This window comes from Talpa occidentalis, unplaced genomic scaffold (genome assembly GCF_014898055.3).
Source record: "Talpa occidentalis isolate TD23 unplaced genomic scaffold, MPIMG_talOcc4v2.1 talOcc4.10, whole genome shotgun sequence".
NCBI lineage: Eukaryota > Metazoa > Chordata > Mammalia > Eulipotyphla > Talpidae > Talpa > Talpa occidentalis.
Genome location: NW_023600993.1, coordinates 65,023,915 through 65,267,707, shown reverse-complemented (window position 1 = coordinate 65,267,707; position 243,793 = coordinate 65,023,915). Strand labels below are relative to the sequence as shown.

At 42.5% G+C, this 243,793-nt stretch overlaps 2 protein-coding genes, 1 long non-coding RNA gene, 1 other non-coding gene and 2 pseudogenes across 9 annotated transcripts; 3 read left to right on the top strand and 3 right to left on the bottom strand.

The window, feature by feature from the left end:
* Positions 1 to 3,104: 3,104 nt before the first annotated feature.
* On the bottom strand, positions 3,105 to 158,642 carry NINL (ninein like). 6 transcript variants are annotated; one of them, XM_037493573.2, is made up of 24 exons: positions 158,538 to 158,639; positions 152,356 to 152,545; positions 89,661 to 89,854; positions 84,090 to 84,186; positions 67,407 to 67,579; positions 65,704 to 65,770; positions 65,398 to 65,588; positions 64,499 to 64,651; positions 61,571 to 61,741; positions 59,382 to 59,518; positions 57,861 to 58,001; positions 49,281 to 49,455; positions 48,451 to 48,561; positions 47,715 to 47,795; positions 39,752 to 39,881; positions 37,438 to 37,547; positions 35,309 to 35,655; positions 32,488 to 33,561; positions 19,731 to 19,835; positions 18,368 to 18,437; positions 11,598 to 11,756; positions 10,756 to 10,869; positions 6,534 to 6,647; positions 3,105 to 4,035 (listed from the first exon to the last, which is right to left on the bottom strand). In XM_037493573.2, the coding sequence occupies exons 3-24, from the start codon at positions 89,841 to 89,843 to the stop codon at positions 3,844 to 3,846; spliced, it is 4,095 nt and encodes a 1,364-aa protein (XP_037349470.1). In that variant the 5' UTR covers positions 89,844 to 89,854; positions 152,356 to 152,545; positions 158,538 to 158,639; the 3' UTR covers positions 3,105 to 3,843. The 6 variants fall into 6 exon arrangements, with proteins under 6 accessions (XP_037349470.1, XP_037349478.1, XP_037349460.1 ...); XM_037493581.2 differs by having other exon boundaries at positions 152,389 to 152,545; XM_037493563.2 differs by lacking the exon at positions 152,356 to 152,545.
* Positions 111,294 to 111,981, top strand: LOC119231827 (40S ribosomal protein S6-like; annotated as a pseudogene).
* LOC129145910 (uncharacterized) lies at positions 158,006 to 166,554 on the top strand. The gene is made up of 5 exons (XR_008552073.1): positions 158,006 to 158,099; positions 158,899 to 159,037; positions 160,442 to 160,560; positions 161,773 to 161,869; positions 166,381 to 166,554. It is a non-coding gene; the product is annotated as an uncharacterized LOC129145910 (long non-coding RNA).
* Positions 166,555 to 169,575: 3,021 nt separating this feature from the next.
* On the bottom strand, positions 169,576 to 170,024 carry LOC119237637 (40S ribosomal protein S14-like; annotated as a pseudogene).
* Positions 170,025 to 174,671: 4,647 nt separating this feature from the next.
* Positions 174,672 to 183,909, bottom strand: NANP (N-acetylneuraminic acid phosphatase). Its single transcript, XM_037493554.2, has 2 exons — positions 183,755 to 183,909; positions 174,672 to 178,548 (listed from the first exon to the last, which is right to left on the bottom strand). The coding sequence occupies exons 1-2, from the start codon at positions 183,842 to 183,844 to the stop codon at positions 177,892 to 177,894; spliced, it is 747 nt and encodes a 248-aa protein (XP_037349451.1). The 5' UTR covers positions 183,845 to 183,909; the 3' UTR covers positions 174,672 to 177,891.
* Positions 183,910 to 205,071: 21,162 nt separating this feature from the next.
* Positions 205,072 to 205,175, top strand: LOC119237730 (U6 spliceosomal RNA). Its single transcript, XR_005123380.1, has one exon. It is a non-coding gene; the product is annotated as a U6 spliceosomal RNA (small nuclear RNA).
* Positions 205,176 to 243,793: the final 38,618 nt, after the last annotated feature.

Sequence of the window (243,793 nt, the reverse complement as noted above, 5' to 3'; positions counted from 1 at the left end):
CATTGTTGCTCATTTTTGTATAATGTTTGATTTTTCCTTTCAGTGTAATCCCCATAAAATTCCCACCACCAAGCACCTGTGAACCATCATCATAGTCTCTTGTGCTTTTCCGTCCTATTTTGAAAAATCCCTCTCCCTCCCCCTCCCCTACTGTATGTCTCCAAATATAGTTTGCCTGCTAGTTTTGTCTCTTTTTTTCCTTTCCCTACCATTTGTTTGGTTTCCCTATATACCTCCTATAAGTGAAATCGTCTGACATTTTTCTTTTTTCCTTCTGATTTATTTCACTGACCGTAATCCCTTCCAGCTCCATCCATGTTGCTATGAATAGCATGAGATTATCTATTTTGATTGCCAAGTAGTATTCCATTTTGCATGTATACTACATCTTCTTGATCCAGTCATCTGTTTTTGGACATTTAGGTTGTTTCCATATCTTAGCTATTGTAAATAGTGCTGGAATGAACAGAGGAGTCAGGTTTCATTTTGATTTACTGATTTTGTGTCCTTTGGGTGGTTTCCTAGGAGTGGAATTGCTGGGTCATATGGAAGATCTGTTTTTAGCAATTTAAGTGTCTTCCACAGAGCCTTCCATAGTGCTTGGACCAGTTTGCATTTCCATTAGCAGTGTAAAAGTGTTCCTTTTTCTCCACATCCTTGCCAGCATTTGTTGTTAGTTTTTTTCTAATGTGGGCCATTCTTACTGGTGTAAGTTGATATCTCATTGTGGTTTTGATTTGCATTTCCTGAGCATAAGTTATATCTTGATATATATTATAACATTAGCATTTTTTCATGTGCCTGTTTGCTATCTACATTTCCTCTTTGGAGAGGTGTCTTTTTAGCTCTTCTGCCCACTTTTTGACTGAATTCTTTATTATGTTTTTGTTGAGTTGTGTAAGTTGTAGATCTTTGATACCAGGCCTTATGGAGTGCAAATATTTTCTCCCAATCTATAGGGTATCTCTTTGTCTTGTGTGTGTGTTTTGTTTTTAAAGATTATTTATGCACACAAGAACTGGGGTACAGGCCAGAGGTGCAGGGGGTGAATGGATTTACCAGAGACAAGAGTGAGGAGCAGAACAGGCAGAATGAGTGAAATACACTGCTGAGGAGAGCTTTGGGTGAGTCAGGAGAGGTCTGCTGCCCCATGTTGGTATCTCCCTGGCTGGGGTTGAACTGATGCTACAGTGGCTGTGGACAGCTTCACAGGTTGTGTCTTAACCCCTTGGGCCACCAGGGAGGACCCAAGCTAATTCTTGAATGGCCATTTATCTTTGCCATTTTATCTAAGTTGTTTAATTTACTGGCATAATGGTCACAATATTGCCTTACTATGCTTTTGTATCTGTAAATTCTGTGTGATGTTACTTCTCTTATTCCTGCTATTGGTAATTTTCCCCTTCTTTTATCCTGTTCATTCTAGGCTAGAGCTTTTCAATTTTATTAATCTTTAAGAAATAGCCTTTGATTGCATTGACTTTCTCTATTTTTGTTTTGTACTTCAGGGTTCAACAAACTTTTGGTTTTGTAGACTGCATTCTCTTCAGACCCTATGGTAGGACACAAGCATGGATAGTGCATAAAGAATGGGTATGGCTGTTGCGCCAATCAAACTATATACAAAAACAGGCCATGGGACGGGTATAGCCATAGTGTGCCACACCCTGACCTCCTAGTCCTTGATTTCTGCTGTGACCTTCATTATTTCCTTTCTTTTGCTTACTTTGCATTTAATTTGCTATTTGAGTTATTGAAGGTGGAAAGACTTTTCTTTTCAATACAGGTATTTAGTGCTATGAATTTCTCCATAATTAATGCTTTAACTCCAACTCCAAACATTTTTTTCATTTTCATTCATTTCAAAATAAATTCTATTAGTAGCTTCTCCTCTGGCTTCTTGTGAAATGGTATTTAGCAATGTGTAATTCATTTTCCAAATATTTGGGGTTTCCAGATATTAGTCTGGTCTTAATCTCTAATTTATACTGTAGTCAGAGAAAATACTTTATATAACTTGAATCCTTTTGATTTTTTGAGTATTGTTTCAAGGTCCAGAAGATGATCATAGTAATTGATAAATGTTCCAGGTGCATTTCTGCTGTTGGGTATTGGGTTCTGTAAATGTCCATTGGTTGGGGCCTTCCTGGTGGCGCAAGGGGTTAAGATGCAGCACTATGAAGTTATCTGCAGTCACTGCAGCATGAGTTTGATCCCCTGCCAGGGAGGTGACCCACATGGCACAGCAGACCTTTCCTGTCTCGCCCGCTGCTCCCCTCAGCAGTGTATTTCAGTAGATCTACCTGTTCTGCTCCCCACTCAGTCTCTGGTGAATCTTCTCACCCCTCCCCCACTTTCACCCCCTCCCCCCCACCCCCCGCATCTCTGACCTGCAGTCTAGCTCTTGTATGCATATAAATCTTTAAAACAGTATGTCCATTGGTTGATAATGTTGTCCAGGTCCATTAGATCCTGTCTCTTTGTTACTCCAATATTAGGCAGAGGCCCAAAGTGAATGAAAAAGCATAAAGTGTACCTTTTGGTACAAATACATACATACACCCATGTAACCCAACCAATGCCGAGAAGTAGTATTTTAATAACTGGCAGATCTAGGCCCCATTCATTGCTCTTACAGAGTTTTTAAATACTCTTATTTACTTAGCTAACTGTGCCTGTACCTAAGAATTGTTCAATTCTGGGATAAGTGGTTGATTTGGGGAGGAAACATTTTATTTTTATTGAGAATATGACATTAATCAGTTAATTTAAAAAAACCAACTTTATGTTGAGTCTTCTATCCAAGAACTGACCTTTCTACCACCTATTCCATCCTTTTGTGTCTTTCTGTAGTGCTTTAAGGTTTCTCTTATATAAGCATATATAGAAAACACAGACAAGACAGTAAGACAATGCACCAACTTCAGGATGGTGATTAGCTCCAAGAAGAAGAAGGAGTGTAATAGAACAATACAAACATCTAAAATGTTATAGCAGGATTTTTTTTTAATACATCTAATTGATGGACACATGTTACTTATAAGGCTTTTTCTGTATTTTGAAATATTTTATAATTAAGAAAATTTAAAACAAATTTAGGAGTTAAATCAGTTTTAATAGAAAAGAATTTATTGTAAATAGTGACAACCTTACAGTATTTTTTTCTGATAAATCACCATAATTTATATATATTTTGTATATAAAACTATATTTTTAGAAAACATATATTACAGTGTCCAGTGTGATGACATTTCAGTGACAATCGCTTTTGCATAAATTCCATCATCCCTGAGTCCACAGATCTAAAATAAGCACTGTCATGGTGGAGTAAACCCTGAAGAAGGAGCTTCCCTCCCTTATTCTTTATTGCCAGGTTGACAATCACAGCAAGTAAAGCCTTTTGAGAATGTTTCTACAGTTTTACCATCAAAAAAGCAAATGATTTAAGCCCAAAACAGTAACAGTGAAATGGTAACACTGTATAAAACCCTGACTGTACCTTTTAATAACTTTGTAGTCCTGGTCAAAGTACAATCTTCAAATTTTATTTTACCATTTCTTTTAGTTGTTCCTTGCTGAGAGTCCCCTTCACCTGCCTCTCAGATAAGTATCAAAATTAGGAATTTCACCTAGGGAAGTTACCAGGACTGAAAATAAAAATGAAATTTTTTCCAACATGCCCATTTTCTCAGTATCTGGCACATGGTAGACATTCATTAAATGCTTGTGGGGTAAACAAATAGCCACAACCCTCTCTTTCTGGGTTCAGGGGTCAATGCGTCACTGGAAACGATGGCCTCACAGTTGCTTCATCGGCAAGAATTCCAGGAGAACAAGCCGTCTTCACACAGAGAGGGATGCTACAGAGATCTTACTGACTAGTTTGTTGAGAGCTCTAACTTTGCCTTCTAAGATGTGGGTTTTTTTCTCAGCACTGCGCTGCTTCTCTTCAGTGACCTGAAGTGCTTTCATCAGGTGAGCATTTTCCACGTAGAGCTCCTTGAGCAACAAATCAGACTTGGTGTTCTTTTCAAACTAGAAAGAGGAGAAAGTTACACTTTACTGGGAATCTAGAGCAGAAAAGTTGCATGACTAGCCTGCTGTTTTTCATCTTTATTTGCTCCAGCATAATTTTGAGGTTCTTAAGGATCTGATACAAATATTAGATGTGATGACAAATTTTTGTTACTCTGGAATGATAGAGAAAATTGGGAATGTGATAACTACATGGTGGAGAAAATCTGTCAACTTTGTGGGGCTAGAATTTACCAAGAAATGAAGGTATAAAAAAGCCAAGATTCATAGTCCTTGAAACAAGGAAATTGTCAAGTGTGCCAGAGCCCCTGGTTTACCCAGTGTTCTGCAGGCCCATTTTATCACCCACGACACACTCAAGCACTGTATCCATCCTCCCAGCCTGGGGATGTGAGCTTGTCAGCCTGCACACACCAGCGGCAGGGGCTGCAGTGACGGAGATGAAGGCCACTCTATTTAGGAATCCTTAGTAACAGACAAAGGCACAAGGGTCCAGGCCCGGGATTTCCTAAGTCAGCACTGAATTCATTCTTTGGACAAGCAATATTACACAGCCCCATATGCCAGACACTGGCTAGCAAGGGCCATGCTCTTAGGTAAAAAGACAGGGAAAAAACATGCAACCTGTCCGGTGCAAAAGTGCTAAGAGAAAACCCAACAGGGGTAGACAGTTGAGGCATCCTACTTTGCTTGGAGTGTACATTTGAGCAGAGAGCCAAATAAAGCACAGGGGCGAGTCTCAAGGGTGAACAATTCCAGGCAGAGGGAGGAGCAAGTACAAAGCAGCAGAGGAGGCCTGTGGCTGCAGGAGCACACAGCTTAGAGGGAGGCGGCTGAGGGAGTCAGAGCTGCCATGTGGGCAGCAGTGCAGAAAGAGAGGGGAACTAGAACCTTCAGAAACTTGGACTCTGGGAAAACTCCACCTTTCACTGAGGGACAAGGGAAGACCAGAGAGTTCTGAGTGGGAGAGATACTGCCCTCAATGGTGTTTGAAAGGGATGGCCTCTGCTCCTTGTGCTAAGAATAGATCAAAGGAAGAAAAGAGGACACAGGATGCAAAAGATGTAGGTGGGGGTGGGGGGAAGAGGTGACTAGAGTCTTCTTCTAAAGGTGGAGCTGATGGATTAGTGGGAGGCAGGGGTTAAGGGGAGAACAAGTGAGAGAGTAGAGACTCCTCTTCAACGATACTTTCATAAGAGGCAGAGCACAGGGAGAAGCAGGTCTTTGTAAGGCCTGTGGTCAGGTGGCAGCAAGAGTGCCAGGAAGAAAGGATAGGGGTGGATGCAGGTCAGGTAACACCCACATGGCTATGCAGAAAGTGAGGGGTGGAACCCTAGATTTCTCTGATCTTCCAGTGAAACAAGCAGCAAATCTAGGCTGAGAGGAGAGGGAGGAAGTACTGAAAGTCAGGGCAAAAATCCACCAGACTAAGGGGTGTCAGGAAGCAAGGGTGTGGAGGCACTATAGCTGGAACTCACTACCCAGGGGCAAGAATGCCAGGGCCCCAGGATTTAACCACAATAGAGATTTTCCAAGAAAAGGCAACTATGAGTGTGTGTGAGTGACTAGAGGTAGAGGGTCCTGTTTTGGACTTTGCTTTCTATACTAGCCCAGGGTATTTTTTCCCCCAGAGTGATTTCATTAAAAATATTGATCATATCATGTTCTTACTCAAAATCTTCCAATGGCTTCTAATTGCAATTGAAACAAAACAACAACAAAAAACTCCTGACCTTGAAGAGGTCTTGCCTACCTGTTCCAGCCCATCACTCTATACCAGCTACAAGGACATCCTCAGTTCTAATAGTCTAAGGACACTTGTCAGCATTGCTTCCACTGCCTGGGACACTCCTCCCCTTGGGTTCCCACAGGCCCCTCAGCACATGTGGATGTGTGTGGGTGCCCTTTTAGTGCTGTCCCCATGATTGGCAGTACTGTCAGCATTTGCCTACAATGCAAGGACAGTCCCACCCAATAAGCAATTCCCTCTTCTAGAATGCCAGCCTGGCTTTGGGTGTGGAACACAGCCAGACCTGCCCACAACCAGGTCATTAGGGTGTCCATTTTTGGACATCTGTCCATTTTTTTTTTTTCAGAAGTTTAACAATGAAAAGAATCAATAGAAAGCTGATTTTACCAAATATCTCCCCTATTGTACATTTGTATAATGTGTTTATTTCCTTTTGGGAATTGTCTTTTTTGAAGTGTTCACATAACCTTAGGAAGGACATCACTTGCTCGTTTTGTGTGTTCATCTGTCATGTGGCAGATGTTTACCACTCTACAGAGGCCTTGAAGGTAGACCCTGAGGTCAGTCCTCAAATAAATGGACATTCAGAGTCTCAAAGTGAGGTTTAGACAGAACCCAGATTCACTGGCTGCCAATGAATGTGGGTTCTGTGACTTCTGTGACAAGACACTCTCCCCCTGATCAGCAACTTGAATACCCCCAAAAGGAAAAGGCTGAGTGAGTGTGCGCTGCAGCGAGAGCCCCTCACCTGCTTCTTCAGCTCGCCTACTTTTTCCTGTAGGAGCATTTCCACATTCTTCAAAATCATCTCCACCTCTTCTACCCGCTCTTCTGTGGCTTTAAGCTGCTTTTCATGTTTTTCCTGCCACAGGGACCGATACTTTACATAAGAATCACAAGGCTTGTTTAAAGAGGAAATTAGCTAGAATGTAGAAACCTGTAGTAACTGAAGGTAACCTTTCACCCCTAAATAGTACTAGTCACAAATGTTCTCTCAGATGCCACAAAGCTGTCATTTCTCTTTGTAGTTCAAGGAGAACTGGCAGACCACTTCATTCTAGGAGTCCTAAATGACTCCAAAGTGAGTTTCCCCGGGCATTACGGAGTACTTCCAAAGGATATCTGTTATTTGTCCTGGTTTTGTTGAAAACTTACTGTCGCTTAACTTGATCTCTCTAGCTTAAACCTTTTGCATAATGCCAGTTAGTTATTCTTTGTTAGAATTATGCTTATAAATCTCAAATTTTACTCACCTTCCCAGTCTGGCTCCAATTTCTTCCTCTTGAAGACACCCTATCCCACTTCCTCATGAATTTTGCAGTGAATTTCAGGAGCGAGTTTTGTCTCAGCCTTTTAAAAGTAAGCACTGACTTGCCACAGACTACTCGAGCACTTAAAGTACTAACTTACTGAATCCTCACAATAATATTTTGTTTTGAGGTAGGCACCCCTATATCTGAATTTTATAGGTGAGGAAGCTGAAGCACAGAGAGGTAAAGTAACTGGCCCAAGGTCACCCAGCTGGGAGGTAATGGGACCAGGATCCCAATCTGTGTCCATGCTGAGCCACTGTATCCTGCTGCTCAGACAGTGACTTTTTCCTTTTTCTAGATCTCTGAATGCCTAGCCCAGTGCCTGGCACACTGGCCTCTGCTATCTTCCCGACCTCATGGTCTACCACCTTCCTTTCCCTCCTGCTGCTCCTTGCTGTCCTGACGCCGAGATTTCACGTTGGCTCTATGGGAGGATCAGCAGACTGCACTGCAATCTAATTCTTTTGAAACGATAATCTGTGCAGGCTGTGAGTTGTAATTTTCTCTTATAAGTGGAGGGTTTACACTCAGGAGGCCCAGGCTCACTGTGAATGTTGGGGGTTGTGGAGTGAGGGGCAGCAACTGTTTTTCAACCATGGAGGATGGCACAGAGCTCCCCGGAGTTACGCTGCACAGCCATTCCTGAACTGGACATGACATGGGCAATTCTTTATTCAGCAATTGGGAAGTAAGGTCAAAACATGATTTAAATCACACTGACTCTGGAGGTTTCATCAAGAATACAGACTCCTTGGCACTGCATCTGCCCTCAAACACCCCACAGATGTGGAAGGGAGTGTTTTCATCAGGAGTGACAGGGCAGGTTGAAGTCAATGCACCATTGGAGAGAGGCTGGTGAGAGAGGCTGCAAACCCCCATCCTAGGTTCCAACAGTCAACAATCCCTACATCTCTGGGTTATAGCAGAGAACTGCTATAACCATGGCTGTTCTCTTGGCTGGGTGCCACCCTGAGAAGGAAAGAGCTAGAAGAACCAGAGCTAAGCTATCTCCCCAAATGTGGCCTCTTCCCAGTTGTCCCGCTTTAGAGGTCACTGCAGTCACCCCAGCTGGGGCTGAGCCTGTCCCAGGTGCTGACTCAGAGAGCAGAGCATCTGTCCATTCCAGGAGGCACTCTGCTCCAACCTGGCTCCTTGCCACACTTCTGCTGTCACCTTCTGTGGCCACCCCTCCACTCTGAACTCTCTGTGGTGCCCACTGTCTACCCAGGGGAGGGCTGTGCACCATGGAACAGAATTCTTCCTGGGTGCCATCCATCTCTCTCTTAGTGAAAGTAAGCTGAGCTAGAGGTTGGCCAAGTTCCAAGACCCATGCTTCACTGTCACGGAGTGGGTAACTTTCACAAGGGTGCTGGGTCACCCACAGCCAGGAAATGAGGGGCTTTGGTTCCAGGCACTGGGTCACTGCTAAGTGCAAGCTTCTCAGGCAGCCATTGGCTCTTCCTGCCAACCAAGCAGGTTTATTCTTTGCTCTCTTGCCACTGCCCCCACCCCCGTCATGACTGTGTCCCCTCGAATCCAGGCTGGATGACAGAATGAGGTGAGAGTGACACTCAAACTCCCAGGCATAGTCCTGAGAAGCTGGCAGTCTGCTCCTCCTAGGGTGCTTGCCGACTGCCACCCTCAGGGCCTTGATGCCACCCCATGAGAACTCCACACTACTCAGGCAGGTGTGGGATGACAGTACCACTGGGCCCCCAGTCCCATTCACGTGTCAGCCTGCAAGCGAGCCCTCAAAGAGGCTCCCTGCCCCCAAGTCATGTCTTCAGATGGCCCCAGTCCTGACTGTTTTGACACCAAGTAAGAAGGGCCCAGTCATGCCATTCAGCCAACAGATCATGAAAGATAATAGCAAAGGGTGCTCTAGGCCACCAAGTCTTGGAGTTATTTGCTACTGCCATAAAGACCCATGCAGGGGTTCTCCAAATGCCTGTGACTCAGGGCTATGCCGGTCCACACCCTGCTTTCTGAGCTCCTGTGAAGTCCCTGAGAGGGACCTACCAGGGCCCCACCTGAGGTGCTCACTGCTTACACCTACCTGTTTGACCTGCTTGGCCGTCACCTTCTGGGCGTTCCTCCTTGGAGCCACCCAGGGATGCACCCACAACAGCAACTTCCTTCCCACACAGCCCACCCTCACAGACACCCAGAGCTTCCTAATTACCCTTGATCTTGTCTAGTTCCTCACACAAACTTCCATCGGTGCGGTTCTGGGGGTCCTTCTCTAAGTCACAGCCCAACAGGACTGCTTTTGTATGTCTCTTCTGCCTGGGCCACAGCTGGGTGCTGGGCCTGGTCCCTGCAGCTCCTGTGCTTGTACTGACAGGCTTTTTCGGCTGGATCTGACCCCTCAGCCCCATAGGTTCAAGCTGGCAAGTTCCTTTCAAACTTAAAGGATCCTTTCAAACTTAAAGATGGAGAGGGGCACCCCCAATATACAGAGGCACATCTAGGAAGACGCTTGCTTGCAGGGGAAGGCTGCAAATCCCCTGGAGACCTGGACAGAACAGCAGTTAGCCCTGTGTCCAGTGCCCAGGCTGACTCCTTGGGCACCCGGAAAGTGACTTCTTACATTGGGCCACCAGGGCCAAGTTCAGCTATGGGGCCAACAGTTGGTCAGGGAAATAGACACAAAGAGGCTCAACAGTGGGAGGTGTGTAGATTAGAGACCCCTTCCCCACCACATTGAGGCCACCTCACCCATCCCCCTCTTTCCTCCCTGTAGGCCTCTGACCCTTTGAGTGCTGTGTCTGAGTTCACCCTGGGTACTCAGCCCTGAGGGCACCTCCCCGACACATACCTGCCACACAGTCTTGAGCATTAACCCCCTCCAGTATCAGGGCACCCTGAGGTCCCTGCTTAGCCTGCCCTGCTCACATTGGTTTGTCCCTTACCATGAGCTCCCTACCTGTGTCTCTGAATCACTCCAGCCTGAGGTGGGGACTGGATAAAAGCAGGAACAGGAAACATGAGAGGTCACAGGGCTTCATTGTGCGCATATAAATAGGTATCAAAGGGAACAAAGAGACTACTCTGCCCCATGGCCTTGGATCTGACATCTCTTCCCCTCCTCAGAAGTCACTCAGTGCTTTCCCTTGGCTCTCCTGTCCCAAGGGCACACCCAAAAGAACTGCCTGCTGACAGACATTCTCTCCTGAGTAAACAAAGGCATACCTCTGCACATGGTTTGCTTAAGATCAACCCAATTCCTGACTAGGTGTGACCAGTCCTGGCTATTACATACCTGGCTATGCCCTCAGGTCAGCCTGTTAACCTCTCTGGGGTGGGCCTGTTAACCTCTGTCAGCTTTAAAATGTGGGACTTTCTGGTGGTGCAGGTGGTTGAGCACTGCACTGTGAAGCTGTCCGTAGCCTCTGCAGCGCGGCCAGCCGGCAAGCATTCCACATGGCGAAGCAGAGCACTCCTGTCTCGCCTGCTGCTCCCCTCAGCAGTGTATTTCAGTTAGTCTGCCTGTTCTGCTCCCTGCTCTGTCTCTGGTGAATCCTCTCACCCTCCCGCGCGTCTGGCCTGTACCCCAGCTCTTATATAAAAATAAATAAATCTTTAAAAAAAAAAAGTAAATTGCACTGACTTTCCTCCCAGGCCAGGGCCCAGCCTCTGGCCATCATGCACACCCACCTGGTCTTGGCTTTCTTCAAGGATCTTTCTCAGCTGTGACTGTGACCACTTTAGACTCTGACATTCCTGATTCACCTGTTCAAGTTCAAGTTCAAGTTTTTGGATTTGGTCACCCTGTTTTAAAAAAAAAATTAGTTTCACAAATATAAAATATATCTCAGCAGCCTGATATGTTTAATGCAGAAACTTCAGAAATTACAGGAAAGCAAAATTTATAAAACTTAAATGATCCACGACCCTAGCAGCTCAAGGACATTCCCGACACCGTGTGGTAGTCTCAGCCTTTCCCTGACATGAGGATTCCTCTTGGCTGGACTCACCCACTCTGTGTGCTCAGCTCATATCACGACTTGAGTATTTCCCCATGACATTAAATATTGTTTAAAAACATGTTTTTTTAATGGTGACATCATAATTTACTGACTCATTAATACTGTTGATAATTCATGCCGATTTCAATTCGGTTTTACTCTTATAAATATCACAGCAATGAAAATACTTCCAGCTCAGCCTTTCCACAATGGTCTGATAAAATTCCCATCATAATTACGAAGCCAGAGCACACGGGCATTCTTAAGACTCTTGATATATATTTTACCAAACTGTCACTGTACCAATTAATCTACCATCACCAGGATTTTATTCCTTTTTTGCTACTTTCTAGATACCAGGAATTTGCAAAGACTGCTTAAAGTCACTTGTTTCCAGGGCTTCCTGTGAAATCCTCACTTTACCTGCAGGTGCCTTCTTGATCTGCTTTTGGTTCCTTGATGCCCCTACCACACCTCCCCCTCCCCTAAGCCCCCACCTCTCAGAGGCCAAGAGATTGTCCTGCCACTCACCTGCAGCTGCTCCTGGTGCCCTTTCTCTTCCAGTCTCTGTGTTAGCAGCTGAATGGTGACTTGATTCTGCTCATTTTGAGCCTGGTGTACAGAGGCCTCCTCTCCCAACTGAAGGACCCTGTGGCTGAGCTGGGACAATTCATCCCTGCATTTCTGACTCTACAGCAAAAAGAGTCAAAAAAAAGATGAAAAGCTTATGTTTTTGAACATGCATTGGTCATGCACACTTGCCCCTCTTTTCCAGGTGGGTGATAACAATGATTTTGTGTTTCTGAGGGTTTGATAAGCAAAAAAAGGCACCCTGAAGTTGTTTCAACTTAGAGTAACTCAAGCTTAACAAGTCCATATATTTTTCTCATCATGGTTTCTTATTTTCTTTGTAAATTGCCACAGAACTGAGGGTGAAGAGGTTTTTCCACCATAGCAAAAGCTCACAGCAATCATGGCTGGTATAGAGTTCTCGTGTTTATTACATTCATTGTGAAAATTAACATTGCTTTTTGATATCAATACACATTTAGCTTGTCCTCTGAGGATAGTCTTGATTTCATTAACTACCAGAAACAAAATCTTCCTTCAACAACTGGGATGAACAAAATAGCTGATATTCTTCTGTTTGTCTTTAGTATTAAAAGGTTTTGTTTGGAAATGATTACAGACTTACGGGGCAGTTTCGAGACTGTTGCAGGGAATATGCAACTTTTACCCAGACCCTAGCTGATGCATCTCCCCCTGCTGTGGTTGGTGCTTGCGCGCACATGCCTGCAAGGGGCTTTGCTGAGTCCCAGGCCGCAATATGTGGTTCCTCAAGAGAGGCTGCAGAATTTCTGACATCAGGATGTGACCCTCGGTGTACCACACACGTTCAGGTTGGGTCAACTGGGCCAGCAGCGACTTTGGAGCACATGTGCTGACCAGGGTCAGGCAGAGCCTTTACTTGTCACATACTCTGGCCTTCTCAGATCAGTGGCTTTTACCACACTGACATTTTTGACAAATATAGCCCGTCACTCTCGCTCCCTTTAACAGTGATTCACTAGGGGTTCCCTGCACCGTAAGTCTGCAATCATTTCCAAACAAAACCTTTTAATACTAAAGATGAACAGAAGAATATCAGCAATTTTGTTCATCCCAGTTGTTGAAGGAAGATTTTGTTTCTGGTAGTTAATGACTATCCTCAGAGGACAAGCTAAATGTGTATTGATATCAAAAAGCAATGTTAATTTTCACAATAAATGTAATAAACACGAGAACTCTATTCCTGGGATTAGACTAAGGTGATGAGCTGCAGCAGATCACGCCTCAGGGACTGCTTTGCCCACTAAGAGCACCGTGTTGGGAGATGCCACCACCGCTGTAATTTTTAACTTGCTATCATCTGGGCTTTATTGCAAAAGTCAAGTTGAGATGTTAGTAGTCGTCTCCTGGGCACATTTTAAAACAAATGGGTATTTGTGCTAAAAGTTTATTCTGAATCTGATCAAGCCTTTGGGCTTAATTTCCAGTTAATAAGAAAAACAATGCACAGAGGACCAGGCTGAATAACACTGTCAGGAAACAGCTGGATAGATCCAGAAGGTGGGGTGACCTAGGACACCATCACCAGGTCTCTTTAAAAAGCCAGTCATGGTGGGGGGAAATCCATGTTCTAGATGAAAAGGACATTTCGCAGCAGGCCCTATATTTGAAAGGTCTTCTCAACAGCATCTTCCATCTCACGTCACCTTTGTGCAGTGAGATCTGGACACTCGCCCACCAAGAGGAGATTCGTCCCTCCTTGTGGCTCTGCAGGGACTTGGTGGGGGTGAAATAGGGTGACTGCCTAGGTGAGGTCAGAGGCTGGCACCTTCCAGGGGGTCCTTAAGATCAGAGGTCATGTCCTGTCTGATTCGTAACCCCCAGCCTCCGAGCACAAGGAAGTCACTGTTTTATGCCAGTAAGTTTGAAACGACATCAATAATTCAATGTAATACATCAATCTTAGCCGGAACCTAGGTTCAACAATTGATCACATAAGACATTTTTGAATAATTAGGGAAATGTGAATATGTTCTGAATAGTGGATAATAATAGGTAGTTAAAATTACATTTCTTAGGTATGAGCAGTACTGTGGTTAGAAGAAGCATTCATTCGTAGGAGATGCCTGCTGAAATATTTTAGGAGTCTCCTATCTATAACTTATCTTCAAATGATTCAGAACATATGCACACCCACACACACAAATATTGACAGACATAAACAAATAACTTAGTACAGATGGCAATGTTAAAAATGCAAATCAGGTTGTGGTATGTGGGTGATCAGTGCACTTTTCAGTGTGTTTAAAGTTTTCCATGGTAAAGACCTGGGGGAAAGAAAACAAATGGCTACCTCTAAGCCATGACAAATGTGTCCTGGAGTGAAGCTGGCAAGAGGAGCAGTGAGGCCCAATCTGGGCCCAGAAAGGGCCAGATGGCTCATTTACATAAAAAGCTGGTCCTCAGACAAACGGAGTCTAAACTTTTCATCTCCATGGAAATGAACACCCGGGATTGGGAGCCAAGACAAGCCAGCAGTCTCTAGGCAAAAACCTCTCAGCGGTCCTGTGAGGGAAGGGAGAGCACTGCCTTGGAGACCCAGGAACTGAGCAGAGAAGTGAAAGGTGGCATAAACACTTCTACAGCGAGTTCAGCAAGGTGGCAGGATGCAGAAACCCCCTGCAGGAACATGCAGAACCCCCCTGTCATTCTATGCACTATCAGTGAACATGCAGAAACCTCAATCAAAGACATAATACTCTTTCTGGTTCCTGGTCTGGCTTACGAAGTGCTTGGAAGTCATCACTCCCATTCTGCCAACAAGAAAAAAAGCTGAGTCACCTGAAAATCCATTGAGAACTGAGGTCACAGGGCAAATCAAGGCTCTGAAAATTAGAGAGCGAGCCAAAGAGAATCCCAGCTGGCCAAGAGCACACAGCTGGTGCCTGCAACAGAAAGGGAAGCCTGGGCTGTAAGGGCCAATGCAGGAGCTGAATTGGACCGGCTGCACTTAAAGCACCCTGGCAGTCAGTCTTCCTGAGTCCGTCTCATCGGGTTCTCCTAATACTCGAAGTTCTCATCATTTATTTATTAGTTTTTTAGATTTATTTATGCATATAAGAACTGAGGTACAGGCCAGTTACCTGTATGGTACAAGTGTGTGTGTGTGTGTGTGTGTGTGTGTGTGTGAGAGAGAGAGAGAGAGAGAGAGACAGAGAGACAGAGAGACAGAGAGATAGAAAGAGGATTCACCAGAAACAGAGGGGGGAACAGAACAGGCAGACTGACTGAAATACACTGCTGAGGGGAGCAGCGGGCAAGACAGGAGACTTCTGCTACACTATGTGGGTAGCTTCCTGACTGGCCTGGATCCAACTCATGCTGCAGAGGCTGCTGATAGCTTCATAGTGCTGTGCTTAATCCCTTGTGCCACCAGGGAGGCCCCCAGTTCTTGTAGTTTAAATCAGAGAAGAACCCCCTCATTTCCAGTCCCCAAGGCAATACTATCCTCTTCCCTTACAGTCAGAAGGTGGAAAAGGGAATGCTATGGCCTGAATTGTGTCCCCCCAGATTCACAAGATGAAGACCTCCCCTCAGGTGAGGGGGTTTTTAGCAGGCAATTACAGTTAAATGAGGCGCCAGGATGGAGTCCTAATCTGATAGGTGGCCTTATAAGGAGAAAATGAAGAGCAACACCCCTCTCCCAAAGCAAGCCACCTTGGTGGGGAGGAGGGGTTGGAAGAGGGCTGGCAAGGGACAGGGGCTGGGGGTGGGTGGGCGTGGGGAGTGGGGAAGGGGGGCTGCTAGCTGAAAAGAGCGCCTCTACCAGGAGTCAAATCACAAACACTTCTATGTTGGACTTGGCGCCAAACTGTGAGGAATAAATCTCTGTCGTTCAAGCCCCAAGCTGTGGTGTTGTGCCTGGCAGCCTGAGCAGGTAAGGCAGGGATGGCTTTGAAGTGAGGGGGAGCACCGGGGTAAATACTTTAGCTGAGCACAACCAACACGAGAGAAGGGGACAGCCAACGCTAGTCTCTCTGGCCTTTCTGTCTTGGTACACATCTAGGGGAATGGCTAAAAGAAAATACAGTGACAACACCCAATGCCTGCAGGGTGCTGCATCAGGCTAGGAAAAAATGGATTGGGCACACACTCCTGGTGGGGATGTGAACTGTTCCAGCCTCTCTGGATAAGAGTTTTGCAGCTTCTTATATAACAAAACATGTAACTACCATACAGCTCAGCAATGGCACTTTTGGACATTAACCCTGGTGAAACTCAAGTTCATACAAAAACTTTCACAGGAATGTTCATAGCAGATGTATTTATATTAGCTAAAAACTGGAATCAGTTCAGATGTCCTTTAAAAGGCGAACAAAAGGTGTGACGCCAGTACCACAGAATAACATTCAGCATGAAAAGAAGCTAAGGGTTGATATAGCAACACTTGGGTGAATGTCCAGGAAATTCCGACAGGTAAGAAAAGTCAATCCGAAAGGTTACATTCTATATGATTCCTTTTATAGAATAGTTTGAAATGACACAATTTTAGAAATGAAGGGCAGCTTAGTGGCTGACAAGGTTTGGGTTGGGAGTAGGTGGGCAGAAGAAGTGGGGTATGATTATAAAAAAGCAACATGAAAATTGAAATTGTTTGGTGGTAGTTGAATATATGAACCAACATGGGCAAGCTATGGAACTTCATATACATATTTAACATGGGGAAATCTAAACTAGGTCCATGGATTTTATTAATGTCCACAGCTTTGTTATACTTGTTAGGTTATAGGCTGATTTATGGCCTCCCCTCCCCCACAAGTCATATGTTTATTTGAAGCCCTAACCTCTAATACCTCAGAATCTAACTGTATTTGGAGATAGGGTCTTTAAAGGGATAAAAAGAGGTCATGAGTGAACGCTAATCCACTATGACTGGTGTCCTAATAAGAAGAGTTTAGGACCCAGATGTGTGCAGAGGAAATCCCAGGTGAAGACAGAGCACAGGGCAGCGACACACTAAGGAGAGAGGCCTCGGAAGGAACTGACTCAGCCTATGCCTTGATCTCCTGGTTGCCAACACTGAGGAATAAATGTCTAAATGTCTCTTGTTTACGTCTTTCAGTCAAAGGCATTCTGTTATAGTGGCCTGTGTAGACTACTACAGATATTATTCTATAGTTTTGCAAAATGTTAAATTGAGGAAAACTGGACAAAGTAAATATATAAAGGACTGTGATTATCAATAACAATTTCAATTAAAAATAAAATGTAATATATCCCAGCTTTGGTGTTTGATCCTTAATACTTCAGTCTAAAAGTCATTATGTGAGGCCGAGTATGAAGATATCTATGCCTGGGGATGGGGGAGGTGGGGGGAACAGTGTGAGTGTCAGTGCAGAGACATAGTGGGAAGGGCAGTTATACCTGGGGTAAAGGGAAACTGATCCCATAATAAGCAAATATACTGAAGAAGATGGAAACCAGGCTTCTAACAGTTAGAGTTACAAATACAGAAAGGGAGAAACTAGAATTATGCCTGTGATGTTGGGTGGAGAAATGACTGACTCCAGGACTGGACAAGGCAAGTTATCAGTTGAACCTGGAACGTCTTGGGATACCAGAAAGTAAGGGAGTGCTTCAAGAGTGATCAGGGCCTGCCCAAAGGGCGCAGAAAGCACATTGAAGGGGTTCTCATTGGCAAAATCTGGGAGCATCAAATAAGTACTGATGGTAACATAACTCAATGAATAAAACAGCAATCTGTGATTGTAAAATAATGCTATAAATGAGGAAATGGACAGGAGAAAATTCCTCCTTCTACTAGAACCAATTAATAAATATAATGAATTTTAAAAATGATGGGCTTAGTCACCAATTAGCCACCTCCATAGTAATAATCAACTTCACCAAGAAACACAATATGCTAAATTAAATGAATGAGAGTTTGATGAAGAACAAGACACTTATCAGAATGTCAAAGTAACTTCCCATAAAATACTCATTAGTTATAAAGGGAAAAGTAACTTAACTGTGAGAACGCCACCTAGCCAAGAGTCAACCTTACAAGTAATGGGTCAAATCATGGCATCCCCAGGCCGGATGAAATGAGAACATAGCATCATTTCTTGATCTTCCTGCCAAAGACACATCATCTAAATCTAACAAGGAAACATCACACAAACCAAGTTAAAGTACTTCCCAAAGAATAATCACTTGTGATCTTCAAAAGTGCCTCGGTCCTAGACATCAAGAAAAGACTGATTGAAGGAGATTAAATGCCATGATTCTGATACTGAATATGGTAACGCCCTGATTTTGGGGGTGTGGTGGGGGGCTGATGGGTCAGCAACTCACTCTCATATCTCAAAAAAATTCAGTCCTGGGCCTCCCCGGTGGCGCAGCGGTTGAGTGCTGGGTTGCGAAGCTGCCCACTGCCTCTGCAGCACCGGTTTGATCCCCGGCTGCTCCCCAGCCACCGGAGGAGGGTCCCACATAGCACGCGGACCCCTCCTGCCGTGCCCGCTGCTCCCCTCAACAGTGTACTTCGGTCCTGCTGCCTGCTCTGCTCCACGCTCTGGCTCTGGTGAATTCTCTCACCCTCCCACGCTTCTGACTGTACCCAGTGCTTGTATAAATAAATAGATAAATCTTGAAAAAAAAAAAAAACAATTGTTTAAAAAAAAAAAATTCTGTCCTTCAAGTAATGAGAAAAGGAAGTGGCGCTAGCTTCATGCCAGGTGTCTATACTTAACCTGTTTCTTGAGTTCTTCCACTGCAGAGCAGGCCTTTTCCTTGTCTGTCCTTAAAACATCAATTTCCAGCCTGTTGAAGAAGCAAAATTTACAATATCACTCTGACCAAGCAGTTTGTCTTTTCTCAGTCACGGGCTATCACAATAGCAGCAGCTTGGATCTGAGCCTGAGCCACACAGACTCTCACGCCTGTTCCTGGCAGCCTGCAGCCACTGCTGTCAAGTTCTCTACCACTGTCGCTGCCGCTGCTGCCACTGACCATGATAGTCCTAGTCCCATCCTGCTCCATGGAACCAGAGGAAACGCTCTCCGTGACATTCCTCAATTGCACGCATTAATATTTTTCAGCACAAAGCACAACTATTCACACCCAACAGTAAAGACCAAAATGGCCTTAAATCCTCCGAGATCTATTGTCACAGGAGTCCTGTCAACAAACATTGGGAACAAAGAGTTTCCAGAGGGAGAAATTTTTAGATTCCAGAATTCCTGTAATGTAACAGCAATAATTTGTTAGCTGCTTGCTCTAGATACCATATTTTAATCACTATGGCAATTCTATCAAATCAGTACCATATTTTCAGCATTTTACAGTTGAGCTCATCTGGGCTCATCTTCGTATTTGGGGTGGATATAGAGAGAGGATGAGGCCACAGTAGTGAAAACAGAAATACTGTGTATTCCTTCATCCTCCCCATCACACCTTATATTCCCAGCACACACTCTCTCTCCTGCCATGGTGCTTATTCACCCCTGTTCCTCTCCCTCTAGCTCTCATGGACAGGCAGGTAGGTATACCCCAGGTCCCCTTCTGCCTCAATCCTCAGGTCTCCACACCCCTCCCTCTTTTATCCACACTTCCCACCACTGACATCAACAGAACAGTAGTGAAACTTGGAGAAAAGCGCAGCAGAAACTCATTAGGACGTAAACTGATTCCTCTTGCCCAAGAAAGTCTCAAAAGCACCGCTTAATCCAGAAAAAGTGCTGCATCTCCCACCCCAAACATAACATGGGCTATTTCTTCAGGGGTGAGAAGTGCTTGCAGATGGACTTCAGAGACCAGCAGCCTGTGCTGAAGCGGGCACTGCGGTGTTGGCTGTATCAGTTTGCAAACACTCTTATAATGCTGAGGCCGAGAGCCCGGGGATGGATGTGGCTGTCACATCTGGAAGGAGCCTTTCCATGCCAGTCAAGGAGAGTCAGAGGTCAGCACCGCTCTCCCAATTAAGGACTTCTAGAATACAGGGCTAATGTGTAAACACTCCCCACTTCTTATAGCAATACCATCTATGCTTATTTCATAAAGAGCAAAGCGTGTTGCAGACCTAGTCTGGGTGGTACCACTGAGTATGGGCCTCACCTCTGTGTATTGTTCATCCTTTCTGCAGCTTCAAGGTCTTGCTGAATCCTCCCCAGCTCATTTTTCAACAACGTGTTTTCTTCAGAAAGTCTCTCAAACTCTGTTCTGCATGAAAGATTGATAAAGAAGTATGGGAGATCAGGAGCTATCCACCTTGGCGTTCCACAGATATCTGGAGCTGAAGTCAAAGCAATCTTGTGGTCTCCATCTCTCTTCCCTAGATGATGGTGCAGGGCACAGAACACAAAGCTTTCTTAACTTCTAAAACAGTCCCACTGGTGACATACATCTGAGGAGGTGTGAACTTATTCCCCTAAATCACATGCAGTGTTGAAAATCAATGTTACCTCAACTTACTTATTTTGCATAGAAGAACTGGGGTACAGGCCAGAGGTGCAGGGGATGAGAGGAATTACCAGAGACAGAGTAGGGAGCAGAACAGGCAGATTTACTGAAATACACTGCTAAGGGGAGCAGCAAGGGGATGACAGGAGTGGTCTGCTGCTGCCATCTTGGTTAGCTCCCTGGCAGGGGGTCGAACTCATACTGCAGTGGCTAGTGATAGATTGATAGTGCTAAGACTTAAACCCTGCACCACCAGGGAAGCCCTTATTACCTCAATTAAAAAAAAACAACTGATTTCCCAAGTGGAAATCAGCAAGTTTCATCAAAAACTTGGATGAAAATGGCTTAAATGTTAGTTTAAGACTCAGACAAATGAGTTTCTGGCAGAATGGCACTAAGTCACCCATATTTTACTGATTTGGACAATCAGATTAAGTAGAGGTAATTTGTTGACATAGAGTTCCCACATGCTGTATCTAGAACAGAGTTATAGTTTTATTATTAACTATTGTCTATTTTCATCTTGTATATTTTTCTTTTCCTTCTTATAAAACATAAGCTATACTTCATCTTCTAATTTCAAACATGTATCTTAATTGTTCTAAGTGAATTTAAATATAATCATTTTGTATAATAAATAAGATGGTCACACCTCAACAATTCACTAATGTATTCAGACTTGGTTCTGTTCACTTTCTGTGGACAGTTGACCTGTCCTGCAGGTATGGGTGTGCCTGTAGCTGATACCAATGTATGATGCTGGGTTAGCTCTCAGGTTACTGCAAGGACATTCACCCCAGCAGAATTGAAAAACACAAGGAATCAGAGGGCAAAATGCACAAACAACTGCTTCACCACCCTATGCTCCAAAGAGAAACTAAGGAAGACTGCCACATCAGTTTATGAAAAGAACTCATGTGAGGTGGATCCTTAATGGGAAAAATGCAGTATGAACAGCTACTAAACAAATGAAGTCAGCCTGGAGTTGCTTGTACTTTCTGGAAATTCCTACAGAGTCTCTGCTTAGTTAACACCATCAGTGAGTGACAGATGAGCAATTTACCAATAAAGATCACTCATGAGGCAGCTTTGAATCCATAACTGCTGCCCAGAGAATTTATCTGTAATACACACTGGTCTGGTTGACACTTATTCCCCCCAATAGGTCTCTATCTGGAATCAGCTTCTGATTTTTTTCAATGTAAAAACACTCAGAGTCAGGCACATAATCTCATTTATGTTTTCTTTATATAGTATACTTATAGTATCAGTAAAGTAACTCTTTCATAAGCATAAATATGACTTAATTTTATTTCACAAGAAACTAAAGACAAATAGAAATAAAAGTCATGGGAATTATAAAATCAGTGAAAGGTTTCCAGCAGGAGAATGAAACACATGTCTGTGTTTGGAAACTCTTATTCTGGCTCCAGGATGGAAAACAAATTGAGTGAAGGCAAGGGTGTGTGTGTGTGCATGTGCATGTGTGTGCGTGTGTGTAGTTCTATTTCCAGTTCAGAGAAGCTGAAGATTGCCCTACCCCACCCCCAGTGGGGTGTCCTACCCCACCCCCATATTCACTGAGAACTAGCACCTTGTAAAGCTTATCATACAATACGTGATTGTCCTCACGGAAGTAATGGAAACCTCCATGGGCCCAAATAAGAGAAAAACCTGGAAGCTGAAAACAAAGCTGTGAGCATTAAGCAACACAAAGATAGGGTTACCCTGGGCAATAACTCACAATACTGCCATCAACAGTGAGAAGAGACTGTACTGTGGACATGGGCATTACACCAGTACTCTGGAGGGAGGTTAAAATGGTCCCAGATTAACAGGCTTCTAATTTTCTTCACATGCATTACACTTCCTTTCTGCAGAGAGCATGCTCTAGTATGGTTCCTAGGACTCCCAAAGATCAACACTACATAAACATGAGCTCACAAGATCACCAAGACATACCTGAAAAAAAGCCACTCATGACAGTCAGCAGAAGCAAAAAACAAAAGTATTAAGATCCTGTAGGAATCTTAGATATGATTTCCAGACACGAGCTTTAGATAAATATTATGAAATATTTACATAAATAAAAGATGGGAATTAAAAAATGAACCAGCAATAAGAAACTATCAAAAATGATCAGACAGGGCCAAATAGAATTTTTAGGGAAAAAAAAAATGTCAGTGTCAAAATAAAAATCACTGAGTGGGTTACATAGCAGATTAGACACAGCTGAAGAAAGAATCACTGACTGGGAAAACAGATGTGAAAAGGGTCCATATAATATGACATGGAAAAGAAGATGGGAAATCTGAAAGGGATGCTGAGAAATGCAAGAAAAATGAAAAGATCTAATAACATCGTTACTTCTAAGTTGAGAGGATGGTTAAAGGAGAGGTAATGTTACAAGGATAATGGCTAAGAGTTTTTCATAAGACACAAATCTACACACTCAAGGGGCACAATTTTTCTAAATAGGATAAATAAAAAGAAAACCACATCTATGGTCTACAACCCAATCATACCATTCTTAAGCACATCCCAACATAAATGCCTCAAGAACTTTCTTAGAGCTACTATTTATGATAGCTAAAAAGTAGAAACTACTCAAATGTCCATCCACAATGAATGCATGAATGAACTGGGAGCACACTACAGAGCACCCCACAGTAATACTGATGACTGAACTATAACAACGAACAACAATATGGATGACTCACAAACATGAGTCAAGAAAGCCAGACACAGAGCGTATACACTGCATGATTCTTTTATATAAAGTAGAAAACCCAGCAAAATTAACCTATGTTAGGGGGCGGAGCAACATGGCGGCGAGGAGACGCTGCGAGTAAGATCTCCCATTAAAAAAAGTGAATAGGGAGGAAAAGCGGCAGGTCCCAGTGAGAACTGGGACACGGAAGATAAACGGGTGACGCCAGCGAACTGCCCGAAGAAGAAAGTGGCCATAAAAGAGGACTAGAAGGGAGGGAAGCGCAGAACCCTGCTCCCCTCCCCCGCCCACAGAGGCGGCACTCTCCGACCGGCAGAGAGGAGGAAACAACAAACCAAAACGGCCCACAAGAACAAACGACGCAGCAAGCGGGACCGTGAGTGGAAAGGAACTATTGCAGCCACCACACCCCGTGAACGGGAGCTGAGGCGAACCCTGCAGGATTCGCCGCGGCGGCGAGCGAACGGCTCCGGGCGCCATTAGAGAAGAACAAAGACCCCGGGAGACACGCACACAGCCCGGGCTGCCGGTAAGCTGGCGCGGAAACGCGGCGCGCTCGGCGCGCTTGAAAAGCAAGTGCAGACCTGGATCGCGGCTGCCCAGGTCCCCGCGCCTGCGACCTAGGCTTGCGGGGAGACGACCTAGGCTTGTGGGGAGACGCGCGGAGGTCCTCACTGAGGTGAAGGTCCCTCCCTGAGTGAGCAGGAACCAGGCGCCCAGGCACGGGAGCGGTGCAAAAGGCGCCATTCCCGCGCCACTGAACTGGGCTACAGCCCGCGTCCTGGAACTGAGGGCTTTGAACTGAGACCCGGGGCACGAAAATTCGGGGCGTGGTTTCTCCACGACGGTGGGGCACAAGGCAGACACAGCACCCCAAAGCTGTTGAGGTGTACCCTACCATTCCCGCTCTGTTCTCTGTCCCACGGGGTGGGGGGAGGCGAAAAACAGCCCCCCAAGGACAATAGGAGAGATCTCTGGCGCCACCTAGCGACCAGGAAAAAAAAGTCACTAACACCCTATAAAACAGGACATTTCTTAAGACTGCTTGAAAAGGGCAGAAGGTTTCTGGAGGACCCAGTGGCCAGCCGGGAAGCTATTCCACGCCAGGCCCCTTCCGACCAGCAGTCTGAGCCCACAGAGGGAGCAGGCACCCACGTCCGGGGCAGACCGGGTGCGCAGAAGAGTGTGCCTGAAACCGGAGGCGCAGGGACTGCATCCCGCTTCGCCATTTGAGAACAGGGACATTTCTTCAGTAAAAACTGCCTAAAACCAGCAGAAAGCTCCCCCAGAAGACAGAGATGGCTCCTGGAAGAGCCAGAGGGGAGCGGAGAAGTTCACCCAAGATGTCAGTCAGTCCGAGCAACACAGTGTCCCAACACATACGACAAATTAGAAAACAGACAGTAGGGAGTAGAAGAACCACACGCAACCTAAAAACTCCTCAGGAAAGAAGCACACCACAAAAAGAAAACCACTCCCCAGATTGCAACGACAGCAACTTGGAAGAACTTCTGAGCCTTCCAGAAAGAGAATTTAAAATTGCCATGATTAAAAAAGTGATAGATCAGAAGAAGGAAATTGAGTCCCTAAAGAGGGAAGTAAGAGAAATGCAGGAGATCAAAGAATTAATGGAGGAACTAAAGAACTCTGGGAAAAGCAATGAAAGCAGAATAGATGAAATGGAAGAACGAATAAGTAATCTTGAAGACACAGAAATAAAAAGAACCAAAACAGAAAAGGAAAGAGAAGTACGAAGGAAAAAGAATGAAGAAAGACTTCGGGAACTATCTGACTCCATGAGGAAAGGAAATATAAGAGTTATAGGAATTCCAGAAGGAGAGGAGAGAGATGTAGGAACAGAGAAAATATTCATGGATATAATTGAAGAGAACTTCCCAAATGAGAAGAAGGAGCTGAAAATTGATATACAAGAAGCAAGAAGAACACCAAACTTCCACGACGAAAGGAAAAACACAGCAAGACACATAATAGTAAAGCTCCCAAGAATCCAGGACAAGGAAAAAATAATGAAGCTGACAAGAGGGAAGAAACAGATAACATTCAAAGGAAAACCAATCAGGCTGACATCAGACTTCTCTGAAGAAACATTACGGGCAAGGAGAGAGTGGAGGGACATAGTCAACAGACTCCAAGAAAACAGATGCCAACCAAGAATACTCTATCCCGCAAAGCTCTCTTTCCTCCATGAAGAAAGAATATGGACCTTCCCAGACAAAGAGAAACTCCGGAATTTCATTGCGACTAAACCCCCACTCCAAAAAATACTACAAGGAATCCTAAAGCCAGAACCTCAGAGGGACGAATAACAACGAAAGAAGACCAAAAAAAAAAAAGTTATTAAAAGAATAAATAAATAAAATCAAAGGAAAGACAAACATAATGGCAAATACAGATGCTAACATATCAATATTAACTCTAAATGTAAATGGACTAAACTCTTCAATAAAAAGACACAGAGTTGCAGCCTGGATTAAGAAACAAAACCCAACCTTTTGCTGTCTCCAGGAAACACATTTAGCTACAAAAGATAAAAATAGGCTCAAAGTCAAAGGATGGAAAACAATCCTACAAGCAAATGGGCCAAAAAAGAAAGCAGGAACAGCTATACTTATATCAGATAAAACAGACTTCAAACTCAAAAAAATAAAAAGAGACCCCAATGGTCACTACATTATGATTAAGGGGACAATACTTCAAGAAGAAATAACACTCATTAACATATACTCACCAAACGAAAGAGCACCAAAATATATCAGACAACTGTTGTCCTCTCTGAAAACAGACATCAGAGAAAACACATATGTAGTGGGAGACTTCAACACACCACTATCAACAATGGATAGATCAACAAGACAAAAAATAAGTAAAGAAACTAAAGCTCTAAATAAGGACCTAGAGCATTTGGGCTTAACAGACATCTATAGAACACTAAACCCAAAAAAAACGGAGTACACATTTTTCTCAAGCGCACACGGATCATTCTCCAGGATCGATCACATACTGGGGCACAAGACAAACATCAACAGATACACCAAGATTGAAATCATACCAACCATCTTTTCTGACCACGAAGGCATCAAACTAGAAATAAATCATAAAAAGAAGGCAAGGAACTATCCTACCTCATGGAGATTAAAAGCCACATTACTGGAAGACCACTGGACTAACGAGGAGATCAAAGAAGAAATTAAAAAATTCTTTGAATTGAATGACAAGGAGGACACCAATATCCTAAATGTATGGGATGCAGCAAAAGCAGTAATAAGAGGAAAATATATAGCAATAGAAGCTCACATCAAGAAACAAGAAAGAACTCAAAGAAACAACCTAATCTCGAAGCTCAAAGATCTAGAAAAAGAACAACAAAAAAACCCCAGAACCAGTAGAAGAAAAGAAATAATAAAAACCAAAGCAGAAATAAATGAAATTGAAACTAAAAAAACAATCCAAAAGATCAATGAAACCAAGAGCTGGTTCTTTGAAAAAATCAATAAAATAGACAAACCCCTAGCCAGGCTCACAAAGGAAAAAGGGAGAAAGCACAAATACACAGAATCATAAATGAAAGAGGAGAAATCACAACGGACACAGCAGAAATCAAAAGAATAATCAGTAACTACTATGAACAGTTATATGGAAACAAGTTCAACAATCTAGAGGAGATGGACAAATTCCTACAACTCTACAATCACCCAAAGCTAGATAAAGAAGAAATAGAACACCTAAACAGACCAATTACAAGCAGCGAAATTGAAATGGTAATTAAAAACCTCAAAAAAAAAACAAAAGCCAGCCCCAAAAACAAAAGCCCAGGACCTGATGGATTTACAAATGAATTCTACCAAAGATTCAGAGACGAATTAGTGCCTATCCTTCACAAACTCTTCCAAAAAATTGAGAAGGAAGGGACAATACCAAACACGTTCTATGAAGCCAATATTACACTAATACCAAAACCGAATAAGGACAACACAAAAAAGGAAAACTATAGGCCAATCTCCCTAATGAACACTGATGCAAAAATCCTCAATAAAATTTTAGCTATCAGAATCCAACAATGTATCCATAAGATAATTCACCACGACCAAGTTGGATTCATTCCAGGGGCACAAGGATGGTTTAACATCCGAAAATCAATCAACGTTATCCAACACATCAACAAAAAGAAATATAAAAACCATATGATAATATCAATAGATGCTGAGAAAGCTTTCGACAAAGTGCAACACCCATTCATGATAAAAGCCCTTGAAATTCTTGGGATACAAGGAACATACCTCAACATCATAAAGGCCATCTATGACAAGCCAACAGCCAGTATCATTCTCAATGGTGAAAAGCTGAAAGCAATTCCATTAAGATCTGGAACAAGACAAGGATGTCCACTCTCACCACTGCTTTTCAATATAATACTGGAAGTCCTAGCCAGAGCAATAAGACAAGAGAAAGACATCCAAGGAATCCAAATAGGAAAAGAAGAAGTCAAACTATCACTATTTGCAGATGATATGATAATATACGTAGAGAACCCCAAAATCTCCACAGAAAAACTAATTCAACTCATCAATCAATTCAGTAAAGTGGCAGGATACAAAATCAACACGCAAAAGTCAGTAGCCTTCCTATACACAAACAATAAATCTGAAGAAGAAGAAATAAAAAAAACCACCCCTTTTATTATCGAAACAAAAAAAATCAAATATTTGGGAATAAATCTAACAAAAGAGGTAAAGGACCTATACAAAGAAAACTATAAAACACTGTTAAAAGAAATAGAAGAAGACACAAAGAAATGGAAAGACATCCCCTGCTCATGGATTGGAAGAATAAACATTATTAAAATGGCCATCCTACCAAAAGCAATATACAGATTCAATGCTATTCCAATCAAAATCTCAATGGCATTCTTCAAAGAAATAGAACAATTATTGATGAAATTCATATGGAATCACCAAAAACCCCGAATAGCCAAAGCTCTACTGAAAAAAAAAGAAGGAAATGGAGGCATCACACTCCCAGACTTCAAACTATACTACAAAGCCATAATCATCAAAACTGCATGGTATTGGAACAAGAACAGACATACAGACCAATGGAATCGAATAGAAAATCCAGAAATAAACCCACAGATTTATGGTCAACTAATCTTTGACAAAGGAGCAAAGACTATGCATTGGAGCAAAGAAAGTTTGTTCAATAAATGGTGCTGGGAAAACTGGGTCGCTACACGCAAAAGAATGAAGCTTGACCACTACCTCACACCATACACAAAAATCAACTCAAAATGGATTAAAGAACTAGACATAAGACCTGAAACCATAAAATACATAGAAGGAAATATAGGCGAAACACTACGGGATTTGCACATCAAAGACATCTTTACAGACACATCACCCAAAGCAGTGATAGTGAAGAGAAAGATAAACAGCTGGGACTACATCAAATTAAAGAGCTTCTGCACAGCAAAAGAGACAATAACAAAAACAAAGAGAAACCCCACCAACTGGGAGAACATTTTTGCACCCAACACTAATGATAAAGGACTGATCACAAAAATCTGCAAAGAGCTGATGAGACTCAGCAACAACAAAGAAAATAATCCAGTCAAAAAATGGGCAGAAGAGCTAAAAAGAAACTTCTCTGAAGAGGAAATGCAAATGGCCAACAGACATATGAAAAAATGTTCAACATCACTTGTAATCAGGGAAATGCAAATCAAAACTACCATGAGATACCATCTCACACCAGTGAGAATGGCACATATTAAAAAAACTAGCAACAACAAATGTTGGCGAGGATGTGGAGAAAAAGGAACTCTTGTGCACTGTTGGTGGGAGTGCAAACTGGTCCAACCACTATGGAGAGCTGTGTGGAGATTTCTGGACCTACTAAACATAGAGCTTCCATATGATCCAGCAATTCCACTCCTAGGTATTTACCCAAAGGACACAGAAACATCAATTCCAAAGAGCACCTGCACTCCTATGTTTATAGCAGCACTGTTTACAATAGCTAAGCTTTGGAAACAGCCCAAATGCCCAAAAATAGATGACTGGATCAAGAAGATGTGGTACATATATACCATGGAATATTACTCAGCATTCAAAAAAGATAAACACATGCAATTTGCAGCAACATGGATGGCACTGGAAGGGATCATGCTCAGCGAAATAAGCCAAAAGAAAAAGAAAAATACCGGATGGTCTCACTCATAGCAGGAATCTAGAAAACTTAAATAAGGGACCAGGAAAATGAATATAAGAAAGTGAAAATCAAAATCAACAAAAAACTATGAACCAGAGACACTTTTTGGGGGTGGGGGGCGGGAGGGGAAGGATTGGGGTCAGAATGGGGCGTTTGCAATTGTATGGGGGAATATAAAAATAAAATTTAATATTTAAAAAAAAAAAAAAAAATTAACCTATGTTGTTAGAAGTCAGAATAATGGTTCTCCCTAAGGGGCTTAAGGAGTGCTATTTCTTGTTCTGGGTGCTAGTAAAAGGTGTGTTCAAATTGTTGAAGTTCTTCTAATTGTACATGCACAAATATTTTTCCAACACTTCAGTGAAAAATTAAAAAGTATACATATATGGGCCTCCCCTGGTGGCGCAGTGGTTGAGCGCTGGGCTGCAAAGCTGCCTGCAGCCTCTGCAGCGCCGGTTTGATCCCCGGCCACTGGCGAGGGTCCCACATGGCGACCCTCCAAACAGCTTTCCATAGTGGCCGGACCAGTTTACATTCCATGTGAGAAAAAGAATTATTAATAATAAAAAAAGAATTTCTAAAGGATTTATTAAGAAAGATAGAAAATGTTCCTCTAAGGAAAACGTTTTATTGGATACAAGGAATAATAAGGAGCTACCTAAAGGATAAGCTGAGGAGGATGCAATATCATCAGATAGTAATTGCACCTAAAATGTTTCAGCTGAATGTAATCATGGGGAAATCAGGCACCCAAACTGCAGACCATTTTGCGAAATATCTGGCCTTGATTCTTCAAAAAAGCCAAGGTTCGAACTCCTAGAAACAACACAATTATCAAAACTGACTCATGAAGAAGTAGAAAAACTGAATAGTCCTGTGGATTGCCTCAGCAATTGAATACTTCACAACAAAGATAAGCCCAGAGCAAATGGTTTCCCTGAGTCAATCATTTCTACACCTTCCCTTAGCTTTTATCACACATGTATATGGTTTGCATGGGAGGGTCTAAGTTTCGTCATCTATAAAATTTGGTAGTGTATCTCTCCCCCATACCGGTAATAGGGGACTATGGAGGAGGGGAAGGGCACCACACCTCATATAGGAATCTGCACACACACACACACACACCCAGCATAGGCTGCACCACACATGGTATGACTAATGACCTGTTTTCTTTAAAACTCTTGCATTAAACTGACATTCCTGGCCCAATGAAGCCTGAAGGAGTGCTGGACATGGACACCATCAGATATTAAGCAGGCTCAGCAGGCCAGGATGTAGCAATGCCAAGATAATGGTGAGGCTGATACCAAGTTTTGGGGACTGAACATGACAATTAAAAAAACATCAACTGTGTGATGGGCTGGTAGCTTATGACTGTCTTTGTTTAACTTGATATAAAAAGGCCAGCTTGAGACAGGATGGCAGAATGGTTTCTTCAGGGAGTTATGTCTGCTGTTCTTTCAGATCGCTGGCCAGTTTCTGAATAAACTGCTTCTTACAGATTCAATTCCTGTCTCTGCTTGTTGGCCCTCTGTAGTGACAGGCAGCACCCCAACCCACCAATTCTGTTATCAATGGGACAAGCACAAAACCTCCCCCATGAGACTGAAAGCCCCTAACAACTGCTCTGCTCCCAGCTGCAACCCCCAGCTCACTGGCACACTCAGAAGGTACCCAGTAAACACTGTCAAGTGAGGGAAGACCCCTCTGAGACTTGAGCTGAGACTTCAGTTGTGGGGCCTGCAGACCAGGAGAAGCAGAGAGAGGACAAGGGCAACGTGCCAGGACAGGGGTCAGTGGGAGGTAGGTCACTCTGGCTGGGGTAAGAATTTGGATAGCAGAAGTCTGGACACCTGTGTGTGTCCATGGAGAAGCAGCCAAGAAGGATACAATTGAACACTTCACGACAAAGAAAAGCCAGGAGCAAGTGGTTTCTCTGAAGTCTACCAAATATTATGGAACAACCCCCATGCTGGGGCTGAGACCAGCCTGGTCGTGGGGGGGTCACTATGGGATCAATCACCTGGATCATAACAACATAATGACATGTTCACCTCTAGTTTACCACACCCTTTTTTGAGGTCAGGCACTATTTCTGCTTCATGGATGAGGAATTTAGAAATCAGGCCATCATAGACAGGTTCTGCATCACCCAGGGATACCCACATAAGTGGCAGGAGAATAAGGCAAAGTCTGGATAGTGATAAACAGCCCCTTTAGCATAGTCAGCTCTGGTAGGAGCTCTTGCTGAAGGGTACCCAGGGGCTATCAGCTAGGCAAATATTTTCTTTCTTTTTTTCTTTTTTGTGTAGAAGAACTGGGGTATAGGCCAGAGGTGCAAGGGGTGAGACAATTCACCAGAGGCAGAGCGGGGAGCAGAACAGGCAGAATGACTAAGACACTGCTGAGGAGAGCAGCGGGCAAGTCAGGAGAAGTCTGCTGCACCATGTGGGTAGCTCCCTGGCTGGGGATTGAACTCGTGCGGCAGAGGCTGTGGACAGCTTCACAGGTTGTATCTTAACCCCTTGGGCCACCAGGGAGACTCCTATTTTATTTATTAACTTGGGTCATGCACTGACATTTATTCTTTCTGCTTTATCATAAATAGCACAATTTTGTTTTCAAAAAAGCAACTTGACCATAGCCACTGGAGATGGAATGCAGGTCTCACCACAGGCCTATGAACACACTCTGGGACAGACCTGTGTCTTCTGTGAGCCAGTATCACCCACATGGACAAGTGACATGATGCCTCACAAAGACTCCCTGTCCACAGGGAATGGGTCAAGGGACAGTTGGAGGAGCACTGGCATGTGACATGCAAGTGTCCCCAACACCTCACCTGAGGAGCTGTGAGAGGAGCCCCCAAGGCAAAACTCTAAGACTCTGGAGAAGACTCTAGAATTCTGGGCTTCTGAGATGCCATGTGCACCAGCCTTAGTCTCCAGAGAGCTGGGAGGAGGCAGGCCTGCCGCACACTTGGGCGCCCTTTGCATCCTCAGAGATTGACACCTCCAGGCTGCCCCCACCTCATTTTCCCTCTAAGATAACAGAAAGGTCCTTTACACAAACACCCCAACAGCACAGACACTGTAGTTCATGCATAGTGCCTGGCATACATACAGGCGCGGAGAAGTAGGTCCCACTCAGTCACCAGAAAGAGGCCTCAACAACCCAATGGAAGTGGGGCCTCCATGGAATGTCTTCATCTTGTGAGAACAGCAAGAACTTCCTACCTCAGGATAAGGGCAGGAGACACCAGAGCCAGTTGAGCTGCTCAGATAGGTCCATCTCTCCCCCATCCCTGGGTGCCTGGTGACTGAGTCAGGGCTGGGCTTAAGACCTAAGGGTCATGTAATACCCACAGCAGCAACTGTGAGCCTGGGGTGGAGCCAGTAGTGGGAGAGCTGAGAGAGTCTGGCTTTGCACTCTAAGAATGGGGGAACACCAAACCTGTTGTTCTCTCTCGAATCTGCTTCTTTCTCAAGAGCTCGAACGATATCTTCCAGCTGCAGAAGTTTGGTTTTCATGTCATTCCTGTCTCTCTCCAGTACCGCTTTGGACTCTTCTTCCCTCCAGGCGTTGAGCTGTTCCTGCCCAGCTGTCCTGGGGTCAGCGAGCCTTGGGCTGGAGAGTGTGGAGCCCCTTCTGGTGGTCTCGTGCCACAGCCCCTGGTGCAGGGTGCTCTCTCCCAGCACCTGGTTGCCCTCAGGGGCCAGCTCCCCACTCTGGAGAACAACCTGGTGCCTTTCAGCCTGCCTTGCTGGGTTCAGCCCGGGCTCCACCTTCTGTGGCTGAGAAGGCATGGCATCACCTAAGAGCATCTCCTGGGCTTCAGGCTGGCTCAGGTTGTCTGGGCTGCCAGCACAAGGCTCCAGTTCCTCCAAAACCACTCTTTTGTGCACTCCAGGTGGGTGCACCTGTGACCTCTCTTTAGGATCAGAAGCCACCTGCTTGGCCTCAAGCATACTCTGACTGTTTTCCCTGAGGTTAAGGCTTTCAGAGGGTCCGTTGGATGCCAGGGCATCGCTGCACCCAGCTTGCCCACAACCAGGTCCATTGCTGGATTCCCACTGGGCCAAGAGGTGCTCCCTCCTGCCTGCATGGAGTGTCACAGGGCCATTTATACTCTCTTGCTCAGCATCCACCACCACTGTCCTATCATTCAAGAGGGCCTGTAGCCTCTGTGCTTCCCAGGTGAGCCTTTCTACTTGCTCCTTCCAGTCAAGTTCTAACTTCTCCTTCTCAAGGGCAAAGACCTTGCAAAGCTGTGCCTGCTCTTCACTCATCAGCTCCTGCAGCCTTAGCTGCTGCCGTTCACAGCGAGTGAAGATCTCCTTCTCCCTCTCTTCCCTTTGCCCCCTCTCCAGGTCCAGCTGCTCTGTCACTGCTCTCACTTGCAGCAGGTGTCTCCGCAGCAACTCTTCTTTCTCTCGCTGATGTTGTAGAGACACATTTTTACAGTGGGCAGATTGCTGGGCTTCCATCCACAAGAGCTTTCGGTTCAGCTCAACTTCTGCCTCTTTCCTACAGAAACAGAAGGCAACACAGACACCGCGGTCTGCAGCCCCAAACCCCAACCCATGCCTTAGGTTGGAGAAGGTGGTGTGGGCCTTTCTTGTTCTGGCTGTGGGACTCCTCTCTGCTCGGCTTGCCTGATCTATCCTTTCTCACCACACGCGCGCTCCCAGGCTTCCATCCATGCCCTTGGTCCCTGCACAGGGGATCTGCCCTCAAGGAGGTTAGGTGCTACCTATGAAAGCCAGCACAAAAGTCACTCACGCATGTGACTATTTAAATGTAAACTGATTATAATTAAATAGAACTAAAACCCAGCCTCTAAGTTATAGAGGCCACATATCAATGCTCAGCAACAACATGTGGCTGGCACCTGCTGTAATGGACAAAGCAGATGCAGAAAACACCCCTCGCTGCAGAAGGCTGTAAGGACAGCTCTGGTCTGAGTCAAATTACCCTTGAAAACCCCGTACATTGCTGGAATCAGGGTGCTGGCCTTAGCAGTCCCAGAAAGATGAAGTTGCAGTTGCCATGAGGGATGGATGTGGAGCCCAGGCTTGGGACAGCATGTTCTTTGCTCCTGACCAGTGCAGGCTTGAGCAAGGAACACACTGTGGATGCATATCCCTCCCCACTGAGGAGTCAGGAGCTGGAATAGTGGGGCTTGCTAGAGACCAGATGCCTGGGGCACCAGAACGCTCAGGGGGACAGGAGAGGTCAGCCTTCACCTAGCCCTCTGCAGGCCCAGGGGAGTGTGGAGGGAGCTTTGTCTTATCCCTTATACAGCTCTAGGGTTTAAGAGAAAAAACTTAAAGCTCAGGGGATGGACTCAACTTAAAAATAGTTTCTTAATCTATGCTCTAGAGTGTTACAGTCAGTTTCTGCAAGCTCCTGGGTCACCTGCTGGTGTCAGCCTGGAGTGGAGGGGAGGGCAGGAGGCATGAGTTCAGACTGCGGGTTTCAGTCTTTCCCAGTACATTCTGGTGCTCACACTACCCCCAGAGGGCACAGCCCCCATGGGAAGGTGACTGGGGTCTGCTCTGGCAGGGTCACATCCACTTAGCTCCAGCATTATAACCCAACCAAAGTGAAGCACCCTAGATGAGGAGCACAGGTTTGCAGTGACCTGGGGCTGTGCTCTCCTGGCTGGTGAGCCCTTCGCCCACTAAGAAAAAATCCTTCTCATGGGAAAGGGAGGTGCTGACAGGGAGGAGAGTGGCATCTGCAGTAACTAGTTACTGACTAAGTCATACCCGCTGGACAAAGAAAGGGCACATGGGTATTTCTCATATAACTAGGATGCCATTAGACACAAAACATCATAGATTGGTTTTCAAAAAAAGCCCTTTCTTTCCTTATACATTTTAGCCTTTTCAAGAACCTCACTAATTCAAATTAATCATTTTCCCATTTTTTAGGGATTGAGGTCTTTAATCCATCTCTCCGCCCCATCCCACCCCATCCTGGGAAATCAGGATACTGGACAGTGAAGAACACGCTGCCCTATGCTACCAAGTGAGTGAGACAAATGTAAAGAACACGAGTTCTACAAAGCAAGCTGCTTCATGGCCTAAGCTCTACTTACTATCCATGTTTAGTTTAGAGTAAAAATTGCTTCACAAGGACTTATTCTTCCAGGGCTCATCCACCACCACCCAAGTATCATGACAGGGCAGGCTGCCTAGATCCAATTCAAATTTTGGTTCTTGCCCAGAAACCCTAGGTGTGAGGTCCCAAAAGAAAACGCCATCCGGACCTGATCTGCAGCAGCTCACTGTGATGCTTCTGCTGCAGCTGCTCCTCCAGTTGCTCCTTCTCGCGAGCCAGCCTCCGGGCCAGGCCAGACAGTGCCTGGGTGCAGCGCTGCTCCATCTCTGCCTTCTGTAGCTCCAGCTTCCTCTCCAGCTCGGGGTCTAGGGCCCTGCTCTGGAGCTGCTCTTGCAGGTCTTGGATGACCTCCTGAGCTTTCTGGTAGAGCGTCTCCACATCTGCTTTCTGATCCTCCAGCACACGGACCTCCAGCCTGAAAGCTTGCTCCATTTCTTTCCTTTCCTTCACAAAGTCCCTCTTCATCACCTCCAGTTCCCTTTCATAGTAATTCACCTGAGAAGAGGAAGGTAAGCGTCGTCAGCCAGGAGGGCCCCAACCCACTTACCTGATGACATAACATGGAATAGGAAGCTGCCAGACACAAGCTTCAAAGAGCAAGCAGCCTATACCCAAAGAGGTGTAGAAGCCTATGAAAGCACAGTCATACTGATGATGGCAGAGGCTCCTCAAGGGCCCAGAGTGGCCATGTGCTTAGCTGTACCCCTTAATGTCACAACAGCCCCATGAGGCTGGCTTGGCGGGGGGAAGGGTTGAGAGGCATGCCAGGACAGGTGCCTGCTCCTGGGAGCATGAAGCTGGCAGAGATTGACAATGCTGAGAGAATTGGGGAGCCTTCCCAAGGCCAGTGGGTGACTCTGGGCACTTGGGAGGCCCCAGTGGGCAAGGCTGAGGCTGCGGCTTCCAGCTAACGCACGCAGGGAGCCTACAGCATGACTGCACGTCATGTCACCTTGCTGCTGCTCAGACCAAGGCACCTGACACCTGCTGACAAGTCATGGACACTGGCCCTTACACACCACAATCTAATAGCAAGTTCATGCAAGAGGATGGATTTGGCTGGGTGGGCCTGGCCAGGAAGTCACTGAGTACCCTACAAAGGGCAAATATCATGGTCACTTCAGTTTATAACAAAGCTGGGAGCCATGTGCGTCCCCACCGCAGGGCCACCATGGAGATCTGGCCTCAGCATGATTCTTTTTTTTTACAATTTAAATTTATTTATTTATTTCTCACAGCATTCATTTTTTAATAATATTTTATTTCTCCCCTCCGATATAATCCCCATGAAATTCCCACCACTAAATCACCCATGAATTGTCACCAAAGTGTCTTATCTTAGCATGATTCTTGTGACACTCTGGATGCATACAATCCTGTTGGGGGAGACCCTGCGCAGTGAGCAGATGTGCCTTGACCTGAGTCCCTGAGGCATGTGAAAACACATGCATCTCGGAGGAAAACATCTGAGTGACAGGACCTGGTGTTGAGAGCTGGGAAAGTGACCTGTGTGGAGTCAGGCCTCTACATCTCCACAGTCTGAGAATAACAAAAATAATGAGCAGACTTCCCAGGCTCTAGCTAGGGGGAGATAAGATTATGTGTGTGAGAACTAACCATCTGGTACCCTACTGTCTGAAGTAAACAGATAATAGTAAGAAAGTAGACTAATCATTCATATGTGTTGTCAGTATATGGTATGCTTTGATGTTACACCTGCTGCAATTAAAATAGTATATAATGAGCACTAAGACAATAAAGATTTACTGCATGCTGGACATGACAGTCCTCCATGTCTGATTTCCCTCACCATCGCGTCCCAGGTCCAGGACTCACTAGAAGTCCACAAGTGGCGCCCGAACAGGGACTTGAAAGGTAATCCTTCTTTCCTCTTCTGGGGAAGGTGTCTGGAGGCCTTCAGGATGGTCCAGCGTTTGACTTACCGCCATAGGCTCTCAACACCAGGTCCTGTCACTCAGAAGTTTTCCTCCGAGATGCATGTGTTTTCACATGCCTTAGGGACTCAGGTCAAGGCCCTTCTGCTCACTGAGCGGGGTCTCTCCCAACACAATCCCATTCTTTCCCCATGACTACATATTCCTATGGCCAAAGAGGAGGTGAGGCAGGATGTCAAATTTATACTTCCTTACAAACTGCCCCTGCTACCCCTGACTAGGGCAGATGTGTGGGTACAGACAGGTCAGCACAGCTGAGCAAATCTTTCTGGGTGCGGAAAGTCTCCCCGGTCTCTCTGCAGCCTCCCCCACTTCCTCTGACCTTGGTCTCCAGCTGGATCTTGAGGTCGTGGTAATGCTCCTTTACCTGCTCCATCATTATTTCCATTTCTATACTCACTGGAGCAGAATCACCAGAGAACAAGATGGTGCCTGCAAACAAAGGTCATTTCTGTTTATGTCCTGCCAAGGATGCCATGGGGCCCGCTCCATCCTCCCCCAACTGTCTGACATCTAAGGAGATACCCTCAGAGTTTCACAAATGGGGCTATTTATCCTGTTCTCAAAGTTGGACCTCTTTGGAAATCAGTATTTTGAGTCTTTGCCAGAAAACAGATAACCTGGTACATTTATTGCATCCTAAATCCTGTTCCCTAACAATAGCAGGTACACAGAAGAGCTGGGGAGATTTTGGATGGAGTCTGGCTCTGGGGCAACATGTGCTCTGTGATGCTTCCCCTTTCCTTGGAAGCCCTACTTAACTTATTACATCATAAATGTGATGTTGAAATCCGATAGAGGTTTCAACATCAGGTTGAAAGGGTCATCGGAAAGGGGCTGTGAGTGACACTTGTTCCAGAAGATTCTTCTCACCACAATGTCAGATGTTCAGTTAGTTTATTTTGATGAGGCCATGTCGAGTCACAAGTATCACCAACACTCCCAGAGACACCACGGATTCCCAACACTGCTTGTGGTGGGGGCCTGCCAGAGGGTTGACTTAGGATGTGGCTTGTGGCCAATGCTAGGGTCTCATCTGTGCTGCTCTAGGGGCCAGGAGTGCAGAAAAGACATAGCCTCTCACTCTATCTCCTCCCACTTCCCAAATTATTTTCTATGAAAAAAGGTGAAAGGAACAGGAACATAGGGCCCAAGAGAACTCAGGATAAGCACCCTAAGAGAAAAAACATCCAGTTGCCCTGGCAACCAGCAGCTGGCACCTGGATCTGGCCGTGTGGGCCCAGAAGAACAGGCACCTACCAGGACTGGCTCCAGGGGACACACAGTCCCGCTCATACATAGGTACCACACAATCTGCCTTGACTCTGCTGGCATAAATGCCCTCCAGAAGCACAGACCCTCTCCTCCTTGGAAAGGTCTAATTGAACTTCTGTGGTCAGGGGGAAGGGGCAAAGAGGAAGAGAAAATTGGCTGGGAGTTAGCTTTGGTTTTTATCAGTGCCAGCATGAAGCGTAGGGTTGCCGTCTCAAGTCACAGTCCCAGGCCTTCTGGACAAGGACGATCTTGGTATAGGACCCCAGCCCTACTGCCCCCTGGATTACAGGGCTGGGGTTCTTGACAAGGGTCACAATGTCTGTGCAGCTCAGTTTCCTCCTGGGACACAAGGTGGTAGCAATCACCTCTTTCCCAGAGACCAGGCTGCAGAAAGAACTGGTCTCATATCACACTCACCTAGAGATTTAAAAACATCCAACGGCTGGCCACACCCCAACAGCTCCTGGGTGAGGGTGGTCAGGTGGGGGATCTCAGGAGCCCTCATGTTGCACTAATGCAGTCACAAGTGAGGTCCCTTCAGGGCTGAGGAAGCTGTGCGCCCCATGCATGATAGCCCCATGAACAGAAACTTGGTCTTAGGAAGTAGCTTTAGGATATGGAACTCCAAGTGCTCTCCAGGTTGGAGATGGAAGAGGATGTTCCCCAACACACTGTGACTTTGTGATATGTGACCAACAGATGTTCCCAGGGATTCCCCACCAGGAGCGCTGTGTGCAGCGCCATATGCATCATGTGAACCCACAGATGCCCACCTGTACAATTGCCAGGAAGGGTAGCAACCAGCTAACCTCACCCTGTCCTGTGGAATCAGAGCTCCCCATTCTGATCTGGGGGTTTCTTGGTGCATGGCGCTCACCCCAAAACTCATAGGTTGAGTTAGGAAACATGAGGACCTGTCCTATGGGGTTCCTCCCACAGGGCCATCCCTCTGCCCCACTCAGACCCCAGTGCACATCATCCAGGGCAGCAAATGTTGAGGGATGAGACCTCCATGACAATGGCAAGTCCAGGATGCATTTTACAGGTTAGTACATCCTCTCCTTGCTGAGCTGTCAGGTGAGCTCCCTCCTCTCCAGATGACTGTCATCTGTGTCCAGCCAGTGGTGATGGTGCATCCTGGGGCATCTCCCACACCTTCCCTGAGGTTATGGCAAGGTCATCCTAACCTTCATCATTTTTACTCAAATGATTAAGCCCTCTAGCCCCTATACCTCCCTGGGGCTCTCTGGGAGTTGTGTAAACCCTTGGCTACGGTTCCTGGGGTCCTTCTGCAGGTGGCATCCTGGGAACCTGATGAGCTGTGTGGCAGGCCCACCACCTTCCCAGGACCAGGTTCCTACCTGCTGGACTGAGCCCAGGAAGCAGCTGACCCTCCGGCTGTGTGCGGGAGTGACTTCGGGGACTTGGGGGCAACCGTGCCCGCAGGCCTTCCAGGGCAGCCTGTAGCTCGTCATTGTGGTCCTGCAGGTCCTGTGGGGCAGAGCAGACACCACCTCCAGCTACACAGCCACTGGCCTGTGGAGCAGTGTGCCACAGGGACAGGGCCCCTGAGTGCCCCTGTGGCTAAGCCTGCTGCAGGGCAGACAGGGTTCCGGTGCCTACTCAAACTGCATTCAAAGTTCCTGACCACAGGTGAGCAGAACAAAAGCAGGTTGTCTTCTTTCCTATGTCCAGCATCACTTTCTGTCACTGATATATGGGAGGGGCTAAATAAAGAGTGGAGTGGAAATGCAGGAGAAATGAAGAAAGAGAGAAACATCAACTACACCTGAATACTTGTTTAAAATGGGTGATGCTGGTCACTTGTAATCAGGGAAATGAAAATCAAAACTACAATGAAATCCATCTTTAATATGTGAGAATGGCACATATTAAGAAAACTAGCAACGACAAATGTTGGCGAGGATATGGAGAAAAAGGAACTCTCCTGCACTGCTGGTGGGAGTGCAAACTGGTCCAACCACTATGGAGAGCTGTGTGGAGATTCCTCAACCTGCTAAAGATGGAGCTTCCATATGATCCAGCAGTTCCATTCCTAGGTATTTACCCAAAGGACACAGAAACATTAATTCCAAAGGGTACCTGCACCCCTATGTTTATAGCAGCACTATTTACAATAGCTAAGCTATGGAAACAACCCATATGCCCCAAAATAGATGATTGGATCAAGAAGATGTGGTACATATACACAATGGAATATTACTCAGCAATCAAAAAAGATAAACACATGCAGCTTGCAGCAACATGGATGGAGCTAGAAGGGATCATGCTCAGTGAAATAAGTCAGAAAGAAAAAGACAAATACCAGATGGTCTCACTCATAGCAGGAATTTAGAAAACCTAAATAAGGGACCAGGAAAAAGATGAATTATAATAAAGTCAAAATCAAAATCAATAAGCAACTATAAACCAGAGACACACTATGGGAGGGGGGTGGGAAGGAGGGATTAGGGTCACAACAAGGGGGTGGGAATTGTATGGGGAATATAACCAAGATGAAAATGCATACATTGTGCAAAAAATGAAAAATGATGTAAAATAAATATATTAAAAAAAATAAAACTAGAGATGCTAGTTTTATTAAAAAAAATAAAACTAGAGGATGCTGGATGCCTAATATCAAAAGCCATAAAGCACGGAGGAGCATGTAAAGAAGAAAGGATGGGGGCCAGGGGAGCATGCCTGTGAGGGGCTGGGGCAGGGGGCTGCGGTGGTGGCAGGGAGAGCTTAAGAGGCTCTGTGGTTTTGGGACATGTATAAGTTTGTTCACACTTTAATGAAGTACATCTGAACAGCACACCCCATCACCTGATCTTGAAAGAGCAGAAAGGACATGGTTTACAGCAAACTTCCCCAGATGGTTTCACAACCAGCACACACGTCGGTGCACACCGCTGAGATCACTCATTTCTGCAGTTAGCAATCCCCTCCTGAACCTGTGAAGCTTGTGACTCCGCCAACCTATACTGGGGTTCTCCTCTGCAATACTCCTTGTAGGGGAAGCTCAAACTAGCCACAGCCACAGGAAGGCCCTGGGACCCCAGGCCATTGCACATCCACGAGGTCCCATCTAACTGATTTCTGAATCCGATTTGAGTTTTTTTTTAAAAGATTTATTTATCTATACATACAAGAATTGGGTGGGGTACAGGCAAGAAGTGTGGAGGTGTGTGTGAGAGGATTCACCAGAGAGAGTGGGGAAAAGAACAGGAGGACTGACTGTAATACACTGCTAAGGGGAGCAGCTGGCAAGACAGGAGAGGTCTGTTGCACCCCTATTTGAGTTTTGTCTCCAGGCAGCTCTCATAATCTTCCTGAAGCATCTTCTCTGGAGGAAGGAGCCTCTCATAGAGGTTGTAGGCTGTGAGGCAGGACAGGCAGATTATGAGGGTCATTGGACCTGCTCAGAAGCCCCTGGGCAAGTATGGGATTGCCCTCACAGGGGAGCAGCCGGCCCTGAGAAGCACAGGGCAGAGATAGCAATGTTGCAAGTTGAGGGCCAGCGAGTGCACTTGGCCTCACCTGGCCTGCTGCCACCATTTCCTTAGGCCTGCCACGTCCAGGACACCAACGCTTGCCCAGTCTCTGTCACACCAGGTGTGGTCAGTCTGAATCGAGATACCAGTTTTCAGAGACTTACTCTAAAAAGCATGTAAAATATCTCATTAAAATCTTATATTGTGTTTTGAAGTAACATTGTGGATATAATGGATTCAATAAAATGTTATTAAAATGAATGTGACCTATTTCTTCTTAGATATTTAATGCCTTCCCTTCCTTCCTGAAAATAACTTGTATGTCACATGTGTGACTTGTATTCTTTTTACTGGACAGCCCTTCGCACTTCTTCTGAAACCCCAGTTAGGTATTTTGGGGTCAGATATATTTCCTGAAAATTCAGGATATTTGGTTTCCTTGGTGACATGCTGGACACAGACTTCTCAGGACCACCAAGGAGCTCAACTCATTCTAACCAATTAGGGCGACATGTGTAAACAAGTACTTAGCAGGGCTGGGAGCCAGGGTCTGTCTGCTTTCACATGGACCCCACCACATCTATTTGGGGTGCCAGTGTATAATTAGGGTGGCTACATGGCACCACTCGCACTAGCCAGGGAAAAGGCGACTAGTCCATCGACCATATTGGCAGCAAAGTCTGAGGACTCTAGACCAGTTAGGCTGGTCTAGAAGCAAGCTCATGAGGGAAAGCAGGGGAGGGTGGATTCAGCAGCAGCACTGGAAAGTGTCTGGGGAAAGGCAGGGGTGTAGGTGTGGGGGAGGGAGTCTGCAGGCTGGTGCGGATGGCAGATAGAGCCTGAACAAGCACACACAGAGAGCTAAAAAATTGTACAGAGATGGGCAGCAGTGGTGAGGATGTCAGTTAGGGGCTGGTGTGTGTCTCAGTCCATTCTGGCTGCTATAACAAAATGCCAGTGAATCGGGTCTAAAAAAATTGAAATTTTAGTTCTCACAGTTCTCAAGGTGCAGGCAGATTTAGTGCCTGCTAAGAGTGTCCCAGTCCAGAGCTAGCTGTCTTTTCCTACGTCCTCACATGGAGGAAGAGAAGGGGGAACTCTCTGAGGTCCCTTTTATAAAGGCACTAACCCCACCCTTTTTTTTCACTTATCCAGTAAAACTTAGGATTTTAATTTTTAAGTCTTTTTTTTTTCCCCAGAGGAAACATGGCTCTTTTTATTAAGCCCCAAATATTAAACTTAAATTTTTAAGATATTGAGCTGGTTTCTATAATATTTTTAATGTAGCATATTTATTTATTTATTTATTTTAAATTTTTTTTTTTAAATAGAGGCATTTTTTCATTTATTTATTTGTTTGTTTGTTTGTTTGTTTTGTTTATACATGCACTGGGTACAGTCAGAAGCATGGGAGGGTGAGAGAATTCACCAGAGCCAGAGCGGGGAGCAGAGCAGGCAGAAGGACCGAAGTACACTGCTGAGGGGAGCAGTGGGCGGCAGGAGAGGTCTGCGCGCCATGTGGGACCCTCCTCAGGTGGCCTGGGAGCAGCCGGGGATCGAACCGGCGCCACAGAGGTCGCCGGCAGCTTCGCAACCCAGCGCTCAACCACTGCGCCACCGGGGAGGCCCAGTTATTTATTTTTTAACTGATATTTTCTTATTTTATTTTATTTTATATATTTTTTATATCATTTTTCATTTTTGCACAATGCATGCATTTTCATCTTGGTTATAGTCCCCATATAATTCCCACCCCCTCTGTTTTGCTCCTATTCTCTTCTTCCCACACAAATGCCCAAAAATAGATGAATAGATGACTGGATCAAGAAGATGTTGTATACATACACAATGGAATAGTACTCAGCAATCAAAAAAGGTAAACTTATGCAATTTGCAGCAACATGGATGGAGCTGGAAGGGATCATGCTCAGCCAAACAACCCAGAAAGAAAAGACAAATACCAGATGGTCTCACTCATAGCAGGAATTGTTAAGTCTTTTTTCCAAAGCAAAATAGTGCAATACATACCAGAACACCTAATTAACAAAATTAACAAATCATAGTAATTTTGTTATATAAATTAATCCATTAATTATAGGCTAGCAATGTTTCACATAGTGGAGCTTAACTGGTCTTTCAATCCCTTCAGTCTTTGATGGTGGACTTGACTTTGATGGCAGAAGCTTTTAGGTTTAGGCCCCACCAGCTACCATTCTCAAGCAGGAACCACAGCACCAGATCTCCACAGCCCTGGTCCTTATGATTTTTTCACAGAGGGAGCAAGTAGTGTGCCTAGCATTTGGATGATTTCAGTTTTCTTCACCACTTTCCATACTGGTTCCCATATTTATGACAATCCTGACCTCCTTGGAGCATTTGAATGTCACCGCAAACTATTATTAAAGGGTCTGAGCCCAGAGTCACTAGTTAACCCCAATCTGGAGGCTCCACCCTCAAGACCTAATCACACCAAAGGTGCCACCTCCTAATACCAACACTTGATATTAGGCTTCATGGGGAGGGGGCCCTGACATTCAGTCTTTAACTGTGGAAATGCTGAAAGGGGAAAATCTGCATTTGGGGTTCACACTAGGGACACGCTACTCCATTACAGTATCCACCCAAGGCAACAGCAAAAGCATGAAACCACAGAGGATCTCCAAGGAGGACCCAATGAACATTTCTTGCTCTTTCCAAAGGCAGTCTGGCCAAGTAAACTGACACTGACAGTTGAAAGAAAGAACAGCACAGTTTCCTTGCTACACATACTCTGGGTACAAGGACATGCCAAGCAGTGTCTGTGGAACGACTGGGAGGAGCTCAGAGAGGAGGTCTCTTTTTCCTCTGGACCCTGATGATCTAGAATGTATGGAATCACTGGTCATACAAAACAAGTAAACATGGTGGTGATATGTCAATAGGACAGAAAACAGCTAGTAGGCACTCTCACTGGCCAAATATCACACAATTTGAGCACAAAATAATTAGCCACAGTAATGAATTACAAACCATTAAGAAAAATTGGGAACTAATTAGCCCATGCCAATGACAGATAGAAAGACAGATATAGAGATATAGGACTTTTCTGGCTTACAGCGGAATATCAAGGGATAACCAACAGGTGTGGAGGGGTGCTGGAGTTGGAAAATCATCATTTCTGCAACCATCATGTTAAAGATTAGAGCAAGCAAGAATCAGCGATAGATACTAAGTCCAGGGAAAATTTTGATGAAGAGCAGGATGTTTGCATGGTCTTAAAGCACTTCCCACTAACTGCTTATTAGTTACAAGTAAGAGAAAAAAACCAATTCCTTGACCAGGTAATCACATCGCCCATGTTATTTGTGTTCTAGCTGAGAATGAATACTCTTACTTTAAAAGAAACATCAGAGAAATACAAAATGAGAACATTTCTATTAAAAAGGGAGGGGAAGGCTGTGTTCTTCAAAAACATCAATGTTAAAGACAGAGCAAGGCTGTGGGAATGTGCTACAAGCTGAATGTGGCATTGCTCTCAAATTCATATTCTGAATCCTAATGTCCAATGTGACGGCACTTGGAGGTGGGACCTTTGGGAGGTGATGAGTGGTCTTATATAAGAGTTCCCAGAGGGTTCCCTTGCCCTTTCTGCCACGTGGGGACACAGGGTAAGAAGGCCTACTCTCTGCACCCAGAAAGTAGGGCCTCATCAGACACCCTGAACATGAACTTTCAGCTTCCAGAACTGTGAAAAATAAATTTCTGTTGTTTATAAATGCCCCAGCGTGTGGTATTTTTGTCACAAGAGTCTGAATTAAGACAGAATGTTTCAGATTAAAGGACAGTAAATAAGGGCCTCCCTGGTGGCTTAAGGGGTTAAGACGCAACCTATGAAGCTGTCTGCAACCCCTGCAGCACGAGTTCAATCCCCCGGCTGGCCAGGGAGCAACCCATGTGGTGCAGCAGACCTCTCCTGGCTTGCCCGCTACTCCCCTCAGCAGTGTATTTCAGTCAGTCTGCCTGTTCTGCTCCCCACTCTGTCTCTGGTGAACCTCTCAACCCCCGCACCTCTGGTCTGTACACTAGTTCTTGTATGCATAAATAAATAACTCTTTAAAAAAATAAAATAAAGGACAGTTTCATTGGCTAGCTAACAAAACTGAAACACTACTCCTTTGCACATTTTCCTGCTGTAGTTGATTTCAAGCGATCAAGGACTTAACAAATTTCCTAAACATTTAACAATCTACCGTGGTGTGCACTGTGGTGAGGTGAGGGGAATCACCCTAAGTAATGCCCACTGATACATTCAAGGGTGGAGAGCCACGATGCAAATGACTTACCCTCAGACGATTCAGAAATTAACTGTACACATGTACACACACTCACACACACACACAGTGAGCGAGTGTGCAACCACAGAGCAACAGGGCAAAGTGTAAAGAGCAGTGATTCCAGGGAAAGGGGGACCAGTGGTACCCTGCACTATTTTTACTTTGGCAACTTTATGTTGGAAAACATTTTCAAATACAATTTTTTTCATGCTCCAAATTTTTTTGGAAACAGTCAAAAAATATCAAAAAAAGGGGGCGTGAAAATTTCTAAATAAATCAGCACTAAAATGTTAAACATTTCTGCTGATATTTCAAAAAATAAAATTGAAGAACCAAAGGGGACATGAGTTGAGCTCAGTAACAGAATCATGCTAAAGGAAACAGGGGTTTATACATGTGTGAAAATCCCACGTGCTACAGTAACGTGGTTATTTGTAAGTGCCGTCACTGCACAACAAGCTTAGAGGGAAGAAAACGCAGCACAGAAGTATAATTCCAGGCAGAAAGTTACCGGGCACATTCTACACGACGGTCCCCAACCCTGACCCAACACACACCGGGTGGGTTCAGGAGGAGGAGGGTGCAGCTGACCACACACAGGGTTCGGATCCAGAGTGGGAGGAAAGAGCAGAGGTCACGGCGCACTCCAGAATAGCGAGGGCTCACCTGTATCCTCTGGGGTGCCAGAGCATCATGCAGTAGGAACAAAGTCAACTCTTTAGTGTGAAGGGAAATCACTAAGAAGTAAATTGACACACTCTTAACACCAATAATGCTTTATCTGTTGGAGTCCTCAGGAATTTTCAGAGTGTAGGGGGTGACACCACTGACACCATCCGCCTCCCCCACCCTACTCTGCACCTCAGTGTCAGCCACTGAAAGGAGTAACATCGTAGGTTGGGGCCAGGAACTTTAAACACTCAACATCAGACAACGCAATGAAGCCCTACATAGTGCCTGGAAAGCCAGAGGGGCCCTGCAGAACTGAGGCTGTTTAGCGACCTGGTCCACTGTGACAGGACCACCTGTGTGGGTCTGGGCAAGGACACTGAGCTGACAAGCCCTGTTTCCTCTCTGAACACTAGGCTCCATCAGCTCTGCCTGCCTGCTCAGAGAACGATGCTCCTGTTGTCCCAGGCCAGACTACCCTTCCCATGGAGGCCAAGAGTATGGGCCAGCAGAGATACCAAGCAGAAGAGAGAGGGACACAGCCTGAATTTCAACAATTGACCGACCCAGACAGATGCTGAAGACCCCATCTCACGTGCTCCAGCACCCCCTTCTTACTAGGCAGGGAGAGGCAGAGCAGCCCCCCAGCACAGGCGAACTCTGGGGGCCCAAGCCTTGAGATTGGACCCTCCTGGTACTACCACCCTCGCTGCAGGGTGGCTGGGGCTGCAGGGAAGGGTTTCCTGAGGCTTCTGTGCATCAAATACTAATGGGGCAGTCCAACCCAAGACAAAGGAAATGTGCCAGTTCAGTATGACAGGAGGGTTGGTTGGCAGGACACATACCCGGCACTTGAGCTCGTATTCCTTTAGAATCTTCGAGAACCGCTCCTCTTGGGCCAGGAGCTCCATGTTCTGTGGCTCCAGCTGAAAGACCCACACGGGAACATGACAGACCTCAGCACACATGCTGTCACCTCCTCACACTGATTCAGCACCTCCAGGTTCACTAGCTCGCCCTTCCGCTCTACCGCCCTTCCCTTTGTTTGAATTGTCTGTCTCGGGGCAGAAGGACGTTCTGAGTTTATGGAAGGTGGCCAAGGAACCACTTGGCGACTGTGGTGCATCCCTGCCTCCGCCCTCTGGGATTCCCCTGCCCAGCCCTGCCCTGTGCAACAGAGTGTTCTCCACCTCCCTCCGAGGAGATGGGCAGAGCCAGTGAATTCATCATGGGCACTGAGCTCAACTGCTCTTCTGTGCTCTACAACTTCCTTCCCGCCAACCCCAAACCCTTCACTGGGTCTGTCAGATGGTATTGGCTGAGACCGTGTCACTAACAGGCCAGCAGCTGGCATGTGTGTGTGCGTGTGTGGGGTCTGACCAGGGAGTATCCCTGCACTATTAGGAAGGAGTGAGTGGTGGGGAAAGGGACAGTCATACTAATCTTCTTTCCAGTCTAGAATTTCAGTAGAAAAAAAACCTAAATCCAGTCACCTGTATATTTGTTCTCAAGACACTGACACTTTTCACTGAACACCTATAGGCTCCTCTCTAAAGACAGAAAATCAGCAAAAGAACTTGCCTTATCCTTCAACACAAACTCCAGATCTTTCTGCAGTTTCAGGACCAGCTTCTCTGATTCTGAGAGTTTTTCCACAACTTCGATAATCTCCTTCTGTAATCGACTGTTTTCCTGCAAGATGCAGACCAATAGCTTGTCAGGTTCTGGGAACAAGAACCTGACATTCTTGTCAGCATGCTTGTCCCCACTCCAAGCAAGAGGCTGGTTCTCAGAAACACTCAGATTTTCAGGATGAAAGAAAACTCCTTACAGTGCAAAGCATCTGGTGCTCACTGCCTGGGCACCTTGCAGAGGGAGTGTGCTGCTGCTTGACCCACAGCCCAGAGACAATCTCGCTGCCTGTGTTTCTCCTGCCCCCATGATACCATGTTGGACACTCACTAAAGACCAGAAAACCTCTGCTCTTGGCTATGTATGCCAGGTCAAGCAGAACACACTTTAGGTTTTAGTCCACACCCATGCTCTGCCTTAGTGGGTACAGCAGAATTGGTTGTTGCCTCTGTCCCTCCCTGATCACACCTTACAAGACCCAGATCAGAGAGAGCCCTGAGGATCCCTACCCGTCAGGCCACCCCTCCACGGCTAGAGAGAAGGGAGGGGCACTGCCTCTCCAGGAAAGGCCAGGATTCTTTCTCCTTTTGCTGAAAATATGCCATCTCCATGGCTGTGGCAAATATTCCTTAGTTTGAAATCCTAGTCATTTCCCTATCACTGAAACAGAAGCATCTTTGGGCCTTTGGGAGTTCAGTTGTCCACAAGAGTAGGAGCATGAAGCCTCAGGCATCTCTGCTTCTGTCTCTTCCCTCCCCGTCCACCAGCCCCACACCTACCTTCATGACCAGGGTCAGCTTCTCCCGAAGGCCAGCCTCTTCCACCCTCAGGCGCTCCAGATCTGTCTCCAGTGTGGCCCTCTGCCTGCGGGCCTGCTCCCAGAACAGCTCACGTTCCACTTCCACCTCTGACCGCAGGAGGCTCAGTCTTTCTCTGTACCCCTGTTCCAGGTGTCTGTAAGGCACACGCATCCTTGGAATGGACTCTCCCACCTGTGGCACCTGGCCACATCCTCTTGTATCAACTGTTCAGCTCGACAGACAGGGCCACCAATCATGGGCTGGTGGTGTCCCCATCCAGACAATGGGAGCTGGTGGGTCCCTGGAGCCAGTGAATATACATCTTGGGGGCTATCTCTCTGAAGCCCCTGTGCCTCTCAACTTCCATGCCACAGGAACCACTAAATGCCTTTACTAAAATGTGCACAAAAGTGGGCCTCCCCAGTGGCCCAGCAGGTTGAGCGTTGCACTGTGAAGCTGTCCGCAGCCTCTGCAGTGCAGGTTCGATCCCAGCCGGCCGGCAAGAATCCCTCATGGCACGGCAGACCTCTCCTGCCTCGCCCACTGCTCCCCTCAGCAGTGTATTTCGTCAGTTTGTCTGTTCTGTTCCCCGCTCTGTCTCTGGTGAATCCTCTCACTCTCCTGCGCATCTGGCCTGTACCTTGGTTCTTGTATAAATAAATCTTAAAAAAAAAGTGCATAAAAGCATGTCTCTCTCAGACAGGAAACAGGCAACTAAATCCTGTGGATGGTAAAACTAAAAACAATCAGAGAAAAAGAAGCACTTTCCCCTCAAATTCTGCATTAATTTTTTGCAAAGCCATTTCCATCAACTGGAAAAACGAAGTCAAATCTTAATTTTATCACTGCAATAGTTGCTTGACAGGACCTCTCAAACCCCATCTATCTAGACTGAATAGTAAAATTTTTACTTTGGCAGAAGGCTTAGCTGTGTTTATTATATACAAGAGAACTCCAGAGCCTCCTCCACTGATAGTCTGGATTCTCAATCTTGTCTCAACTTTAAAGAAAGCACCCAAAGGGGAAGGAGGGCAACTATTACATAGGGAAAAACAGAAAGATAAATTTGGCTAATTTAACACTCCACAAACATTGGGATACATATTTGATCCTATCACTCCACCCTTTGAAAATGTTTGAAATATCCAACAAGAGGGAAATGGTTGAATAAAACATGGCAGAAAAAACAACAACAAAAATGGCAGAGCCATGTAACTGGATGTTCTGAGGCCATCAGAGAAATATATAATAAAATACTATTTTGTAAATAATGATGTGCATGGGAAAAAGGAGGAAAACACATATGAAAATATCAGAAGTGATAATCCTTGGGATTAAGATTACTGCTTTTGGGCATCCCCTGGTGGCAAAGCAGTTGAGCGCTGGGCTGCGAAGGTGCCCACAGCCTCTGCAGCACCAGTTGGATCCCCGGCCGCTGGGCGAGGGTCCCACATGATGCGCAGACCTCTCTGCTGCCCACTGCTCCCCTCAGTAGCGTACTTCAGTCCTTCTGCCTGTTCTGCTCTCCGCTCTGGCTCTGGTGAATTCTCTCACCCTCCTGCACTTCTGACTGTACCCAGTGCTTGTATAAATAAATAAATAAATAAATCTTTTAAAAATTATAATAATTAAAAAAAAAGATTACTGCTTTTATTTTTCCTTTTACTTGTGTTTTCTAAATTTTCTACAATGAACACACATCATTTACTACTTTTGCAATAACAAAGATCTAATGTAACAATAAAAGTTATTTCTAAAAACCTGATGGTGCCCTTTTGCTCCTGAGACAAAGCCCAAATGCCCCACAGAGCCCTCTCATGTCCCTCAGCCAGATTCTCAGGCCAACATCACACCTTTGAGTTTGTGATTTTTTGACCCCAGGAAAGACAGATCACAAAATTCTCCCCTGATAGTTGGGAGGGGATCAAGTCGAGCATGTCACAATTGAAGCCAAGCAGTTAGCTTCTCCATCTGATTGTCTAAAATCAATTTAGTTTTTAATGCAATTGGTTGAAAAGGGGCTTTTTTCCATGAACAACACTAAGCTAGGGGCAGGGTAAAAGCAGGGGAAGTTAGCACTGGGAGGACAGGAATGCTGGAGGCCCTTGCAGACCTCTCACCTCTCCTGGAGTCTGGGTTAGGCAGCAACTGCAGGTCTCAGAGGCATCATCAGCACCACTGGATCTGCTCAGGACAGATCCTAACACTGCAGAGTCAGCCTTGAGACTGAGGCCCTTGGCTAAAAGACACTTGAGGAGATAGGGAGGGACAGTGAGAGAGCAAATGTGCTGTTGGTTTCCTTCAGGATTCTTCCAGTTCTTATTTTTTTTTTAAACATTCATATGGAGCCACAAAAAATCTTGAATAGCTGAAGTTCCCCTGACTAAAACAAAGGAGATGGAGGTATCACACTCCAAGACTTCAAACTATACTACAAAGCCATAATAATAAAACCAGTGTGGTACTGGAACAAAAAAAGACACACAGACCAATGGAACTGAATAGGAAGCCCAGAAATAAAGCTGCACATAAATGGACACCTAATATTTGACAGAGAAGCAAAGAATTTGCAATGGAACATGGACAATTTGCTGGGAAAACTGGACCACCACATACAAAAGAATGAAACTAGACCACTACCTTACACTATGCACAAAAATCAACTCAAAATGGATAAGAGATCTGAATGTAAGATATGAAACCATAAAATATATAGAAAAAAATATAGGCAAAACACTACAAGACATACATCTCAGTAACATCTTTTTTTTTTTTAAACATTTTTTTTTTTTATAAAGGCATGTTTTATTTATTTGTTTGTTTGTTTGTTTTGTTTATACAAGCACTGGGTACAGTCAGAAGTGCGGAAGGGTGAGAGAATTCACCAGAGCCAGAGCGGGGAGCAGAGCAGGCAGAAGGACCGAAGTACACTGCTGAGGGAAGCAGCGGGCGGCAGGAGAGGTCTGCACGCCATGTGGGACCCTCCTCCGGTGGCCGGGGAGCAGCCGGGGATCGAACCGGCGCCACAGAGGCTGCGGGCAGCTTCACAACCCAGCGCTCAACCGCTGCGCCACTGGGGAGGCCCCATCTCAGTAACATCTTTAAAGACTCATCCTCCAAAGCAAAAAAAGTGATGAAAAAGATAAATAGCTGGGATTACATCCAACTAAATAGCTTCTGTACAGCAAAAAAGACATTAACCAAAACAAAGAGACACCCTAATGATTGGGAGAAAATTATGCAATCCATACAACTGATAAGAGACTGATCACAAAGATATACAAAGAACTCACACAACTCAACAAAAACAAAGTAAACAATCCAGTCAAGAAATGGGCAGAAGAACTAAAAAGACACTTCTCTAAAGTGGAAATGCAAATAGCCAACAGGCATATGAAAAAATATTCAATGTTTTCTCCCTCTTAATTAGGGAAATGCAAATCAAAATCACAATGAGACATCACCTAACACTAGTAAGAATGGCACATATCAAACAAACTAACAACAACAAATGTTGATGAGGATGCGGTGAAAAAGGAACTCTCCTGCACTGCTGGTGCGAATGCAAACTGGTCCAACCACTATGGAGAGCTGTCTGGAGGTTCCTCCAACTACTGCAAATGGAGCTAACATATGACACAGCAATTCCATTCTTAGGGATCTATCCAAAGGACACAAAAACACTATTTCAAAAGAACACCTGTACCCCTCTGTTTATTGAAGCACTATTTATAATAGGTAAGACTTGGAAACAACCCAAATGACCCAAAATAGATGACTGGATCAAGATGTGATACATATACACAATGGAATACTATTCAGCAATCAATAAAGATAAACTAATGTCATTTGCAGCCAACATGGATGGAGCCAGAAGGGATTATGCTCAGTGAAATAAATCAGATGGAAAAAGAAAAATATTGGATAGTTTCACTTATAGGAGGAATATAAGGGAACCAAATAAGGCATTAGGGAAAAAATAACAATAAAAAACATAACAAAACAAAATAAAAATAAACAGACAACTATACATTCTGCGGGGGGGGGGTGTAGGGGAGAGGGATCAAAACGAGAGAGGGAAGAGCACAAGGGACTATGGTGATGGTGCACAGGTGAACTGGTGGTGGAAATTCTATGGGGACTATACCTGAGTAAAGAAAGCAAACATTGTACGTAAATGAGCAATGATGTAAAATATATATAAATAAATTAAAAAATAACATCAATGTTCATTTTTGTACAATGTTTGATTTCTTCCCTCAGGTGTAGTCCCCATAAAATTCCCACCACCACTTCACCTGTGAACTGTCACCATAGTCTCTTGGGCTCTCCCTTCCCCTCCCCTGCTGAACAGCTCCAATTTGTGGTTTGCCTGCTGGTTTTATCTTTTTTTTTCTGAACCCTTGTTTGGTTCCCCTGTATTCCTCCTGTAAGTGAAATGATCCAATATTTTTCTTTTTCCTTCTGGCTTACTTCACTGAATAAAATCCCTTCTAGCTCCATCCATGCTCCAGCCCCTAATTTGTTCTTTAATATTTATTTATTTGTTTGTTTGTTTGTTTATTTATTTATACAAGCACTGGGTACAGTCAGAAGCTGGGAGGGTGAGAGAACTCACCAGAGCCAGAGCGGGGAACAGAACAGGCAGACTGACGAAGTGCACTGCTGAGGGGAGCAGCGGGTGGCAGGAGAGGTCTGCGCCCCATGTGGGACCCTCACCCGGGGGCAGGGGATCGAACTGGCGCTGCAGAGGCTGTGGGCAGCTTCTCAACCCAGCGCTCAACTGCTGCGCCACCGGGGAGGCCCTGTTTTTTTAATTTTAACAATGGACTTTATTTAACCAATATATCCAAAGTATCATTTCAAAATGTAATCAATATAAAATAATCAGTGATGAGATAGTTTATATTCTGTTTCTGGTACTCTATTTTACACTTAGTTTTTTTATTTATATATATTTTACATCACTGTTCATTTTCAAACAATGTTTGCTTCCCCCTACCCCCCAGGTGTAGTTCCCATAGAATTTCCTTCACCAATGCTCCCTTGCACCATCTCCTCAATCCCCTTTGCTCCTCCCTCCCTCCCTCTGATCCCTCTTCTGCCTCCTCCCCTGCAGGATGTCTCTGGTTTATAATTGTCTGCTTGTTTTTGTTGTGTTGTGTTTTTCATTGTTATTGTTTTGTTCCCCTGATGTCTTATTTGGTTCTCCTATATTCCTCCTATAAGTGAAACCATCTGATATTTTTCTTTTTCCTTCTGACTTATTTCACTGAGCATAATTCCTTCTAGCTCCATCCATGTTGCTGTGAAAGCCATGAATTTATCTTCTTCGATTGCTGAATAAAATTCCATTGTGTTTATGTACCACATCTTTTTGATCCAATCATCTATCTTTGGGCACTTGGGTTGTTTCCAGGTTTTACCTATTGTAAATAGTGCTGCAATAAACATAGGGGTACGGGTGTTCTTTTGAATCGATGTTTTTGTTTCCTTTGGGTAGATCCCTAGTAGCAGAATTGCTGGATTATATGTTAGCTCCATTTTTAGTAGACTGAGGAGCCTCCAGATAGCTTTCCATAGTATTGGACCAGTTTGCACTCCTACCAGCAGTGTAGGAAAGTTCCTTTTTCACCACATCTTTGCCAACAACACCCTACTGATTGGGAAAAAATCTTGGCATTCCATAAAACTGTTAAAGGACTGATCACAAAGATATTCAAAGAATTCACATGATCCAACAAGTACAAAGTAACAATCCAATCAAGAAATGGGCTGAAGAACTTAAAAGACATTTCTCTAAAGAGGAAATGCAAATGGCTAATAGACATAGGAAAAAATGTTCAATATCCCTTATAATCAGGGAAATGCACATCAAAACCACAATGAGGTACCAACTTACACCAGTAAGAACAGCACATATCAAAAAAAAAAACAGCCCCTAATTTTTAATCATAGTTTCACTCTGGAAACCCACGCCGACTTCGTGACTGGTTCTGCAAGTCAGGAAAGTAAGGAGAATATCAGATTTGCAAAGTTAATCCTCTGTGGCCGAGAGTCCACCGTGAGAAGTATATAGCTCTTCCTGGTAACCTGTCAGAGAGAAGCGAAGTGCGAAAGCTCATGGATAACTCTTGGGTGTTCAAGAGTATCAGCTGAACAGACTTTCAACTGCTGATTTTTAACTAAGCACAACTTTGTGATAAGCATGCACATGTTCTACACAGAGGGGAGGGGACTCGCCACAGCCACTGGCCAGAACTCAAGTCCTGGCTCTCCACACATGGGCTTTTTGGCCTCACAGACACCTCCTTATAGTAAGACTTCATTTATTATCTCAGGTTTGACTGGGAATTTTTTTTAAAGATTTTTAAGAACTGGGATGTAGGCCAGAGGTGCAGGGTGTGAGAGGATTCACCAGAGACAGAGTGGGGAACAGAACAGGCAGATCTATTGAAACACACTGCTGAGGGGAACAGCATTGAAGACAGGAGAGGTTTTCTGTGCCATGTGGGGCACCTCCCTGGCCGGGGATTGAACTCATGTAGCAGTGGCTGGCGATAGCTTGATAGAGCTGAGACTTTAACCTCTGTGCCACCAGGGAGGCCCTGTGACTGGGAATATTTTTAAAAGTTTGATGAAAGGACACAATTTTTAGTTTTCCTGAATTTTCAGCTTTACTATGATCTACAAGAGACCTGCAGTGTATGGCCAATTTGCTCTCACATGCTCATACTTATACACACTCTCACGCCCGCCTCTTGCTGCCCACTGGTACCATCTCTCCATACTCCTCCTCCATGAGCCACAAAGATTAGTGAAAAGTCCAACTGGTGACCTAACCAGCTGCTTTGGGTATTTCCCAGCTGCCCCCAGAAGCAAAAAGGGGATTCAGCCTTTGGGAACTGGAGGTGTATGGACTTGGATGTGAGGACCTGCTCTACTCAGATCCGCTCCTGCATAGAATGTGACACATGGGAAGGCAGTGGCCACAATGGGACAGTATGTCCTGCCTCTGAAGCCTGACTCCACAGGCAATGGCAAAGCAGGAGCCCCAGGCAAACCAGCTACATCCATGGGCTCTTCCAATTCCTACCCCTCTGTCCTCCCTGCCCTGTGAGCCACAAGACCACAGGGAGAAGGGCTTCTTAGTCATGACCAGACCATCCCCACACACATGGGGCAAGTCTCTCTCAGGGTCATGCTGGGAGCCTGCACATATAGCATAAGGTGGGAGGCAGAAGTGCCTATGGATCCTGAGACTGTCCATCCAGACATTCAGGGCACTGGGGGCTTCATGTATGTCACACTGTGCTACCCACAAACCTTGCTGACAGAAATATATTGCCTTCAAATGCTACAATCACACGCAATGCGGGAGACACAGGTGCAGAGGCACAGGAACTAGGAGTCTGCTGACTAAGCAGACAAGGGGGCGAGGCCACTCACATCACCTGAGTTGTTGCCTCTCTGGCCCCTGGTTTCACCAAGGCACACATGGCTGACCCACACCAGCCATACAATGGCTTTGCAACTCAGCCCTGAGTTGAATACTGACACACTGACTGTGTCCCTCTGTGTAGACAATGGGTTATCCTTGCCCCATTTTAAAGAAGAGGAGCTGTAGGGACCACCCAGGATGACAGCAAGGTATCAACATAGCAAGGACTCTGGATCCTTAGTGTCCATCTTGGGTGAACCCTTCCATCCCCTGGAGGAGCCACGAAGGGGTGGGGGCTGATAAGACCGCTGTAGCCCATGGGTAAAGGAGAAGGGGAGGGGGCCAGCAGCCCCTGTGTGCCCCACCATGAGCATAAGAGCTGAGTGGAGCAGACTGGCTTCTCCACCATACACACACCCTTCGCTATCCTTGAGGGGACACTTCTGGGTGACAAAAACTTTGAAAAGGTGAGCCATCAGCCCCCAGGACAGGCTGTCCCCCGCTGTGCAGTGAAGCAGTTCCTCTCTCTTTGCCCCAGACTGGGAAACCTGCGACTGGAATTACCCATACATTTTAGGTAATAAACCAGAAGGCGGTTTGTTGCCCATGAAAAAGGTCAAGAGTCTTTTCCTTTGGTCTCCATCCAACAGCAGAGCAGATAACCAGGCAGGGGTCTGTGCAGCCCACGTGGGAGGCGATGCCTGTGGTCAGGTGTTGAGCTGTGGTCAGGGCTTCCACCATATTCAGCTCCTTCCTGCTCGCCATTTTCTGGCTCTTGCTCCAATGTCCCTGACTCAGTAAACACAGGCATATACAGAAGACTTGGCTGGAGTGGACCCCACGTAATAAAGGAAGCAGAGTGAGGGCAGCAGAGAATTCTCTCTGCAGCACACAGCCCACAGGGCCACACCTATGGCACCATGTTCCCAATCATAAAGAGCAAAACTGCTTTTTAAAATGTACCCCTTTTCTCTCAAAGGACTCCCCACATGTATAGCTTCTAGATTGGTTCAGGTGAAGTAGGAGGGCTCGGCCCACCGGGTCAAGCCCCTGGCTCAGCGGGCACAGCCACAGGGGCTGGGAGTCGCTGGCTGCTGAGCAGGGGATGTACCACCTACTTGATCTTCTGCTCTGTGAGCTGCTCCAGGGCGGTGTGGCAGTCATCCATCTCTTTCACAAACTCCAGGTTCCTCTTCTCGGCTTTCTCCAGATCCTGCCGTGCCTTGTCTCGCTCCCTCGCCATCTGCTCCACTTGTCCCCTGACAGGGGAAGGAGACAGGGTCAAACGGGGATGCCTGCAGCAGGCCCAGGGGGCCCTTGACTATGGGAAAGATGAAGACATTCTTGTAAAGACATTAAGTAGCCAGCGCTGGCTTCAGCCCTCACTGCCACCACCAACCACCTCCTGCGGTGGCTAGTAAGTGACTGTGCCTACTTCACAGATGCATACGCTGAGCAGGGGGCTGACTCTTGCCAAGGGAAGTTTCTAGGTGCCTGAGTCCAGAGTGTGCCACATCTCCAGATGGCCTCAGACAGGTGGGAATCTATCTGTGTACCCTCTTGTCTCTGGTGGGCCTCAGACTCTAGGAATCCCCAGCATCCAATCTGGAAATGGGTATTATGAAGGAGAGAAGGCTGACTACCCATTGTCCTGCCTGTGCAGAGTCTGGCACCTGAATGGGCATGTGATTCATGCAGCACAGAAGGCAATCAATGTGTGTGTGTGTGTGTGTGTGTGTGTGTGTGTGTGTGTGTGTGTGTGTGTATGTTGCCCTGACTCCACTTGGCCTTCCTAGGTTCTGTTCAAATCATGATTCTGGGGGCTGTTTCTCCCCCACCCCCTGGAGGAGCATGAGCCTCTCTTCCCACTCTCACCCCCACCCCCCACCCCTGGCAGTCTTTCTCTGGTCCCATTTGCAGACCTGCCCAAGGTCAGCAGTCTCAACCTAATCATCAGATGCAAAGTCCTCAGGACTGAGACTGTTTTGCCAATCTTTTCAGCGGTTTCATAACATCAATAAAAACAAAACAAAAACAACTTTAATGCCAATCTGAGCAGATGGGTGGCTGAAATATTTAAATCAAAGCCAAGACCAATTAAAATGGAATGTACTTTTGGCCCAACTGCTTCTCTGTACTCAGTGAACTCTGAGGAATACATCTTCCTCTCTCCTGCTGGCTGGCCCAAGTCCAGGAGCGCTTGGCTGAACTGGAGTATTCCCACCTCTGCCCATGAGCTCCAGTGGCAGCAGGTTGGGTTTCCCATTCAAATCCCGTTCTTTGGAAGCTTGCTAAAAGGGGCTGAGGGAGAATAAACTTCTAAGCTGCTCAGTAGGTGTGAGGGCAAGTTGGTGACCCTAGAACTCTGTGGCCAGAAAAACCTGAGCTGCAGCAATTGATCAATCCTCTGGCTTGTAGGCTCAAACCACATATGTGAACCAACCTGCAGTACAAGGGCCTAACCCTGCTCTCCCAGTCCACCTCTCCCTGTTCTCCTATGAGCCAATGGCCAGTGGGCAGGAAAGGGGGTACAGAGCCCTCACCCCAAGATTGGAGATTTGGGGTGGATAAGGCAGGGTATCCCCCGAGGCTCCCCTCCAGCCACACCCCACAGAGACCCAGTACATCTGGGCACTTACTGACGGAAGCTCAGCTCCTGGCGGTAGCAGGCCAAGGCTGCCTGCTGAGTGGAACCAGTGACCATCATGAGCTCGTTCTCAAGGGCCCAGGTCAGCTCCAAGAGGTTCACCTTCTCATCCACACTAAAGTCGAGGCTCTGGAAATAGTAAACCCCACAGGGCAGGGCAGGATGAGTAATGCTCTAGACACTTCCTGGCATCCCTAAGGATGATCCCGACCCAGATCCATGCTGTCCCACAGGCAACACCTGCCATGTCTGTCTGCAAAGTCAGCCTCTTGGGCATGCCCCTTCCTCGCCCAAGTAAGCTGGTGCCTCCCTCTCCTGCCCTCTCAGTGCTGGGGTGCCCATTCCTGTTGATGCTGAGGACCCTCAGTCTCTGTCAACACTGAGGTCCTTCCTGTAAATGCTGGAGTTGCCCCAGCCTGTCAACACCCAGTTTCTCCCATTCCTGTGAGTAATGAGTTTTCTTCTCTCGCCATCCCTCCCCCCAGTCCATACCTGACAATATTGGGGTTTCCCTATCCCTGTCCCTGCCTCAGGGATGGGTGTGACCCAGGCTGGAAAGAAGCTCTTCCCTGGACAAAGTGACTGACACAGAAGAGGGCTTGCCACTTCATAGGAAGCGCTAGGAAGTTGGAGAGAGAGGCCTTTCCCCTGCAATCCTCTGTGCAGACTCTGTAGGTCTCAGGGGACTGTCTGGGACCTGAGCTGAGGCAATACCACCAAGAAGCAGGCAGAGGAGGTGCAAGAGCTGAACACGTCCCTGGAGTATCACGACCCCAATGCCTGATATCTTCTGCCCCCAGATACTCACTTGGCTGAGTCCCTAATCTCTTTCTCCTGCTTAAGTCATTCTGAATTGGTGTTTGCCATTTCAGACTAAAAGCATCCTAATCATATGAAACAAATGCACGGATGGGTGGTTTGCTGGTGGAAAATAATCTGCTAAACAGAGAAGCCACAGCCAAAACATTCCAGAAAGTGGAAAATTCTTTCCCCTCAGGACTTCAAAAAACAGGAATAGCACAATTTACGTTATGTGTATTATACCTCCATAATAATAATAACTAAAGGAATGAAGAACAGGCGCACACCCTCTGCTCAAATCACCAATGTTGACCTAACACGTTGGCCACAGTTATTTTTCACTTTCTAAGTGTTGCATGTTCTTCACTCCTCCTTCCTTCTAGGACATTGCATGCAAGCCCAGAGGCAAGCACCACATCTGGGAAAGAGCTATGACATTCCCAGCTCACATGTAGCAATGAACGTCCTTCCATTTTTTAACTTATAAAGTACAAACTTGAGGGTCCACTGCTCCCTACTCCCCAAAGTGCCACCGAAGAGAAATGACATTAAGGGTGAAGCACGAGGAACATTCAGGAAGCTCAAGCTGTTCTGCTTAAGGCAAGTAACCCAGCAACAGCATCACCCAGTGTCACCAAATGGGGTGCAGAGTGACAGATCATAGTAGCTTCCAGATCAAGAAGAAAGGAGCCATCAACAACTTCCTGGCATGGCAGTTAGTTTCCAAGATGGCCCAGAACTCTCTCCTCCCCAAATTCACACTGTGTACCTCCCTCCCTCCCATCTAATAGGGTCGAGGATGACAGTGAGGAGAAACAGTATGTGACTTCTAGTCCAGAACATGGGGACAATGGGCCCCACCTTGGGGGCCCTTGTTCATGCTCAGCTCTGCTTTGGGAAACCAGCTGCCATGCTGTGAGGATCCTTAAGCTGCCCTGGGAGAGGCCTGTGTGGGGGGAGCAGATGCCTCCTGATCACCCAGAGGATCCACCTGCCATCCTGCAAGCAGACACTCAGCCCCTAAAGGTCAGGATTTCAGAGGGCTCCTGTGCTGCTGGCTCTTCAATGCAGACCCTGGGCTAGAAGCACCCACCTAGGGCAGCTCCCAAATTCCTGACCCACAGATACTGAGATAGATCTGTTGTGTTTTAAGGCACAACTAGTAGTAATTTGTTGAGGAGAAACATTGTTTTCTCTGTGTTTTTATTTATCTTTCTAAGTTAAAATTTTGATACTATAACAGTAAAAACTAATAGAGTGATTCCAACTGTCCTTCACTCTCTATACAGAGCACACATTAGTCTGGGGGGCTCTGCCCAGCCTCTTTGGGCAGATGGCCCCCCAGATACCTGCCAGCCCCCATGCTGGATGTTCCCAAACCTGCAAGACTTCAGTGCCATTCTGGATCCCCTCCTGGGCCCACAGGGCAATAAGCTGCTCAGGAAAGGCAAAGCCAGAGCCATCATCAAGGCTGCAGAAGAGGCGCAGGCCCGAGCACAGGGACACGAGGGATGACGTGGTCACCGTGGGGCAGCTCCCCTCCTCCAGGACCTGTGTGTGGATGGGGAGACATGTGAGCAGAGCCTCTAAGACTGTCTCTACAGGTCTTTACACATTTCTGACCTGCCCAGGTTGTTCTTGGCCCTCGGCTGCCTCATTGAGTCCTGCTAAGAACAACCCCCAAGCTCATGTCCTAACACTATTTGTCCAAGGTCGCAGGGCTCTGTAGGTGATGGGGGTGGGGATATGAACACCCCACTGATGCCCAGACTGAACTCTCCAAGGACCCTGGGCACCTGCTCTTGTTCCAGTCATCTGAGGCTTCCTATAGGAGACCCCCAGCACTGCTGGCCTGACCCGGCTGAACACTCACTTAATGGGAGACAACGAGGGTCACATTTTATCATCTCTCCCCAAATAGTAGCAATGAGGATCTGGCCTCAAAAGGCAGCATCTGAGGAGCGTGCTAGTGGCCAAGAAAGCTGGTCTGTGAAGAGACCCAAGGTGGATTAAAATGAAGCAAAAATCACACGTCTCTTCAGGACTCAGAAATACACAGCTCAGGTGTGACGGTCTTGGGGAGTTTTAAGGTGAAGGCATAAAACAATCCTCTCGGCCAGAAAGCTGACCTGTGAGATTCAGGTGCTAGACAACTCCACAGAGCAAGATTATTTTCCTTGCCAAGTTCTCTGCCTCAGGCGGGACTGCTCACAAGCACTTGCGGTCATGTTCACAGGAATAAGGAGCAGAAACCCTTCCTTTAGAATCCAAGCCTCCCACCTACTGTCCTCCAGCCATTCCTCCAGGCTCCACAGTCTCCTTGCTTGGAGCCCATCCCACTGTTAGGAACAGTTCTCCCCAATGTTTCCATGGCCTGTCGCCAGCGCAGGACACTGCTCAGACACGCCCCTGGCCCAGTCCACCCCGTGACCTCAGCACTCCCTTCCTTGGCAGTGCTCACTGCAGTGTGCCATCTGCCTGTCCTGTGGATGCCAGCTCCCAAGGCAGTGACCATTTCTTCATCTGTTCTCAGCTTTACCCCTCCCTCTGGGTGAATAGTCACAGTGCTCCCTAAGCTGTTCGGGGCGCTGTCCAGTCTCACAGAGTAGGTGTTGCACCCCATACACAGAAGGGAAGTGGGCTGTGCATGAATGTGACCTTGGTCACCCACGGTCAGGCTACTGGACACTGTGACCTTCTCACCCTCTTCCTCTCTGAGGACTGTGAGTTTGAGCACAGGGCTGCCATGCTGGTCCCCTGTGCTGCCAGGGCCCCAGCTTCTCTGGCAGAAGGACAGTCTAAGGCACACCTCCAGGCCATGCCAGCAGAATCCACAGTGCAGGGTGAGATACCTTGCACCTTGCATTTCTGTAAGGACACTAAGTTGGCTTTCACTCCTTGGGATGTCTGTCTCTGACCAGAGGGTGCACACACACACCAGGAGGGCCCCGAAGCATGAGGGGAGGTAGGTTCCACCTGGCCTGTTTCCCGCACCCCATGGTTCAGGCCCTGCTCTAGCTGTGCCTCTGGGTACAGGAACAGGCAGCTCTAGCCGAGAGCTGGCATCATCCCTCTCTCGCTGTGAATGTGACCCAGTGGGTCGCTGACCTTATGTGGCCTGTACCTTTACCATGCTCCTTGCTTTTTCTTTGATTGCTCTCAGACTTTAATTTTTATTTTTTAAAATTTAATAATTTATTTTCTTACATCACTGTTCATTTTTGGACAATATTTTATTTCTCCCCTCAGGTGTAGTCCCCATAGTTCTCCCACCACCACTGCCCCCTTGATCCATTATCACAGTTTCTTGTGCTCTTCCCTCCCGATTTTTCCCCTCTCCTCCCCCCTCCCCTGCTGCATGGCTCAGATCTATGGTCTGCTTGCAAGTTCTATATTTTCCCTAACTGTGTGTCCAGTTTCTTTATATTCTACATATTGGATGAAACCACCCAATTTTTATCTTTTTCCTTCTGATAATCCCTTCCAGCTCCATCCACGTTGCTGCGAATGTCATGAGCTTATCTTTTTTATCACTGAGTGTTCTTGGTCTTTAGATTCAGAAATCTGGTTGTCAGATGTACCCAGCCTGACAGAGAACACCTTAACAGTCCTGCACCACTGCCCACCAAACAGCAGATCAGTCACATCAGCAAGAAGCAGTGGCAAGGTTTCCCACAGCAATGCACCTGTGGCCAGAGAGGAGGTTTTACCGTCCTGGGACTGAGGAAAATCAAGTGCTACGCCAACAGTCACTGACTAAAACCACAATTTAAGTAACGGCCTAAACTTACTCTCCCCCAACTGCAGAGACCTGGTATTTGTACAAGATATGCAATTCAGGACTCTGGGACAGGGGGAGCACAGGTTAAGGAGCCTTGGGGTGGGGGTAAGTGCTCGGGAAAGTATGACGTCTTCAGCGACAATGCTCTGTGCACCAACACAGGAGAAGGAGGGGGAATATTCTGATTATCCCACAATGAGACATACCCAGGAAGTGCCAGGTCCACACAGTGTGCTATCTTAGGATCTTCATAAACCCCTATGACTGTTTCATAGTTTCTGAGCCTGAGGATCAGAGAAGTTAGTAATTCACCCAGTGAGACACAGCAAGAAGAATCAGCCTCAAGGTATCTGGTCCTACAGTCTAAGTCACAGGCACCTGCCTTCCCATGTATGCGTACATGCCTGACCGACACCCTGTAGGTCACTGTGGGGCACCACAGAGCGGTCAGGTCTGTGAATGATGTTGAAGTCTAGAAAATGACAGCAGTTACTTCAGTGTATCAAAATTCCATTGTCCCATTTTACCTGATAATGAGACCAGGGTCTGCTTGCTTTAACAGGAGTAGAAAATTCTGGAAGTGAAGTAGGCCCATGATTGAACAGGCCCAGCTGGAATTCCTCAAGACTCACTCTGCCATCTCCATCTTGATCCAGTTTGTTAAACAGGTCTTCCAGTTCCTAAACAAAGACCACCATACCTTCCCTCAGAGGTCCCACCTGCCAGCAGCTGCAGCCAGCAACCACTGCCACTCATACCCGCTCTCCTCCTTCCTCTTTGTCTCCCTCCCTCCCCAAACACCCCAAAACAGGACAGTGTGCTTGTCTTTGTCTAAACTCTAAATATCTGGGCCAACCAAGGCCATCCCTATTTCTGGCTTGTGAAATCCACACATCCTGGTAAGTTTCCAATCTGCTGTGAGTGGTCATCATCCAAATTTCCTCAAATATTCACTCAGTATCCACCAAGCCAGGCACTTGCTAGATGGTGGTGGGAAGATGTGGACATGGAGCATGATTCCATGCTAGCCAGGACAGCAAGGAGGGCCTGCCCCATCACCACTGCCCACCTCCCACCCATCACTCCTTAAGAAAAGGAGGAGGGGTGAATATAGCTGTTGGGGAGCAGAACAGGCTCTGGGGGCACGTTTTTACGCTGGATGGTAGAATTGGGCCAGGCAGGAAGGGGAAATGTGCATTCCAGGTAGAAGAAAGATGAGGAGTTAAGGTGCTTAGAAGTGCCAGGGAGAGAGCAATGGGAGGTCAGATAAGGGCCTTTGAAAATGCAGACTTCAGCAGAAGCACTGGGGGACAGCAAAGAACATTAGATCATAAGGTGAGGCTACTGAATCAGTGTCTGAGGGAGAAGGGATTTTTCTAGGCCTAATACCGAGCAAAGAACCAGTGCAAAGGGCCCATCTTCTTACCTCTTTCTCAAGTCCCTGGAGTCCGATGCTCTGGCAGACCAGAGCCAGCTCCTGCTCAGTGAGGTGGCCGCTACTGCCAACACCCAGCTCTTCCCAGATGCCCCGGACCTGGCTCTCTGGGGTGTCACAAAGAGGGCTGCATGACTTCCTGGGGCTTGCAAAGACCTCAGAACCCCAGGTTGGCAGCTGGCCTACAGGGAGGATTGACAGGTAAATCATGTGGTACAGGAAGAAGCATAGCAATACTGATAATTGACTCAAGGCACCTAAAAAGTAGATAGCACTAAACATGAGACCAGATTTTACCTTGTGCTTCAAATAACTCATTCTGAGGCTCTTTAGCACTTTCAGCTTCTTCATCCGACTTGAGACTCTGGGGAAAAACATAAAGAGAAGGGTGTGAATTCCCCAGAGGATGCTGCAGTAAAGGGAGCACCAGAGCAAAAAGAATAGTATGTTTGGGGTTTAGGTAGGGCAACTGGAGGGAGCCACCAACAGCTTGGCAAGTAAAACCCACTGCAGAGCAGCCCTGAGGCCACGCCCCCAGGCACCAATTCCTCTCATCTGCAAGTGCGAGAGCCTGACAGAGCGTGGTTTGTTCTACGCACATGGGGCTCCAGAACATAAGCCAGAATTCTTTAGTAGTTCATAGTGAAAACACTATCAAGCTCTTGTAACTCATAGGGGGAAAATGCTTCCCAATCCAGCACCTCACGGCGCTGGCGCACATCTGCTCTGGAGAACGGAGGCCCTGAGCTGTAGGGAATGCCAATCACAGGTCGCCACCTTGACAGGACTTAAATGTCCTCAGGTCTCTGCACCCTGTCCCTTATCACGTGTATCAGTTCAGTAGTCAGAGAAAGAGTGTCTCTGTCCAGCAGCTCTGGTGATAGCACCCAGCAGACTACCAAGCAACACCTGACTCAGGCAAAAAACTCCTTATTTTTGTGACTAAGTAAGGTGACCATAAAGTCAGTCTATTTCTGACAGGTACTATACACCCCACGACTGGTTTTAGAATGAGGGTCAGGTTGACCAAAACTCATCACTCCTTGGAGCTGACACTCACCTAGAGTGGGAATCTGGTAGCAGGCAGTGTGCCCCAAATGCATTCAGGACACTGCTAACTCTAAAAGCAGCTTCCTCATGCTCTAGCCTAGGGATCAAAGATGACTTTAAGATGTAGAATGGCACTACAGAGATGAGGCATTCCCTCACCCTTCCATCTCTGTGAGTCAAATTTTAAAAAGAATAAAAAAGTGATTGTTCGGGATTTGTTGGTGTTGCCCAGGTGTAGATTATGCCTGAGCGAAGAAACTCTTAATATATATGTTTGTCCTTCTGTTGTCCTTATAAATATTGAAAATATTAACAAATTTCTGGAACACCACAGTATATCTTAGTACAGATAAAATGCCCTGTACCCACATCTGTCAAAGTGGGGGATTCTCGAAAATAGTCTAAGGAGTCCATGATTAGCTTGAAAGCAGTAGATCTGTCCCTTGTAGACCCAAAGGCCACATGGCTTTGACAGTCCATCTCCTGGTTCAGGAGTCTGGAGGGCTATCATGTACTCCCAAGGCCCAGGAGGACATCTGACATATACACAAGGGTATAGGTATGCCATTTTGGTCTACCCTAAGTGTTGAAGCAGGTGGACTGTGGGTTTAGAACATCCAAATATCTAACCTGTGGCTACTCTGAAATCACCTTCCTTTCTCTATTCTCAGCTGATTGCTTTCTTTCAGTGCTAGGAAAAGGTGATGGTGAGCAGAGAGAAAGAGAAGCAAATGACCTGTCTGAAGTAGCAGGCTCTGGGGCCAGAATTACCCTGCACACAATCAGGCTCTTTAGAATGAAATGTCATTTGCCAAAGTATACCTGTGCTCCTGGTGACTTGCGACACCCAGGAATGACATCTCCCCACCATAGTCATGGTTCATCTCCTATGAGCAGTGCTACATTTCCTCAGGACTGGGCACCTGGGTGGAGTTGGGGGTCTTACCTACCTCCACACTTTCCAGGGATGCAGAGCGTCGGAGCTGGTTCTTCAGGGGAGCCCTGGATGGCTGTTCTGGAAAATTCTTGGCCCCAGTCCCAGGGTCACAAGCCTCAGGTCGACTCCGGCGACCATACCACTTAGAGCCACACATGTACTTTGGTGGGACAGCATGAGAAGCAGCTGAAAAGAAAGTGGAAGTCTGATGGGGACCCATTAGAACAGCCTTGGGGCCACACAAGCTGCCACACATCTTTGTTCAGATGGGAGTGGGGCTCTTGGGAACACACACCTTCATGTGCACATGAAGCATCTGGAAGAATATAGGGGATAGTTAACAGGGGTAATTAAAAAACGCACGGAGGAGATGAGAAGTCAGACTGGAGAAGGGATGTTCCACTCTGCCTATGTTATCAAAATGGGCTGGTGGAACAATGATAACATTTCTAAGTAGAAGTGACATCTCCAGTGAAAAAGCTACCTGGCTTTGGTAAGTCAGGAGCTGGAAGGAGTTTTAGATGGAGTTCCATTCAGGGTAATGGAGATTGTGAGGTGACAGTTGGAAGGTAATGACAGATAGTACTTCTATGCTTAAACCCCACTCCCACCAACAGACATATCAGAGAGATAAAAAATAAACAAGGATACAATAGCCATAAATAAATACTTAGATCACATGGGCCTAACAGGCATCTATAGGAAACTACCCCCTACCACCCCCCCCAAAAAAAAAACCTGAAAACACATTTTTTTTCAAGTGCACATGGATCATTCTCCAGGACAGACCATGTACTGGGACACAAGACAAACATGAACAAATACAAGAAGATCTAAACCATACCAAATATCTTCTATGACCATAAAGGCATGAAACTAGAAATAAACGATGACAAGAAAGCAAGCAGCCCCTCTACCACATGGAAAATGAAGAACAAGCTACTGAAAGACTACTGCATTAATGAGGAAATCAAAGAAGAAATTTAAAAATATATTGAGAAAATGACTATGAGGACACAACTTTCCAGAATGTGTGGGACACAGCAAAAGCAGTAATAAGAGTAAACTATACATCAATACAGTCCCACATCAAGAAACAAGAAAGAACCCCAAAAAACAACCTAATCTCCTATCTTGGAAAACTAGAAAAAGAACAACAAAAAACCCAATTGAAGAAAGGAAAAAATAAAAATACAAGTAGAAACAAATGAAATAGAAATAAAAAAGACAATCCAAAATATCAGTGAAACCAAAGCTGGTTCTTTGAAAAAAATAAAAAAATAAACAAAATAGGCCTCTAGCCAGGCTCACAAAGAAAAAAAGGGAGGAAATTCAAATAGATAGGATCATAAACAAAAGAGGAGAAAATACAACATAGCAAAAATCAAGGGGATAATCAGAGATTACTATGAACATTTACACGCAAACAAGTTCAACAATTTAGAAGAGATGGGAAAATTCTTAGAACTATACAAACATCCAAAATTGAATAAAGAAGAATCAAAACCTAAACAAACCAACTACAAACAGCAAAACTGAAAGAGTAATCAAAACTCTCCCCCAAAACAAAAGCCCAGCACCAGATGGTTTCAAAAATGAGTTCTACCAAATATTCAAAGATGAACTGGTGCCTAGTCTACAAAAACTCTCAAAAAGATGGAGAGAGAAGGAATACTACTAAATACATTTTATGAAGCCAACATTACACTAATATCAAAACCAAACAAAGACAGCACAAAAAAAGAAAACTACAGACCAATCTCCCTAACGAACACAGACGCAAAAATCTTCAATAAAATCTTTGTAAACCAAATCCAACAATGCATCAAAAGGATAATACACCATGAACAAGTGGGATTTACTCTAGGGACACAAGGATGGTTTGATACCCAAAATACAATTAATGTAATCCATTATATCAACAAAAAGAAAAATAAAAACCAGGGCCTCCCTGGTGGCACAAGGGGTTAAGACGCAGCCTATGAAGCTAGCTGCAGCCACTGCAGCACGAGTTTGATCCCCAGCCAGGGAGAAACCCACATGGTGTAGCAGACCTCTCCTGACTCACCCGCTACTCCCCTCAGCAGTGTATTTCAGTGGATCTGCCTGTTCTGTTCCCCACTCTGTCTCTGATGAATCCTCTCACCCCCCACACCTCTGGCCTGTACCCTAGTTCTTGTATGCATAAATAAATAAATCTTTAAAAAAAACGAAAAAGAAAAACCATATGATCATATCAATAGATGATTCATTTATGATGAAACTCCTCGAAATTCTCAGGATAGAAGGGACGTACTTTAACATAATAATGGCCATACATGACAAACCCACAGCCAGTATCATTCTCAATGGTGAAAAACTGAAAGCCTTCCCGTTAAAATCTGGAAGAAGACAAGGATGTCCACTCTCACCACTGCTTTTCAATACAATATTGGAAGTTCTAGCCAGAGCAATTAGGCAAGAGAAAGAAATAAAAGGAATTCAAATAGAGAAAGAAGAAGTGAAACTATCATTATTTGAACATGATATGATAACATATAGAGAACTCAAAAAACTCCACAGAAAAACTAACTAAAACAATAAACCAGTTTAGTAAAGTAGCAAGGTTTAAAAATCAACACACAAAATCAGTAGCCTTCTTATATGCAAACAAACTGGCTGAAGAAGAAGAAATCAAGAAAACCATCCCAATTACTATTGTACCAAAGAAAACTTTAATACCTTGGGATAAACCTAACAAAGGAGGAGAAAGAACTATACAAAAAAATTACAAAACACTGATGAAAGAAAAAGAAGACAGGGGCCTCCCTGGTGGCCTAGGGGTTAAGTCTCAGTGCTATCACCTCCATGGCCTAAGTTCGATCCCCATCCAGGGAGCTAACCCACATATGGCACAGCAAACCTCTCCTGTCTTGCCTGCTGCTCCCTTTAGAAGTGTATTTTGTTAATCCCCCTGTTCTGCTCTCCACTCTGTTTCTGATGAATCCTCTCACCCCTGAACCTCTGGCCTACACCCCAGGTCTTCTTTTTTTTTTAAGATTTATTTATTATTTATATAAGAACTGGGGTATAGGCCAGATGCACAGAGGGGTGAGAGGATTCACCAGAGACAGAGCAGGGAACAGAACAGGCAGACTGATGAAATATACTGCTTAGGGGAGCAGCGGGCGAGACAGGACAGGTCTGCTGTGCCATGTGGAATTCTCACCAGCCGGCAGGATGAAACCTGAGCTGCGGAGGCTGCAGACAGTTTCACAGTGCGGCGCTCAACCACCTGCGCCACCAGGGAGACCCCACCCCAGGTCTTCTATGCATAAATAAATAAATCTTAAAAAAAGAAATAGAAGACACAAAGAAATGAAAAGACATTCCCTGCTTTTTGAGTGTTAGAATTAACATTATCAAAATGGCCATCCTACCCAAAACAATTTACAGATTCAATGTAATTCCGTAAAAATCTCAAAGACATTCTTTTTTTCAAAAAAAGATTTATTTATTTATGCATACAAGAACTGGGGTATAGGCCAGAGGTGTAGGGAGTGAGAGGACCCACCAGAGACAAAGTGGGGAATAGAACAGGCAGGCTAACTGAAATACATTGCTGAGGGAAGCAGCAGGGGAGTCAGGAGAGGTCCGCTGCACCATGTGTGTCACCTCCCTGGCCGGAGCTCAAACTCATGCTGCAGTGGCTGCGGACAGCTTTATAGTGCTGCATCTTAACCCCTTGCACCATCAGGGAGGCCCCCTAAAAGACATTCTTCAAAGAAATAGAACAAATATTGCTGAAATTCATATGGAGTCACAAAAAACTTCAAATAGCCAAAGAGCTCCTGACTAAAAAGGGGTAGAACAAAGGTATTACACTCCTAGACTTCAAACTGTACTACAAAGCCATAATAAAACAACATGATACTGGAATGAAAACAGACACACAGACTAGTGGAATCAAATTGAAAACCCAGAAGTAAAGCCACAGGTATGGTCAACCAATCTATGACAAAGGACAAAGAATGTACACTGGAACAAGGATAGTCTCTTCAATAAATGGTGCTGGGAAAACTGGACAGCTACATGCAAAAGAATGTAGCATTTATCTCATGCCATACAAAAAACCAACTCAAAATGGACAAAAGACTTAAATCTAAGTCCTGAAACCATAAAATACATAGAAGAAAACATAATGAAACACTCCATGACATACACCTCAGAAACATCTTTGAGGACCATCCCCAGAAGCAAAGAAAATGAAGGAAAAGCTAAACAGCTGGGGCTACCTCAAATGAAAAAGCTTCTATACAGCAAAAGAGACAATAACCAAAATGAAGAGACATCCTCACAAATGGGAAAAATATTTTCACACCATACAACTGATAAGGGACTGATATCAAAGATCTACAAAGAGCTCACACAACTCAACAAAAACAAAACAAACAACCCAGCAAAAAAACCGACAGAAGAACTAAAAAGACACTTCTCCAAAAAGGAAATGCAAATAGCCAACAGATATATGAAAAAATGCTCAACATCACTTACAATCAGGGAAATACAAATCAAAATCACAATAAGATATACCACCTCACACCTGTGAGAATGGCCCGTAGTAAAAAAAACTGGCAATAATAAGTTCTGGTGAGGCTATGGAGAAAAAGGAACCTTCTTACAATGTCATTAGGAATGCAAACTGGTCCAACCACTATGGAAAGCTGGTGGTGGTTCCTCAACTTACTAAAATGTATCTGAATTATGACCCAGTGATTTCAATCCTAGGATTCTACCCAAAGGACACAAAAACATTAATTCAAAAGGAAACTTGCATGCCTATGTTTACTGCAGCACTACTTACAATAGCTAAGACATGGAAACAACCTAAATGCGCACAGAGGAATGGATCAAGAAGATGCGGTATAGAAGGGGCGGATCAACATGGCAGCGGGGAAACGCTGCAAGATCTCCCATTTAAAAAAAGTTAATAGGGAGGAAAAGCGGCAGGTCCCAGTGAGAACTGGGACACGGAAGATAAACGGATGACTCCAGCAAACTACTTGAAGAAGAAAGTTGCCACAAAAGAGGACTAGAAGGGAGGAAAGCTCAGAACCCTGCTACCCTCCCCCACCCACAAAGTCAGCACTCTCCGACCAGCAGGAAGGAGGAAAAAACAAAAAAAGTAAAACAACCAATAAGAACAAACTATGCATCAAGCGGGACTGTGAGTGGAAAGGAACTATTTCAGCCACCACACCCCGTGAACTGGAGCTGTGGAGAACCCTGCAGGATTCGCTGTGGAGGTGAGCGAATGGCTCCAGGCGCCATTAGAGAAAAACAAGGATTCTCAGAGACCTACACACAGCCCCAGGCCAGCTGGTAACGTTGTGTGGGAAAGCTGCGCGCTTGAAAAGCAAACGCGGATCGCGGCTGCCCAGGTCCCAGCGCCTGCGACCTAGGCTTGCGGGGAGATGCGTGGGGGGCCCTCACTGAGGTGAATGTCCCTCCCTGAGTAATCAGAAACCAGGCGCCCGGACACGGAAGCGTGGTACAAAAGGCGCCATTTTTGCAGACACTGAACTGAGCTACAGCCCGCGTCCTGGACCTGAGGGCTTTGGAACTGAGACCCGGGGCACGAAATTTGGGGCATGGGTTCCCCACAATGGTGGGGTACAAGACAGACACAGCACCTCAAAGCCGTTGAAGCTTTCCCCACCACTCCCACTCTGTTCTCCTGTCCCACAGGGTAAAAAAAAAGCTCCCCAAGAACACTAGGAGAGATCTCTGGCGCCACCTAACGATCAGAAAAAAAATCACCAGTAAAGACTACTTGAAACCCGCAGAAGTTTCCCAGAGAAGCCAGTGGTGAGCTGGGAAGTTCGCCCACGGCAGGCCCCTTCTGACCAGCAGTCTGAGCCCAGAGGTGGAGCGGGCACCCACAGCTGGGGCAGACCAAGCACGTGGAAGAATGTGCCTGTCTCCGAATCGCCATTTTAGAATAGGGACCTTTCTTCAGTAAAGACTGCTTAAAATCGGCAGAAGGCTTCCGGAGGAGCAAGAGGTGAGCTGGGAGTTCGCCCGCGCCAAGCCCCTTCTGGCCAGAAGTCCGAGCCCAGAGTGGGAGCGGGCACCCATGGCCAGGACAGACCAGGCGCGCAGGGGAGTGCATAGCTGCATCCCCTTTTTAGAACAGGGACCTTTCTTCAATAAAGGCTGCTTGAAACTGGCAGAAGCTCCCAGAGGAATCAGAGGTGAGCTGGGAAGTTCGCCCACGCCAGGCCCCTTCTGGCCAGCAGTCCAAACCCAGAGGGGGAGTGGGCACCCAGGGCCGGGGCAGACCGGGCACGCAGGGGAGTGCGTACCCGCATCGCCATTTTAGAACAGGGGCCTCTCTTCAATAAAGACAGCTTGAAAACGGCAGAAGGCTACCAGAAGAGCCAGAGGTGAGCTGGGAAGTTTGCCCACACCAGGTCCCTTCTGGCCAGCAATCTGAGCCCAGAGAGGGAGTGGGCACCCAAGGCCAGGGCAGATCCAGTTTGCAGAAGAGTGTGCCTGTCTCCAAATTGCCATTTTAGAATAGGGGCCTTTCTTCAATTAAGACTGCTTGAAACCAGCAGAAGGCTCCCAGAAGAGCCAGAGGTGAGCTGGGAAGTTTGTCCACACCAGGCCCCTTCAGGCCAGCAGTCCGAACCCAGAGGGGGAGCGGGCATTCAAGGCAGGGGCAGACTGGGCGCGCGGAAGAGTGTGCCTGTCTCCAATGGAATCGAATAGAAAATCCAGAAATAAACCCACAGATTTATGGTTAACTAATCTTTGACAAAGGAGCAAAGACTATGCATTGGAGCAAAGAAAGTTTGTTCAATAAACGGTGCTGGGAAAACTGGGTCGCTACATGCAAAAGAATGAAGCTTGACCACTACCTCACACCATACACAAAAACCAGCTCAAAATGGATAAAAGAACTAGACATAAGACCTGAAACCATAAAATACATAGAAGGAAATATAGGCGAAACACTACGTGATTTGCACATCAAAGACATCTTTACAGACACATCACCCAAAGCAGTGATAGTGAAGGCAAAGATAAACAGCTGGGACTACATCAAATTAAAGAGCTTCTGCACAGCAAGAGAGACAATAACAAAAACAAAAGAAACCCACCGACTGGGAGAACATTTTGCACACAACACTAATGATAAAGGATTGATCACAAAAATCTGCAAAGAGTTGATGAGACTCAACAACAACAAAGAAATAATCCAGTCAAAAAATGGCAGAAGAGCTAAAAAGAAACTTCTCTGAAGAGGAAATGCAAATGGCCAACAGGCACATGAAAAAATGTTCAACATCACTTGTAATCAGGGAAATGCAAATCAAAACTACCATGAGATACCATCTTACACCAGTGAGAATGGCACATATTAAAAAAACTAGCAACAACAAATGCTGGCGAGGTTGTGGAGAAAAAGGAACTGTCCTGCACTGTTGGTGGGAGTGCAAACTGGTCTAACCACTATGGAGAGCTGCGTGGAGATTTCTTGACCTACTAAACATAGAGATTCCATATGATCCAGCAATTCCACTCCTAGGTATTTACCCAAAGGACACAGAAACATCAATTCCAAAGAGCACCTGCACCCCTATGTTTATAGCAGCACTGTTTACAATAGCTAAGCTTTGGAAACAACCCAAATGCCCAAAAATAGATGACTGGATCAAGAAGATGTGGTACATATACACCATGGAATATTACTCAGCATTCAAAAAAGATAAACACATGCTGTTTGCAGCAACATGGATGGAGCTGGAAGGGATCATGCTCAGCGAAATAAGCCAGAAAGAAAAAGAAAAATACTGGATGGTGTCACTCATAGCAGGAATCTAGAAAACTTAAATAAGGGACCAGGAAAAAGAATAACTATAAGAAAGTGAAAATCAAAATCAACAAACAACTATGAACCAGAGACACTCTATGGGGGGTGGGGGGCAGGGAGTTGAGGGATTGGGGTCAAAATAAGGGGGTTGCAATTGTATGGGGAATATAAAAATAAAATTTATTTTTTAAAAAAAGAAAAGTCAAATACATCAGAATATTATTAAACAAATTTAAAGAAAATATTAAAAAAATTGCCTTAAAAAAAAAAAGAGTGTGCCTGTCTCCAAAGTGCTATTTTAGAACAGGGACCTTTCTTCAATAAAGACTGCTTGAATGTGGCAGAAGGCCCCAGTGGAGCCAGAGGGAGAAGGTTCCCTGCACAGTCAGAGGTGTGCTAAAGGCCCCCACAAGCCCGGTTCCACCTTGCAGGAAGTCGGAGCCCAGAGGAGGATCCAGAGATTTGGAACCCAGAGTGCAATCCAGCTGCCCCACCTGCAGGGAAGTCTGTGGGACTTCAAGACTCACATTTGTAACTAAACACAGAAGGAGGAGAGATTCTGTGACAGTGACCATTAACATATCAAAGTACCACTGCCTCACTAGACTTCTGGCATAACAGTTTTTGACTCATTTGGACTGTCAGTTTCTGAAACTCCTGAAAGAACACACCAAAAAGATGCCAGCCAGTACCAGCGGCACAGTGTCCCAACGCATAAAGCAAATTAGAAGACAGGCAGCAGGGAAAAGTAGCAACACTGCAGAAAAAAGACACCACAAAAAAAAATAAAACTACCCAGCAGCTTGCAACTACGGTGACTTGGAAGAACTTCTGAGCCTTCCAGAAAAAGAATTTAAAATTGCCGTGATGGAAAAAATGATAGAAGTCATAAAGGAAAACAACGATCAGAAGAATGAAATTGCGTCCCTAAAGAGGGAAGCCATTAAGGAAAACAATGCTCAGAAGAATGAAATTGAGTCCCCAAAGAGGGAAGTAAAAGAAATGCAGGAGATCAAAGAATTAATGGATATGCTAAAGAATTCTGGGAAAAGCAATGAAAGCAGAATAGATGAAATGGAAGAACGAATAAGTACTCTTGAAGACACAGAAATAAAAAGAACGAAAACAGAAAAAGAAAGAGAAGTATGAAGGAAAAAGAGAAAGAAAGACTTCGGGAACTATCTGATTCCATGAGGAAAGGAAATATTAGAGTTATAGGAATCCCAGAAGGAGAGGAGAGAGATGTAGGAACAAAGAAAATATTCAAGGAAATAATTGAAGAGAACTTCCCAAACATGAAGAAGGAGCTGAAAATTGATATACAAGAAGCAAGAAGAATACCAAACTTCCATGATGAAAGGAAAAACACAGCAAGACACATAATAGTAAAGCTCCCAAGAATCCAAGACAAGGAAAAAATAATGAAGCTGACAAGAGGGAAGAAACAGATAACATTCAAAGGAAAACAAATCAGACTGACATCAGACTTCTCCAAAGAAACACTATGGGCAAGGAGAGAGTGGAGGGACATAGTCAACAGACTCCAAGAAAACAGATGCCAACCAAGAATACTCTATCCCGCAAAGCTCTCCTTCCTCTATGAAGAAAGAATAAGGACCTTCCCAGACAAACAGAAACTCTGGAATTTCATTACGACTAAACCTCCACTCCAAAAAAACCTTCAAGGGGTCCTAAATCCAGAACCTCAGAGGGATGAATAACAACGAAAGAAGGCCAAAAAAAAAGTTATTAAAAGAATAAATTAATAAAATCAAAGGAAAGACAAACACAATGGCAAATACAGATGCTAACATATCAATATTAACTCTAAATGTAAATGGACTAAACTCTTCAATAAAAAGACACAGAGTCGCAGGCTGGATCAAGAAACAAAACCCAACCTTTTGCTGTCTCCAGGAAACACATTTAGCTACAAAAGATAAAAATAGACTCAAAGTTAAAGGATGGAAAACAATCCTACAAGCAAATGGACCAAAAAAGAAAGCAGGAACAGCTATACTTATATCAGATAAAACAGATTTCAAACTCAAAAAGGTAAAAAGAGACCCCAACGGAAACTACATTATGATCAAGGGGACAATATTTCAAGAAGAAATAATACTCATTAACATATATTCACCAAACGAAGGAGCACCAAAATATATCAGACAACTATTATCATCTTTGAAAACAGACATCAGAGAAAACACATACATAGTGGGAGACTTCAACACACCACTATCAACAATGGATAGGTAAACGAGACAAAAAACAAGTAAAGACACTAAAGCTCTAACTAAGGATCTAGAGCACTCGGCTTAACAGACATCTATAGAACACTAAACCCCAAAAAATCTGAGTACACATTTTTCTTAAGTGCACACGGATCATTCTCCAGGATCGATCATATACTGGGACCCAAGACAAACATCAACAGATTCACCAAGATTGAAATCATACCAACCATCTTTTCTGACCATGAAGGCACCAAACTATAAATAAACCATAAAAAGAAAGCAAGGAAATCTCCTACCTCATGGAGATTGAAAACCACACTACTGGAAGACCACTGGACTAATGAGGAAATGAAAGAAGAAATTAAAAAATTCTTTGAAGTGAATGACAAGGAGGACACCAATTTCCTAAATGTATGGGATGCAGCAAAAGCAGTAATAAGAGGAAAATATATAGCAATAGAGGTTCACATCAAGAAACAAGAAAGAACTCAAAGAAACAACCTAATCTCGAAGCTCAAAGATCTAGAAAAACAACAACAACAAAAAAACCCAAAACCAGTAGGAGAAAAGAAATAATAAAAACCAACGCAGAAATAAATGAAATTGAAACTAAAAAAAAATCCAAAAGATCAATGAAACCAAGAGCTGGTTCTTCGAAAAAATCAATAAAATAGACAACCCCCTAGCCAGGCTCACAAAGGGAAAAAGGGAGAAAGCACAAATAAACAGGATCATAAGTGAAAGATGAGAAATCACAACGGACACAGCAGAAATCAAAAGAATAATCAGAAACTACTATGAACAGTTATATGCAAACAAGTTCAACAATCTAGAAGAGATGCACAAATTCCTACAACTCAACAATCACCCAAAGCTAGATAACGAAGAAATAGTACACCTAAACAGACCAATTACAAGCAGTGAAATTGAAATGGTAATCAAAAACCTCCCCAAAAACAAAAGCCCAGGACCTGATGGATTTATAAATGAATTCTACCTAAAGTTCAGAAACAAATTAGTGCCTATCCTTCACAAACTCTTCAAAAAAATTGAGAGGAAGGGATAATACCAAACACGTTCTATGAATCCAACATTACACTTATACCAAAACCGAACAAGGACAACACAAAATAGAAAACTACAGGCCAATCTCCCTAATGAACACTGATGCAAAAATCCTCAATAAAATTTTAGCTATCAGAATCCAACAATGTATCCTTAAGATAATTCACCACGACCCAGTAGGATTCATTCCAGGGGCACAAGGATGGTTCAACATCCGAAAACCAATCAATGCTATCCAACACATCAACAAAAAGAAATATGAAACACACAATAATATTAATAGATTCCGAGAAATGTTTTGATAAAGTACAACACCCATTCATGATAAAAGCCCTTGAAATTCTTGGGATACAAGGAACATACTCAACATCATAAAGGCCATATATGACAAGCCCACAGCCAGTATCATTCTCAGTGGTGAAAAGCTGAAAGCATTCCAATTAAGATCTGGGATAAGACAAGGATGTCCACTCTCACCACTGCTCTTCAATATAATACTGTAAGTCCAAGCCAGAGCAATAAGACAAGAGAAAGACATACAAGGAATCCAAATAGGAAAAGAAGAAGTCAAACTATCACTATTTGCAGATGATATGATAATATACATAGAGAACCCCAAAAACTCCACAGAAAAATTAATTCAACTCATCAATCAGTTCAGTAAAGTGGCAGGATACAAAATCAACATGCAAAAATCGGTAGCCTTCCTATACACCAACAATAAATCTGAAGAAGTAGAAATAAAAAAAAAAATCCCTTTTACTATCAAAACAAAAAAAAAAATCAATCTAATAAATCTAACAAAAGAGGTAAGGGACCTATACAAAGAAAACTATAAAATACTCTTTAAAGAAATAGAAGAAGACACAAAGAAATGGAAAGATATTCCCTGCTCGGGCCTCCCCGGTGGCGCAGCGGTTGAGCGCTGGGTTGCGAAGCTGCCCCCAGCCTCTGAGGCGCCGGTTCGATCCCCGGCTGCTCCCCGGCCACCGGATGAGGGTCCCACATGGTGCGCAGACCCCTCCTGCCGCCCGCTGCTCCCCTCAGCATTGTACTTCGGTCCTTCTACCTGCTCTGCTCCCCGCTCTGGCTCTGGTGAATTCTCTCACCCTCCCGCGCTTCTGACTGTACCCAGTGCATGTATAAACAAAACAAACGAATAAATAACAAAAAACACATGCCTCTTTAAAAAAAAAAAAAAAAGATATTCCCTGCTCATGGATTGGAAGAATAAACATTATTAACATGGCCATCATACCAAAAGCAATACAGATTCAATGCTATTCCAATAAAAATTTCAATGTCATTCTTCAAAGAAATAGAACAATTATTGATGAAATTCATATGAAACCACAAAAAACCCTGAATAGCCAAAGCTCTCCTGAAAAAGAAAGAAGAGAATGGAGGCATCACACTCCCAGACTTCAAACTTTACTACAAAGCCATAATCATCAAAACTGCATGGTACTGGAACAAGAACAGACACACAGACCAATGGAATCAAATAGAAAATCCAGAAATAAACCCACAGATTGATGGTCAACTAATCTTTGACAAAGGAGCAAAGAATATGCATTGGAGCAAAGAAAGTTTGTTCAATAAATGGTGCTGGGAAAACTGGGTTGCTACATGCAAAAGAATGAAGCTTGACTACTACCTAACACCATGCACAAAAATCAACTCAAAATGGATTAAAGAACTAGACATAAGACCTGAAACCATAAAATACATAGAAGGAAATATAGGCGAAACACTACGTGATTTGCACATCAAAGACATCTTTACAGACACATCACCCAAAGCAGTGATAGTGAAGGCAAAGATAAACAGCTGGGACTACATCAAATTAAAGAGCTTCTGCACAGCAAAAGAGACAATAACAAAAACAAAGAGAAACCCCACCAACTGGGAGAACATTTTTGCACACAACACTAATGATAAAGGATTGATCACAAAAATCTGCAAAGAGCTGATGAGACTCAACAACAAAGAAAATAATCCAGTCAAAAAATGGGCAGAAGAGCTAAAAAGAAACTTCTCTGAAGAGGAAATGCAAATGGCCAACAGGCACATGAAAAAATGTTCAACATCACTTGTAATCAGGGAAATGCAAATCAAAACTACCATGAGATACCATCTTACACCAGTGAGAATGGCACATATTAAAAAAACTAGCAACAACAAATGCTGGCGAGGTTGTGGAGAAAAAGGAACTGTCCTGCACTGTTGGTGGGAGTGCAAACTGGTCTAACCACTATGGAGAGCTGCGTGGAGATTTCTTGACCTACTAAACATAGAGCTTCCATATGATCCAGCAATTCCACTCCTAGGTATTTACCCAAAGGACACAGAAACATCAATTCCAAAGAGCACCTGCACCCCTATGTTTATAGCAGCACTGTTTACAATAGCTAAGCTTTGGAAACAACCCAAATGCCCAAAAATAGATGACTGGATCAAGAAGATGTGGTACATATACACCATGGAATATTACTCAGCATTCAAAAAAGATAAACACATGCAATTTGCGGCAACATGGATGGAGCTGGAAGGGATCATGCTCAGCAAAGTAAGCCAGAAAGAAAAAGAAAAATACCAGATGGACTCATTCATAGCAGGAATCTAGAAAACTTAAATAAGAGACCAGGAAAAAGAATAACTATAAGAAAGAAAATATCGAAATCAACAAATAACTATGAACAAGAGACACTCTATTGGGGGTGGGGGGCGGGGAAAGGAGGGCTTGGGGTAAAAATAAGGTGGTTGTAATTGGATAGGGAATATAAAATAAAATTTAAATAAAAAAAGAAGATGCGGTATATATGCATAATGGAACAATATTCAGCAATTAAAGAAGATAAACTCATGCCATTCGCAGCAAGATGGATGGAGCTAGAAGGAATTATGCTCAGTGAAATAAGTCAGAAGGAAAAAGAAAATATCAGTTGGTTTCACTTATAGGAGGAATATAGGGACATCGAAAAAAGGGTAAAAAAATAAGACAAAACTTGCAGGCAAACTATAGCTCTAAGGCATACAGCTGGGGAATGGTGAAGGAGAGGGATCAAAACCGGAGGAAACAGCACAAGGGACTATGATGACAGTTCACAGGTGCTGTGGTGGTGGTAGATTTTTGGGGACTATACCTGATGGGAGAAATCAAATATTGTACAAAAAAGAACAACACTGTAAGAAAATTAAAGTTTAATCAATAAAAAAATAAGTAAAATAAAATGCAGTACCTAGAGTTAACAATACTATATTTTGCACTTATAATTTATGAAAAGAGTTGATCTCATGTGAGTGTTCTCAGCACACGTGTGCATGCATACACACACACACACACACACACACACACACGGCAAAATGAGACTCGTGGTCAATAGGTATTTTTTTTTTAAAGATTTATTTATTTATTTATACAAGCACTGTGTACAATCAGAAGCGCGGGAGGGTGAGAGAATTCACCAGAGCCAGAGCGGGGAACAGAACAGGCAGACTGAGGAAGTACACTGCTGAGGGGAGTAGCGGGCAGCAGGAGAGGTCTGTCGCACCATGTGGGACCCTCACCCGGCAGCTGGGGATCGAACCGGTGCTGCAGAGGCTGTGGGCAGCTTCATAACCCAGCACTCAACCGCTGCACCACTGGGGAGGCCCCTGGGTATTTTTTTTTTTAAAGATTTATTTTATTTATTTATAAAAGCATTGGGTACAGTCAAAAGCGTGGGAGGGTGAGAGATTTACCAGAGCCAGAGAGGAGACCAGAACAGGCAGACTGACGAAGTACACTGCTGAGGGGAGCAGCTGGCAGCAGGAGAGTCTGCGCGCCATGTGGGACCCTTGCCCGGAAGCCGGGGATAGAACCGGTGCTGCAGAAGCTGCAGCTTTGCAACCCAGCACTCAACCACTGCAACCACCGGGGAGGCCCTCAATGGGTGTTTTATGTTGACTGTGGTGATAGTTTCATGGATCTTTGCATATATTCAAATTCATCAAATTATTTGCTATTTTGCATATCTATTATACTTAAAGCTTTAAAAACAAACAACATCTATTTTGATCTGTTGGATGTGTTCTCAATTCCTCCAGACATCTGGTCTGCAGTGTTGAATCAAGTCTCCTCCTTTGATGGTCCCAAGTCACTCCCCATTTATTTGGAGTGTGGAGCAAAGAAACTAGGTGATGTTTGGGTTTGGGAGTGTGACACGCCTAAAATGAAACAGTTCTCAGTTTTTTCTGGCCTGCCTTACCTTTTAGATTCCATGCCTTTCTCTCCAACTGGGGTGTTCTGGTTGTGTCTCTCTAAATATATGTCCTGTCCTGGCTGCTGTCCCAGTTTCTCTCCTGACTTTTCCTGCAACCTGGATTCTGCTAGGAATCAGCAGGGAGATACTTAGGTCTGCTTCAGGTTGGTGGTACCCTACATGCTCTGCCAAGTTCAGAGGTCTAGAGAACACCTATCGACTGTGCTTTTAACTTGTGAAATCTTCAACTCCCCCACATTCATTTTATCTATTAGCATCCTATGCTGTAAACATAGTGATTACTACTATTTGACATGTCTGATACTGAGATTTGTAGTAAGAATTATATATTTTGTCATCATTCCATTTCTAAACACTGAGATCCCTAAAACTCTTGGAATTTCCCAAGTGATAAAAGCAAGTGCATCTACATTTATGTTAATGAGCCTAGAAAGTTACTAGGTCACTGGTTGCCAGGGAAACTAATCATAACTTGGAGGGGGGCTAGATATTTAGTTCAATCACCACTGTCTAATGATGTAATCAGCTGTGTTTACATAATGACGCTGCCATAAAAACCCAAATGACAGAATTTGGAGAGTTTCCAGGTTGATGAACACGTGGAGGTGCTGGAGGGTGGCACACTTGAAAAGTGTATGGCAACTCCATGTCCCTTCTCACATGCCTTGTCCTATATATTTCTTCCATCTGGCTGTTCCTGAGTTAGGGCCCTTTATAGTAAATTCACAGTCTAGTAAGTAATGTGTTTTCCTGAGTTCTGTGAACCATTCTAGGAAATTCATTGAACCTGAGGGGGTCTTGGGAAACTGCCATTTATAGCTGGTCACTTGGCTGCATAGGTAGCTACTATGCATAGTAGCACCTTGTAGTACTCTACTGTCTGAGTAGGGACAGTCTTGTGGAACTGAGCCCTTAAACTGAGACTTGATACATCTGATCTCTGGGTAGACAGTGTCAGAAACTAAGTTAAATTTGGAGTGATGTCATAGAATTGCTTGATAGGGGGTAAATTTCCACACATTTGGTGGCAGAAGTGCCAGTCATATTTAGAGTATCTTATATATCATAAAGGAAAATTGAGTTTTTGCTTTGCAACACTATTTGACAAACAGGGAAACAAAAGAGGAAAAGAAACAATGGTCATTTTCCAGGCCCAATAGCTGGGTACTGACAGGTAGTTCTCAGACTTACTGGGTCTTCAATCAGAATCTCATTCCAGAACGTAAAAGATAATGAAAGGAACTAGAGGTGAGGGGAGGAAATCCTCTTACCTGATTCCAAAGAACTGCTGTCTTCATCCAAGGGGTCACTACCAGCACTTGATGACAATACTGCCACAAAACCTTCTTTAAACTCCTCAAAGTTAACCTGGGTACATTTAAGGAAAAAGATCAATGCTCCTTTCCATAGATCACACAATGCATTAGTGTCTTTTTTTTTTTTTTTCAGATGGAAATATCTTATTACTCCTTTTTGCACTGAGAAAAATTATTTCATTTATTTCAAATATTTACTTAGGATTTTTTTTAATAGCTTCTCTCTCTCTCTCTCTTTTTAAAGATTTATTTATTTATGCATACAAGAGCTGGGATACAGGCCAGAGTGCAGGGGTGAGAGGATTCATCAGAGATAGAGTGGGGAATAGAACACAGGGGGATTGACTGAAATACACTGCTGAGAAGAACAGCAGGTGAGTCAGGAGAGGTCTGCTGTGCCATGTGGGTAGCTCCCTGGCCAGGGATCAAACTCATGCTGCAGTGACTGCGGATAGCTTCATAGGTTGCGTCTTAACCCCTTGTGCCATGAGGGAGGCCCCAGGATTTTTTAAATAGGAAAGTATAATAAGTGGTGTCTGATCTGCTGTTAATTTGTTTTTAATTTTGGTCTTTACACTTTCGATTGTAAAGTTTTATTAGGTTCTTTGCTCAGATTTGTTATGTCACTTTTTAGATCCCCTCTTTCCTTGTAGATATTTTCAAGGTTTTTTAAAAATCTCTCCCTAACATAATAACAACTGTTGTTCTGTAATTTGTGACTAGTAATTCCAATACCTCACATCTTTGAGGGTCTACTTCTATTACCTGTTCTTTTTCTAAGATCTTGCTTACCACATCTTGTTTGTGTGCCTAATTATCTTTACTGTATGTTGGTTACTGTATTTAACTATTATTTAGGAATAATTTCAAACTGTGGACAATGGTACTTTCCTTGACAAGACTTTTGCTCTGTCAGATGGCTGAGGGTACCACCCATACAGGACACCCACACAGGACAAAACCTGAGGTTAACTAGGTTGCTGAGGGGCACAAACCCAGAGAGCAAAAGCATCATACCCGTTTCTTTGCAATTTAGCTTTACCTTTAAATGGTAAAGCGGCCCTTAAGTTTAAGGCCACTTAGCAGATTCTGTACCTTGGGTGAACCTGGATTTTGAGACATATTTCCTTGGCCCTCTAAGGCTGCTAAGACCACAAATCAACTTCATAGTTGCTAATTTAAGACCAAAAACCACTTTCAGGGAAAACAATATGTTTTGTGCTTAACTTGACCTCTCTGGGTATGTGAATTATCACAAATTTTTAGCCTAGTAATTTCTGGCTGACTGGTTTGCTCTTTGCTTTCAGGATATTTGTTTTTACTGATTTGTTCCCTTGTCAGAAGGTTTGACTGAGCTTGCTAACTTCCACTACCAGAATGTGGGGCTTCCAGATTCTTTTTAAAGACTGCATAAAATTTCACAAAATGGATCTACAAGAATTCTTTTAGTCAATCTCATATTGAAAAGGTTATTTCCAATCTTTTGCTGTTTGAATCAATGTTAGAATAAGTAAACTTGCACATATTTCATTTGACACTGGGACAGAAATTATATTTCTTCCATCTCTGTATCCCTCTCTCCTGGATGTTGGCTAGCATATAAATAAGTTGCTCAAAGTACTTGTTAAATACATGAATACACAATGAAATGGTAATTTTGCTTGATCTAATCTTAGATTGCTCTGAAATACTAATCCACTGACCTTACAATCAAACTGTAGTGGGATCTGATGGCCACATTTGGCATCATTTTGATTGTGCTTGTATGTTCTGTTTTGTCCTCCTCCTTCAAGGCTCACAATAGAAAGGGAAGAGCAAGTCCACAGCATTCAGGAGCTTGACCTGATAAAACTATCATTTCTGATGTTGAGCTCATTCAGTCAAAATAAAGGGGCTAGACATGTGATCAAGAATCACTTTCAACTTTAAATTCATTTTCAGTTTTTTAAAATTAACAAGATATAATCATGAGAGTAATAAGTCTACCCCTTGACTTACTGAATGGGGGCAAGCAGGGGTGTTTGCTGGTACTGAGGACAGAGAGGGTCACCTAGTAAACTTTAAGAGTCAGAACAGGCGCAACCTCTGGGTTCATTGTGCTGGCTCCAGCCTGCAGCTCTTTCAGCTGGTTCCCACGTCTGCTCCTCTCCCGCTTCTGCCTGGGCCCTGGCCACAGCTGAGCCAATGCTACCTAGGGTAGGACAAATGGTATCTGGCCACATGCCGGCCAATAAATTTTCTTTTCCTACTCTTTCCCTATTCTCTCATTTCCTCACTCCCTGTGTAAATAAACACTGTTTCTGTTTCTGCTTTTGGGTTACATCCTGCATTCTGAATTGCATGCGTGATGACTCATTCCTAGTACCCCAGGTTTGCCCCATTTCAAAGGTAAGATTCTCACCAAAGGTAAAGAAACAAGAAGATATAAAATGGTCATGAAGATCCCTCACAACTCATGGGAATTTTAGGCCACATTAATTTTCTGGTTTAATAAATTTTCTTTAACAGGAAATAGGAATTAAAAACAAATCTACCCTCATTGCATTAAAAAAATATTTTTACTTCAAATATAATATTGTGTCTTCATTTCTATATTTGGATCGCTATGCAATGACTAATATTTATATGGTGTCACACATACTAGTTAGTACAATGAAAGTGGATACATGCTCTTCAAACAGAAAAGCCAATCTACTCTCCTGAATAAAGGATTTCTCTTGATTTTCTTTGTAACTTTCTGTAATTCCCATCATTTGGCTTCTGGTATAGAAAATGGGGACAATTTTTATGTATTTCTGGCTTGTCTCTGGCTTCCCCTAATACCTGTACATAATGTACCCACTAAATGTGGCCTAGTGATCTTTGCCTTGTCTGTGGGGCCAAAGCAGGAAAGCAGTGAAAGCTCTGAACAGAAATACTACACCACGCAGGGCCAGTAGTCACAGGGGGAGCTGTGCAGTGATGGGGTAGAGGGAGACAAGTGCAGGGCACCCTAGAGACATCAGTGGGTTTGGGTGCAGCTCCTGAAATGCTATAGAGAGACACGAATTACTGCAGTTGAGATTTGAGCACTAATGAAAGCAAATATTTCATTCATCCAATGCCAACTTGCTTTTGGGGGAACAGAAAATCACGGCATTAAGAGAAAATGAAGCTGGGGCAGACAGAAGGACAGAAGGATGCATGGGTACATGTGTGTATACACGTGCGCACGAGCGCGCGCGCACGCACATGCACACACACACACACACACACACACACGGTTCTGCCAAAAGCCAGTGCTAATCAGTAAAGGCCAGGTTCCTACCATGGCTTGTAGGTAGGTGTCTGTCTCTCTAACATTAATGTGTTAGTGTTAGAGAAACTTCCACCTGCATGTGACATGGGGGAAATTAGAAACCGCAAACAACCCAGGCTGGCTTTTCTCTTTGCTGACATGCCAATACTGATTTTTTTTTCCTGTCATGATTTGATGTTTCTAAATCTTACACCATTTCTGTCCATACTGAGCATAAAGTATGAAAAAGCTTGGGAATAATGTGGTTTGTTCGATCAGTGGAGCCTTTGATATGAATCTGAAAAGATATTCTTTTGGTTTTGTATTTTTCAAACTGTCAAAAATAATCAAGAAAACCACATCACCTGTCTAAACTATTGAAATTTGAATAACTAATAACCTTTTCACAATCATGCCTTTGGTTCATATGTCCCACATACAATCCCCAGTGTATCAGAGGGACCCTGGATGGTTTAAAGTAGAGTTCTTACAAGGGGGTATATAGCACAGCTAGTCCTCAAATGCTGTCATTTCATCCAACATTGTTGAATTATATTGCTGATAAGAAAAAAGAAGTCCCGATTAACACTGAAGGAAACCATGACTTGCTTTTGCTAGTCACAGTTTCTAAGATCCTATCAAGGATGCTAAGTGGAGAGCTCCTAAGCCCTGCTGATGGACTTCAGCCACAGGGGGCCCCAGTGCTAAGGGGAACAGAAGGCTAAATCACCTGCTCCTCTCCCTAGGCCAGAGCTAGGGTTTTTTCTTTAATTCTGGAAGCATCAATTTACAGGCTGGAGTTTTTTCTTATTCATAATGAGAACAATTTTATTGAATTCTGTGAAAAAAAATTGCCCTTCCTTCAAAGTTAAGATAGCAGTGGAATAATAGGTACTGTCTGTAGCACTAACGGCAAGCATCTGGGCACATGTAAGTAGACAGAAGGTAATTTTTAGTGTTTCTGTTAGGGAAGCATGTTTTGATCTAGTTTCTTCATCACTGTTCTAGATGAATTTGAATTTCCTAGAGAAAGGAACTGAGCTCTTATTTTCTATCTGGCCCAGATGAAATAACAGGACACAACCTTGAACACAAGTATCCTGTGCTCCTGAAACAGTAGTGTGCAACTGTTTTGTCCTGCTGCTATGTCAACTTCAAGTTGTGTAGTGTTGTAAGACACTTTGTTCTTCAGGTACTTTGAAGCTGCCTGACTCTGAATGGTTCACCAGTGATGTGAGCTGTCCACACATCCAGGCCTGTGTTTTTGTGAACCCACCCATAGCAATTCTTCCCCATTGCCAGACAAATCACTCAAACATCTAGAAAAAAGAAAAAAAAAATCTGAAAGTTACCATAGTAAAAAAAAGTAATCTTAAGGAAACTATCATGTAGGAATGCTATGAAAGAAAATCCCACATTCATCTTTTGATAACTGTCCTTTGACAAGTATCTTTAGTTAATTGGCATATTTCTCTTTTTTTTTACCTAAAAAATGCTTTTATTTATTTATTTATTTTCTCCCACCTGGTGGAAATGGGTTCTTTTTTTATATATATAATAAATTTTATTTTTATATTCCCCATACAATTGCAACCCCCTTATTTTGACCCCAATCCCTCCCCTCCTGCCCCCTACCCCCCATAGAGTGTCTCTGGTTCATAGTTTTTTGTTGATTTTGATTTTCACTTTCTTATAGTTATTCATTTTCCTGGTCCCTTATTTAAGTTTTCTAGATTCCTGCTATGAGTGAGACCATCCGGTATTTTTCTTTTTCTTTCTGGCTTATTTCGCTGAGCATGATCCCGTCCAGCGCCATCCATGTTGCTGCAAATGGCATGTGTTTATCTTTTTTGAATGCTGAGTAATATTCCATGGTATATAGGTACCACATCTTCTTGATCCAGTCATCTATTTTTGGGCATTTGGGCTGTTTCCAAAGCTTAGCTATTGTAAATAGTGCTGCTGTAAACATAGGGAATATATAGGCGAAACACTATGTGATATTCACATCAAAGACATCTTTACAGACACATCACCCAAAGCAGTGATAGTGAAGGCAAAGATAAACAGCTGGGACTACATCAAATTAAAGAGCTTCTGCACAGCAAAAGAGACAATAACAAAAATAAAGAGAAACCCCACCAACTGGGAGAACATTTTTGCACAAAACACTAATTGGCATATTTCAAATGCCCATGGCCAACTATAGTGTTCTGCTATTCTTTAGGAGAAAGAAGTCAAATACTCACCCTGGCAAAGTGATCATTTCCGAGAAGTGTTTGCAGAAGGAGGGGCAGCTGCTTTTCCAGATGCAGCTTAAAGCAGAGTTGGGTCAGCTCTTCCCGATCCAGAAAGCCAGTCCCAGTGGTGTCACAGCTGCTGTACACCTCTCTGAGCTTTGACACATAGTGGTTCTCTTCTTCTTCGTCCATCCCATAGCAGGCTGCACATGCCCGATGAGAGAAACAAAACAATGACATATTTATTGGGACACCCCACACATCCTTCCACAGTTTTGATTAGTCTAGGCAGTGCAACACAGCACCAGGCAGGAGCTGGGCATGTTGGAAAGGCATCAGGGTTTAAGTGAGGTTAGAGGAATGGTCTCCATTTTTGCAGGAGAGGCCAGAAACATACTATGTCAGGGAGCCAGTCACCATTCAAAATTGGTTCAAACAAAGAACCATATTTCTTTGTTCTGTTAAAAATGGTTACAGAATAATCAGAAAAAGGAAATTAAGTATAAAAAGGAAATTAAGTATAAAGATATCTAAAAGGATCCAAATTTTCACAACCTAAAAAATAATATTTTGGCAAATATACATTCTAATTTTTCTCTCTATACATACATGTATGGCTTTTTCCTTATAAGAACTAAATAAATAAATACTAAAATAAGTAGACATAATGTTACTAGGTTGAACTGTTAGGCAGTGAGAGCAGGGAGGGCAATGCCTAAAGAAAATTCAATGTGAACATACTCAGGACTCCAGCAAAAACTTGCCAGAGCTGATAAAATCTGGAAAGAGCCAAGAAATGCCCAAAGGTGCAAAGGCAGTTCCCTCACCCCAACCTACAGGCAGGTAGATGAAGCCTGAGGGGAGCAGGAAGTGCCCAAGGAGGGAAGGCAGATGCTGGCCCCAACCTGGAGCTGGGGTTGACAAAACTACATCATGGGAGCCCAGTACAAGGGGGAGTGACTTAGAAACTCCTGCTTGAACCAATAAACCAACACCCCAGGAGTGCCTGTGCAGTAAACCCCAGGAAGGGAAGGAATGAGCAGCCTACAGCACCCCATTAAAGCCAGGAGTCCCCTGCCTTTCCTAGAGTCTGCCCCCCCCCCACCCCCGACCTCTTTCTGGATGTACTATTTCTAAATAAATTTTGTTTTTCTTTGCCTAGATGTAACTTTGAATTCTTTCATGGCCATAGTCAAGGACTGAGGAACCCCAAACCTGGAAACATCTAAGAATCCCAAAACCCAGAAACATAACTACTAATAAGAAAAAATGGAAATTCTAAAAAAATAAGAGAGGATGTAACACAAATCATGGAAGAAAATCATATGGTTAACCATCAAAAACCACTCAAAACAAAGACATACTATTTGTGACTAGCAAATTATCAAGAATTAAAAACTTTCAGTGCTAAGAATGTTGTGAAAAGGGGAGTCTTGCACATTTCTGGAGGAAGTGGCAAATATAAATGTTTCTGGAGGTACTCTATTTAAACAAACTTTAGAATATTTTTTATCCCCAGCATATTAAATAATTTTGAAGGTCATATTTCAAAAGAATGGCAAGTAAGTGTAGTTGATAAAATACCAATGTGTGATAAAAACTATTTAGAATTACAACAGTTAATATACTTGCTGATCACTTTACATTTTCATTTATGCCTCATCGCAGTTCTATTGCTACAGACCTCAAGGGGTTTCTTCCTTGGTGTGTTTGCACCAAGAAATCAACCAAGTCCACTGACCGTGGTAAGGAGAGTTTATTACTTAAGTCAAGTAAGGAGACAGGGAGATAGTTCTCAAAGCTCTGTCTCCCCAACTTCTGGTGAGACCACAGCATAAAAGACAACTGGCAGTTGCTTGGTTGATGGGGGCTGCACTAGGCGGGTAAAGACCATTCACATGGCAGGAACATGCTGCTAGTGGGCGAGGGGAAATGGCAGCACTTGGAACTCTGGTCCTTTGCTAGTGAATTTTTAAAAAAAGATTTATTTATTTATGCATACAAGAGCTGGGGTGCAGGCCAGAGATGCGGGGGGTGAGAGGATTCACCAGAGACAGAGTGGGGAGCAAAACAGGCAGATGTGCTGAAACACACTGATGAGGGGAGCAGCGGGCGAACAGGAGAGGTCTGCTACACCATGTGGGTGAGGACTGAACTGCTGTAGCAGCTGCGGACAGCTTCACAGTGCAGCGTATTAACCCACTGCACCACCAGGGAGGTCCCCATCTTGCTAATGGATGTTAATAGGCCAGGTTGTTAGCAGGCTTCTGACTGTATATGACCCCTGGGCACAGGAAACTTGCCTAAGTTTCTGAAAATTTGAGCAGAAAACTTGCCTGAATTTCTGAAAAACAACAACAAAAAAAACTTAAGAATTTCCAGTATTGATTTCCTTTTGACCAATGGGTAACACTAACAAGAAACTTTTGGGGGGGGGGGGAATGTATTCAAAAAAATGAAGGGGAAAAAAGGAAAAGTAAAAAAGTAGTAAGAGATTATTTTGTGACATTACACATCCATATACCTATTTTATCTATTTTTATATCTTTCAAAAATGTTATAAAAAGTAAAGATTTTATAATTGGGAAAAAATAGATGAAAAACATCAAGTTCTTAAATTAGTCAGAATGAACCATAACAAAATTGGTAATATTTATTTGACCATTTTAACCAACAAAAATGGTAATTTCACATGGTTTGGCTTTTATACAGACACAGAACTTAATGGGCAATTATGGAAAAAGAAAATAGAAGTAAACAAATATGAAAAATCAATCAAGCTCATCATTAATCAAATAATTCACAAGTGTAAAATAATATAACATCTTTGCTCAAGAAGGCACAACACAAAAGTGCCAACTCAACAGATGTAATTATATTTTTTAACTTTTATTTTTAATTGAAATATAATTGATATGTAACATTATATTGGTTTCAAGTTCATTTTTATAAATTGTGATCTATGGAAAAAATATATTTGGTCCTCTGAGAGATAAATATTTCTTATACATATTGATCTTCATCCACAGCTCCTGGCTCATCCCAAAACCTTGGCATTTCCTAAATGCTAAGGGTGTCAAAGATGTCTCATTTCATAAATGAGATGCAATTTTGGGGAAAGCACCTAAAGATGGGGGGCTGGTTGCCAAGGAAAACAACATGCATAGAGGGCAGGATTTTAGTCCTGCATCCTGATTTCCAGTGAGGGGAGAGGGACTGGAGGTTGAATCCAACTGTATGGACAATAAGTTAGTCGTGTCCATGTAATGAAACCTTCATGAAACCCAAGAGGAAAGGGCTTCAGAGAGCATCTGGTTGGTGAGCATGCAGAGATTTAGGTGTGAACAAGACACCTTTAACACCCTCAGCACTTAGGAAATGGCAAGGTTTTGGGGACCCAGGAGCTAGGAACCTCGGATGAAGATCAAATATGCATATGATGAAATGGCCAAAATGGGGAAATAGTGTGACAGGATGGGTCACAGGAGCTTTTCTCCACACTTTGTTTTTTGGGGTTTCTTTTTTTTAAGATTTATTTATTTATTTATGCATACAAGAACTGGGGTACAGGCCAGAGGTGTGGTGGGTGAGAGGATTCACCAGAGAGAGAGTGGGGAACAGAACAGGCAGGCTGACTGAAATACACTGCTGAGGGGAACAGCAGGCGAGACAGGAGAGGTCTGTTGTGCCATGTGGGTAGCTTCCTGGCCAGCCTGGCCAGCCTGGCATCAAACTCCTGCTGCAGAGGCTGAGGACTGCTTCATAGTGCTGTGCTTAACCCCTTGTGCCACCAGGGAAGTCCTCCCCACACTTTGTACTATGTATCTCTTCCATTTGGCTGTTCCTGAATAATGTCCTTTCCACTAAATCCATAATCTGGTGAGTAAACAGGTTTCCTAAGTTCTATTATCATTACAGCAAATTAATCAAACCTAGGAGAGGGTCCTGGGAACTTCTGATTTACAGTCAGTTGGGAACACAGTTAACAGCCGGGGCTTGCTACTAGTCTTTGAAGTGGAGGGCAGTCTTGGGATACAGAGCCCTGAACCTGTGGAATCTCACACTATCTCCAGGTAAATAATGTCAGAATTGAGTTGAATTTTCTGACACACTGCTATTGTCTGAGAATTGCTTGATGCATTAGAATTGGGCCCAGGAATCCAATGCATAGTTGTACAATATTTGTTGTTTCTCTTTATTGCAAAATGACCACCACAATAATTCTAGATAATATCTTTCACCACACCATTCCAATTTTTCTCTTGTGATGTGAAGCTGTGAGATTTACTCTCTTAACAACTTTCAAATATATAATTGTGAACATAATGTAAAATGTTCAGGGAAGGACCCCTCCCAGATCTAACAGACAAGAGAGCAAAGTCATCTGCATAGACTGGAAGTCTGTGAAACAACTATGCAAAATCTGCTGCCTATGGATAAAGCTAGATTTTTTCACTCCCACTAATGACCAAGGTGCTGGATAAAGAGTAACAATTAAGCAATAGGTATCCAATCTCTGCATCTCCACAGTGTACTCTATAGAAAGGAAGAGATGAAATCCTACCTTGTGTTCCTCTATGCATAGATTCGTATCAAATATCTATAGGTCACAATTTAGAACCAGAAGTCTCTCACTCCCTGGTCAAGAATAATTACATTTTTAATATCAGTGACACACTGTTGGAGTAAAGTCTGTTGGACTGCTTCCCAGGTTCCAATCCTCACTTTAATGTAACAGACTCACTGAGTCACTGAGATTTGTTCTAGTTAACACAATGCAACATTATTAATTGTAGTCACCATGCTGTAAATTACAACCCTTAAAAAATAATAGTAAAATAAATTACATCCCTAGGACTTATTAATTTATCACTGGAAATGTGTATCTTTCAACCACTTTCACCAATTTCACATCCTATCCCCAACCCCCACCTCTGACAACCATCACCCTATTCTCTATATCTATGAGTTCAATTTGGGGGGCTTTTTTGTTTTCTTGCTTGTGTTTTAGATCTCACATATAAGTTACAACATATTATATTTTCTTTTCATCTGACTATTTCACTTAGCTTAATAATATCCTCAAAGTCCACCTATATTGTTATAAATGGTAGGATTTCCTTCTTCTTTATGGCTGAATAACATTCCATTATAGAAAGAGAGCTAGAACTACAGTTGACCCTTCAACAACTCAGAGATAAGGGGTGCCAACCCTCACGCAGTAAAAACCTGAGTATAACTTATAACTCCCCCAAAACTTAACTACTTAACTGATAACACCAACCATTGAGTAACATATTTTGCATGGTATAGTATCATATACTGTATTCTTATAATAAAATTAAGTCAAAGAAAATCACAAGAGAAAATAAGTACAGTACTGTATTTATTTATTGACACTGTAAGTTTGTTGTCTGCTTACTAGAGAATTTATATATAAGTGGAGCTATGTAGTTCAAACCCAGGTTGCTAAAGAGTCATCTCTCTCTCTCTCTCTCTCTCCTTCCCTCTCTCTCTCTCTCTTCCCCTCCCCGCCCCCATGCCTCTATCTATGTATCTATCTATGTATCTATGTATCTATGTATCTATCTATCTATCTATCTATCTATCTATCTATCTATCTATCTATCTATCTATCTATCTTTCTTTCTTTCTATCACATTTTCTTTATTCATTCATCCAACAATGGACACTTAGGTTGTTTACAAATCTTGGCTAATGATAAATAATGTTGTAATGACTATGGGGGTGCAGATTTGTTTTTCAAGTTAATGTTTTCATTTCCCTTAGATAAATATCAAAACTGGAATTGCTAGATCATTTGGTAGTTCTGTTTTTACATTTTGAGGAACCCCCCACTGTTTTTCTCTAGTGACTGTACCAATTTACAATTCCACCAACAGCACACAAGGATTATATTTTCTTCATATTCTTGCCAACATGTATTTTTATTTTTGATGATAGTCATTCAAGCAGGCATGAGGGAATAGCTCATTTTAATAGGTCTGAGTTAATATCTCATTGTGGTTTTGAGTTGAATTTCCCTGATGATTGGTGATGTTGAATGCTGAGCACCTGTTGTCCACCTGTGTGTCTTCCTTGGAAAAATATCTATTGTGATCCTCTGCCCCATTTTTAACTAGACTATTTTCTGTTATTGAGTTGTATGAGCTCTTTATATATTTTTGGATATTCACCCCTTATTGGACATGTGAGCTGAAATACTATCTCCTGTTCATTAGATTGTCTTTTCATTTTGTTAATGGTTTCATTTGCTGTGTAGAAGCTTTTTAGTTTAATGTGGTTTTGTGGTTTATTTGTGGTTTTGTTGCTTTTATTTTTGGTGTTAAATTAAAAAATCACCACCAAGACCAATGTCAAGGTGCTTTCCAGGTTGGTTCTAGGAGTTTTATGGTTTCAGGTCTTACATTCCAGTCTTTAATCCATGAAGTTAATATTTGTGTATGGTGTTAGGTAATGGTCTGGTTTCATTCTTTTGCAAGTGTCTGTCCAAGTTTCCCAACATCATTTGTTAAAGAGACTGTTATTTCCCTTTTATATATTCTTGACTCCTCAGTAATAAGCTAATTGACCATATGTGCCATGGGTTTATTCCTGGGCTCTCTATTTTGTTCTATTTATCTGTGTGTCTCTTTTTATGCCAACATCATACACTTGGATTAGTATAGCTATGTAATGTCATTCGAAACCGGGAAGCATAATGCTTACAGCTGCGTTATTCTTTTTCAGGATTGCTTTGGCTATTTCAGGGTCTGTTGTGGTTCTACACAAATTTCTATTTCTGTGAAAAATGCCATTGGAATTTTGATAGGGATTACATTGAACCTGAAGACTGTTCTGGGTTGTATGGACATTTTAATAACATTAATTATTCCAATCTATGAGCATGAACCATCTTTCCATTTATTTATGTATTCAATTTTTTCAAGAAGGCCTTACAGTTTTCAATGTACAGGTCTCTTGTTTCTTTGATTAAACTTATCTTCAGTAGTTTATTCTTTTTGATGCAGTTATAAATGGGATTGTTATTTCATTTCTTTTTGATATTTTGTTCTTCTTGAGGTGCAAAAACATTGCTTACCTTCTTTGTTTCTTGATGTAGACAGTGAACTTCCTTTGTTGAAAGGATGTCAGTATTTTTTCCCCAAATTAAGCTTACTGAGGTAAAGTAAAAACATCTTTGTACCTGTTCAGGGGGTGATAGGTTCGAACCTCTACAAATGTATATATATATTTTTTTATGTTTGAAATTTTCTTTTTTTTAATTTTAACATTTATCATTTTTTACATTTTTTAGACAATATTTTCTTCTCCCCCATTCCCTCAGATTGAGTCCCCTTAGAATTTCCTTCCCCAAGGCTCACATGCACCATCACCACAGTCCCCTGTGCTCCTCCCTCCCTCCCTCTCACCCCTCTCCCTCCTCCTCCCCTGCAGCATGTCTCTGGTTTATAATTGCCTGTTTTTGTTTTGTTGTGTTTTGTATTGCTATTATTTTTTTTTACACTGATGTCTTATTCGGTTCCCCTATATTCCTGTTATAAGTGAAACCATCCGATATTTTTCTTTTTCCTTCTGGCTTATTTCACTGAGCATAATTCCTTCTATCTCTATCCACGTTGCTGCAAATGGCATGAGTTTATCTTTTTTGATTGCTGAATAATATTCCATTGTGTATATATACCACATCTTCTTGATCCAGTCATCTATTTTTGGGCATTTGGGTTGTTTCCAGGCTTTACCTATTGTAAATAGTGCTGCAATAAACATAGGTGAACAGGTGTTCTTTGAATCACTGTTTTTGTGTCGTTTGGGTAGATTCCTAGTAGTGGAATTGCCGGATCGTATGCTAGCTCCATTTTTAGTAGGCTGAGGAACCTCCATGCAGCTTTCCACAGTGGTTGGACAGTTTGCACTCCCATCAGCAATGTAGGAGAGTTCCTTTTTCACCGCATCCTAGCCAGCATACAAATGTATGTGCCCCTCCCCCCATACTCCAGTTGCCTTAGTTTTGCAGTCAGATGTTGAGTTTATTATTGGTTTGGTTTTGACTGACCCTTTGTTATGTCTCTCTATATATTCTACTTGTAAGTCACACCAGAAAGGCTGTCATTTTTAAAGTGGATGCTACTGTTGTCTGCCATCACCCACAAGGGACAGGGAGGTCTGTGTCAGCATGAGGACTGCATGAAGGATTGAAATCTGCTTCACACCAACTCCAAATGGAAAATCTATGTCCATGTCATGTTATTCATGAAATCAACAGACTGAATGACAATACAAAATTGACACTGAAAAAAATCGTCCTAAGAATATTTCACTGTGACCTTAAATGAAAACCTCACCTGACTGACTAATTAGACACCTGTTATCAGCTGTAAAATCAGCTGTGCCTGCTCAGCAGATGAACAAATCGGTTCCTGGTCTCAGAGTTCATGTAGGAGTAAAATGATAAGGAACCTGTTCAGCCATCTGGGTGAGCCTGTCCACCTACTCATCAAATTGTGCATTCTCTTCGCAGACAGGAGTACACAGCAGAAGGGTAAAGAGTGGTGAAGCCACGACCCTCTGGCCCTCTCTAGGTCTGTCTTGAGACGGTAACTGCCAAAACATCAAGAAGGAAAATGGACAGATAAAAGAAAAATTTCCATCTCCTCAACTGGGAGATTAGCCGAGGAGGAGTGAGCCTGCAGTACCCTTGTTTTGGCACAAACTGGTGGACTAGGCCCTGCTCCCACAAGACTGAGTGCAGTGCCCTCTAATGCCCATGGGGCATCACTGCAAAGGAAACCTGACTTCACATAATGGTAAAAGATTCAGGTTCTGAAAGTAGGGCCCCCCACCCTACCCCTGGGGGATTGTCCCAGGAGCACAGTGAAGGTATGAATACCCAGGTCACCACTGTCCACAATGAGGTGCCCCCATGGTGTTCCCCACATGCCACACTAGGATATAGCCACTAAAGACCCTCTTTTGAGAAGGGGTGTCTTCCTGGAATGAAGCAAACATCAGTAATGGGGACATAATGAGCACAAACCAAGGCATGAAGGCTGGGAGGAAAAACATGAAAATATGCACTGTCTATATCCTCAGACCGTCCAGATGCCACCAAAGACCCAAGTCCAGGAGAGAGTGACCCTTGGTCTTCACAAGCTCCTCACCCCTCTGTTCTCTTGGCTACAGGGGAAAAGGTGCACTGGAAGGGTTCTGCCAGCACTGCCTGTGTTTCCTCCTACCTTGGTGCAGGCTTCCTGTGCACTCTTGCCAAATGCTTCAAATGCCAGCAAGGTTATGATTTACATTTTTACGACCAACATTCCATTTAAGCAAAGCAATACACAATGCTCTAATTTAACAATTTCAAATCAAAGGTAAGGTCACTAGCATTCTGAGCACTTATTCTCAGGGCTGCAGCTCCCAGGACTGACTGATACAGGCCTCGGCTGGGGTATAGCCAGCAAGGGAGGAGTGGGGAGTGGTACTTCAGGCACTGCACCCAGAGATGGGGCATTCCTCCAGGGGCCAGTAAACTCAGGAATCTTCCGAATATCTGGACTGTCACAGAGGAATGATCTGGGGGAAAAATCAAGGCCCCCAAAAGCTTTAAGTTCTCCAACAGAACCTGCTGGACACATGGCACACCTGCCTGAATTCTAACACAAAATTCTGGAATTGAGTAGAACCCAAGTGTGGGGGCTGGAGGTTAAAGGGCACTTGGACATGCCTCCTATGCACAATGACTAGATGCCCACTTGAAAGAACTTGCTGGTTTGCCCACTGTCCTCATGCAGAGGTCCCCCCACACTGACTGCCATCGTTTTGGTCACACCTAGTTTTGTCCAACTCCACACCATCAAGTTCCAGGAGACTCCTCTCCTTTTCCTCACTCCCAGCAATCTCAGACTCAGGCAAGCAGGTGCTCCACCTCCTGGCCACTGATCCAGGTACAAGGCAGTGGGTCATCCAGGCACAACATTTTCACAATTTGAGCAACACAATTTTTCAATCACAATTTGCTAATACACTCCCTAATCCCCTCTCCCTCCAAGGCAGTGTCCAGCTGTGTTTCCAAACAATGGGGTAAAGGAGGCACTGCCTCTGTGCATGTACAGCCTATGGAACCCACTCTCCTCTGGTGCCAGATGGGGTATGGGTGGGTCTCCCTGTAGTCTCTGAAATACCTGATAAACCCTAATGGTGTGACATTTAGACACAGAAGCCAGGAAGGTTTGTTAAAACTCCAAGGCTCCAAGCCAAGACCATCTTCATTTAGAAAACTTGGCCGAGGTTCAGGTCCACATACTACCTCCATCTCAGAGGAGTGAAGCTGATTTAAGTGGCTTCCCCAGGATTCAGGTGTCCCAGAAATGGGACAAGAAACCAAAAACTCTGAACACCACAGAATTGCGGAAGGTCTTCAAAGTGGTGGAAAAGCCTGAGTGGGGGCTCAGAATTCGGACATTCACACATACTCTATTCACGGGAATCTGAAGGCAATGATTTGAAGGCAGGGTGAAGGTAGTTGCTGGGCAGGGGAGGGGAGAAAAGTTGGAACTTAACCTAAGATCCATACATGATTGAGAGCACAGAAAATAATTTCCGCAGAGATAAAGGGGAACCATGTAAGCCATGAAACAAAATAGATCGCTGAATAAGAGGAATGACTAGAAACCAAGGGAGATTTCTCGGACATTGATATATTAGAGTTGCAATAAAAAAGGTCAATGGGAAGATAAAGCTAAGGAAATTTTCTCTAACATTTATCTAAACAACAAAGAGATAAATGAGAGGGGAAAGATAAGGAAATTTAAAAATCAATCCCATATAATAAAAAGAAAAGTGTAGTACTGGCAGAAAGACAGACACACAGACCAATAGAACACAATAGAGAGTCCAGAAATAAATCTTCACATATATGCCAAATGATTTTCGATAAGAGTGCCAAGACCACAAATGAGGAGAAGACAGTCTCTTTAATAAATTATGCTGGGAAAATTGGATATCCACATGCAAAAGAATGATGTTCTACTTTAAAATATATATATGTGTATGTATATATATTTCTAGTCATTCCTCTTATTCAGAGATCTATTCTGTTTCATGGCTTACATGGTTCCCCTTTATCTCTGTGGAAATTAGTTTCTGTGCTCTCAAGCATGTGCGGAGATATATTTATTTATTTATTTATTTATTTATTTATTTAGTAGAAGAACTGGGGTGTAGGCCAGAGATGCAGGCAGTGAGAGGATTCACCAGAGACAGAGTGAGGAACAGGACAGGCAGATTAACTGAAATACACTGCTAAAGGGAGCAGCAGGAAAGAAAGGAGAGGTCTGCTGTGCCATAAGTGGGTTAGCTCCCTGGCCGGGGATCAAACACAGATAGTGCTGAGACTTAACCCCTCAGCCACCAGGGTGGCCTTGAAGTTCTATCTTTGTTGGGGAGAAAGGATGTCCTGAGCAAATTCACAAACACAGGTTTCATGGACCCCACCCCAACCCAGACCAAAGAGATCCAAGGCACCAAGGACTACAAATCCCATAATGTCATCACTACCCAATGGAGGATTGCTGGGAACTGAGGGTGGAGTTAAGGAGCCGGGCTTGGTATATAACCAGACATGTGGACCTTAGGGGTCCTTGGTGTTTTGCCAGCTTTCAGCTTTCGCAGCTCAGCGGAACCGATAGGACACATTCACCAATTTATCTCTTTCTCCCTGAGTTATTCCTTTCTTTATTTCCCTTTTTTGTAAATAAACCCTTAATTAACCTTTTTGTGTGCACCTGCAGTTGAGTCTCTTTTTAAGTCCCTTTTAAGTGCACGGGTGAGAACTCATAGTCAGGCCACCCCATTTTACATTGGGGTTGGCCTGTAACACCTTTACCTTATACCATATACAAAAATTAACTGACAATGGATTGAAGATCTGAAATAAGACCCAAAACCATAAACATCATAGAAGAAAACATAAGAGAAACTTCATGATTTGTTAATGATTTCATGGATATGACACCAAAAGCACAGGAAGCCAAAGCAAAAATAGAAAAATGTTACCATAGCTAACTCAAGAACTATGTACATCAAAGAAAATGGGCAACAGAGTGAAAAAGCAATAGAGTGGTAGAAAATAATCACAAATCATGTATTTTATAAGAGGTTAACAACCAAAACATATAAAGACCTATAATTCAAAAACAATAAACAAGTAACCCAATTTAAAAATGAGCGAAGGGCCTCCCCAGTGACGCAGTGTGGGTTGAGCGCAACGCTGTGAGGCTGTCTGCAGCCTCTGCAGTGGGGGATTGATTCCCAGCTGGCCAGGGAGATTCCCACATGGCATGGCAGACCTCTCCTGTTGCACCCGCCGCTTCCCTCAGCAGTGTATTTCGGTCATCTGCCTGTTCTGCTCCCTACTGTCTCTGGTGAATCCTCTCACCCTCCCATGCCTCTGGCCTGTACCCCAGCTCTTGTATAAAAATAAATATATCTTTTTTAAAAAAATGAGTGAAGGACTTGAATAGTCATTTCTCCAAAGAAGAAATAAAAATAGCCACAGCACATGAAAAAAATGTTCAACATTTAATCATTAAAGAAACAAATCAAAAGCATAATTAGGTATCACCTTGCGCCCAATGGCCACTGTAACAAAATAAATTAATTGAACAGAAAAGAACAAGTGTTAGTGAAGAGGTGGAGAAATTAGAGCCCTCCTGCATTCTTGGCAGGAATGTAAAATAGTGCGACCACTATGGAAATCAAGGAGGGTCCTCAAAAAACTATAAATAGAAATACCCTAAGATCCAGCGATTCCATTTCTGGGTATATGTACAAAAAAATTGAAAGCAGAGTCTCAAAGACAGAGTTGTATACCTGTGTTCATTGCAGCATTAGTCACATAGCCAATAGGTGCAAGCAAACCAAATGTCCACTGACGAAGGAATAAAGAGAATGTGGTATATACATACAAAGTAATATTATTCAGCACTAAAAAAGAAGGAAACCTGTCACATGTTAAAACATGGATGGACTTTGAAGAAAGTTCAAAATAACAGGGACCAGTTTGGAGCATGTGAAAAATGTAAGTACATTAAAAGTAAATAACAAAGAAGAAAATAATGACCTTAAAAAAGCCAAATTTGGCACAAGAATGTAAATGCAACTCGCCCACATGCACACTGGCTGACAGGAACCCAGTGGTTGTGTCCTCTTAGAACACAACTGTGGGCATATGCAAGGGGAGCAGGCTCTGGGGAATAAAATGTAACAGTGGTGTGCTTCAGGTCAGAAGAGGAACCTCAGGAAATTGCCATGTGTGACCCGAATAGCATTTTGCAGGCTTCTGTAAGTGCCTGTTACTGTCATTTTTGCTGCTTCACTTCCTCCTTCTCATAATTTGACCCCCAGGTCACCCCCCACCATAGTGAAGTCCTGGTTCAGCGGTTGGGGCTATCCGAGCAAGTGTGCCCTGACCCGAGTCGCTCGAGGCTGGCCTGCCTTCAGGTGAGCTCTGCAATATCAGCTGAGCATGGCCCTGTCAGGTCCAAACAGAGAAAAGGTCAGGGAGGGGATGCCTGTGACCTTCCTACCACCTCAGACCACTGTCCTCTAAGTGGATGATGGTCTGATGGCTAAGCTAAGGGATCTTTGTGTTTTCATTTAATTTCTTCCTCTGAGAGAAGTAGCTAAAAGTTGTGGGGCAACCCTGCACCCAGTTTTTGCTCTGGCCTTGTGTTCTGAAAAGGTCTGGCTCTAAAAGCTCAGGCAGTCCCCCAGAGGAGCAGGTATGTTGGTCTGGGTTTGACTAACAGCTGCAATCTGATTTCCTGATCATAGAGTCCTATCTCTTTTAAAATTGCTACAGGGCATATTTTTTATTTTCTCCACATAATGAATTACTTTTTGTTTGAAAAAGTAATTTTTGCTTTCTGAGTTCCTTCAGTTTGTACAAGCTTCTCTGGACCTGGAGTGGACAGTGAAGAGCATTCAGGCATCTCCACAGGACAGTCGTGGTTCCTGGATCTGTGATCTTTGTGGCCATGTACATGGAGGAACTTGTAGGGTCAGGCAAATGCTATGAATCCATGCTGCAGCTCAGACACTCAGAACACAGATCCTGCTGCTGTGTGACCCTTCACCCCTTTGTGCGGGTCTTCACCATTTGATCAAATGACTAGAGCTTTGCCTTTTAGTGTCTGGCCCAGTTCTTGATGTTATCGAAACTGACACTGAAATGGATTGGGCCAGGGGTCCTTCCTTAAGGAAGTACTGAAGTTATAATCTGAATCAGGAGCCTCCAACTGTGGACCCCTCCTGTCTACTACAGCTACCGCCTCACAGGGCTAGGGGTGCAGAGAGGCTCTCTGTTCCTGCTGTCAAGGCAAACAGAGAGGACCAGTGATTTTGTTCGAACATTTGAAAGCATTAGAACCTTCCTGACCCATGTAAAGACAGCAGTAAAAGAACCAAGACATTTGCAATGCAATCTTCACGACTAAGGTACTGACCCTCTTCCCCACCACTTGCTTCAAGACAGAAGGTCCCAACCTGGTTTGGCTCTGCGCCAAACCATAACTTGTCAAATTGGGTCTAAAATACCTCCTTTGCTGGGCTGCTGGGAGGACAGCTATAGAAAAATGCCAGGTAATGGATTCACAGAAACTGTTTGTTATCCTTCGTGTTCATTATAAAACCACCACTAATAACCAGAATTACTGTTCCTGCACACAGGTCTCAGGCTATATAGTCTTCACTCCACTCAAATCCTATTTCTAGAAATGCTTCACTGCAAAGCTGCCACCCACCCCCGCCCCCCTGCTTGTGCACAAGCTATCAGCCTAAATTACAGAACACAAAGTGAGAAAGACAGGCTGCCTAAAGCTGCCCCCAACCCAGTGGGAATCTTCTGTTGAGACTCCCCAGGCCTGTGCATTGTCTGCCTCTGGTTCTTGCTCCTGGGTACCCCCACCCCACCCCAGAGCCTACTCACATGATGAAGTGCAGGCCTCACAGCAAAGTGGTTGTTATAAATAATAAACACTACTCAGCTCAGGCCTGGGCAGTTCAAGGGCCTCTTCGGTTTCTTCTTCATTCAAACTGAATTATTTAATTCTCAGGATTTTGCATATGCATAAACTGTTTGCACATCAAAACTACCTGAACAGCTGTCTGGCATTCAGCAGCTCACTCTAGAACTGAAGGTGATATTCCAAATAAAGAGGAGTACTGGTTTCGGTTTCTTATAGTTTTTTATTTTTTAAATTAAAATGAGTAGAATCTTGATAAAACTAATGCTAAAAAGCTTAAAATATGGGCATAAACCTTACTACCAAGTGAAGCAAAACTCTGTTTCACCCTGGGGAGAAAAACCTGCCTGGAAACAGAGATACTGGCTCAGAGACAGAAGTTGGAGGCAGCTCTCTGCAGGAAGGTGCAGCCCTCTGGAGGTGTTGGTTTGCATTTAATTGATGCACAGTGACGCAGTAATTTAATCTGTGCCAACAGCTCACTGAGTATTGAGGATAGAGAAGACAACAGTGGTCTTTCAGAAGCAGTTAGCTGTGTCAATCTTTGCGTACCCTCATATGGAAAAGAATTCCAAACAAGGTCTGCAGTAAAACCTCCTCACCCAGAAGAATAGGACCTAGGGCAGCCATGCCAGATTAGTTTTCTTTATCTGGAAAGATGTTTACAACAATGATAAAATATTGAAGTCAATCCTTGGGTTCCAACAAAGCAGACTTCAGTGCCACTTTAAATAGCATTAGAGCTAGTAATCAACCTTCACATGTTAGCAGCTTTGAGCTTTTATGACTAATTTCTGTATTAACTATTTTCAAATGTTATTTATTCACTTTGCCTATGTAAGTCCCTAAGTATCTCAGTAATAATGCTTCAAAAGCTATCTTTTTTTTTAAATCAAAGGCCTTTCTAGTCGTAACAACAGAAGTAGAAGCTGATACCTCACTTAATATGCAATTATTACAAAGTTTGCTTTTCCTATGCAGCAGATATTCTGACTAAAAACTGTAAGGATATCAAATTCTAAAAAGTCTAGAAAGCAACTCTTCTTTTTTTTTTAAAAAAAGATTTATTTATGCATATAAGAACTGGGGTAGAGGCCAGAGGTGTGGGGGAGGGGTGAGAGGATTCACCAGAGACAGAGTGGGGAACAGAACAGGCAGAGTGACTGAAATACACTGCTGAGGGGAGCAGTGGGCAAGACAGGAGAGGTCTGCTGGGCCATGTGGGTAGCTCCCTGGTGGGGGGATGGAACTCATGCTGCAGTGGCTGTGGATAGCTTCCTAGGTTGTGAATAGCTTCATAGTGCTGTGCTTAACCCCTTGTGCACCAAAGAGGCCTGAAAGCTACTTTTCTGTGGTACCTAAAGAAGACCTTGTTATGGCAGACTGTTGTCAGTCTCCAGTTTGAACATGCTCCATTTCTTGCTCTGAGATTTTGGACAAGGAAAGTATTTCAACACTGTGCATCAGAACCTCACTAAGGTATTGTGAAAATTAAAGGAATAGTTGTTAAGCATGTGATCATGTTATTGTTAAGCATGTTCAAGTGATAAGCACAGAGAGCAGTGTCACATGATAAGTACTGATATGATAAGATGACACTGGCATCTCCACTATGATACTGGCAGACATGCCCAGCCTGCACACACACACCTATAATCACTTACAAACTAGGTAGGTGTTCACAGGTTTCAAACAACTTTATTAAAGAAATCTTGTAAATTCCTATTTTTGTTAATATTGGGTAGTCAGAAAAGTCATGAAATATTTTTTTCTATGTTTTTCAAGCAAAAATGCATCATGACTTTTCCAACAACCCAATATAGGCACAACAGGTTTTTGAATAATGGATATTCAATGTTGCTTTGTTATAACTTTAATGAAAAAAAAAAAAAAAAGAAAACAATCCTGGTCAATTTTGAGCAAAACAAAGTTATTACAGGACCTGCTTTATTTATATGTTTTATTGCTAAAAGTTGCAATTACAAAAGTTCCCATAGGCAACATTAAGTGAAGACTTACTATACCAAAAAAAAATTTTTTTTAAAGATATATTTATGGGCTTCCCCGTGGCACAGCGGTTGAGCACTGGGCTGCAAAGCTGCTCGCAGCCTCTGCAGCACCGGTTTGATCCCCAGCCGCAGGCGAGGGTCCCACATGGCGTGCGGATCTCTCCTGCTGCACCCGCTGCTCTCCTCAGCAGTGTATTTCGTCGATCTGCCTGTTCTGCTCCCCACTCTGGCTCTGGTGAATTCTCTCACCCTCCTGCGCTTCTGACTGTACCCAGTGCTTGTATAAATAAATAAATAAATCTTTTAAAAAAAAGATTTATTTATTCATGCATACTAGAACATTTATTCATGCATTTATTCATGCATCTGGCCTGTACCCCAGTTCTACTATGCATGAATAAATAAATCTTTTTTTTAAAAGATTTATTTATTTATTTATACAAGCACTGGGTACAGTCAGAAGCGCAGGAGGGTGAGAGAATTCACCAGAGCCAGAGTGGGGAGCAGAACAGGCAGACTGACTGAAATACACTGCTGAGGGGAGCAGTGAGCAAGACAGGAGAGGTCTGCCACACCATGTGGATATCTCTGCAGCCAGCTGGGATCGAACCTGCACTGCAGAGACTGCAGATAGTCTCACAGCACTGTGCTCAACTGCCTGCACCACCAGGGAGGCCCCCCAAAAGGTTTTTTTTTTTTTTTTTTTTTTTTTTTTATAGAGGCATGCTTTATTTATTTGTTTGCTGGTTTGTTTGTTTGTTTTGTTTATACATGCACTGGGTACAGTCAGAAGCGCGGGAGGGCGAGAGAATTCACCAGAGCCAGAGCGGGGAGCAGAGCAGACAGAAGGACCGAAGTACACTGCTGAAGGGAGCAGCGGGCGGCAGGAGAGGTCTGCGCGCCATGTGGGACCCTCCTCTGGTGGCCGGGGAGCAGCCGGGGATCGAACCGGCGCCGCAGAGGCCGCGCGCAGCTTCGCAACCCAGCGCTCAACCGCTGCGCCACCGGGGAGGCCCCGGCCCAAAAGGTTTTTAAACTGAAAGTTGTATGTATTTAAGATGTACAACATAATGATTTGATATACATACACAGAGTGAAATGATTATTATAGTCAAGTTAATTAATTTACCTCCTTCTCAATGGTTACTTATTTTTGTGACATGAGCACCTGGAATCTACTCACAGCAAGTTTCCACTATTCAAAAGAGCTTTATTAACTATAGTCACCATGGTCTATATTACAGCTCTAGACATACTCATCTTACATAACAACAGTTCTGTACCAATATCTTCACATTTTCTAAAGATTTTTTATAGCCACACATACTTATATTTGTGCTAGAACTATATACATAGACTCAAAATTTATGTTTCTGTCCATGTGGTTATGAAATATCCAGGTAGTCAGTTATATAAATTTAGTTATATACACACAAGGCTATCCATTTATGTCTCTACAAATACAAAACAAGTACATATGCTCTCTCTTTATATATATATATGCATATACACATGTATCATTATTCTTATGCAAATATAGAAAGACTAATTCAGCATTAATGTCAACTCTAACTTAAATTTTATCATAAACAATAGTTTGTTTATGTATTAAAACAGCAAAAACAATGTAAAAGAAGTGACAGAAAAGGAAAACCACATTTTTTGAATTCCCTTTGTAGGAGCTGCCTGGGTTAATTTAGATCATGAGTGTAAGACAGAAACAAAAACAAAAACAAACAAAAAAGAAGTAGCAAAGTCATGCAAAATTGCACGGAATTCTCTAGAAATCAGTCTTCCTACCAAAGTAAACACTGGCCAGAAAGAATAATTGGAATCAATCATTTCAAAACTCCAAAACCACATCAGATACTTGGAGTAATGTGACTGATTAAAGTAGAGGCTCCGAGGCAGCACTCCCACGCCCACCTGTGACTACGCCGGTGCCTCTACACCAACTCTCTCCCTCTGCAGGCCAGCAGCCTTCTGTTTGCCTGTGACCGTCAAGGCTGCCCACCTGCAACCATGCAGGCCTCTCTCAGCAAACCTGTCCCTTTGGGGGCAGCTCTTCCTGCCCGCTTGTGTCTATACAAGTTTTCTTTATTCCTCCATCCTTTTCCCTAATAAACCTACTCTTAAAATGTATATATAAAAAAAATAAAGTAGGGGCTTCTGATGTTTGTAAGAGAGTGGTATGTAGAGGGAACTACCATCTCCAATTCTTCAACCATTCTAGAGCTTTGACAGCAGCCCGAGTTCCTGGTGCCAAAGTGGAGAGCGGGTGCCCTTTTGCCCCTAAAGTCTGGACTTGTGTGTAAGTTTTGGTAAGTCTGGTGATCCCCTTAGGGACTAGAGCAAGTGCTGGCCTCGGTGCCTGCCTTCTCAAAGAGCAGCAGCTCCTTGCAGAGGCATCCGTGGAGATTTCTAAAGACAGAAAGTTGTTTGTTCTTATTTTTTTTAGGTCACTGACTGACTGTAGACATATGGAAGAGAAAGTGAACTCACCACACAAAACAAAGAATATACACATTAAAAAAAAAACTTGAAAAAAAATCACAAATACACCTGCAGTCCTTTACTAATAAAAGTCTACAATACTTGAGTTGGAAAATCAGAATTGCAGTTACCACAGTAACTTTGAGAATGTCTGTATCTGAGAATGTCTAATATCTAATACTGAGAATGTCTATATCTCAATAAAAACTCACAAAGCACACAAAGAAACAGGATATTATATATGACTTATTTACAGAGACTAAACTTGGACAGAAATCACCTTTGAGAAAGCCTAGGTAATAGAATTACCAAAGACATTAAATCAACTGTGTTAAAAATGCTCAGTGAGTTAAAGAGAATCACAACAAAGACTGAAGGAAATCAAGAAAAAAACACGAACAAAATGAGAATACCAACAAGGAGCGAGAAATTACAAAAGAATCAAATTCTAAAACTAAAAAGCACAATAATGAAAACAAAAAATCATTAGAAAGGCTCAATTGTATATTTAGGCTGGCAGAAGGATCACTGAACTTGAAATAAGACAATTATCAAGTCTGAGAAGCAGAATAAAAAAGAATAAAGAAAAATGAACAATTTTGTGTAATAGCATGTGTCAATCATACACGTCATAGAAGTACAAGAAGGAAAAGTGAAAAGGGCAGAAAAAATACTAGAAAGAAATAATGACCCCAAACTTCCTAAATTTGTTTAAAGACATGCATATAAAGATCCATGAAGATAGCAAAATCCAATCACTGTACAAAGTACTCGAAAGAAAAGGCTGAGGAGTGAAATGTTTATAGAGGTTTTGAGAAACTCTGACTTACTCCTTGTACCTGGAAGGTAACACACATGCAGAGGGCTGTTAAAATGCTCAGGAAAGACCAGAAAAAGCCCCGTACTGTCACTTCTGAGTGGCCAACAGCATGTGCACAAGCAGGGAGTGAAGGCTAAGGCAGAGCTGTAAGCTACCTGGATTAGAACTATAGGTATGCTCCAACAGAAACACAGAGCACTGCAGCAAAGATTGTGAGAGAGGCTGGTTCCAGGTATTCAAAGGAAATCTCTGTCCAATGACTAACCAAGAAGAATTTTTAATAGTTACATACAATGTATGATTTTACAAAATAAGTTCAGAAAAGACACTAAAACAAAAATTACTACAAAATCATCCAAAAGTCCTGGACACAGGGAGAATTTAATTTCTAGGGCTGCTGCATTATATTATTTGAAATGTCCAGTTTTCAACAAAAATTTATATGACATATAAAGAAATAATTAACAAAGATAAAAGCAGTCAATAGAAACTGTCCCTGAGAAAGTACAGACATTGGAATTACTACACAAAGCTTTTCCATCAGAGCTAAGGTTCAGTGCTAAAGGAAGCTACATCTAAAGAACCAAAGGAAAGTATGAGCGCACTGTCTCACCAAATAGAAAATACTGATGCAGAGAAAAAAATCTTACAGGAACTAAATAGAAACTTGGATTTAAAAGTATAATAACTGATATTTTAAAAATTGCCAAAGGGTTCAACTGAAGATTTGAACAGACAGAAAAAAAATTTTAAAAAGCAAACCTGGAGACACATTAGTGGAGAAATTCCAATCTGAGAAAAGGAATGAAAAACAACTACAAAAGGAACAGAGCCTAAAAGACCCATAGGGTACCATCAAACAAACCAACATAGAAATAATAGCAGTTCCAAGATAGGGCAGGAAGAATATCTGAAGAAATAATGACCCCAAACTCCCAAATGTAATGAAAAGCATTTATCTATATATTGAAGAAGCCCAATGAACTCCATGAAGAATTAACTCAGAGATGCACAACTAAACACATCATAATCAGACTGTTGAAAGACAAAGAGAATCTTCAAAGGAGCAAGAAGAGACTCATCACATACAATGGATGATCAATAAAATCAACAGCTACTTTCTCATATGAAACCACAGACCAAAAGACAGTGCAATGATATATTTAACGGTGAAACAAAAGGTCTGTCAATCAAGAATTCCATTATCTAGTAAAACCATCCTAAAAAATAAAGGTGACACTCTTTTTTTGATGCCTTAGAGGCTTCCAGCTGCTTCAAGATGAACAGCTCCTTCCCAGCTACTGGCTTCCAGGAACTCATTGAAGTGGAGGATGAAGGCAAACTTTGTCCCCTTATGAGAACCTTATGACCACAGAAGTGCTGATGATCTACATAGAGAATGAAAGGCTTACATGGTCTAAGTAAGTGGTGGGAATGACAAACAAGGCTTCCTCATGAAGCAGAGTGTCTTGACACAAGACCATGTCTGCCTGCTACTGTTACAGGAATGGGGACTTGGTGAAAGAAAGTAAAATCTGTTTGGGTTACACTGTGGATGCCAATCTGAGTGTTCTCAACTAGGTCATGTGAAAAAAGGGAGTAAATTTATTGCTGGACCCATAGATATTACTGTTTCCTGGGGCCCAAAAGAGCCAGCAGATCCCAAAAGCTTTTCAATCTCTCTAAAGAAGATGATGTACACCAGTATGTTGTGAGAGGGTAAGAAACCCTGGACCAAAGCACCTAAGAGTCAATGTCTTCTTGTACCAGGTGTTCTGCAACACAAATATCGGTGTATTGCTCTGAAGAAACAGTGTGCTAAGAAGGAAGAGGCAGAGTATGGTAAATTTTTGGCCAAAAGAATAAAGTAGGTTGAAGGAAAACACCAGGAATAGATCGCCAAGAGACAGAGGCTGTCTTCTTTGAGAACTTCCACCTCTAAGTCTCGCTACAATCAAAAATGAGATTGTTCTAATAGAAACAAATAAATAAAACCACACAAAATAAAATAAGTAAGATAAAGTAAAGGAGATACAATGCCAAAGGCAGAATTCATGAAAAAAATAATACATTGGGGGGGCCTCCCTGGTAGTGCAAGGGGTTAAGTCTCAGCACTAGGAAGCTATCAGAAGCCATTGCAACATGAGTCTAACCCACATGGTGCAGCAGACCTCTCCTGTCTCACCCACTGCTCCCCTCAGCAGTGTATTTCAGTCAGTCGGCCTGTTCTGCTCCCCACTCTGTCTCTGGTGAATCTTCTCACCCTCCATACCTCTGGCCTATACCCCAGCTCTTGTATGCATAAATAAATAAAATAAATCTTTTAAAAAATAAATAATATATTGGACTTCATATAAATTAAGGACTTCTGTTCTGAAAAACACTTAACAGAAAGAAAAGACAAGTCACAGAATGGGAGAAAACATCTGCAAAAAACGTGTCCAATATAAAGGAGTGCCATCCAAAATAACAAAGAGCTCTTAAAACTTAACAAGAAAAAAAAAATAATGAGGAAAAAAGATCTGAACAGACCTTTCACAAAAGAATATATCAAATGGCGACTCAGCATATGAAAAGTTGCTCAACATTATATGCCATTAGAGAATTACAAATAAAACAAGGTATCATCACAAGTCTAGTAGAATGGCCTGCAGCTAGAACCAAATGCCAATAAACCAAATGCTGACGGGAATAATGGACTCTCTTTTGTTGCTGATGGGGATGAAAATGGTCCAGCTACTTTGGAAAACAGTTTGGTAATTTATTTCAAAAGCAAACATACTCTAACAAAAAAATGACTCATCAATCATGCTGCTTGGTGTTAACTCAAATGAGTTAAAACATGTCTACACAAAACCCTGCAGGTGGATATTTATAACAGATTTATTCATAATTGCCAAAACTTGGAAGCAGCCAAGATGTCCCTCAGTGATTAATGGATAAATGTGATACACTGTATATTTTGTTCCCCTGAGAGTCATATGCTAAAATCTTAACCCCAATCCGATGGTATTAAGATTTGGAGCTGCTGGGCCACAATTAAGTCATGAAGGTAGACCCTCACAAATGGGATTAATGCCCTTATAAGAGAAACTCCCAGAAAGCGATCTCTCCCCTTCATCCATGTGAGCACACAGCAAGAAGAAGGCCATCTGTGAGCCAGGAAGCAGGCATCACCAGATGCTGAATCTACTGGTGCTTTAAACTGGCACTTCTCAGCACCCAGGACTGTGACAAATAAATGCTATTGTTTAACAAGAGACTGTGGTAACAGTTCACAGGTGTCTTGGTGGTGGTATTTTATGGGGATTACACCTGGGAGGAGAAGTTGATACAGGACAGCAAAGAGGCACTAAAACTGCCCAAGGATACTGCCCAAATAGTTCACTGGTCACCATCTGAGTTATTCACCTGTGCGTACAATTGGAAGACTACTCAAATTCAGAGAACAACAATAATGGGTATTACTGTTAACAAACAAGGGAAAAGCAAAGATTTACTGAGGCCAAAAATGGCTGTTTACCTCACCCAAAGTAGTGTCCAGTGTTTTAAACTCCTAAACACAAAGGCGTCCAAGATGGAATCTTCTCACCACTGAGGACATGGAGCACTTGGCAGGCAGACTATAGGCCGGGTTCCAACTCACGAAGACAACAGAAGACACAAGGGGATATGCCCCAGCACAGCACCAGACAAGCAACACTCAAAACAGCAGCTGCAGCAGCTGAACAGGACATCCTTTGCCCCTAACAGAACAACCAGACAAATGGCCACATTCATTCAGCTCAGCAAGGCCCCTGGCTCTGGGTCTTCACCTTTGGTGCCAGGCTATAACAGCAAAACCAGGAACAGTTTCCATTGTTCAGCTACCTACAAAGCCTCCGAAATTTTCCTCTCTGAGGATGGCTGCTAGAAGTCTCTCCACATTCTTCAGAGGCCCACAACAGCCTTCTGGAAGATCGGCATGGTAGGGGGCAAAAATCGCTGAGTCCTGAATCCCTGAAGATCTGAAAACGCTGAAATTCCCCACGGTGAATGCTCAGGGCTGCTTCTACAGTCCCTTATATTTCTTTTCTTTCTTTTTTTTTTTAAAAAGATTTATTTATTTATGCAAACAAGAACTGGAGTCTCCCTGGTGGCACAAGGGGTTAAGACACAACCTACAAAGCTGTCCATAGCCACTGCAGCTCAAGTTCGATCCCCAACCAGGGAGATACCCACATGGTGCAGCAGACCTCTCCTGTCTCTCCTGCTGCTCTCTCAGCAGTGTATTTCAGTCAATCTCCCTGTTCTACTCCCTGCTCCACCTCTGGTGAATCCTCTCACCCACCCCCCCACACCTCTGGCCTGTACCCCAGTTCTTGTATATAGTCTCTTATATTTCTTATCAGAGTCTCCACCCCACTGATACTTTGTTCACTTTTCCCCTGGGGCTATCCATCCTCATCAGCACCCCCCTACAAGGGGGCGCCACCTATAACAGCCTTTGGTTTCAGCCACCGGTTACAAAATCAAACATTGTACAAAAATGAATAAATGTAAAAAAATATATATAAATAATAAAAAAAAGTTGTTTAAACTAGCCAGTCTATATGATATTTTTATTATAGCCACTCCCAGGGCTGCAGTCCTCAGTCCCCTCAGCTGCTATCGGTAAGATCCCAGCCTAAATAAGCCCCCAGTCTGCCACTCCATCTCCCCTTGAATGTACATACTGCCCCATTTTATGAGTATGTGATAGATTAATCTGCAATTAACCCCTGTGGATGGACACTTAATTGTTTCTCATCTTTTAATACTATAAACAGTGCTGCAATGCACTACTGTTAGTGATAAATTTGTAGAAGTAGAATCACTAGGTCGCAAGTCTTTTTCCAGTTTTGACAGATCTTGCCAACTTGTCTTCCACAAAAGTTACACCAATTGACAGTCCAAGAGCAATGTAGGAGATTACCTCTTTCTCCACTCCTGAGCAGTATAACATATTATCAAACTTAAGTTTCTTTTTCCAACATGAAAGGGAAAAGTGTATCTTTCTGTAAATTTCATTGACAAATAGCTTTGTGAAGGAATAACTAATTACTCAATAATTGTATAAATTCTAGAGAATCTGGTGGAACACAATAGATAATAAAAGAAATGTTCTTTGCTTGCAAGTCTGAAATCAGATATGGCTGATGGAATGAATGTGTGACCTCACTAAATTACACAAACTGAAGGGCCTCCCCTGGTGGCGCAGCGGTTGAGCGCTGGGCTGTGAGGCTGCCCGCGGCCTCTGCAGTGCTGGTTCGTTCCCCGGCTGCCAGCAAGGGTCCCACAAAAAAAAAAAAAAAGAACACAAACTGAACACCCAGGCAGGGCAGTGTGGTCTGATGGAAAGATCAAGCACGTCAGCCTGACTGAATTACTAGCTTGTTGGTCCTCAGTTTCCACCTCTATAAAATGAGGCCATTAAAACAGATGATTTAAAAGATTCCTTTCACTCTGGAAATTCTATATTGATAAGAAAATAGAAAAAATTCACTTTAAAAGTGACTACAGTATTCTTAACACACAACTTGTGTCAGGCAGTCCAACAGCGCATCACCATGGCAAAGTGCATTCTCCATCCCAACACATGGAGCAGGGGTGTGAGTGGTGCCCTGTGCCTGGAAGTACAGTTCAATCACTCTTCTACCGAGCCCAGACCTAAGGATTCTCAGACAGTCCCCAGGTGGCCACCACTGGGAAATGCTGCCATGAAAGATATAAGAAGAAACCACCTTACGCAGAATTGGGAACAAAATCTCATTCATCTAACACACAGCATCCTTACCTCTGTTCACTGACCAGCCAGTTGGCCATGATTTGACATATGGAATGCAAGTGGGCAGATATCAATGAAATTGGGGCATTAGAACCAATGGGTTAAAAGTAAATCAATTTCAGACCATAAACTATGATGCACAGGAAGGTATCTTTTATTAGTTTTACTCTTCATCTACTATTTCCAACTTACAATGAATGTAATGAATTAACTTTCAAAGAAATAACAACATGTGGACAGACTTAAAAGCAGATTATTGCCTAACTAGACCTTCCTGAAAGGCTGCTTTAGCATACAATTTGGATTAGTTAGTATAAAGTGGAATTTTGGGAAACTTAAGATGCCACCTTCAATTCCAGGGACCAGGTCTTTGCTTCAGGAACTTGGGCCCTTAAAAAAAGTTTCTCTGCTGCGAATCAAACACACCAGAATCTTTCTTTTCTACACTAGAATTCCTAAATTCAGCCTTCTCCATGTCAATGGCAATATTAAATAGCACATGCAGGAAATAAAAAGCAACACAAAGGTTTTCCTTCTGAAGGAACCAAGGTGAGTACAGTAGAAGGACATTGCTAAAACAGATTTCAGATTCCTGGCCATCCCCAAATATCTTTCATTCATGGATATTTAATGGAGGTGATGAGTAACAGAACTCATTATCTCAAGAAATATAAACTTGAATTTTTAACACTGAGCAGGTCTGATAGCCAAGACCCACCTGACCTGCTTTCCTCTCATGGGTGCTTATAGAAAGTTTTATGAATGATTTTTCTTTGCCTATAAACCCCAATCTGAGGATGCTACAAATACCAGTTAAAATGGGGTGCCAGAGAGCAGCTACATCTATCATCCCATTTTGCAGATGAAGAAACTTATATCCTACACACAAGCATATAAACAGAAAGATTTTCTCAGCAGGCTGAAAGTACAGATGGAGCAGACATGGGTGTGAGATAACTTATCAAGGTTTTATCCTGCACTGCTCTCATTGAGATGGCTATTTTTCCATGCATCTATTGGCCTTCTGGATATTCTCTGTCGTGAATTGTCTGTTTAGAAGTGCTTCCCATTTATTAATTAGGATATTTGTTTTTCCATTGCTGAATTCTCTAAGTTTTTTTAATAGCTCTTGGATATTAACCCTTCCTCACTGGTATAATGTGTGAATTTTTTCTCCCATTCATAAGGTATCTTTTTAATCTACTTAAATTTTCTTTTGCTGTGTGAAATCTTTTTAATTAGAACCAACTGTTTATTTTTGCTTTTATTTCCCTTGCCATAAAGGTCACCTCCAGAGATATCTTTATCATTGATGTTATGGAAACATATTGCCAATATTTCCTTCATTACATTTCATTGTTATAAAGGGATTTATAACAGCAGGGATTATATCTAGACCTTTAAAATTTCTGTGTGTGGGGTTAGAGACATGATCCAACTTCATTCTTTTACATGTGGCCTTCCAATTATCCCAGAACAACTTATTAAAGAGTCTCTCCTCTCCCTATTTTACAGTTACAGCTGCTTTATCAGAAATTGAGTACACACACACACACAGATTTATTCTTGTTCCACTGACCCATGTGTCTATTATGGCAATACCACACTGCTTTTAGTATTGTTGCTTTATAGAATAGTTTGAAGTCAGGTAATATATACCTCTATTTCTCCCCTTTTCTCTTAGGATTGCTTTAACTATCCCAAAGCCTTTTATGGTTCCATATAAATATCAACATTTTTTATTCAATTTTGTTCAAGAATGGACTGTATTAGATTTATGTGTAGCATTAACTAGGACAGTCACTTTGATTCTATTGATTCTCTACATCCATGAGCATGTGATGTCTTTCATTTCATGGCATTAACTCCTTTAATAACATCTTGTAGTTCTCACTGTATAAGTCCTTCAACTTCTTGGTTAATTCCAAGGTATTTGATTCTTTTAGAAATTACTGTGACCACAATTATTTTCTTAATTTGTTTTTCTTCTTGATTATTGTATATATATAAAAGTGCTACAAATTTTTATGTTGATTTTGTAACTTGCTGTTTTGTTGTTTTACTCTATTGTTTCTACTGGCTTTTAGGTGGAGTATTTAGTGTTTTCTATATATAACATCATGTCATCTGCAAGTAGTGCTAGTTTCACTTATTTTCTGATTTAGATTCCCTTTATCTCCTCTTGCCTGAATGCTGTAGCTAAAACCTCTGCTGCTATATTAAACAGAAGTGGTGACAATGGGCATTCTTGTTTTGTTCATTATCTTAAAGTGAAAGTTTTCAGCTTTTTATTATTAAGTATTATATTGACTATAGAATTCTCATGCATGTTCTTTATTACATTAAGTAGGTTCCTTCTATTCCCAACTTGTTTATAGTTTTTATCATCAACAGGTGCTGAAACTTACCAAATGATTTCTCTACATCTATTGATATTAACAGATGATTTTGATCTGTACTTTTGTTGGTGTAATGTATTACATGGATTGATTATATGATAAAACACATGTATAATTATTCTTGCATCCCTGGCATAAATCCCAAATGGTATTTGATGAATAATCCTTGTGATAAACTATAGAATTCAATTTGCTAGTATTTTGTTTAAGATTTTGGCATCAATGTTCATCAGGGATTATTGATTTTATCTGATAGTTGTATTGGGCAGTCTTTATCTGGTTTTGGTATTAAGGGAATTCTGGCATCATAAAATGTAATAGGAAGCATTTTCTCTTCTTGGATTTGTAGAAATACTTTGAGAGGGATGGGTATAAGTTCCTCTTTAAAGATTTGATAAAAATTTGTAAAGCCACCTGATCCTGAGCTTTTGTTTTAGGGAAGATTCATTTTATTTTATTTTATTTTTTATTTAAATTTTATATTTATATTCCCTGTACAATTACAATTATTTTTACCCCAAACCCTCCTTTCCCCACCACCCACCCAACATAGAGTGTCTCTGGTTCATAGTTGTTTCTTGATTTTGATATTTTCTTTCTTATAGTTATTCTTTCTCCTGGTCTCTTATTTAAATTTTCTAGATTCCTGCTATGAGTGAGACCATCCATTATTTTAATTTTTTCTTTCTGGCTTATTTTGCTGAGCATGATCCCTTCCAGCTCCATCCATGTTGCTGCAAAAATTCCATGGTGTATATATACCACATCTTCTTGATCCAGTCATCTATTTTTGGGCATTTGGATTGTTTCCAAAGCTTACTTATTGTAAATATGCTGCTATAAACATAGGGGTGCAGGTGCTCTTTGGAATTGATGTTTCTGTGTCCTTTGGGTAAATACTTAGGAGTGGAATTGCTGGATCATATGGAAGCTCTATGTTTAGTAGGTCCAGAAATCTCCACACACTCTCCATAGTGGTTGGACCAGTTTGCACTCCCACCAACAGTGCAGGAGAGTTCCTTTTTCTCCACAACCTTGCCAACATTTGTTGTTGCTAGTTTTTTTAATATGTGCCATTCTCACTGGTGTAAGATGGTATCTCATGGTAGTTTTGATTGGCATTTCCCTGATTACAAGTGATGTTGAACATTTTTTCATATGCCTGTTGGCCATTTGCATTTCCTCTTCAGAGAAGTTTCTTTTTAGCTTTTCTGCCCATTTTTTGACTGGATTATTTTCTTTGTTTTTGTTGAATTTCATCAGCTCTTTGTAGATTTTTGTAATCAGTCCTTTATCATTAGTGTTGTGTGCAAAATGTTCTCCCAGTTGCAGTTTCTCTTTGTTTTGGTTATTGTCTCTTTTGCTGTGCAGAAGCTCTTTAATTTGATGTAGTCCCAACTGTTTATCTTTGCCTTCACTATCACTGCTTTGGGTGATGTGTCTGTAAAGATGTCTTTGATGTGCATATCACGTAGTGTTTCGCCTATATTTCCCTCTATGTATTTTATGGTTTCAGGTCTTATGTCTAGTTCTTTAGTCCATTTTGAGTTGGTTTTTGTGCATGGTATTAGGTAGTAGTCAAGCTTCATTCTTTTGCATGTAGCGACCCAGTTTTCCCAGCACCATTTATTGAACAAACTTTCTTTGCACCAATGCATAGTCTTTGCTCCTTTGTCAAAGATTAGTTGACCATCAATCTGTGGGTTTATTTCTGGATTTTCTATTTGATTCCATTGGTCTGTGTGTCTGTTCTTGTTCCAATACCATGCAGCTTTGATGATTATGGCTTTGTAGTATAGTTTGAAGTCTGGGAGTGTGATGCCTCCAGTCCCTTCTTTTTTTTTTTTTTTTTTTTCAGGAGAACTTTGGCTATTCGGGGTTTTTGGTGATTCCATATGAATTTCATCAATAATTGTTCTATTTCTCTGAAGAATGACATTGAAATTTTTATTGGAATAGCGTTGAATCTGTATATTGCTTTTGGTATGATGGCCATTTTAATAATGTTTATTCTTCCAATCCATGAGCAGGGGATGTCTTTCCATTTCTTTGTGTCTTCTTCTATTGTTTTTAACAGTGTTTCATAGTTTTCTTTGTACAGGTTCTTTACCTCTTTTGTTAAATTTATTCCCAAGTGTTTGATTTTTTTTTGTTTTGATAATAAAAGGGATGGTTTTTTTTTATTTCTTCTTCTTCAAATTTATTGTTTGTGTATAGGAAGGCTACCGATTTTTGTGTGTTGATTTTGTATCCTGCCACTTTACTGAACTGATTGATGAGTTGAATTAGTTTTTCTATGGAGTTTTTGGGGTTCTCTATGTATATTATCATATCATCTGCAAATAGTGACAGTTTGACTTCTTCTTTTCCTATTTGGATTCCTTGTATGTCTTTCTCTTGTCTTATTGCTCTGGCTAGGACTTCCAATATTATATTGAAAAGCAGTGGTGAGAGTGGACATCCTTGTCTTGTTCCAGATCTTAATGGAAATGCTTTCAGCTTTTTACCATTGAGAATGATACTGGCTGTTGGCTTGTCGTATATGGCCTTTATGATGTTGAGGTATGTTCCCTTTATCCCAAGAATTTCAAGGGCTTTTGTCATGAATGGGTGTTGCACTTTGTCGAAAGCTTTCTCAGCATCTATTGATATTATCATATGGTTTTTATATTTCTTTTTGTTGATGTGTTGGATAACGATTGATTTTCAGATGTTGAACCATCCTTGTGTCCCTGGAATGAATCCTACTGGTCGTGGTGAATTATCTTATGGATACATTGTTGGATTCTGATAGCTAAAATTTTATTGAGGACTTTTGCATCAGTGTTCATTAGCGATATTGGCCTGTAGTTTTTCTTTGTTCAGGTTTGGTATTAGTGTAATGTTGGTTTCATAGAACATGTTTGGTATTATTCCTTCCTTCTCAGTTTTTTGGAAGAGTTTGTGAAGGATAGGCACTAATTCGTCTCTGAATGTTTGGTAGAATTCATTTGTAAATCCATCAGGTCCTGGGCTTTTGTTTTTGAGAGGGTTTTTGATTACCATTTCAATTTCACTGTTTGTAAATGGTCTGTTTAGGTGTTCTATTTCTTCTTTATCTAGCTTTGGGTGATTGTAGAGTTGTAGGAATTTGTGCATCTCTTCTAGATTGTTGAACTTGTTTCCATATAACTGTTCATAGTAGTTTCTGATTATTCTTTTGATTTCTGCTGTGTCCGCTGTGATTTCTCCTCTTTCATTTGTGATCCTGTTTATTTGTGCTTTCTCCCTTTTTTCCTTTGTGAGCCTGGCTAGGGGTTTGTCTATTTTATTTATTTTTTTGAAGAACCAGCTCTTGGTTTCATTGATCTTTTGGATTGTTTTTTTAGTTTCGATTTCATTTATTTTTGCTTTGGTTTTTATTATTTCTTTTCTTCTACTGGTTTTGGGGTATTTTTGTTGTTCTTTTTCTAGTTCTTTGAGCTTTGAGATTAGGTTGTTTTTTTGAGTTCTTTTTTGTTTCTTGATGTGAGCCTCTATTGCTATATATTTTCTTCTTATTACTGCTTTTGCTGCATCCCATACATTTAGGAAATTGGTGTCCTCCTTGTCATTCAATTCAGAGAATTTTTTAATTTCTTCTTTGATCTCCTCATTAGTCCAGTGGTCTTCCAGTAGTGTGGGTTTCAATCTCCATGAGGTAGGAGAGTTCCTTGTCTTCTTTTTTTTTTTTTTTTTTTTTTTTTTAAATATTAAATTTTATTTTTATATTCCCCCATACAATTGCAAACGCCCCATTTTGACCCCAATCCTTCCCCTCCGCCCCCCACCCCCAAAAAGTGTCTCTGGTTCATAGTTTTTTGTTGATTTTGATTTTCACTTTCTTATATTCATTTTCCTGGTCCCTTATTTAAGTTTTCTAGATTCCTGCTATGAGTAAGACCATCCGGTATTTTTATGGTTTATTTCTAGTTTGATGCCTTCATGGTCAGAAAAGATGGTTGGTATGATTTCAATCTTGGTGTATCTGTTGATGTTTGTCTTGTGTCCCAGTATGTGATCGATCCTGGAGAATGATCTGTGTGCACTTAAGAAAAATGTGTACTCAGATTTTTTGTGTTTAGTGTTCTATAGATGTCTGTTAAGCCCAAGCACTCTAGATCCTTATTTAGAGCTTTAGTTTCTTTACTTATTTTTTGTCTCATTGATCTATCCCTGTTGATAGTGGTATGTTGAAATCTCCTACAACGTATGTGTTTTCTCTGATGTCTGTTTTCAAAGATGACAATAGTTTTCTGATATATTTTGGTGCTCCTTCGTTTGGTGAGTATATTTTAATGAGTTATTTCTTCGTGAAGTATTGACCCCTTGATCATAATGTAGTGACCGTTGGGGTCTCTTTTTACCTTTCTGAGTTGGGAATCTGTTTTATCTTATATAAGTATAGCTGTTCCTGCTTTCTTTTTTGGTCCATTTGCTTGTAGGATTGTTTTCCATCCTTTTACTTTGAGTCTATTTTTATCTTTTGTAGCTAAATGTGTTTCCTGGAGACAGCAAAAGGTTGGGTTTTGTTTCTTGATCTAGCCTGCGACTCTGTGTCTTTTTATTGAAGAGTTTAGTCCATTTACATTTAGAGTTAATATTGACATGTTAGCATCTCTATTTTCCATTGTGTTTGTCTTTCCTTTGATTTTATTTATTTATTCTTTTAATAACTTTTTTTTTGGCCTTCTTTCATTGTTATTCGTCCCTCTGAGGTTCTGGCTTTAGGACTCCTTGTAGTATTAGGGGACATTAATTTTAAAGCTGTTTAAATATCCATGCTTGTGAACAGTTTTTTCAACTCTTTGTTCCTTTCTGGTTTAGTCCTGGTAAACCACATTGTTTTAGAATACATCTTCTTCAAAGTTATTACATTTATTTACATATAATTGTTGATAGTAATCTCTTGATCCTTTGTATTTCCATGCAATCAGTGTAACATTTTTATTTCTGCTTCTGTTCATTAATATTTTCCCTTCTTTATTAGCCAAGCTAGAGATTTATTGATTTTGTTTATATTCATTAAGAATCAACTACTGGTTTCACTGATCTTTTCTACAGTCATTTTAATCACTATTACATTTATTTCTGTTAATTTTTATTGTTTCCTCCCTCCTACAAACTATAAGTATTTTGTTAGATCTCCTTCTTCAAGTTGTTGCAGGAATAATATTAGGTTGTTTACTTGGAATTTTTCTTGCTTCTTAATATGGGTCAGTACTGCAATTATCTTTCCCCGTAAGACTCTTTTTGCTGCATTCTATAAATTCTAATAATTTTATCCTCATTTTTATTATCCTCAAGGTATTTTTTTATTTTTGTTTTAATTTCTTCTTTTATCTAGCAGCTATTAGGCAGCATACAATTTAGTCTCCATGTATTCTGAGTTTCTTCTTTTTTTTTTTTTTTAGTTGATTTCTAGTTTTATGGCATTGTAGTCAGAAAGAGTACTTGGTATATTTTCAATCTTTGTAATCTAATTTATATTTGACTTGTGTCCTAACCTATATTCTAGTCTTAAAATTCTATGTGCACTTGAAAAAAATGTGCATGCAATGGCTAGTAGGTAAAGTGTTTTGTAGATACCCGTAAGCCTAATTGGTCTAGCTCCTCATTTTTTTTCCTAAAGATTTATTTATTTATTTATACAATCACTGGGTACAGTCAGAAGCACAGGAGGGTGAGAGTATTCACCAGAGCCAAAGGGTAAGACAGAGCAGGCAGACTGATGAAGTACACTGCTGAGGGGAGCAGCGGGCGGCAGGAGAGGTCTGTGCACCATGTGGGACCCTCACCTGGTGGCCGGGGATCGAACCAGCACTGCAGAGGCTGCTGGCAGCTTCACAACACAACGCTCAACCACTGCACCACCGGGGAGGCCCCCGAGCTCCTCATTTAAGGCTGTTGTTTCCTTATTTAATCTCTGTTTTGTTGATCTATTCACAGTTTTAAATAGAATATTAATATCCCCTAGTATTATTGTGTTGTTCTCAATATCTTTAGTTCTGTTACTATATGTCCTATGTAACTGTTGTATCATTTGGTACATATATATTTTGACTCATTTCTTTTTCTTGTATTGGGTTCTTAATCATAATGTAATGCTGTCTCTCCCTTAATACCTTTTTTATCTGGAAGTTCATTTTAATTGGCATAAATACAGCTGTTCTTGACTCTTTATAATTGCCATTTGCTTGTAGATTTGAATTCCATCCTTTAAGTCTATGCTTGTATTTCTTGGTAAAGTAGGTTTCCTGTAAACTACTGAAGTCTGGACTTTGTTTTGAAAACCATTTAATCACTCTATAATTTTTACTTTGTTAATTCATGCCATTGTTATTTTTTATATCTTCCTTTTATATTTTGCTTAGGATCCATTTCCACTGTCTCATGTGTTACTGCTATTGATTTTTCCTTGAAGGTTCTGCTCAGGTTAGTATTGGATGGTCTGGTCTCAAACTCATTTGGAAGCATCATTGTTACTCTTCCTCCTTCATATTATTTGACTTCGGTGACTGTAACCTCTACGTTTCTTGTGTAGACTATCACAGCCTAAGGCTATGATAGTTACCTCTATGAGGAGTCACAGGTGAGCTCTCTTGGCTCTTCCCTCCAGTTTGGGTTCCAGCTGGTCTCTATTGAGAATCTCAGTTTTAGGACACTTATCCTCACTCTGCACCCCTGCTGCTGTAGTTCTCGAATTGTGCATCCTTTTGTCCTAGACACCAACTCTGTGCACCTCCTTATCTAGCAAAATGCTGGGCCTTCAAAGTTCCCAATGTGGTATTTACACCTGGGCTAACAGCTACAGAGGTGCTCCATATGATAGACTCCCCTCCCTTCCATGAGTTGTACTATTCTGGTTTCACCACAAACACAGTTCAATTAAAGTTTTTCTTAATCCATCCCACCAGTCTGTCACTCTAATGCTGTAGTCATCTGTTTATCTTTCAGGGGTTATTAACTTTGTATTGCTGCAACTTTGTTGTAACTATATGAAGGAGACAAATCTGGCATCTTCAATGTGCTGCCAGCTTGCCAAACTCCCCCATGATGAGTATTTTATATAAAACAATGTATGAGCTCCAGCAGCTGAGGCTCCTCCACGAGCTCCAGTGTTTTGCTAACCAAAAGAAGAATGTGCAAGCCACATGGAGCCCATGCTGGATAAACACAGTCATATATCACTTAGCCTTAGCAAAGTCTACAAAGTCTACAATGAGAAAGTGAACTTCTGTTGTTTAAGTCACCCAGTTTGTGGCACTTTATTATAGTAGCCCAAGCTGGCTAAAACAGATTGAATAATTTCTCAGAATGTATATTTCATTTTTATGTATGGAATAAAGTTAAAGATTTTATTGCAGGGCCTCCTCCCGGTGGTGCAGCGGTTGAGTGCTGGGCTGCGAAGCTGCCCACAGACTCTGCAGCGCCCGTTCGATCCCTGGCAGCCACCAAGGATCCCACTGGCATGCAGACCTCTCCTGCCACACCCGCTGCTCCCCTCAGCAGTGTATTTCATGGGTCTGCCTGCTCTGTTCCCTGCTCTGTCTCTGGTGAATTCTCTCACCCTCCCCCGCTTCTGACTGTACCCAGTGCTTGTTTAAAAATAAATAAATAAATCTTTTTTTTTTAAAAAAAAAAAAGATTTTATTGCAAAAGATTTATGCAACAAACATTTCTTAAGCTCCCAGTGTGTGCCATGTTTCAGATGCTGTTTTCTTGAAATAAAAGCTCTAGTAGCTCAGTTTTTGCTGCCATGATTCCAAGGCAGAAAAAGATATAAATGAGAAGAGCAGTGAAAATGCAAGTTAACTTAATAGAGGATGCGATGTGCAGACAATGCTGCCAAGAGTGGGAGAATCCAGCTTCCCCAAAGAAGGGGAACTTGGGCCGGTGCGAGATTTGTCCCTCTGGTCTCACCCAGAGACATCCACTTTGCTCAGCATCTGAGAGAGACTGATATGGGTTTGAGAATGTAGCTAATCAAGAGGAAAACTGATGTGTGTGTGAACTGGTACAGATACGTCACTTAATTCAGCTGAACCATTATTTTTAGAAATCCATGAAGATATAAAGATCTTTTGAAAACTATGAGATGAACAGAAATTGCTAATTGTTACAAGTATCTCTGAAAATAAGACAAAGCTGTACTCATAAGAATTTTAGGTATTTTCCCTTATTTGTGAAATGTGTGCTTTTTATACCTGTGAGTCTTTTGGGACTGAGTTCCAGGATGGGTGAGGCATAACATTGTTGGTCCAATATCTTCTGGCAGGCTGCAGAGTGTGTACACTCGAGCAGGCTGAGGTGGCAATCTAGTGTGGAGGGAGTGGGGACAGTGCCAAACACTCCTCAGTGCTGCTGTGACAGAACATCATGCAATACTGCCACTCCCTGTGCATGGTAAATGCCCATGAACACAGAGGGTTGAGTGCAACGCTGTGAAGCTGTCCGCAGCCTCTGCAGCACATGTTTGATTCCCGGCTGGCCAGGGAGAGACCTACATGGTGCAGCAGACCCCTCCTTTCTCACTCACTGCTCTCCTCTGCATTGTATTTCAGTCAATCTGCCTGTTTGCAACCCACTCTGTCTCTGGTGAATTCTCTCACCCTCCCACACCTCTGACCTGTACCTCAGTTCTTGGATAAATAAATAAATCTTAAAAAATAAAGATTTGAGGGCCTCCCCGGTGGCGCAGCGGTTGAGCGCTGGTTTGCGAAGCTGCCCGCAGCCTCTGCAGCGCCGGTTCGATCCCCAGCCACTGGGTGAGGGTCCCACATGATGCGCAGACCTCTCCTGCCGCCCGCTGCTCCCCTCAGCAGTGTACTTCGTCAGTCTGCCTGCTCTGCTCGTCGCTCTGACTATGGTGAGTTCTTTTGCCCTCCCGCGCTTCTGACTGTGCTTGTATAAATAAATAAATAAATAAATAAATAAATAAATAAATAAATAAATAAATCTTTAAAAAAGAAAAAAGACTTGAAGAGGGTACTTTAAACAGTTACCAATAGTTCCATTTATCTCTAGTCTTCACCTCCTCCTAACTGAAAGTTTTTACAAATCTTAGATCGCATTTTGACACATTCTTTAAGCCAAATATCCTGTGAACTAAGAGGGAGGTGGGGAAACCTGGGTGTAAATCTTTGATTTAAAAAAAAAAAAAAAAGCCCTTTTTCAGGAGTCCTAATGGTAGCAGCACACTCTCCGCCTCTGGGCTCCAAGTCCCACCCCTGGAACAGTTCTTCTGGCACCACTGCCCCACGTCCACCTAGACCCACTCGCGCAATGGACATCTGCAAGGCTGCTCTCCACAGGGCCCTTGCAGCTGGCAGGCTGCTGCTGTACTGCCCTGTCTGCCCAGGGCTTTCCAACTCCCTCCCACTCCTTTCACCTAGCTTCTTTCCGACTCTGTCACCCACGCTGGGATTTGGCAGCTGTCACTTTCTGTTCCTTAAAACTCCTAAGATGGCCCACATGGTCTTATCACTAAGCCACTGTATGGCATCTGTCAAAGTATCTTTATTTTTGGCCCAGGCTTGTGGAGAGATCAGAGGAGGCCAAACCTCATGATCTGCTACCATCAGGACTCCTGAAGCACCTTCAGGCTTAAAATTCTATTCCCAGCACAATTCCTCTGCATTCTGCTCAGAAGTTCTTTTTACCTGTCTCATCAGCTTTGGGTTCCTTAAGAGTCTGGCGGGCAAGGACCAAGGGTAAATAGGCAGCCTGGTCCTAGAGGCACCTCAGGATAATGTGAGCCTAGGAAGCAATGGTTGTACAAAGCTTGGGGTCACATTTTGATACCCAGAACCATCCAGAATAGGAACTTTTTTTTTTTGTCTCTCTTTCTGGCCTCTGCTCACTTTGTGTCTGGTCTCCAGTGGATTCTTGATCAATGTCTGATGAGACTCACTTTCTCTATCCCTAGTTTGTATTGGGAAAAAAAGTGATATAAGCATTTTCTTTAATATCCACAAAAATTGGCAGAACTCATGCATCATTAGAAGCAAATTAATTATATAACTGGAGATCATGGATCATAATGTCCAGGGGCTAAACAAGTCCCCCTACTATTAGCTGGGAGCTCCAGAATGAACATTGCTATTCAACTTGATTTTGTTGTTCTAGCCAGCCAATTTCACCAGTCCTAAGCAGACTGAATTTTTTTTTGAAAATGTCTCTACATGGGAAGTCAAGTTAAGTCTGCAGGTAAAGGACTCTGTCGGTAAGGACTTCTTGCCTCCTAATTCAAGGACCTTCCCAGGGCATGCTGGGCCCTGATGGCAAGGGTGGGCAGACAAGCTGCTGTGTTATGTGATGAATAATTACATTAATTAGCATAAAAGCTGATAATAGGAAGGTAGACTTGGTGGTGAGTAATAGATTTCAGGATGGCAGACTCTGTTGGGAGATGGCTGTCACTCACGGACATGCATTTGAAGGTTAAACAAGGCTCTAGCTAAAGGCACAGCTCTCTGAAAATATGCGTCTAAGAGGGGAAAACTTTTGGAGCCAAAGACAGAAATCTAGTGGATCAGAAATTAATTTGAAGCTCAGAGGATAGTGAAAAAGAACATATAAAAGTATGACACAACACACATACAAATGTATGTAGAGAGAGAGAAAGAGAAGGTATTTGATTCTCTTTTCCAAACATTTGGCTTATATCGTACTTGCTTAAAGAATAAGGAAACCTGTTTCAACAGATGTACAGAAAAGAATGGGAGCTCTTTCCCTTAGGCCCTTTCTCATTTTCTCCTTTCCTACTCAAGTTAAAAATCTACTAAAAGAAATAGAATACATAATCCTCTGGGTTTTTTAAGGCCAGCTGCACCTATATCAAACACTGAGGTGGATTCCAGGTTCTTTGTTCCAGCCAAGCTGGCACAGCAGACACATCCCCTCATTATGGGTCAGAACCATGGAGAGTCCTTGAGAACACTGAGTTTGGCAAAGGCCTTCAGATTGGAACAAACTCAGCAAAGTCTAGAAATGCCCCTTGGGGAGCTGAAGGCTCTGATTAAGGGGAAGAAGCCTGCCTGGACAGATCCATGTTCCAGATACAGCGAGGAGTAAGAAACCAGAGAGGGAAGAAGCAGGTTATAGAAAAAGGAGACACAAGAGGAATTCAAACGAGCTATCTGGTCTGTTCTCACCATTGTGATGACAAGTTCAGAGTAGCCCACTTCATCTCCATGGCAGTGTGACCCCATTAACAGAGATGGCAGGTCTGGCTATGTAGATGAGTGACTTAGCTTCTGAAGAGAGTCCACCCTGATCCAGCCACTCTACCTGTGGGGTCACAGGTCACCCCCACACCAACTCATCCTTCCTCTTCTGCAGGTGGGACACTGGGTCCAGAGACCATGCTCGAAGGTTGGCCTAGAACTTGCTCTTTTTCCATGACCCCACTATCCGCCAACCTTGTATCTTAACTAGCCTCAGAGGCACTTTTGAAAATCAGTATGTGATCAAAGGAATGTTGGAGAAACAGCATTTTAACAGAGCCACAGTGATGAGGGCAGGCAACACACAGGGAAACTGCCACTGGTGTCCCATTTTCTCTGCGCCTCTAGCCAATGTTTTATGGGCAACATCTGGAAAGCCACTTTCTCATTTACCTTACTGTTAAAGGCAGTATTGAGGGAAAAAAAATCATTTTCATGGCAAAGATACTTTCCGCCAAAGTTCTGTTAGGCAGTTAAAGTGGAGACTGGTGCCTGGAATTAATCAAAGGCTGGGCTACCCCCAGGGTGCCAGAGGGAACAGCAGTTCTGGGCTGATGAAAACCTGTAAAAAGAAAAGAACCACACCCCTTCCTTATAAATAAACCTTGGCTGTTGTTGCACTCTAAGTCAGGTCTTATAACTCTAAGTCAGGTCTTGCACATGACATGAGTGCAGACTCATGAACTATGACATTTGCCGATCTTTGCATGGTGGGTTTCAAAAGGACTTTAGAAAGCAGACTGAGAAATATTTGGGGGGACAGAAATAATTTTAGACCATCTTGGCTCTTTGTTCTGAAGGTGCCTTGTTTAACTTCTTCGGGACAGGAGTTACTTGTTCTCCCTGGGGTCTTCTCTGCATGGCAAGCGTGTGAGTACAAACTGGTGGAGTGCATCTTTACATATGCAGATTGGTCACCTTTTTAGGGAGGCCCTTCCAGTCCACCCTACTTAAAATTGCTAGCTGACTCCCTTGCCCTCTCCTGCTTTACTTCTCTCATACCACTTATCACCATCTAAAATAAAACTGGTATATTTATTGCATTTGTCTACCCCCACTAAAACAAAAGCTTTTGTCTGTGTTGTTGTTGAGTATCCCAAGGACCTAGCATGGTTCTGGGAGAAAGTGACTGCCAAGTAAATATTTGCTGAATGAATGGGTACTGTTCTACAACTTGCTTTGCTTCCTTTGAAAAGTAAGCTGTCCCTGACATCCTCCCAAGGCACTCATAGATACAGCAGGCACCCCTCCCTTTTTACTACTCCCTGTAGTAAAGCTTCCTGTAGCTTGATCCAGATCTGATCCCCCAGCTAAGCGAAACATGGTATTACCCGTGGGAGATTTGACAGGAGTGAGCATGTTCTGGGTCTGGGTCCAGGGTGGAGGAACACAGCAGAGCCTCTGATTTGGCTTTGCTCACATGACCCAGGTTCTGTGGGTGCAGTTGCCTCACCCATGGCCCCTGCCTCTTAGGTCTCCTGCAGGTCATTACATGGTAATCACTTTTATTCAAAGAAGTCTTATGAGTCTCTTGAGACACAGCCTGGGAGGTAATTGCTGAAAAGTAACAGTATTACAAAACATGTAAATACCTAGAGAATATCATAAAGCCAAAGCAGCAAAACAACTCCACGGGAAAAGCAGAAGATGCAAGCTTGTGTCTTGTCTCTGCTGCTTGGTAATAGGAAATGAACACAGTTTTCCAGGTGTCTGATGCTGTGTGGATGAAATGGGGGCACACATCATCTCTGTGTTTTACTGTGAATGTTGCATTGAATCAAAGGATGGCTGCTTTGTTCACTTTTATTTTTTTCTATTTTTCCCTCTCATAGGCCTACTTGGATAGACATACAATTCATGTTTCATATAGTGTTAGTGTCAGATGAGCAGAGAATGGTTTTCAGGAAGGCTAATGAAGAGGCTAATCATCTCCACCAGAAGAATCCACAAACGCTGGAACCTGAAGGAATGGTGCCAATGGCAGAGCCTAACTGGGACCCCAATAATGGGGAAAATGGAAAGACTAGAACACCATAAGAGGTGCTTATTAGCAGGACTAAGGAAGGCAATGTTTAAAGAATTTTGGTAAGATATAGGAGCTTCAATACAAGACTAATGAGAATCTCTCTGAATCCCTTCAAAGTGTAACAGGGTGGTCCCCTGTAACAAAAGGATTATTCAAGTTTACCATACTTAAACACACATGAATCCAGATGCTCTGAAAATGCTCAGTTGATTAGTACAATATTCACTGGGCCATGTACTCTGGATATAAGAAGGAAATTAACCAAGGTAGAAGTCACCGTAAGGATGATCCCTTCCCACTTGGTGGATAAGCCTGTAGAATTTACAATGGAGGAGAAGAGAGGGGGCATATGCCTGCAATCATTTTCGTAGAGTGAGAAAACAGAACAGGGCTTATGAGGAAGAGAAAGGATATGGAAGAGAAAGCAGAAGTGACCCTTTAAGCAAGAATCACTGTGTTTACTACAAGTAAAAGGGACACTGGAAGGAGAGGTGTGCCATATTGGAAGGGGAGAGAAAGAGAGAGAGAGAGAGAGAGAGAGAGAGAGAGAGAATGAGAGCAAAGAAAGGAAAGGAAACAGATGACAAAATAGAATGAGAATTCAGACAAGTGTTGCAGGGTAGAATTCAAGCAGAGTAGAGGGAATGAAGAAGCAAGGAGGGAGAAAAGGAAACAAATGGCACCAGAAAAAAAGTGCAGGGAGGCCCAGGAGCTTCACTCTATCTGAAAAAACCTATTATGATAACCCCCTTGGAGCCCTGGGTGACTCAGTGGGGGGGCCTATTTGTTTGTTTTAGTAGATACTGGAGCAAACTCTTTGGTTTTGAGTTCTATATTAGCTCAGGCTAGCAAGAGGACTGAACAGTTGCAGAAATTATAAAGAGGCCACAAAAGAAAGCCTTCCCACAACTTCTGGAATTCCAATTTGGTCATATAAACCTTCCTATACATGAGGGAGTGTCTAATCCCCCCTCCTTGGTCAAGACCTCTCAAGTAAACTTAACTTACAGGTTATTTGTTTATGCCGAGATCACAGGCTGCACCTACAAGTCACCCCAGAACATGCCATGTGATTCCAAGGTACTCACTCAGGGTGCTCCACCAAAAGGTGAAGTCCTACCCCAGAAATCTACAAAAGGGGAAGAAAGGTGGTTTGAGCTGATGCAGAAACTGTAAGAATAGAAATAGTGAAGGGAGCAGAGCACCAAGGGGAAAGCAATATCTTCTAATAGATGAGGCTCAGCAGGGAATCCAACCAGTTTCTCCAATCTGGTTCTGTTAGTTCCCCTGCAATAGTCTGATTTTATCAGTAAAGAAACCTCACACAAATGAGTACTGTTTTGTTCAGGAGTTGAGGGCCATTAATGAGTATCCAGGATATACATCTGACCATGCCAAATCTTTATACCCTGTTAACTGCCATACCTGGGGTTTTCAGCATTGTACTTGAAGGATGCCTTTTTCTGCAGCCCAGGGGATGCCCTGAATTAGCTAGTCATTACCTTTGAGTGACAGGAATTGACTCCAACAGCTAGACTGTGACTTAAGAACTCCTCAACTATTTTTGGGAAATACTTGCCAGGAATCTAAGAAAATTCCAAATTCAACAGGGCATCCTCCTGCAATACATGGATAATTTATTAATTGCCAGTCTTAACTCTGAATTTTGCGTGGAGAATACCATATCGGTTTTGAACCATTCGATAGAATGTGACTACAAGGTGTCACTCAAGAAGGCTCAGATGTAAACAAAAGGTGACATACTTGAGATATGAGATTAAGAAAGGCAAATGAAATCTTGTGACTGGGAAAAAACAGCTAATTTCAGTTCTTAAAGTCCCTGGCAATTGAAGGCTACTACATAGTTTTTGGGGAATGGATGGGTTTTGCAGAAACTAGAGCCCCAGCTTTGGGCTAATAACAAAACCTCTGTGTGAAGTCCTCAAATGCCCTGACTCTAAAACTTTGTTGAATGTCAACAGGTCTTTGATGAAATAAAGGGACATCAGCACCAGTGTAAGGGATACCAGGCCCTAGGAAGCCCCAGCATAAGTCAGAGAGTCAGGATGGATGTGCTAATCCAATTATCAGGACAAGAAATGCAGCCTATGGCATACCTGTCCAAGTAACTGGACCACACTACTAAGGATGGCTTCCCTGTTTCTGACTGCTGCCACTCGTGGCCTTCTGCATGAAACAGAAATTTTTTTAGGTTAGCCCATCACTGTATATGTATCACACATGGTTTTGACATGATTAGAACAGAAGGGTGAACTTTGGTTGACTGCTGGATGCATGGGGAAATATTAAGCAGCTCAATTAGATAACCCCAACGTACAGTTGTGACTCACTAGCTCTTTATATCTAGCTAAATTGCTCCCAATCAATGCAGAGAACCTTGACGATGGAATCTTAACCCACCACTGTTTAGAAACTGTTGAGACAGTGTATGCTAGCTGGCCAGATTTGTCTGATTAGGTCCTGTCAATCTCTGATGAATTTTTTTTACAAATGGGACCAGTTTTATGTAACAGAACCATCAATACAACGACATGTCAACACAACACAGAGAACAAGTCCTTCTCAACAGGGACATCAGCACTGTAAGCCAAATTGATAGCCCTGACTCAAGCCCCAGAACTCTCTCAAGTAAGAGGGTGAACATACATATGGATTCCAAGTATGCCTTCATGGTTCTGCATTCATTTGGTGCCATGTGGGAAGAAAGGAAATGCTTTACAGCCAGCAACACACATAGCACCCACTAGAGATCCCGGCCTTATTGAAAGCAATAGCTTTGCCATCAACCACAGTGGTGATGCATTGTCCTGACAACAAAAGGAATGGATCTGAAACCACAGAAGGCAGCAGAGAGGCTGACTATGAGGCTAAGGCCACTGCTATTCGGCTCTCCAAAGGGTACTCATCTCTGTCATGAATTTATGTAAATTTGTCCCTAAATACACTGACCAGGATGAGGAAAGGGATTGTGAATGAGGATTTACTAACTTGAACCACAGCTCCACTTGGAGAATGAATTCACATGATGACACTCTTCCCAGAGGCCCCGTTCTAACCAATGTTGAAACATTTACATTCCACTATAGGAAAGATGCCTTGCTAGAGGACACATAGTCCAATGGCCCCTCTTTGCAGAAAGTGCCTAAATGGATCACCCAAGGTTGCCATTTCTGCACCAAAGATAACCCTAGGCCTGACTCACACCCTTAAGCTACTGAGATTCAGTGTCAGGGCATGTGCCATTTTGAAGATTGATAGGCAGATTTCACCCAAAAGATAAGAACCATTGGAAAGCATAAATATCTTTTGGTCTTTGTAAGCACCTTCTCAGGATGGGTGAAAGCATTTCCACCAGGACAGTAAAAGCTTCAGAGGTTGCCAAACAATTGCTGAAGGAGATAATTTCTCACTTCACAACTCTATTCAGAATGACAAGAGTCTTATGTTTGTTTCATAAGTCACTCAGAAAGAAAGTAATGTCTTACAGGTTACTTGGAAGCTACACACTTACCAGAAACCATAATCTATAGGACCTACTAAGGAGATGAATCACACTCTGTTATGCCATAATTTTGGCATATTCCAGAAATATGCCAAGAAACCAATCAGCACTGGGATCAGGTACTGTCCATCATGCTCATTTGGATAAGTGAGGCTCTTAGCAGTGGACTACATTTAAGCCCCTGTGAAATTGTCCTTTGAATACCATCCCAGCCTTCAATATTGACAACTGCATCAGACATAGAACAAGAATTTAGAAACAAACAGTATGTACAACATATCCAGGAAATTTTACCAGTAACTCACAACTTTGCTCTCTCTAGGATTTCTATGTCTCAAGACAAACCATTTCAGATCTGGTGATCAGGTCTTACTTAAGACCTGGCAGAGTACAGATGCTCAAGCTCAGCTATCAGGAAAATGGTCTGGTCTTTATAATATTTGCTAACTACCACTCACACTCTTTGAAACTTGGAAGGCATAAAATCTGGGATGCAACATTCCAATTGAAGAAAGTCCTGGAAGGCAATGACCTAGAGACCAAAACACACTGTTTTTGTGAACCTGTCAAAGATCTGAGATATCTGTTTTAGACAAAAACTTACTGTTTTTTCTTTTTCAGGTTCTGTTGCTATACCCCAGGATTGACTTTCTAATGAACACTGGAAACCCTGAGATGCTTAGTAAGGCTCTGAGCCTTCCTTGGAAACCACTGGAACTAAACTCTTTTATCCTTCCAAAGTCTAAGGTATGTAGGATGGCATCTGAAGCCATGTGAGCTCTGCTGTTACCACTCCCCCGCTTTTAGAATTTGATTCTGACTCAAGAAAAGAATTTGGTTTTGATTTTGGCATTTATTTTTTTCCAATTTTATTTTTGTGAATTTTTTTTTAATATGGACTCAACTATGTTTGATTTTTTTCTTTTATCTCTTTGCAGACTGCTCATGCAGGTACAAGTATGGTTCAGGTGAACAAACAGCCTGGCTGCTAAAACATAAATAAAACTGTCTTTCCACCAAACAGAGATGAAAAGAATTCAGCCTCAGAAAAATAGGGTTTGCCCTTGTAAAAATAAAAAAAAAAAACAACAGAGAAATCTCTCTGTCTGCAAATATATATAAAAGTGCAGTTTCATAGGCTATTCCACATGGGTTAAATAAAAAGCAAGAGAACTGTCTGTATCCATATGCTGTATGCCTTCCCCTTTGTGTCTAATTATTGTGGCCACCAGAGGATAAAAATCTATAATATAAAGACCATGCCTATAGAAATTTTGAACTCTGAAATATTAATATATTAGCAACTGGTCCAGATGCCTCCCAAATGAAAGCATCTTTTATGGCCACACTCCAGCATTCAGACCACAGAAGTGACAAAAATTGAAAGTGAGGAATTATAAGAGAAACAGTGAGAAGGACCATCTCTGAGGCGGTGGATGATGCCCATAGCCAATTTGATGGTAAAAAGTGGAACTTTCCAGACTCCATCCAACTCCCTGATTAGGAGGCTGCTGTGAACTGGGGGTAGAGCAGAGTCACAATGTGGACCTTAAATAGACTGAACAAGAGTGTGTGGTTTCTTTTTGTTTGCTTCTGACTGCAACCTGGTCTCTGCTCAGTAGACACTCTGATAGAACATATGTTCTGGTAGAAGTGGTAGAACTGGCAGGAAAGTTCATGTGTTCATCAGATGACCAATCCTCCCTCCAGGAGGTGCAAAGGTTAGAAGAGGCCCTTCTTCATCTACTCAGTTGTCACTCTGGTAGAATATATGTTCTACCAGCATTTGGTCACATATCAATCAACAAATTTTCTTTCTCTTTCTCTCCTATTTCTCATTCCCTATGTAAAACTTCTTTTGGGTCTTGTCCTATATTCTTAAGCACAAACCAGGACTGACAAATCAGGTCATTAGCATTTTCCCCAGGTTTGTTCAGCAATTCATCCACTGTGGCAGCACTATGTTGAATCCATGCTCCATCTGACTATCCACACTAAGGTAGGGGACAGAGCTATGGAACAGGGTCCACTTTCCAAGTCTGCCACTTTTGTTGCATCAGATTTTTCCATGTTAAATAGATTTTTTTTCTCTCTGTAGTCACCTTGCAACTGAGTTCTGTCCAAAAATCCAGTGCTAGTGTTGGCATTTGACTTATGAATGCATAGCACCAAGCTATGGTGGTGGAAGAGGGGCAGTGATGGAGGAGAGGCAGAAAGGAAAGGGTATGATTGGGGAGGGGTGATGGCAGAAGGAGCTGGGAACGGGGCAGTGGTGGCTGAGACCTGCCAAACCCTGAGCATCAAAACACAGTAGTCACAAAATGCCTATGTGCATTATAGGGATTTTGGTCTGGCAAAAACACTATCACATTAAATAAATGTAATGATTTTGTAGTTTTAGTGTTACTTAAAATTTGAATGCAGAGTTCTATAATAAATATGAAATGTATTCTACAAACTAAGTGTGTGAAAAATGGCAGTTTTTTAAAGGTTAAATCAAACCCAAATTCTGGATCCCATCCACTGGAAGGGCAGGAACGTTCATGTGTTCGTCAGATGACCAGTCCTCCCTCCAGGAGGTACAAAGTTTAGAAGAGGCCCTTCTTCATCTACTCAGTTGTCACTGATCTGTTTTATGATAGTCTCTTTTTTTCCTTTAATACATTTCAGCATAGGCTAGTTAGATTCAGCTGCAAACCATGTGCAAGCAGTATTCTAACCAGGACAGGTTGGGTTGGGCTGTCAGCTTGTTTCTAACAGGAACCCATTCTCTGAAGCCAGATGCTATAAACATTTCTGTTAAAATGGGCTTCAGAAATGGGTTGCTTATTGGTAAAATTAGCAGTTATTGATTAGCTAATTATTTTATAATGGAACTCTCACTAGCAAGATTGAATTTCTAGACATGCCAATTTAATCTAAAGACCCCTTCAATTGCTTCCTCTCTTAGTAACACTTTTGTACAAAAAAATATGAAAGCTTGGATTCCATGTCAGCTACAAAATTGACTACATATATAGTTTTTGCCTCATGGTTATTAAATATTCAATTAATGTCTGTATAATGGACAGAATTTGGTCTGAGGTAACCCTTCATAATAATCAGAAAGGTTAAAATGAGACAGAGTGACTTACTCTCACTAATTTCTCAGTAAGGTAGCTAAAGGAACCTTAGCAAAAGGAACCTAAAATTAGCTAATGAGTAAATTGTGTTAATCAGTAGGCTGCTATAAACATTGTCCTCATATATATCTGTGCCAAAATGGGCACAGTATGTTTGCTGAGTCAAGGTCTGAGACCTGGCGTCTCTGGATATTCTTTCAGTCATTAACTGGGCACCACCCCCCCGCCAACCCCCAGCCTCCCACAGAGCCTATACTCCTCGAAATCGCCAAAGAGGTGGACTGAGAACCTCTCCTTCCTCAGGAGCCTACAGACTTGTCCCCTTCCTTGTCTTTCCTGTGGAGTTTAATGCCACCTTTTATGGTACTCAATGTCTCCTCTCCCTAATGTCACCCCTAAGGAACTCACCCTCCCGCGCTTCTAAAAGGCAGATAGAAAGAAAAGGCAGATAGGTTGCAAAGCAACAACTTTGCTAGAAGCAGTTCTCAATGTATGAAAATGTAGCGCATAGGTACAAGAACCTACATAGTGGTATGGTATCTGTGTTCCAGTTGAAGTGGCACATGTTATTTCTAAGTAGATAGAGAAGAGTTAAATATGAATATCATAATTCTGAAATAACAAAATAGATTGATCAAAATGGAATACTAAGAAATGTCCAAGTAATCTAGGAAAGGGAATGAGAAATGAAAACATAGAGACAAAGAGAAAACAAATAATAAACTGAGAGGCAGCCCTATATTCAAACTTTTTAATAGTTATACCAAATGTAAGTGATCTAAGCATACTGATTAAAAAGAGAGACTACTAGATTGAATTAAAGAAAAAAGACACTAAATATATGCTACCTACAAGTAATTCACTTCAAATATAAGTAGAATGGGGAAAATAAATCATGCAAAAATACATTTTTTTTTAAAGATTTATTTATTTATTCATACAAGCACTGGGTACAGTCAGAAGCGCGGGAGGGTGAGAGAATTCACCAGAGCCAGAGCAGGGAGCAGAACAGGCAGACCGATGAAGTACACTGCTGAGGGGAGCAGCGGGTGGCAGGAGAGGACCGCGCACCATGTGGGACCCTCGCCCGGCGGCCGGGGATCAAACCGGCGCCGCAGAGGCCGCGGGCAGCCTCACAACCCAGAGCTCAACCGCTGTACCACCAGGGAGGCCCAAAATACATTATTTTTAAATGTAGAGTGGCTATATTAATACTGGAAGAAATAAGACTTTGGAGTAAGAAAATTACCAAAAAGGAGTATTTAATAATGACTTTAAGAATTCCTTTCCTCCTGGAAAAATTTCTCCTGGCCCCCTGGCACCCCTGCCGGCCGTGTACCTGGTCGCTGCTCTACATGTAACAGCTCAATAAAAGCCTGAGAAACACATTGAGGGCTCCAGGACTTCTCCTTTTACCTGGTCTGCTCGGATCCTAGAAAATCTGCACATCCTGCCACAACACCTGTTAAAATGGTTTTTCTCAAAAAGACAAGAGATAACAAGCATTGAGGAGGATGTGAAGAAAAAGGAAGCCTTGTGGGAAAGTAAATCAGTGCTATCATTATGAAAATAGCACATAGAATTACCACTTCTGTGTGCTTATCTGAAGAAACAAAAACACTAACTCAAAAAGATACATGCAGGCCTCCCAGGTGGCGCAGCGGGTTGAGCACAGTGCTGTGAAGCTGTTCACAGCCTCTGCAGCATGGGTTTGATTCCCAGCCGGCCAGGGAGACACCCACATGGCGTAGCAGACCTCTCCTGTCACACCCGCTGCTCCCCTCAGCTGTATTTTCAATCTGTCTGCCTGTTCTGCTCCCTGCTCTGTCTCTGGTGAATTCTCTCACCCTCTGGCCTGTACCCCAGTTCTTGTATAAATAAATAAATCTTTAAAAAGATATCTGCACTACCACATTCTTTGCAGCATTATTTATAATAGCCAAGAACACATGGAAACAACCTAAGTGTCCATCCATGGATAAATGGATAAAAAAAAGTGTGTAATATTCAGTGATAAAAAGGAAGGAAATCTTACCACTTGCAAAAACATGGATGAAACTTAAGGGTATTCTTGTAAGTGAAGTAAATCGCACAGAGAAAGACACATATATGATTTCATCTATATATAGAATCTAAAGAAAAAAGGGAAGTAAATGAATCTGAAAATACAAAACAGGGCCTCCCTGGTGGTGTAAGAGGTTGTGGCACAGATGGTTTAGTGCAGTGAAGTTGTCCGCAGCCTCTGCAGTGTAGGTTCAGTCCCAGCCGGCCAGTGAGAATCCCACATGTGGGGCAGACCTCTCCTGTCTCGCCCCACTGCTCCCCTCAGCAGTGTATTTCAGCCAGTCTGCCTGTTCTGTTCCCCACTCTGTCTCTGGTGAATCTTCTCACCTCTAGCATATCTGGCCTGTACTCCAGTTCTTGTATGCATGAATAAATAAATCTTCAAAAAAAAAAAAAAGATGCAACCTATGAAGCAATCCACAGCCTCTGCAGCATGAGTTCGATTCTAGGCAGGGAGATACCCTCATGGCCCAGCAGACCTCTCCTGACTCACCCACTGCTCCCCTCAGCAGTGTGATTTCAGTCAGTCTGCCTGTTCTGTTCCCCATTCTGTCTCTGGTGAATCCTCTCACCCCCACACCTCTGGCCTGTACCCCAGTTCTTCTATGTATAAATAAATAAATCTTTAAAAAAATAAAAATACAAATACAAAACAGTGAATGAGCTCTATGAAAATAGACTGATGTATGTCAAAGGCCTGTGGTGAGCAAAATGTATAAATGGGCCAAAAGGTACAAACTTCCAGTTATAAAATAAATAGGATCTGTGCATGTAATGTATAACATGGTGGGTATAGTTAAAAATACTCTAGTGCATATTTGAAAGTTGCGAGAAGAGTAGATCTTACAAATTCTCATCACAATAAAAGGTATTTGTTATTATGTGTGGTAATAGATGTGAAGGAGACTTATTGTGGTGATCATTTCACAATATACAAAAATATCATTACATTCACCTGAAACGAATATAAATCAATTATATCTCAATTTTTTTAATAAAAGGAAAAATGATGAAGGATTCATATTGCTTAAATTTAAGACTTATTTTAAAGTAATCAAGACAGTGTAGTATTGGTGAAAGAATAAGCACATTTACATACATCAGTTGAATCAAATGCAGAATCAGACTCAAAATAGGCCACTGGAGTTTTAACTAAGTTGCAAGAGCAATTCAATAGATTATGAATCATCTCTGCAAAAAAAATGATGTTGGAACAAAGATCCATAAGTGAACAAAAGAAAAAACCTAAATTTCACATCTTTTACAAATATTAACTCAAAATTTACCAACAATCTAAATATAAAACAAAGTAACACTTTTATGTCTTAGAAGAAAACATGGGGAAAATTCTTATGATCTGGTGTTAGATGAGTTCTTAAATAAGACACAAAAAGTAAAATCCACACAAGACACATCAATAAATTGGATTAGCCAATATGTAAACATTTTGCTATATAAAAGATAGTACAAAGTGAATGAAAATGCATACCACAGACTGTGAGAAAAACTTGGCAAACTACACAGCCAACAGAAGACTTGAATAGAAATATATAAAAATATATACAGGTGCCATCCCGACTTGCCATTTTAGATCAGGGACCTTTTGTGTGCCTGCGACACACCTAGACTGCGTGGAGCTGGAAAAGGGCTGTGCCCACAGCCAGAGGTGAGCTGAAAAGCCCCCACAAGCCAGTCCCCATCTGGCCTGAGCCCAGAGGGGGATCGAGTCAGCACTGAGGCAGACCCCAGACAGAAGGAAGTGCCCTCCTGACTCCCCATCTTAGATCTGGGACTTTTGGCATGTTCACAACACACCTAGACTGTGTGGAGCTGAGAAAGGGCTGCGCCCACAGCCAGAGGTAAGATGAAAAGCCCCCACAAGCCCTGCCCCATCTGGCCACCAGTTAGAGCCCTGAGGGGGATCCAGCGATTTGGAGCCCAGTGGGCAATTCTGCCACCACAGGGTAGACTGTGGGACCATAAGACCCTCCTTGAAATGAAACAAATACAGAAGGAGGAGATTCTCTGTGACAGTGGCCACTAACATATTCATAGTACTACTGCCCTACCGTAATTCAGACATAACAGTTTTTGACTCCATTGGACCACTGGTTTCCAACATCCCAGAAAGAGCACAACAAAAAGATGCCGGCCAGTACCACCAATACAGTGTCCCAATGCATAGGACAAATTAGTAAACAAGCAGCAGGGAGAAGAAAAACTACAAGCAACCAAGCAAGTCCTCAGGAAAAAGACACACCACAAAAAAAAAACTACCCACCAGATTGCAACAACAGTGACTTGGAAGAACTTCTGAGCCTTCCAGAGAGAGAATTTAAAAACTGCTGTGATTAAAAAACTGACAGAAGTCATTAAGGAAAACAATGATCAGAAGAATGAAATTGAGTCCCTAAAGAGGGAAGTGAAGGAAATGCAGGAGATCAAAGGATTAATGGAAGAGCTAAAGAACTCTGGGAAAAGAAGTGATAACAGAATAGATGAAATGGAATAACATATAAGCACTCTCGAAGACACAGAAATAAAAAGAACCAAAAACAGAAAAGGAAAGAGAAGTACGAATGAAAAAGACTAAAGAAAGACTTTGGGAACTATCTGACTCCATAAGGAAAGGAAATATAAGAGTTATAGGAATCCCAGAAGGAGAGGAGAGAGACCTAGGAACAGAGAAAATATTCAAGGAAATAATTGGAAGAGAACTTCCCAAACGTGAAGAAGGAGCTGAAAACAGACATACAAGAAGTAAGAAGCACACCAAAATTCCATGATCAAAGGAAAAATACAGCAAGACACATAATAGTAAAGCTCCCAAGAATCCAAGACAAGGAAAAAAATAATGAAGCTGACAAGAGGGAAGAAACAGATAACATTCAAAGGAAAACCAATCAGACTTCTCTGAAGAAACACTACGGACAAGGAGAGAGTAGAGGGACATAGTCAACAGACTTCAAGACAACAAATGCCAACCAAGAATACAACATCCTGCAAGTAATTCCTTCATGAAGAAAGAATAAGGACCTTCCCACACAAACAGAAACTCTGGCATTTCATTACGACTAAACCCCCACTCCAAAAAATACTTCAAGGAGACCTAAAGCCAGAACCAACAGAGGGATGAATAACAAGGAAACAAGGCCAAAAAAAAAAAGTTATTAAAAGAATAAATAAAATCAGAGGAAAGACAAACAATGGCAAATACAGACGCTAACATATCAATATTGACTCTAAATGTAAATTGACTAAACTCTTCAATAAAAAGACAGAGTTGCAGCCTGGATTAAGAAACAAAACCCAAACTTTTGCTGTCTTCAGGAAACACATTTAACTACAAAAGATAAAAATAGACTCAAAGTTAAAGGATGGAAAACAATCCTACAACCAAAAAAGAAGGCAGGCACAGCCAGACTTACATCAGATAAAAGAGACTTCAAACTCAAAAAGGTAAAAAGACACCCAACACTCACTACATTATGATCAAGGGGACAATACTGCAAGAAGAAATAACACTCAGTAACACTCTTTCACCAAATGAAGGAGCATCAAAATATATCAGACAACTATTATCATCTCTGAAAACAGACATCAGAGAAAACACATATGTAGTAGGAGACTTCAACACACCACTATCAACAATGGATAGATCAATGAGACAAAAAATAAGCAAGGACACTAAAGCTCTAAAGAAGGATTTAGAGCTCATGGGCTTACCAGACACCTAGAACACTAAACCCAAAAAAATCTGAGTACACATTTTTCTCAAGTGCACACGGATCATTCTCCTGGATTGATCACATACTGGACATAAGACAAACATCAACAGATACACCAAGATTGAAATCATACCAACCATCTTCTCTGACCATGAAGGCACAAAACTAGAAATAAACCACAAAAAGAAAGCAAGAAACTCTCCTAACTCATGGAGATTGAAACCCGCACTACTGGAAGACCACTGGACTAATGAGGAGATCAAAGAAGAAATTAAAAAAATACTTTGAATTGAACGACAAGGAGGACACCAATTTCCTAAATGTATGGGATGCAGCAATAGCAGTAATAAGAGGAAAATATATAGCAATAGAGGCTCACATCAAGAAACAAGAAAGAACTCAAAGAAACAACCTAATTTCAAAGCTCAAAGAACTAGAAAAAGAACAACAACAACAAAAAACCGAAAACCAGTAGAAGAAAAGAAATAATAAAAATCAAAGCAGAAATAAATGAAATCAAAACTAAAAAAACAATCCAAAAGATCAATGAAACCAAAAACTGGTACTTCGAAAAAATAAATAAAATAGACAAAACCCTAGCCAGGCTCACACAGGAAAAATGGGAGAAAGCACAAATAAATAGGATCACAAATGAAAGACGAGAAATCACAACAGACACAGCAGAAATCAAAAGAATGATCAGATACTACTATGAACAGTTATATGCAAATAAGCTCAACAATCTATAAGAGATGCACAAATTCCTACAACTCTACAATCACCCAAAGCTAGATAAAGAAGAAATAGAACACCTAAACAGAACAACTACAAGCAGCAAAATTGAAATGGTAATCAAAAACCTCCCCAAAAACAAAAGCCCAGGACCTGATGGATTTACAAATGAATTCTACCAAACATTCAGAAACCAATTAGTACCTATCCTTCACAAAATCTTTCAAAAAATTGAGAAGGAAGGGACAATACTAAACATGTTCCCTGAAGCCAGCATTACACTAATACCAAAACTAAACAAGGACAACACTAAAAAAGAAAACTACAGGCCAATCTCTCTAATGAACACAGATGCAAAAATCCTCAATAAAATTTTAGCTATCAGAATCCAACAATGTATCCATAAGATAATTCACCACAACCAAGTAGGATTTATTCCAGGGACACAAGGATGGTTCAACATCTGAAAATCAATCAGTGTAATCCAATACATCAACAAAAAGAAATATGAAAACCATATGATAATATCAATCGATGCTGAGAAAGCTTTCTACAAAGTACAACACCCATTTATGATAAAGGCCCTTGAAATTCTCGGGATACAAGGAACACACTTCAACATCATAAAGGCCATATATGACAAGCCAACAGCCAGTATCATTCTCAATGGTGAAAAGCTGAAAGCATTTCCATTAAGATCTGGAACAAGACAAGGATGTCCACTCTCACCACTGCTTTTCAGTATAATACTGGAAGTCCTAGCCAGAGCAATAAGACAAGAGAAAGACATACAAGGAATCCAGATAGGCAAGGAAGAAGTCAAACTATCACTATTTGTGGATGATATGATAATATACATAGAGAACCCCAAAAACTCCACAGAAAAACTGATTCAACTCATCAATCAGTTCAGTAAAGTGGCAGGATAAAAAATCAGTGCACAAAAATCAGTAGTCTTCCTATACACAAACAATAAATCTAAAGAAGAACAAATCAAGAAAACCATTCCTTTTATTATTGAAACCAAAAAAATCAAATACTTGGGAATAAACCTAACAAAAGAAGTAAAGGACCTATACAAAGAAAACTATAAAACACTGTTAAAAGAAATAGAAGTAGACACAAAGAAATGGAAAGACATCCCCTGCTCATGGATTGGAATAATTAACATTATCAAAATGGCCATCCTACCAAAAGCAATCTACAGATTCAATGCTATTCCAATTAAAATTTCAATGTCATTCTTCAAAGAAATAGAAAAAATATTGATAAAATTTATATGGAGCCACCAAAAACCCCAAATAGCCAAAACCTTCCTGAATAAAAAAAGAAGGGAATGGAGGCATCACTCGCCCAGATTTCAAACTATACTACAAAGCCATAATCATCAAAACTGCATGGTACTGGAACAAGAACAGACACATGGACCAATGGAACCGAATAGAAAACCCAGAATTAAACCCACAGATTGATGGTCAACTAATCTTTGACAAAGGAGCAAAGACTATGCATTGGAGCAAACAAAGTTTGTTCAATAAATGGTGCTGGGAAAACTGGGTCGCTACATGCAAAAGAATGAAGCTTGACTACTACCTCACACCATACACAAAAATCAACTCAAAATGGATTGAAGAACTAGACATAAGACCTGAAACCATAAAATACAGAGAAGGAAATATAGGCAAAACACTACATGACATGCACCTCAAAGACATCTTTACAGACACATCACCCAAAGCAGTGATAGTGAAGGCAAAGATAAACAGCTGGGACTACATCAAATTAAAGAGCTTCTGCACAGCAAAAGTGACAATAACAAAAACAAAGAGAAACTCCACCGACTGGGAGAACATTTTTGCACACAACACTAATGATAAAGGACTGATCACAAAAATCTACAAAGAGCTGATGAGACTCAACAACAACAAAGAAAATAATCCAGTCAAAAAATGGGCAAAAGAGCTAAAAAAGAAACTTCTAAAGAGGAAATGCAAATGGTCAACAAGCATATGAAAAAATCTTCAACATCGCTTGTACTCAGGGAAATGCAAATCAAAACTACCATGAGATACCATCTTACACCAGTGAGAATGGCACATATTAAAAAAACTAGCAACAACAAATGTTGGTGAGGTTGTGGAGAAAAAGGAACTCTCCTGCATTGCTGATGGGAGTGCAAACTGGTCCAACCACTATGGAGAGCTGTGTGGAGATTTCTGGACCTACTAAACATAGAGTTTCCATATGATCCAGCAATTCCACTCCTAAGTATTTACCCAAATGACACAAAAACATTAAATCCAATGGGCACCTGCACCCTTATGTTTATAGCAGCACTGTTTACAATAGCTAAGCTTTGGAAACAACCCAAATGCCCAAAAATAGATGACTGGATCAAGAAGATGTGGTACATATACACAGTGGAATATTAAATAGCAATCAAAAAAGATAAACACATGCAATTTGCAGCAACATGGATGGAGCTAGAAGGGATCATGCTCAGCGAAATAAGTCAGAAAGAAAAAGAAAAGTACTGGATAGTCTCACTTATAGCAGGAATTTAGAAAAACCTAAACAAGGGACCAGGAAAAAGACTAATGAAATACAAAGTAAAAATCAAAATCAACAAGCAACTATAAACCAGAGACACACTACGGGGGGGTGGGGGTGGGGGCGGATTAAGGTAGAAATAAGGGGGGGTGCAATTGTATGGGGAATATAACCAAAATGAAAATGCAAACTGTGCAAAAATGAAAAATGATGTAAAAATTATATAAAATAAAATATTAAAATATATATATATATACAGTCCTTCATATATTAGTAAAGATATCTATAATTAAGCATTCTATAAACATTAAAAACCGAAAAGTTAAAATACAGAGCAATTTAAAAATAAAACTTGCAAAGCATCAGAACAGCCACACTTTCAAAGATTTTATGTGGATGTCAAATAAGCACATGAAAAAATTTTTCAACACTATTCAACATTGGGGTGTGCAAATTAAAACTGCAATGAGATAATACTACTGTATGTTTACTAGAACAGCTAAAATTAAAATCTTTAAGAACTTCTTATACCACAAGATGGCAAGAATAACAAGTAAAACTCTCATACACTGATGATGGAAATGTAAAATAGTACAGCCACTCTAGAAAGAAAGCAATTCCTTACTAAACATAGACACACTATATAACCCACTAATCCACGTCTCAGTATTTACTCTCCGAGAAATGAAAACCTATTTGCACAAAACCTGTATACAAATGCTTACAACAGCTATATTCACAATCAACAAAAAACTGGAACAATCCCAATGTTCCTCAAAGGCTGAATCACTGGAAGTATTGTGGTACATCCTTACTTGGAATGTTACTACTCATCAATAAAAAGGAAAAAGCTTTAAAAACACACAATATAGATAAATTCTGAGAAAAGAAGTCAGGTTGGAAAGGTGACATGCTATTTGAATCCACTGTGTGACACTGTTGAAAAGGTAAACTATAGGGTGAGAGAACAGGTGGGCAGGGGTTAGGATTATATAGTGCTGTGGCAGTGCAGGACAAGGTCTGTGGCAAGGTAGAGGACAAGTCACTGTCTATGGGCTTTCGCCTGTGCACATGACTGAAAGACCACTCAGGCTCAAAGAACAGCAGTGGGGTTTATTTAAAAATGGGAAACAAAGAGATTCTAGGGCCACAGTGGCTGCCTATTTCATCCCAGTATCCATAGTGTCCAGAAGTCCCAAGGTCCCAGAAGTCTCAGAGAAGGAGATGCCTACAGGCAGCATGCTCTGGCAGTGGGTGGGAACTCGCTCTGATGCTACTGCTTTTAGAGTGCCATACTGAGTACAACCTGCAAGAAACCACCACTGCGGCTGGGGCAAAGCCGGTCATGCCCCATGGCTTGTGCTGCAGGATTCCAGTTTCAGGACTACAAAGGACAGTAGGAGTGTTTTCTGGATGGTAGAACTGCTTTGTATTCTCACTCTATTGTTACACAAATCTGTATTTATGTAAAATCTCTTAGAACTGTACATACACATGCATATAAGTGACTTTTAGTGTATTTTTCTCTAAAAAAGGGAGGTCATCTTCCAGAATCTTCTGCCTTTAGCCCTGTAATATAAGCCCCTGCTAGAGACAAAGAAACACTAAGGTCTGCCTGCAGTAGTAGAAGGGGAAAAACAGAATAAAATACATATTAAATTTCAGTAAGTTATCCTGCTGCTGCTGCATAAATACTAAGGTTTTTATACCTAGTTATAAACAAAATAATTTCAGTTCACCTCTGAAGGTCAGTGATTACTAACTTCCTAAGGGTTTTTTGTTTTGCCCCAGCTGAGAAGCCATTGTTGGGGTGCTGATGTATGAAGTCCAGTCCCCTCTCACCCCGCAGCATCCTATACCTGTCTCAGAAACATGAGGGGATCCCTCCCCCTTATATGATAGTAGGTGGGTCACCTCTTGAGGGAGGTCACTGAGAGGAGATACATTCTGAAAGACAAAGGAGCACTGACGACCAGTAATCTAGATTTCTCTCTGAATAAAAGGCAGGCAGAGCAGACACTTTCCTGCACGCTCCTGAATATCTGACAATTCAACCTGAGCGTGAACCCCTATATCCCTTTCATTAGGAAATGTTATTATTGGTCATACAACTACCCAGAGCTCCATTAGTTAGCTGAGTGGAGCATGTGATTCTCTAGAAAAGCTAGAAATTCCAGAAAATAATTTACATATGCACTAACTTCTTTTTCTTTTCTGAAATGTTTGACATCCTGGGCAAGTGGAAACATTGACAACTGTCCTTAAAAGGTTCAAGTTCTTTGTTATGGTTAGTGTCTCTTCTGCTGTACAGAAGCTTTTTAGTTTGATGTAATCCCAGTTGTTTATATTTTCCTTCACTTTCTTTGCTTTGGGGGTTCATGGGTGAACCATGGGTGAGTATTTTATGGGGAATACTCAATGATGAAAAGATACATATTTTTAAAAAATTATAAAAAACAAAAAACCCAAAATCTTCTTTGTAAAAGGCAACAATGATACCAGTTCATCACTCATGAATTAAATGAATAAAATGTTTTTATACTTGTCTGATTAAAAAAAAAAAAAAGGTTCACGTTCTTGTGGAAGCTCTTTGGTCTGACTTCCAAGTACAGAGCAGGACAGTGGAAGAAGGTCAATGCTTCTCTTGCTCCGGGTAGAAAATGCTGCAGGGTCACCCAGGAAAAAAAAGCTGATTACCTACAGGCATGACCTTGCTTTTTCATTGTAAAAGATAAGCAAATGTTTAATAGGCACAGTCTAAAGAGACAAAACAACTTAAGAGTTTTCACAGCAGGCACATGGCAGATGATTCCATCTACCTGGCACTTGGCATCAATGGCCAAGAGTGAGCTGAGCTCATCAGACCCCATAGAGAGATGGGGAAGTTCTGAACATAGACCCCCGGGGCACACTCATCCCACCAGCACCATGAAGAATTAGTGGCTAGTCATTAGGACAGAAGGGCGGAGTACATACTTTTATTCAAAGAGAAAGAAAACAGGGAACTTTAAATTCTTCATAGAATGCTATTTATAATTCCCTTACTGCTCAGGAAAAAAAAAATAAAAGCCTAATAAAAGGGAAACACCTCACTATACCACAGAATATATTTTCAAAAGCAATGAAAATTGGCCAGCTCATAAACTGCATCAACAGAGAAATGCTCTCCATTAAAGAAATACTGAAATGAGTAGAACAAAGCAGGTTAGCGCGCTGGACTCAACACAAAACATAAACGTGCACACAGGAGGAAATGAGACAGAACCTGGAGGGTCATGACAAATTCCTGGGGAATATATGCTTTTTCTTTAAGTTACCTAAGTTTATAATTTTAGAGGCGTTTGCATATTTTGCCATTCTAGTTTTCTTTTGTGGGGCAATTATTAAATTAAAAAAAAATTTAAGTGACCTTAAAGTTTAAGGGAGAATAATTTAAAGAGCCCAAGAGATTTTCTTATCACTCCACTCCAAATCATAAAGGTCCTGGGGTTTATTCTCTGTGGATTAGAGATGTGTCTCTGCCCCTGACCCACCAAGAAGGGTGCTTCCTTTTGTAATCTTTTGATACTCCAAAATTAGTATTTCTTGGGCACTCATCCTGTACTGGGCACATTCCTAAGCACTGGGAAGTATGGTTGGGTAAGAGGCACTGTTATTACTTCTTTGTTAAAGATAAGGAAAAAGAGGCACAGAGAGGTTAAGTAATTTGCCCAAAGTCACAGAGCTGGTAAGTGAACTCATACTGAGGCCTAACTCCAGACCTGGAACTATCAACCTTTACATCCTGCTTCATACCTACTAAAGCATGCAGACATACAGAGTAGTTTTAATTAAAAAAAAGTTTTTCCATGAATAAGAATAGGAATCTGAAATCCAAAAATATATGAGAAAATCTCTTCTAGCTGTAAACGAAACCACAAATCCCAAATGTTGTACAAGAATTTTATTTATTAGTAAACCTCATTATAAGAAAAGAATGTTAATTTGAATAGTCCCCCAAATTAAAAAGCAACATAATCAACCAAACAGTCCTGCTCTCTAGCCAGTTCTATTCATTGTTATAAAACAGTGAGACATTTTTCCCATAGAAAGGGTGTAACCTTTTATGTTTCATGTTGGCTATAAAGAAAATAAAGAGAATAAAATAACATAGCTTACAAAACCTATTTAGAAAACTGTGAAAACAATTCACTCCCTTCTCATTACTATCCTAACTTCTATCTGAAATTTCAGCATTAAATTAGGAGCCTTACAGCACATCACACAAACCCCGTTGATGGCTGCACATATTTGAAAGTGCAGAGAATACAACAGGGGACTGAATATTTTGGGTTTCCACTTCTAAAGAACAAGCCTGCCGTGAAGGTCAGTGTCAACAACAATTCAATGGCCTGAAAAAGCAGATTTAGAACTGCCAAGAACTAATCATCTTAATTGTAGATAAAATTCAGCAGTGTGAGAAACCAGGCCAGGGGGGAATTAGGCTTTCCCTATCACTTGAAGTTCATGCCAAATAAAACAAACTAAACTAAAATGTTACCATCCATCCTGGCCTGGTATAGCTTCCCCTGAGCCAAATGGGATCACAGAGTACTAAAGAGATTGAGCATCCAAGCTGTAGAGATTAAGTTCTTGAACTCTTGATGCACTGCAGCCCCAAAGTTTCCAAACTGGAGTGGCTGTGGCCCAGGGGAGTCCTACCCCAGCTCCCCTAGGAAGCATCCGACTACCGTGATATAGAACATGACTGCCGTGATATAGAACATGTCCCACCCTGGTGGTCCCTGCAAACATCCCACCCCAGCCTGACTCATCCAGGAAGCAGTACAGGAAAGAAATCAGGGAGGAGCGAGTCTCCTTCTTTCTGCCAGGCTCTGTCTTCCATCAGCCCATGAGCTCCAAGAGCTGTTTGCTTAACCGGCATCAACTACTTGAATGGTTCTAGTATCCAAGACTTTGTAAAAACCTATCCTACATTAAAGTCATGAAATTTCAGGGTTTTGTGGTACCTTAAGTTAAGCATTATCCATATCTTAACTGACTTGGGGAAAAATATTCTCACTTGACAAATGGGGAACAGACATTTGGAGCCCAAAGACACCTAAGGAAATAGATATCAGTAAAACTAGCATCAGTACTCACATCTCACCCCGCCTATGTACACCTTATTCACACCTTATGAACCACTCCTTACGCTCCTCCTCAGGTCATTCTGGAACCATCACTGGCTAAAAATCAGTTTCCACTCCAAGATCATAAACAGAGGAAGAGCAGTTTGGGGTGGTCCAGGGAAGACAGAAGTCTGGTGTGGAGTATGTTGAGTTTGAAGAATCTGTGAGGCAAGGAGGTGGAAATGAGCAAAGGAGGCTGGATGCTAACTTTTCAGAAACATCAGAAAGTACATGTGAACAGGAGGAGCTGAAAAACTTTCATACCTGAAGCTACTAGAAAATATACTTTTCCCTAATTCTTCAGACAAGAGCTATACTTCATCAGATACAAGGAACCACTGGATCTAAGACAACCAACTAAAAAAGAAAAAAAACTGCTTTGAAATTGACACACAAAACTTGCTTTGAAATTGCTAAAACAGAACTTATCTTAAATGCACCCCCAGTTCAGCTGTTTTAAAGTGCAAAAAAAAAGGTGTATCTTAGAATAGATGAAATACCATAAGCTTTTTTATTGATAGGAGGTTTTTAGATTGCAGTGAATACAGGGTGGACTCTTGCTCTTTGCAACATTTTATTCTGATATCTTTCAAATTATGGAAAAGTTGCAAGACTGGTACAAAGAAGTCTCAAGTACCCTTTACCCAGCCAGCTTCACCAACTCATCTGTTTACCCCATTCATCATGCCCACATTATCATTTTTTTCCCTCTCTCTCCTTCCTCCTATTTCAGATTAAGATTCAGACTTTGTGCCTTTTTATCCCTAAATACTTCAATCTGTATTTATTAAACTTCAACTCAAGGACATGGTCATAGTATAATAACCAAACAAAGGAAATCTGCCATTGAAAACAATACTGTTGCCTAATCCACAAATTACACTCAAATACTGTCCACTGTCCCATAAAGTCCTTTGTAATACTTGGATCCCTTCCAGTGTCCAATCGAGGGTCTTGATTTTAAATTTTGTTTCTTGATTTAAAATTTTTTAAGAATATAACGCTTGTTATTTTTGTAGGATGTCACAGAAGTGGAGTTTGCTGTCTTCAAGTAATGCAATTCAGGTTATGGCAACAACACTTGCCTCTCAATGCCTCTTATCAGTGATATCTCTTTACTGGTGACATTAACTTTGATCACTTAGTAAAGATGGGGTGTGCAGCAGGGCTGTCACCTTTTATGATACTTTAAATTATGAGAATTTCACACAGTAAAAGCTACAAATATCAAAGTCTTATTTTACGTGTGCAGTTTGAAATGAGAATTCAGAATATATTAAGAACTGCTTACTTACAGAGCCACACAGCAGTGATGTGAACTACTGACTATTTTCCTATTTTTGCACAGAGCAGGGCCTGGAAAGCTTGAATTACACAGGACCCCTGCAAATGTTCTATTAGAAGCAGTTTTCCTGGGCCTCCCCTGGTGGTGCAGTGGTTGAGTGCTGGGCTGCGAAGGTGCCCGCAGCCTCTGCAGCACCGGTTCGATCCCTGGTCGCCGGTGAGGGTCCCACATGGCGCAACAGACCTCTCTTACCGCGCCCGCTGCTCCCCTCAGCAGTGTATTTCATCGTCTGCCTGTTCTGCTCCCCACTCTGGCTCTGGTGAATTCTCTCACCCTCCCGCGCTTCTGACTATGCCCAGTGCTTGTATAAATAAATAAATAAAATCTTTAAAAAAAAAAAAAAAAGAAGCAGTTTTCTGAATGCTATCAGCAGTGAGAACAGACCATTAATATAGACTATAGGGTTCAGAAACTGGAAATCTCTGTTTTCTGGCTGAGTCAGGGGGCTAAACGCCCACTTCCTTTTGTTTAGGTCCTTGGAGAGGGCCTAAGGTTACCTTGAAGAAGCTTGACTACAAAACCAAGCTCACCTGAACCCAGGGAGCTACTGGAGGAGCTGCAGGGCCCTTAGGAATCAGTTTTCCTGGGCAGAAGGTGTCACCCTCCCTTATCAGGGGGACAATGAGCTTGTTCCCCATCCACCTGTGGACAAGCACCCCATGTGTGCAGGAAAGAGTCTCCTCTGCTCAAGGTTCTGTCCTCTCCCCCAAGCTGGGAACCAAGAGTGGGTGCTCACTTCCATGGGGGGTTTCTACTTCTGTGAACACAGCGGGAAGCCAGAGGCACCTCCCCGCCAGGGTACCAAGAACTGTCCCTGGGGTGTCTAAGTCTCCAGTGAGCAGGCTGCCTTGTTGATTTGTAAGTAATTTTCAACTGTGTAGGAAATTCCTGTTCCCTTGAAACTAAACTCCAAATCAGTAAATGTTCCCCTGTATCACTTGATGCTGATTTATGGTCAGAGGCTGTCAAAGACCCCTATGTGAATAGTGCCCACCCTAACTGATAAACATCTACAAATGGACAATTCTTCACTGAGACTTTAAAAACCTAGAGATTACAAAGAATCATTTCCCTTCAGACCTTTAACAGTAACTATAAATGATGACCATTTGGAGAAACTCCCACACGCCAATCTCTTAATCTGTTAAACAATACAGATCCCAAAATAAGGTCATTGGCTAAAATGTGTCACATCACAAAAAGATTTCCCAGGTTCTTTCTTTCTTTTTTTTTTTTAAAGATTTATTTATTTATATAATAATATAAATTGGGGAACAGGCCAGAGGCACAGGAAGGTGAGAGAATTCACCAGAGACAGCAGGAAAGAGAACAGACTGATCAAAAATACTGCTGAGGGGAGCAGCAGGTAAGACAGGAGAGGTCTGCCGCACCATGTGGGTATCTCCCTGGTGGGACAGGAATCAAACCCACGCTGCAGAGGCTGCAGACAGCTTCACAGTGCTTCAACCCGCTGCGCCACCGGGGAGGCTCAAGATTTCCCAGTTATTTTGAAATACAAAATAACTATCAATGTACAACAGTTGGCGGGATACCAGTGCTTCTCAAGCTTGAGTGCGGTGGAATTGCCTAGAGTGCTTTGGTTCATTTGAGACACAAAGGGTTTCAACTAAAAAGACTAAGCACTAGTCTTTGAAAAATGTGTATTATCCCTGGGTAGTGAGAACAAACCAGGGTTGACAGAGACAACATTGCGGCCACACAGCACCAGATGCATGTTCCAAAAGGGTAAAAATAAAGAAAATGGGGCCGACCCAGTGGCACAGCGGTTGAGCACTGGGCTGTGAAGTTGCCTGCAGACTCTGCAGCATCGATTTGATCCCCAGCCACCGGCGAGAGTCCCACATGGCACGAAGACCTCTCCTGCCATGCCTGCTGTTCCCCTCAGCAGTGCACTTCGTCAGTCTGCCTGTTCTCCTCCCCGCTCTGGCTCTGGTGAATTCTCCCGCCCTCCGTGCTTCTGACTGTACCCAGTGCTTGCATAAATAAATAAATAAATGTTTAAAAAAATACAGAAAATGCCGTAAGACTCCACAGTCCCACAGTTCACAGACAGAATCCTTTGTGGAGAACTCTCATCCACAAGCTCAAGGTTATCCCAAAGAAGAGGGAAGGAACGTCTTCTGCTACCACCACCCTCCAAATAGCTTCAGGTAGAGTCTGACCTAAAGTTTTGGCCTCCTGCTTGTGATTAACCAAATCTCTGGCCTTGAGCCTGAATCCCTAATTTGTACTTGAAGCCAAGGACTATGCTTAAGCCCAAATCTAGAGTCTAGTTATGGCCACTCCCACTCCACCTTTTAAAAAATGACCAAGGAATCAGACCACAAATGGCTGTCATGCTGGAACGTTCTTCGAGAAGCAAAGGTGTCATCTCGTACTCAGGAGCCATTCCAGACCCCTCCCCACCACTGAGACTTCTAGTTCAGGGGTAAGATGAGAACACCATTTTTGCCTCCTTTTTTTCTAGCCCTCCCTTGAACCAGTGAAGGAGAGAGAGAGATTTAACAGCCACCTCTTCATGTAAGATTCAAAGGGTTAAGTGCACAAGGTAGAAAGAGGTCAGAAGGACCGCTCTTATGCCCCAAGAACCATCTTAAAAAAAAACAAACACCCACTAATCAGGATCTGATGTCACTCACCATAAAAGGGCAGGGTCTGAATACTTTGAATACTTATGGTTAGGACTTTGCAACTCTTTTATTACTCTATTTTCCATGACCAAATGTTCACAAGGATGCAGAACAAAGGACACACTAATACTAAGGATTTACAACATGCTGTCAAATGACTGTTTTGATTCATCCACCTCTGAGCAGCCCTGCAAACCACAATTTATTGGATAAATGGGAATTAGAGAAAGTTTTCCATCAATGTTTATATACACTATGCAATTAAAAAGTGTTAAATTCCAAACTTTTCCTCTGAAAAAATGTTCTTTCTAATTTGATATTGATGGTGTTAAATGAAGTTCAGGTTGTTTGGAGAAGGCTGTTTCTCATACTACAGAAACTATCACCCTCTAATTTTTATCGAATTTGACCTATATATAAACACACACATCCCATTTAGCAAATAATTAAATCACCAAGAGATGATGTCTAAATCAAACAGAAAAGGGACAGGACAGTGGCAGACTTTTCTTCACATTTTTCTTTTAATACAGACGCTTGCATACAGTTCAAAAACTACAAAGCTGCTTAGTGCTCTGTTTAACAGACCAGTTTTAACTATTTTTTTTTTAATTTTCTTTTATAAGTATGCCAAGTTCAATGTGAAAATCACAGCAAAGGGCTCTAAAGAGAAATTCAACTGTCACTCATAGTCCCTAATTTTTTAAAAAAGATTTATTTATTTATACATACAAGAACTGGGGCGTAGAACAGAGGTGGGGGTGTGTGAGAGAGGATTCACCAGAGAGACTGGGGAGCAGAACAGGCAGATCTACTGAGATACACTGCTGAGGGGCGCAGCAGCTGAGACAGGAGGGGTCTGCTATGCCATGTGGGTTGCCTCCTGGGGCCAGGATACCTTGACAGCGCTGTGTCTTTAACCCCTGCGAGTCCCTCATTCTTACTGACAGCGTTGCTGGTGGGACCTCGAGCCTTTAGGCCCTCCAGCTTCAGAATTGCCCGTGGGCCTCCTCCCTGTTCCAGAATCTGACCTAAGTCTCCCAAAGTAGGAAAAAAAACAAGCCACCCTTTCCTAACTTGCCTCCTGTTCAAATACATGGTGCTACAGAGCTTATAACAACACAGCATTAATACAAGTGTGAGGCACCATTTATGAATGTGAAACTCCCAAAGAGACTGGACACACTCGTACATGGATTTGTAACTAAGCACACTGATGGGAGGAAAGGACGATTCTTCAAAAACAACTAGTAAAACAGATAACACTGGCAATAAACTTCCGTCCCAGTCCCGCAAACTATTTCCGTCCCATGCAAACTATTTTCCAAGTGTAAACCAGTATTTCAAAAGAAGCTAGTAGTAACAATGATTTTCTCCATAGTCGGACGCAAACTTAATTACAGGAGCTGTCTGCAGAATAATCTGACGGCTCAGAGGAATGGGGTCCTCGCATTTTGCAGATGACAGGCAAAGCTGCAGGGACTCGGGGGCCCGGGTTGGGCAGCCACAGCACCAGGCCGCCGGGGCTGCGCGCCGGGACAGGAATGCTAGCTGCAGACAGCCACGGCCGCCGGGGTTCTCGCCCTACGGTTCAACCTCAGCATTACAACCGAAAACCCCGACCAGATCCTGATGGCACAGCAGGAGTTTAACCCACTCTAGCAAGGGGCCTGGAAAACTGCAAACTCTGGTCCGAGGATCGTCACCACTTCAGAAACGGTAACTATTGTAGAACCGGTTTTTAAACGCTTGGTCAAGCAGTTGGGCTCCCACGGACACCTTAAAGCAACCCCTCCTACCCCCCTCGCCACCCACCCCCCCGCCACCCACACACACAGTCCCGCAGTGACGGGAAACGTCGGGCACCGCAGCAGACCTAACGAGACTGTGGCTGCCATCCCCGGGCTAAGGATGGACGCGCCCAGGAGCAGGTCCCGGGGCGGCCGCGGAGTTCTCAGCCCACGACCCCACTTTGCCTAGAGTCTGGGGGCCTCGGCTAATTTGCCCCTCAACTGCCGATCCCCAGGCGCGCGCGCACAACACACACGCGCACACACGCACACACAGCCTCGCTGCTCCGCGGCTCCATCAGCAGGGCTAGCGGCCGGCACGTGCGGCCGAGGGGTGGGTCCCGCAGGCGCCACTGGCCCGGCTCACCTGGTCACGGGGCGCCTCGGGTCTCCGCCTGCGCACGGAGCCGGGGGCGCAGCCGAAGGTGCGCTGGGCGGGCTCGCCGCTCCCACTCCGAGTCTCGCGGGCCGCTCTTTGTGTCTGGAGGCCTCCAAGCTGCGCTCCTCCCCGTCTCCAGGCGCCGCCCCCTGGTACTCCCCGCGCCGCGCGGGTAGCCGCGGACCCCACGGGGCGGGCACCGAAGATGGGGGCGGGGCGGGGCGGGAGGAGGGGCGGGGCTGGGTGTGGACGGAGGGGCGGGGGCGGAGCGCCAAAGCCCCGGTGTCTTTGGAAAGCTCAGGTGCGCAGGCAGGGAACCCAGAGCTGACCTCGCCTATCCACGTCAAAGGCTTGTCCTCTGCGTGGGATCTGGTTTTTCACAGATGCTGATGTAACATTCTCTTCTGGAAACAACCCGAGGAGGCACGCCAGGCAATGTTAATATTACAGACTCACAGCTGGGAACACGGAGAGACTTAAAAATTTTGGTGACTTTCCATTATATATTCAATCATAAATAATCGTTGGGCACCGCTAGTACCAGGCATTGTCTTAGGGCCTGAGAATACAGTAGTGACAAAGGAAAAGGCGGGTGAGGGAGGGAACCCCTGCCCCGGTGGAGTTTACACCCCATAAGAAAATTTAAAAACTTAAATGAAATATACAAAAATATTAGATACTTATAAATACTAGAGAGAGGCAACGTAAGAAAGAGGGTTAAGGAGTATAGAAGGTTAGCCAGAAGTTCAGCGGGATGATGAGTTTACAAAGCAGGAAGGTAAGAAAGGAGACAAACGTCTTCTGGTGAGGCTCTGAAACTGCCGAGTGAGTTTCATTGTGGCTGGGAAGAGAGAACCTGGAGAAGTGGGAACAGAAAGGAGTGGGTCACAAAGGGATGTATGGTCTTGGTAGCCTTTTAAGGAAATGGCTCCCATCTAAGGGTCTAACGGGGAACTTGTGGCCTGACTTAAAATCACTCTGCCACTGATGAGAGTGATGAGGGAAGAGCAGGAAAAGGCAGGAGAACAGAAAACATTAAGAAGTAACTGCAATAATTAGGTTGAGAGGTGGACCAGGGTGGAGATGGTGAAAATTCAGATTTAATATGTGTAGTATTTAGGGATTCCAAAAAACAAGATGTCCCTCTAAATTGGAGGTGGGAAAGAGGGAGAGAGAAATCTGACTCCAAGGTTTTGGTCTGATCAACCACAGTTACTAATTACTAATTCATTTGTGCTGGGTTATTTCTATATATGTCTTCATTTTAATCCTCACAACAATCCCAGGCCATACTTGCACCATCATCATTTATTTAGCAGAGGAAAATGAAGTTCACACAGTTCGATAACATGCTGAAGTTCTTACCATTTTCAGGTGCCAAGTCTGATCCCAGAACTGGCACTCAGGCTGGATGGTGGGTGCTGAGGCAAGACCCGGGGCTGCACCCTCCATTCCCCTGCTCTCCACATTCATGTTGCCCCCAGACAAACGGAGGGCATCTGGGCTTCCTCAATCTGACCCCACCCTCCAACAACACAGGCAGATAAACTGGGAGTGAAGTCCTCCACCCTCCCTGGGAATTAAGGGATGGAGTGGAAGGACCCCACTCTGAAGCCAGGGAAAGAAAGGGCTCTTGAGACCCCTCTAGTCAAGACTGGAAAGAGGATGCCACAGACACTGGTGAGAGCAAGCAAGGAGTCAGCATTTATTCAGTGACTGACTACAAGAAAGAGAGCTCTGGGGAGCTCTCTCTGGGCATGAGAGACTTGACAAGGTGCAGGGACTATGAAGCTATATAGGTTTTAGGAATGGGGTTTGAGAACAAGGGAATTAAACTATTCACTGAGAAAGCAACGATGTGTATTTGGCTAAAGTCCATCTATTTTTGCCAGTTGTGGGCACCAATCAGCAGCAGCTCAGTGATGGTGCAGGGCACGTGACCACAGCCAAGGTGAACATCTCATGGAGGCTCTGTGCCCACAGCTCCAGTTTGAACCGGTCTGGTCTCAAGGTCTGAAACTATTTTCTCCTGGATCTGCAACTCCTTTTTTTCCCATAGCTGCCAATTTGATAAGCTGCAGAAAGCTAGCTCAGAAATAGTAAAATCAAAACAAAGAAAACAAAAAAACAACTGAACTAAGGAAATTTAGGGCATCAGGTTTTTTAACCTCTTGTTTACCAGTCTTCAGGAATAGCAAAATTTTATCCTTGTCCTGGGACCCTTCCTGTCTCAATGTCACTGAATTCTTTAGATCAATTTGCATTTCTCTCTCAAACTGAGCCATCCCATTGCCATATTCTTGACACTGTTGGCCACCCTAGACTTCACAGGCTGCTCTCCATTCTCCTTAAGCATCCCATCCTCACGCATCACCCTGGTTCTCCTCCTCCTGCACCTCCCCAGCTGCAGTGATCCCAAATCAACAGGTTTATCTTCATTTTCTTTGCAGCTCCAGGGCACCAGGCAGCTGTACCCTGGCCCCTCTGATAGTTCTTTCTCAAAGGGGCGTCTCCTTGCCCCTTCCCGAAGTGCTGGCATTCACAAAGTTCTTAGACGTGGGTCTCTGCTCCCTTTGCCAGGTCTGGGGGGTTCTGTCTGAAGTCACAGCCTCCAGCTAATGCAGACTCCTCAGTCTGTCTAGTCCTGCTCTCATTCCGGTTCTCTCTCTCCTACTATTAACGCCCAAGTGTCCAACTGCTATCTAGATAATTGACTTCTATGTCCCACAAACAGTTCAGACTCACGTCTTGTTGGGTTTGGGGGGTTCCTGGATTAGGAGTTCCTTGGTTTTTGATTATGGTGAGAAGACTTCACTGGCATGTCTTTGGCAGAAGCAAAAGCTAAGATTATTTAGTGACAGAGTAAAAGGACACCCAGGGAGAGATCTGGGCAGGCAGAATCCTTGCTAAGAACAACTGGTAGCTCTGGCCTTAAATGGGGGCGAGGAGGCTGCTCATTCCATCCCATCTAGGGTGCATTGCACAGGCGCCCCTGGGGTGTTGGTTTATCAGTCTGGGCAGCAGTTTCTAAGTCACTCTGTAATGTGGTGGGTTTACTCACCCACGCCAATAGCTGCTGCCAGTGAGCAGTCCCTGACTCAGGTGCCAGCCTGGTTAAATGGGCCAATCAGGAGGTATTGAGAAGGGTGGGGGACCCTAGAAGTGGATATAAGGTAGCACAGGAGAGATCCCCTGGATCAAAAGATGCTGATCTCCATCCTAGGCTCATTGCACTCTGTACCTCACCTCAGAAAAGAAGAAAAAGAAGGAAGAAGCTTTGGTGGCTGACCATTGTGCACAAAAGCTAAAAAGTTCTGCAGGTAACTGGGTGGTGAATCTGCCACTGGTCTAGTGTTTTTGTGTGTGTGTTTTGTTTTGTTTGTTTTTTTTTTTACAAGAGCTGGGGTACAGGCCAGTGGCACAGGAGGGTGGGTGGGTGAGAGGATTCACCAGAGACAGAGCGGGAAGCAGAACAAGCAGATGACCGAAATACACTGTTGAGAGGAGCAGCAGGCGCAGCAGGAGAGGTCTGCCATGCCATGTAGGAAGCTCTCTGGCCGGCTGGGAATCGAACCAGTGCTGCAGAGGCTGCGGACAGCTTCACAGAGCTGCGCTCAACCAGCTGCACCACCGGGAGGCCCCCTGCCTCCAGTCTTGTTATTGTTATTGCTTGGAGAGAGCCCCAAAGGTGTCTGGCTGAGCTGTTGTGGGTGTGGGCCAGAGGCTCATGAAGAGCTGTTTATATTCAGCATTGCCTCCGGTGTTGGTGCTTTCCATTGTTCCATTGTTCAGTGCTGTTCATCCTGACCTTTAGATTGTTAGTGCCAGCTGCTGCAGTGTAGTCTCAGCAGCCTGGCCTGTGAGCACCGCTGGTTGCCGTGTGCTCCAGGGCCTTGTTGGTGTGAAGGCACCATCTTGGTTGAGTGGCTTTTTGCTTGGGAATTCTAGACACTGTGGACACTATCTAGGGTGAGATAGCCTGCCACTTTGGCCTGAGTAACTCTTTGTTTTCCCTCTTTGTTAAATAAATCCCATTGTTGTTGTTCCCTGAGCCTGAGTGGTCTTGCAATTGTGCATGTGGGGTAAGAATTTAGTGACCTGTCTTCTGTTGGGCACCGTCCTTGGTGGCTATCAGACACCTATAGCCCTGCTTCAATTCTCCCTTCTACTGTGCTCCCAAGGTGTAGTTTTATCAGCTGGTTGGGACTGGGGAGACCATTAGGCCCGAGTTGTGATGGTGTCAACCGTTTCTGCCCTTCCCTTAGGAGGGTGAGAGCATTTAGGGTATTTTCCAGATATTGCTTGTTGGTTTGAAAGAATTGCCTTATTGTCAAGAAACTGGCCAGTTTTGAGGAATTGCCCCACTCTGGGTGCTTCTTGCTTTCCTCAGGCTTTATGGCCTGGCTGTGCATTGGGGTGGGTAGACTGCCTTTCTCCCCTCTGGGCATTTTTTTGGCTCTCCCTGGGCTAAATCAGCTCTGGCAAGTTTTTCCTGGGGTCCTGGGTATAGTTGGCTGTTTAATTTCTTTAGGCATCACCATCCTTGCCCTAAGTGTCTAACAGTCTCAAACTGAAATATCTTTCCCCTAAAACATTCTTCTGTGGAATCCCCATCTTGGTGAAGGTTTCATTCAGCCCTTCAATCTCAATCTTTTCCTCATGTTTACTCCGTAGCTGGGTTGTATAGATTTCCATTCTCTCTCCCTTCCTCTCTCTCTTACTGCAGCCACACCACCCCCCAACCCCAGTGGTAGGCTCTCCAGATCCCTGAAATGCTTCCATAAGAGGCTTGTTTATGCACTAAAGATACCACCTCCCTGTGGTAACAAGGCATGCTTCTCAAGTGTAAATCTGTCTTGCTCCTCTTCTGCCTAAAGCATTCAAAGGTCCCCCGTGACATTGTTTAGTGGGCCCTTCCTTCCAGACCTGGCCCTGCCACTTTTCTGGCCTCCCATCACTGTTAATTATTTATGTGGCCCTCAGGTTGAGGTACTTCCCAGAATTCTTGGAAAGGGGCACAGACCATGACTCCCCTTGCTCCAAGGCTTTGCAAGCAGCCCCCAGTTACCTCTCTTCCAGCTTTCAGCACTCAACATTGAATCATGTCTCCAACGTTGCCCCCTTTCTCCTGTCCTCCAGCATGCCCACATTACTTCAATCAGTGCTTGTAGCACTCTTCATAATTTCTTTACCAATTTGCTCTTCTTCATGGGCAAATTTGAGTCTTTTGAGTCTTCACGGGCAAAGACTATCTTCTCTTTGCCTCCATCACCCCTGTACTAGAATCCAGCAAGTATTATTTGCATGGAGTGGGTTACGCTGATGCCTTCTCCCTCTTTGAACCCTGAGAGGTGCTCTTCACCCTTTCTCAGCCGATGCTCCCCCTCATATGGAAAGCAAAGCCTTATTAGCATAGAATACATCAAAATGATATGAGCCACATGGCATCTAGCATGAGGACATTATAGGGACACTGTAGGGACTCTACTTTGAAGGATATGGGGAATCTGGGGCAGTGTCTGGTGGCAGGTGAAACCAGCAGGATGAAGGGAAGCTCCAGTGGTAAATGGATTAGGAAAAGGAGGGGGCAGGGACCAAGGAAAAGTGAAACTTCCTAGGGCCTCCCAGGCAAAAAATCCACATTGTGCCTGAGCTGTGGGCCCTTGACCTGCTCTGAGCAAGGCCAGGGCCCTCCTGCGATGCCTGTGCCCATGACCCTCGGCAGCCGGTGGGGGCCAGTGGGGCAGGCACACCCTGCAGGGGTGGTGCAGCTTCGGGAGGCAAAGCCATGGCCCTGATGACTCCAGTGTATAAGTTGCCAGGGGTATGTGCTGGAATGAACAACATCTTTTCTATAATGTTTCTTACTCTTTTTAAATTTTTTAAATTATATATATTTTTTACATCTATTTTCATTTTTGTACAATGTATGCATTATCTTCTTGGTTATAGTCCCCGTACAATTCCTACCACCCTTGTTTTGATCCTACTCCCTTCTACTCCCTGTAGCGTGTCTCTGGTTTAGAGTTGCCTGTTGATTTTGATTTTCACTTTATTGTAATTAGTCTTTTTCCTGATACCTTATTTGGGTCTTCTAAATTCCTGCTATGAGTGAGACCATCCGGAATTTTTCTTTTTCTTTCTGGCTTATTTCAATGAGCATGATTCCTTCCAGCTTCATCCATGTTGCTGCAAATGGCATAATGTTTCTTACTCTTTACCTTGATTTTCACTCACCAGTTAGAGAATGATCTGGTATCAGAAGATATGAGTCATGGTGCCATTGGCTGACTGCTGGGTCACTTGGTCTTTTAACCTCAGTTTAAAGAGAACCTTAGTTTCCTCTCTGCAAAATGGAGGTTTTAAAAATACTGAATGCACAAGGATGTACTGAGTTTAATTGAACTAATGTTGTTCTCATCTGAGGGGGCTATGGAGACCAGGATTTCTTCCCCTTGGCTAAGCAAAAGCTGTCAGTGCCTTGAACAGTACCCCAGAGATTCTGATCCTACTTTCTCAGGAACAAAATCTTTGAGTTGTTCTTGACTCTCTCTCTTATACACTACAATCAAGACTTCATCACATTCAGATGTCTCTCATTTTAAAAATTTATTCATTTTGAATTAGCATTATATTTATTGAAACTTGAAAAGGTAGTGTTGATGGTTTCCATGTACCTCTCCCCAAATACCAACATCTTAGGTAAACATGGAATAGATATTAGAACCAGGAATTTAATATCAGTGCACTACCATTAACTAAAGACCGTTTTTATTTTCACCAGTTTTCCATACTGTCCTTTTTGATTTTTTCTTGTTCCAGGACCCTATCCAGAATCCCACCATTGCTTTTCTACCCCATGCTACTATCATCTCTAGCCTGTGAGATATCCTCCTAGTCATTCTCTTTTCTACTTTTGTTTTTCCTCTCTTCATCCCATGATATTTAAGCTTTGTTGTTTTTTAGCTATTTGTTAGTTTTGTGATGATATAATTTTGGTCTTCAGTTTTTTCCCTTAGGCCTGCAGTTTTCCTTTCATCTCATACTGTTGTGTCGAGCCCTTGTTTATGAACTAACATTATGTACTTCTTAAGATATGTAAAGTAAGAAGTTCTAGTTGGGACTTTCTTTTTGGTCCTTGAGCTATACTTTCTTCTTGCTTCAGGTCCTTGTATTTTACATTGTTGTTTCCCCTTTTCCTTTGGGGAAGGAGAGAGGAACCACAGTGTTTTTGCATGGGCTCCATTGTGTTCTTGCACAAATAACCCCCTTCTAAGCCCCTTTCTGCCTTGGCATGGTGTGGATGACTTTTTGATTTCCAACCTACTGTAACTGACATCAGTTGGATTTCCTTGATGAGCTCAATGTTTGAAGTTTGAAGGCTGGGTTGTGTGTGTGTGTGTGTGTGTGTGTGTATACACAGCTTACCTATAGCCTGGATTTAAAAGAAAAACCAACAGCAATAGTAACTGAAGCTGGGAAAATCCTGTTGGGTAGTTTGTAAGTCTTATCCGATAGGAAACACTTACCAGTCTCTGGTCACCTCTAGTTTCTCTGTATTTGGTAGGGTAAGAAGGGGTCTGGTAGGCAGAGGGCACGCCTAGATGAAGATGGGCAGGATAAGAGGTGAACTGAGTGGGCATATTCTTGTTAAAATACATAGGATCTGTGCTCACATAGGAGGTTTGAGGACTGTCTTGTATTATTTCTCTACTGTATCCCTTGACCTAGAAAAGAATGATTCTGTCCCCATGGGAAAAGGGAGAATTTAAATCTATCTACCAAATCAACAATTTTCACTTTGCACTTTTCACACTTTTCTCCCCTGTAGGCATTTCCAATCTCTCTCTTAGAAGGTAAATGGAAAAGTTGAAGACAATCACTTGTGTTGATTCTGTCCATGTTGAAGCTAACTCCAAGTATATTTGCCAAGATACCGTCTTTATTCCGAGTGACAAAGTGCCCAGGTAAATATGTGATACCCCAAAGAGAAAGAAAATGAGTAACTGTGTCAACTAGCAGTCTTTATTTAACACATTATATAAGAATATTGGGGTCTCATTTTATTTGAAGCCTCTCAGCAATTAAACTCAATTTCCCTCAGTTGATTAAAGCAACCTGCTGAGTATTCCCCCGCTTGTCTGCTGCTGTCCTGGACCAACTGCACAGCTGAGCCCCTTTTCTCAAATGTGGCAATCATTACTCCCACTTTCCAAACATGAGAAGTGTTCTGCACACTTTAGGTCTTAGAACTCAAGACACCAGCAGTAAACTCAACTGAAAAAAGAAAAGAAAAAAAAAAAACAAACAGACAGGAAGCAACCAGACCTAATGTTTTAGCTGAGAAAGTAGCCAAAGTAGGCAGATATGACTGGCATGTGAAGTGATAGAATTTAGTTGCAAACTGAACAGTGGAGTGAGAGGCAAGGAAAAATTAGAATCAGATGCCTGTAAGGGATCTTGCTTAGGTGGAAGGTGCATTGTTGCCCAAAAGTTAAGTGCTCACCATGATTGCCAATGCAACACTGAGTTGTAATCGTCTTATAAACCAAGCAGTGTGTAAAATTAACCAGAGATGGTAGACTCCAGTGCCTTTATTTAGAAACGCAGCTTACCTATAGCCTGGATTTAAAAGAAAAACCAACAGCTATAGTAACTGAAGCTGGGAAAATCCTGTTGGGTAGTTTGTAAGTCTTATCCTATAGGAAACACATACCAGACTCTGGTCACCTCTAGCTTCTCTGTTTGGAGAGACTAATGATGCAAGAGAAAGCAGCATGATCTGGTTCAGGTCGCAGGAGATCAGCATGGCCTTGAAATGTGTGAAAGAGACCCCTGGCTCTGGAATTCTGAACACTACTCATGACATAAGAGGTGCCTTAGTAGGTTAAATCCATAGCTCTGCCCCCAAATGTTTCTCCTCTTGCCTCTCTACATACTGTGACAAAATAACCTGAATATTCCCCTAAGCCTGTTTTAATCACAAACTCCTTTCCTCATGGCCTTTAATAACGCCATATTTACTCAACGTGGAGCCCAGATTCACCGTCCTCATGCATGGTCCTTCCCAGGCCTCCAGGCCAACTTTCCAACTTTACTTACCATTTGCCTTGAGTACCCCTGGCTCCAGCAAAGCAGTGTTCTGGCTGCCTCTGAACTGGTCTGCGGCACACCGTGTCTTTGACACCTCATGACTCTTCTCCATCTATTTGAGTCTATCTGTTGCTCAAAGTGACTCAACTCTGATCACTTCTGACAAGACATCCACAGCACCTGCTATGTCACCATGGAGTAAGTTGTCCTATTCTGCACTCATCTGGTGTCCTGCTCTGTCACTCAAGTCGTGTGTTACTATCTGAAGTGCCTCCAGTAGCTGCTTTCTAGAGTCTCAACCACATTGTAAATTCCCACAGTCACACTTGATTTTCACATGCTTACACCGCCCCCCCCAACACCTAGTAGAAGGCTTGGTAAACAGTAAGGGTCATTATTTTTTATGAATTTTAGTGTTGATTTTGCTTCTGGGAATGGTTTCAATTAATGGGGATGGGAAAAACATATTTTTTCTTTGTAATCTATACATCTAAAAATCCCAAGTAACTTATCATGAAATTGCCAGCTATAAATTCCAATGTCATATAGGAAGCTGAGACATGCCAGCAAATTCTGAGATAATTGTGCTTTGACAAATGGCCCCAAGATACTGCATTTGTTTTATAGTGTTGTTTATTCATGTTCATTTCCCAGAGTCAGTTTAAATTTAAAAAATAACACATAACCTCACAGGAAACTTTATCCTTTAAAGGAAACATTTGCCTTATTCAAGATTCTTAGAACACTCCCTGGGGAGTCATGGCTAAGTATTAACCTCAGAACATTTGGGAAATATTCATTTGTGGATGTTGTTTCATTACCCTCTGATAGCCATGATAACCCGCATATACCCAGTTTAATTCAATCTAAATATACCTGACCCTTTCAATAAAGTTTTCCTTCTTTTCCTTTTAATAAGAATTTGTAGTACATGTACTTCTCACCCAGTTAACATTAAGATTTCACATAAGACAGTACAGTGATGAGAATCATAAAATTAACTATGATTGATAAGACTGTTAGCTACATTCCAAACTTATTAGGATTTCAGCAGAGTTTTGACTAAATCCTTTTTCTCTTCCAATACCCCATTCAGAATCCCACATGACACTTAATAATCATGTCTCCTTAGTGTCCTTGGATCTTTGATAGTTTCCCAGGCTTTCCTTGTTTTTTTTTTTTTTAAAGATTTATTTATTTATATAAGAACTGGGGTACAGGCCAGATGTGCCGGAGGGTGAGAGGATTCACCAGAGACAGAGTGGGGAGCAGAACAGGCAGACTGACTGAAATACACTGCTGAGGGGAGCAACAGGCGAGTCAGGAGAGGTCTGCCGTGCCATGTGGGCTCTCCCTGGCCAGCCTGGATTGAACCCGCGTCACAGAGGCTGCGGACAGCTTCACAGTGCGGTGCTCAACTGCCTACGCCACCAGGGAGGCCCTGTGGTTTTTCGTTTTGTTTTGTTTTTTAATGATTTTGACATTTATGAAAAGCACTGGTAGGGTGTTTCATAGAATGTGGTTTTGTCTGTGTTTTCTCATAGTTTTATGAGCTTTGGGAAAGAACATGAAGATGTGAAATACCTTTCTTATCGCATCACATCAGTAGATACTGGGCAGCATCTGACCCTACTGGTGACGTGAATCTTGATCATTTGTTCAGACGCTGAATGCCACGTCTCTCTACTGAAGTTTCAATTTTCCCTTTCCATGCTCTTGTCTCTAGAAGCAAGTTACTAAGTCCAGCTTACACTACAGAAGGAGAGAATTAAATTCCACCTCCTGGAGGGGGAATATATTTATATAAGTTATTTAGAATTACTTATAAGGGAGTATCTGTCTCTTCCTTCCTCTCTCTCTCTCTCTTTCTCTCTCTCTCTCTCTCTACAAGAAGGCAATTTATTTTCACAGAAAATTATTTCAGGAGTCCTGTTCATAGATGGTGACAAGAGTAACCCCCCTTCCTGAGGGTCCTATCAGGGCATGGGGGTGACATCCTCAATCTGCCCTATTTTCATTCCTGAGCAGGCAAGGGCTCTGAGGGCTAATGGTGCTGCAGGTTCAGGAGTCTTGGTCCAGTTTCCTCCTGTGCCTGGACTTCGACGTGGAAGGCAGTGATGCCGAGTTCCTGGCACCTCTGGGCCACATCCTGGGTGGCCAACGTGGCAGCATATAGTGAGGATTCATGTTGGTCAGCCTTCACCTTCACCCCACCAGTTACATGGCAGATGGTTTCCTTGCCAGAAAGATCAGTGAATGGTCAAAAATGTCACTGAAGGATGCAAAAACATGGCATACACTAAATACATTTTCTCCGTCAGGCGCCTGAGGTACAAGGCTAATGACCTGTTCTTTCTTTTCCTTCTCCTTGCAAGGTGCCATTTCTGTGTGGCTTCTCCAGACTGCCACCAGGGAGAGTTAAATCAGTTATTTACATCAGCACAGACTCATGTATATTTATTTTATACTTTTGTTATATTCCAAAGTATGCTATTTATGTCACTGCTTAAATTTTTCTAGCTTTGGCCATAGAGAGCTCTTTGAGATTGCGTTCTGTGTTCCATTTACTCGTATTCCTCCAAGGCCCCCATTCTTTTGCTTCGGAAGCATTTCCTTAGCGTCCAGTACTGTAAACTGCTCCGGGCTCATCTTATACTTTCCTTGCCTCAGGCCTACTATCAACCATGTCTCCAAAGAACGCTGGTTCCTTTTATTGGAGAATGGTATTTAGAAATCAAGAACTAGGTGAAGGTGTGTTCTATTGTGGGAGACCCCACTGTTTCCAGGCATGCTCAATGCACAGCTTCGAGAACTGTATGTAGGTATACATATATGCACACATAGTCACAACTGTCAGTATTTAACTAGCTACCCTACCTTGCTACTTACCCCTTAAACTGAACATGAGTTCAAACAAATGTTTTCAACTTAAATCCCACACCACAAAGCTTTATTCTAGCTTGTTTCTTTTGTAACCTCTTTCTTTGATGGTAAGAAAGTCGCACCCACTATCTGCCATTTATTTATTCATTTGTTCAACTCCAGTGTAGATGTAAAATCCTTTCATGATTGCTAACCCTGACCCTGTGAGAAACAAATTTACATACTAGAATACAGCATTTATGAACAGCTCTCTAGACTTACAGTTTTCAGTCAAAATACTAGTTTTTTCTGGTTATTTATATCATCTCTTTTTACTCTTGCCCCTTCAGTGAAATTACATTATACATTTGTAGTACTGTTAGAATAATTTGTCACATCCTGCTTTCCATATTGGGTCTTTAACATCTGGGTTGATAATATTTAAATTTGCGTGTAACATTCATGCTGTATGAGATTGTCAAATGTGCCATCATATATCCATTAACAAGTGCCATACATAACAGCACATCACCCTAAATGCTCCTCTGTGGGTCCCCTTTGTGGGTAATTGCTCCCCTTCCCCGCAGTCCCTAGCAATCATTGACTTTTTTTCAGGTCCATTTTCCTGTGTGATAAACAACCCCAAGCCCAGAGAAATCTGTATCCAGGTTCTGTTTAAAGAAATTGACACAAGGGCCCTCCCTGGTGGCACAAGGGGTTAAGCACCGCGCAGCCTCTGCAACACGAGTTCGATGCCCAGACAGCCAGGGAGCTACCCACATGGTGCAGCAGACCTCTCTTGTCTCTCTCCTGCTGCTCCCCTCAGCAGTGTACTTCAGTCAATCTGCCTGTTCTGTTCCCCACTCTGTCTCTGGTGAATGCTCTCACCACCTGCACTCTGGCCTGAACCCCAGTTCTTGATGCATAAATAAATTTAAAAAAAAAGAAATTGATAAAAGACATCTGTGCAGTCTCTATATAGAACCTTCCATTTTACTCACTTTCTTGAGTCTCCTTTCCAGTCTAAAGACACAGTTGACCAGCTTGGATCCCACTATTCTCACAGCCTCCACCTTGGGAAACGTGTCTTTCGGTGGCACAGCTTGTACTTATCCTGGGTACATCTTTATTCTTTATGAAGAATTTGTTTCCAGATTTTTTGAGCTACTTAATCCATTTCACAAATATTACAGTATTGAGAAAATGGAGTTGGAGTGGAGGCAACTTAGTGTATTTCTTTGGCAAGAGCTGCTATACCTTGTCAGCCCCATCTTCTGAGTGTTAGAGGAACTACACCCTTGACTTCAGACCTATAGAGTGGAATCCAGTGGAACAATTCAAAGAAGAGAAGTTGACATGCATTTTCTGCAGAAATCATGCAAGTTCAAGGGATCTACATTGAAAGAATTGGGGGCAGTGGAGGGCAGGGGCTAGGTGTAATTCACTTCTCATTGATGGTAGGGCAAGGCTATGGGAGAGAGGCCACGTGGAACCATTTAGAGTTCTCAGAGAACTGCCTGGAAGACAAAGGGCGCCCCATTGGTGAGTCAGTGATGCAGAGGCCTGCCACACAGTTGGGGCCACAGAGCAGCCGTCTGGAGAGTGGACCAGAAGCAGCAGCTGGAGGGGCAGCCTTCTAAGAGCCCCTGTAAATGCCCACAGGTCTTAAAGGGTGAAAATCTGTTGGACCTGTAAACTGTGTATCTAATTCATGAGAGTAGAGGCTCCCTATCCAACCTACCATCCTGTGCCCCAGCTTGCAAGGAGCCAAGTATGGAAGTCAGCCCACTCCATCTCTATAGAGAGGCTTGTGAGAGCAAAGTCTGGGAGAGAAGGTGTCAGGCAGGGTACTGGCCACTCTGGGCCAGAGAGTGAAGTGTGGTTTAATCTGTTGGGCTGGACCCTTTACATTATCTAAATCAAGACTGTGTCTATGACTTAAAAGTATCATAGGACCATTTCCTAGCAATGAGCAGAGAAGCTTGGCATTTTCACATAGTCTTTGTCCATTGACAGGAGAAAGCTTCCCCTGCCTGAGATGCCAAAGAGCAGTCAGTAAGTGACAGAAAGTTTCATTTTGATTACGTCCCATTGTGATTCTTGTTCAGCACACTGGTTATATGCATTTCTTATTAAGTTCTTCTGGTTTTTATATCTGTCTAGTATTCTGAACCTGATCCTTACATTTTGTTTATCCTGCAACAGTATCCAACACTTCACTGAGGAGTTAACTCTTGCTGGGGACAAGCACAGTGGTGAATGCACTGGGGCGGGGTGGGGATCCTGCACAAATCACTTCACCAGTTTTATGTGCACCGAGTATATCAACTGCTTTTTCTTTCTTTTTTCTTTTTTTTTTTTTGGTGAGTGGATGGTGCAGAGCCCAGGAGGAGAGTCTAGAAGTTTCACTTTTTTTTTTTTTAGTATGAAATTTTTTTAATTTATTTTGAGATATCACTTTTTTTTTCCTTTGAGATATGTACTTTTTTAAAAATAATAAATTTTATTTTTATATTCCCCATTCAACTGCTTTTTCTTTGGCTCCATGTTGTTTATCATTTTTAGAGGGAGGTGTCAACCCACTGAATTCCCACAAATTTTCCTCACTGCAGGAGTTAAACAAAGTAGAGCTGTTTTCAGAAGAGTGCTATCTTTTATTTCACTGACATCTACTGGATACTCAGTGTAGTACATTCTTTGTGGTTTCCAAACTGCATCTTAACGTTGTCTTATGTTCTTTATTAAGAGCACATGTCTCAAACTTGGGAGATGTAAAAAAAATTAAATGCACATCTTTAATTATTAAGAACTTGGCAAGTGTAAAATGGGTCATATATACCAACTAACAAATCATCATAAAATTTAACTTTTAGATCATTATAAATTGTACAATTTAGGGGTATTAAGTACATTAACAATGCTATGAAACCATAATCACTACCTAGTTCCAGAGCATTTCTACCATAAAGAAACTTTGTACCCAGTAAGCAGGCACTCTTCATTCCCTCATTTCAATAAAATTGATAAACATAATAGTTTCTTCAAACTATTTTATCTTCTATTAGGGGAAACAACTATATTGCCACATATGTGAAGACTGGTTAAAATCTATGATTTTATTCCACCTAAATTTTTTTTTAAAGATTTATTTATTTATACAAGAACCAGGGTACAGGCCAGAAGTTGGGGGGTGAGAGGATTCATCAGAGAAAGAGTGGGAAGAAGAACAGGTAGATCCACTGAAATACACTTATGAGGGGAGCAGTGGGCGCGACAGGAGAGGTCTGCCGTGCCATGTGGGACCCTCGCTGGCAGACCAGGGTCGAACTGGTGCTGCAGAGGCTGTGGACAGTGTCACAGCATAGCACTCAACCACCTGCACCACCATGGGAGGGCCCCACCTGAATTTTTTTTAAAGATTTATTTCTACATACAAGAACTGGGCTACAGGCCAGATATTGGGGGGTGAGAGGATTCACCAGAGAGAGAATGGGGAGCAGAACAGGCAGATTGACTGAAATACACTGCTGAGGGGGAGCAGTGGGCGAGACAGGAGAGGTCTGCTGCGCCATGTGGGTCACCTCCCTGGCCAGTGATCAAACTCGTGCTGCATGGCTGAGGGTCTTCTTAGTGCTGTGTCTTAATCCCTTGCACCACCAGGGAGGCCCCTATTCCACCTAAATTTTTGTCCAACTGCCAAGAATGTGTAATTTTTAAGAAAATATAATCAACACATCTTGGTCACAGGGATTTTAATGACAGTAAATTGCCTTGGAAATGGATTATAGGAACAGAGTTGTCAATCAGAATAAATGTCTATGTCCAAGCAATGTTGAAAATTCAGGAACAAAGGACAAAAAGGAGAAATACCATCATGATGAGAGTGAAGCCAAATAATATCATCTATAATGACTAGGGAAAGAACTTAAGAGATTTTAAGAAAAAAGTTGCATATATAATTCAAAACAAAACTAAAAGAAAAAAAAAAAGCTACAGGCAAGCTTTCAGTAGCCAGCTCACCTGAGCAGTTTCTCGAGCTGTGGGTGGTGACTGTGTGACACAGGATTGGGTTTATATACCTTGAGCAACAATGAACACAAAAGCAAAGAACAGTTTCTATATTTAGTTGATAGAAGGAAAATACAGCTAATGCGTTTCTAACTCGAAACCAACTAAAACACTAGCAAAAGAATTTACACATACATATGAACCAAAAGGCAGGTGTCAGAAACAAAACTTTGGAAGATGGAAAGCACGTGGACATAGTGGCGAAGAATTTTAGTAGAAAGTTAAATCAAGACCAGCAATGGGGAAAGCTAAGAAATGGGGAGATGTGCAGCAAATGCAGACTCTGCCAAAGATGCAGGCACTACCACCACAAGGAAACTTTAGTTGTGGAGAAAGCAGAACTGAATTAAGGATGGGGTAAAAGGTGTTAAGAACACAAATGGATCTGTAGGTCACTGCCCCCAATCCAAACTGAAGTTCTCACTTCAGAGAAGTTGAGATGCTTCTCTGGAGAACAATAAAAGAGAGGTTTGAGACTGGGGAACACCACACACAAGTACAACTAGAACCAGAAATTAAGTGACCATATACATCCAACATACAGTTCTTCCCATTCATCTTCCAGGTGCTATGTCAGAAATCTGCCTGGAAGCAGAACAAGACCAAGGTTTTTCTCCTGGATAACAAATGAACCAAGGGAGTAAAACTTATGCACGAATAATGGAAGGTTATTGAGCATTTGAGGAGAGGTTTTAATGTGGACAATTAAACCCTAACAAACAGATTAGAGCAAATTGGAATAAATAGTGGATTCTGCAATAACATAAAACTTTTGAGAGATAATATTCCACTCAGAAGACAAAACCAGAATGTTATTAAAAAGGAATTTAGAAAACCAAAAACAGTTATTGGAAATTTAAAAAAATATATGATGTTAAGCAAAGGGTGGGGGATGGGGGAAATCTACAGGATTAGAAGATGAAGCCTCTCCAAAAGTATGGAAAATACCAAAGATGGAAAAATAGGAGAGAGGGAGCACGTCAAATTAAGAAATACACAGAACACATACACTAGAAAATTCAACATAAAAGGCAAAAGGAAACCACTAGAATGGTGCTATACACCAAGAAGAAAGCAACTGGTCAAGTTGGAGAAGTGGTAGGGCTCCAAACTGGAAATAACCTTCCCCTCAAAGTAAACCCATAGGCAGAGTCAGGGAAACCAAATGGTTATCATAAAAACCCAGCAAGATTGTTAGTGAATGACCATGCCCATTCTGAAGGTACATGTTCCTAACTAAAATGACTTAGTTTCATTACTTTGTTTCAGTTTCCTAAAACTGAAGTGGAGGAATAAAAAATTTAATTCTACCTAATCATACATAGCATTGAACTTTAGGGGGACTGGGTCCCTGGCCAAGGGATAATTAAACTTTTTGTCATTCACCCTTTTACTTGTGTACCACAAATTAATGGTACTTGTTCAAAAGTGGGTATAATTCCTGATTAGAAAAGGATGGAATGAAAAATTTGAGCATGCAGTTTTATGAAACTTGTAAATATGTAACATGTACATATGAATATTCATTGACTAACATGTCGACTATAAATGTGTTTAATGGGCCATGATGGAAAATATTTATGTGGATTGCTAAAAAGTTTAAAGTGCTAAACTAAATACCTCTCTAACTATAAGCTCTCTCCTTCAATACCAGCTGTAACCTGGGCACTGCCAGATCTAAGATGTTCATGAACCAGTGAGTACACATATTATGGAATCAGAAGGCTTCATCTTGGTGTTAGTATTCCAGGTGCGATATCATCTTGTGTCTACTCTGGGCCTTCCTCTGTGTTTGGGAGAGCCTCTGGACAATTGTCCAATTCTCTGGACAACTGAGAATTTATGGTTTTGTATGAGAATATGACTAGGAAAAAAATAAAGCTGACAAAAGTTACATAACTTTTTAATTTTAAGGATTATTTTAAAACAAAAACATAATAAAATCATAGGTCTATTCCAAGATTTCTAAGTATCTCCTGTAACATTCTACTCAGAAGGTAGAAAACCGAAAGTTCTTCCCTAAGGAAGGGTCCAAAAGGAATGTAATATTGCATTACTGCCTTGTACGTAAACTGTGAAGGAAACTCAATTATTTCATTTTCTCTCCCCAAGATCATTTTTGCTCACTAACATCCTAGGAGCATTCTCGTTGAGATCTGCCACTATGATTTATGGATGAACCATCTTTTCTATTCTCTAGTTCACATTGTGAATGCAATGTTGTCTTACATCCATCCTGTGGGACAGATAAAAGGACAAGCCCTCACCATCAATCTACTGTAGAAATCATGCATATTATTATTTTCTGGCAAGATCATCCAACTTAACAATTTTTAAATAGCTAATATATAAGTGAGGTCACATGAGCATCATACCTGCAACATACCCTATCCACAAATGTTCAGCTTTATAGCAAGAGCATCGTGGGACAGTCAAGGGCAAACTCACATCTTTAAAAATCAACAAAGTAAAAACAACAGGGCATCAAGACAATGGCAGAGAACTCTGTTCTTGGTAGACAGGCAATAACTGTAAGAAATAGGCTTACAGATAGGCATAATTTGAAATCTAAGTATCATAATTTAGGGTAATTGGAGTCATAGCTATACATATAGTTTCTTATTCAAAGGTTAATCCAAATGATTGTTTTCTCCTTATTCATTTTACTCCAAGTTTGGTTAATGAAATCATATTTCATCCTTATGATCTAGAGAGTATTTTATAGTTGCCAAGAGGTCTTGCTATGGAGTCATTAATTGATAAGCTCAAAGTGAAAACTGGACACAGAAATTTGCAAAATATTTCCCCAAATTTTAGATAGGGAACTTAATAGCCAAATATTAAAATGGCTCTCTGAAAATGGTCCAGAGACTTAGTACTTAGTATACTTAGTATACTAAGCATGTGACTTAGTACTTATTTCATATTAATGAGATCTAATGGCTCCTACAAATCTCTACTACTGTATGTTCTACAATGCCTTTTTGAAAAAAAATTTTCAAGCCAGAACATAAAACCTGTATTTGTGCATCCATGTGTAATTTATCCTGCGTGATATTTTCATGGATCCAAGATACCAAAAGATGTCACTGATTAACAAATATTTCCTTAAGTCTTCTGGATTATAGTACTAAAAGTAACTTTTATTAAAATGTACAATGCATTTTCAAGTATAAATACTCGTCAATGGTTGGCTGGCCGGCCATTATATCATAAGCAAAATTATTCCTAAAACTGAATCATATGGAATGTTTTAACTTTTTAAACTCAAACCCTGTAATCTGACCCTGAAATTTGTAATCGTGCCCTTTCATGTACTTTACGTGGACACACTTGCTTTGCAATCTATAGTTTGTAAGAGAGCAGGTAACTCTAGCACAGAAGAGATTATATAATGTGGCACAGGCGAGGACTTCAGCGGCACAATTCCATTTTTATTTATCCATACTGTTGCTTTCAGTCCTGCATTGAGGCCTCCTTGTATATCGGTTTCCAGTGTGTCACCAACCATCACACAATCTATAGGCTGTACTCCAAGGAGATCACAGCAGTAATAAAATATGGAAGGTGCTGGCTTCTCCTCTTTCTGCTCTCCACCCACAACAATAGCGTCAAAATAGGACTGACAGGCACAAGCCTCAATTTTCTCTCTCTGGGTCTGTCTGTCTCCATTTGTTAATAAAAGTAGGTGGACTTCCTTTCGAAGTTCTGTGAGCATAGCTTTGACATCTTCTGCTAGTGTCATATGCTGCAAACGTGTATTTTTCCACAGGAAATAACATTCTTCAGCCAACTTTCGGTTGGTTGCACCGCCCTTTGTTTCTTGGATTGCTTCTTCCCAATGTGAAGTCCTTATATCAGTAATGCATGTACTGGAAGGATGGAAACATTCCTTGCTGAGTTTAACTTGAACTTTGTCGCAGATGATTTCAGCCTCTTCTTTGTAAAGGTATTTTGATTTCAAGAGCTTTATCACCTAAAGGAAAATAACTTCATTAATACACATTTGTCTGTAATAGTCTTGCCCTGAGAAGCTTTAATTTAGAAGCCCAGAGCAGAGATTCCACCTTCATTCCTGTCTGAAGGCAGCTCTATTACTACACTACTGGTGGTGGAAATTGGTCTTACTTTTAAAGATCACCAAAACCAAGCTCTCCCAGCCTCTATATACAACTCATTCATATTTTTTTCCAATTTCTATTCTGAAAAGAGTCTTCACATACAGCTAAAAAAACCCTTCATTTGGCATTTTAGTCCTTTACTTTTTATTCTGGTCCTGAAGACATGAAAATAAAACCTCTACTTACATTTTAGAGTAAAACATTTTAAATTTCTAACAATCATTATTTAAATTACTCCCAGAGGTAACTCAGTTCATCTAACCTTTTGTCATCTGAATCCATTTTATGTTTTAAAGTCCTGAATCAACCACCATGTGAAATAGGACCCAATTCTGTACTTGTAAAGTGCCCAGTCACCCTCTTTGTTCTGCTGGTTATGCATTCCTCATCAGAAGTAAGCCCTCCCTCTCATCCTTGCCGTGACCCTTTTATCTCAGCTTTCATTACATTAGGTTCTTCTCCATTTGGCTCACCTTCTGACATTTACTAAGACTCTAAAGTGACAGATATTAATGTTCAATGATGAGTATGCATTATTTCTAATGCTCCTACAACTCTTCAAGGAAGTTCCTTTTTTATTTTTTTTAATATTTTATTTTATATAATTCTTACATCATTTTTCATCTTTGTACAATGTATGCATTTTCATTTTGGTTATATTCCCCATACAACTGCACCCCCCCCTTATTTTGACTCTAGCTCTTCCTCTCCCCACCCCTCCCTACATCCCCCCCCCCGCCCCCCGCAGTGTGTCTCTGGTTTATAGTTGCTTGTTGATTTTGATTATTACTTTGCATTGATTAGTCTTTTTCCTGGTCTCTTATTTAGGTTTTCTAAATTCCTGCTATGAGTGAGACCATTCGGTATTTTTCTTTTTCTTTCTGACTTATTTTCGCTGAGCATGATCCCTTCTAGCTCCATCCAATTCTTTTTTTAAATGAGAAAGCTCAGACCTGTAAAGCTGGGATCTGAATTCACACCTGCCTCCTTCCAAAGGCCGCACGCTTGCTTTTACTGTGCTGTACTGAGCACTGGACACTGGGGCTCTTGTCCTTATGGCACTATCTGGAGAGGGAAATAAACAGGTACGCAGACACTACAAATGCTGGGTTCCCATGACAGTCATATAAATGAGTGTGGAAATCAAATGGAAGGAGCAAGTTATTCCACAGGTTACTTGGGAAGGTTTGGCAGAAGTAATTTAAACCCATGGGCTTATTACCAAGCACATGAGGTGGGTTTGGGAAGAGGACCAAATCTTCCTGGACAGAAGCAACAGAAGGAACAGAGGCACAGAGTTCTGAATTTTGTGAACTGCCTGAGAAAGGCAAGAAGCTGAGTTCAGATGAAACAATGCATGCGAGGGAAGATGTTTAGAGATGAGGCCGAAGAGGTTGTTTGGAACCAGTTTGTAAAGGGTGTTGAACCCCAAGCTATAGCAGATGCGACCCAAATGTCCCAGGCACACACTACTCCCACATGTGCCAATGTGGCTTCACATTGCAGGTACTTGTGCTTCTCTGCCCGGGAGCTTTATTTGGCCACAGGGTAGCTCCTGCCCCCAAGCTAGGGCCTATGTATTGCCCTGGAAGCAGCTTTCAACAAACAAGGGGCAAAAAATAGGGACCAATCTCACAGCTTTCTTAACCCCAGGGAGGGACTTATTTGGCACACTGTCTTTCAGCACATCTTGACTGTTCACACCAAGTTACCTGCCTGTTAAAGCAGTCTGTATTAGATTATTTTATTGTTTTACTTGTCTCCCCCTACAGTGCTGCCTGGCATCAATTCCTAAATAAACTATCTGCTCCTGAAGTCGCTGTTGTAGGGACATGGGAGAAAGTCAACCATGCCAAGGCAATTTTGGATGTTTGAGGATGAATGCAATACACATGACTGGGACTAAAAACTTGAGACATATTCTCCACTCAGCATGTACGAATCACTTACACAGAAGGTAAAGGGAAAAAATTGTAGGCTATTTGTGCTAATCAGAAAATGTAATCATTAAGAGACATCTCATTAGACCTAGAAAAGTATACCAGCCCTAAGATTATGAGTTGAAGGCAAAACTCTGGAAAATTTTCCTGTATAAAGCTAAATTTCAATCACAAATCAAGCCTTTTCAATCACCATGATGATGTCACCATCTTTTTTGAAATGTTAACTGACTTACTTGTGTGCTGATTGAAAATCACTCTAAAGTTTGGGCAACCCTATTGCTACACAAAGGGCACAAGCCAGTAAGACTCCACAGTGCTTGATCATAAATAGGAGTTGGCTCATAGTTAGCAGAAAGGGACATCAGTAAGATCCAATTTCCTGTTACTGCAATTGGCAATTCATTAAGCACATTCTCTGGGCTTTGTAAAAGCAGAATTGGTTCACCTTAAAGGCAGATAAGAATCTGCCTTTAAGGCATGGCATACTACTCTGGTTGCAAAACTTCTTTCCATTACATCCTCTGAATTAACCTCCTATTTTGTCACACAGCAACCACTTACATATTTGTGATAACAGGAAGCATTTTAATAATATTAATATCTTTGGGGGTGAAAAGTTTATTAGTCATTCACATACTAACACAAATAACACCTAAGGTGAATTAGTATGCACTGTTAGTATAAATTCTCCTAACACAAGCACTGAGAGAAAGGGAGTTTTGAGTGAATTCGGAGTGGAGGAAAAATACATCCAACTTGGAAGGTATGATGACAATTTGTGCAAGGATAAGGCAGGTTTAAAATGGATTTTGAGTAGAATGAGCCTGCCAGGTACTAATAAGTATGAAGGGGTACCAAGATAGTGTGAGAAGGGAGATCAGTTTGTAGACAAAGATTTCCCTCACTATCAGAAACTAAAAAAGGTTTCTGTGAAACCTTTCATAAGTTGAAATGTATTAAAGGGAAGAAGCAATTACTGTAATTTATATGGAAACATTTTTGAGTACCCTCAGATTCCAGAAAAACCTATCAAATCATATAAAATGCCACATAAAACCTAAAATAATGCTAACATATAATAAAAGCAGGAATATGATATGATAAATACACAGTCTACAAAGGAAAAGGAGCTTGGTTGGGGCCACATTCACTGCTCAGAGTGTGCTAAAAAACAACCTTGAACATTAATTTCAGCTTTTTGGCTATTGCAAAAAAAAAAAAAAAAAAAAAAAACTCTTTAGATTTCTTTAGCTAGCAAAAACAGGTACTAATATAGGTCTTTTGTAAAAGCAAAGCAGTGTAATACGTTTAAACTTTGAAAATGGTGGGATACCTGTAATATAAACTCAAACTTTATCTACTCAAAACTCCAAGGCTGTATGTAGCTCAATATACACAAAAAGGAAACTTTTCTACCCACTGCTCTCTGAACCCAGAATTAAGTTAATATCAGTACTTGTTTAACTGTGTTATTAGGAAGATTCTCTCAAGGTCAGAATGGGAATCAGAGAATATAACAATTTTTAAGATATGAGGTAGCTGAATTCCAAATAAAACTTTAAAAATACTTGCTTAAAAAGATGACTGGCGACATACAAACAACTCAAACTCCACTCCTGTTATTTTCAGTCTTTGCTCAAACATCATTTACTCAGTACTACCCAATCTGACCAATCTATTGTATTTGAAACTGTAACTAGCTTCCCCCTCCACTTTTTATAATACTTATTAAAGCTGATATAGTCAGTATGTGAATCCTTGCCCCGTCCAAGGCAACATTTTTTCCCATTTCATAAATCATTCAGAGAAATTTATGAAAGCTGGCATGTTACTTCTGAACAGACCAACCCCGGGTGGGATTATACTCATTCATGAGAAAGTGTTCCTTGCTAGTGAAAAGCTCACACTTCAATTCTGCTTATAGGGTATTTATAAAGGACATGGTAACAGAACCAAGTCTGGAGACCTGGATTTTCATCTATCCTACTTTCAGTCAGCATTTGCCATATGTCCAGCAAAGATGAGTAAGTCAGTTCCTTTTTAAGAAGCTCATAGTTGTGGGCATCCGAGTTGCAAAAGTTAATTGTAATTATCTTTTGACATGTACATTAAGAGACATCTGAACAAATTATGGTGCTGGTAAAGAAGGGTGTAAAGACCAGGGAGAAATTCAATCTGAATTTTGTTTTGGCAATTTCACTGAGGTGGGAACGTGGAGCATGAACTCCATGTGATAAACCTTGAGACAAGACCACAGCAGCAGTCTAGTGAGGTAAGTTCAGCTTTAACTAGAGCAGGGGAGATCATTTTCTCCTTAAAGCCGAAGGGAGAGGAAAGAAAAGGGTGAATCAGAGGCTTGGAGATCATGGAAAAGTTCTAAAAAGGCACACATGTAGGTACAGAAAGGAGACGATGTTGCTGCGTGAAGCCTCGTGAAAGGAATGCCCCGTGTAGCTCGAACTTTTGCTGAGTGTCACCTCAGAAATCTACAACAGGGAGATCAGAGAGGAGTTCACACGGAGAAAATTCTCTGGAGTTGATCAAGCAGCACTTGCAAGCAGCACTTGCAAGCAGCACTTGCAAGCAAGCACCACTTGCCAGGTATGTAGCTTCCTTAAAGAGCCATCGAAACCCATGCAGTGAGTGACGACCCTCCCTCGAGGTCAACTACTTAGAGCTGGACGCAAGCACTCATCTCGCTGTTCCAAACCTGTGGTCAAAAAGCCAGCTGTCTTGTGGCATGGCGTGGCTGTCTCTCTTTGTGGGGCTACTCTGCCATCGTGGCAGACTGAATGTGCTCCTTCTGGGTCTCGGAGGGCTGGACCCGACTTCGTGAACCCAGCCTCCCAGAGCCTCAGTGCAGAAGGAAGGCGGCGTCTCCAAGCCGGTAACCCCTAACCCACCGCTCCTGGCTCCTTCCCGTAAGGGGGACAGTATCAAAAGACTCTAGGCCCGCGCCTCCGGGGCTCCCCGGAAAGATCGGCCCCAGGCGAGGCGTCAGCAGCGCTGGGAGCGGAAGGCGGGAAGGTGGGGGTGAGGGGCGGCCAGGGGACGGGAAAGCGAGCGGTGCGGGCCGCGGCGCCGGCGGAGCGTAGGGCTGCGGAAGCCAGGACGTTACCTCCAGCATGCCTTTCCTACTCGCCCCGGCCGTGTCGATGAGCGTGTTGTCCAAGTCAAAGAAAACGGCCCGCACCCGGCTCAGCCCCATAGTGCCGACCTCTGGCGGAAGGCAGCAGCTCCGCACGCCAGCTCGCCGCCTCCATCTGCGCAAGCGTGATGTCGCGCCTTGACGTCACCTGATCCTTCCGCGCCGTCCGCGGAAGTCCCGCGAGATGTGTCGGTACTGGCGAGCCCGAGAAGCGGAGGTCGCGCGAGATCTGGAATGGAGGCTCTTAGGGTGTGGGATGCTTATCTTGTAGATAGGGTGACTGGTTATCTGAGCCGTTAGAGGAGCAATGATTATTAGTAGTGCGTTTTCCAAACGTGTACCCTCTTCCTGCATATCTGTGTTATCATTTTGTCCTCCTTAATCGAGGAGGACGTTCCAACTGCCCGGGGGAGTTTGCGCTCTATCGCGCTAGGCGGGGAGCGGCTGAGGCCTCTGAAATGTCTCCATTTTTTGCTTGTCCTAAAATAGGTGGGGAGTGTGACTGTATCTGGTGCCCAAAGTCCACGGTTACGGGACAGGGTAGCGGGACACCAGAGAGGTATAAAGTTATGATAGCCTGTGATAGTTACAAATGACCAGCCTCTTAGCTGGTAGGCATTAACAAATTTGTCTTTCCCCTATTTCCTGACAGGTTTGTAACAAGATTAACAGTTTGTCTTTTCCCCATTTGTTGCAATTTCCCCTTGTTTGATAGATTTATCTTTATGACCCAGTCTCCCAGATGAGTATTCCTGCATTTCAAGGAAGAGAAAGTTAAATATCAGCTATTGAAGAATAACAGGCTGGATCCACTCATCTCTGTCAACCCCTTCCTGCCTCCACTTTGCAGACCCTAGCCCATCTGCACTTCTTTTTCCCTTTGTAAAACTTCCCCCACCCATGCTGCCAAAGAATGGGATGGTTGTCTTTCAGACATGAGTCTGCTGCCCTCCTCATTTGTCAACAAATTAAACCTCTTTCCATTGCCTCAAACTCTGTTTCCTTTTATTGGCTGAGGGAAACTGAACTTAGTGTTTGGTATCACCTGTGCTTTAAAATTTTCTTTAATTGCTTATTGTGCTCGTGGTATTTTCCAATGTCGGAAAGCTGTTATAGAGCAGCCCCGATAAAGGGGTTCCTGAAAGGGTTCCTGGCTGTGGGTCCTCACCCGCGCGCTTTAAAGGGACTTACTAATACTCTACTACAGACACACACAAAAGGTTAATAAAAGGTTTATTTACAAGAGAAAAGGAAATAAGGAAAATGTACAACTCAGGGAGAAAATAGGGAAATAAAGTCATTAATGCGGCCTTCCGATCCGACAACCTGGAAACCCAAGGTCACTCTCAGAGCTGGCCAGACGCTGCAAGCTGGCGGAGAGCCAAAATGGGGGGACCCCCCAAAGCCCACGTGTCTGCCTTTTATATCCACCTGGCTGCTTAACTCCACCCTCAGGTCCCAGCTACCTTCCCTTTGGTGGTGATGGGATTTGGAGTTTCCAGTGTCTTTGGCTTTGGCCTGGGGTGGGGGTGGAGTCCACAAAGCCTGTATGGAATTTAGCTTTAGGACATCCTTTTCCCCCTAACAAAACTTCCAACTATTTCTTAATGTATTTACACTAGTGAGGAGATAGTTATGTTAGAATTAGAGCCAGCACCAGCACAGTTTTGAAAGCTGTAACCTGAATTTTCTTGAGTCCTTGTTTGATGACTGTGTTTGAAGGTTTAGGGCTCTGTAGTGTCTACCTGATATTTTGCCCACATTGACTTTTTCTAAAACCGTAAGTTTCTGAGTCCCTAGATATCTTCCATAGGGACCAAAGGGAGGCTGCCACAGGGTGAGTCTAAGTGGCATGCTGATAAGGTTGAAATGAAAGAAATCAAAACAAGATCCTTGGATGATACTTTGCTTGATTATCTCCTGAAAGAAAAGGAAATCTCGTGTTCTGAAATGTGGGAGACAGCCTTTTAGCCTTATCACTCTATTCTAAGGCTTGCAAGGTCTGTTTCAGTGTGTAGGTAGAGAACCTGCATAGGTCCTTCTTCAAATTTCAAAGTCCTTTTTTGTTTCTCCCTCCTAAATTTATTGGCCCCCTTTTAAAGACTGTATAACTAACTGGAGTGCTATGGGCTCACCTTTGCAGGTAATGTTTGCGTGTCTCTTTCTGTTAGGGGGAAATGATGTCCTGAGTTAATCCCATACAGGCTTTGTGGACTCCACCCCCACTCCAGACTAAAGCCATCAAGACATTGGGAAAGACAAATCCCATCACCACCAAGGGAGGGTGACTGGGACCTGAGGGTGGAGTTGGGTAGCCAGGTTGGATATAAAAACCAAACACGTGGGCCTTGGGCTCTCTCTGGCTCGAGATCGCTCGCCTCCTGGCTTCACGGCTCCTGGCTGGCGGCGAACTCTGAGAGCGCCATTTTGGGATTCCTGATCGGTGGATCGGGTAGGACTCATTTAAAACTTTGTCTCCCATTTTTCTCCCAGAGCTGTACATTTCCTCATTTGTCCTTCCCTTGTAAATAAACCTTTTATTAACCTTTCACGTGTGCCTGCAGTAGAGCATTGATAAGTCCTTTTAAGCACGCGGGTGAGGACCCACAGTCAGGCACCCCGTTTTGTATCGGGGTTGCTCTACAACAGTTTGGCGCCCAGCGTGGTTTCCAAGTTACATCCGCGGTTGACCAGTCCAAAGTAACATTCCTTGCGTTGGTCACCATAAGCACACTAGTTCTGCAGGACTCGTGAAAAGTCTGTTTTTTCCCTGTGCGTACAGCCCTTGTGGGTGCGTTTTGACTCAAATATGGCCTCAACCATGAGCCTAAACAATTTCATCCCTAGCCTGAGTTCTTTCAGTTTCCTTCCGGCCTTGAATTTGAGTAGCCTTCTTCCATTAAATATCACCACCAGTTTCATTAATATAAATAATTTGATGAAGCCTGGTGTATGGCACGTGATTTTACTATTGTGTACATACATGGGTGGTTTACAAGCCATCCCTTTACAGTCCGTGCTTCTGGGTGGTTTTTTGGTAATATGTGTAAGCGCAATTTGCTACATTGTTGTTTCTGTGAGAGGTAGATGTTCTACTTCACATACTGAGAATGTGCAACAACACATTCAGGCTTTTAACTTGGCCATACAACAACAAAATCAGGCCTTTGATTTAACTATTAAGTGCATGAGGGATGAGAACCGTAACATCTTTGAGTCAGTTTATGAAAGCATACAAGATCAAGCCTTTAAAAGTATGCAGGACAGGATAGAGGCCGCCCTCCATAAATTGGATATGGTGGAGGCTCGGCTTATGGCACAGAGAAAGGATAGACCTTCCCCTTTCCATGAGGACTGCCAGCGAGCAGAGTTAGAAGAGGAGGAGCATCATATTTTAAATACTTTAAATACATCAGGACAAAATCCTCTTCCACGTGACAAGGCCCCTCCCGTGCAGACCCCTGAGGCTGCACAGCCTCCACTGCCCTCTGGGGAGGAAACTAAAATGGCGTCTCCTCCCCACACTAGACTGGGCACCCACTTTGGCAGGAAGGATCACCCTGAGGCAGGACAGTTTCCCCTTCGCCAGATGCCAATGGGTGGCTTAAATGAACATGGGAGACCTGCTGGGTACTTTTGGTCGCACCATCCGTTCAGTACTGCGGACCTCCTAAATTGGAGGAGCTCTGTTCCCTCGTACCGGCAGGCTCCTAAGAGGATGGCGAAATTGTTTGCCTCTATCTTCGTCTCCCACCGCCCTAACTGGGCAGATATACAGTCCCATGCTGCATACTTTATTAACGCTGGATGAGCAGAGGATGGTATTCAGGAAAGCCAGGGAGGAGGCTGACCGTCTCCACCAACAGAATAGGCAGTCCCCAGAGCCAGAGGTTGTTGTCCCAGAGAGAGATCCTGGATGGGACCCTAACAATGGAGGAACGGCGATGTTGGATCTGTATAAAAAATGTTTATTGGTAGGACTGAAGCAGAGGATCCCCAAACAAAAAAACTTTAACAAAATATTGCAACTCGAGCAAGGAGCTAATGAGGATCCGTCAGAGATCCTTGAGAGGATTATTCAAACTTACACTAACCACACAGATATAAACCCAGATGCCCCAGAAAATGCTCGTCTGATCACTATGGCTTTCATTACCCATAGTGCCCCAGACATAAAGAAAAAGTTAGCTAGGGTGGACGGCATCACTGAGATGAGTCCGTCCCAGGTAGTGGACCTGGCATTCAGGGTTTATAATAATAGAGAGGACAGGAGACCGAAACCTGCGACTGTTTTCTTACAAAGAGAACACAGAACAGGGTTTCAGGGAAACAATAATGGACAGAGACGTGAACCCCTAGGAAGAAATCAGTGTGCTTTCTGTAGGGAAGAGGGACATTGGAAGTACAGTTGTCCCAGGTTACAGGGAAGCGGCAGACGCAATAATTATAGAAGGCAGGATAGAAGACAGAGAACCCCAAGATATGATGATTCACGTAGGGGTTACAGGAGGGAATATAGAAGGAGTACACAGAACCAGGAACCGAGGAGAGAGGAAAGAAGACAAATGTTAGCACAGAGTGGAGGCTCAGATGATGACGGAGAATACAGACAGAGAAGGAATCGAGAGCCCAGCACAGAGGACAGGAGACAAATGACAGCACAGGGTAGAGCCTCAGGTGAAGATAGGAGGGAATACAGACAGAGTAGAAGGAATCTACTCTGCCAAGTGCAGAGGAGAGGAGACAAATGATAGTTCATGGAGAAAGTTCAGATGCAGAATAGGGGTGCCCGGGGGCTCCACTAGATCTAGAGAAGCCCATTAGAATAACCCCCTCAGAGCCCCGGGTAACACTCACTGTGGGGGATCATCTCATTGATTTCTTGGTGGACACTGGAGCGACATACTCAGTTTTGAATTCAAAATTAACTAAAATGAGCAAAGAGACTGCAGCAGTCACTGGGATTACAGGAAGGCCACAACAAAAAGCCTTCCTGCAACCTTTGGAGTGCCGGCTAGGCACCATACAGCTCCAGCACAGCTTCCTATACATGGAAGAGTGTCCAATCCTTCTACTTGGTCGCGATCTTTTAAGTAAGCTCAACACACGAATTATATTCTCACCAAAACATCAGAGGCTTCACCTACAGGTACCTCCAGAGCATGCTCTGCAGTTCCAGATGTTGCTTACTCAAGATGTTCCACCGAAAGGTGAAATTTTACCTCCAGAAATTGTTGAAAGAATAAGTAAATAGGTATGGGCTGATGGAACCCCAGGACGTGCGAAAAATGCTGAGCCTGTAAAGATAGAAGTGATAGAGGGGAGCAGAACCCCGAGGAGGAAGCAATATCCCTTAAAGGAGGAGGTCTTGAGGGGAATTGAGCCAGTATTGAAAAGGTTCCTTCAATCTGGACTCATTCGGCCCTGTCGCTCACCATACAACACTCCGATTCTGCCAGTGAAGAAACCCCATACAGGCGAGTACCGTTTTGTCCAAGATTTAAGGGCCATTAATGACATTGTTCGGGATTTACATCCCACCGTGCCTAATCCCTACACCTTATTAACTGCCATACCTGGTGACTTTGGGTGGTTTTCGGTATTAGACCTGAAGGATGCCTTTTTCTGTATCCCAATAGATGTCCAGGATCAACCGCTTTTTGCCTTCGAGTGGCAAGATCCTAAGTCCAAGAGCACTCTCCAATACTGCTGGACTGTGCTTCCACAGGGGTTTAAGAACTCCCCAACTATTTTTGGGGAAATACTGGCCAGGGATCTCAGGAAGGTTCAATTAAACCAGGACATCTTGCTGCAATACGTAGATGATTTATTGATTGCAAGTCCAGACTACAAATCTTGTCTGGAAAATACCATAGTGGTACTGAACCACCTGGCAGAATGTGGCTATAAGATGTCACCTCAAAAGGCACAGATCTGTAAACAAACGGTGACGTATTTGGGGTTTGAAATTAGGAAAGGCAGACGGAGCTTGATGACAGAAAGGAAACAAGTAATTTCAGCCCTTGAAGTCCCCAGCAACCGGCGACAGTTGCGCGGATTTTTGGGTATGGCTGGGTTTTGCAGGATTTGGATTCCTAACTTTGGATTAATAGCAAAACACTTGTAAATAGCAAAACCCTTGTAAATAGCAAAACCCACAGTCAGGCACCCCGTTTTGTATCAGGGTTGCTCTACAACAGTTCTAGTGTTCTGTTTTTTGCTAATCTATTACTTTCCAGGCTGTGAACCTACAAGGGTAGAAGGAGATTAGCGTCCAACACTTCTAACTGGATGGTTTGCGGTTATCTCAAGAATTTGAGGGAACTACACAGTCTTCAAAGAGGCAATGACGACAATTTTTGGAAAATACCAAAAGGGACAGTAACAACTGCACTCTAAACAATAAGTGCTTTTTTGGGAGAAGCTTTCATAAGACTGCCTTTTGAAGCTTCTTAACTTCAAGCTTGATTCCGTTGCTTATTTTCTTTGCCATCATGACTTTTTAATGTTCAAAATCTGTCATCTTGTGACTGGATCAAGAAGATGTGGTATATATTCACAATAGAGTATTATTCAGCAATCAAAAAAGATAAACTCATGCCATTCGCAGCAATGTGGATGGAGTTAGAAGGAATTATGCTCAGTGAAATAAGCCAGAAGGGAAAAGAAAAAGTCGGATGGTTTCACTTATAGCAGGAATATAGGGGAACCAAATAAGACATCAGTGTAAAAAAATAATAACAGTACAAAACACAGCACAGCAAAAACAGACAATTATAAACCAGAGACATCCTGCAGGGGAGGAGGAGGGAGAGGGGTGAGAGGGAGGGAGGGAGGAGCACAGGGGACTGAGGTGATGGTGCATGTGTGCCTTGGGGAAGGAAATTCTCTGGGGACTCAATGGGGGGGGGGAGGAAATATTGTCTAAAAAATGATAAATGTTAAAATAAAAAAAGCTAAATTAAAAACAAAAAAAAATCTGTCATCTTGGCTTTCCTTTCTTTCTTTTTTTTTGTGGGACCCTCGCCAGCGGCGGTTCCCCGCTGGCGCTGCAGAGCCTGGCGGGCAGCCTGGCAGCCCAGCGCTCAACCGCTGCGCCACCAGGGGAGGCCCTTGGCTTTCCTTTCTGTGACTTCAATCTTCTTGGTCCATCTTGTGGCCACCCATTTTTTTTATTAATATCTGCCTCTTGCCAGGCCTGTCAGACCTATTTTTGGCCGGCACTGTGTGGGAACTTGAGAATAAAGTGAGCTGCATGCATTTGAAAGGCGTAGCGTGTTTCCTTACTGTGTGCAAGGTCCATCAACAAAAGCCCTATTCTGAGCAATAGAATCTGCAATCAGTATAAAGGCCAAAGGAGACATAGACCACATTGCCAGCCTCCATGAAGCGCCAGAACACCATCTAGTTGGTGTTTAGTGAGTACTTTTTTTAATGGTTAAAAAAAGGGAAAAAAATCAAAGGAAGGATATTTATTACACGTGAAAAAGTATATGAAATTCAAATTCCAGTGCCCATAAATAGTTTTATCAGGACACAGATATACTCATTCATTTATGTATTATCTTTTGCCCTACAACGGCCAAGTTTTGAATAGTTACAGTGAGACCTTATGGCCTGCAAAGTTTAAGATATTTACAATTTGTCACTTCGTAGAAAAAATTTCCCAACTCTGAGATACATGATTAACAGTTGGGTTGCTGATGTTTAATACAGATTGATTGATTGATTGATTGATTGCTGCTGTTTTTATTTAAAAGGAGAGCAGGCACCTTGTGGGGAATACCCTACCTATAATTTGACCTGGGATCCAGGGGACAGGGACTCTGGGACCCTGGCCCTCAGCCCTTCTGTCTCTGAAGCCTATACAGGGACTCCCCCTGCCTCGGTTTCTCTTTGAACCTGTGAGAGAGACTGTAGAAGAGCTGGAAGGATAGGACAAGTTTGTTGTCTAGATGGGGTAGGTGATGAGGTAGGGTTTGCAACTGGTGTCCACGGTAACCACAGTGAAGATGTTCATCTTGACAGGGTCTCTCAACACGTTTCAAAGACATTGTTGAGTGTGTAAAGGAAGATGATGAGATTCAGCAGACTAGCCCTGTGATTCAAGAGGAAGGGGTTGTTGGTCTGCAGGCCACAATTCAAGTAGCAGTTATAAGTGTACTCACCACATTCCTAGCCTGAGTTCTCAATCAGGTGTGTGAACTGGCAGTTGTGGCCAAGGAATAAGATGATGCCCTTACAATAGGCCACATGGGTGATGAAGTTCAAGGCCAGCTACAGATGTGTGGCCACCTGTTCCAGGTTGATGTTGATGCCCTGGTTTATGTGGTTACCAAAGATGACTGTTCCATAAACCTGTGCCAATACCTCACTTTGTGTCTCATTTGCACCAGGGCATCAAAAAGACTTCTCACAGAGAACAGTGAGAAGAAGAATGTTGAAGAATTCTGAGTGCTTGAGAATGGTGTCAATGATCATTGCTGTCCATGGGCTCACTGACCACAGAGGCTCCCAGGCATCCTGCTGTTACTAGGACACCCTAGGATCCAGGGCTTAACCTCTAGAGGATTTCCAGATAGAAAAATACTGGGCCAGACCCTTGCAGGGCAGGGGCAGGCTCAGTGCCATGTGCAATTTTCTTATCTTTATGTTAATAAACATTTTTCTTCTGCATGGCAGCTACAGTTTATGTTTTGGAGCAGATCACAGTTGACCTCTCTTTGTGACTGTCAAAAATGTATATTCATTCCTCATAAAAGTAACTGTATGTTTACCTTGGTCATGTGCAAGGGCTAGTATGTCAACTTTAGTCATTTAGATTAGCAATGGGAATTATGAGCACATTAACTGGAATTAGACGCTTTTTTTTTTTTTTGTTTCCTGAAATGTTGTTACTACATCCTCATGGCTCCCAGAGGCTGTGGGCCAAGACAGCTTTGTGGGGCTGACACATGCTGATCTCAGCCTGCTGTCTACAGGTCTTCCTCCTCTCCTGACCCCATCAAGGCGGGTTCTGGCCATGGCTCCCTGGATCTAATGGGCCTACCAGCCTGCCCTGACTTGAGTGCAGGCTGGGCAGGGCTTTCCCCTCTTTTATATATGGCTCTGGGATTAAAAAATGGAGCAATCAGGTGTGAGCTAAATGGACCAGTTAGGGTCAAGCCCATTTCAATAGTTGATTATTTGGATTGAAAAAGGGAAAATGAGCTCATTGGTGCTAAATGGCCTAATCAAATGCTTGAGATTGAAAATGGTCCAATCAGGTAGGGTGGAGGACCCTAAGGGGATATAAGGCAGACAAAGAGCTAGCTTGAGTCAGTGCGTAGCCAACCTCCAAAGAGATAAGGATTCATTGGACCACCTTAGAAAAAAATCAGCAGCTGGCCTTTAAAGAGGAAGCATTCATCAGATCACCTTCAAAGAAGAAGGTATCTGCTCCTAGCCTCTGAAGGGAGAGACACATCTAGCCGTTGACTTCAGTGGAATTCACTAGACCTTTGTAGACTTCATAGGCTTCTAAACCTCCACACCTCTGTAGACTTTCATGGGATCTCAGCCACTGCACCTGGCTCTGGACTTGCCTCTGACATCTTTCAGGCTCCGCCCAGCAACTGGAAGAATTGATCACAATCTCTGGTTCTCTGGCACAACCTCCTAGTGACTGTTGAATCTGTCACTGTCTGATACAGCATCCAGCTCAGCCTTCAGACTGCTTCTGTGGGCTGTTGCATGCACCTCCTCTTCCATAAGCAGCCTTTGTTTGGGACTTCTACACACTGAAGACAATATCTGAGGTAAGATAGCTGGCCACTTGTGCCAACAACTGTAGGACACAACGTAAAAGCAGACACAGTCAGAAAAACAATAACAGGATTTATTTACACAGGAATGAGTAAAAGGGAAGGAGGGACGGAGGGAGTGAGGGAAGGAGAGAGAGAAAGGGAGGGAGGTGGTGAGGGAGGGAAGGAGAGAGAAAGAATTTACAGTCTTGGACATGGCCAGAAGCCACGCATAGTAGTAAAGCTTCCAAGATCCAAGAAAAGAAAAAATAATGAAACTGATGAGCGGGAAGAAGAAATAGTATATAAAATAATATAGATTAGGCTAAATTTGGACTTTTCTGAAGAAATACTACAGGTGAGAAGAGAATGGATTGACATATTCAAAACAATCTAAGACAAAAAACACCAGCCAAGAATACTTTCTCAAAATGCTTAAAAAACAAACAAACAGGAGAGGGCGGAGCAACATGGCGGAGAGGAGACGCTGCAAGTAAGATCTCCCATTAAAAAAAGTTAATAGGGAGGAAAAGCGACAGGTCCCAGTGAGAACTGGGACACGGAAGATAAACGGGTGACGCCAGCAAACTACCCGAAGAAGAAAGTGGCCATAAAAGAGGACTAGAAGGGAGGAAAGCGCAGAACCCTGCTACCCTCCCCCACCCACAGAGTCTGCACTCTCCCACCAGCAGAGAGGAGGAAAAAAACAAACCAAAACGACCAACAAGAACAAACTACGCAGCAAGCGGGACTGTGAGTGGAAAGGAACTATTGCAGCCACCACACCCCGTGAACGGGAGCTGCGGAGAACCCTGCAGGATTGGCCGCGGAGGTGAGCTCCGGGCGCCATTAAGGAGAGACCCCGCCCCCGGGGAGGAGACCAGGACCAGCACACAGCCCCAGCCACCCGGTAAGCTTGCATGGAAAAGCGGTGCGCTGGAAAAGCAAACGCGGATCGGGATTGGGATAGCGCGGAAAAGCAGCGCGGTTGAAAAGCAAACGCGGATTGGGATCACGGCTGCCCAGGTCCCCGCTCCTGCAACCTAGGCTTGCAGGGAGATGCGCGCGAAGACCCTCACTGAGGTGAAAGTCCCTCACTGAGTATCCAGGAACCAGGCACCCAGGCACGGGAGCAGGGTGCAAAAGACGCCATTCTGTGGACACTGAACTGGGCTACAGCCCGCATTCTGGACCTGAGGGCTTTGGAACTGAGATCCGGGGCACAAAATTCAGGGCGTGTGTTCTCCACGACGGTGGGGCACAAGGCAGACACAGCACCCCAAAGCCGTTGAGGTTTACCCTACCATTCCCGCTGTTTCCTGTCCCACGGGGTGAAAAAAAAAAACAGCTCCCCAAGGGCTCTAGGAGAGATCTCTGGCGCCACCCAGCGACTTGAAACCAGCAGAGGCTCCTGGAGGAGCCAGCGGGCAGCTGGGAAGTTAGCCCACGCCGGGCCCCTGCCGACCAGTAGTCTGAGCCCACAGGGGAAGCAAGTACCCAAAGCCGGGGCAGACCAGGCGCGCAGAAGAGTGTGCCTGAGACTGGACACGCAGGGAGGGTGTCCCGCATCGCCATTTTAGAACAGGGACATTTCTTCAGTAAAGACTGCCTGCAGAAGGCTCCCTCAGGAGCCAGAGGAGAGCCGGGGAAGTACGCCCACACCAGAACACCTCTGGCCTGCAGTCCAAGCCCAGAGGGGGAGAGGGAACCCACCGCCGGGGCAGACCAGGAGCACAGGGGAGTGTGTCCCCACATCAGCATTTTAGAACAGGGACCTTTCTTCAGTAAAGAGTGCTTGAAACTGACAGATGGCTCCCGGAGGAGCCAGAGGGGAGCAGAGAAGCTCACCCAAGATGCCGGCCAGTCCCAGCAACACAGTGTCCCAACCCATACGGCAAATTAGAAAACAGACAGTAGGGAGTAGAAGAACCACACGCAACATAGCAACTCCTCAGGGAAGAAGCACACCACAAAAAGAAAACCAGCCCCCAGATTGCAACGACAGTAACTTGGAAGAACTTCTGAGCCTTCCAGAAAGAGAATTTAAAATTGCCATGATTAAAAAAATGACAGAACTCATAAAGGAAAACAATGATAAGGGAAAAATAATCAACGATCAGAAGAATGAAATTGAGTCCCTAAAGAGGGAAGTAAAAGAAATGCAGGAGATCAAAGAATTAATGGAAGAACTAAAGAATTCTGGGAAAAGCAATGAAAGCAGAATAGATGAAATGGAAGAACGAATAAGTTCTCTTGAAGACACAGAAATAAAAAGAACCAAAAAGAAAAGGAAAGAGAAGTACGAAGGAAAAAGAACGAAGAAAGACTTCGGGAACTATCGGACACCATGAGGAAAGGAAATATAAGAGTTATAGGAATACCAGAAGGAGAGGAGAGAGATGTAGGAACAGAGAAAATATTCCAGGAGATAATTGAAGAGAACTTCCCAAATGTGAAGAAGGAGCTGAAAATTGATATACAAGAAGCAAGAAGAACACCAAACTTCCATGACGAAAGGAAAAATACAGCAAGACACATAATAGTGAAGCTCCCAAGAATCCAGGACAAGGAAAAAATAATGAAGCTGACAAGAGGGAAGAAAAAAAATAACATTCAAAGGAAAACCAATCAGGCTGACATCAGACTTCTCTGAAGAAACACTACGGGCAAGGAGAGAGTGGAAGGACATAGTCAACAGACTCCAAGAAAACAGATGTCAACCAAGAATACTCTATCCTGCAAAGCTTTCCTTCCTCTATGAAGAAAGAATAAGGACCTTCCCAGACAAACAGAAACTATGGAACTTCATTACCAATAAACCCCCACTCCAAAAAATACTACAAGGAATCCTAAAGCCAGAACCTCAGAGGGACGAATAACAATGAAAGAAGGCAAGGAAAAAAAAAGATATTAAAAGAATAAATAAAATCAAAGGAAAGACAAACACAATGGCAAATACAGATGTTAACATGTCAATATTAACCCTAAATGTAAATGGACTAAACTCTTCAATAAAAAGACACAGAGTTGCAGCCTGGATTAAGAAACAAAACCCAACCTTTTGCTGTCTCCAGGAAACACATTTAGCTACAAAAGATAAAAATAGACTCAAAGTTAAAGGATGGAAAACAATCCTACAAGCGAATGGACCAAAAAAGAAAGCAGGAACAGCTATACTTATATCAGATAAAACAGACTTCAAACTCAAAAAAATAAAAAGGGATCCCAACAGTCACTACATTATGATCAAAGGGACAATACTTCAAGAAGAAATAACACTCATTAACATATACTCACCAAACGAAGGAGCACCAAAATATATCAGACAACTGTTGTCCTCTCTGAAAACAGACATCAGAGAAAACACATATGTAGTGGGAGACTTCAACACACCACTATCAACAATGGATAGATCAACAAGACAAAAAATAAGTAAAGAAACTAAAGCTTTAAATAAGGACCTAGAGCATTTGGGCTTAACAGACATCTATAGAACACTAAACCCCCAAAAAACGGAGTACACATTTCTCTCAAGCGCACACGGATCATTCTCCAGGATCGATCACATACTGGGGCACAAGACGAACATCAACAGATACACCAAGATTGAAATCATATCAACCATCTTTTCTGACCATGAAGGCATCAAGCTAGAAATAAACCATAAAAAGACAGCAAGGAACTTTCCTACCTCATGGAGACTAAAAACCGCACTACTGGAAGACCACTGGACTAATGAGGAGATCAAAGAGGAAATTAAAAATTTCTTTGAATTGAATGACAAGGAGGACACCAATATCCTAAATGTATGGGATGCAGCAAAAGCAGTAATAAGAGGAAAATATATAGCAATAGAAGCTCACATCAAGAAACAAGAAAGAACTCAAAGAAACAACCTAATCTCGAAGCTCAAAGATCTAGAAAAAGAACAACAAAAAACCCCAAAACCAGTAGAAGAAAAGAAATAATAAAAACCAAAGCAGAAATAAATGAAATTGAAACTAAAAAAACAATCCAAAAGTTTAATGAAACCAAGAGCTGGTTCTTCGAAAAAATCAATAAAATAGACAAACCCCTAGCCAGGCTTACAACGGAAAAAAGGGAGAAAGCACAAGTAAACAGGATCAGAAATGAAAGAGGAGAAATCACAACGAACACAGCAGAAATAAAAAGAATAATCAGTAACTACTATGAAGAGTTGTATGGAAACAAGTTCAACAATCTAGAGGAGATGGACAAATTCCTACAACTCTACAATCACCCAAAGCTAGATAAAGAAGAAATAGAACACCTAAACAGACCAATTACAAGCAGCGAAATTTAAATGGTAATCAAAAACCACCCCAAAAACAAAAGCCCAGGACCTGATGGATTTACAAACGAATTCTACCAAACATTCAGAGATGAATTGGTGCCTATCCTTCACAAACTCTTCCAAAAAATTGAGAAGGAAGAGACAATACCAAACACGTTCTATGAAGCCCATATTACACTAATACCAAAACCGAACAAGGACAACACAAAAAAGGAAAACTATAGGCCAATCTCCCTAATGAACACTGATGCAAAAATCCTCAACAAAATTTTAGCTATCAGAATCCAACAATGTATCCATAAGATAATTCACCACGACCAAGTAGGATTCATTCCAGGGACACATGGATGGTTTAACATCCGAAAATCAATCAACGTTATCCAACACATCAAGAAAAAGAAATATAAAAACCATATGATAATATCAATAGATGCTGAGAAAGCTTTCGACAAACTGCAACACCCATTCATGATAAAAGCCCTTGAAATTCTTGGGATACAAGGAACATACCTCAACATCATAAAGGCTATCTATGAGAAGCCAACAGCCAGTATCATTCTCAATGGTGAAAAGCTGAAAGCAATTCCATTAAGATCTGGAACAAGACAAGGATGCCCACTCTCACCACTGCTTTTCAATATAATACTGGAAGTTCTAGCCAGAGCAATAGGACAAGAGGAAGACATCCAAGGAATCCAAATAGGAAAAGAAGAAGTCAAACTATCACTATTTGCAGATGATATGATAATATACATAGAGAACCCCAAAAACTCCACAGAAAAACTAATTCAACTCATCAATCAATTCAGTAAAGTGGCAGGATACAAAATCAACACACAAAAGTCAGTAGCCTTCCTATACACAAACAATAAATCTGAAGAAGAAGAAATCAAAAAAACCATCCCTTTTATTATTGAAACAAAAAAAATCAAATATTTGGGAATAAATCTAACAAAAGAGGTAAAGGACCTATACAAAGAAAACTATAAAACATTGTTAAAAGAAATAGAAGAAGACACAAAGAAATGGAAAGACATCCCCTGCTCATGGATTGGAAGAATAAACATTATTAAAATGGCCATCCTACCAAAAGCAATATACAGATTCAACGCTATTCCAATAAAAATTTCAATGTCATTCTTCAAAGAAATAGAACAATTATTGATGAAATTCATATGGAATCACAAAAAACCCCGAATTGCCAAAGCTCTCCTGAAAAAGAAAGAAGGGAATGGAGGCATCACACTCCCAGACTTCAAACTATACTACAAAGCCATAATCATCAAAACCCATGGTATTGGAACAAGAACAGACATTCAGACCAATGGAATCGAATAGAAAATCCAGAAATAAACCCACAGATTTATGGTCAACTAATCTTTGACAAAGGAGCAAAGACTATGCATTGGAGCAAAGAAAGTTTATTCAATAAATGGTGCTGGGAAAACTGGGTTGCTACATGCAAAAGAATGAAGCTTGACCACTACCTCACACCATACACAAAAATCAACTCAAAATGGATTAAAGAACTAGACATAAGACCTGAAACCATAAATATATAGAAGGAAATATAGGCGAAACACTATGTGATTTGCACATCAAAGACATCTTTACAGATACATCACCCAAAGCAGTGATAGTGAAGGCAAAGATAAACAGCTGGGACTACATCAAATTAAAGAGCTTCTGCACAGCAAAAGAGACAATAACAAAAACAAAGAGAAACCCCACTGACTGGGAGAACATTTTTGCACCCAACACTAATGATAAAGGACTGATCACAAAAATCTGCAAAGAGCTGATGAGACTCAACAACAACAAAGAAAATAACCCAGTCAAAAAATGGGCAGAAGAGCTAAAAAGAAACTTCTCTGAAGAGGAAATGGCCAACAGGCAAATGGCCAACAGGCATATGAAAAAATGTTCAACATCACTTGTAATCAGGGAAATGCAAATCAAAACTACCATGAGATACCATCTTACACCAGTGAGAATGGCACATATTAAAAAAACTAGCAACAACAAATGTTGGCGAGGTTGTGGAGAAAAAGGAACTCTCCTGCACTGCTGGTGGGAGTGCAAACTTGTCTAACCACTATGGAGAGCTGTGTGGCGATTTCTTGACCTACTAAACATAGAGCTTCCATATGATCCAGCAATTCCACTCCTAGGTATTTACCCAAAGGACACAGAAACATCAATTCAAAAGAGCACCTGCACCCCTATGTTTATAGCAGCACTGTTTATAATAGCTAAGCTTTGGAAACAACCCAAATGCCCAAAAATAGATGACTGGATCAAGAAGATGTGGTACATATATACCATGGAATATTACTCAGCATTCAAAAAAGATAAACTCATGCAATTTGCAGCAACATGGATGGAGCTGGAAGGGATCATGCTCAGTGAAATAAGCCAAAAAGAAAAAGAAAACCAGCAGATGGTCTCACTCATAGCAGGAATCTAGAAAACTTAAATAAGGGACCAGGAAAATGAATAACTATAAGAAAGTGAAAATCAAAATCAACAAAAAACTATGAACCAGAGACACTTTTTGGGGGGGGGGGCGGGAGGGGAGGGATTGGGTCAGAATGGGGGGGTTGCAATTGTATGGGGAATATAAAAATAAAATTTATTATAAAAAAAAGAAAATAAATAAATAAATAAATAAATCGTATCCATCCTTCAAAGAAAAAAACAAAAACATAAACAAACAAACAAACAAAAACAGAAGCACAGGATCTGGTGGTTTCATATGCAAATTCTACCAAACTAATGCATATCTTGCCCAAACTCTTTAGAAAAAATTAATAAGGAATACTTCTAAATACATTTCATGCAGCACAACATCACACAAATACCAAAATAAAATAAACTCGACAGAAAAAAAGGAAAACTACATGACAATCTACATGCTAATGAAAACAAATACTAAAATGCTCAATAAAATCTTAAACCAAATCCAACAATGCATATAAAAGAGTATACACTATGACCAACTGAAATTTATTCCCAGGGACACAAGGATGGTTTAACACCCATTAATCAATCAATGTAATTCACCATATCAACAAAAAGAAAGATAAAAGTTATATAATCAATCAATGTAATTCACCACATCAACAAAAAGAAATATAAAAGTTATATCATCATGTCAATAGATGCTGGGAAAGCATTTGATAAAGTTCAAAATCCATTTGTGATGAAAACCCTCAAAGAACTTAGGATAAAAGAAATATATCTTAACATAATGAAAGCCATATATGGCAAACTCATAGGTAGTCTCATTTTTAGTGGTGAAAAACTAAAAACCTTTCTAGAAATAGAAAGAGTATAGTAAAAACAGGGTGTAAAAGTTAAAAAATGGTATACCTGTATAGGGCCCTTACCTTAATGGAGTTTGCCAAAGAGCAAGTTCCTCTGGGTGAGTCTAGGGTATTGTTATACATTGCATCAGACTTAAACACAGTATACTTAGGCTACACTAAATTTATACAAGAATATTTTTCTTTCCTCAGCAATAAATTAACCACAACTTTCTTTAATGTTTTTACTTTATATACTTTTTAATTTTAAAAAGTTTTGACTCTTGTAATAACACTTAGCTTAAAACATAAACAGTGAACAGTCATAAAAATATTTAGAAAAAGACCACCTGTACCCCTATGCTTATTGCAGCACTATTTACAATAGGGAAAACCTGGAAACAACCCAAATGCCCAAAAATAGATGACTGGATCAAGAAGATGTGGTATATATATACACAATGGAATGTTATTAATCAATCAAAAAGATAAACTCATGCCATTTGCAGCAATGTGGATGGAGCTAGAAGGAATTATGCTCAGTGAAATAAGCCAGAAGGAAGAAGAAAAGTATTTCATGGTTTCACTTATAGCAGGAATACAGGGGAGCCAAATAAGACATTAGTGTAAAAAAATAATAACAGTACCAAACACAACAAAGCAAAAACAGACAATTATAAATCAGAGACATCCTGCAGGAGAGGAGGAGGGAGAGGGATCAGAGGGAGGAAGGGAGGAGCACAGGGGACTGAGGTGATGGTGCACAGGTGCATTGGTGAAGGAAACTCTATGGGGACTACACCTGAGGAGGTGGGGGAAAGCAAATATTGTTTAAAAATGAACAATGATGTAAAAAAATTAAAAAATAATTAATAAAAAATTAAAAAAGTATTTACTATACTGTATTATTCTATAAGTTTTTTTCTTTTTTTTTTACTCTTTAAACTTTTTTTTTTGTTAAAAACTAAGACATTTTACCCAAAGGACACAGAAACATTAATTCTGAAGGACACCTTCACCCCTATATTTATAGCAGCAATATTTACAACAGCTAAGCTATGGAAACAACCCAAATGCCCAAAAATAAATGACTGGATCAAGAAGATGTGGTGCATACACACAATGAAATATTACTCAGCAATCAAAAAAAGGTAAATTCATGCCATTTGCAGCAACATGGATGGAGCTGGAAGGGATCATGCTCAGCTAAATAAGCTAGAAAGAAAAAGGAAAATACCGGATGGTCTCACTCATAGCAGGATTTAGAAAACCTAAATAAGGGACCAGGAAAAAGACTATAAGAAAGTAAAAATCAAAATGAACAAGGTACTATAAACCAGAGATACACTACGGGGATTGGAGGAGGAGAGATTAGTGTCAAAATAAAAGGGGGTGGGAATTGTATGGGATCTATAACCAAGATGAAAATGCATACATTGTGCAAAAATGAAAAATGTTGTAAAAAATAAATATATATATTTAAAAAAAAGGAAGAAAAGAACACAAGGGACTATGGTAATGGCTCACAGGTGATTTGGTGGTGGGAAATTTATGGGGAATACATCATGATGTAAAAGATATAAAGAAAAAATTATACATATAAAAATAACACTGGGGGAAGAGCAGCAGTAGCCAGGCAGTGCATCTTTGCAAAGGGTCTGCTGCAGCACACCCCCACACTGCTGCCATGGTGTCCAAGAGGAAGCTAAGCTCTGCCAAGAGGGCAGCCAAGGAAGAACCCAAGAAGAGACGGGGAGGTTGTCAGCTGAACCTGCTCTCCCAAAAGTGGAAACGAAGCCCAAAAACTCCACGGAAATGATATATCTTCAGCCAAAAAAGTACAAGCAAATGGGAGGAGGAGAGCAAAAGGGGAAGATGGCTGAAGTGGCTAACTTAGAACTAGGTAAGACAGAGAAAAGGAGAGGCTACAACCCAGGAGATCCGGCCTCTGAGAGAAGTCAAGTCTGTTAATATCACAAACCATGTCTTCTCAATGCTCCCTTCTTGTGTAATCCAGGGAAATATTTTTATCAACTGTTTTGTAAATACAAGTTATTTGTAGCTATGGAAACATTTTTAAGAATTAGGGAAGCCTACCTTATCCCTTTTTTTTTAAGTATAAATGCTTTTATAAAAAAATCATTTGCTTGTTTATATTTGATATAACCAGAAAATAGTGGGATTATTGAATATGGGATTCTTTGATTGTTCTAGGTGTCTGTTTAACTTTCCACAGATGGGGGTAGTTTTATTTCCTGTTGCATGAAGCATACTAAATGGTAATTTGCAGTCACAGTTGTGCATTTAACGTTTTGAACTTTTAAAATTCTATTCCCACATTTTGGCTTTTTTTTCTAAGATTGTTTCCTAAAGAAAACCACAACTTGATCTTGGCTCTTCTGTCACAATTTCCTTCACTCTGTGACATCTTGGGTTGTGGTATTCCAGTTTTTAGTTATTTTGTTTTTATGTGCTGTGAAATATTGAAAGTTTGAGTATGTGGTGCATATGACACTAAATTGTGAAGTAGCGAGGCTTACAATGTGATGGCTTACAGGCATTTGAGAATAAAGGTACTTAATATCCAATTAAGGAAAATTTGCCTCCAGATTTTAAGCTGCAAAGTCTCTGAAATAACTATTTGAAAAGAATCAAAATGACATGACTTTTTAGATTTTTGGTACATGAAGAATAGTGCACAATTGGAAATGTCTGTGTACTGATCCTCAAAACAATAAAATCTTCTGAAAGAATGTCTTGAAGTACACAAAAAATAAATAAAAATAACACTATACTCCTTCACAGATAGTGTAAGTAATTTATAACAGTATTGCCAACTCCCTAGCCTGCACCTTATAACATTACTGCCACTCTTTTCACTAATTCATGAGCCATGAAGACATTGTTGCTACTGTTATTTTGAGAAGTTACATATATATATTTAAACCTTCATTAATGTAGACCCTTTCTTTATGTAGACACGATATTCTATTTTTCTATTTTATTCTCTTTTTTTTTTTGAAGAAGTTCTTTCAATGTCTCTTGCAACTCAGCTCAACTGCCAAAAATTTCTCTTGTTTTAATTGTTTAAGAAAGTGTTTGTTGTTCTTTACTTCGCAATGACAGTTTCATAGGATACAGAATTCTAGATTAGTGGCTTTTTCTTTTAATACTTTACATGTTTTACTTCTCTCTCTTATCACTTGCATGGTTTCCGAAGAAAGGCCCATCTTGTAATTTTTGTTGAATGTTAGACATGATTTATTGGGCAACAGAAACTGAAGCAATTAGGCCTTTGATATGAGGTTTATTTCAGTTGACTTGGAGTTAGGCTGTGATCAAGATTTATAATGGCTGTACATGCCAGGGGCTTCAGTTACTCTAGTGTCATTGTTTCCTCTCCCTGATTTCATGTTTCCTTAAAAGTTCCTTCTTGGGGGCCTCCCTATGAAGCTGTCAGCAGCCTCTGCAGGGTAGGTTCGATCACCCGCCAGGGAGCATTCCACACGGTGCAGCAGACCTCTCCTGGCTCCCCTGCTGCTCCCCTCAGCAATGTGCTCTGGTCTCTGGTCGGTCTTCCTGTTCTGTTCCCCACTCTCTTTCTGGTGAATTCTCTCAAACCCGCCCCCTCGACTCCTGTACCCGCACCTCTGGCCTGTACCCCAGCTGTTTTATGCATAAATTAATGAATCTTTAAAAAAAATTCCTTCTTAAATAGAGTCTCTGTCTTGCAATTGTTTCAATTACAATTTACTGTTATCATAATGGGCACTTTTGATATGATAGTAAGGTAGCAGTGAGGATGTTTTACAATCTTAGGATTAAATCTCATTTTTTTGGAAATGTGTCTAAATTCTTGGGCTGGGACTGTCTTAAGTATTACTTGTGTTTATTTCAGCAGCACTTATAAGATAAGAACAATGCAAAAAAGATTAGCATGGGCTCTGTGCAATGATGATATACAAATTCATGAAGTCTTCCATAATTTACAAAAAAGTGTTTCTTTGTCTCCTCCTACACATACCTCCTTAGTGAGATAAAGATTGCTAGAGGATAGAGGAGTTATCTAACAAGAATTTGGCAAGGTAGTTCCCTTGAGAAAAGGTGCCTCTTGAGTATAATGAATCCTGGGCAGTATTCAGAATGGTTACTTCTCCTTTGGGCATATTTAAAATGGTCACATTTCCCCTTCTCTTTCTTGATGTATGAGACTTTTTTCCTCCCATCCTCACCATCAGAGTGTGGAGGAATTTCTGAAGTTGAAACTCAAGAAAGTGCAATAGTTCCCCTAAGACTTGGCCCTCAGGAGGTCTTTTCTCCCTTTTCCATTTTTCCATTCCAAGGAGATAAGGATGGCTGGGGACAGAGTAGACAGAATCCTGCAGGTTGTAGGGCCTGGTGCAGGAGGTCAGGTAAAGGTGGAAGATTCCAGCTCATGTTGAATCCCTATTCATTCTTTCTTGGGGTAAGTACTAAAAAGGGCTTACAGTTATGAATTTGCATCTTCAGAACCTGTTTGTCTAGGACTTCAAAACCACTCCTTAGAAATGTAATCTTTGAGAAGGAAAGGGCCAGGGTCTCCTAGTCTCTTCGTGAGGGCCGAGAACCTCCAATAAACACAGTTGGTCTAGTCACATTTGCACTGACCAACTCTGAACTTTATCACTCCTGTGGCTCTACTGAGCCCCTTCCTCCAGCATTCAACCTTTAAAATGCCCAAATGACTTCTGCACAATTTGGAATGGATTTTAGCTCTCACCTATTGTCTGCAGTTACTGAATAAATCTGTTTTCACCACTTCAACTCATATCGGCTGTGTTTCTCTTTGACATGGCCCTTCTCCACAAGGAGACCAGAACCTTATCTTAATACTTCCTAGATTGCATAATCATTATACTAGTCAGTTCTCAACAGCAACTATTAGTATCTGTTTCTATATAGATATATCTCTATATATAGAGAGACATAGGTACATGGATATATAGATACATAGCTCTATGAGGAAAATTAGTATCTGAATTTGCTTATATGATATTGGGGGCCCAAATATCCCACAATATGCTCCTGCAAGCTGGGAACTAGGAAGCCAGAGGTATAGTTCAGTCTAAGTCCGAAGCCCCAAGAACCAGGAGAATCAACGGTGTCACTCCCAGTCTAAGGCTAAGCACTGAGAACCAGGGTACTACTAGTGTAAATCCTGGAGACCAAAGACCAGAGCAAGGAACACTGATGTCCAAGGGCAGAAAATGGATGTCCCAGCTCAATAAGAGAGAGGGAATCCACCTTTCCTTCATCTTTTGGTTCTATTCAGGCCCTCAATGGGTTAGATGATATCCATCCAAATTGGTAAGGGTAACTTCTTCACTCAGTCTTTGAAATCAAATGCTAACCTCATCCAGAAACACCCTCATAAACACCCCCTGGAAGTGTTTTACGAGCTATTGGGCATCCCATGGATTCTCAGGTTGACAGGTGAAATTAACCATCATGGTCATCAACTGCTTGTTAAGGTTGAGCAAGCAATTTTCAGTTTCTCAGTGTCCATCTGCAGTGTTGAATGCAGGTCAGCAGTGACCAGTCAGCTCTGGACTTTGTTGGCATATTTCCTCCATATTTTCAAATATCTATGTCATCATACATGCCACAGCTTTTCCCTCCTCCAGGACATATTCCCAGACCATTTGTGAATTCTTAGCAGCAAGCATCTACCTGTTCCCTAACTGTGGGTCTCCTCTTCTTTCCATGCAAGGGGTGAACCAGTCCCCAAATCCCTATTTTACTATCAATTTCCTTAGGCTAGTCTTGGTACTACTTGTATCAGTGAAGATTCTCTGAAGATGGAATTGAATATGCAAGGATTTTATTTGTGGTGTGATTTTGTGTGTGTGGTTTTTTTTTAAAGATTTATTTATTTATTTATACAAGAACTGGGGCACAGGCCAGATTTGTGGGAGGGTGGGAGGATTCACCAGAGATAGAGCTGGGAACAGAACAGGCAGACTGACGAAATACACTGCTGAGGGGAGCAGCGGGCGTGACAGGAGAGGTCTGCTGTGCCATGTGGGACCCTTGCCGGCTGGCTGGAATGGAACCGGCGCTGCAGAGGCCTGCAGACAGCTTTACAGCGTTGTGTTCAACCACCTGTGCCACCAGGGGAGGCCCTGTGGTGTGTGATTTTGTGTGAGAGAATGGGGAGGGAGTCGAGGCAAACTGGATCTTGTGGGAACACCCTAGATTTCCATGCAGGCCAGAGTAAAATGTCTGCTCCTTATCCCTGCTCTGTAGGCACTGGCTCAGAGAAGCCTATGGGAAACAATCTGGGCACAAATACAATGGGAAGACCTGGTGAGTCAGAAAAAGACCATATTTTCACAAAAGCCTGAGTAATTTCCCCTCTTCTGCTGTGATCTCTGTCCTCCAAATCTTATTCTCTTTTCTCAGACTCTCCAATCAATATTTAAGACCAACTGGGACTTAGTTTTCTTTTATTGTTTGATTGACTGATATTTTTCTTACATTTTTATTCATTTTTTGGTGCAATAAATGAATAAATCCCCATACATCTCCCACCACCACATAACTCATGAACTTCACCACATTTCCTTGTGCTCTTCCTTCCCCTGTTTTGATTCCTCTCCCATCTCTTCTCTTGCTGTATGCCTTAAATCTACAGTTTGCCTGTAAGTTTTGTCTATTTTTTTGACCCTTAATTGGGTTTCCCTATATCCCACCTATGAGTGAAACCATAAGCGATATTTTTCTTTTTCCTTCTGACTTACTTCACTGAGCATAATCCCTTCCAGCTCCATCCATGTTGCTGCGAATGGCATAAGTTTATCTTTAAATGCCGAATAGTATTCCATTGTGTATATATATTGCACCCTCTTGATCCATTCATTTGTTTTTGGGCATTTAGGTTGTTTCCATACCTTACCTATTGTGAATAGTGTTGTTATGAACATAGGCATATACTTTTCTTTTTGAATTAATGTTTTTGTGTTCTTTGGGTAGACTCGTAAGAGTGGAATCACTGGGTCATATGGTAGATCCATTTTTAGTAAACTGAGGGCCCTTCACGCAGCTTTCAATAGCAGTTGGACAAGTTTGCATTCCCACCAGCGGTGTAAGAGGGCTCTTTTTCTTCATTTCCTCGCCAGCATTTGTTGTTGCCAGTTTCTTTGATATGCGTCATTCTCACCATTGTGAGGTGGTATCTCATTGTGGTTTTGATTTGCATTTCCCTGATTACAGGTGATACTGTACATTGGAACTTGCTTTTCATCACAATGGGGAATCAGGGCAACTTCACTCTCACTAATCCTCCATTCCCCACTGCCTGCATTGTAACTGTTAATGCGGTCACTACCTCAGTGACAACTTTGTAAAGAAGCAATGTTTCTTGTATTAAAGGCCAGAACACCACAGATAAATACTGACGGGGAAATGCAATCATTGCTTGAATGTCCCTTTATGACTTAAGGAAGTGCCTTATTTTCCTACTCCTTCCCACTCTGAGAGAGAGAGAAAAAAGCATTTATTGCATCCATACATTTGTAGTGCCAGGCAGAGCCATGAAACTCCTTCAGAAATTGGATGGGAAGGTGATGCATGGTGACCAAATTATTTTTCCTGTGTGTGTTCACTTCTGACTAAAGCCTTGACCATATCCTCCACCCAGAAAGTGCTTTTTTCCTGAGTGTCCATAGGCTTGATTATAGCTAGGGTCTATTTCATGTTCCTGTTGGGGAATAACTAGGGGCTCTTGGATTCTTCTGAGAAATCATTCTATAGAATCTCCATTCAGCAGCTCTCGACAAGCTTAATAAGGAAAAAAGGCACATAGTGGGCAGCAGTCTTTTGAGCAAGAGCTGCACTTTAAAAAGGAAAGGGGGTGACCTTATATATTGCTCTTTGGTGGAGTTTCTCTTTGTTCTTGGTGGGATTTCTTCTCACTTCTGGTTCCTGGCCTTGTGAAACTTCCAACTTACTGATACCGGAATTGTCAGGCCTAGTCTCCCAGCCAGGAACGGATTCCAGGCTGCAGGGCAGCGCTGAGTCCCAGCCGCTAGACCCCCATGGGTTGGTGTCTCAAGAAGCCGCAGCAGGAACTTCGCAGATGCTCAGGCAAGCAAGCGAGAAGAGGCAGGTTTGTTTAGAAAAAGAAAAAGTTTAATGAGAAGAAAAAGAGCAGAAATAAAGTGGGACTCCCAGGCCAGGGACCCAGGCCTGGGAGGGGCAAGGAAGCCAAAGTGGAGTTGTGTCTCAGGGAATATATACTTTCTTTCCCTCATTATTCTAAAGCTCCACCAGTCTCTTTGTGATTGGTCAGTTTTTGGCTGTCTCACTTAATTTGCTACTGAGTGGGAGATCTTCACATTCCTTTTCTAACAGGTCTGTCTTTCCCATTTGTTACATTTTTATCTTTATGGTCTAGCCCTCCCGGTGAGCATCTTTACACTTTATCTTATCATCTGAAGAAAACCAGGACCATCCTTAACAAGATTATCTGTGGTGCTAGGATGTTTGTTTTTCCCAGTGGAATTGGTTTCATTTCCTTGCTATCCTTATCTCTGAAGCCTCCCTAAATTCTTCAGAGGTCCCCTCCTGCACTGTCCCTAAAACTGCCTAATAACCCTAGCTTGCCCTGTCTCATTACCTTTTCTGTTCTCAGCTTCCATCAACTTTTCTCCCCCTTCCCGCACCCACCTCACACTGTCCAATGCCAAATCATGTGAGAAGTTGAAGGGGGTGTAGATTTTCCATCACTGCTTCAGGCTAAGGGACCTGGGATACAGTCTCTCTGATGCTAACCCTGAACTGGCTGCTGGTTGATCATTTCTGCTGGTTCTGGAAGGAGGTGAAGGCAGGGTCCAAGGATTGGGGTGTTTGGGCTATTTATTGTCCCTGTTGGAGGAGTAGGTGGAGTTTAACAGTCTTTATTTTATGAACAGACTTTGTTCGGGTTGTGGTCTTTGTTCAGGACCTGATGTAGGTCCTGAATGGGTTTTTATTTCTTTTTTCCTTTTTTTTTTTTTTTTAAAGATTGATTTATTTATTTATGCAGGAACCCAGGTACAGGCCAGTTGCGCAGGAGGGTGAGAGGATTCACCAGAGACAGAGCGGGGAACAGAACAGGCAGACTGACTGAAATACATTGCTGAGGAGAGCAGTGGGAGAGACAGGAGAGGTCTGCCGCGCCATGTGGGATTCTCCCCAGCTGGCTGGGATCGAACCCGAGCTGCAGAGGCTGCGGACAGCTTCACAGCGCTGCGCTCAACTGCCTATGCCACCAGAGGAAGCCCTCTTTTTTTATTTTTTTAAGTTTAATTTTATTTATATAAGAGCCAGGGTACAGGCCAGAGACACGGGAGGGTGAGAGGATCCACCAGAGACAGAGCAAGGAACAGAACAGGCAGACGGACTGAAAACACTGCTGAGGGGAGAGGTGGGTGAGTCAGGAGAGGTCTGCCATGCCATGTGGGAATCTCCCTGGCCAGGGATCGAACTCGTGCTGCAGAGGCTGTGGACAGCTTCACAGTGCTGTGCTCAACCCGTTGTGCCACCGGGGAGGCCCCCTGAATGGGTTTTGATCAATTTTATTTATCAAGACCATTGGGCCACACCAGTCTTTGTCAAGTAAGACATTGACGTTTTACAACAACAGTGCCCAGAGGGCGAGTGAAATTAAGGGTCTAAACAAGTAGGGCTTTGGTCGCCTTACTCTGGAATGTGAACAGATGTTTTTTTCAGAACTACTGGATGGTGGGTGCTGGGATGCAGCCTGCAGCCTCAGTGTTAAATTCCTATTGTACCTCACTCTGAGTACACATACAATTTCTTTTCTCAGTGTGTGCTATGGTGTGCTGTTCAGTAAAACCTTGTCCACATTTCCTGCACAAAAGGTGCTATAAAGGCTTATTGTAGTAGGAATTGTCACGAAATTTTTGCCCACACTCTTGGCTTTTACTAGGGTTTTTCTCCTGAATGTCTTCTCTTGTGCATAATGAAGTTTGACTTATTGATATAGTCTCACCCACACTTCCTGCATACAAAGGACTTCTCCACTGAGTGTGTGCCCCACTAGTATTTCACAGGGCTTGATGTCCAGACAAATCCTATGCATACTTACTACAAACAAGAAGGCACTATTTCAATATTAAGTATACTCATTTACTCTTTATCTTGTTAAAGTTTAATTTCAAAATATTTAGGTTACTGAATAGAAGCCTTATGAGCCAAAAAAGGTATCTCTAAACTGAAGAATCTGTGCTTGGACATGATCTTCACAGAGTATTTCCACTGGTGGAAAATGAAGGATGACTTTTGGAAAAGGCTTGTTTCTTCTCTCTTTTGGTCCTCTGCTATATCACTCTGGTAGCTTTGCCCAGAAAATTGTTGCTACTGTTGCTTCCCACCTAAAATTGCCAGGATCCCTTGGCTGCTGGCAATTGTCTTTACATATACCTGAGATAATCAAATCACTGTACTCCCAAAGCCCATATGCAACTGTGGTAGACAGGCAATAACATGGACAAGTACACACACACATACCTCAGACATATGATACCAGAAAGTAAATGCTATGAAGAAACTATTTCAAGCAATGCAAGTGGAGGCTGATTTTGGGTAGGCTCTGAGTATGGGTGGGCTGTTACATTTCTAAGTTCTCCCAGCGAATTATCTGATCATTCAGAGAATGTTGCTTTACGTTTGCTAATTTTGTAAAGTTATAGGGTGACTTAGAGCAGCCTTATTTCAATGTGACCTGTATAAATCTCAGTTCTCCTACTTGCATTGAAGTAACATTATCATTCTTTAAGTACCCAATTTGAGTGAAATAAAATCTTAATATGTACTCATTTTTTGGTATGAGAATTATGTTTTCACAAGTTGAACACTGACCTTCAACATTCAATCTCTAAGAAGTCGGTGGCAGACAAGAAGTTCTCTTTTTAATACTCACAAACAGAATGCTCCCCACTCTGTCTCTGATCAATCCTCTCACCCCCTATACCTCTGGACTATATACCAGCTCTTGTATGCATAAATAAAAAAATAAATCTTTTAAAAAATAAAAGTCCAATGAGTTTTATGTTACACACACTTCTTTTTATGTTTATTTGCTTACATCGTTGGTCATTTTGGTACAATATTTGATTTCTTCCCCCAGTCCCCTTAGTTCTCCCACCACCTTAGCATCCATGAACCATCACCATAGGCCCTTTTGCTCTTCCCGCCCCTGTTTACACTCCTCTCCTCCTCCAGCCCCTGTATGCCTCAGATCTATGGTCAGTTTGAAAATTTTGTCTTTTTCCTGATCTTTTGTTCAATTTCCCTATATCCCTCCTATAGGTGAAACTATCCGATATTTATCTTTGTCCTTCTGACTTATTTCACTGAGCATAATCCCTTCTAGCTCCTTTCATGTTGCAGCAAATGACATGAGTTTATGTTTTTTTGGTCACTGAAAGTATTCCATTGTGTATATATACCACATCTTCTTGATCCATTTACCTGTTTCGGGGCATTTAGACTGTTTCCATATCTTAGCTATTGTAAATAGTGCTGCAATAAACATAGGAGTGCAGTTTTCCTTTTGAATTAGTGTTTCTGTGTCCTTGGGTAGATTCCTAGGAGTGGAATCACTGGATCATATGACAGATACATGGTTAGTGTTTTGAGTCCCCTCCACACAACTGTTCAGAGCAGTTGTACTAGTGTGCACTCCCACCAGAAGTGTAAGAGGGTTTCTTTTTCTCTACTCCTCACCAATGTTTGCTGTTTTCCAGTTTTTTTTTTTTTTTTAATATGGACCATTCTCACTGATGCCATTAATATGGCATCTCATTGTGGTTTGACTTTAGGCATGCACTTCTAACCTGAGCCATTGCTATCACTTCAAAAAGTTCCTTCATGCTCATTTCCTGCTTTCCATCCACCACAGCCAACCACTGCTCAGATTTTCTTCAATATACATTAACTTAGCTGTTCTAGAACCTCAAGTAAACCTCAAGATAATATATTTTGTCAAATATTAGGAGATTGTTGATTTGTTTGTAGTTACTTTTGTCCTTTTCTTGACCGGCCCTGCAGCTGGGTCATGACTGTTGGACTAGAGGCCAGAAGGGCTGGAATCACCTCCTAAGGTCTAGGTCCTGAAATTCCAATTGCCCTGAGGAGCAAGGACAGTGGTGACTGGTGTAAAGGCAGGAATTGAGAGCACAAACAAACCTGGGCCCTGAGGGTACTGGGAAGGGAGGTCAGCAGGGACTGTGGATCACGTAGACCCAGACTCAGGCTCAGGCAAGCAGAGTTGTTACCAGTTGACTCCAGAGACTAACTGGAGGCCGGCTAGCAGGGTATCTCTCTGGTTGTGCCAGGGCAGTGGTTTGGGGGTCTTTGGGATCCACCAGGAACTGGTCCTCTGCCTGGCTCCTTCCTCTTCTGACTGATCTTCTGGCTGGTCCCAGGTGGCCTGAATCTTTTCTTTGACAATGGCCCCAGGGGACCCACACCATGGAGGCCCGGGAGAAGGCAGCACTAGGATAAAGAGGAAAACTTGGGCTTAGGGAGAACTAAGCAGGGGCGGTGGCAGGAACTAGAGCTCAGGTGGACATGGAAGCAGTTGATCTTGGAGTGAACCAACCCATTGTCTGGAAAGGGAGGAAGATATCTCATAGAGGGGGTCAGAGGTTGTTAAACCCCAAACTACAAGGTGTTCATGGACAGAGTACCATTTACATTGATCTCCAGCTAAGCCTTGGATTGTGATTTCCAAAAGACAGATCCACTGCCTCTTGCTTATTGCTTGGGCCCTGGCTAGTTCATGACTGATTTTTAGTCCCCACCATGACTTCTTGGCCATGCAGAATTCCTGGTTGGAAAGTCTCCTGGCCAAGGTCTAGGAAGTGACCTGGACTAAAAGTGTGTATATAAGACTAGGTCTCAAATGTTCTGTGTAGATTCCAGGCCCCCATTGGCAGGATATACTCTGATTCCAATCCCATATCCCAACACCCCACACTCATATGCTCCTTGGTTGGGAACCCCTGACACTTAGCTGAGTCCCCTACTTACTGATCAGTGCCAGTTCTTGGGTCTCAGGTCATGAAACAGGTTCAAGTCCAGTCACAAACTACTAAGCAGGTAGGGACAATGCCAGAACATACCCTACCCTCCAACCCCCCACCTCATCCCCACCCCCTATACTTCTACACCCCTCAACCCGACCAAATGTACAGGCCTTTTTGGCTCATCCCATGGTATGTCTTTGGCGGGTATCAGGACAGTGGGGATGGAGAGGCTTTTGGGTTACCCAGCCAGAGGTGCTTTGACTGGCTGTCACCTGACCTAAGAGGAGACCTTAGCCAAGACTCTGTCTACAGGTCAGGCATATTATCTTCTTGTCGTGGGGGCAGGTCCACTGGACCATGCAGGCATAGTGGGCTTCTCAGAACGTCACTGTATATTTTTAAAGGAACATTTCAATTTGGCGCGAGCCACTCTGGTCCTGAACCATAGTGTTACCCCACTTGCCCTCACCCTGTCTGAACTCTTCTAATCAGCCCCTAGAAAGAGGAGACCTAATACCTAACTGAGCCAAGCACTTCCTAACCATAGCCTAGCATCTCCTGGCTTATCAGAGAGAAAACATGGACAGTTTGTTCAAGAAATGGTGCTGGGAAAACTGGACCACCATAAACGAAAGAATGAAACTAGACCACTACCTCTCACCGTGCACAAGAATCAACTCAAAATGTATAAAAGACCTGGACATAAGACCTGAAACCATAAAACATATAGAAGAAAATATAAACACTACAAGACATACATCTCCGTAACATCTTTAAAGACTCATCACTAAAAGCAAAGAAATTCAAGGAAAAGATAAACACCTGGGATTACATCAAAACAATGTGTTTTTTTTTCTTTTAGCAAACAATACCCTCCTGTGTCTAATATGTGATTGTATATCTTCTCACTACTTTCATGAAGTATTTAGAAAATATGCTAAAATTCAGTTTGTCTTGGAACTTTGTGGAGACAGGAAATTACTCTCAATATTATAGAAAGTCCAAACCAAAATGATCCTTTGAGATGTTCTGGTGCCCAGGTTTTGATCTTAAGTGTGAACCAGAATCACTTGGATTTTTAAAAATACTAATGGTTGATGAGTATTTCAGATTTTCAGATCTTATTGTTCAGGATATACCCTGAACCCTGGAATTTTTAATTATTTATTTTTTATAAATCTTTTCTTTTTTTAAAGATTTATTTATTTATACAAGATTTATTTATTTATTTATACAGTCAGAAGCGCAGGAGGGTGAGAGAATTCACCAGAGCCAGAGCGGGGAGCAGAACAGGCAGAAGGACCGAAGTACACTGCTGAGGGGAGCAGCGGGCCCGGCAGGAGAGGTCTGCGCACCATGTGGAACCCTCGCTGGCAGCCAGGGATCAAACCGGCCCTGCAGAGGCTGCAGGCAGCTTTGCAGTCCAGCGCTCAACTGCTGCACCACCGGAGAGGCCCAACCCTGCAATTTTTAAACCTTCTTGGGTATGTATCATTTTATTTGAATAATATGACATTCTTCCTCAAGCTATTTTTTTTAAGGTTTATTTATTTATGCATACAAGAGCTGGGGTACAGGCCAGAGGTGCTGGTGGTGAGTGGATGCACCAGAGACAGAGTGGGGAACGGAACAGAACAGACCGACTGACTGAGGGGAGCAGCAGGTGAGACAGGAGAAGTCTGCTGCGCTCTGTGGGTCACCTCTCCAGCGGGGTCAATCTCGCGCTGCAGTGGCTGCAGATAGCTTCATAGTGCTGACGCTTAATCCCTTGTGCCACCAGGAAGGCCCCCCTCAAGCTAATATTTGGGAAACCTTCAAATTGCATTAAGAGTAAAACAAATTGCACTCCTTCCTCTGGTCTCCTGTTCATGGACAGATGACCTTTGGACACAATGGCTTTGAAGAATTCACTTAAATGATTCATTGTCACGTGTATCCATTTTAACACATTTATAACAATCAAAAGAAATACTGCAGATACATTAAAATCCTATGCCCTTTTTTCCCTCCCACAAGACATTTCTTTTTAGCTGGTGATATTTGCACCATTCAGACATTCTCAAATAAGCTTGTGTGCAGTGAAAGCCCTCCTGTCTCCTCCTCGACCACACTGTCCCCTCCACTGGAGAAACCAGCCTTTTCAATCTCTCCATGTCATTTAGGAGATATGTCATGCTCTGTCTTCCCACTGGTGCTTAGTCTGGCCAGATTTCTCATGCAAGACTGCTTGTTTTCATTGTTATACTCCAAGAATACGTATTTCTTTAGAAAACATTTTTAATGAAGGAGCTCCTTGCCAGTGGCTAAAAATTAGTCAACTGCAGAAGGACTAACTATGCAAAACAAGATGCCCAGCCCTACCCCCAAACCCCTTCTTCCAAGGAAACCACTTTTTTTTTTTTTTTAAAAAAAGGCTTTCCATACATTGTCTTTTTTTTTTTTTTAAAGATTTATTTATTTATGCATACAAGAGCTGGCGTATAGGCCAGAGATGTAGGGGGTGAGAGGATTCACCAGACAGAGTGGGGTACAGAACAGGCAGACTGACTGAAATACACTGCTGAGGGGAGCAGTGGGTGAGACAGGAGGGGTCTGCTGTGCCATGTGGGTTGCTCCCTGGCTGGCCAGGGATCGAACTCGCGCTGCAGAGGCTATGGATTGCCTCGTAGCACAGTGCTTAACCCCTTGCGCCACTAGGGAGGCCCCAGGAAACCACTTTTAATGCTTCTGGAGGCTCTTCCAGTTCTTACTACTGAAATGCCAGGAGACCCCCCATGGGGTGTGAAGTATCACCTTAGAATTTAACCACTGACTTCCTCCTGAGAAGATGAACACTTCCCAGCAGTACACACCGCTCCCTGTCTCCCTGCACAGATGGAGGCAGGGCCATGGGGAATGGTTGTTTGCATTAAAGGGTCTTGTTTGAAAGTTTAAAAAGATAGGGACAGGATAATTATTTTCTAGTCATTTAGTTGCTGAGGTTGATTAGAATGTTGAATGAAAGGTAGCCCACTTTAAATTGTTTAATCTGTGAAAATGTTATGGAAGCAAATTAGCTCTCCTTCTGCTTCCATAAATGAACAAATAGACGGTGGCTGGGAGTGGGGTCACTCACCGAAATCTTAGCAGATTCTTTTCTTCTGTACAATTTGAGAGATGACTCTCTCAGTTACTCCCTGAAGGCAGATTTACACCATGGCTTTTGCCTTGTGGTAAATAGGTAGCCTTAGAGATCCAAGTCTGTTATGACAGTCTTAGGCCATTTCTATTCTTTATTATTATTATTTTTTTTACATGATTGTTCATTTTTGTAAAATGTTTGCTTTCTCCACTCAGGTGTAGTCCCCATAAAATTCCTACCACCTGTGCACCATTGCCATAGTTCCTTGCGCTCTTCCCTCCCCTGTTTTGAACCCTCTCCCTCTCCTTCCCCTGCAGAATGTCTCTGATTTATAGTTGCCTGCTAGTTTTGTTTATTTATTAATTATTATTATTATTTTTTTTTCCTGATTCCTTATTGGGTTCCTCTATATTTTTTCTATAAGTGAAACTATCTGATATTTCTTTCTTTCCTTCTGACTTATTTCACTGAGCATAATCCCTTCTGGCTCCATCAATGTGAATGGCATGAGTTTATCTTTTTTGATTGCTGAGTTGTATTCCATTGCATATATATACCATATCTTCTTGATCAGTTATCTATTTTTGGGCATGTAGGTTGCTTCCATACCTAACCTATTGTTAATAGTGCTGCGATAAACATAGAGGTGTAGGTAGTCTTTCTTTTTTAATTTGGTTTTTTTTTTTTTTACATCATTGTTCATTTTTAAACAATGTTTGCTTCCCCCCACCTCAGATATAGTCCCCATAAAATTTCCTTCATCAGTGCACTGGTGCACCATCACCACAGCCCTCTTTGCTACTCTCTTGCTCTTTCTGATCCCTTTCCCTCCTCCACCTCTGCAGGATGTCTCTGATTTATAATGGTCTGTTTTTGTTTTGTTGTGTTTTGCATTGTTATTATTTTTTTTACCCTGATGTCTTATTTGGTTTCCCTATGTTCCTGCTGTAACCAAAATCATCCAATATTTTTCATTTTCCTTCTGACTTATTTCACTGAGCATAATCCCTTCTAGCTCCATCCATGTTGCTGCGAATGGCATGAGTTTATCTTTTTTGATCACTGAAAGTATTCCATTGTGTATATATACCACATTTTCTTGATCCAGTCATCTATTTTTGGACATTTGGGTTGTTTCCAAGTTTTACCTATTATAAACAGTTTTGCAATAAACATAGGGGTACAAGTGATCTTTTGAATCAATGTTATTGTGTCCTTTGGGTAGCTCCCGAAGAGTGGAATTGCTGGGTCATATGTTAACTCCATTTTTAGTAGTCTGAGGAAACTCCATACAGCTTTCCACAGTGGTTGGACAAGTTTTCACTCCTACCAGCAATGTAGGAGAGTTCTTTTTTCACCACATCCTCACCAACATTTGCTGTTGCTAATTTTTTTGATATGTGCCATTCTTACTGGTGTAAGGTGGTATCTCAGGGTGGTTTTGATTTGCATTTCCCTGATTATAAGGGTTGTCGAGCAATTTTTCATATGCCTGTTGGCCATTTGCATTTCCTCTTTGGAGAAATGTCTTTTAAGCTCTTCTGCCCATTTCTTGACTGGATTGTTTACTTTGCTTTTCTTGAGTCATTTGAGTTCTTCGTATATCTTTGTGATTAGTCCCTTATCAATTGTATGGAGTGCAAAATTTTTTTCCCAATCAGTGGGGTGTCTCTTTGTTTTGGTTAATGTCTCTTTTGCTGTACAGAAGCTTTTCAGTTTGATCTAATCCCAGGTGTTTATCTTTTCCTTGACTTTCTTTGTTTTTGATGATGAGTGTTTAAAGATGTTACTGAGATGTATGTCTTGTAGTGTTTTACCTATATTTTCTTCTATATATTATATGGTTTCAGGCCCTATGTCCAGGTCTTTTATACATTTTGAGTTCATTTTTGTGTATGGTGAGAGGTAGTGGTCTAGTTTCATTCTTTTGCATGTGGTGGTCCAGTTTTTCCAGCACAATTTATTAAACAAACTGTCCTTGTTCCATTGCATATTCTTTGCTCCTTTGTCTAATATTAGTTGTCCATACATGTGTGGCTTTATTTCTGGGCTTTGTATTTAGTTCCATTGGTCTGTGTGTCTCTTCCCCCCTTACCATACTGCTTTAACTATTATGGCTTTGCAGTATAGTTTGAAGTTTGGAAGTGTGATTATGCAGGTAGTCTTTTGAATTAATGTTTTTGTGTAGATTGTTATGAGCAGAACTGCTGGGTCATATGGTAGCTCCATTTTTAGTAGTTTGAGGATCCTTCCATAGTGGTTGGACCAGTTTGCATTCCCACCAGCAGTGTTGGAGACTTCCTTTTTCTCCACATCCTGGCCAACATTTATTGTTGACAGTTATATTAGTATGTGCTATTCTCATTGGTATAATATGGTATCTCATTTTTTTTTTTAAATATTAAATTTTATTTTTATATTCCCCCATACAATTGCAAACGCCCCATTCTGACCCCAATCCTTCCCCTCCCGCCCCCCACCCCCCAAAAAGTGTCTCTGGTTCATAGTTTTTTGTTGATTTTGATTTTCACTTTCTTATATTCATTTTCCTGGTCCCTTATTTAAGTTTTCTAGATTCCTGCTATGAGTGAGACCATCCGGTATTTTTCTTTTTCTTTTTGGCTTATTTCGCTGAGCATGATCCCTTCCAGTGCCATCCATGTTGCTGCAAATTGCATGTGTTTATCTTTTTTGAATGCTGAGTAATATTCCATGGTATATATGTACCACATCTTCTTGATCCAGTCATCTATTTTTGGGCATTTGGGTTGTTTCCAAAGCTTAGCTATTGTAAACAGTGCTGCTATAAACATAGGAGTGCAGGTGCTCTTTGGAATTGATGTTTCTGTGTCCTTTGGGTAAATACCTAGGAGTGGAATTGCTGGATCATATGGAAGCTCTATGTTTAGTAGGTCCAGAAATCGCCACACAGCTCTCCACAGTGGTTGGACCAGTTTGCATTCCCACCAACAGTGCACAAGAGTTCCTTTTTCTCCACATCCTCGCCAACATTTGTTGTTGCTAGTTTTTTTAATATGTGCCATTCTCACTGGTGTGAGATGGTATCTCATGGTAGTTTTGATTTGCATTTCCCTGATTACAAGTGATGTTGAACATTTTTTCATATGTCTGTTGGCCATTTGCATTTCCTCTTCAGAGAAGTTTCTTTTTAGCTCTTCTGCCCATTTTTTGACTGGATTATTTTCTTTGTTGTTGCTGAGTCTCATCAGCTCTTTGCAGATTTTTGTGATCAGTCCTTTATCATTAGTGTTGGGTGCAAAAATGTTCTCCCAGTTGGTGGGGTTTCTCTTTGTTTTTGTTATTGTCTCTTTTGCTGTGCAGAAGCTCTTTAATTTGATGTAGTCCCAGCTGTTTATCTTTCTCTTCACTATCACTGCTTTGGGTGATGTGTCTGTAAAGATGTCTTTGATGTGCAAATCCCGTAGTGTTTCGCCTATATTTCCTTCTATGTATTTCATGGTTTCAGGTCTTATGTCTAGTTCTTTAATCCATTTTGAGTTGATTTTTGTGTATGGTGTGAGGTAGTGGTCAAGCTTCATTCTTTTGCATGTAGCGACCCAGTTTTCCCAGCACCATTTATTGAACAAACTTTCTTTGCTCCAATGCATAGTCTTTGCTCCTTTGTCAAAGATTAGTTGACCATAAATCTGTGGTTTTATTTCTGGATTTTCTATTCGATTCCATTGGTCTGTATGTCTGTTCTTGTTCCAATACCATGCAGTTTTGATGATTATGGCTTTGTAGTATAGTTTGAAGTCTGGGAGTGTGATGCCTCCATTTCCTTCTTTTTTTTTCAGTAGAGCTTTGGCTATTCGGGGTTTTTGGTGATTCCATATGAATTTCATCAATAATTGTTCTATTTCTTTGAAGAATGCCATTGAGATTTTGATTGGAATAGCATTGAATCTGTATATTGCTTTTGGTAGGATGGCCATTTTAATAATGTTTATTCTTCCAATCCATGAGCAGGGGATGTCTTTCCATTTCTTTGTGTCTTCTTCTATTTCTTTTAACAGTGTTTTATAGTTTTCTTTGTATAGGTCCTTTACCTCTTTTGTTAGATTTATTCCCAAATATTTGATTTTTTTTGTTTCGATAATAAAAGGGGTGTTTTTTTTGATTTCTTCTTCTTCAGATTTATTGTTTGTGTATAGGAAGGCTACTGACTTTTGCGTGTTGATTTTGTATCCTGCCACTTTACTGAATTGATTGATGAGTTGAATTAGTTTTTCTGTGGAGATTTTGGGTTCTCTATGTATATTATCATATCATCTGCAAATAGTGATAGTTTGACTTCTTCTTTTCCTATTTGGATTCCTTGGATGTCTTTCTCTTGTCTTATTGCTCTGGCTAGGACTTCCAGTATTATATTGAAAAGCAGTGGTGAGAGTGGACATCCTTGCCTTGTTCCAGATCTTAATGGAATTGCTTTCAGCTTTTCACCATTGAGAATGATACTGGCTGTTGGCTTGTCATAGATGGCCTTTATGATGTTGAGGTATGTTCCTTGTATCCCAAGAATTTCAAGGGCTTTTATCATGAATGGGTGTTGCAGTTTGTCGAAAGCTTTCTCAGCATCTATTGATATTATCATATGGTTTTTATATTTCTTTTTGTTGATGTGTTGGATAACGTTGATTGATTTTCGGATGTTAAACCATCCTTGTGCCCCTGGAATGAATCCAACTTGGTCGTGGTGAATTATCTTATGGATACATTGTTGGATTCTGATAGCTAAAATTTTATTGAGGATTTTTGCATCAGTGTTCATTAGGGAGATTGGCCTATAGTTTTCCTTTTTTGTGTTGTCCTTATTCGGTTTTGGTATTAGTGTAATATTGGCTTCATAGAACGTGTTTGGTATTGTCCCTTCCTTCTCAATTTTTTGGAAGAGTTTGTGAAGGATAGGCACTAATTCGTCTCTGAATGTTTGGTAGAATTCATTTGTAAATCCATCAGGTCCTGGGCTTTTGTTTTTGGGGAGGTTTTTAATTACCATTTCAATTTCGCTGCTTGTAATTGGTCTGTTTAGGTGTTCTATTTCTTCTTTATCTAGCTTTGGGTGATTGTAGAGTTGTAGGAATTTGTCCATCTCCTCTAGATTGTTGAACTTGTTTCCATATAACTGTTCATAGTAGTTACTGATTATTCTTTTGATTTCTGCTGTGTCCGTTGTGATTTCTTCTCTTTCATTTATGATTCTGTGTATTTGTGCTTTCTCCCTTTTTTCCTTTGTGAGCCTGGCTAGGGGTTTGTCTATTTTATTTATTTTTTCAAAGAACCAGCTCTTGGTTTCATTGATCTTTTGGATTGTTTTTTTAGTTTCAATTTCATTTATTTCTGCTTTGGTTTTTATTATTTCTTTTCTTCTACTGGTTCTGGGGTTTTTTGTTGTTCTTTTTCTAGATCTTTGAGCTTCGAGATTAGGTTGTTTCTTTGAGTTCTTTCTTGTTTTTTGATGTGAGCTTCTATTGCTATATATTTTCCTCTTATTACTGCTTTTGCTGCATCCCATACATTTAGGATATTGGTGTCCTCCTTGTCATTCAATTCAAAGAATTTTTTAATTTCTTCTTTGATCTCCTCGTTAGTCCAGTGGTCTTCCAGTAGTGTGGCTTTTAATCTCCATGAGGTAGGATAGTTCCTTGCCTTCTTTTTATCATTTATTTCTAGTTTGATGCCTTCGTAGTCAGAAAAGATGGTTGGTATGATTTCAATCTTGGTGTATCTGTTGATGTTTGTCTTGTGCCCCAGTATGTGATCGATCCTGGAGAATGATCCGTGTGTGCTTGAGAAAAATGTGTACTCCTTTTTTTTTTGGGTTTAGTGTTCTATAGATGTCTGTTAAGCCCAAATGCTCTAGGTCCTTATTTAGAGCTTTAGTTTCTTTACTTATTTTTTGTCTTGTTGATCTATCCATTGTTGATAGTGGTGTGTTGAAGTCTCCCACTACATATGTGTTTTCTCTGATGTCTGTTTTCAGAGAGGACAACAGTTGTCTGATATATTTTGGTGCTCTTTCGTTTGGTGAGTATATGTTAATGAGTGTTATTTCTTCTTGAAGTATTGTCCCCTTAATCATAATGTAGTGACCATTGGGGTCTCTTTTTATTTTTTTGAGTTTGAAGTCTGTTTTATCTGATATAAGTATAGCTGTTCCTGCTTTCTTTTTTGGCCCATTTGCTTGTAGGATTGTTTTCCATCCTTTGACTTTGAGCCTATTTTTATAGTTTGTAGCTAAATGTGTTTCCTGGAGACAGCAAAAGGTTGGGTTTTGTTTCTTAATCCAGGCTGCAACTCTGTGTCTTTTTATTGAAGAGTTTAGTCCATTTACATTCAGAGTTAATATTGATATGTTAGCATCTGTATTTGCCATTATGTTTGTCTTTCCTTTGATTTTATTTATTTATTCTTTTAATAACTTTTTTTTTTTTTTTGGTCTTCTTTCGTTGTTACTCGTCCCTCTGAGGTTCTGGCTTTAGGATTCCTTGTAGTATTTTTGGAGTGGGGTTTAGTCGCAATGAAATTCCGGAGTTTCTCTTTGTCTGGGAAGGTCCATATTCTTTCTTCATGGAGGAAAGAGAGCTTTGCGGGATAGAGTGTTCTTGGTTGGCATCTGTTTTCTTGGAGTCTGTTGACTATGTCCCTCCACTCTCTCCTTGCCCGTAGTGTTTCTTCAGAGAAGTCTGATGTCAGCCTGATTGGTTTTCCTTTGAATGTTATCTGTTTCTTCCCTCTTGTCAGCTTCATTATTTTTTCCTTGTCCTGGATTCTTGGGAGCTTTACTATTATGTGTCTTGCTGTGTTTTTCCTTTCGTCGTGGAAGTTTGGTGTTCTTCTTGCTTCTTGTATATCAATTTTCAGCTCCTTCTTCTCATTTGGGAAGTTCTCTTCAATTATATCCATGAATATTTTCTCTGTTCCTACATCTCTCTCCTCTCCTTCTGGAATTCCTATAACTCTTATATTTCCTTTCCTCATGGAGTCAGATAGTTCCCGAAGTCTTTCTTCATTCTTTTTCCTTCGTAATTCTCTTTCCTTTTCTGTTTTGGTTCTTTTTATTTCTGTGTCTTCAAGATTACTTATTCGTTCTTCCATTTCATCTATTCTGCTTTCATTGCTTTTCCCAGAGTTCTTTAGTTCCTCCATTAATTCTTTGATCTCCTGCATTTCTCTTACTTCCCTCTTTAGGGACTCAATTTCCTTCTTCTGATCTATCACTTTTTTAATCATGGCAATTTTAAATTCTCTTTCTGGAAGGCTCAGAAGTTCTTCCAAGTTGCTGTCGTTGCAATCTGGGGAGTGGTTTTCTTTTTGTGGTGTGCTTCTTTCCTGAGGAGTTTTTAGGTTGCGTGTGGTTCTTCTACTCCCTACTGTCTGTTTTCTAATTTGTCGTATGCGTTGGGACACTGTGTTGCTCGGACTGACTGACATCTTGGGTGAACTTCTCCGCTCCCCTCTGGCTCTTCCAGGAGCCATCTCTGTCTTCTGGGGGAGCTTTCTGCTGGTTTTAGGCAGTTTTTACTGAAGAAATGTCCCTGTTCTCAAATGGCAAAGCGGGATGCAGTCCCTGCACCTCTGGTTTCAGGCACACTCTTCTGCGCACCCGGTCTGCCCCGGACGTGGGTGCCTGCTCCCTCTGTGGGCTCAGACTGCTGGTCGGAAGGGGCCTGGCGTGGGATAACTTCCCGGCTGGCCACTGGGTCCTCCAGAAACCTTCTGCCCTTTTCAAGCAGTCTTAAGAAATGTCCTGTTTTATAGGGTGTTAGTGACTTTTTTTTTCCTGGTCGCTAGGTGGCGCCAGAGATCTCTCCTATTGTCCTTGGGGGGCTGTTTTTCGCCTCCCCCCACCCCGTGGGACAGAGAACAGAGCGGGAATGGTAGGGTACACCTCAACAGCTTTGGGGTGCTGTGTCTGCCTTGTGCCCCACCGTCGTGGAGAACCCACGCCCCGAATTTTCGTGCCCCGGGTCTCAGTTCAAAGCCCTCAGTTCCAGGACGCGGGCTGTAGCCCAGTTCAGTGGCGCGGGAATGGCGCCTTTTGCACTGCTCCCGTGCCTGGGTGCCTGGTTCCTGCTCACTCAGGGAGGGGCCTTCACCTCAGTGAGGACCTCCGTGCGTCTCCCCGCAAGCCTAGGTCGTCTCCCCGCAAGCCTAGGTCGCAGGCGCGGGGACCTGGGCAGCCGCGATCCCGGTCTGCACTTGCTTTTCAAGCGCGCCGAGCGCGCCGCTTTTCCGCGCCAGCTTACCGGCAGCCCGGGCTGTGTGCGCGTCTCCCGGGGTCTTTGTTCTTCTCTAATGGCGCCCGGAGCCGTTCCCTCACCGCCGCGGCGGATCCTGCAGGGTTCGCCTCAGCTCCCGTTCATGGGGTGTGGTGGCTGCAATAGTTCCTTTCCACTCACAGTCCCGCTTGCTGCCTTGTTTGTTTTTTGTTGGCCGTTTTGGTTTGTTGTTTCCCTCCTCTCTGCGGGTCGGAGAGTGCCGCCTCTGTGGGCGGGGGAGGGGAGCAGCTCATTTTGTTTTGATTTGCATGTCCCTGATTATAAATGATGTTGAGCATTTTTTCATATACCGTTGGCCATTTCAATTTCTTCTTTGGCGAAGTGCCTTTTTAGCTCATCTGCCTATATTTTGACTGGATTGTTTACTTTGTTGAGTCAGGTGAGCTCTTTGCAAACCTTTGTAATCAGTCTTTTATCACTTGTATGGAGTGCAAAATTTTCTCCCAATCATTAGGGTGTCTCTTTGTTTTGGTTAATGTCTCTATTGCTCACAGAAGCTTTTAAGTTTGATATAATCCCAGCTGTTTACCTTTCCTTCACTTTCTTTTCTTTGAGGAATGAGTCTTTAAAATTGTTACTAGATGTATACCATGTAGTATTTTGCTGATATTTTCTTCTATGTATTTTATGATTTCAGGTCTTATGTTCAATTCTTTTTTTCCATTTTGAGTTGTTTTTTGTGTGGATGGTATGAGGTAGTAGTCTAGTTACATTCTTTTGCATGTTGTGGTCCAGTTTTCCCAGCACCATGTGTTGAACAAACTGTCTTTGTTTCATTGCATATTCTTTCCTCTTTTGTCAAAGATTACTTGTCCATGTATGTGTGGCTTTATTTCTGTGCTCTCTATTCAGTTGCATTGGTCTGTGTGGCTGTTTTATTTATTATGGCTTTGTAGTATAGTTCAAAGTCTAGGAATGTGATACCCATATTCTCCTTTTTGGTCAGGGGAGCTCTGGCTATTCAAAGTTTTTTTGTGATATGGTATGAAATTCAGCAATTTTTGTTTTATTTCCTTGAAGAATGTCATTAAGATTTTTATCAGAATTGTGTTGAATCAGTAAATAGCTTTTAGTAGGATGGCTATATTGATAATGTTAATTATTCCAGTCCATGAGTAGGGGATGTCTTTCCATTTCTTTGTATCTTCTATTTCTATTAACAATGTTTTATAATTTTCTTTGTATAGGTCACTCACTTCCTTTGTCAGTTTTATTCCCAGGTATTTGATTTTTTTGTTTCAATTGTAAATGGTGTGGTTTTCTTATTTTCTTATTTTTCAGATTGTTTGTATATAGGAAAACTACTGATTTTTGTGTGTTGATTTCTATCCTCCTAGTTATCTAAACTGGTTTATTATTTTAATTACTTTTCCTGTGAAGTTTTAGGTTTTCTATGTGTGTAATCATATCAGCTGCAAATAGTGATAGCTTTACTTCTATTTTCCCTATTTGGATTCCTTGTATGTCTTTCTCTTTTCTTATGCTCTGGCTAGGACTTCCAGTATGATATTGAAAAGCAGTTGTGAGAGTGGACATCCTTGTCTTGTTCCAGATCTTAAGGGAAAGGCTTTTAGCTTTTCACTATTGAGAATAATATTGGCTGTGAGTTTGCCATATATGGCTTTTATTATGTTAAGGTATATTACTTCTACCTTGAGAATTTTGAGGTCCTTCATCATAAATGGATGTTGAACTTCTCAGCATCTATTGATAATGATATGGTTTTTATTTTTCTTTTTGTTGATGTGTTAGATTACATGAATTGATTTTCAGATGTTAAACCATGCTTGTGCTCCTGGAATAACTCCCACTTGGTCATGGTGTATTATCCTTTTGATGCATTGTTGGATTCTTTTGGCAAGGATTTTATTGAGGATTTTTGCATCACTGTTCATTAGGGAGAGTGGCCTGTAGTTTTCTTCTTTGTCTTTGGTTTTAGAATTAGTGTAATGTTTGCTTTATAGAATGTATTTGGTAATATTCCTTCTTTTTCAATTTTTTAATCGATTTTGTGTAGGATAGGCACTAATTCATTTCTGAATGTTTGGTGGAATTTATTTGTGAAACCATCTGGTCCTCGGCTCTTGTTTTGTGAGAGGGTTTTGATTACTGTTTCAATTTCACTGCTTGTAATTCGTCTGTTTGGATGTCCAGTTTCTTCTTTATCTAGCTTTGGATGATTGTATAGTTCTAGGAATTTGTTCATCTCTTCTAGATTGTTGAATGTTTGCATATAAATGTTCATAGTAATCTCTGATTATTCTTTAGATTTCTGCTGTGTCTGTTGTAATTTCTCTTTTGTTTATGATCTATTTATTAGTGTTTTCTCTCATTTTTTCTTTGTAATCCATATGTTTCTTTATTCATTCAACAAACACCAGGAAGAACCAAGTGCCCATAATTCCAAGACAAGGAGGATTCTGTTCCTTCCTGAATTCAGGATTTGCTTGTGAAGTGAGAACATTCTGTAGCCAGAGAGAGCTGATGGTTGCTCCACATTGTGAATGGGCTAAATATCACTCAATTGCTGGCTTCCAAATGGCTACTTTTACATTCTGTACATTTCTCCACAATAAAAAGGAGGGACAATGAGGAAAGATTAAAAAAAAAAAACCCACCTTTATTCTGCAATAGCTCCCATGTGGGGGAGAGAAATGTGAAATCCAGATTGAAGTGGGGGGGAGGGGCAAACCCAGATGATCTCTTTTTACCTTCCTGAGTCAATTTGAGCTTTGGTTGGTCATGAACAGGCATAAGGAGTCATGGTCTAACCATCTAGAGCCTCACGATCTTGGGAGAATGTGCCCAGGTGCCTCAACACTAAATTGGTGAAGATGGAAGTGAGGGGTTCAAGCAGTTCCCAAACCTGTGCATCTACCCATACATGCATCCAGTCACTGCCTAGTAGGTCCTCCCAGTAGGCTTTGGGGATAAAAGATTCCCACTGACCAACAAGGATCCCTCTGACCCTACCCTAAAGAGCTAGAGGCTTCTTTCTAGTGTAGGTGGTGTGAAGGAACAGCCAGCAAATCCCTAACAACTAGCAAAGGAGACTATGTTAGCAAGCAAGAAGGACACTGAAGAAACTGTGACAGAGAGTGATTGGGGGGAAGAGCCCACTTTTGCATCTGGTTAGGGAAGGCTTCCTTGATGAGGTAGAATGTTAGAAGAGACTGGATGATGAAGAACCAGCCATGCAGTGGACATCTTGGGGAAGAGAACTTTAAGCAGTGGGAAAAGTCAGAGATGGTGTCCTGGGAAAGGAAGACTAATTTGGGGTTGAGGCTCCAAAAATCTGCTCATTTAGACAGGAAGCAGATCAAAATGGCCTCCATAAGATCACAGAGAAAAGGACAAGAAAGTACTGGAAGGATATTTGTTAGTTATTAGATGAGTCCTTATTGTTTTTATGTTTGTATTTCTTAAGACAAAAACACTTGAGGTTCAGTATGAAGTGACTGTTTCGAGTTTCTAAGTGCCCATAGTAAACCAAACAATTCTGTATGTAAGTAAAACTTCAATGGTGGTTGACAAAATTTGAATTTTATTGAAATTCAAGTAGAATAGTTTGATCATTTATGGGCTGGAATGGGAGGAAAAGAGGGAAAATTAAGAGTGAAATGAATGAAATATCAGGAATTAACTTTTGGTAAATAAATGAAATCAATGACACTATATAAGAAAACAACTAGGTTGACATGAAAATCTTGGCTCTGAGCCAAGGTGGCATGAAGGCAATTTGGAGGTGGGCTGGGAGGAGGAGCCACAGCTTTCATCTCCAGGGAGAAGACCACCATGGGTGTTTGTCCTACCTGCTGGTGTTCGGGTCTAGGTGCTGGGAAGGTTGAGCTGAACCATCGAGAGCCCATTCCTGTGTGATATTCCTACTTTCAGGGGGAGGGGCTGGTGACTTGGGGTGCTCAGGGGGTTTCTGGACCTCTGCAGGCTGTAGGAGGAGCAGAAGCAGCAGCAGAGGCCACCCTTTCGACGCACCACAAGGACACATGTGGCATCTCCTTCCTCAGCTGCTGGGCCATGGTCTGGGTACACAGGGCAGCCATCACTCTTTGCTGGGCTTGCTGTTGGTAGGACATGCAGCTGTACTGGTAGAAGAGCATGGTCCTTGCCAGCTCCAGCTCCTTGTCGCGTGCCATCTGGCAGTAAAGGCAAGAAGGCCAGTGGTCTGCCTGCATGTCCAGAGCCTGGGTGTGGATGGCCGGGCAGTGGGTTGGCTGGTGCCCTGAGGTGCTGAGCAGCTGGTGCACAAAGCCTCCATGGAACTCGGGAAGCATCTGCAGAGTCAGCTGAAGCCAATGGATGTACCTGTGGAGCTTGGTGTTGTCTGACTACAGAGAAGCCTGCTGTGACCTGAGGCTCTGGAGCTGCCCAGTCAGGATCAGGAATTATTGCTCAGCCAGTGTGGGGAGCAGCCCTTTCTTGTCTCCTGCTGACCTCATGAGGGAGGTTGCAGCCCAGAGGACCAGGTCCACATCTTCTTGGGACAGAGAGCCTGGGAGATGGGCACTTGCAGCCTCTCTGTCCGCCTGGCCTTGGGAGGAGCCCGGAAGCGCCCACTTGTCCTGCAGGCCTTCGTCAGGCAGCCCTAAGGTACTGAGGACACTGTGGGTCAAAGTGAACAACTGGCTCTGAGCACCTGGCCCAGGCGTGCTTGGCAGGGGTGCCACTGGGACCCCAGCTCCCACAGGGAGTGCACACGCTGTCTCCACCCCTCCCTCTGTGGGATAGCACCTCCAGACCTTGCTGCAGACCCAGGTTATCCTCCACACCAGCCTTGAGGGTCTTCTCAAGCTAAAGCAACTCATCCTGTGAGGCCTTCAGCTGGGCTTTGGCAGCAGTCATGCGAGCCCCAAGGGCTCTGCTACCTCTGTCAGGGTGTGCATCTGGCCCAGGAGGCAAGACTGCAGGCACCTGGGATGCTGAGGCTGGGGGGGGGGGTCTGGCCTCTTGGGTTTCAGCAAGGAGGACTTCCTTGGCCTGTCAGTCGTTTGGCCTCTTGATCAGGGCTACAGAGCAGTCACAGAGTGGGAGGGCTAGCCTCCTCAGGGGATTCTAGGGCTTCCTGATCCAATGTGCTGTGTGCGCTCTGGTCCTGAACTCTGGATCAGGCTTCCCTCTGAGACTGGCCTCCCCTGGACAGCTTTCCTGAGCTTCCTGCCAGCAGACTGCACTTCAGAAGACCCACGATTGTGACACAGACCAGTAACTGCCGGGGAAACCCCAGACTGGGATCAAGGCCTCCCACACAGGGTGCAGGACAGCCCATGGGGGCTCCAGAGCCTGCCAGGAAGCTGGGGGACTGGAGGGGGGCAGGCATCAGGCATTCACTTGCTCCATGGGGCCCCAGGACTCTGCCTGAGCAGCCAGTGCCCTGGGGAGGCACCCCTGAGTGTCTGGAATCCTGAGGAGCACTGGATCTCCAACACAAAGTGGCGCCAGGCAACGGGGCAGACCATTATCCTGGGGGCCTGTGGGTGATGGTGGGGGGGGCTTGGAAGCTTTCAGAGAGTAGTGCTTGTGCCCACGCTGCTCCCTGCATTGACATGTGTGGTACAACCCATCCAGCAAGTGACAGTTGGCACGTGGACAGGCTGAGTTCAGTGTGGAGTTCAGGCCATACGGGAAACTGAGCCTCAAATCCATGTCTCTGCAGGTCCATGCCGGGTTCCCAGGGGGCTGGAGACAGGAGCGTGCAGGTCTGCAGCCCGCAGACCCTGCGTGGAATCTCTCACTTCTCTCAGAGCCCGGCTGTCCCAGCTGGTTGGATTCAAGCATCCCCAATTCAAGTTCATTGGCAGTCGAGAAGCAGGGATCCCCTGCCTGGGGAAACGGTTCTACAACCCAGGCCTCCCAGCCCCCTGCAGTGCAGTCTCCCCTGCCCTCCCCCCGGGGTCCTTGTCTGCTTCACTTCTACCCATTGTCCCTGGGCCCGGTGTCCTGTCCCCGGTGCCCTGTCCTGGCTGATTGTGCTACAACCGCTGTCACTAGCAACAGGGGTCTCCAAGAATGCTTGAGGATCCAGGGAGCAAGAAGAAGGGAAGGCCCTGGACGCTGTGCTCTCCCGGTGAAGGCAGGGGCAGTGGGAGGCGTGACCTGCGCCATCTTGGCCTCCCCAGTGGTGGCTTCTGAGAACCGCTGAGAGCAACCGGGGCAAAAATGGGACCATTTTTCCTGCCTCAATCCTGGGCTGAGCACAACCAAAGTCCCGCCTTTGGGACACTTTTCTTACTCACTGCCCCTCTTTGTTTGGGAAAGGTGGCCAGCTGGCTCTCGTGACGTCAGCCTGGGGAGATGAGTCTCGTGTGGGGCGCTGCCGCACCACCAGGCCGCGCTGAGGCCCAAGCCCCTGGGAAGGGCCCACAAGCTGAGCTGCACACACTTCTCTGTGGTGATCAGCTAGGTTCCTCTCGGAGTGGCTGGGGAGTGCAGAAGGGAAGAAAATAAAGAGGGAATGAAGAAATTAAAAAAAGAACAAGAATGATAAGGAAATAAGATGAAAAGTGAGAGTAGACAAGAAAGAGGATAAGAGAAAGAAGAGGAAGGAAAGGAAGCAGAAAGAATAATAGTATTGGTTAAGGGGAGACAACGCAAATAGAAAAACAACTAAAACAGAAAAAGATGAAGGAAAAGAAGAAAGGTGTGGGGAGATTTGCAATCTGGACTGCTGGCTCCCTACGCGCTGGTGCTTGCTGTTGCAGTCTGGGCCCTTGGTGGGGGAGGTAAGGCTGAGTGGGCTACTCTCCCCAGGGGCTGCTATCTCCTTTCACAGGTATCTCAGGGGAAAGCAAACCAAGCACGAAATGGAAAAAAAAGGGGGGGGGAGGGGAGTGATAGAGTAAAGGGACCACAAATAAAAGAAAAAAAAAGAAAGAAAAGGTAGAAATGATGAAATTTGTGCCTTAGGGCTCTGTCCCCTCTAGGAGTCGTGGCCAGTGGGTGGCACTGGGAGATTGAGTTTTATGCACCTCTGAGTTCAGCTGTTCAAGTCCCTCCTGGATGTGTCTCAGAGGAGGGAAAGAGAGAGAGAGAGAGAGAGAGAGAGAGAGAGAGAGAGAGAGAGAGAGAGGAACTCTAGAACACTTTTTAGTTCAGGTTCTCTCCCTCCTGGGGTGCACGCTGCAGGCACTGGGGTCAGTTTCTCACCTGTGGGGTGTCCAGAATTCTCTGATGATCTCTAGTGCAGCGGGGAGCACCTAGAGTCCGGGGTTTGGGTCCAGCTGGGGTCCAGCAGCCTCCAAGGCTTGGTGTGGCTGGAGCTGCACGCTGCCTGGGCCCTTTTGGTAGCTGGGCAGATGTGAAGGCTCCTGAGGTTTCCTTCAACCAGAGGGCTTGGGGTATAGATAGGCCTCTGATATTGGGCCTGGCACTGCGAGGCTCCGGCTGTGGTCGTAATCGTGGTTGGGTGCAGCAGGCTGATGGACTGCACTTCCTGCTGTAGCTGTGAGCAGCTAAGTGTCCAATGCAGGGCACCACAACCTGGAGATTCTTGTTGGAATGTGAGGTTTTTGGGTGTTGTGGCTCTACCTCTGTTGTAAACAGGCACTGGTGGCTGGTGTTTTAGTTTTGATCATTAGGTGGCGCCAGAGGGCTGAGTGAAATGCACCTCCCAGCAAGCTTCAAGCCTGAATTTCCTCTCTACCTGGAGAAGAGGGGGGGAAAAAAAAAAGGATCCTGCCTAAGGAGTTGGTAGCATTCTGTGGCCCTGATTGTCCACCTGTGAGTATCCAGGGGCCCCAGATGTAGTAGGGTGGTGTAATGTGGGTTCCCAGCTGGGTTACAGTCAGAGATGTAAGATGCTGGCTGGTTTTGTGGGCTTTGTGTCAGGGATCAGCCAGATCAGCCTTGAGCATGTGGATCCTGAGTTCCTCCTTTGTTGTGTCCCCTTTCCATCTTTTGTGTCCTGGTGAGTTGCTGGTGTCCTATAGATGGCTTGAAGCTTCTGGTTTTGCTAATAGCTCGTTATCAGTCCTTACTTTTAATAATTAATTATTACATATTTTACATCATTCTTCATGATTTGCAGCACTATTTATACTAGGAAAGACTTGGAAACAACCCAAATACCCACAAGTGAATGACTGGATCAAGAAGATGTGGTATAGATGCACAATGGAATACTATTCAGCAATCAACAAAAAAACAAACTCATGCCATTTGCAGCAACATGGATGGAGCTGGAAGGGATTATGGTCAGTGAAATAAGTACAATGTTTGCTTTCTTTTCTCAGGTGTAGTCCCCATAGAATTTCCACCAGCAGTTCACCCGAGCACCATCACCACAGTGCCCTGTGCTCTTCCCGCCCTCTTTTGAACCCTCTCCCTCCCACTGCCCTGCAGAATGTCACTGATTTATAATTATCTGTTTATTTTTGTTTTGTTTTGTTATGTTTTTAATGTTATTATTTTTCCCACTAAAGCCTTATTTGTTCCCCTATATTCCTCCTACAAGTGAAAACATCTGATATTTTTCTTTTTCCATCTGACTTATTTCACTGAGCATAATCTCTGCTAGCTCCATCCATGTTGCTGCAAATGGCATGAGTTTATTTTTTGATTGCTGAGTAGTATTCCATTGTGTATCTATATCACAGCTTCTTGATCCTTTTGTGGGCATTTGGGTTGTTTCCAAGACTTACCTAGTATAAATAGTGCTGCAATAAACAATAGGGTGCAGGTATTCTTTTGAATTAGTGTTTTTGTGTCCTTTGGGTATATCCGTAGTAGTGGAATTGCTGGATCATATGTTAACTCCATTTTTAGTATTCTGAGGAGCCTCCACACAGCTTTCCATAGTGGTTGGACCAGTTTGCACTCCCACCAGCAGTGTAGTAGAGTTCCTTTTTTCACTACATCCTTGCCAACATTTGCTGTTGCTAGTTTTTTTTTTTTTTAATATGTGCCATTCTTACTGGTGTAAGGCGATATCTCATTGTGGTTTTGATTTGCATTTCTCTGATAATGAGGGATGTTAAACATTTTTCCGTATGCCTGTTGGTCATTTGCTATTCCTCTTTGGAGAAGTGTCTTTTAAGTTCATCTGACCACTTTTTGACAGGATTGCTTACTTTGTTTTGTTGAGTTGTTTGAGTTCTTTGTATATCTTTGTGATCAGTCCCTTATCAGTTATACGGAGTGCAAAAATTTACCCAGTCAGTAGGGTGTCACCTTATTTTGGTTAATGTCTCTTTCGCTGTACAGAAGATTTTCAGTTTGATATAATTCCAGTTGTTTATCTTTTCCTTGACTTTCTTTGCTTTGGGTGATGAGTCTTCAAAGATGTTACTGAGATGTATATCTTGTAGTGTTTTACCATTATTTTCTTCTATATATTTTATGGTGTCAGTTCTTATGTCCAGCTCTTCTATCATTTTGAGTTGATTTTTGTGCATGGTGTAAGGTAGTGGTCTAGTTTCATTCTTTTGTTTATGGTGATCCAGTTGTTCCAGCACCATTTATTAATCAAACTGTCCTTGTTCCATTGCAATTTTTTTTGCTCCTTTGTCAAAGATTAGTGGTCCATATATGTACGGCTTTATTTCTGGGCTTTCTTTCAGTTCCATTGGTCTGTATGTCTGTTTTTGTTCCAATATACAATGTTTTTAATTATTATGGCTTTATAGTATAGTTTGAAGTCTGGGAAAGTGATAGCTCTAATCCCTTACATTTTAGTCAGGAGAGCTCTGGCAATTTGGTTTTTTTGTGGCTCCATATGAATTTCATCAATATATTTCTATTTCTTTGAAGAATGTCAGAGATTTTTTTAAATTTTATTTTTATATTCCCCATACAATTGCAACACCCTTATTTTGAACCCAATCCCTCCTTTCCCCTCCCCCCACCCCCCATAGAGTGTCTCTGGTTCATAGTTGTTTGTTGATTTTGATATTTTCTTTCTTATAGTTATTCTTTTTCCTGGTCCTTCATTTAAGTTTTCTAGATTCCTGCTATGAGTGACACCATCCGGTATTTTTCTTTTTCTTTCTGGCTTATTTTGCTGAGCATGATCCCTTCCAGCTCCATCCATGTTGCTGCAAATTGAATGTGTTTATCTTTTTTGAATGCTGAGTAATATTCCTTGGTGTATATGTACCACATCTTGATCCAGTCATCTATTTTTGGGCATTTGGGTTGTGTCCAAAGGTTAGCTATTGTAAACAGTGCCGCTATAAACATAGGGGTGCAGGTGTTTTTTGGAATTGATGTTTCTGTGTCCTTTGGGTAAATACCTAGGAATGGAATTGCTGGATCATATGGAAGCTCTATGTTTAGTAGGTCAAGAAATCTCCACACAGCTTTCCATAGTGGTTGGACCAGTTTGCACTCCCACCAACAGTGCAGGAGAGTTCCTTTTTCTCCACAACCTCGCCACATTTGTTTTGCTAGTTTTTTTAATATGTGCCATTCTCACTGGTGTGAGATGATATCTCATGATAGTTTTGATTTGCATCTCCCTGATTACAAGTGATGTTGAACATTTTTTCATATGTCTATTGGCCATTTGCATTTCCCCTTCAGAGAAGTTTCTTTTTAGCAATTCTGCCCATTTTTTGACTGGATTATTTTCTTTGTTGTTGTTGAGTCTCATCAGCTCTTTGTAGATTTTTGTGATCAGGCTTTATCATCAGTGCTGTGTGCAAAAATGTTCTCCCAGTTGGTGGGGTTTCTCTTTGTTTTTGTTATTGTCTCTTTTTCTGTGCAGAAACTCTTTAATTTGATGTAGTCCCAGCTGTTTATCTTTGCCTTCACTATCACTGCTTTGGGTGATGTGTCTGTAAAGATGTCTTTGATGTGTTTCGTCTATATTTCCTTCCATGTATTTTATGGTTTCAGGTCTTATGTCTAGTTCTTTAATCCATTTTGAGTTGGTTTTTGTGCATGGTGTTAGGTAGTAGTCCAGCTTCATTCTTTTGCATGTAGTGACCCAGTTTTCCCAGCGCCATTTATTGAACAAACTTTCTTTGCTCCAATGCATAGTCTTTGCTCCTTTGTCAAAGATTAGTTGACCATAAATCTGTGGGTTTATTTCTGGATTTTCTATTCAGTTCCATTGGTCTGTGTGTCTGTTCTTGTTCCAATACCATGCAGTTTTGATGATTATGGCTTTGTAGTATAGTTAGAAGTCTGGGAGGGTATGCCTCCATTCCCTTCTTTTTTTTTTTCAGGAGAGCTTTGGCTATTCAGGGTTTTTGGTGATTCCATATGAATTTCATCAATAATTGTTCAATTTCTTTGAAGAATGACATTGAAATTTTTATTGGAATAGCATTGAATTTGTATATTGCTGTTGGTAGGATGGCCATTTTAATAATGTTTATTCTTCCAATCCATGAGCAGGGGATGCCTTTCCATTTCTTTGTGTCTTCTTCTATTTCTTTTAACAATGTTTTATAGTTTTCTTTGTATAGGTCCTTTACCTCTTTTGTTAGATTTATTCCCAAGTATTTGATTTTTTTTGTTTCGATAATAAAAGGGATGGATTTTTTTTATTTCTTCTTCTTCAGATTTATTTTTTGTGTGTAGGAAGGCTACCGATTTTTGCATGTTGATTTTGTATCCTGCCACTTTACTGAACTGATTGATGAGTTGAATTAGTTTTTCTGTGGAGTTTTTGGGGTTCTCTATGTATATTATCATATCATCTGCAAATAGTGATAGTTTGACTTCTTCTTTTCCTAATTGTCTTCCTTGTATGTCTTTCCCTTGTCTTATTACTCTAGCTAGGACTTCCAGTATTATACTGAAAAGCAGTGGTGAGAATGGACATCCTTGTCTTGTTCCAGATCTTAATGGAAATGCTTTCAGCTTTTCACCATTGAGAGTGATACTGGCTGTTGGTTTGTCATAGATGGCCTTTGTGATGTTGAGGTATGTTCCTTGTATCCCAAGAATTTCAAGGGCTTTTATCATGAATGGGTGTTGCACTTTGTCAAAAGCTTTCTCGGCATCTCTTGATATTATCATATGGTTTTTATATTTCTTTTTGTTGATATGTTGGATAACGTTGATTGATTTTTGGATGTTGAACCATCCTTATGTCCCTGGAATGAATCCTACTTGGTCATGGTGAATTATCTTATGGATACATTGTTGGATTCTGATAGTTAAAATTTTATTGAGGATTTTTGCATCAGTGTTCATTAGTGAGATTGACCTGTAGTTTTCTTTTTTTGTATTGTCCTTGTTCAGTTTTGGTATTAGTGTAATGTTGGCTTCATAGAAAGTGTTTGGTATTATCCCTTCCCTCTCAATTTTTTGGAAGAGTTTGTGAAGGATAGGCACTAATTCATTTCTGAACGTTTGGTAGAATTCATTTGTAAATCCATCAGTTCCTGGGCTTTTGTTTTTGGGAAGGTTTTTGAATACCATTTCAATTTCACTGCTGTAATTGGTCTGTTTAGGTGTTCTATGTCTTCTTTATCTAGCTTTGGGTAATTGTAGAGTTATAGGAATTTGTCCATCTCCTCTAAATTGTTGAACTTGTTTCCATATAACTGTTCATAGTAGTTACTGATTATTCTTTTGATTTCTGCTGTGTCTGTTGTGATTTCTCCTCTTTCATTTGTGATCCTGTTTATTTGTGCTTTCTCCCTTTTTTCCTTTGTGAGCCTGGCTAGGGGTTTGTCTATTTTATTTATTTTTTCAAAGAACCAGCTCTTGGTTTCATTGATCTTTTGGATTGTTTTTCTTTAGTTTCAATTTCATTTATTTCTGCTTTGGTTTTTATTATTTCTTTTCTTCTACTGGTTTTGGGGTTTTTTTTTTGTTGTTCTTTTTCTAGATCTTTGAGCTTCGAGATTAGGTTGTTTCTTTGAGTTCTTTCTTGTTTCTTGATGCGAGCCTCTATTGCTATATATTTTCCTCATTACTGCTTTTGCTGCATGCCATACATTTAGGAAATTGGTGTCCTCCTTGTCATTCAATTCAAAGAATTTTTAATTTCTTCTTTGATCTCATTTGTCCAGTGGTCCTCCAGTAGTGTGGGTTTCAATCTCCATGAGGTAGGAGAGTTCCTTGCCTTCTTTTTATGGTTTATTTCTAGTTTGATGCCTTCATGGTCAGAAAAGGTGGTTGGTATGATTTCGATCTTGGTGTACCTGTTGATGTTTGTGTGTCCCAGTATGTGATCAATCCTGGAGAATGATCCATGTGCGCTTGAGAAAAATGTGTACTCAGATTTTTTTGGGTTTAGTGTTCTATTGATGTCTGTTAAGCCCAAGAGCTCTAGATCCTTATTTAGAGCTTTAATGTCTTTGCTTATTTTTTGTCTCATTGATCTATCCATTGTTGATAGTGGTGTGTTGAAGTCTCCTACTATGTATGCGTTTTCTCTGATGTCTGTTTTCAGAGATGACAATAGTTGTCTGATATATTTTGGTGCTCCTTCGTTTGGTGAGTATATGTTAATGAGTGTTATTTCTTCTTGAAGTATTGTCCCCTTGATCATAATGTAGTTTCCGTTGGGGTCTCTTTTTACCTTTATGAGTTTGAAATCTGTTTTATCTGATATAAGTATAGCTGTTCCTGCTTTCTTTTTTAGTCCATTTGCTTGTAGGATTGTTTTCCATCCTTTAACTTTGAGTCTATTTTTATCTTTTGTAGGTAAATGTGTTTCCTGGAGACAGCAAAAGGTTGGGTTTTGTTTCTTAATCCAGCCTGTGACTCTGTGTCTTTTTTTTTTTTTTTTTTAAACGTTTATTTATTTATTTATTTATTTATTTTAAGATTTATTTATTTATTTATTTATTTATTTATTTATACAAGCACTGGGTACAGTCAGAAGCGCGGGAGGGTGAGAGAATTCACCAGAGCCAGAGCGGGGAGCAGAGCAGGCAGAAGGACCGAAGTACACTGCTGAGGGGAGCAGCGGGCGGCAGGAGAGGTCTGCGCACCATGTGGGACCCTCCTCGGGTGGCCGGGGAGGGGATCGAACTGGCGCCGCAGAGACCTTGGGCAGCTTCGCAACCCAGCACTCAACCGCTGCGCCACCGGGGAGGCCCGACTCTGCGTCTTTTTATTGATGAGTTCAGTCCATTTACATTTAGAGTTAATATTGATATGTTAGCATCTCTCTTTGCCATTGTGTTTGTCTTTCCTTTGATTTTATTTATTTATTCTTTTAATAACTTTTTTTTTTTTTTTGGCCTTCTTCTGTTGTTATTCATCCCTCTGATGTTCTGGCTTTAGGACTCCTTGAAGTATTTTTTGGAGAGGGGGTTTAGTCATAATGAAATTCCAGAGTTTCTGTTTGTCTGGGAAGGTCCTTATTCTTTCTTCATAGAGGAAGGAGAGCTTTGTGGGATAGAGTATTCTTGGCTGGCATCTGTTGTCTTGAAGTCTGTTGACTATGTCCCTCTATTCTCTCCTTGTCCATAGTGTTTCTTCGTAGAAGTCTGATGTCAGTCTGATTGGTTTTCCTTTGCATGTTATCTGTTTCTTCTCTCTTGTCAACTTCATTATTTTTTCCTTGTCTTGGATTCTTGGGAGCTTTACTATTATGTGTCTTGCTGTATTTTTCCTTTCATCATGGAAGTTTGGTATTCTTCTTGCTTCTTGTATATCAGTTTTCAGCTCCTTCATGTTTGGGAAGTTCTCTTCAATTATTTCCTTGAATATTTTCTCTGTTCCTAGGTCTCTCTCCTCTCCTTCTGGGATTCCTATAACTCTTATATTTCCTTTCCTCATGGAGTCAGATAGTTCCCGAAGTCTTTCTTCAGTCTTTTTCATTTGTACTTCTCTTTCCTTTTCTGTTTTGGTTCTTTTTATTTCTGTGTTCGAGAGTGCTTATTCGTTCTTCCATTTCCTCTATTCTGTTATCACTGCTTTTCCCAGCATTCTTTAGCTCTTCCATTAATCCTTTGATCTCCTGCATTTTCTTCATTTCCCTCTTTAGGCACTCAATTTCATTCTTCTGAGCATTGTTTTCCTTAATGACTTCCATAATTTTTTTCATCATGTCAATTTTAAATTCTTTTTCTGGAAGGCTCAGAAGTTCTTCCAAGTCACTGTTGTTGCAAGCTGGTGTGTTGTTTTATTTTTGTGGTTTGTCTTTTTCCTGAGGAGTTGCTATGTTGCTTACAGTTTTTCTTTTCCCTGCTGCCTGTCTTCTAATTTGCCTTATGCATTGGGACACTGTGCCGCTGGTACTGCCGGCACCTTTTTGGTGTGTTCTTTTGGGAGTTTCAGAAACTGGCAGTCCACACGAGTCAAATACTGTTATGCCAGGAGTCTAGTGAGGCAGTGGTACTTTGAGTATGTTAATGGTCACTGTCACAGAATATTTCCTCCTTCTGTGTTTAGTTACAAAGGTGTGTCTTGAAGTCCCACAGACTTCCCTGGAGGTGGGGCAGCTGGATTGCACTCTGGGTTCCAAATCTCTGGATCCCTCTCTGGTTTCCAACTTCCTGCCAGGTGGGACCAGGGTTGTGGGGGCCTTTAGCTCACCTCTGACTGCACAGGGAACCTTCTCCCTCTAGCTCCAGGGAGAGCCCACTGCAGGTTTCAAGCAGTCTTTATTGAAGAAAGATCACTATTCTAAAATGGTGATTCGGAGACTGGCGCACTGGTAGACCCGGCGTGCCATGTCTACCCTGTCCCTGGGTGCCCGCTCCCCTTCTGGGTTCAGACTGCTGGCCAGAAGAGGCCTGGCTTGGGCAAACTTCCCAGCTCACCACTGACTCCTCTGGGAGCCTTCTGCTGGTTTCAAGCAGTCTTTACTGAACAAAGGTCCCTATTCTAAAATGGCAATTGGGAGACAGGCACACTCTTCCGCCCGCCCAGTCTGCCCTGGTCCTAGGTGCCCACTCCCCCTCTGGGCTCTGTCATTGAGATTTTTATTGGAATAGCATTGAATCTATAAATTGCTTTTGGTAGGATGGCCATTTTAATGATATTGATTCTTTCATTCCATGAGCAGGGGATGTCTTGCCAAATCTTTGGGTATTCTTCTATTTCTTTTAACAGTGTTTTATAATTTTCTGGAGGTCCTTTGCCTCTTTTGTTAGGTTTATTCCCAAATATTTGACTTTTTTGTTTCAATTATAAAAGGGATGGTTTTCTTGATTTTTTTTCTTCTTCAGATTGATTGTATATAGGAAGGCTACTGATTTTTGCGTGTTGATTTTGTGTCCTGCTACTTTACTAAAAGTGTTGATTATTTTAACTAGTTTTTCTGTGGAGTTTTTAGGGTTCTCTATGTGTATTATCATATCATCTGCAGAGAGTGATAATTTTACTTCTTTTCCTTTTTGGATTTCTTGTATGTCTTTCTTTTGTCTTATTGCTCTGGCTAAGACTTCCAGTATTATATTGAAAAGCAGTGGTGAGAGTAGACATCCTTGTCTTGTTCCTGATCTTAAAGGAATGGCTTTCAGCTTTTCACCATTGAGAATAATTCTGGCTGTGGGTTTGTTGTAAATGGCTGTTATCATGTTAACGCATGTTCCTTCTATCCTGAGAATTCAAGGGCCTCCAAAATAAATGGATGTTGAACTTTGTCGAATGCTTTCTCATCATCTATTGATATTGATGTGGTTTTTCTCTTTCTTTTTGTTGGATTGATTTTTGAATGATGAACCATCCTTATGCCCCTGCAATAAATCCCACCTGATGGTGGTGTATTAACCTTTTGATATATTGTTGGATTCTGTTGATGAGGATTTTGTTGAGGATTTTCATCAGTGTTCATTAGGGAAACTGGCCTGTAGTTTTCTTTTTTGTGGTCTTTTTTTTGGTTTTGGTATTAGTGTAATGTTAGCTTTATAGAACATATTTGGTAGTATTCTTTCTTTTTCAATTCATTTCTGAATGTTTGGTAAAATTCATTTGTGAAACCATCTGATCGTGGGTTTTTTTGGGGGGAGGGTTTTGATTACTGTTTCAATTTCACTGCTTATAATTGGTATATTTAGGTGTTCTATTTCTTCTTTATTTAGCTTTGAAAGTTTCTATAGTTCTAGGAATTTGTCCATATCCTCTAGATTGTTGAATGTTTACATATGAATATTCATAGTAATCTCTGATTATTCTTTTTATTTCTGCTGTGTCTATTGTAATTTCTTTTTCATGACCAGAGTTGGCTCAATAATTACTCCAACTGAAGCAAGCAGGGGATATTATCATATATCCTATATCCCAGGTATTGGTTACCTGTTGTTGTGGTGGTGGAACAGAGGTACCCCAGAGAGAGAGGGTACATTTCAATCTAAAACTTTAAAAGTTTTTAGAGTTAAGGGAGGACTAGTGTTTCATAAGAGGACACATTTTGGACTCTGGAGCCAGATAAGACTCACTTAGGTCTCCCCAATAAGGAAGGGCAGAGAACATTCCTTGAACCCCTAATTCCTGGAATCAGAACCATTTTGAGAAGGCTGGATGACAGAAATATTGTTGATCCTCCTAATTAGTAACCACTTTCAGGGACCTCTGTGGCCAGCAAAGTTGCGCTCATCTATACCAACCAACTCATGGCGAGGGCATTATCCTGAATCCTATATGCCATTAATCAGCCACCATATTGCTGTGGATAGGGCCACCCCAGACTGAGAGAAGTTGTTTTACTCTTCCTCAGAATGGATTCAAAATCAAGGATTGAACTAAGCGGATAGGAGACACATTTGGTTACCTCTGTGTATTCCCATACAAACAAGACAAGGGATAATTCCATGAACCATAAATGCAATGCAAATGCCACAATGCTATAGCCAGGGTTATGCCAGATAGACAGAGTTGATTTTCATCCTGCTCATAAGGGATTTGAATTAGGCATGATTAGGGGGCATATTTGGGGCCTTTTGGGGCCAGCAAAGGTTAGTTTCCCTCTCCCAATCCCCACCCCAAAGTAGGCAGGAGACATTCCATGATCCTTAAATCCCAGGTAGTGTGAGGTTTGCGATACCCCAGACAGACAATATCCGTTTTAATCCTACTCATGAGTGTTTCAGAACTTAGGTTGTGCCTAGGATTTTATAGTGGAATCATTTGGGACCTCTGGTGGCAGAAACACTCAGGTTCCCATGCTGAACCTAATCAGGGGTCATTACCATGAAACTATATCACCAATATCAACTGCCATATTGGTCAGGTCAAGGACGCCC

Coding starts and splice junctions, on each gene's coding strand:
- NINL (XM_037493573.2), bottom strand. CDS start 89,843: ATGGACGAAGAAGAAGAGAACCACTATGTGTCAAAGCTCAGAGAGGTG. Junction 65,589..65,703: donor TGAGTTATTTGAAGCACAAG/GTAAAATCTGGT, acceptor TCCTCCCTGTAG/GCCAGCTGCCAACCTGGGGT. Junction 4,036..6,533: donor TAGGCGAGCTGAAGAAGCAG/GTGAGGGGCTCT, acceptor TCCTCTTTCTAG/TTTGAAAAGAACACCAAGTC.
- NANP (XM_037493554.2), bottom strand. CDS start 183,844: ATGGGGCTGAGCCGGGTGCGGGCCGTTTTCTTTGACTTGGACAACACG. Junction 178,549..183,754: donor GTAGGAAAGGCATGCTGGAG/GTAACGTCCTGG, acceptor ATTTTCCTTTAG/GTGATAAAGCTCTTGAAATC.